A 268,839-nucleotide genomic window follows, 5' to 3' on the forward strand; every position below is an offset into this window, starting at 1 on the left:
TCTTGATGTGAATGACACTGTCACCACCAGCAGATGCCTGCAGCAGTATTCTATTGGTGAATGTCAAGTACATCCTCTATATCCCTATCTTACGTTACCCCTAGGGCTAGCTCTGGAGCAACGCTGGCCCTGCGGGTATAGAGGATGACAGATATTGAACCCTGGCATTTCTCTCAAAGTATGTTTTTTACCTCATCCAAATGACCTGTTGTCTCCATTCCATCTGTCCATTAACAGATGGAAATTTCTTTCATGCCTTAAATGAAAATGAAGAAGTTTGTATTAAAGACGATGTAGATGGGGTATAAGGCATCATCTAAAGAGAAATCTGATATTTTGACATACCAGCCACACCTCACGCCCGATCATCACATACCAGCCACACCTCACGCCCGATCATCACATACCAGCCACACCTCACGCCCGATCATCACATACCAGCCACACCTCACGCCCGATCATCACATACCAGCCACACCTCACGCCCGATCATCACATACCAGCCACACCTCACCCCGATCATCACATACCAGCCACACCTCACCATCATCACATACCAGCCACACCAGCCACTTCAATGCGCTCATCATCACTGTACCAGCCACACCTCACGCCCGTTCATCACATACCAGCCACACCTCCACGCCCAATCATCATCTCATACCAGCCACACTTTAGCCTGTACCATCACATACCAGGATACACCTCACTCCCCATCATCACAGACATCCCATCTAAAATTGTACCAACTAACCACACACATTCCCACGTAGAACTTAGTTGACATGTTAAACTGTAGCACCAACTAACCACATACAACCCATACAGAACGGACATGACATGTTAAACTGTAGTACCAACTAAACACACACAACCCCATACAGAACGGACATGACATGTTAAACTGTAGTACCAACTAACCACATAGAACCCCATACAGAACGGACATGACATGTTAAACTGTAGTACCAACTAACCACATACAACCCCATACAGAACGGACATGACATGTTAAACTGTGGTACCAACTAGCCACACACAACCCTATACAGAACGGACATGACATGTTAAACTGTAGTACCAACTAACCACACACAACCCCATACAGAACGGACATGACATGTTAAACTGTGGTACCATCTAGCCACACACAACCCTATACAGAACGGACATGACATGTTAAACTGTAGTACCAACTAACCACACACAACCCCATACAGAACGGACATGACATGTTAAACTGTAGTACCAACTAACCACACACAACCCCATACAGAACGGACATGACATGTTAAACTGTAGTACCAACTAACCACACACAACCCCATACAGAACGGACATGACATGTTAAACTGTAGTACCAACTATAGCCACACACAACCCCATACAGAACGGACATGACATGTTAAACTGTAGTACCAACTAACCACACACAACCCCATACAGAACGGACATGACATGTTAAACTGTAGTACCAACTATAGCCACACACAACCCCATACAGAACGGACATGACATGTTAAACTGTAGTACCAACTAACCACACACAACCCCATACAGAACGGACATGACATGTTAAACTGTAGTACCAACTATAGCCACACACAACCCCATACAGAACGGACATGACATGTTAAACTGTAGTACCAACTGTAGTAGCCACACACAACCCCCATACAGAACGGACATGACATGTTAAACTGTAGTACCAACTAACCACACACAACCCCATACAGAACGGACATGACATGTTAAACTGTAGTACCAACTAACCACACACAACCCCATACAGAACGGACATGACATGTTAAACTGTAGTACCAACTATAGCCACACACAACCCCATACAGAACGGACATGACATGTTAAACTGTAGTACCAACTAGCCACACACAACCCCATACAGAACGGACATGACATGTTAAACTGTAGTACCAACTATAGCCACACACAACCCCATACAGAACGGACATGACATGTTAAACTGTAGTACCAACTATAGCCACACACAACCCCATACAGAACGGACATGACATGTTAAACTGTAGTACCAACTAACCACACACAACCCCCATACAGAACGGACATGACATGTTAAACTGTAGTACCAACTATAGCCACACACACCCACCATACAGAACGGACATGACATGTTAAACTGTAGTACCAACTATAGCCACACACAACCCCATACAGAACGGACATGACATGTTAAACTGTAGTACCAACTATAGCCACACACAACCCCATACAGAACGGACATGACATGTTAAACTGTAGTACCAACTAGCCACACACAACCCCATACAGAACGGACATGACATGTTAAACTGTAGTACCAACTATAGCCACACACAACCCCATACAGAACGGACATGACATGTTAAACTGTAGTACCAACTATACAGAACGGACACACAACAACCCACATACAGAACGGACATGACATGTTAAACTGTAGTACCAACTATAGCCACACACAACCCCATACAGAACGGACATGACATGTTAAACTGTAGTACCAACTAGCCACACACAACCCCATACAGAACGGACATGACATGTTAAACTGTAGTACCAACTATAGCCACACACAACCCCATACAGAACGGACATGACATGTTAAACTGTAGTACCAACTATAGCCACACACAACCCCATACAGAACGGACATGACATGTTAAACTGTAGTACCAACTATAGCCACACACAACCCCATACAGAACGGACATGACATGTTAAACTGTAGTACCAACTAAAACTGCCACACACAACCCCATACAGAACGGACATGACATGTTAAACTGTAGTACCAACTATAGCCACACACAACCCCATACAGAACGGACGGATACTGACATGTTAAACTGTAGTACCAACTAACTATAGCCACACACAACCCCATACAGAACGGACATGACATGTTAAACTGTAGTACCAACTATAGCCACACACAACCCCATACAGAACGGACATGACATGTTAAACTGTAGTACCAACTAAGCCACACACAACCCCATACAGAACGGACATGACATGTTAAACTGTAGTACCAACTATAGCCACACACAACCCCATACAGAACGGACATGACATGTTAAACTGTAGTACCAACTATAGCCACACACAACCCCATACAGAACGGACATGACATGTTAAACTGTAGTACCAACTAGCCACACACAACCCCATACAGAACGGACATGACATGTTAAACTGTAGTACCAACTATAGCCACACACAACCCCATACAGAACGGACATGACATGTTAAACTGTAGTACCAACTATAGCCACACACACCCCATACCCCCATACAGAACGGACATGACATGTTAAACTGTAGTACCAACTAGCCACACACAACCCCATACAGAACGGACATGACATGTTAAACTGTAGTACCAACTATAGCCACACACAACCCCATACAGAACGGACATGACATGTTAAACTGTAGTACCAACTATAGCCACACACAACCCCATACAGAACGGACATGACATGTTAAACTGTAGTACCAACTATAGCCACACACAACCCCATACAGAACGGACATGACATGTTAAACTGTAGTACCATCCAGCCACACACAACCCCATACAGAACGGACATGACATGTTAAACTGTAGTACCAACTATAGCCACACACAACCCCATACAGAACGGACATGACATGTTAAACTGTAGTACCAACTCTAGCCACACACAACCCCATACAGAACGGACATGACATGTTAAACTGTAGTACCAACTATAGCCACACACAACCCCATACAGAACGGACATGACATGTTAAACTGTAGTACCAACTAGCCACACACAACCCCATACAGAACGGACATGACATGTTAAACTGTAGTACCAACTATAGCCACACACAACCCCATACAGAACGGACATGACATGTTAAACTGTAGTACCAACTGTAGCCACACACAACCCCATACAGAACGGACATGACATGTTAAACTGTAGTACCAACTATAGCCACACACAACCCCATACAGAACGGACATGACATGTTAAACTGTAGTACCAACTATAGCCACACACAACCCCATACAGAACGGACATGACATGTTAAACTGTAGTACCAACTATAGCCACACACAACCCCATACAGAACGGACATGACATGTTAAACTGTAGTACCAACTATAGCCACACACAACCCCATACAGAACGGACATGACATGTTAAACTGTAGTACCATCCAGCCACACACAACCCCATACAGAACGGACATGACATGTTAAACTGTAGTACCAACTATAGCCACACACAACCCCATACAGAACGGACATGAACGGACATGTTAAACTGTAGCCACACACAACCCCATACCAACTACATGACATGCCACACACAACAACCCCATACAGAACGGACATGACATGTTAAACTGTAGTACCATCTAGCCACACACAACCCCATACAGAACGGACATGACATGTTAAACTGTAGTACCAACTATAGCCACACACAACCCCATACAGAACGGACATGACATGTTAAACTGTAGTACCAACTATAGCCACACACAACCCCATACAGAACGGACATGACATGTTAAACTGTAGTACCAACTAGCCACACACAACCCCATACAGAACGGACATGACATGTTAAACTGTAGTACCAACTATAGCCACACACAACCCCATACAGAACGGACATGACATGTTAAACTGTAGTACCAACTATAGCCACACACAACCCCATACAGAACGGACATGACATGTTAAACTGTAGTACCAACTATAGCCACACACAACCCCATACAGACACGGACATGACATGTTAAACTGTAGTACCAACTATAGCCACACACAACCCCATACAGAACGGACTGTTAGTGTAGTACAACTAACCACATACACACAACCCCATACAGAACGGACAGAACGTTAAACTATACATGACCATGTTACAACTGTAGTACCAACTATAGCCACACACAACCCCATACAGAACGGACATGACATGTTAAACTGTAGTACCAACTATAGCCACACACAACCCCATACAGACGGACGGACATGACATGTTAAACTGTACAGTACCAACTATAGCCATACAACCCCATACAGAACGGACATGACATGTTAAACTGTAGTACCAACTATAGCCACACACAACCCCATACAGAACGGACATGACATGTTAAACTGTAGTACCAACTAGCCACACACAACCCCATACAGAACGGACATGACATGTTAAACTGTAGTACCAACTAGCCACACACAACCCCCATACAGAACGGACATGACATGTTACTGGACATGACATGTTAAACTGTAGTACCAACTATAGTACCAACCACACACACAACCCCATACAGAACGGTACATATAGCCACATGTTAACGGACACTGTTAAACTGTAGTACCAACTATAGCCACACACAACCCCATACAGAACGGACATGACATGTTAAACTGTAGTACCAACTATAGCCACACACAACCCCATACAGAACGGACATGACATGTTAAACTATAGTACCAACTAGCCACACACAACCCTATACAGAACGGACATGACATGTTCCTGGTAGCCACACAAAACCCATACAGGACGGAAATACGCGTCTTACTAGGGATGGTACGGAATATGGGAATTGCTGTATTGATTTGTTGAAGATGTCATGTATGATTCCATGTCTTTGCAAGGGGTTATCACCGCAGGGGCGGTCAAGATTCTAGCCAGGCGCGTAGCAAGCCATATTTTCGTGTAAGCCCAATAGGTTGCAAAGCTTTATATTTAGATAGTATTGAGTGTTTACCCAACTTTCATGCTGATCTTTAGCAAAAATCATGTGTAAGCCTGGGCTTTTTGTTATAATGGTAGGTACGACCCTGCTAGCATTCTTGCAACTCGTCATCGTTCATTTTCGCTACAAAAATATTTGTTAAGTTAACATGCAATCCTGACGATTGCTAAGAGTGCGATGACATAATGTTGGGTATCTGGTCTTTTCAAACAGTTAAAACAATTTCTGCGGAATATTTTATATTTCTTGCAAAACAAACGCAATACTGGCGACGTGTGCTTGATATTTCTTTTTTGCCAAAAACGTTTTACCTGATTCAAATAAAAAAAATATATATGAAGGTTTGTAGATTTTACATTTGAAAGTAATATATTTATATGACTTTTGCAAGTCAAATTTCACTTCTGAATAAGTTTCAACGTTTTTGCGATAATTCACAGTGTGTCATGTTCGCTGGGAAAACTATATAGCCTAGGTCACGAGTGTCTCGGGTTTCTTCATAATTTTAGGCACAGTGCGGCTTAAAATGTACCTCTACTAAATATAACACTGAGATCCAAATGGAGCAAAGAACAATGCTGTATACTGTCAGGTGTACAACTGTGAAGGAGTCTACACTTGCTGAATCATTCTAGATTGCCTGGTTCTTTAACGTCGCACTCAGCAATATTCCAGCTATATGGCGGCGGTCTGTAAATAATCCAGTCTGGACCAGAAAATCCAGTGACAAACAGCACGAACATCGGTCTACGCAATTAAGATACGATGACAAGTTAGCGAGTCTGACAATCCGATCCCGTTAGTCGCCTTTTATGACAAGCATGGGTTGCTGAAGACCAATTCTAACCCAGATCTTCGAATTATTCAGTGTTGTGACATTTTCAATGTATTCTCTGTAAGGTGTGGGACACAGGGGCGTGTCATGCTTAGAAACAGCGTTAGAAAGACATATAGGTATATAGACCCTACCCTAGTACTTTATATAGTACGCCCCTGTGGTCTGGGAGACAGACTCACCACGGCCAAAAGAAATCAGGTGTACGTGAGAATGAAGTTTACTAAAGTCTTATCATATTAGAAACCTACTAAAAATAGAAACAGCATGAAATAATATTTTCCCTCTCTATGTCAGTCAGTTCTGAATTGATGATTAAACTGGTTCATGTATCATGACGTCACCTTCTACCCCGACAAAACAGGCCATGGTGTTATCTCGTCTGACTAACCCACAGTCTCATGATATTCATATAACTGTCATATTATGTGGAAAGTTTTATTAATAAACCGATAATTTATTACGTTTTCAAGTGGTGACATCGGTTTCTGTTTTGAATTTCTAACACATAAAACAGAACGTGGCCTTTAATTGACCTTCCGATGTGAACACATATAAGCCTGCCATATCGTATTTTTTCTATATCCAGAAGTCAATCAAATAGACGACCTCCTATCGGATTCGCTGTCGCCAGAGACAGATTTCATGTTGAGAGCAAACAATCTAAGACCCCCCGCAATGTGTGCTTATCGGTGTCGTCTGTCCAAGTTTCGAGTGCTGCACGAGATTACATGACATTCGGTGCTCCCAAACGTGTACTCGTTGCAGTATAGATCAGAGAAAATGCAGCCATATCATTTCATGGTCAATACACAAGATGGCGTTTCCTTAACATGATTAAACTGTTGAATCTACTCATTGTATTAAATTACGCCCATTAAAAATTCGACCTTGTGTGTTAAACAAAATATTTGAATTTTTTCTCGCAAGTTAAACAGCGTCGGATATATGCTAAAAGCTGCGCTTATAACTGGCGATATCGCTAACCCTTCGATTGCTTACGGTTAGTTTCACAAACACGCACGTGTGGGTTTATTTTAAATGGAGTTGTGGAAAACTGGGATTGATTTTCCTACAGCTTTACCTAACATCACGGACCAGTCGCCCACATACTCACGGACCACTGGTGTAAAAGCACCTGGCACGAATATAAGTACTTGTTAGCTTGTTTTAGCCCCTCCTTCACTCCTACGCCGCAGACAGGGGCCAAGATATACCCCCAGTGTACACCAGTCCCTGGCAGGATAGGCGACAAAACTGTTGATTGGCTGGACATGATGGCTGCCAATTATGGGTGCAGAGGGTGACTGACCGTCTGGCCATACAGTAAGCCTTGCTCTTGTGTAATAATATATTTGCAGCATTATAGAAGTTGTGCACTTGAACTCTTGAGAGTTGACCCATGGATTTCAACTCCTTTTTCTCTTGAATACACAATGCCAGTTAGAGAGCGGTCAAATGTAACATATGTAATATATGGGATTACACTTTCTTTGTAAAATACAGATTCTAGTACTTTTGTTGGGTTGAGTCCCATCCGGGATTCGAACCCGCATGTTTGAAGCCGCGGTGGCTGAGCAGGTTAGGCGTCTCACTTTGTGTGCTGGCGATTAGGTGCCTGACACTGAGGGTGTGGGTTCGATCTGTACTTTACTAAGAAAGTGTAATCCCAACTATAACATATGATGCGTACCTTTATCTGACATTACAGCTTGGTGCAGGACTGGGCAATGATTCCTGGATGGGACTCAGTCCGCACAAAATACCCCAAAATACCCGAATTTGTACTGTACTAAGAATGTACAAACCAAACAGTGAGCGAAATACTTTCCAAATTTTGCTAACCAGTCGGGCTAGCTTTGCCTGAAAGTTACTGGTCCACGAAAAATTTCACTGGCCCGAAATTTGAATGTAGACACGGGTTTCATCATTAAGCTGCTAATATGATGAACATTTTTATCAGGTCATAATCCTGCATGATTTAAAAGTGTATTGTAACGTAACAAGTCGGAGAGACTGATATATTTACAAAATGACCCCATGAAAATGCAACATTTGTTACATCTCTTCACTTTCTATAATGCTTTTTTGTTTTCGCTTTGAGAATCCATGATTACGTAGAACCAGGACTGCATTTGCAGATGTTAACGCATGAGAGAGAGAGAGAGAGAGAGAGAGAGAGAGAGAGAGAGAGAGAGAGAGAGAGAGAGAGAGAGAGAGAGAGAGAGAGAGAGAGAGAGAGAGAGAGAGAGAGAGAGAGAGAGAGAGAGAGAGAGAGAGAGAGAGAGAGAGAGATTATCTTGAACATCGTCTTACTGAAAAAATCTTTTTTCAATAAGTGCTGAATTACTGATTTGATTACTATGTTTATATCAGTTGTATTTAGGTGATCATATCTTAAATTCCGTCGGATCTCAGCTAGTTGTGTAAATGTAACAGCATGATAAAATTAATCAACTTTAAAAATCGTTGAAATTTGATGAACCAAAATGTTGGTGTATTTGTAGTCGTGGATACTTTACACGCTAAAAGACCCGGGTTCGATTCCCCACGTGGGTACAATGTGTGAAGCCCATTTGTGGTGTGATCTTGATGGAGTATTGCTAAAAGGTGCTGTGAGTCTTCTCGGATGACATGGATCGACGCCATAACAGAATCCATTAACTGCTGTCTTCCTCATCCACGATTATTCTGTTCGAGTCATCGTGACATATGAAATGGAGATTTTATTGTTTAGAATGCGGCTGTGCGTGTAAACCCGTAGCTCCCTATAACCACGGGTTGCTGTGATATAGTGACGACTTGGAGTGCCAGCGCTTGTGTCTGTCGGTGTAGTCGCATTGGCCTTCACTGGATCAGTGTTAATGTATGCAGAAAGATTTCACCTGAACAATGACAGAAGGATTACAAGCGTACAGGAACTCTACCTTAACGCTAAGTCTCTGAAAATATATGATTTTAACAGAAACAGTGAGTGAGTATAGTTTTATGCCGCTTTTAGCGATATTCCACTAATATCACCGCGGGGGACACCAGAATCAATCGACGTGGGAATAGTATGTGCCGAATACGATTTACAAGCCCGCATGACAAAATCAGGATTAGTGTATGAGACGACTAGTCCGGTAGTCAGGCTCGCTGTTCTGGTTGACACATGTCATCGTATCCCAGTTGTTAAAATAGATGGCCACGTAGTCAATCACTGGATATGCCTGAATATGGATATAGCTTGAATATCACTGAGTGCAGTGTGGGACGGGAGGAGGGAGGAGAACAATTCACTTTGCTCCATCAATGTGCATCAAATTATCAGTACTGAACACCGTCAAAGAATCCATTCATTTTCACTACTAATAAACGCAACAATTTCGCGTTTTGGTTATTTATTCAAAAGAGACGATTCATTTTATTTCACCATTGCCAACGATCTCTCACATTTTGGGCATATTTCTGAACTAACAATGTGTGAAGCCCATTTATGCCCCCAATCCCCGATATTGTTGGAATATTGGTAAAAGCGGCGTAAAACTAAACTCACTCATTTACTGTACGGTTGGGTCAGTTGACTCAAACGCCGCAATTCGTTGAATGCAGAGTTGCGTCCCTTTGTGCACACCAGAAACCGTTGATTGTGTGTTCGAACCGAATACCTATTTTGTGTCTGGATTTGTCTGCACTATTCCCCTGCTCGTGGGGTTCACCAGAGTTGCAAACGTCTAAGATCTGCATCACTTCCCTCCCTAAGATGACACACCGTGATATGTTATACGGGGCGTCAAACATAACAGCCGTTGTGTCAGGGGTTTGCGTAATGCTGACAAAAAAAAGATAATATCAGGGAAAATTTGTGCGATGCAAGATATTTATAATCTAAAATCATCTTAAATATTCCAACAAACAAAAACTTGGCGTTACAGTTTCTCTTATGAAATACATGTACGTTTCAACAGAGACCATATCATACATTATTATCATTATTATATGGTCTCGGGTTTCAAGAGGTTTCTGGTGCATTCAGTACAATTCAACGACGGCGATGAGTGAGTATGGTTTTAAGACGCGTTAGGCAAATGTTCCGGTAATAGATGATGGCGGGAGACACCAGGGCTTCTCACATTGTACCCATATGAGGAATCGAACCCGGGCCTGATTTTTTCCAAAAGGAATTTCTCTCAGCGAATCGCTTATCTTGAACTACGTGGAATATGAAGATATATGCAAACACGAATATTTAAACGCATAAATATGTATTTCAAACAAACACATTGCTGACCAACCAAAACCTGTCTTCAACCATTGTCAATCTTATCTACTGGCTTGTTTGATAAAGCTCTCGAAAAGTAACCAAAAAATAAAAATAGCTTACTATGTAATTAAACCTATCTGGCCACTTGACCCTGATCACCATGGCGACAGGCTCGATGTCCCACGGGCCGGTGTGTGAGACGGAGAATGAGCCACCGTGATGTATCAAGAAAGGAATAGATCAATTAAGCTAGATTATTTATCGATATCACACCCAGACCGTCACGCGAGACCTCACGAGACTTCAGGCATTGACTATAGGGGCTGTACCATCAACCGTATGGTCAGTTCTGAAACTGTGTCACACAAATGTGGCCATTATCATTAATAACTTATAAGCGGATTATTTAGAATTTTAAATGTTCAGATGTGTGTTTACATGTTGTCACAACAAGCTGTTGGGTATGTTGAGGCGGTTGATGAAAGCAATGACTGGTAATGATTGAAAGTGCCTCCGAATCTTCTCCATGAGGATGCGTGGATTAATCACAAGCAGTGGAGTAATCCAGAACTGAGGTAAGAGTTATATCAGCTGAAAATAATATCATTCATTACACATTTCTTAAAGGATACACGCGTTTGCCATACATTCTTATTATATACACATTTCTATAAATCGAATTTAAATGAAACCCGTAATGTATACAAATTCGGGACTTATATTAACGAAGACCATTGATCACGTTCCACTAAATACACAGTGAGATAACCGCAGAACTAACAGCTTGTTTTCGTGATGAGCACCATCAACACATACAACGGTATTACATTAATTTGTCAGAAATGATGTTGTTAAATGCCACGTGCACGATAAAAAATGTGTTTTGATCACGAGAATATATTTAGGTTTGAAAAGCGGTTCTAGTTTTCAACGAGCTCGACTCCCTGGTTAAATGAACAAAACTAAAATGCAGTTTTTTCAGTGCAGCGTTAAATAATAAATATTTATTAAGTGGCATTACGACATTATACTGTCGTGAAATATACTGCATTCAATATATTTACTGATGATGAAAATTTAAATCAAAGTTATACATACAACAGGAGGGTACCCAGCAGTAAACCTATAGCTCTTCGATGAATTGGCGTTATTGGGTTCGAATCCAAGATTAAATCTTTCCAAGTTTATAGGGCACATCACCCAAGTTGTAAACTAGTAATACATGTTTCATAGCATAGTGGTTAAAATGTTCGATCGTCATAACGAAGACACGGGTTCAATTCCCCTCCTGGGTACAATGTGTGAAGCCCATTTGTAGTGTCCTCCGCCGTGATATCGCTGGAATATTTCTAAAAGCGGCGTAAAACCCAACTCACTCACTCACTCACACAAATAACTTGGTGAAAACAAGTCGACGACATACCACAGAGATATTCGATTGCAGATTTTGAGTAAAGTTTGCTTTTGTAGAGGGTATTCAGTATACACTGTGTAACGCAAGTAAAGCAGCCAGGTGACAAGTCTTCTTGAGCGCAAAACGTTTTCTCCTCCATTATCCAGTCAATTATGAGTTCATTTAATACTCCTGAATAGGCGATGCAAAGTTCTGAACCGTCATGGATGAAACATATACATACTTAGGGCTCAATTGTAGGTGATTCCTTAATTATCACAAGTAGCGTCAGCATTAGTCTGTCATACAGACCCTGAAACAAATAAACTGGACAAAAATAGTTAGGGATATATGTAAATTTTGAAATTATGAATAATGATCTATTTATTCATTGACACACTGATAAAATATCAATCATAAAAATACCAATATCCCTAACTTATTTTGTCCAGTATATATCCAAACAAGTCCATCAGAGACTATAGTGGTTAGGCTACAGCAGCATCTATCCCATCCCTCATGGTAGAATATTAGTGAACATATATAGTGTGTTGGTCCAAATTTACCGTTTCTTTTCAAGTCTTATTTCGTGTTAATTTCGCCGCCATATAGCTGGAATATTGCTGAGTGCGGCGTAAAACTAAACACATTCACTCGTGTTATTTTCAATGCGTTATCTCTAGATTTCAAAGCCACATTTACTATAAATAGAGGCAATTCAGACTGATTGGACTATAATAGGTGTGTCTCGTTGAGTATATGTGTAAAGTATCCACGACTACAAATACACCAACATTTTGGTTCATCAAATTTCAACGATTTTCAAAGTTCATTAATTCTATCATGCTGTTCCATTTACACAACTAGCTGAGATCCGAGGGAATTTAAGATATGATCACCTAAATATAACTGATATAAAAATAGTAATCATATCAGTAATTCAGCGCTTATTGAAAAAAGATTTTTTCAGTAAGACGATGTTCAAGATAATATCTCTCTCTCTCTCTCTCTCTCTCTCACACACACACACACACACACACACACACACACACACACACACACACTTAACATAACGGGGACACCCACCCACCAAAAAATAGTTAAAGTTAAATTTGATAAATAACTATTTAAATAAATAAAGAGATATTTAAATATATAGATAAATAAATGTACGGCTTATAAAACTAACTGCTTATCTGTATGGGCAAATTCTGTTACAGGACCCGGTTACAGAACTAGGTTGATGCATGTCAATGTATGTACCAATGCATAGAACGATGCTCAGGATGTCAGTCGTTACATTCCTCACTAGAATATTTACAAACCGCCGTCAGTCAGTTCGAACAGTGTTGAGCGCGGCGTTCAACAACCAACAAATATTATTTTGTGATAATCTTAGTGAGTGCTTGATTTGATTGTAACTGAACCTTTAAAATATCGGTTAGCGTTCGACCGTGTGTTCACTACAACACATTTTGGCTGTATTCATATATTTCAGTTGTTTATTGGATATAAACGGAAAAAACAATGAGAATATGCATGGAGGTGATTATGATAAAGACAACATCAACGACACGCTCAACGACTCGGAATGCTTCGAGTATCGTGTTGTGTCACACACGTTGGACTGACTGAGTGAGTTTGGTTTTACGCCGCTTTTAGCAATATTCCAGCAACATCACGGCGGGGGACACCAGAAATGGGCTTCACACATTGTGCCCATGTGGGGATTCGAACCCGGGTCTTTGTCGTGACGAGCCAACGCTTTAGACATTAGGCTACCCCACCGCCCCGACACACGTTGGAAACATTAACTTTACCTTCGAGGACATCTAGGTTTATCAAGAAACAAAGTCATCAACAGTGATGATGACGTCAGTGTGGCCCTTAGGTTTAGTTTTTAAGGTTAGATACTATTTTAAAATTAAATCTGTGACACTCTGGTTATTTTACTATCCTTTGGTGAAAGGTTTTAAAAATTAAGATTATGTATTCTTAATGAGCACTATTGTTTCAGTTACAATATGGCCGAAATATTGTCGACGTGAATATAAATTTTAACTCACTCACTGTGATATTAAAGATGCAAGGTTTAAATCTTATAATGACTCATGAAAATCAGGGTTAGAATGGATCTTTTATGGAACCCATGTTTGTCGTATAAGAGGCGACTATAACGGGATCGGGTGGTTAGGCTCGCTGACATTGTTCATGCATGCCATCGTATGTAGATCGGTGTTCATGCTGTCAATCACTGCATTTTTCTGGTCCACACTCGAACATTGCTGAGTATAGCGTTAAATAGCAAACAAACTTGTTAAATCAACCTTTCACTTGCTGGTACGATAAAGAACAAAGCTAAGCTTACCAACCTTTCACAACGTATCAACTGTGTGATTGTGAGTTCGTATCCCATCTGGCCTCTATGATTTCCTTGAAAATTGTCGAAACTTTCGATAGTAAGGTTATCTAGAACGGGGCGGCTCTCGTCGAGAGTACGTAGTTGTAGGGAGGAAGCTTGGGCATCGCATCTATCTTCAAATTCTTTCTTCCTTGTGGGATTGCGACCACATCAGACATTTTGCTGTTTATATCAATGATGATTATGCATATCAATGATCGTCTCAGTCGATCACGCTCATTTATTTCATCATTGATGGAGCCTTTATTAAACCTAATAAGGGCTTTGGGTGGAATTTGAGCTCGGACTATCATTCCCTATACTACTACAAACGTTGCATAGCAACGGCAAGAAACATCACCTCTCTAACTTCGAAAGTTCGAAAGTCATCCAGTGCAACAAAAAATAAACTGAATCGTCTGATCTCTATTTGCAATCTGTTATTGGATCTCATTTAAGTATATCCACTGTCTAGTGAGGTGTTGTCATTACCGTTTAACCTGACAGCGTTGCATGTGGAGGTATACTTTGCCTGCGTTTCCTTGTCTCGGGTAAACCAAATCAAGCCCACGGGTGTGTCCACCTATTCTGACTTAATTAAGTCATAAATTAACAATTAATTATTTACACCTGGTATCGGATTTTCCTCGCGCGTTCATTTTAGGTCATTCTTTACCTGACGCCTCTCACAACAAGATGGGTTGCAGCGTTGGATCCCGTGCATATGCACCGTTCCTTTCAATTTCATGTTATCAGCACTATCACCTGAAAGTAGATTTTCTCAGCTGTCATCACATCAATTTCATATGATTTCTGAAAGAATTTGTTTCTGGGCTATTGAGGCAACTAGATGCCTTGGTCTTGGCTATTTTTTTTTCTGTTTGATCTAATGTTTGAGAAGATATATATTAATTGATATCACGTTAAAATGAAAGGAAAGTACGTCCGTGTTATCCGGAAAAAAGAGTAGATGACAAATAGGCACCTTTATTCTTGCTGTAATGTATCCAGCAAATCCTTGATAATCACCTTCTGAAAAAATACAGGATTCTACCAGTTTCATGAATGAATGGGATGGGATGAACGAACAGTCTTAGTCAAACGAATTTCCATTGGATAAAGATAAGTCACATGACCGGATGATAATCACAACAATGGGACGCGTGCAGACGACAGTCCTGTGTGATTTGATGCAAGGGAACAGGTTGTCATTATCTAAGATCTGATAAATGACAGGAAGGTACTGTGGCCGGATACATCTCACTTTAATCTGTCGTATTACCTCATGTAGAACTTTCAAGTTTTGTTTCTATGTAATTAACGAAAAGACTATTAGAGTTCGTCGAGCCGATCAATAAGCTGCACCTGGAAGACCCTAAAGTGCAGTAGCTTCCGTATGAGATGTTTTCATGTAGTACTTAACTGTAGGCATCTACTTCAGTTGTTTTTATAATTGTTATTGTAGGCAGTTGTTATCCATGCGACTAGTACCCACTGGTGTAGATTGTGAACATGTTTCCAAGGTAGCAATTGACAAGATGAACGACCTCGGTATCAAGAGTTGATCTTGACGTCATTTAGGCTATAACGAACTGGAAGTAAGTAGAACGAAAACTAAATATGTACCCATTTTATGAAGTCTTTTAAATGAAGTTTATGCTGTATGTCAAACTTCGACATTCACGGCTATATAATCCCTGTATTTTACGTGTCATATGACACCGCGGCAGAAGCAAACGACCCCGCCCCAGTCATCGAGTAAGTAAAATTCAATAAATTATCAAGGCTACTGTACTGTGTGTAATCACTACACTAGTGAATGATAATATCAGTAACAATCAATGTCGGTTAAGAACTAAGTCTACAAATGTATGGAAACAAATCCAGTATGCTAAAAACAGATTATATAGTGACTACTTACATTAGTAACTCCATAATTGTCAAAGCGAAGCCTGTGCCACAAACATTTGTATCTACTTGCCTTAACATTTGTATCATAAATTATTTTATGCATCATATTTATTAGAAATTATCAGACTGAACAGACCTTTTACAAGATATGGGCATCAGATGGGTGGGTTATGTGAGGGTGTGGGTGGGGTGTAATTGATTTTGTACGTGACATGCAGAGGTGTGTGACTTTGTACATAAATTTAATTAGGGGTGGGGTGGGGTGGGGTGTCATTCATATTGTACATGCTTCTCCATAAAAATCATCATCACCCCCTACCCATAAATTATGAACGGTCCCTTAGTGCAGTTCACTTTTAAGTGATTTCATTGATCAAATTGCTTGTTCAGTTTTCAACTTAGGAATCAGTTCTGAAACTTGTGATCAGTTACTTTACCAATGGTGAATTTTATCAAAATTAATTTTTGATAGTTAATAAGCATGAGTATAAAACAGTTTTATCTTTTATTTAAAGGTCTGTTAGCATTTCAACTTCATGTAACAAGTTATTCACTGTTCATAGATAAACATAAATAGACATAGTACCCTGAACAAAATTAAGTGTAGAAATCAAGTGGCCGATAACCTACATGTTAAAAGTTAAAGACTTAAGGACTTAAGGGGTCCTTAGATTAAACATCGTAGTAGAAAATATTTAAGGGCCCCAAGAATCCCTTCATTTTGACCACTGTCCAGTTTTGTTTTTAAGATATATATGGTACCATTACAACTAGCATAGCTGTGACAATGTAGGTAAATCAAACATTTCCCATATAACCTTGAGTTGCCAAACAGGCTAAGGGTAAGTCACTAAGTAAATAAAGTAATAAGAAAATATGTCAGTTGTCATGTACAAGACATAATCCTTGCATTCAAATGGGGTTTGATTAAGTTATATTCTTATTCTTTTCAATAAGGGAATAATGTGTTCTGTTATTATCTGTTATGCACACAAATTTTGGCTGTGTTGTAAAATCCCCTGTGGCACGCTACTTTTAAGGTATAGCTTAGCCCCATTGAACTAACCTCTTTTAGCGGAGAGGGATCAAGTTTAGGTATGTGGACATTACTAGACAGTATCTTTTGTTGGTTGTGTAGATCAAACAGCATGCTTGGTCAGCTGCGGGTATGTAGTTTATCTAATGTTTCAAATCATAATTGCAGACCCAGATCAATCGTGCTGACTGAAAGAACCAGCTTCCATTCTGCAGCTGATTTGGTCACTTGTCAACAGAACTGGAGACAGCCATCTGTGCATGGTTACATAGTGTTGTGAATAAACTGCAGGACATCTCAGACGGCTGAATCATCGATCACTCCCTCATTGCCCCATCACTGTGGACTTTATGGACACTGGCATTTCACTGTGGCTAGCAGATACAGAGGAGTTGTTTGAAGGAATCCTTAAATATTTTAATGGTTAAGATTGCAACCAGTGATGCTGCACTACCCAATCAAGAATGTTATGGGTCAATTACCTTTGGAATGAATCCTAAAGGAACTAAACTTGTCCGAAAGAAAAGGTAGGCAGGTGTTGTTCAGTTTGTTCATTCATGTGTAACCTATGTCCTGCTTGACAATGGTTCTGTTACTATTCCTGTAAGGCTATATTTAGTTTTAGTAGTTGTATACTGCTAGAACTATATACAACTTTATACCATTGAATTGTTTCTGCAAATTATGTAGAATGTACAAGTTGTTTTTAACATTAACCTCATATACTCAGAATAGCTCATACTGAGAGTAATATTTTGGGAACAATGATGTTATGAACAGCTTTCCATATTCATGAAGATACTAAAACCTGTCTGAACCTTTCTACTTTTCTGTTGACTGATTATCGTCATGGTCAGTTACAAACATTGAGCATGTGCACTGATATGTGGTACAATTGCTTATGATTTCTCATCAGTTTAAAAACATTATTTTGAAAAGCGATTGTCGTCACTTCATCCTTTTCATATCTGGCTGTATTATATATCGTAATAATAATAATAAACATAACTTCATCTGTAAAAGCTTAATTTATAATAGGTACAAGTAACCTTTAACTTTTTTATGTAACAAAACTACTGCATTTTCTCAGAAAGCACAAGTCTTTACATATTAACATTAGTTTCAACTATTCCTGTTACGATTCACTTGCATAACTGGTGAGTCAAACTGCATCCCTTCATGAATTCAGTATATCATTCGTGGTCACTAGAATCGAATATTTAGTAATATTTTTAGGAGAGTGGGTTATTATTTAGGACCAGTTTGTTGTTATATACCATTTAGTGAGATACTAGTAAGCAAAATGGGATATATCCAAGCCATGCAGAGACGTAACTTGTGGTATTTTGCCAAGTTCCCTTATGGTACTGTCATTAGTGGGGCATTGTTCGCAATGTATTGCTTTCTTCTGCTTTACAGAAAATATCATTTAAATGTTCTACTTAAGCAATTACATGACATTTTTGTTATTTTAATTTCTTGATATCAACTATAAAATATTCATGACAAGATATTCATATTCGTGACTATATATTCGTAAAACATATCATATTGGCTTCATAGTGTATTCATTGCAGCCCTACTCTCAATCTACTGTAATTGAGGCCATGACCAAAACGTTTTTGTTGGTATTAACAAGGCGGAAATCAATGTACTGTACATAAACATATTAAAGGGGTCCTATACTATAAATACATGTATAGCATGTACACATGTATGAATATATTTGACTTACTTGGTTCATATTAATGTTCAGTAAATCTTATACAAGATGTGTTCAACTGACAGAGAAAAAAAGATGGAATTTGCTATAAATCTTAATGTTGAACACGTGAGTCAGAAGATTAAAGATTCTTTTGATAAGTAAGTTTCATTTGATATAACAAAACTTAAAATCATAACCAGTTTGCATCTTTAAGTACTGGAATAAGATAATGGGGAATGATATATTGAAAGCCTTTGAAGGACATTTCTCTTTACATATTGCTAAGAGTACAGTGACCTAGTCATTGAGAGCCATTGTAAAGGACTGGTCATTTATCATAGGAATGGGTAGAGGTGGCAAGTAAGGGTTATGAACAAATGTTATAATGAAAGAGAAGGGGCGCCAAAATTTATCACTATTAATGGATGGTGGCAATGAAAAATGATGCAGTTCTCTTTTCCAAATATGGAATAGAAATTTGACAATTATTTCTGCAACTCCATTATTTTGCAAAGTGTTAAATGCAATAAAGAGGTGGGTTTGTGGTGAACAAATATGACGTGATGACACCTCCCATAATAAATGATGGGATTGGGTTGTCAGACCTGGTTGACACATGTCACCATTTGTATATGTCAATGCTCATTTGTATGCTGTTGATCACTGAATTGTCTGGTCCAGACTTGATTAGTTACAGACCGTTGCCATGAAGCAAGAGTGAGTGAGTGAGTTGAGTTTTATGCCGCACTCAGCAATATTCCAGCTATGTGGCGGCAGTCTGTAAATAATCAAGTCTGGACCAGACAATCCAGTGATCAACAGCATGAGCATCGATCTGCGCAATTGGGAACCGATGACATGTGTCAACCAAGTCAGCGAGTCTGACAATCCGATCCCGTTAGTTGCCTCTTACGACAAGCATGGGTTACTGAAGATCAATATTCTAACCCGGACCTTCACGGGTATCCATGTAGCAGGAATATTGCTGAGTATGGCATTTAACAATAAACAAACAAAATTATAAAGTGTAATGCAGTTACTTGCTATATTTGTAGGGAAAGAGTCGTTATGGTAACCATGATGACATTATGATCAATGGTGCATTGACTGAGGGTTGGTATGATCAGCATTGAATTGTATATTCTCTGGGTTTAATTCAGCAATAAAAATAAAGAAACATATATATAAAGTCTAAGACTATTTGTTATTTAGGTAATACAAAACTGAAGAAATATTTCACAATTGCAAAAGAAATGTTGTGTTTATACAGTTATATTTTTGCATTGAAATACAACACTAAAGTCAAATCTATAACATGCATAAAGAAAACTGATTTTGTTTTGCCAAGATATTTAGGATTAGTCAGCTTAGCAACATAAAGTCATTCTTGATTAATAACATGCTATGAAGTAAATTGATTTTTCTTTGCCAACAGCTTCATTTGTTTATTTAAGCAGCCAATTGTATTTTTTTCAGCTCAGACTTTCGTCCAGGTTTAGGAATCAAATCTGGTTAGCGGACTGAGCTATTAATTTCATCTTTCTTCAGTTCTGTTGTAATTTACTATGATCACAATTAAAATATATATGAAAAGTTTTTGTAATCATGACTTTGCATACAGTTATATTTTTGCCAAATGAATTACTTGACCCAGAAATCATGTTTCCTGAATTTCAGCTATGCACAGACCCCAACACTATTTTGTAGTCATGTAACAAATCCTGGGAGCTTTGTGGCCATTTTTATTACCATAATATTGGTCTAGTAATACATTATAAGAAAATGACCTTTAACATGTTCAAGGCAGAAACCTTTTCAGCAGTATAATGATAACTAGTTATTGTAATGAAATATTGTATACATTATCAGGTCTATGAGCTAAGACACATGTTAGACCATGATGCAGTCATCATTAGGACTGGCTAAGAAGGTTGATAATCTGAAATATTGTTGAAGGGAAGAATTGTTAATGATGTGAAAATTGTGTCACCAATATTCTCTTTCTCACAAAAAAGGCATAAGTTGAAAAAATGGAAATATCTCACAGAGGTTTGCCAATATTCATCTAAGATGAATAGCAAATATGAATTTTTCATGTCTGCATGCATTGGGAGTGATTTGTTTTGATAGAATAAAGTAATTGTCACAAAAATGCAACCATGTGGGAGCACCGCAGCTAAATACTAAATACACCAACGTAAAATTAACGTGCAGCACGAATTGTTGGGCTATGAAAACAGTGGGTTTTCATTTGCCAGTCATTGCAATTGTAGAGCAAGTGAAAAGTGAAAACATGCCACAGTTAAGTTTTATTAACAGAAGCTCAAGACAACAACACCATCGGACAACAGCACACAGGCGACTCGGCTTTGGCCATAGCTAGGTCTCTCACCATTACAAGACTATATGGAACTATTATCAGATGCAGGGGTCAACATGTACACTACCTTGATCCCATCAACTACAGGTCACAACTACAGTGCAGTACAGGTTCATATGGATTTGTCAGTTACATAATAGACTCACCATGGCCATGTAAGATTTAAAGACAGACTGTGAGGAACCATCCATAAGCCCGAGACATCTAGTTAGAGGTGTCATTCTGACTGCCATCATCAACTGCGATGTCAGTGGTATCAAGGACATAGAGTTTGGCACATTAGTGATGAAGATGTGTTTGGTTTAATAAGGAGTCACGTTTTTTGCTTGGATATACAGACGGAAGACATGTTTACAGATGTCGTGTGGACTGTTATGCTCAAAATTTCATACTTGAAGTGCAGGTTTGGTGTCAGGAGTGTAATCATGTGGGCCACCATCTCCCATACCAGTAGAATAGACTTGCTTCACATCCAGGGCTATGTATTGGCACAATGTCACACAAATGAAATACTTATGCAATACAACCTTCCTATTTTGCACCAGCAAACCTTATTTTACAATGCCCAACCTCATATGGCAACAGCCTTCTTGAGGGAGCACAACATCCAAGTACTGCCATGGGCCTCAAGGTCTCCAGATCTAAACTCCATCAAACATTAATGGAATGCTCTTGATCAACGTCTGTGATCACATCAGCAACAGCCTCAAAACTTCCAACAGTTGTCACAAGCACTACAGGAAGAGCCACAATTTGTATCTGATTGGTTCCATGGAACGACGATGCCAGGCAGTTCTGGACTCTCATGGGAACCATAAAAGATAGTGAGAACATATGACCTTCACCTTGACATTCAATTGTTTCATGTTTGCCATGATGAACCTCAGTCACTGACAATGACTTTTGCGCAAAGTCACTTGTTGATGATCAACATATTGTTATGATTGTTGATCTCTGTGATCTATATAGAATGTAGCCTAAGTCATCATGGTCTGTCTGCAGAAAATAAGTAATTGAATATAGATAACACATTAAATAATTTTGCAAGTAGCAAAATTTTCAAAAAACATCTTCAGCATGTTTATGTCATTTTTGGAAGACAGTTAGTTTCCAAGGAAATGATTTAATCTGAATCTTAATGCTGAAACTGTAACTAAAATTCTCCTACATGCATGCCAACAAGAAGATTACTTTTCAGTGATAAAAGATTTTTGGAATTGTATTCATTAAATGTCTAAAAATGCTCATCGTTTTCAAAGGAGCTGTCCAGTCTAACATTGTAAAGTGCATGCATCACTGGCTACCTTAATAAAAGACATCACACAGTGTTTTGTTTGAACAGTTGTGTTTTTCAAGTGTGTCTATTATGAATTTGAATGGGACACTGGCATATTGATACAATTGTCATACAAGGATTTGTTACACAGCCAGGTCTGGTTTCAGTACCAGGTGATGAGTAGCCATGTTGTATGCTGAACATGAGTAAAGTTTATGAGTGAATGTCATTTAATGTCAGTTTTATCTTGCTATATCTAGATGACCTGTAAATAATTAAGTCTGGACTTAACAAATGACTGAAAGCTAGAGCAACAATCAGGGTATGATTACATGTCCACCAGTTATATGCCCATCTAAATTGGCTTTCTGTAAACAAGGCTAAATTAGTAGCACCTCTTCTGACTAAGAATCCCCACATCTGTTCAACGTAATAAATAAGTATTAGTAACTGTTTTAATGACAAGATTTCTTTGAAATTTTGAAACTTATACATTTTGTGGGAAAAGTTGCATAAAGACAGACTGAGTTATAATATACTGTGAATTTATGCATGATTCTTTTGCTATGATTGCAGTGTTTATAGAATACCTTACTCATAAACACAAATTAGGAGGAGTAAAGGCTCACCTGTTGAAAGACAAACACTCTTGAATAGAATTTACATAGCGTATGAAAGCCAAGTTTCTGTAGTCTTATAAAATATTTATCCTGCCTTCTGTTTATTCATAACATCCCAAATGCCTGAATAATGATAAGTGAATAAACATCCTCAAATAGAATTCATGATCACCGTTGTAATTTGATCATATTGAGATTTCTAAACAGATGTTCCAGGTTAGAAATATGACACCTGTTGTGTGCCTGGACCTACATATACCTCTATTTGTTTGTCAGCATATTTACATTCCTGTATTTATACATGCCCCTTCAACAAAGGCTATTGCTTGGACAATTTATTGAATGCATCAAATTCTTAAGGTGTAAACATCATGTCAGAAAAAAAGTATCAGTTACAGTACTATGGTCTTTAAAAGCAATGAAATGGATAAAACATGTATCAAGAAGATAAACTTTGTTCATTAGCTATATATATTATGATACTTATTTCAAGGGGAAACTATGTTGGTATTCAATTATTCCTAGTTTTGATTATATATATATATACGCACAAAATGTCCAAACTAGTACAGGTGTTCAGTCATAAATATTGCATAGATAAATAAAAACAGAATGCCTTTTTCTCCAACATGTTTCGTTCTTTACTCTTCAGGGAGATTGTAGCGGTTACAGTATGACGTCATTACATATATATTGTGACGTCATAATAGGGACAACATTCTAGAGCGACAAGGTCACAGCTTGCAATGGTTTAACATTGGTTTGTACTTGTCTATGAAGTAGTGTTCTTTTAAAATTCGTTTTACTTTGTCCGAATTTTGAACTTGATAAAAGGAAATATTGTAAATTTAACATCGTTTCCTTTCGCACAGACATCTAGATGTTCACTCAGTGGGATACATCGGGTTTCAGGACACTTTATTTGTTGTTTGTGGACACGAACCGGGCTCAAATAAATTTTCTGATTGACCAATATACTGTTCATTACAGCCTGTGCATGTTATGACATATATTATGTTTTTTGCAAGAGCAGTCAAAATTCTGTTTTACATAGAATTCTCCGTGTCTCATGAAAGTTACAGAGTGTCCTTCAACAATATGTCGACACGTTCCACAGTTACCTCTGTTGCATCTAGACACAGTAGGATTTGATAAATTCTGTTTCTTTAAAATAAATTTGGCTTTTGTTAGTATCTTTTTTAAGATTCTGATTTTTGACTTTTTGCTATTTATTATTTTTCTAGATTTCAGCATTGATTTCAGTTTTCATCTTGTTCTAAGATGCACATATTTGTTTTTATGTTCTGGAACACATTTTGGTTCAACGGATTATAAGTAGATACAAAAGCAATTACTTTTTCCTCATTGGTTTGTTTCATCGTTCCTGTCAAAAGATCTTCTCTATTAAGCTGTAAAGCTTTATATATTCCGTCTTCAACAAGAGATTTTGGATATTCCGTAATAGTAAAAGCGTCCTAAGTTCATTCAGTCTTTGATTAGGGTGTCTTGGTTTGAAACTATTGTACATATTCTTCATGCCAGGTTATATGGAAGACTTCTTTTGGTGTGGCTCGGATGACAAGATTTGAAGTTTAAATATTGTTTCGTATCTGTAGGTTTGTAGAAGATATCTGTGTCCAATTTCGGCCCCGATTTGATGACCATTGTGTCTAAGAAAGCTGTTTTAGTTTCATCTGCCTCCATAGTGAAAACAAGATTTTCGTCCATGCTATTTAATAGTTCGTAAAATGTATTTAGTTTCTCCTCAGAAAATGGCCAAATTATGAAGCAGTCGTCTAGAAATCTTTTCCAATTTTCCATGAAATAATGGGCAACATCCTCTCCAAGAATTTGACTGATTTTATGCTTGAACTTTTCCTCCAGATATCCTTAGACAATATTTCCTTTTTATCAAGTTCAAAATTCGGACAAAGTAAAACGAATTTTAAAAGAACACTACTTCATAGACAAGTACAAACCAATGTTAAACCATTGCAAACTGTGACCTTGTCGCTCTAGAATGTTGTCCCTATTATGACGTCACAATATTTATTACCCACGTGGTCAACGTATGGGTAGTTGCATACTCATCTCGTACATCACACGAGTGTCGTATCGCGTTGACCTGTGTCGTAACGACTTGACCTAAGATTCTAACGATTTGATTGGATAACCGATGACCACTCAGTTAGGTCACATTGTGACAGAACTACTTGTTCATTCATAACAAACACGTGAATTCATTCATTCGACAACTTATATGCATTGTGGGAATTTAAACATTGCGAACGTTGCCATATCGCTGTTTAATTGAGAGTCGAACTGAGACATTATATCCATCGAAAAACATAAATGTAATGTTTCCACTAGTGATGTTAGCCGAGTGAAGCAACTGCAAACCAAGAAATGGGGTGTTACGGAGTAGTTTAATGTAGGAGGCTGTATGAGGCGATGACAACTGGAGACGTCATGACGTCGGTTACCAAGGGAGCAGACGAGAATGGCGTAATGACGTCAATACAGTGTGAAGTCATGCAAGAGTGAACTACTGAACAATATTCTTCCACAACCTCTTTATGAAACCGGTTTCGGTATGAAACCATAACAATAACAAAAATATGCTGTTTTGTCATTTTAATGCATGTAAGACGGTAATAAATAAAATACCACACTCGATCTCATTACATATGAATTATTATAACGAAACTCGTGACCTTCCTATGGTTTCTGATACCATAGGAAGGACACTCGTTTCGTATAATTCGTATGTAATGAAACCTTGTGTAGTATTCTCTATATACTTTATACTGGAAGATGACTCAATGGCATTTTGGCTGTATTAATCCCTCTACGATACCTCAACGATATGAAGCTGATGAATGTATTGTTACTACTATTGTCAGGAATGTCTACATACATACAATGTACATTACTCAGTTACAGTAATGGTTAAATATAACATTTTAACTGTGAACAGTATAGTTTGTACTAACAGGGTGTAAGCCTATATTGACTGAAACCAACCTTCATAATGACATGCCAGACTTAAAAAAAGTTATTTGTGGTCAATGACTTTGGATTGCTCAAACCTTTTTGAACATGAAGGATTGATTATTGACAATACTATGCAGGTAACAAACTAGTTGTTTATTGTGTTTCAAGCTTTGAAAAAGTAAAATGGTTCATAAAGTAAAATATAGGCAGACATAAGTATCTAAGGTGTATGCACATTAAATATTGTCCTTTTACAAACTACATGTAATTGTCATTATTTGATTGACTTGGGTCATTATTTGAAAGTTAACATTCCTGTATTTTATGTACCAAACTGGGTTTAATCTTTGTTCTAATAATTAAGAAACTCTGTTAACGATTTGATTGGATAACCGATGACCTCTCAATTAGGTCACATTCTGACGTAACTATTTTTTCATTCATAACAAACACGTGAATTCATTCCTTCTACAACTTAAATGCATTGTGGGAATGTAAACATCGCGAACGTTGCCGTGTCGCTGTTTAATTGTGAGTCGAACTGAGACATTATATCCGTCGGAAAACGTAAACGCAAGGTTTCCACCAGTGATGTTAGCCGAAGGAAGCAGCTGGAAACCAAGAAACCAGGTGCTACGGAGTAGTTTACTGTAGGATGCTGTAATGCGGCGATGACAACTGACATGAATCGTGGCGTCGGTTGCCAAGGCAGTGGCGTCATTACAGTGTGGCGTCATGCAAATATTGTACTACAGTACAAAACTCTTCCAAACCTCTTTATGAAACCGGTTAGGGTTTAAAACCAAAATATTAACAAAAATATGCTGTTTTGTCAATTTAATGCATGTAAGGCGTGGGTAATAAATAAAATACCACACTTTCGGTCTCATTACATCACGAATTATCACGAGCTTCGTGACCTTCCTATATTATCTGACCCGGCGCTTCGATCAGAATACCATAGGAAGGACACTGGTCAGATACCATATGGAATGACACTCTCTATATATGTAATGGCGTCATGCTGTATAATCTCCCTGAAGAGTAAAGAATGAAACATGTTGGAGATTCATTCTATATTTATGTATCTATGTATATATATATTTATACATATATATATATATATATGATATATATATAATAACTATGTATAACGTCTTTTCAGTTTGCCATGTTTACAAATGAGTAACCTAAATTTGTGCAAGAGGTTCCAATCAATAAGTACAAAACAGTCATACATAGAAATACTATTTGTGTCTATTATTATTATTATTATTAATAAAGGATATTTATATAGCACACATATCCAGGCAACTAGTGCATGCTCAAGGCGCTGGGCTATTATTCAGCCATTTATACTATGATTTACAATGTGCTTTGATTCAGTATTCATTTTTGAAAGGTACTTTTCCCCTGGTTTGCTGTAAGCCAGGGTTGATAACTACTTGGACTAGCTTTACATTATCACCTACACCAAGGGACAAAATGAATTGCATGAAACTACTAAAGCAATTAGTCACACTACCTGGAACATGAAAAATTTCATATGAAAAAGATGCAAATTAAGTGTTGTGATATGTATCATTTCTGGACAATGTGCTGGTATGACATTTATAAACCTACCTCAACGTCAAGGGTATTGTTGGTATCTTGCAATGATATAGTAACCTTTTAAGAGGTAGAAATTAGGGTGAGACCTGCTGAGAGGTTTTACAACTGAATTGTATGACTGAGAACTAAGGTTTTACAGGTGAATTGTATCATATTAATGGCAGTTTTTGACAGTTGAAAGTCACAGTTGTTTTTACATGGAAATTCCATGGTATGAATAAATATTGTAACCACACATAGGAACCTTATTGTTACTTGAGTAGGTAATGTAAAGGTTTTCATTCTTACATGTCTTGACTTCAGTTGCCCGCATGCTGCTCTTGGTCTTTCTCCCACTGTTATGATGTAATTTGATTTATACCATGACTACTCTGTCATCATACTTTATCTATGATAGTTTAGGATAAAACTGTATTTTATTATAGTACATGTGAGGGTAGAGAAAACTTTATTTCTTAATTGTTCCACTAAGAAACAATTTAATAACTTTTTGTATGTATTATTATTCATTTGTATTTTTTTAGAAAAAGTTTGAATATTGATAAGGACAGTAATGTTTTTCTAAACTGTATGGCTGTTTATATTTAGCCTACAGCAGTATAACTTAATCAGCATTCAAACTCTGAAAATTAAAGTCTGAAATATCAGTGTACACCATACCCTTGAGGGTACATGACTGATGAAATCTGATAGCAACAAAGTATCATGGCCTGGCCAATTATTGTCAAAGCTCCAGGTACCTGCTTCATCAATATGTCTTGATGAGCATTCACTGCATGAATGGCAGTAATTATATTTATTCACAGTAAGACAACTCCCTGCTTTCTGGTGTTTGGTTTATTATTGATTTATGGAACTGAGTTCTATGACTTACTGAATGGAACTGATGATTAGTCCCTGGTGGAAGCCTCAAGTAACATTTGTCTGTGTATTTTGTCATCAGTTGTCGGGACAGAAATAGCTCATCTTGAAATACTATATCCATTTCAGGTAGATGGTAATATGTTTTAGTTTGTAATATATTCAAGGTGCATTGTTACAGCTTCATAATAATTTTGTGATTTTATATATCTATTGCCTAAATTAGGTATTATGAAGAAGGTGATATACAGAAGGATGATTAATTTCAAATGCTTTCATTCAGAATAGAGGATATTTTTAATACAGAAAGATCTCAGAATGTATTTGATAAATGATCTAAGAGATTAATGGGTAAAAGATATCAGATTTTAATCTGATATAAGATGACCTAGCCAACAAAAGGCTGGTCTACTTTGTTCAGTTCGTTATTGATTAATATTGTCTACTGTTTAAAAATAATCACTTGTACAACGTGATCACTATTTATAACAACAGGACTTTGACATAACCATGTGAATATGTGGGCTTTTATAGTTATGATATAAATATAATTTGAAAAACTATTTACTTCACGTCAGGTTTCAGCTACAAGCAGTGTCATGATTCTAGTCGTAAACAATACAATTTAGTTTCAGAATTGTTTTCAGGACAACAGCTTCATTACTAATTGCCATACTTTCATGTTACTGTTTTCCATATATAGTTTGTCTTAAATTGTATCTTTGTTAAGCAAAGTTGTGTAAAATATTTCTGTGTACCTAAAAGGCTCTCAGATAAAATATCTCCCTATTGCTTTGTAGCCATATGTCAGCCTAATCCGATCAATAAGATTTTATCTCTTGAGTGTCATCATGAGGATTTCCATACCTCAGATGTGAGGGTGCATACATGACTCTTATTGCTAACTCTCACTGGATTGAATATTAGTGATCAATGATCAGAACAAATTTAAAAATCATAGACACACTAATTGTCTTTTCTCAGCATGCAGTTGCATTTGGAACTTGATGGTGGTGTTTCGGTGTGTGGTCACTTCTTTTACCATATATATTATCTTACTGACATTAGTTTGCAATGTTTTGGTTACCCTCAACATAAATATTGATTGGGAAGAAAACGGAGGGCTTAGCAATGCTTAGTGTGATCTGTTAATATGAAAAGACTTGGTTGACTTAGAAGAATTAATTGACTCCTTAGACATCATAGAAGATAAAGAGGTGAAGACAGTTGAAGGTAAAATATGTTTGTGTGAACTATATGTCTGATATAGATTATACATGTTTTTTATTTTGTTATATTTTGATTACAACAATGTACAATTCATTTTTAGCCGTTTCAAAAGAATGAAAGGTGAAAGATCAAAAGTGGAACAGAGCCATGCAAGACCTCTTCAACTGCCTTACATTGTGCCAATGACGGTTTCTCACCCTTCTCAAGCTGTAAGTATGTTTGTTCAGATACGTTTCTATACAGTGTTATTATTTGGTATGCATTGTGATTATCACTGTAGATATCCTGCATGTACAGTTGACAAAATGTTATTATGCATTGGATATCTGATAGTCAGCTGGTGTTACAGCCCAAACCAAAATTATATGTTTCCATTAATCTGTAAATTATACCCTTTGATTGTTGTTTAGCCCTGCACTGAGCAATATCCCTGTTACACGATGGTGGCTTGTAAATAAACAAATCTGGAAGTTACCTCTTACGACCAGCATATATATATTATTTACTCTTCCATAGGAGAGCTAGATTTATAAATACATGTATTTCCATGTGTTTTTCATTCAGAACATACAATGTTCCATTACAAGATGTATTTATATATCTCATTTGGAAAATATGTTTTATGGCAAATTTAGTACAGTTCTCAACAGTAACTGAATTTGCTTGAACTTGGGGCATTCATCATAGCAGATAGCAAACTAAGTCTGTTTCCAGCTTATTATGGAAAGACACATTTCCAGGGACCAGTGTCCAATATTAAGGTGCTACACTACACATTGTCTGACTGTTGCTCTTTCTTTGAACATATACACACAACATGAACTTGCAGATCTTGGTGAATAAACTCACTTATGTGATAAACACTCTGCACTTTGCCAGACTTCTGAATGGTAAAGTTTTCAGCTTATTTCAGGTCTTGATCTCTTATGGGATGCTTTGTTAGGTAGAAAACTATTAACTGTACAAAACTATCCACAATGTGTAAAAACAACTTTTCAAAACATAATGTTGTACTTTAGTAATTGTACTCACTCAGGATATGAATGTCTGAATTTATGAATGTAGAAACAGTACATTCTATTTCGTTGAGCTTGTTTTTGTAAGGCTCTAATACATCTCTTGGAGCATGTTCAGCTTTACCACACTTGGTTCTTAGGACAAAAACACTCTTTATGAAGATAGAGCTCACCAGATGGTTTGGCCCTCTTCTCTGGAGCCATATTTGAAGTCAAGCAAATTTTCAACAGGTCTAATATCCGTAATAGTTACGATTGCTTGATCATACAGCCTTCACTTGATGGTAGCAGCTCTTGCTGTACCTAAAGTCAGTACCCCTTAGTTAGAGGTAGATAATACAAAACTCCATTCAACCTTGTATGTTTCACAAATGGAGACCATTGCTTGAAGGTGTGCTGAAATCCAAGAGATCAAAATAATGTCATCAGATGGGGGCTGTTTGGGGGCTGTAATACTGATGTCCAATACAAAAAGTCCAATCTTGCAGTTACCTAAGATGATCAAGCTCATCTGGACACAGTAGAGATAAGGGTTTTCACCTTGACCTACAAAACTAGGGGTCCAGAAGAACACCACTTACTTATTTCAAGGGTCCTTACAGGAAACATTTGATTGCTGAAAGTAATGAAATTTTGTAGTATACTGAACAGGAACTTCATATTTCTCATCAACAATATGATATAATTGATATTGATGTGCAACCCCCTTGATGCAATCTATATTTTTTGTCTGCGTCCACTGTGTACATATTTGCCTATTGGACACACTTTTCTGTGCCATGCAAAACCCTTGGATAGTTTATCCGATAAAATGTTCCCTTGTCTAACACATATGAAGCTGAGACCAGTATGATTCTAGTTATTTGCTTTGATGCAAGTTCTTATAATCATGTAAATATGGTCAAATATTGAGTTGCAAGTGAAGGCCAGGCTAGTACATGGTGTTAAAGCCTAAACAAAGAGTTCTTAAAGAAGGCTAGAAGAAGGGAATCTGAAAGCTCTGAGTAATGGTAAGATGTTTCTTGTACCAGAAATGATGAATGATATCTTTACTTTTTGGAAGAGTTATAAAATGACATTTCAGATATCATTTTAATCAAAATGTGTTTATTTCATTTTTGTGTGGTTCTGGTAATCTTCGATCAGTCAGTAAAAAGATCCCTGCTTGATGTGTTTGCTCAGTTCCAACTCCACTGATACAACAACTGATTACCATTTTTTGTCTCAACCACCAACTTATTGAGAGATATTTGAAACGCCTAACCTGATATACCTCAATCAGTATTGGAAAATATACCGTATATGACCGTCTATAAGATGACCCCATTGATAAGACAACCCCCAAACTTGTCCCTTAAAATCAGTGTCAAAATGGTATGTTTCGTGCATAAGTTGATCCCCCGCGATCCTAATCGCGGTAAACACAGACCACAGACAACTGTCAGTTACCAATAATTATAACTTTGGTCCACATTATTCAAAGAATTCACAATCATATATATTGTGTCAACTCACGGATCGAAACGAAGTGTAATTGACAGAAAATGCATAATATATTTTGCTTCTCTAAATATCATATTTATTGTAGCAACAAACTGGCTTGCTTATTTTACCCCATTCAACAATCACGAACTGATTACTGCCTCGTTTTCCATTGACTGCTAGTTTACAGTAACATCGGTAAAAATGTGTGAATTTAAATGGCTTCCGTATTTTACCCCATTCCATGTGCGTACAACTTCTGCTTACCACGTTCATGAGGGTCCGTATAACCTTAGTGTTGATTATATATATTTTACATGAAAACTGTAATGAAAAATTACACAATGTTATATTATTGTGCATGTTTGAACTTGATCGCCGGGAAACATGTGCACAGCTGATTGCTATTTCCGGCTCAGATACACACGGTAATCTTAATCCCTGCAAATAATACAATGCCCAGCAAAAACAACTTAGAACTTAAAAGATAAATAATCTTGTCTAGTGATGTTTAATTGCAAATTTGACGTCTCTACTGACAAAGTCGTCTTCTGTTGTTTGTTCACGCAAAGTGATACGATGTTGTTTTCTTACCCCTGGAAAAAAGTTTGACGAAAGCGTAACCCATGGATAAGACGACCCCCTTCTACAGACTGCTTTTTTTGGTCCTCAAAATTCGGCTTATAGACGGTCATATACGGTACATGAAAGTTAAGTGGTTCTAGTTATTCGAGGTTAATGGTTGAAAATTTAGGGATCCCCTGATTCAGATACTGTAGGTGCAAACCTCAAGAACCAAAGAACCCCTTTATTTTCAATATTTGTCTGATATGCCTCTGGGAATTTTTCTCACCAATGTGTGAATATATTGGTCACTCCATGTGCAGTTAAATGATTGTAAACACAAGACCTTGAGTATATATGATTGAATTTTGACAAGATTAAATATAGTGATCTCTTTGGTACGTCTTTTTCAAGAAGATTTTCAGTGACCTCTCATGATACTCAAGGTCATCTGAAGTAGACACAGAAAATTGAATGTCTTGCTGAATGTATTTAGAAAGCCCTGTTCTACAAAAAAGCAAACCTTCATGAATTGTAAGGGAGTGATCTATTTGAAAAGCATTCCAGTTATAACATGTCTTGTTATCTCAATGTGGGAGGTCTTGAAACTGTAAGTTACTCAGGTGTCAGACATTTAACACTTTGGTGCTGACATACCTAGAAACATAATTGGGGTGAACTGGGATTTGAACCAATAATAGGTTTCTATCAAGGGATGTAACACAACTCAGCAGACACTCTCCTACCCAGAGTTCCATGTGGCAAGCCAGCATAGTACCTCTGCCACAGGCCAGAAAAATGTGACGATTCATCACATCTTGCACCGTCCATTCAATATAATGTACATATTTCTTTTACTCTTATATTTTTGACGAGTCTACACATCTAACTAAACATCTTTAATAGAATGGTTTAGTTTCACTGAGAAAATATCCAAAAACATGTAACACTATTTCAATTTGCGTAGCGATCCTTTGTTTACATAGGTTGTACGGCTCCACGTGCTGTCATCGAAGCCGACGGAGAGCAAACGATGCAGCCAGTCTGATATCTAAATATGTACTATCATAGACCTAACTGTCGCAGTTGTGGAAGAATATATATGTAACAATGTAAAACATTGTGAAGAGAACGCCGAAAGCTTTCGTGAGTCCATTCTCTTCTTATTATGAATATGCGCGTTTGATTACAAACAAGAGAAAAGTCCGGTCACGTGATATGCAAATTAGCCTGTGGCAGTGATGTTATGTTAAGTCATCGCTGTGCCGGAGTGTGCTCAGCAGATTGTGGTGCTTTTGGTAACTTGGCTACCCATGACCCCATGGTGATAATATGTATTGTTATGGTAGTATTATGATACTTTTCATATCAGGTCCAAAGTGTCTATCATATCACTATCATTCACTTAGAGGAAAAGTACCAGTACGTATTTACATGTGAACTATGTCATGAGTGATTAAACCAGAAGCTATAGCAATAAATTGCTTTCAACTATCCGGCTGTACTACAATTATCTTACAAGTTCAGATTTAAAAAGATGTACTGATATTGATATATCAGTTATAATATTTTGACTAAATATTCTGTTCTTGTTAATGTCCTTGTGATCATATAACAGCACTGACAATTATCCATGTCCATGATCCTGTTTGAACTCATATGATCATCAGGTAAGTTACCGAGATTAATTATCCCAAGGCTTTTCTTGAAAAGGGTCTACCTATGTCTTGTTCATTCAGATAAAGTCTTGTATTAATGATTGGCATCATGTTGTTAAGAAGTTTTAAATAACAATGACATTCATCAAATGTATATTGTTTGCTAATTCTGGTTGATCAGAGATTTTTTTAAAAATTCAAAAGAATCATTTGAAAATGTAGAAACATTAATCATTGACAGTGTCCAAAGTATATATAAGAGCCTTGTCTATAGCCAATGGCTACAATATTTTCTATCTGACTAATGAAACTAAAATGGAGATAATCCTACTGGGTAACTTACTTTTCTTTATCTTGTTAGCTATAATAGTTTTTCTTCTACTGTCAAATGTGGAAGCAAGAAATTCCTGCTCAATCAGAAGCTATATTTTAAATGTCTGATTTCTGATTGAAGAATGCACCATTATTTTTGTTGTGCTTGTTCTGATTCCTTGCTACCATTATTGGTTCTGCAAGTGACAAAAACCTGTTTGACATTGATTCAAATTGAAGTTACAACCTTGTTGAGACTTGAAACATATTGTAACCCTTTTTGTCCCCTACAAAAGAAGGTCAGAAATATTTGTGGGGGACTGGTTCCTGTTGGCATTGGCATTGATAAAGGCAATGGCATTGGTGTTCCTTAAATGTTTCAAGCCATAACTATAAAACTATCAATTGTTTGTAAGGGAATCTTAGCATATGCATTGTTCACAACATAACTGGTACCCTTGGGACCATTTGTAAATTTTGTAAATCAGAGTTGGGTTTGTTTCATAACCATAAGGGGCGGTGGGGTAGCCTAGTGGTGAAAGCGTTCGCTCGTCACGCCGAAAACCCGGGTTCGATTCCCCACGTGGGTACAATGTGTTAAGCCCATTTCTGGTGTCCCCCGCCGTGATATTGCTGGAATATTGCTAAAAGCGGCGTAAAACTAAACTCACTCACTCACTCACTCATAACCATAATGTGAAAATGTGGGTACATCATCTTGCACAATTCAATTGATACTGGATACTGGACAGAAGTTTTCTTAATCATATTCTTCTAGCAGCTAAAAGATACATTTATATTACTAGTGTGAAAAAACAACAACAATATGTTGAACATTGAAGGTTTGAAGGAAATTCTCAATGACATTATATCTATTGAAGAATATATCTCCAAACATACCATTAGTGTTCAAAAATTTGAAAACTAATGGCCAAAACAATTGTTACAATAATCAATCATGGTTATTATGGAAAATGAATGTACCCTTATTGTCTCGAAATACTGTGGAATTTATGTAAACTGTTTAAATAGCTGAAGTTAATCAAATATGTTGAAAAAGAATTCACTATTCAATCGGTCATCCTAACTGCTGTTACACATTGAATAGTCTTAACGGCCATAAAGAGTCAACAATGCTAATAATGGTAGGTTTTTGCTAGTATTGTTACGGAACTTTGCAAACACATTTTTATCCTCTTACTGTGGGTTTTTGGATGCTTGTGCAGGCTAGTACTGTTGAAAACTTGTTGCACACACTGCAATAACTGCTCTTATAGCTGACAAGACTACTGCACCTTGGTAGGTGTTAACAACATGACAACTGTGTTGATACATATGTATCAGTTGCCATAGAAACATAAAGGTCACCTTGACTTGTGCCAGTTTTCACAATACATAGTTTAAATCTAAAATGACATGAACACTGGTGGTGACAGTCCATTTATGTTGATGAGATGATGATTCATCATATTCTTTTAGGATGCAGTATCTTGCTGGATTATGTATAAGTATTGAATTCATGTAATTCACCTCCATCAGATTGTCAGATGAGACAGCATAAGAGGGTAGGATCTGTGACAACATAAAGGGGTAGGAACACAGACATTTGTATGTATATCATATTCCTGCGCCTATTTTTTTCTTCTGTTGAAACGTTTTGCAGATATTTTTGTGTCATATATTGAATATCATTGAACTACCATGTAACAGACAGCATAGAGAGCAACCAGATGTTTAAAGATCTATCAATCTGTCAAGTCTGTCGTTGAAATGCACTGTTGAATGCATTGATTCATATTAGTTCTAGGTTCTATTGGAATGGTAAAAATCTTCACAAGAACAAACTCTCAAAATCATCTGTAAATTTTGTAAAGGCACTGTAAGCATGGTAAAAGAGTGTATGGTTGAATTCTTCTTCGGCTTGGAAAACTAAAAGCATGGTGAAGACTTCAGCAAGGACGTGGGTGAGGCGGGCCAGCACCTGCCTCATAAATGTAAGTATGTTGTTACCTAGATGAGCAGCAATAATTATGTTCCTGTACATGGTATTTTGGATATTAAGGAATGTGATACTGTGTCATGTTTGGTAACTGCAGGGACTTCCAAGTTCATGGAATATTACATGACTTGGGAAGATTTGAACATCATTTCAGTTGTCAAAACAATATATTGATGTTCAATTTCTTTGAACAAATGTTATTTCCATTTTTAGCCTACCAACAAGGAGATTATTATTTTTATTTTAATGGTGTTCCACATCATATTTACATTAACAGGATTTAGGTATGTGAATGGCTGGTTTTCATTGACAAATACAGACACAAAATTATCAATTATACAGCACGATAAGTGTATGACCTGCTAGTGTCTGTGGTGGAATAAATAGACTGATAAACAGGATAAATGATGCAATAATGATTACTGTTTTTTTTTACCTGAGAAATTATGGAGATTGTTATAGCTTATTGAAGTTGTTAGAATGTGTGTATCCCTAAAAACCGAAAATGTGTTATACTATGTATCTTATTAAATTTTCTATTGCAGATGGTACCTATATGACTTAGGTCAAAGATAATTAATATATATAATGTATCTATTAATAAATATGTGCTACTTACTCTTCATTATGTTACGATGTTTCCATGTTTTCCTGACAATGTTATGTTGTCAATGATTTAGAATGTCAGAAGTTCAGACCTAAGCAATGACTGGGTAAGGAATATAGGAGCACTTTGATCAATGTCTCTTCCTTCTGTAAGCTGCAATCAATGACAGTATGATAATCCAAAAGACTTTACAGGTAATGAACTATGATGTGCTTTTGATTCTACCTGTAAATAGACTCTTGGTAGTGATGTGTGTTAATGAGTTGTGGATACAAAATGACCTCCTAAATGTGCATATAACAGTTCTATATATAGTGTCTGTTGCTCTTGAATTAGGCCATAATGATCCCTTAATTCTTGATTAATCCCTTAGTTGTTGATACCCAGGTCCTTTGTTCTTCACTGACCATTCACTGTTTATAATGAAGCTATTGTACTTCCTATTACATTGAAGTAAGAGTGTTACATTCCTAAGCACAGAGGCAGTCAACCATCTCTAATACAGCATAAACCATATTTATTCAGTTAAGTGAGACACCTGGAAATATGTTGATATTCACTAAAAAGAAAATTATTCATATGTAAAAAATAAGGAAATATTTATATTAGAAAGACTTCTTCGTTGGATTACTTGGCTGATTTTATGGGGGGTTTTGACAGAGACATTTTTGAAATACTTGACATGCATCCAATAGAAAGGCTGTGGTAGATTTGCCAAGTTGTTAAGTAATGGATTAGAACATTTACGGTATTGTTATGGGTTCAAGGACCCAGTAAGAGCAATGCACATGTAATGACATGAATAATATTTTAACTTTCTGGCTTTGCCACCATTGTTGTGGGTAATTTCATCTGAGAAGTAGGGATTTGAGGTAGCCACCTGGCAATGCACTATACAGACACAGACATATGAAAATGGTCATGCAGGCCAACTCAAATGTAAGTCTGTTGAGGTGCACTTTCTCATAATGGTGACATGTATATTTGATGAAGCTCATATTGAATATGTATACATGTGAGACTGTGATGACTGAAATGATGAACCTAATCAATTTTGGACCATTCAAGTAGATGTGAATGATTGACAGATATTTCCAGGCCAGACATTTTTATATGATATGTTTATTTGCTGTTTAGAGACATTTTTTTAAACTTACTGTCTAGTCTTGTAGATGTAGTGTGTAACTGAAGGTTCTTTCTTCTTTTGATATGTTTGGATTATGGTAGTTTGTTTGATGATTGATCTTTGAAATGCATAAATGTGACCATGCCTTTGAAATGGAGTCATTAAAGATGAGAGATGAACATAATTGCTAATATGTAATCCTTTGGGTGAACAAATTGCCGGATGGATATGGATAGTATTTGTTAGTTTAGAACTAATATGTTAGTGGATCTTGCATTTATTTATGTGAAGGAAGGTAATTGATGGTGTTGGATAAAATTTAATTGATCTTGCTTATATTTACATGACAGAAGGTAATTGTTATTGTTGGGTACAAATTAATGGATCTTGCTAATATTTACAGGAAAGAAGGTAATTGTTATTGTTGGGTACAAATTAATGGATCTTGCTAATATTTACAGGAAAGAAGGTAATTGTTGTTGTTGGGTACAAATTAATGGATCTTGCTAATATTTACAGGAAAGAAGGTAATTGTTGTTGTTGGGTACAAATTAATGGATCTTGCTAATATTTACAAGAAAGAAGGTAATTGTTGTTGTTGGGTACAAATTAATGGATCTTGCTAATATTTACAGGAAAGAAGGTAACTGTTATTGTTGGCTACAAATTAATGGATCTTGCTAATATTTACAGGAGAGAAGGTAATTGTTGTTGTTGGGTACAAATTAATGGATCTTGCTAATATTTACAAGAAAGAAGGTAATTATTGTTGTTGGGTTAAATGTAATGGACCTTTCATTTATTTACATAAAATCTTGCACCAGTATTTAATTGTAAAGTGTTCTGCCCTAACTCCTTTGTTGCTCTCAATGGGTTGACTAAAAATACGCCAAAGTCATTTTGTGCAAAATACTTGGGAAGTTACTTGCACAAGCCATTTTTTGTATCCTTTTCAGTAGATTTCAGTATTAGTGTATCACCACGGAGACTTATTAGGTGATAGTACTCTCTTGCACAACTTTTGCTCAGGCTCATCAATGAAGTTACAGTCAGTATTATACAGGAAATTGAAGGATGCAGAATTAATATTTTCGTCCCTCATTAAAGTAGCATTGTCCTAGTTTATGTCTGTTATGGCAGAATCTATTGCTCCAAACAACTGCTAAATCCCTGCAAGTATATGAACCGTTATTATGTATTTCTCCATTTGATGATACATTAACCAGGTAATGCATGAGTTCTGAAACTTTTACAGTTAGAAATAAGAATCTGCATGACAGGTGACCTGCTGTTAGTATCATCACAGAAGGATATGGAGCAGTGATTTTGTTTGGTACCAATTCCAATAGGATATTTATTTGATGTTAATATATTTTTAAGACATTTATCCATATCTTTACATAATTGCAGAATATGTTTTACATGGATAGTAAAGAGCCTAAGAAAACAAAGAAACAGGAAAACACGTTGAAGAAATTGTTTTGATTTTGGAGTAAAAGGGAGATGTCACATCAAAGAGGACCATTTACTTACTTAGAATTTAAAATCAGTAAAACAGAATACATTAGTTTATTAAAAGTGAGAAATATGGCTGAAATATTTTGTGCACTTTTTTATGTAAACAATGGGTTTATGGAGAATAGTTTTACACAAGCGGAGTACTCATGCCAGAAATAGCTTTAAACATGTTGTCAGTTCCAAACAATCATCAAGTTTCAGCTACTTGGATTCTGTAATAAGCTTATCATTACAAGTACCCAGTGCTGGTAGGACCTCAGATTAATATATTTGATTCATTGCCACTAATCTTAATCTTGGATTAAGATCTTGGCTCTTGGTTCCTTTTATGGATTGGGACGAAAACGTTAAACATATTGCTGTTTCAAGTTATGGCTGAATATTACTGGATGTGGAAGTTCAATAGTCAGCTAACAGTTTAGTTGAATCAGATATGTACAATCCATATTATGTTCGAAAGGTGGGATATTTATCACTGGTGATGTGTCGAGTTTTCTAACAAACGACCATTAATCTCTCTAATATTTTATGAAAACAGAATTATGAAGGTATGTACTGAAGTTGTGCAGATTTTGTTTCAAATCTAAACAAATCCATATAAGCCATTAACAGTTCCATTTTCTATTTTCAAGGAGTCTAAAAGTCTCAGTCCAAAATTGTAAATACTGTTCTTTTTACTTACCGGTAAGTGAAATCTTACATTTGTGATTATAGATCTGGTAAAAACAAATTGTATAAGTCTTCTTGTAATATCTGCAGTATTAATACTGTATTCAGAATAGTTTCCGTTCCACATTATTCTTTAGATTGCAGATAAATGTATATGTGACCTAAATGTATGTTTTTTACTGTGTATTACATTCTCAGACTCTTCTCCCCAGTATTCTATGTATGTATGTACCTATGTATTCTACTATCAAACCACAAACTAAAGTCAATATTCAACTCATTGATACTTCAACAACACTTCAACATTAAGGGTTTTTCAGTTAATGTGTGGAAATAAATATTGTAGGAATAACTTCTCTTCCAGTCACTTATATACGTACTATATCAGTTTGAATGTGATATCTATTGTAAATTATGCACTGTCAAGTGTCAGTTATTGTAATGATCTTCTCATTTCGGCCTTAGTTACCTGACTAACAGTGAATCAATTGATCATGTAAATGATCGAACAGGGAGGTATGCTGTAACTTCATGCTGGAATGGGATCGCACTATAGTTGTGTAAAGTCAATAGACACCATACCACACGGATAGGAGACAAGCCATGACACACTCATACCTTATTTAAATGTGTTAAGTGTTGCAAATCTCAAGTATTGTGCCTGTCTTGTTTCATATCAGTTAAGAACCTGTCACATTGTAATTCATTTATATGAACTGAATATGTTGGGTTGAAGTCTATTATTTTACAATGTTTACTCCCTTGCCTGAGCAGATTTGCAAAGAGACAGCGGACAACGGGCTCATCAACCTGAACTCATAATTGCCTGTTCTTTGTAGCTACTTCTTAACAATAAGTGATCTCTTGTTCCACACCTGTGCCTTCTTGAGGCTTGTGAATTGCAATTCAAAGTTGGTGTCCCAGAACAAATGTTTCATATACCTGACACTCACATATCATATGTGCTGGAAGGAATCTTTCATTGGATGGTTATAGATGGATTACAGTATTATTATTTGATTGCTTACTGGCTCAGTCAGCCACCTTCAGTTTGGTATTGTTGTGGGAGATATATTCATTCAGTCTATAAGTGTGTTGTCTTGTTTGAACTGTATAATGAAGGTCTTTATTGCAACACAACAATTACTCACAGGTATTCTTTGTAGAAACTTTCATCTCACTGTTGATGTTCAGCAGGGATTTCGTGACAAGCTGTAATGACTGTCAGTAAGGACATGTTATATTTGCTGGATAATGATACACAGGATTGTTTTGTTGCAATTGGATCAAGCAAAAGTAGACACACCTGACGTAGATACAACATAGTCAGTATGAAGTTCAAGCTTCCTGTTGTTGTTGATTATCGAAGAAGGATAACTCATAAGGTAAGAAATAGATAAATCCAAGGACTTTTCATCACAGATTATACCCCAGTATTCCTGAACATATTGTCATGCATTGTGTCTGTTAGGAAAAAAAGACACTGATGACATATTACACTACCATGATTTGCCTTTGCTTCAGACATAGTAATACATGTCAAAGTGGTGTAGTACAGAATGCCAACTAGCACATAATATTGATATATTGGCTGATTCGGCTAGCATTTATTCAGGTTTGCTTGGATACTGTATAAGTAGTCCTCATTTAAAATACCTACTTTCTTGTTTTACCACTTTGAATACAAACTGTGAATATATATTAAGGTCACCAGTACAAATATAATTAATTGCACTGTCAAATATATAAGAATACAAACGGAATCTTCAGCACTATTTGGCATATCAGATTTGGAACTATGCAGACACTTCTCAATTGTTGCTGGGTCATGAAATATAAAGATGGTGGTAACACAATAGTGTGGCTGTATTCTAGTAGGTGCTGCTTTCTCTCAGTACAAATTGTATTTTCACAATACAATAAATCCTATTCTTTTAGGATATTATTGATGAATGTAAAATTATGTGCCTGCAATAAAGTTGAATGTGTATGCATATAGAACTAGTACTGGAGAGAGATGTATTCATGAAGCTTGTAAATAGAAATTAACTGGTATTCTATTAGCATGTGTCATACAGATTCTACAAAATTAGCATAGGAATTCTAGCATGTCTTGAGCAAGAATGAGGGCAATACACAAATTCTAATATGAGTTTCATAAAATCAGTATGACACACATGCTAGTATAGCAATTTTTCATGTATTGATTACTCGTAATTTCTCAATCCTTTAGCACTCCCATATAGAAAAATGCAATCTTCCATCTTCATCTGATGTTTCTTATAGAAGTTATTCTGACCTAGTGTCAGTCTGACTTGAATGACTTCAACAATGTTGTATAACTGAGATAATTATTACATTTGTGTGTTTGAAGTGCACAAGCATGACAAGTGCATATTTATTTTAATGGTTATCTCTAGCTCTGTTGGTAATAAAGGATGATAATAATTATTCTACCATGGATGAACATCTATGAATATTTATTATCTTGCACTCCCATAATGAGTTAAGTTCAAAGAAATGTTTTCTTAAGAATATATAGTATATTAACATGAATTCTCTATGTAAAAATCATGCCATTATGTTTATGGTATAATAGACTAATTAGTGACGACAACCTTACAAGGTAAGCATATTGTTCAGAATCAGACACTTGGGTTTTCAAGGTACTTTCTATTAGTTGCCAATGTCAGTCATCCATCACTTCACGGATCCTGCTTGTGCTGTCTTGATCAACAAAAGAATTTGCTGTTGATGTTTGAAAATGTTTAGTTTAATTCAGCACCAAAGCGTAATCTAATCCTTCATTGAATTTGTTCTTATGACTGTTTCCAAATAGAAAAAAAGATCAAGATGAACATGTTCATTTGCAATATGATTTAGTACCAGTATGTAAAATTGTAGACTTAATCACGACACCATGGAAACAGGATTCCATATTGTTGAATTTGGTAAATGTTGTAAATTTGAGGACAACCCTTGTATTCATCTTTATTACCCACGTGGTCAAGGTATGGGTAGTTGCATACTAATCTCGTATGTCACGAGTGTCGTATCGCGTTGACCTGTGCCGTAACGACTTGACCTGAGATTTTAAAGATTTGATTGGATAACCGATGACCCCTCAGTTAGGTCACATTGTGACAGAACTACTTGTTCATTCATAACAAACATGTGAATTCATTCATTCTACAACTTATATGCATTGTGGGAATTTAAACATTGTGAACGTTGCCATATCGCTGTTTAATTGAGAGTCGAACTGAGACATTATATCCATCGAAAAACATAAATGTAATGTTTCCACTAGTGATGTTAGCCGAGTGAAGCAACTGCAAACCAAGAAATGGGGTGCTACGGAGTAGTTTAATGTAGGAGGCTGTATGAGGCGATGACAACTGAAGGGCATCATGACGTCGGTTACCAAGGGAGCAGAGGAGAATGGCGTAATGATGTCAATACAGTGTGACGTTATGCAAGAGTGAACTACATTCTTCCACAACCTCTTTATGAAACCGGTTTCGGTATGAAACCATAACAATAACAAAAATATGCTGTTTTGTCAATTTAATGCATGTAAGACGGTAATAAATGAAATACCACACTCGATCTCATTACATATGAATTATTATATCGAAACTCGTGACCTTCCTATGGTTTCTGATACCATAGGAAGGACACTCGTTTCGTATAATTCATATGTAATGAAACCTTTAGACTAAGGCTTAGTCTCTGAATATATATAATTTGGATAGTAACAAACAAGCCCATTTATATTGAAAAGGAGCCCTAGGGAGACCAGAGATTCAGTCTGAGGAAATCTAGACTTGCTTTATTTAGGGCTTTAGCACTGCAGAGAGGGCTAGGCAGTAGGGAAAATAATGTTGTTCAGGGACTGAGACAGACTATGAAACCTTGTGTAGTATTCTCTATATACTCTATACTGGAAGATGGCTCAATGGCATTTTGGCTGTATTAATCCCTGTACGATACCTCAACGATATGAAGCTGATGAATGTATTGTTACTACTATTGTAAGGAATGTCTACATACATACAAAGTACATTACTCAGTTACAGTAATGGTTAAATATAACATTTTAACTGTGAACAGTATAGTTTGTACTAACAGGGTGTAAGCCTATATTGACTGAAACCAACCTTCATAATGACATGCCAGACTTAAAAAAGTTATTTGTGGTCAATGACTTTGGATTGCTCAAACCTTTTTGAACATGAAGGATTGATTATTGACAATACTATGCAGGTAACAAACTAGTTGTTTATTGTGTTTCAAGCTTTGAAAAAGTAAAATGGTTCATAAAGTAAAATATAGGCAGACATAAGTATCTAAGGTGTATGCACATTAAATATTGTCCTTTTACAAACTACATGTAATTGTCATTATTTGATTGACTTGGGTCATTATTTGAAAGTTAACATTCCTGTATTTTATGTACCAAACTGGGTTTAATCTTTGTTCTAATTATTAAGAAACTCTGTTAATGTATGAGTGTGTGTGTCACAAAAGGTATTGACTTGCATTTATCTTAATGTAAAACAAATGACAAACTGTTTGTAGTCACAGTAATCTATAAGGCTATTTCCTGAACGTATTGTGCTACCCAGTGAGGCAAACAGATCCAAATAACCGGCTATAGTTCTAACCTTGTTCTGTGTGCAATCCAGTAACGAATAATGCCTGGTGGAGTTCCCAAGCCACCACTGGTGGATTGTATTACATAATTGTATTAATTGATTTATTGGCACACCCTGGTTTATGAAAAAATATTGGCTATGCACACAATTCACCTGTTATTCGGTTAGGAATTTAAAGGATCATTGGCTATATTGAATACACTGGAAACAAGTCATGTATATGGTTCCTGACTGTAGCTGTGATGCTTGAGGTGTTTTAGATGTTAGTCAGTTGGAGGGAGGTGAATAAGTTCAAAGCATCACTATTATTACATGAGATAAACAACTGTGTTGGTATTATTAAGGTCTTGGGGGATTAGGATTTAATGACACGTAGCATGCCATTCAAACATTACACTTACTGTTATGGATACACTAGTCCAGGATGTAAAATAATACATTTTCAGATCCATAACTCCCAAGTGCGCAACAATTATTTTGATGTATGAAATGTATACTTGTAAATGTTGAAAGCATTTGGGTTGAGTGCTCCTTTATATATCTGGAAGTCTTGTTCTGAGGATCACCAAATAAGTAGGATCAATAAGTCACTTGTTTACATTTCCATAAGGAAACAAAATTACCCTTAACATGAACAGTAATTGTTTTAACTTAAGTAGGGTAAATATGAAACATTGGATATGTTGAAAAGGCAGTCAAATACTACTTGAGTTAAAATGAATCTTTGAACAAGAAATAACAAGCTTTTTGTTGTACCCATCTCAAGCGATATGCTATACACTGATCATTTTATGTATGTATCTTGTGCAACCTGAAGCATGTTCTCAATAGTGAACTCAATGTTGGACCACATGAACAAGGGTAAAAATTGATGTTAGGAGTTCTCTGTCTCCAGATTTGTTTATTTGGGTCAAACATTGATAGGCATAAGGTCACCAACTTACCAGGGGTGGGAGTACTTTATCATGAGACAGACACTAGCAATAGTGCAAGATCAATATTGGGGGGAGAATTATAAATATTTATATTGCTATGGGCAGCTCCCCTTTATCTATCAAGATTAAACTTGAGTGTTACCAGTCACTTGCCATTACAGCACGTACAGTGTATGGCTCATTACTGGTACTATAGACAGACTTCCCAATTTCATATTTTCTCTTTGTATCACTGGTATTGTCAAAAGATCTGTTCATAATCATATGGAATTGTGTCATTTCTATGGTATTATCATTTTTATAACAACATCTATTCATACTGATATGTTCAATTTACTGTAGTTTTATGCGTGCAAAATTTCATTTTCAAGTGTGTAAACATGAGGAACTGTGTATTAGTAATATTGCAGCTGTAATAAGGCCAGGGTAATTTCAAACAATGCTATTACTATGTTTGATGGTGAAAGAAATGAGAAGTAGTTATTCAACTGTGATGTATTTGATTTGGGTATCACACGTGTGTTTTAGATCTTACATTGTTTTGATCATGTTTGTCATTTTTGTAATTTTCAATTTTCCAGTGTATACATTCTTTTGCCTGGCAGTTTATAATCAGTGGGTCCTAAGCATAAGGAATGTTTTCCATGTTAATGCATTCATAAGGAAAGGAAACTTTCTTTAATTTTCAATATGTTATTATTCACTTAACTTGTCCTTGTAAGTTTTGCTATTTTGTATAGCTCCAGTGCATCATGTAATAGAAGCAACATACTCAATACAGATTAGTGTTATTATTCAATAAAGTGGACATCATATTGCTGTTGTGATTTCATCCCCACTGTTTGCTCAAAAAGACATGTAGAAGAGAAGATTTAATCACAAGCACTGTCCTTTCAGAGTTGAGTGAACAAGGAAGATTTAGACATGAACAAAAGTAAGAATATATTGCTGTAGCAACAATTTAGAAACTAAAAAGAAGGAAAGGTATTTATTACTTATTGTTAAGGGCAGTTCAAACAGTGCCTTAATATGGAATGTATTTATTGGTATGGTGATGCTATTTTTTAAATTGGGTTAATTGAAACAATATAAACATGGAAATATGGTAGTGGGTACAAGTGTACATATCCAATCTCACCATCAACATGCCTGTTTTAGCATATGAATAAGTTGGAGCTAAACTAGTTAAACAGTTTGACCTCTCAACCTAATAGTTAAAGGGCTCCACAAAGTTGATTGTTCTACCAGCCAAGAGGGTAAGGAGAGGTGATTTAGAGCAAAAGGATTTTCATCATGGGGTTTGATAGTGGTATTTTTTTTAAGTAGTGATGTTGGGTGTAATTGTTTGTGACTCTAAGAGATCAGTCTTAATTTCACGGACAGCTGTTAATGACAAAGTGTGATCTGAAGGGGAAGTTAATGTTTTTTCCAGACAGCAAGGAACCAGTTATATTGCTTGCAGGTGAATGAATACAGCATCTTTTTTACAGAAACTCTGCAATTTTCTAAAGTTAGTTAGATCATTTCTCAATGAAATGTCATATTCATTGAGGTTGGTTATACTTACGATTGTGTGCATCATCTGCCAAATGACCATTACAGCTTTTTTTGCTATTATATCCTATCTGTGAACAGAAAACCTTTCTGTGCTTGTATATTTATTTTATCAATGTGATAAGTTGTTATGATATTCAGCCATCCAAAGAAAACAAGAATATGAGCTTGTTTTAGAAATTCCAGTCTTAAAAGACCCAACATATTTGTTATCATTCAGGTAAACTATCTTACCTGTCTTTTTTGTTTTTTGAAAGGCATCAGTTTTGTTGTTTCATTGTGATGAGTATTTATTGCCTCTTTATAAACATAGATGTTGTTTGTGCAGGAAACTGTAAACATACAATATAAATAAACTATACAAATTATCACCAGTCAACTAACAACCCTTGTAGGCAATGTTTATATGGAGGCTAGTAAATCATCTGTATCTATTGCTCTATTTCTATAACCTGTCAAATCATAGCATAGATGTACTGAGGATCTTACACTAAGAACCCATGGCTGGTAAACTGGGAAACAGTTCTTGTTTGTTCAGTGTTGTAAGTTCCTTGTAACATACATGTATTCTTATGTTTACAGGTTTCTAGTACTGCAATCAATGAACTAATTTCAAAACATGTCACATATGCAAAGCTATAAAAAAGTAAACAGTTGGGTAACCTGAGTTGGGATATCTTAGACTGTATTTTGGGAATGTTTAACAGATCTACTGAGTTCATTTGGGTCAGATACTGACCTTTATGAATGCCTTCATCACATTGTAAATTGTAAAGATTAAGTCACATATATCCTATTAAATCTTTTCTAAGGTGTAAAGATAATTGACAAACAAAGATGAATAATAGAATGATATTTAAGGGAAGAGACCCTATCTGTTTCCTATTCCTTAAACTTCAGTAGGTATGTATGTTATTGTGAAATAATGTTTTTGCTATTTTGAGGATGAACACACATATTTCCATATTTGAGGACGTGAAACGTTTCTCTTAGTTTTCAATGAAATATAAATAAAACAAATTTCCAACTATTAACACCTTTGTCATTAGATATTATTTTATGATGAAATGATGTTTGTATATGTGTTTTACACATCTGTACAACATATAGCATATACAAACAGGAAAAAATAGTACTGACAGAAAAACATATCAGGAGTTGTGTAAGCAGGCAACATCAGTTTTGAATGGAGGCAGCCATATATTTGTGTAGAAATCTGTATGTGTGATCCAGAGACAGGTGGGTTTGTTGTGAAACGCATGAGAGATTCTTCTGGTGAGGTTGTAAATTGTGGAGGGTACAGCAGTTCAGAAAGCAGCACTAGAGTAGCCTGTTTTCTGTACTTGTATCAACTCATTATTGCAATTGGCTGCACATGAGTAGAAATGGCTTGATATGTTGCCCAAATTACCCAACTAATCTTTTCTCAACCCATCGTAAGCCGTGTGTTTTCTTGCGTAGATGTAAAACATCTTTTTTTCTCTTGTTTTTCTCCTCACTTCACATTTTATGATCATGTTCTCTCATACTTATGTATATGTATTTTTACTTTGGTGATAAACAACTTAAGGACACCAAAAATAAGACATGAAAATGATTTTAGGATGATTAAATTCAGGTGAAAGTATTTGTATGAATATGAAAAGTAGGATGTTTACTGCACGCGTAAGTTCGTATATAAGTTCCTCACCTTCTGACAAGGCCTCATTTCGTCAGGCTGAGGGTACGGGAAGTACTCCCAACACACTTATTACACTTTCGACTGCTGCACTGGACCTTTTTTCCTTGGGGTGGAACATTTGGGTGAAAGAAAACATCTACCTATGTGAAAGATCTGAGTGATGGAAACATTTGGATAACTACATTCTACAATAGGAAATTTAAATCGCTGGATTTGAAACTTTGTAGCATCAGGGATGAATGCATTTGAATATGTTTTTGCCTGATTCTGGGTGTTCATATGGAGTATACAAGCTGTCCAGCTGGATTGGAAAACTTCTGTTGCAACTGACAGGAATGGAATACCAAATTCAATAATGGATATTAATTTGTTTTCATTGGTTTTTCCATGGAGTTGCATCGTCATGAAATGAACTCATCTGGAGGGGAATGAACATGAATGTGTGGGGTTGAATTTCTTAATTTGATGAAACTTATCCAAAACAAAAAAAGAAGATCTTTATTGTTTAATGGATTGTATCTTAAAAAGTTATTTTCCATGATCTCCTACTTGAGGCTGGGGGCATGTACATGCAGCAACTTTGAAGCACTGGGAAGTATTATGGCTTACAGCAAGTGTCTATATATATGTGGTAGTGAGGATTCTTAAGGAGGAAGCAACTCCTTCTCAGAGAACTTAAGTTACTCAACAGCAAATAGATACGAGACCCTGGGAGTTGTTATTGTCACAAGATTTATGATTCAGTATCCTTTCAAATTAATTTAATGTCATTCATACTGGCATTTTGTTGACATTGAAATATGTTTAGCATCAGCAATTTCTGGAGAGATCTGTGGGCCTAGAAGAGAAACAATAATCACATTTCTTTGTCTGATATATATCATTAAAGAGTATAAATTCACTGCATGTATAAAACATTATACCAATAGCAGTCATAGTTGACATATGTCAAATTTTACTTCTGTGTCACTTAGTACATAGATATCTGTTATCATTTACAACGTCATCAGACATTTAATACTGACAGGCTTGCATGGTCTGACACATACCTACCAATCTTCATTATCAGGCCTAATCGCACGTGTTAGTGTGTCTGTTAATAAGATACTGCACACATGTGATACAACATGTAACACAAAGGATGACACCAGTCTTCACTGGCTTCACTGGAGGCAGTATTATCTTTTACCAACCTTGCCTCATTATTAAGCCTAATTAGGCTGACAGATCAAGTGGTGCACTCCTGTTCTGGTCCAGGACATCATGTTTACAGAGCTTGGGGCCTGATACCCAGTTTCATCAAGCTTCCTGACCTAATGAATTTGGTATTCTAAATTATCACGTTAGAGAATGCTTCTGGCAAGTAGCTTTTAGCTAACTAGCATTTCCAAGACAAAATCCTGTACCATGCCATGGGTAACCATCCCAACATATATAGATATATCACCAAAGGCTTCAGAATAGGTTTGAGGAAGAGATGTTTGGTATCTGACTAGACCGCTGTTTCATTTGTAGAAGGACTTGTGACTTATCATTTGTTCATATAGAACAGACATTCATGGATTTCATATGGACTTGAGAGGATTCAATCATTGTGTAGAAAGTGGATTCTTTGAAAATGTTAACTTTCAGCCATGATCCTAAAGAATTGTGAATTATCACATCTTGAAATTCTGTGTTGAAACACCAAAGTTCTTTTTCATGTGGCTGTTATGTGTTACCTCATACATGTGAACTGTTACATACTGAAACGGTTATGAAAGTGGATAACACTTTGGTTGATTTAACCAACAGTCATAATGTGGTTTGCTGTATCCTGTATTCCACCTGTTCCTCAAAGTACAGGACCATTCAATCCCCTCGTGGCCCTTTCAGACATGCCAATGACCATCAAACCTCAATATAAAGCACAATGTGGCCAGTGGTACAATGCAAGTCTTTGTAGACCACTGCAAATAGCTAATAGTCAACATGACATTGTGGCATACAAGAATGGTATGTTGTCATCAAGACAAAGCGAAAGAGCCACTGAAAGCTGTTTCCCACCAGTAGGAGCCCCATGGGCTTTGGATGGAGATATCTCTGAATCATATCGAAATGGCTTTCGGTATCCAAGAAACCTTGAACAAAAGTTGATACCCAGACCTCTGAAACATTCCGGTAATGGTTTGGTGCAAAGTGATTCTAGTCAATCTACTCTTAATAAGTTGGATTTTCAGTTTTCAAGAGCCAGTTTTATACACAGCCCACAGATCAAACAATCATTCATTTATGAAAACCATGGACTCTTTTCTACAGAGAGCAAGTCAAGACAAGTGTATCAATGCAAACAAACAAACACACCAATTAAGCAGCTTAATCGTAAGAATCCAACTCAAAACAGTGGAACTACTTTGTTTCCAAAAAGTCCACACTGTCAAATACAGTCTCAAATACCAAAGAAAGTGGCCAGTTTTAAGAGAAATGATACCCCTATGCAGTTTCTTCAAAGAAGTACATATTTTGGCGAGCACTGCTTGATGAGGAATGAAAGCAGCAGAGAATACTGTCAACAATTTTCAAATGTCTCCACCCCAAGGGAACAGTGCTCAGTTTGTGGCACTTCCAGGCAGGGCAGAGCTTGTTTCCATGGTAACTTTGAAATGGTAAATAGAATCTACAATAAGTAATTATTTCTTACAACTATGGGGTTATCAGTGCATGTCATCTTGTAATGGCAATGACACTTAGTGTCTGATATTCACCTATCAGTTGCTGTTAATTATCAAAAACTTTGCATACAAATAGTAGGAGAGTAATTATAAATCATTATTGATAGCCATTGTGTTTTTTACTGAAATCTAATGATAACTGATGTCTGATGTCTGATATTCTCCCGTGAACTGCTCGTAATTATTAAAACTTGGCATATAAACAGTAGTAGAGTACTTGCAAATTACTGATAATAGATGTTGTTTCTTTACACTTAAATATAATGGTGACTGACTGAGATGAAGGCTGACACTTTTCTGTTGAGTTTTAGTGTTAGTGAAGGAATGTGGAAACATTATACACTTATAATGAGTTGTAAATCCAACATGACAAGTCAAGTTTATTTTTACAACTATTCATGATTCTCCCTTTTGTGCTCTTTTAGCCTTGAATGAATACAATATAAACTCCAATCCTTGCCTCTCTGTATTCAGTAAGTGACAGTTCTGTCATGCCATGATGATGTTTAAGATTTTTTCATATGGTGGCCATTGCTTTCAGAGTCCCCAACAGGGCAGTCTCCACAGGTCCCACCGTGTGAGTGGAGAAAGCCGCTATGCCACCCAGATTTCTCTTGCCTCCACCCAAAAGCAAGGGACCAACTCTAGCAGGGTCAAGAATTCTCACTATAACTTGGAGGTTGGTACAAAATTGTTATGAACATTGGTTTTATCTCTGTTGGCAATAAGAGTTCATTAATGCCCCATATCTTGGTTACTTCACTGGTGAAGTACTCAAGGAGTAGAACACAAATGTCTACTGATTTTAAAATTCATGTATTGTGTAGGACAAATGGTGACTTCTCTTCCAGTTTCATAATTACAATGATCATTAAAACATTTTTTACATTGTAGGCAAAAGCTGGGTCATCAGTGGCTCCCACCACAACATTACCCCACCTGAACACTGATCGACATGGTCACAGCCACAAGCACCACCAAGAACATGTTACTGAACAAAACAACAATACCCTGCCCCAGCTCAAACAGACAGATGGGGTGTCAGGGGCATCTTCCTTCACAGGAGAGAGGACCAAGAGAGACCAATATGGCAACAAAATCCCCATGACTCCTGCTGGTAGGTTGTAGATTTTGTAGCATATAGCGTGAATGTGGTGACTAATTGGTCTATGTTTGACTACTTAATATTATTGCATCATTGTTCGGATGGCATATGAGGATGTCCGAGTAACGTCAGTTGTTGGCTTTAGGGGTAATGAAAAATATTTTGCCACATGTCCCTTGTTCAGTTTATGATGAATTTCACTTCCAGTGACCATGATTACAGACATGAGATACTTCTGAAGAATCAATGTCTCATATCATGTTATTTTAGAATAAGAACTGCAGGGTCTATAAGTTCCATATTTCAGGCAATACTACTAACATAAATGTAAGGTAATGCAAACATGCATTTAATGATAATTTGTAGCAAGTGCTTATGTTCTTTTTTATTCCAGAGGCACTCAAATTATACAGGAGTAAACTTTCACAATTTGAACAAACTGAAATTTTGGACTATCCTGAAGTTTGGTTCATGGGCCTAGAAGCCAAGAAGATTGAAGGAATTCCTGGTGGGGCTCAAAACAATGGTTATGATGATGACAATGGTTCATACATCAAGGTAGGCATTCAGTACATTTAGAGAATATTAATGGGATTGATGTATCTTTGCTGTTAAATTTTTAACAATTTAAATTTGTTCATAATATACTGTTTAGAAATTTTAGACAGATAGACTGTTAACATTTTTAAAACAATACAGGGGAAAAGTCATGGTTGTATTAATGGATCGGTTTTCTTGCAGCTATTTATCATGTTTTTTGAAAGTAATGACAAAACCCTGCAACAAATATTACGTTTAGGATTTAGGACAATAAAAAAAATATTTTAACTTTATGCTACAATAATAATAGTGGCTTCAGAGGTTAGGAGGACTGTCCTGGATTTTGTAATCTGAGTCAAATGTGTTAATGTATGTGTTTCTTGATATAAGAACCTGAGTGCCACATTGTCGTTGTGTGAAACAAGACACCATGCACAGAGCTGTTAATGCATACCTGCTGTAGCGTGATTTGGACCACCTTTGGGTTTCTGTGACTAACAACAATCTACGCTATCAGATGATCATTGGTGCAGAACAGACCTACCATTATTGTCAATGTTTGGGGGGCGTTACATTTGCTATTTTTGTTGCTTTGATGCAGCGTTCAATAACTATACAATTCTCCAATTCTCCATACAATGAGTAGTTATGAAAATCACTATCAAAACTCATATTATTGATAGATCATGACCATTTGAATTTGGCATGGTGTACATGAAGGTAATCAGTGAAGTGGAAGCATACATTTTAGAGAAAGATGGAATGATTGTTGTTAACTTGTTATCAAAATATTTATCTCATATTATCGTGATCTTCTATAATTATTACTCACAGATTAGTGATATTGATACTTTGTGTTGGTCTTTGGTTTTTCCATGACAAGGATTAAGCTCAAACCTGAAAATAACAATTTAAGTGTCATACTCTAATACCAGTATTAAAGAAGATGAACGTTGAATTAGTGCAGTTTATGAAATAAGGCCTGTCCGACCGACCGAGACAGTCTAGATTTCTGACGGACAGTCTAAATTTACAGCTAGCCAGCCCGATGGTCTGGTAAAAACTTTAGATGTTCCATACATCTGAGTAAATTCACCATATTTGGTCTGGTTAAATCCATTTTGGGCTGGTAACATTTTGAAGTTACTGGCCCTGATGTCTGGCTGTACTTTTGGCTTATTTCATACACTGATTAGTGTCAGAGTTCTTACTTGTGACTAGAAATTATCATATTTATGTTTGGGGAGCAGATCATGTATATGTTACAGTGAATATGTCAAATCAGTGATTTTGTAAAATCATTGAGAATTTCAGGGATTTTGTAAAATTCCTGATTCACTCGGTGGTTTCACAAAATCACTGGAATTCCTAGGATTTAACAAAATCCCAGAAAATCATGAATGTTTTTTTTACATATTCCCTGAAATGAATATATCACATTTTCAGTGTTTGTTTTGACAATACTGCTTGTAATAAGTAAAGACAAAAACGTATCAATAATAAAAAGAAAAATAACCTTTATAGATTAAAAATAGTTGCATAAATATGTTGTAAAAAATATCAAATAATTCAACATGTAAGTGACAAAAACAATATCTATCACTATCAGATGATGCATCAGTGTTCAATTGCCATAATCATGCAATGGATCAGAGTACCTTTGTGGTATCTTTTGAAACATAGTCACAACACTCATATGTATTAACATTTGTTTTTGCAAGAGAGGGAAGAGTGACACATAACCCGAGCCTTGTGTAACATTTGCACCTTTGTGTCTGACATCTTTTTGTGCCATTACAGTTACATTTCACAAAACCCTGTCCACCACATACAGACTCTGACCGAACTGCAGATCTCAGTGATACAAGTTTCTGTCGACATATCTGCAATTGTGTAGAGAGATGTGGCACACACATCAAACTGGTTGTGTGAATACTTTCCACACAAGACACCAGCTTTTACAGCAAGTGTGTACATGCCGTTGTCAGTAATGTCCATTACAACTCCTATGAAATTCCTTGGATCGACTCTCCTCTGCCAACACCAGGAATTGGTATTGTCACATTGTCACCCACTGCAACCTCAGAGGGAACAATCTTGCTCCTTTTCACCATTCTCTCTGCTTGAAGAATCTGCGACTAAGCTGCCCTCTTCCTGTGTTCACTGATGCCTTTATGTCTCTCAGCAACAAGGTCTGTTGATGGAGAGTGTTCTTGTTGCAGTTCTTGTTCTTGTTGCAGTTCTTGTTCTGGTTGCAGCTCTGGTTCTGGTTGCGGCTCTTGTGCTCTTGCGCCTCTTGATTGCACTTGCTCAAGATGATCAGATTCTCGTTGTTGATCTGCCAAAGGTACTGTATCCGACGACAGGGCGTTGAGTAGGTCATCCTCGCTTCGAAGTCTAGAAACAACCTCTGCTGTCAGACTGGACGAGTTGAGACCAACAGAGGCATCAGAGCCAGTGAAAGCAGCGAAGGGTGTCATCTTGATGCCACTATGATAACTGGAGTTCTTCTGGAACTGGACGAACTTCAAGCCCATGATCCAATCCGTTGTCTTGTGTTCAGCTAACCAGGCAGTAAGCATATCCTACACATCACAATTTACACGCTCAACACAACCTTGAGATTGAGGATGACGTGGGCTTACCATGGATAATGGATAATGGTTAGATCAGGTCAAAAATGGGAAAATTCATCAATGATCTTGGCTGTGAACTCAAATCCATTGTCACTTTGTAGAATAGCAGGTGCCCCAATGAACAGAAATATATCTAACAACTGGTAAGCCACTTCCGTTGCTCGCTTTGACGTTAAAGGTGTGAGTACACATTTGAATTGACCTTGAGACATGGATTGCATATCGATCAAGTCAACCTGTGCACGAGAAGCAAAGTTCTTGGACAAAATTGGCATTACAACAACCCCTTTCGTAGTGGTCCTCTTTCTCTCTTGCTGACACTGAACGACTTGAAGATGGTCAGCCCTTCGAGGGTGATGTTAGCGTACTTCTTGTTTACTTCCTTCTGCATCTTGTCTCTGCCTCCATGACCTGTTGCAAAATGGGCTCTCTGAATGATGTCAAAAGTATCTTCAATAGATGCGAATTAGATGGGATCTTCACCTGCTTCTCTTCTATGGATCAACTTCTTGACATCTCCACATTCCAGGATTTCATACTTTCTGAGCTGGTAGTATTGATCATTGTTCTTTGTAGTTGACAATGTAGCTTCCAAAAAGTCTCCTATGATCTTCGGGTACTTCTCTCTAGGAATCAAGACACGCTTGTTAGTGTTGTAAATCTCATAGAGTTGACGCCTAAATTGTACTTCTCTATCTGACTCCATTCTGCAAATGCAAATATCATCTTATATGATTTTCTTTACTGTATGAGTTAGTCTAACAATCAACTGAGACCTTTTGTTGATGTATTTTATTCGTCTATCTAACTGAAATCATATGGAGCCAAATTGCTTTATTTTCTAATAACATTTCCTCATTAGTTAAACAAACTTAATTCCATGAGTTAGTCAACACAACTTCCTTATATTGTTTATCTTTGGTTACTGTATACACATGCAATATTTTCAAGCAGTATTGTCAAAACAAACACTGAGAATGTGATATATTCATTTCAGGGAATATGTAAAAAAAATTGTCATGATTTTCAGGGATTTTGTTAAATGCCTAGGAACTCCAGGGATTTTGTGAAACCACCGAGTGAATCAGGAATTATATAAAATCCCTGAAATTTTCAATGATTTACAAAATCACTGATTTGACATATTCACTGTAACATATATACAGTCATTTATCATATCAATACAAAGTTTTAAACAGTTTCATTAACCTGTGAGTAGTTTAATTATACTGTACAGATATCCTGATTCATTTAAACTGACTTGGTTGTGTTTTGTGGTGCTTATATTTCAGGACGTCTTCTTTGTTTAACCAAAATGGACACAGATTTATTTTGATGGCCTGTTTTTATTGTATTAATGAGAACCAACAGAATGCCATTAGATCACATCAATATTAATATATTTTTCTTTTTCTGTGTAACAAAGGTTATAGGTGACCATCTTGCATTTCGCTATGAGATAATGGAAGTGATTGGGAAAGGATCTTTTGGTCAGGTAGTCCTGGTATTTGACCACAAGATTCGAAAAGAGTTTGCTGTTAAAATTATCAGAAACAAGAAGAGGTAATCAATGGTGTCTCAATCAAGCCTGATTTTGCCTGCCATGTAGACTGCAGCTTCTTGTAATAAATCTTACATGTGATACCTTTAAAACTAAATTAGCTATTTCCAGAAGAGAAATCTAAAAATGGTAAATATTTCAATGTGATTTTCTTTTTTCTCTCCTCAGTTTTCAGGATACTCTTATCCAGAGTTTTTATTTGATGAATATCACATGTATGATGATCTGATTTTCCTTTCATATGATGTGCTGTGTAAGACTTAAAGTGATTCCTTATCTGTCTTTATCATATTTTACAAATTGATGAGAATGATTGAAAACTTTAACGTAGAGTATTCCTTTGAAGTCTTTCATCTGTATAATCACTTGGATTAATTATACATCAATCATTGTCACTATTGCCAGTAAACAGCACATCATCACTTGCATGCACAGGTCTCTCTGTCTACGTATTGATCTCTACCTTTCCCTTCATTAAATAACCCCATATGTTGTTAATGTTCGGCTTATGACCTTTCTGCTTTTTTTCAGCTCTCTGTTTGTGCAGCTTTCCTATCATATTCTGTCTCTGACATATACATTCTGCAAAGATGATGTTTAAAAACTAGTTTGATGACATCCTTTTTGGAGGGAAAACATAAAAAATATGTTTGTCCAAACTCCCATAGGTGCATCCATGCAGATTGTATTAATTACACTATGCTCTATTGCCTGAGCTCATTTGGAAATGAGTGACTAACCCTTATCCCTGCATATATATCTCAACCTTCTCTTTGCTTATGCTTGGCCTGTCTATGTTTGCTTTGTCAGGTGCTGCATGATCATTTGGTATTTCGCTATGAAATGCTTGAAGTGTTGGGGAAAGGCTCCTTTGGTCAAGTCGTCAAATGCTATGACCACAAAACAGACCAAATGGTTGCTGTGAAAATAATTCGCAATAAGAAGAGGTAGAAATTGATTTACTCTGTTTTAAGCAAAGTGAAAGAGGGAATTTGCTTTGTGTGGAACCATAACAAAACATTTTCCTACAATATACCAGAGCTTCTGTACATTGGTTCCTTGCACTTTGTTTCTATTTAGTGTTAGTTTATTAATTTCTTTGTTTTACTACATTACTACATATCATATTTATTGTTCAACATATTTAACAAAAGTGTATCGAAAAAGGTTACCAAATACATAGTCAGTTAACATGCTTAAGTTGTTAAATCAATGTATTAAAAGAAAGAGACTGTTTTGCTTTTAAGAAAATATTGTAACATTTTATGTAATATCAATTTCACTGTAAATTGTAATGTGAAACTTGCACAGTGACTCATGAATAATATGTGATGGTACAGGTTCCATCACCAGGCATTGGTAGAGGTGAAGATTCTGGATGCTTTACGGTGCAAGGACAAGGACAACCAGTACAATATCATCCATATGTTAGAGTACTTTTACTTCAGAAACCATCTCTGTATCACATTCGAACTCATGGGGTAAGAATATTTCTGAATTAATGTTAAACTTTCCTCTCATTTTGTGTGCCTATGAGCTATATGCATCAACTTCAGCAGTAATCATCAATGTTTAATTTGCACACTAGGTACAAGAATATAAAATTTTGTAAGAATAATGGATCAGTGTTCATTTGTTTGGTGTAAATTAAGTAAACCTAAAAGTCTAATTTAAGGCATTACATGATCATGTAAAAAAATATGTTCAGAATTAAGTAAACATGAAAGTTTCATAATGGTAACCTCCTCGTGTTGTGGGCATGTTCATTCAATCTGTATTTTTTTTTCTTACTTATGTAGGTATAGATCACAAACATGTGTTCAGCTTTACCTATTAGCCTAGTGTACTGGTAATATTTGTGGCAAATTGGAAGAAAATGGTGGCTAAATTACTTATACTAAAATTTCTGGCAGTAGCTAGTGTACCTTCATTTCATTGGTAAAGATGCCATGTATATTTCGCTCTTTCATATGCATAAAAAAATGTATGTGTTTTATAATTTCAGAATGAATCTCTATGAGTTGATCAAGAAGAATAACTTCCAGGGATTCAGTATTGCACTTATCAGGAGGTTTGCCTTCTCGTTACTTCAGTGTCTCAAGGTTCTTCAAAGGGAACGGATAATCCACTGTGATTTAAAACCAGTAAGTAATTCTTATTTCTCAGAATATGGGAGCAAAACATGTTATAGTCTCTTAATGGTTATTCTCTTAGTGTTTATTCTATCATGTTAACAAGTGACATACAACAGGATCCACATCATTCTTAAGATGTTACTATAAGCCTTATTGCATCACAAAAAAAACAAAAACAATGCCTTTTGTCATTATCACATATAGTGTAGCCTCAGTATTATCACTCTCTATTTTTGTGAAGGCATATGTTGTTTTCATGATAGTCCATGTTTACTTGATAAAATGTCTCTTGCATATAAAGTAAAATAACCTGTTTATTTCTCTTATAGGAAAACATCTTGTTACGACAAAGGGGTCAAAGTTCTATAAAGGTCATAGATTTTGGTTCTAGCTGCTATGAGCATCAAAGAGGTGAGTGAGCATGACAAATTTCTGGCTGAAATTTAAAAACTGGGTTTTATATTCTTTCACCAAGTGTACAACTGAGCTATCATAATAGTTTGAACATATGTTTCTTTGTAGATTTATGTTTGCAAATTGAGAATCTAACATGGTCCCTCTGTTCCAGTGTACACATACATACAGAGCCGATTCTACAGGTCTCCAGAGGTGATACTAGGTTTGCCCTACTCCATGCCTATTGACATGTGGAGTTTTGGTTGTATCCTGGCTGAGTTGTACACAGGCTATCCTTTGTTCCCTGGGGAGAATGAGGTGGAGCAATTAGCCTGCATCATGGAGGTATTGGGACTCCCACCTCAGAATGTCTTAGACCAGGCAACTAGGAGAAGGCTGTTCTTTGGTAGGTATAGCAGGATATGTGGCAGGATAAGGTATAGCAGTCCATAAAATATAGCACGTCCTACCGTCCTTGATGGTCTATATTTGTGAAGGACAGTCTATTAAATAAGCAAGGCCAACCTTTGGTCGGGGGAAATATTTGAGAAAAATAAACTTTACCTGGTTTCAATGAAGAGTTTTACAGGGCTCCAGATAATTTTTCAACATCAGCAGTACGTACTCCTTATTTTTTCAATATAGGAGTACTGAAAAAACATTTTGAGTACTGAATGGAATTTAATGGCGTATCAGTAATCCTGTGTTTCGTTTCATATATGCACCACAACATTGCTACTCTTGTGTAAACAGGTCAGTAAACAATAAAACAACACTCTTTCAGATAAATACTTCTGTAAATGATTCCAAGACCATACAGCATTGCTGTGGTGCGTATGTGCTACGTTTTCTAAATTATTTCCTACCGTATCGTGCATTTTCTTTATCCGTACATACGCCGATACGGCCCTTATCTGGAGCCCTGGTTTTAGTTTTTGGGACTGGCTGTATTTAGTCAGGACTGGACACTTTTTTGGACAGCAGTCCTTGGAAAGGCCACATTTCAAAGCTATTTTATACACTGGGTATAGGATAGCAGTGTATGGATTCTGTATGGTTCAATAATAATGACTGAAATAATGTTATTGAGCAGGCTATCATCAGTCATATTAGTTATTATTACGATGAACTTCAGTGTAGTGTATGTTAGAATATACTGTTAATATACCGAAAATATGAATGGAGGAATATCCATGCACTATTTCCTGATTTGTTTCAGATTCTAAAGGTAATCCCCGATGTCTTACAAATAGTAAAGGCAAGAAGAGGAGAGTGGCATCCAAGGATCTACAGCAAGCAATCAAAACTAGTGATGCTAGCTTCCTGGACTTTATAAGAAGATGCATAGAGTTAGTTCAGCTTACATCTATCATTTATTGAAAATTTTGTTTTGTTGTAAAGATTCTATGTGTACAATCTTCTGATATTTATGAAGACTTGTGAATGTACAAACTGTACTCAAAAGTATGAGTTTTCTTTTAATATTTTTTTTGTAATGAATTAGACTGATTTAGTATTTCTTCAGTACTGTATATGAATTATTGAATTAGATTGTTTTCTGCCCCAAAACAATTTTCGAAATAATTTTCTGATATTAGATGGGATCCATCTGTGCGAATGACATCAGATGAAGCACTGCATCATGACTGGATCAAGGAAGGGCTAGTTCACCGCAAAGACAGAGTTCTGAAAGGGCAGCACAAACGACATACATCTCCAGGAAGTGAGGGACAGCAGCCTGATCCCTACAAGGTTCCTGCTCAACCACCTGTAAAAGGTATGACTATCCACAAAACAGTTATTTGTTGGGGTCCAGGTATTTTAATTCTGATAAATTCATGATAATATTTATGGTGAGGTGGTAGTCTCAAGTGAATATCTGGGTTTTTAAAAATATGTTTTGGTGCTAAAATGTATCTGACACAATGATATTATTTAAAGAAACCGAATAGAGCTCATTATATCAGCAACTGATTCATTCACACTGATTTTTCACAAAGGACAGGCGACAAAAATGTCTGTTTTGTTGGATATTGTTTTGTGTTTTAAGTACATATTACATATGTATTTGTTTTTTGAGTGTCTGTGAAATGAACCTTGAAGATATGATGGTGGGGTTTCTTTCAGATTTAACTTGCCTATCTTACCTTCTATTGGCACATCATGCCTTATGATTCAGAGTCACTTAGAGTAATATATGTCAACACTATGCATTTTGCAGAGAAGACAAAGGTGGATGAGTGGAAGATGTCGCTGAAGGAGAAGCGCAGTGCAAAAACACGGGAGAGAGTTCCACCAGTTGGGACGTCTGCAGAGCAAACACATGAAGAGACAGGCAGGGGTGGGTAGTAATTTATTTTGTATAACATAAGGTTAAGTATGGAATATACTTCAAGGAATACCCTTAATTGCCTCATGAATGATTTGGTAATACACTGTGAATAAGTGTGAAAATGAAGGGTTTTTTGCTAAATAAGGGGCTGAGTATTTATAAAAATATATTACCTGATAAGTGATTGACTAGAACTCACTCACAATACATGTATATTTAGATAGACCTGAAATCAAGCCATACCTGACACATAATTATTCAAAATAAACTGAAACTCTGAATCCATGGTTCCTCATTGATATGAATGATTTCTTGTATTTGTATGCTCCACTCTTTTTCCTTTCTTGTTTAGAGTCAGTGAGCGAATGAATTGAGACTGAATATGTATATATATATATGGTATTTCAGTTATTTTCCACCATGTCAGCAATGTTCATGTTACAACTCACAACTGTGCTGTTTCAATCAAATGAGTAATTTAGGTGAAATTTGGTGTTAATCAGATCCTGGTACAAAGAAGGAAGATCAAGAGTCTTCTGAAGACCCTTCTGAGAAAGCAAAAAAGGTCCAATCAAATGAGAAGCGGCCATCAGAGGATTCAGGTGTAGAGAAATTAACACAGTCAGAAAAGATTCACCATCAAGACAGCGGTGTGGAAGAAAGTAAAGACCACCCCCAGGATAATAATGTAGATGAAGCAGGGAAGTTTCTACCACCAATTGCAAAATGATTTCTCCACAAGTCAGTGCACATACCCGGTTACATGGAATTAATTCATACTTTGTGTGAATATATCAAGTCAGTATTATTACAATTGAAATCTTGTACTAAAACAAGATTTTTCATATCTACAACAACCACAAAACATTAGTCTGTGGTGCAAGTCTTCAATTAAATGGAATGCTATGATTATTACTGAACAGTTAACACATTGATGTTCATGAGAGAGAAATACTGGAATCTTTGAATTGCTGCAGTTCTTATGTTATCTGTTTAAGGAACCATGTAAAAAGAATAATTCTAAAATGGTAACAAATTCTTGTCATTCCAAGGTACCCTTTATGCACAGGTTGTTGTTCAGTAGTTACATGACAGCATTATCATCCATAACGATTTTGTCTCTAAATATTTTGTTAACCAAAGCACAGTGCCCACTGTCTGATATTGAACGTCATCATACGTATGCCAAACATATATCGTCTTTACAATGCATGTGTTTCACTACAGGTCATTCTCTTTCATGATGAACCAATTGATACAATCTATTGCAGTATTTCTTTCGATCTGCCTCAATATAAATACATGACCCATAACTGGATTTCTCTGTGTGAGTTTTTCATGATGGGATTTTGTACTTGTCTTACTCTTTCTGAACACTTCTACAATGTAGACAGAAATATGCAGATAAAAGGTTGGAGGTTGTAGGTTTGTATTATTTCCATGCCATTATTGAAGCAGACAAACTTCGAGAGGCATAAGTGTAATGTGCCTGATTATTTGCTCAAGAGGTATAATTACTGTAACAAAGAGTGATGTTCATATAGTACATTATACATTTCTGAAACATTTTTTAAGCAAATGCTGATCAGTATTGAGTGTATATTTATAATTGTCAAAATATTTATGAATACTATTAAAGGTGTTTGCAATGTATAGAGATTGATGATTTGCTGTTGGATTGCTCAAGTCATTGTTATCAATGTATATATCATTGACTCATTGTTTGTTGTTACTGTACATACTGCAACATATATATATGTTAATACATTGTTTCTTTACCATACCAGTATCAGGGTCAGCATGTTCTTTCTTTAAAATATTACAACTTTCGGTATGTAATTTTATGCTTTAACAGTATCAACTACGATTTATTTTGCTGGAAAATTGAACTCACACTTCTTTATCTAATGAAATTATTTTATAACTTTTATGATCTTTTTCTGTGATTGTTCTAGACTGTTATTGTGTTGAAATTTAAATTATTTTGTTATGCAGAGATTAAAATCCGTTTTCAACTATTCTCTTTTATTTCTACATGATATATGTGATGATACATTTCTGATCCTATTCACGAAATAGTGGTATATATTGTTTGAAGTTGTTTGAAGTCAGAATGTAATCAGATGTGAATAATATTATGGCCATTTTTTTTATGAAAGAAAAATCATCATATAATCTTTTATATGGAGATGTCTGACGTTTAGTGTTCTCCATATGCAAGTCCAGTCTTCTTGTGTTTATGACCCAAGATTTTAGCAAAGAGTCTCATACTTTCCAAAAGAAATGTTTTTGTATAAAAAATGAACATGTGACTTCACATGGGTATTATTGTGAACCTTGTCAAATAACTACCGTTAAGTATCATATGAAAATTTATTGTGAGGATTGAAGTCATTTGCATTGAATGTTTTGCATTTATAACCAAGCATGAAAATTTAATTGCTTTAAACTGGAAGTCATAAGGTTGCAATTTTCTGACATGTTCCCTTATAGGCAAAATCTTGTGTTTTGTGGTTTTATGCATTCTTGAAGTTAAGGTTAATTATTTTCAATCATGCTGGATGTGATTTATATTTTCACTTTGTTTGATAGAATTTTCAGTTTACTGACATTCAGCCAAGCGCAACACATTTGAAATTGCAATATAAGTAACATGTGATTTGCATGTAGTCTCCTTTTGACTGCAGCTTTCACTGTAATACATTTTAAAAAATAAGTAAGAAATTCAGTAGAGTGTATTTATTTTGTGTATGGTTGTGTGCAATAAATGCTGTGATTTAATGACGGTTAACATTATGCTCTGTTAAATTTGAGGGAAATTGAATTAGGGTTGTTATATGAAGTGTGTTTGTACATATGCAAATCCTAATATTTTGCATCCATGCTCCAGTGTTAAAATATGTTATAACCTGTTAACAAAGTTCATCTTAGTAAAAAGGAAATACAAAATTTCTTTAGATATCAGTATTACTCAGCGACTCCGTCCATGTATACAACAATACTGTGTGTATCTCTATTGAAGTATGTGTTTTATCACTGTTGTGACTTCTCTTCATATCTGGTTCATTGAGTACCAGTGTTTGTTGGCTCTTAAAATCTGGAATAAGTAACATTGCAGACAACAGAGAAGCAATGGTAATTTTGCTAGCAATGTTTCATCATATGGTTTTATAATGGAGGCTTGTGAAAGATGTGTTCTGATTATTCACATTCTCAGATTAGTGAGTTTTTATCACATTTATCAGAGTTTTATTTCTGGACAATATTCTTGATTGGAGACTTGAGGGACAAAGATGTCTGCATATACCATAACAGGAAGTTATAGGTGTCCAACTTTCATTCATGATCTGAAACTGATTAGATGATGTTTGGCACATATTACACCAGAGACCATATAATAATGATCTCTGGTTACACATACAATCCCATATGCATAACTATATAGTCTCCTGACCTCTCTGTCTGGCAGATTGGACCCAGTATCAAGATCTCAAATCATGGTATCCAAGCTTGTTACCATTGCACTAAAGTTTACTTCTTTGGGCTCCATGCACTCAACTTGGTGACCATGTTGCTGAATCTGTGGTAATTCCTGTTGACAATCCCCATGAATGTGTATGAAATGGCTCCTAACCCAGCTCTCCAAAATCAGTCTTACAGATTGTATGTATAAAGATTGTGTATCATGACTACTCCCAATGGTGTGTAAACTCTTCTTCGTGGGACTGTCAGACACTGGCCGTCCTTATTCCAAAACCTCAGGGACGTTATCATCGGTGTTGATCTGGTCCAAGTCATCAAGCATGATACTTGTTCCCCCCTCATGGCCTCTTGGCTTGGGTAGTTTTCTGAGCCTGCTTGGGTGCTTTAGTGCATGTTGCTCTGTCCTGATGAAAGAAATTTTTGTGGAAACATGCTCTCAAACAGAAGAGGCAACATGACTGACTAAGTGGAGAATCAGATGGTGGGGCAGGCCAGGGTCTGTCTTCCTGTGGCCAAGAACAAGAAGTCTCCTTGACTGAAGCATGCAAAGTTAACACTGACATAGTCTTCTTGATCCCTTCCCTGCTTCTGTCATTGTTTATCACAAGCAACTTCATATTTAAAGTAAATATAGTCCTCTCTAGCTGTTACTCAGTAAATATTTACAAAGAAAATACCATGTGAAAATAAATTATGGAATGTTGAGGACTTCTGAAGAAAATATTAAAAGTTTTAAAGTGATGACAGGTTGCAGGCTATGATGTGTTACCTAGGAATTGTTTGCATATATCATAACAGAAATATATCCTTTGTCTTTTAACAGTTCAGCATTATTTACGTTATTGAAATTAATTATTACATCCTATGGTCTTACTTGATGTTAAAAACAACTCTGATGGTATGTACAGATGTGTAGTATAATTAAGTGCTAATAGTATTAGAAATGCCCGAACTGAACATTACATCAGTTCTTTAGCCATGAAATATAGACACCTACTTACTAAGAGAGAAGACCACTCTTAAATGCCCCTTGGAAAAAATCAAAATGAGCTTGGTCAAACACACTTCATCTAAGTCATGTCACCTTTGTGCTCTGCGTTACTCATGATAGTTGCAATATGTATTACTGTTGCAATGATGTTTTGGTATACATCAGTTTTATTTGCACTTCAAGAAAATGCAAGTATTGTGCACATGTAATGCACAGTCTTCAGGTGGAAAATAAATAAAAATTTGACATTTGCACATATTTATTTGTATTTTTTATCCATCCTTGTGAGTAAGTGAACGGAGTGGATGAGAGGTATGTTTGATGAAAGAGTCAGAAATATTCCAGTACAGTTTCATGGCAAATCAATGCTTAACAGTGTAAGCAATAATCCACATCATCTTGGTACCATGACATGCAATCAATTTGGTCACCACCCTGTTTGTCCAAGCAGTCCTTCCATGATGAAAATGGGCTACATCATCTTGAAAGATCACAGTTTCAAATGGTTAAGAGCCGGGTAGTCTAGAGGTTAAAGCATTCACTCATCGTGTCAAAGATCTGGGTTCAAGTCCCTACATGGAGAAGCCCATTTCTGGTGTCCCTGCAAAAACATATGCAAGCCTTTCTTTGTGAAGGTTACTTCTTAAGAAACAAAACCTACCAAATCTAAAGGAAATAGTAATTATAGTGCAATGATGGCTGGCAATGAATGATGAAACTACTTTTCACAAAAATCTTCAGACATTTGACTGATGTGGCTGGATTTGTAAACTTCAAACTTCATCCCAGATTTCAAACTTGATTTTACCTGTATGTTTCTGGCATATTTTCATCTAAGATGGTTAATCAGTGATAATCATTATCTCCATAATTGTCTCTTGCCCCTTGTAGGTAACTTACACAATAATTCATCAGTGACTTTCAGCATAATGAGTTATGTTGTGAAGAGAATAGTTTACATTCACTGGTCTCTAATACAGTACAACCAGAAATTATTGAGAATTTAAAGATTGTAATTTTTTTTATTCACGTATTAAATGTGAATATTAGCAGAACATAACTCCAGATTCAAAGACAGGTGAACAGTTATAGTCCGTTTGGCTCAAAAGCGGACCGATGAATTGCAATCTAACTCGAAAACTAATAAACATAACATACTCAATGAAACGCTGATCATAATCAAAACATCATACCAACTCTGTGAGGTATTTGCAGAATTTTTGTCCTTAAAATAATAATGTTGTTTAACAAACTATCATTAAAATATTGACACAGTTCACTGTTTGTTACGAGGGAGGAGTGCAGAGAAAGGGACAGCCAGGTGTTCGAGAAGCACGTTCACAGACAAAGTTATTTATTCATTAACCTGTGCTGTGCCGTCTTCATCCGTTCTCGAACACCTGGCTGTCCCTTTCTCTGCACTCCTCCCTCGTAACAAATAGTGAACTGTGTCAATATTTTAATGATAGATTGTTAACAAATTTTTATTTTTAGGACAAAAATTCTGCAAAAACCTCACAGAGTTGGTATGATGTTTTGATTATGATCAGCGTTTCATTGAGTATTTTATGTTTATTAGTTTTCGAGTTAGATTGCAATTCATCGGTCCGCTTTTGAGCTAAACGGACTATAGTATTTTGTCAAGTCACCATGGGCAGCAATGCAGGCTTCAATGTGGCAGGGCATACTACTGATCAAAGAAGTTAGAAAGTCGTGGTCCATGCTGTCCCAATATCGGACCACCTCTTCTTTCATTTCAGCAATATTTGTCAGATTTTTCTTATTGACACTTTCCTTCATAAGTCCCCAAACATTTTCTATTGGATTTAGGTCAGGGCTATAATTGGCCAATCTAATAATGTCATATTTTGGGTCCGAAACCAGGCCTGTGAATGCTTTGAACGATGTTTTGGGTTGTTGTCCTGCTGGAAAATCAAAAAAAATTCCATAGAACACATGAGCAGATGGAAGTAAATGTCCCTCGAGAATATCTGTGTACCGCTCACTGTTCATATTCCCTTCAAATACACAGAGGGGTGTTGCCCCAAACACAGATATGCCACCCCACACGTTAAATTGGACTGTACTTTGGGCACTGATACAAAGGTTTTTCAGTTTGTTAGGTCCACAATTTCAGTGTATTAGGAAACGGCCACACAGAACTTTCATCTGAGAAAATCGCATTGTCCCAGTTAAAATTTCTATGCTGTAAGCACCAGTTCAACCTTTGCTCCTTTTGTTCAGGTTTCATGATCGGTAATTGCTCGACTTTTCTGCCACCCCTTTGCATGCAGCTCAGTTCTAATTGTCTCCTTACAGACAGCCACAGTTCCTCTATCAATCATATCCAGCCTTAAGTTCTCTAAACTCCTTCGTTTGTTTTTAGAAACAAGAATACCAAACCGCCTCCTGTCACAGACAGTCAATTTTCTGGGCCTACCTGCACCTCCTTGGTGCTCAATGCCATATCCATTTGCAATATCTTTCAAAACACGATAAACAGTGGACAAAGGGATGCCTGTTCTACTTGAAATCACTTTAGCTGATCTGATGTCCCTGTTATAATACTCTAAAATCAACTTCCTCTTCTCTAAATCATCCATACTGAGGATCACTGAAAATGTCGTCTGCTAGCAAGAAAACAAAGGGGGATAACTCTTCACAAACTAATGAAAAAGGATTAACGGAGTTGTCTCTCTTGAATGAAACCAAGCACTTGATAGCTGGTCAAGGTTGTTTATACTAGAAATCCAATTAAACATATTCCTAAAATTCTCAATAATTTCTGGTCATACTATACTTGTCAATGCTATTTGTCAACGGTGTCCTTGTCAAAGCTGATTGTATCCTGCAGTAATCATGCTAACAGTTGCCTTGGAATTACAGTGTTCAGCTTCTTGTCCTTGTTTCAGATATGCTGAAAATGGGCCAAACACAAGTTTAGACATTATGTGGGATGTGTGTTTGTTATCGAAGTACCTAACACATTCTAATGAAAACAAAACGATCATTATACAAGTATCAATTTATTCCACATAGTGGCAAGAGAAATCTGCAATATGGCCATGAATATCAACTACATCGTGACTGTAGCAGACAATATATTCTTTGTGCATGTACATAAAACATACTAGAAAAACAATACTGGCTAAAAACAACTAACAATAACCAAAATAACCTGACATACTGTGTATTCTCAAAATGTGTCAAATGCTACATTAAATAAAGAAGAAAGATATAAAAAACAGACATAGCAAACTATATTTAGTCAGTCTGACAAATGAATAGGGACTTCATGTGATGAAACAATCTATATTTAATTTGTATTCATATGCTCCTCTCAAAAATACTTTGTATGTATAATGTGATATGAAAATGGAACACGATTCCTGGCATGATATAACAAAAACACTGCTGGTGTTTGCAAAAGCTAGGAAAAACATACAGGGTACTGACAGCACTAATGAGGTAACTTCAGCATACCTCCATATATTATGATGCTTTTCAGGAAGTGTAAAGATATATATACCATATTCGCCACAATAATACCGAGGTTCCTCAGGATACATAGACCTGTTTGGATTCACAAAACTTAGGAATCTGACAAAGGAAATTTCTTATTCATTTTTTTTAGAATTTTTGTCTGAGACTGAGCTCAGTTGATGAAACTTGTTGATAATAGTTTATCAGGCAGATCTACAATGCAAATATAATCTGTTATATAAACAAGAGAAGAAGGAATGTTGCCTAAATTCCAGGCATTATAAAGATTAAAAAAATAAACTAGAAGTTAATCAAGGAACGATCCTTGGAACAAGATGCTTACAACAGTGAATACAGTATTTGACTGGGTCAGGAGTACATTAGAATACTTTGCTCATGATACATTTGGTATTTACCCACAATACAACTCATATCATGATTCTTACCACAAATACTACTGTTAAGTCAAAACAGATACTTTTGATACCTGATATCAATGCACATCACAAGAGGAAAAGTTGATTATGTTTTAATAATGGACAGTTAAGAAATTGGTTTGAGACACAATGTTTTCAAAAATATATATCATGCAAGTTTCAAAATGTTTCAAAAGAGTTTTCACTCTGCAATGAAATCACTGCAGAAAACAAATCATGATTAATATTATGCACACATTCCTGTCAGTCTGTCACCATAGGCATCATCTTAAATCTGACAACTTTTATGAACTGTTCATGTTCTTGTTATATATTACAAGAGCAAAAGTTTTCAGATTCAATGAATTGTTATCAAAAACTAAAGTTCATATCTAACAGTTACCATGGTTCATATTGATGATAAAAAATATCTTAAATCAGTGTTCACTAACAGTGGTTATCAAGAGCATTTGCACACAAATCAAGTGTTTAGAACACCATACGTTTTCTACTGGTACATTACAACCCTGTCCGCATGTGATCACAGGTAAAGGACATATATATACACATACAGGTTTCTGCCACAAAATTCTGCAAATCTCATATTGTCCAGCTTTTTTCATCTACAGTGGGACCTTGTTTATCCAGACTGTTCATTTTCATTTCTTGTATATATGCGTATACAGACACACAATGACAGAATTCCCGACAAGATAATCTAAAGGCAGGTTTTCTGGACTAGCACGGTTTCATTGTATTATAAGTGAACAAGATAACATACCAAATTCTCAGGGATCATAATCTACAACTGTTTTCATGAATATGAAGGTTTGAAGTTTTTCCAGTCAGTTAATGCATGATGACAAGTTGTTCTACAGCTGCAAGTCTAACAGATCAAGGTGTATCTATTCATGTCAGTGATAGTGTTGAGAATATGCTCAGTGTTTGGAGGAATGAAAGAGTATGGTGTTACACTGCTGAACACCACCTGAAACACCAAGATCTGCACATTGTATCCATGTGGGAAGCAGGACCTGAGAACTCTGCATGGTGCGTGAACACAGGGAAGGATGCATTGATTCAGGACAATTAACATCATAAAGAAAGAATAATTATTATTTACACTTGTGTTCAAAGGGCACATAACCAAAGCACCTAAAATCCAATTTGGATTTGTGTTCAGACACTGTTGTACAAACATTAATAAAACGATGGATTGCATCGTTCAAATTTCATTGCCAAGATTTGTATTTGTGTTCCAGGTAACATGGACACAGCGAATATTGACTTTCACTTACAAATCTTTCATAAAAGATAATGTTTAACACAGATGTCTTCTTTTGAACAGATATTAATCATTATAGCTACAGCTCAGTAACTATGTGAAGAGATGAGGCATTCTCTGAATGGTATCTTGTGGGATGTTTCCAGCTGTTGATCAGTCAGTAAGTAATATTGCTTTTTGCCTTAAAAACATGCTAACATCTGATATCATGTCTGTTTCTAAAAATAAATCAGTTTTTTTTTACTTTTCATGACCCATAGTGTACAGTCAAAATAATTCAGTCACATAAAGTACAGAGTTATTAATAAATGCTCTTATATACATGTGAAAATTGTCAGTGAGGATGTCATAGGATTCTGATTGGACCATGAGCATCATCGCTTCCATGTTAATTTTTGTAATTCCACATATAATAAGTATGTAGTATGCAAACATGTGTTACATGAGTGAGTGGGTTTCTACACTTCATTAAGTTCAAATAACTTCAGCTTTAGTATAGTGTTGCAAAAACTCAACAATCTAAACTAATTGTATATTGAAATATTTCGTTCTCCACACAAATTATCTCTTATTTAGTAATATCATTACAGTATGCTTCATAATGTTTCAACATTATTAACTTATTACAAAGGATTTCATTTTATATTCGCACTTCAACCAATTTTAACTACAAAATGTAATACTCAAGAAGCATAATGTACATAATCCTGTATGATTAAGCATCACATGATATGTGTCATAATAATATTGTGTTTCTGAACACCTGCTTGAGACGAGAATCCTGGGTTCATTACTCTAAGGGAGGTAACTCCCCCATGTTATCACGTATCTTGTTAAACTGTGTCTGTAAACAAAAAAGAGGGATCATGATTGACAAGTTCTCTAAGATATCATGTCAGGTGTATACTGCCATAAACATGCCAAGGGAGTCTTTTTCTTGATGCTTTTGATCTGTATATTTCACAAATGTCAGACAGTGAATACCTTGGTATAACAGCTAGGGAAGAAAGCCTTTGGTGCCAGCTTAGTTCTCACAGACTTGTTCTCACCTCTTATCCAGGTGATTACCAGCACTGTACAACACTGCATGTTATAAGACACTTCAACAAATAGGCCATGGAGTTCAAATTTTAAGTCAGGGTGATTGCAATACCTGGGAATTATCTTGGATTTCAAACTAAGTGCTTTCAGCAGGCAAATTGGAAAAAAAAATCATTGTCTTGTTCCAAATTGGGATTGTGTGTAAAATTCTCATTTTCAGAAACTGGTATTGCAATTCAAGTAATTATGTAAACTATTCTAAAATTACTATTACTAGCATTAGAAAAACACAAGTCACCTGATCTGGTTTAAATAGATCCCTGAATACGTACTGTCTACACATTTCATATTACATTTCTTCAAATGGGTTTATCAGAACTTCCATAGAATGCCAGGAACGTTTCTATACATAAACAGCATTACAAAGATGTCATAAACATAGTAGCATCCTCTTAAGACTACTGTTTAACCCATCCAACAGTGTTATTGTGAGCACGGCATCTGAATTCAAATACATTCAACAGGGACACGTTCAGCTATGGTGTAAGTGGCAATAAGTGTCTACCAAGAATTATCTACCACTGCTTATGCTGAAATTGATCCAGAAAGATGGCTATTTATGCCTGCTGGTATTTTAGCAGGCTAAAGGTTAATGCACACAAAAAGAATGTAGACAAACTCTACTACAAGGTCATCAGCGGATGGCCAAGTGTAAGATATTATGTGTGCATGGTTAATGCAGATTAATGCATATCATAAAGCATACAAATTTCACATAATGTTACAATCCCTGAATCAATCATTTCCATTGGTTCACCTCTACCCTAGTGCTTTAATGTGTAATTGTACAATCTAAGCTTTTCTTTGTATCAACTAGGTTTGAGTCCATGAAACATTGAAATTTTCTTTTGTGCAGGTCGTTTACATATAGTTCAAATTTGTTCTGTAATTTTGTTAATTTGATAAATAATTGTGGATTTTGTGAGGAAACATTCAGAATTTGACATCATTTTTATTGTCAAGGCTGTCCAAATTATGACAGAGTATACAGAAGAGTTATCTTTCCTTGCCTGAACATCGCTGCTACAGATGCTGTTAAGTTTCAATAAGACTTCTACAAAAGACAAAGAATGAAAAGGGAAAAATCGCGTAACTGTGTATGTAAGTAGTTTTTAATATAACCTGATGAGAAAGAATATTATTTTTTTCATGTTTTTTTCTTATTTGTCTGATACAAAAGTTAATTTATCTCTCAGATTTGACACTTCAGTTGCAATGATTGGAATGAAGACCTTGACAGTGACATGCAGCATATTACAACTTATATGGGCATACATGCACATAATGTTATGCTGATATGGTGACTACAATTACAATTCTGGCTTACAATATATCATAGAAATGAAGCAGATTTGCTGAATCTGGAAGTGAGAAGGGACTGTCGCAGCTAGCTGGTCGTGAATGTGACATGTATGATGCACTGATAAAGCTGGTACCTTTATCGGTAAAGCTACCTTTGATGGCCATTACATCACTTCCTGCCAACATCCTCACCTGATGATCAGTGTACGGTATACAGAATGCAGTAATGTGCAAGTCTCATGAAGATATGTGAACTAATAGATGTAACTATGTAACAAATTGTAAGTACATAATAAAAATGTAATTTTTAGAGTAAAATTGATATTTTATACTTATCCTGACTCATGCTCTTTTGCTTGTCTTCTTCTTCTTGCGAACATAGTGGAACACTTGTATCTCCTTATTTGAAGCTCCCTTCAAAATAAAATCACTAATTGGTACTCACCACGAGTTGCTCCCCTTTGTCTCCCCTGGCGGGAAAAGGTGTCGCCACCCTCTGGCCATGTGCTCCACTCTCTCCTGATTTAGCATGAGCCCAACACTTGAATTTACAGGAAATCCAAAGTGTTATGTGGGGAGGATGGGAGAGCTAACCTCATGAGTCAGGATAAGTATAAAATATCAATTTTACTCTCTAAAATTACATATTTTTCCTTATCCTGACTCATGCTCTTTTGCTGTAGCATCACTGGAGCAGGAGGTGGGTAACAGAATACTTTGGTTTATAATTAGTGATTTTGTATAGATATACTGTAATATCCCCTCTGGAACTTCATGAAGTCTTAGATTTAGGATGTTTCCTGTATAAAGAAAACCATAGGTTATATAAAAGCCATTAAGGGGAATTACATTATGAATATATTGAACAATACATATAAATTATATATATATATATATAGGTGACTCTGATAGAGGCACTGAAATTGACTATATCCAAGTATATGCTTAAGGTAGAATACTTAAGCTGAACATATATACATAGCCCTAAAACTCCTTAGAGTTATAAGCTAGATGAGTATGTATAAAATACATATTAATCTTGTGAGGCCTAATATTTTAGCAGCCTACGAGGGACTGTCAGTTGCTGGCGAGGACCAGTGGTCCGAAATGGTGAATGCCAGAGACATCTTCTGTAGTGATGTCTCTTAGGTAGTGATTAGCAAATACCATGTTAGATTTCCAATAGCATCCTTCCATAATCGTGTTCAAGGAACAGTTACCGTGTAGGGCGAGGGTAGAGGCCAGTGCCCTGATCTCATGTGGATTAGATGCTGTTGGTGGGTCCAAGCCTGCTGCCTTGTAGGCACGGAGAATGACAGTCCTTATCCAAATAGATATTGTGGTCCGTGACACTTCTGTTTGATTCGTAGGCGATAATGGGATGAATAAACGTTTGAGAAATCTTCTCCTTGTTTTGGATCGTCGTAAATAAACTTTGAGCGCTCTTACCGGACACAGTGATAGGTCTTGTGTATCTTGTGATCCGAGAATAGAGGATAGCGCCGGGATGTGGAATAATCTGTCTGGTTGACCTGGCAGTTGATTCTTTGCAATGAAATCCCATCTTAATCCGAGGTGCGCTGTGTTATGATTGTCATCAAACTGTATCCTCTCGTAATCCAGAGCGTGAATTTCAGACATTCTTGCTGCTGTGGCTAGCGATAGCAGAAACAATGTTTTCTGTGAGAGAAATTCAAAGTTTGTCGATTCCAAGGGTTCATAGACCTCACTCGTGAGGTGTTGTAACACTACATTCAGATCCCAAGCTGGGGCGTGGAACTTCCGCTTTTGGTCCTCCAATCGGAAAGCTCGTAGTAAGGCCAGTAACTCTGGAGATCTTGTCAATTTGACACCCGTTCTCATGGTGATTACAGAGCTAAGCGCGGCAAGATATGTTGATATCGTTGAACCTTTTAAATGTTTGTTTTGCGTAGGTAACACAAATAGTCTGCCACTTGAGGTTGTGAAGCCTCTCTTGCTGTAAACCCTTTCTTTGTTGCATAATTTTCGAAACTGTGCCACTTGTCGTCGTACAAGTTACGAGTTGAGTAACGTAAGGCAAGCGTGACTGCTTTTGCCGCCCTGGCAGAATATCCTCTCTTGTTTAAACACATTTGTATACAGTCCATACGTGTAGTTGGAACATTGCTGGGTTTCCGTGCACTTGTTTGGTGTGAGGATGAATTAACAGGTTTGCGCGCTTGGGTAGCTCCAGTGTTGGTTGACCGATTTCTTGAATTAGTATGGAAACCACGTTCTGGCAAACCAGTAGGGCGCGACCAAAGTGAGTTGTAGGCTCTGTGTTTGTCTGATTTTCTGTAATACTTGAGGTATTATTGCTGGCGGCTGAAACGCGTACGCATTGAGGCCTTCCATGATAGACTTAGAGCGTCCGTTGCCCAAGCTTGGGGTCTGGAACTGGTGACACGAATGTCGGTAGCTGATTGTTGAATCGCGTGGCGAATAGGTCTATTAGCGGCGCTCCTAATTGCTTGATTATCTGTGCAAAAATTTCCCGGTTGATCATCCACTCTGGCTGGGTGATGGTAGATGAGGCGAGAGAAGCGTCTGCTAGTATATTTCTGGCTCGGGAATGTGCACTGCTTTGACATGTAGATTTAGATCTTGTATTAAATCGAACAGTTGAAAACTTAGGTTCAAAAGGTTCATCGATCTGGTTGAGCCTTGCTTGTTTATGTAAACGCCACTGTCGAATTGTCTGTATGGATCATTAGGCTAGCATTTTGTAGAAATATGTGCTCCAATGTAGAAATGGCGTTGATTACAGCTTTCATTTCTAGACTGTTTATATAGGTTTGCATTCTTGCTGATTCCATAACCTGATATCGTGTGGTTGGTGAGATGAGCTCCCCAACCTTGGGTAGACAGCTGTCTACATACAGATGGGTTTGTATTCCTGCTCTGCTAAACAAATCCCTTCGAACATTCGATTTCTTGGTCCACCATAGTAGATGTGGTCTGAGATGTTTCCGGTTAGACTGAATGGTTGTACATCGTTGAGATGTCGTTGATGAGGACCTGTAGGGGACGTAACTGTAATCTGCCTGTGACAGTCATGTCTTGGGCTGATGTGAAGACCTAGTAAGGCTCTGCCATTGTCGCAGTGGAGTAGCGGAGAGTAGAGCTGGTGGAATGGTCTGTTGTATCTTGAATAGCAACGGTCTTCTGGTACCATATCTGGTTGCGTTTGTGATGAATCGAATACCTAGGAACTGTAGGTCTTGCGATGGTACTAGGTCCGACTTGCGTAAGTTTACTAACCCAACCTAGTTGTGTTAGTAGCTTTATGATGTAGTTTAACTGTAGTTTGAGGCGCGCGTGGATCTTGATCTACTTGTATCCCGTCGTCGAGGTAAAGCGCGCTGCGTAGCCCTTGACGATGTAGAAATTTGATAATCGGTTTCGTTATCCTCGTGAATAGCCAGGGGCTGATGATATTCGAATGGAATACTTTCCACTGGTAATGTAGCCCTTCTAGAGTAAATCGTAGGTATTTCCTGGAATCGGGGATGAATGGGGATGTGCAAGTAGGCATCCTGTAGATCTATAGCTGCCCATGTAGTCCATAGGGCCAGAATCATCTGGCGTAACTGAGGTAAATGTATCATCTTGAAACCGGATTGGTTTCGTGTAGATAGTTCTTGTTGAAAAAGCTCATGTTGTAGATGAGTCTGTATTTCTCCGTGGAGTTTTCTTGGGAACTAGGAAAACTGGGGAGTAGAAACCTGGTTCGACGTTTGCTTGATCTATTACTTCTATGGCCTGTTTGGATAGGGTGATGAGACAGCCTCTTTTATCTTTGGTAGTTGTTGGCTTATGTCGAACTTGGGGGTTTGATTGTCAGGGGAAGCTTGTCCTGTGAGGATCACGAAATCCGTGTTGAATAATGTTGGAGGCGTAAGGATCTTGCAGTATTCCCAGTTTTCCCAGTGTAGTTGGAGCGTCCACCCACTTGAGCTGGTTGTACTGGAGCGGCTGGGGTGGAAGACTCCAGTCGTTCGAACCTGTGTTTCAGCGTCTATAATTGCGGGAACCTCTGGGTGTCCTGCCTCTTCCTGATCCTCCTCTATAGTTGCCATATGGGCTGACGAAGAATCTTTACCTCTAGAGCTGGCTATCTTCCTGTCTCTTGCTCTTTGTAGACCCGTGAACTTAGATCTGCCTGAGTATCTTTGTGAAGTCTGACGAATGGCGCTGGCTAGTGTGTCCATCGATCTAATCATAAGGACTTCCCTGGAATCCTTAGAGACTTCCTTGGCGACCTTGTCGATTTCTCCGTCAAAGATGGATGTTGTATACCAGGGGCTGTATAAAGTGGGGCTGTAAAGTTCTCCCCAATTACAGGAAGGAGGAGGCCTTGACGGCGAGCTAAGGTCAGTGCTGCTGAAACAGATGTAAGATGATCCGTTAAAACTGCTGATCTTTCTTTTGCATAAGTAAGGCAGAATAAATCATTCTATCATCTTCCGTCGTGGAATCCGGAATCTAGTAATCAGAGTCTCATTGATGGAGTCCTAGATCTATTTAACCCAAAGAACATCGTCTAAGTCATGGTTTCTATATGAGCCAACTTGCGATCATCCATCTTGTAAATCTTGTTCTTTACATAAGCTGATGATCTTATAGTTCTCATCGATGTCCTGGGCCTAATGTAAAGGAGTCCATGTTATCGTGGAGAACTTCTTGGCGAAAGTTGGGTAGATGTGGTATCTGAACTTTCGTGGCTTTCTGGAAAGCTGCATCTAGATTCTGTGGCACTGTCGCATGTCGGATTCGATCGAGGGGTAGAGTGATTGCATCTGGATCATCTTCCTTCATCAAATCGTCTGAGCTGTATTGCCACTTTTAGATGGTGATGTGAGATCTAGGTTATTGACCATCCAATACCGTATCTCTGCATCAGAAAATATGATTCCTCCATCATCCTCAAAACCATCATCATTAATAAATTGTAGATGCTCTTCGGGACTGCGTGTAGCTGTCTGAATATCTGATGAGGTTTGTGGCGATCTAGTTGACTTGTGCGCCGCTCTATGTGGAGATCTGATGGGTGATCGACCTGGTGATGAGCGGGTGGAGATCGTCTATGGGATGATCTTCGGGAGACTTGTGAGGTGAATGTTGATAGCTTCGCGAAGCTCTTCGGCAGTCCCTCGATGTTCTTCTAGACGATGAAGATCTGGAATCATATGTCTTTCGCGAATGCCTTCGCGAAGCTTCATTTGCGTCGGTCCGGGGGATGCGATGATATGACCTTGAAGGCTTCCGTGATGTCTGATGGTCTGAGTCCATATCTAGAGATGAAATCGAAGATGGTGATGATCTCTCCGCCTTCGCGAGGCCTTGAAGGCTGTACATCTAGGTCCTTCGTCAAAGGTGGTGCGGGACTTCCTTAGCGAAGGTGACATCGTCTTGGCTGCTTCGTTGGCGGGGGTGCCTCTGGGGTGCTGTCTACGTTGGAGCCTTCGCGGCTTCGGACCCTGCTTGCGCGGTTTGTAGTGGTCCTCCATGATGTTCATAATCTGCGCATCATGTCTTCTGGGATGATCTGTGGCGAAAGTCGTCGGCGTCTTTTCTGCGATGGGGTTCACATCAATGGCGTCTGGCGATGCGGTGTAGAGGCATCAGGCTGCATGGAGATCTCTGCAGAAGTCACAGTCGCTGACACGGTCGCTTCTTCTGCGTAAGTTAGGGGATGATTATCGGCTGATCATCGTAGAGGCCCAACTCTGCTGCTGGAGCGATCTCGGCTGAAAAGTTCTTGCTGTCTTAAATGAATTTCCCTTTGGAAGTCTGCGCTGCCCTGGGTGTCCTCAATCTGCGTTGAGGCGGCGATGAGGCCCTCTTAGATCTAGTCTGCAATGGCGGGATGTCTGGGGAGGCGGTCGTTTCTTGAGGTAACGGACTGCGTCCCGTTCCTCTGCGCGGGGTCTCTAGCAGAACACCAGGCGGGAGAGGTCGATCGCTAGCAGCTGACTGGAAGGAATATCTGGACTCTCTGCCATGTTTTGCCCTTGTTTGCGTGATCTATCTGCATGCGTCTTAAGAGCATAAAAGATGATATTTATTAAATGCAGAATGAGATAAATTAATGCAGTAACTGCAAGCGTGAATTAAGCGCGCAGCATAGAACAACTAGGGCATATTACATGTGGATCGGGAGGCAGAAAAATTAATCTACAAATCGTACAGATTTTCATGAGCGTAAAAGCTAGCTGAACAATCACGAATACGTGAATAAACAGTAGAAATCACGATAATTAATCAATACAAATAGTAAAGGATACTAGCTATACCTCTATAGTAACCTATGAGAGGTAAAACTAAGAGATTATCAAAGGATATGTGTGTAAGGAGACACAAAGCGCTCTCACATCCTGCTCACTGGGCGAAAAGAAGGAGAGTGAAGCACATGGCCAGAGGGTGGCGACACCTTTTCCCGCCAGGGGACAAAGGGGAGCAACTCGTGGTGAGTACCAATTAGTGATTTTATTTTGAAGGGAGCTTCAAATAAGGAGATACAAGTGTTCCACTATGTTCGCAAGAAGAAGAAGACAAGCAAAAGAGCATGAGTCAGGATAAGGAAAAATCTGAGCATTTCAACATATATATATAAGGGACATGTCAATAGATATTTCAATATTCGATTTCATTTGGGGGTGGGGGGATTAGTTTTGGATGGGGGGTTGGGAAAGAGATTTTATTGTAAGAAATAACTTGTTTTCTGTGTTGATGGTAAAAGGTACCTGCTACACTCTTCCTTTCATTACAAAAAATGTCTTGGTGTAATGATCTGCAAAATATTGCAAGAGGACTAAATGGTTGGTCCCTACAATTTGGGATTGAGTGATGGGACTGACTGGTGTCTGATTTACAAGTCTTGGCCCTTGTCAAGGTCAAGTTTAACAAGTTATATAGCTGTAATACTGGCAACGTGCATCAATCTCAAGAACAATAGTTCTTTGTTTGTTGTCATGTGGTAATCTCACTGATTAAGTTAGGAAGTTTTAAAGTCATTAGGATCATTGAAGAATTGACTGAAAAGCTGACAGAGAAGGTGTATACATTTTCGTTGGTATGAAAAATGGAATGTTCCAAAAACAATTCAATCACTGTGGTATAACTTGATGGGAGGGCATGAGCAGACACAGGCCACTGTGAAGCAGACGATAGACAAAGTCTTCAAGTATGTCAGGACAGACACTATTTGGTACAGTACTTGGAATAGTTCCACTTGGTCATACACAAGCCACAGTTTCATGCCACGCATGACGACCCTTGAATATCAGAGGAGCTGAGATGTTATTGAGAACAAAATATATTCACATCAGTCTTGTTCATGTACAAACCTTGAGAGCACACCAGTGTGAGAAGACAGTTGTCTCCATCATGTTCATAACATGTCCAATGCTCAGTCAGGTTACTCTCCTTTTTATCTCCGGCAACAGGACACTGAAAACCTTACACAGTGGTCCTTGAAAACCTTATGTTTGATCATAAAGGTTGTGAAAATTCTTACCAAAATCTGGCACAAAAACCTAAACAAATGAACATGTGAACCAGTTAGGGTCCAAAGTCTTCAAATCTTGATCTTGATAACACACAAGTCATTTATCAGAAGTTGGCAAAGCAAATCCCAGTTCTTTTGACCATAGACATACAGAAAACATGGTCTTAATTCATTCTGTACAATCCAGTGTAATTCCGGATTCTGGCTGTGGAGACTGTGTGAAGTCTGGAGCTACCTCAACCAGTTGTCAAGGGTATCATCATCAAGGAACAGTTCAAAATTCAGCAGTGTTAGAACATTGTGTACAATATCATAATGTAGAGGTAAACATCTCTTTCATACACATATCTTTCCACATGCTCTGTATGGAGTCCACGAGAATGTGAGCGTCTTCTATTCTGGTGTCTGTGACTTAACTAGCTGGTGGACAGGTCCTGTAAGCCCTCAGTCAGAGTTGTGGTGTCTTCTGTGGAGTCACTCAGAGATGGAATGCTGAATGCTGAAGCTGATGCCTCAAACTGGGTGCCACAGTCCCCTTTCCAGTAATCCTTGTGGTACGCATGTGACTGTACAAGATAGGAACAAACATTACACAGAGAATGAACAAGGGTATATACAACAGTAAATAGAGGATATTATACGAGTGCCCATGTCATACTATGTTTACAAGTGTCGTAAACATAGTATGATATTGGCACGAATATAATATTTTGTTTATTACCGAAGTCGTCAAATTGAGGAAAATAAACCCACATCCACTTTCAAACATAGGCTGGCTTCCCACCATAGAACTAAGGCTGCAACGAATACACTATGTGGCGAGTATGATACGTATCATGAATATTGGGTAACAAATACGAATAATTATTCACAAATACAATATTGCAGTTAAGTGATTGATGTACAATATGGGACGCCCATTTTGATTTGTCACAGCAACAACCAGTGATCTCATGGCACTCAAATTTGGTATGTAATAGTTATAATCGACAGTACCACGTGCAGTTTTGGCAGACTTGGCGAGTGAATCGTTACAGCCTTATATAGAATGCAACGTCACAGAAGAAACGTGACATCAAAGTATTGTTCATGACGTCATGTCACCATGACAAAGTGATATTTTGCCCTAGGGCATCGTATGAAAAATATGAACCCCGATATTTTCGCCCTCGTAGGTAATAAATATGGATACGGTAACATTCAGGGCATCATCTTATCCACTCAGTCACATATAGGATTAATCAACTGATATATAGTTAACGATTATTGATACCTATAATATAGCCAGACCTAATGACACAATTGTGTTTAATGCATGAAGTAAGACTGAAATACAATATCCCTGACGTGTCTAAAGTACACCCCATGTCCTCAGAGACGCTAAGTATCAAACACTGCAAACCATGGTATTCACACTGTCATAAAATCTCACCATTTTAAGGTTCCTGTTCCACACTCTCCCACATTGACCTTTGCACATAGGGCAAGGTCGGGTCATGGCAAAGTTCCCACACTCTTTACAGTTCGCTGTGAACACATTGTCAAACCAGACTTTGCCACACCTGAAAACATAGTGACTTTTAATGAATATATCCTACAAATATACTACATGTATGTATAAAGTTCAGGATCACAAGATGGGACACAAAAATAAAAATTTAGAGGACAAACTCAAATTGCTGGTGTCAGATAATGATGTTGGAGTATGAAGTGTCAGAAATAAATTGTAAAATGACCCAAAGGAATATATCAAACACCTGGCCCTCACCTAATGCAACAGTGTTTCGGTTAGCAATGATATATAGCTGTAAAACATGGCTTGTAGTGACAATGAAGTGCTGTTGGTTCCTGGGTCTAGAAATATGTCTTCTGACTTCTAAGCATTAACAGTGTACAATCTCAATTTTTGTAATGGACCACAAAATTAACCACAGCTGCAAATGGAAAATGAAATAAGACTAGAGATAGAGATTTCTGCTCTAAAATAAATATCAGTAGAGACAGATAATTTATCGTCTTTGCTCTCTTTTCATTTAATGCAGTGCTCTTACTGATTTTTGTGAGAACTTATCACAAGCCTAATGCACAGTCATAAACTCTCGGAATTTTCAAACTTGGATAGGCATGATGAAACATGAGAACAAGTACTCTGATCTTCATTTGACAATTATGTGAACAATCGGAACCTGACAGTTTGTGATGAATATGATGATGATCATAGTTACAGCTGCTTCACGAGTACTATGTCAAGTTAACCTTGTTCTCCAAAACATTTCTCAGTTAGACAAAGTCAGTGGTCTAAAATATATAGCGGCTGTGTGTAATTTTAAGGAAAAGAAACTGGCAAACTTGTATTGTATTAACTATCTTCTTGCTGGGCTCATTGGTGTTACTGTAACATCCAGCAGATCTAAAACCGACCAAGAATCTGACCCATCTGACCCCCAACACAATCAGTGAAGAAGAAATTGATTTTCAACACCATCCTTTTTGTTTTCAGTATTAAGGCCAAACCAAATATGGAATTACTTTTTATTTACCATTGCAAGCACCTTTTTTGGTGATATGGCTATAAAATGTACAAATAATTTGACGATATACACAGGTAGAGAGTCACACTCACAGGTGGCAGGTTGAGATCTTCCTCTGGTAGGCCTCTGACTGCATGAGTTCCTCGACCTCGTCACGGGTGTAGTCTTTACCCTGCTGGGAAGCCAAGTCGGTGTTGGGAGGAACTTGTACAGCATAATAGACTGTGGCCTTCGGACCATTCAAAACCTCATCAACTGTCAACATGGTATCACTTCAGCAATCAGGTACACGATCTTACCAACACAGCAAGTATATACAGTCAAGCACTGCAGCATCAAAGTTGATGGGACCTACATGGAAATACTACTTACAGCTAGCCAAGGTTGGACACATACACAATATGATGACTAAAAAGGAATATGAAGGAACCAAGCTTTTACTTTGAGTGAGTATTGTCTTGTGTATTAGCAAAATCATGGCACAGGACACCATAAATGGGCTTTACACTTTGTACCCAGTATTGAGTCAACTGTAAGTTTGACACATCAAAGATCTACACAACGGTGTCTGACTATATATGACAAACTTATGCCCTTGTTATCCGTTAAGCTATTTACTTAATTAGTAGTACTGAGAAGTTCTTTCATACTATGAATATATCTGATAATAACGTCAAACCATGTACATTACGGAACTCACATGGTTTCTAGAATAAGCAAAAACAAAACTAAACTCAAAATTCATCAAACTTATATATTTATTTAATAAACATGGTAACCATTTCAAGATGTCATTTCTATTTTGGGATTAAGTACAAAAGATCCTAGTAAGAAAAGAGAAGGGATTAGTTCAGGGAATTATGAGCTTTATACATTCAACTAATCAGAATGCAGCAAAGACTCTCATTCATCTTACAAAAATACATAACAGCAGAATTGAGAACAACAAACATGACAAATTGCACAAGTCTTAATACATATGGACGTCCATTGTCTTAACAAATATTTTATAAGATGTAAGGTATCGAAAGGTTTTCCTAACAGTTGGCCAGGTTATTTCTACATTTGAAATGATAACTGCAGAAACACATTCTCGTCTTTTTCACTTTTCAACAATGATAACACAAATCATACCTTCATTGTCAGCAACAGAAGGTACCACCTCCATGGCTTCTTCTTCCACACTTTCATCATCAGCAAACCCCTCATCATCACCGGTCTGACGTCCACCCTCACCACCATGATTTGCACTCATTTTGGGGTAAATGCTGAAACAGATATGACTGCATATAGGCTAAGAACACAATAATTACAGGGTTTATGATACACGCAAATGTGCGTCCAGTATACAGAAATGTATACAATGGACGCAGAAAAAAACCTCTCTGCATCCAAAGGGACGCACAATATTATTTACTGTACCCGCAACACATCTATGACTTAGGTAAGTGTTTGGATGTTTCTTTCAGAGCAGTTACGTGCATAATTTCACCCATCAGTCCAGATTATCAATGACTCATTTCAGACTCTAAAGAAATTATCACAACACACAGTTCTCCACACCATTACTTCACAGGACCCTTGTATTGCCTGCATTGACCCTCAAAAATGTAATTTTCTGACTAAAATTGATATTTTATACTTATCCTGATTCATGCTTATTGCTTGTCTCCCTTTCCTTCCGAATGCTAGTGGAACACTTGAATCCCCTTTTGAAGCTCCCTTCAAAAAAGCGGACGTAAAATCACTTACCAGGAGTCACCTCCCTTGCCAGGTTTTGGCGGGAACGGCGCCACCCGTCTGCCATGCTCTTCACTCTCTCCGTATTATAACCCGACACACTGGTTTACTGGGAAATCCAGAGTGCCTTGAGGGGAGGTTGGGAGGGCTTACCTCATGAGTCAGGATAAGTATAAAATATCAATTTTAGTCAGAAAATTACATATTTTTCCTTATCCTGACTCATGCTTATTGCTTGTAGAATCCGACGGTATAGGTGGTGGGTCAAGCTACCTCTGGATTCCTTAGTGATGAATTTACGTCCTATATACCCCCATGGGAACTTAAAATGGCACTGCTGCTGTTGATCCATATGTCGAAATAATTTGGTAATTTGGGGGACCACAATATATCAAACTCTTCTGTAACCGTACATGTGGATTTAAATAACTCCAACTCTTGATGGTCATTATCAAGTGGGTAGAGACCCTATCCATGTACAAGTAATTCCTTACTAGTACAGGGTCTAATATTCATGCTAGTCTGTTCTAGACGTGTACATGGACTATAAGCTCTATTCCTTGGAGTACGAGCTTTGCATGACATGCGGTAAAAGGGCGAGATACATCTCAGCGCCTTTGAGGGACCGTCAGCTGTTGAGCTACAACCAGAGGTCCAAACTGGTGGATACCGGAGACGTCCTCGGTAGCAAAGTCTCTGAGGTAGTGGTTGGCAAATACTGTCTCCGATTTCCAAAAACACCCTTCCATGATCGTGGATATTGAGCAGTTTCCATGTAGAGCGAGTGCAGATGCCAGTGCTCTAGCTTTGTGCGGATTGCTGCCTTGTAGGCTCATAGTATGATTGCTCTCATCCAAACTGATATCGTAGTACGTGAGATCTCTGTGGGTGTCTCCGACGATATGGGGATGAAAAGGCGTTTGAATTTTCGTCTCCTGGTTTTACACTTCTGTAGATATATTTTCAGCGCTCTGACTGGACATAGGGATAAATCTTGTATATCCTGTGGACCAAGGATTGTAGATAATGCTGGGATGTGGAATTGTCTGTCCGGTTGACCTGGCAGTTGATTCTTAGCTATGAAATCCCACCTCAATCCTAGATGAACCGTGTTGTGACGTGTGTCAAAACGTATCCGTTCAAAGTCCAGCGCATGTATTTCTGACATACGTGCCGCTGTAGCCAAGGCGATCAGAAATAGCGTTTTCTGTGTAAGAAATTCGTAAGAAGTTCTTTCTAGTGGTTCGTACACATCACTGGTGAGATGTCGTAACACCACGTTGAGATCCCAAGCCGGCGCTTTAAATTTCATTTGTTGGTCTTCCAGTTTAAAAGAGCGTAGCAAGGCCAGTAACTCTGGCACCTTGGTCAGTTTCACGCCTGTCTTCATAGTGATATCTGAGCTGAGAGCCGCTAGGTATGTAGATAATGTCGAACCTTTTAATTTCCTCATTTGTCTGAGATGACAAAGTTATTCCGCCACTTGAGGATGTGTTGCTTTCACTGCAGTGAAACCTTTCCTCGATGCATATTTCTCAAAGCTTTGCCACTTGTCGTCATACAAGTTACGAGTAGATCTGTGTAAAGCTAGTGTAACTGCTTTCGCTGCTCTGGCAGAGTATCCTCTTTTCGACAAGCAATTCGTGATACGTTCCATACGTGTAGGTGGAACAATCTGGGATACTTGTGAACTTGCTTGGTGTGAGGATGAATTAGTAGGTTCGGCCAAACTGGAAGTTGTATTGTTGGTTTTCCGATTTCTTGTAAAAGAACTGGAAGCCACGTTCTTGCTGGCCAGTAAGGCACGACCAAAATCAGTTGTAGATTGTTTGTCTGCCTGATTTTCTGTAATACCTGTGGTATTAACGCTGGTGGAGGGAACGCGTATGCGTTTAGCCCTTCCCATGGGATGCTTAGAGCGTCTGTCGCCCATGCTTGCGGATCGGGAATTGGAGAGATGAATGTTGCCAGTTGATTGTTGACTCTCGTGGCGAATAGGTCTACGAGTGGAGATCCTATCGTCTGTATGATGCATCTGAACGCTTGTGGATGTAACATCCATTCTGTTGGGGATGGTTGATGTGGTCGAGATAGCGCATCTGCTATTACATTCCTGGCTCCCGGAATGTGACATGCTTTCACATAAATGTTGAGATTGTCTATTATGTTGAAAATTTGAAAGCTCAGGTCTAGAAGATTGCAAGATCTTGTTGATCCTTGTTTGTTTATGTAGAACGCCACTGTTGAGTTGTCCGTATGGATCATCAATTTTGCGTTCCTTAGTACTTTGGACCAATGTAGTAGGGCATTTACTGCTGCTTTCATCTCGAGCATGTTGATATGCAGATTCATTTCTTGTTTCGACCATTTCCCGGCAACCACTTTGTTGTCGAGGTGTGCTCCCCAACCGTGCAGTGATGCGTCTGTGTAGAGGTGGACGTTGCACTCCCGGCTCTATTAAGTAGTTTCCGTCGCAAACATTCGACTTCTGAGTCCACCATAGTAGATATGGTTTTAGCCTGTCTGGTATTTCGAAGGGATCCAGACTGTGTAAGTGGGCGTTCACAAATCTCTGTAGTGGATGCAGTTGTAGTCTCCCTCTGCGTGTCATGTCTTGAGCTGACGTGAGGAGACCTAATAGGCTCTGCCATTCTCGTAGTGGTAACGGAGAGAGTAGAACTTGAGAGATCATTTGTTGAATCTTGATCCAACGATCCTCTGGAACGAGAATGCGATTCTTCGTTGTTATAAGCCGTATTCCTAGGAATTGCAAGTCCTGAGTAGGCTGTAGTTCCGACTTGAGGAGATTTACTAGCCATCCTAGTTGAGTGAGAAGTCTGATGGTGAAGTTCAGTTGCAGTCTGAGTTGACTGGGATCTTGCTGAGCTTGAATCCCGTCGTCTAGGTAGAACGCACTGCGTAGGCCTCGACGATGTAGATATATATTGATGGGCTTTGTCACTCGAGTAAACAACCAGGGGGGCCGACGATATTCCAAATGGCAGGACCTTCCATTGGAAATGACGTCCGTTGAACAGGAATCGTAGATATTTCCTTGATTCCGGATGGATTGGGATGTGTAAGTATGCATCCTGTAAATCTATGCTGGCGAGATAGTCTAGCCGGACGTATGAGCTGTCGTAGCTGTGGAAGATGTATCATCTTGAACTTTATTGGGTGGTAGGAGGTAATCTTTGTTGAATTTCCTCATGTTGTAAATGAGTCGAACTTTTCTTTTGAATTTTTCTTTGGTACCAGAAAAATTGGGGAGTAGAAACCTGGGGTGACGCGGTGTTTTATCTCTTCTATTGCCTCTTTCTCTAGTAGAGATGTGATGGCTTCTAGTAGATTTCCTTCTGGTCTGCAGCGTGGTTGTGAACCATAGGGTTGATTGTTACTGGTGGTACTGCTTGTAGCTGTATCCTGTAACCTGTCGTAGAATCTGAGATACGAAGTCGTCTTGAAGAATTCCCCAATTCTTCCAGTAGAGTTGCAGACGCCCACCCACTTGTGAGGGTTGTACTGGAACGGCTGGGGTGGAAGACTCCAGTCGTTCCGAACTTGTATTTCATCGTCTGGAACTTCTGGCCCGAAAAGGCCGACCTCTTCCGTAGTTACCTCTTGGAGCTGCGGATGGGCGAATTTAAAAGAATCCTTATTTCCTTTAGCGTTGCCTGATTTCTTATCCCTTGCTCTCTGGATGCCTGCAAACTTGATTTGCCGAATAACGTTGGGAGGTCTGACGTATTACACTGGCCAGTGTATCGATAGACTTGATCATCATTACTTCGAATCTTTAGCGACTTCCTTGGCTTACTTCATCATCAATTTCTCCTGCAAAAATGGATGGTGCTGACCAAGGGGCTCTGTAGAGTGTCTTGGTAAACTTCTCGCTCCAAGTACATGAAGATAACAGTCCTTGCCTTCTTGATAATGTTAAGCCTGCAGAAATGGATGATAGATGTTCAGACATGAACTGATGATCCTTTTTCTGTGTAAGTAGAGCTGAATAAATCATTCTATCTTCCTCTGAAGTTGAATTCTTAAACTTCGAGATGAGAGTCTCGTTGACAGCTCTTGACCTGGCTAGGCCGAAGAAGGTTCGTCTGGTTACTGTGTCTAACTGTGCCAGCTTTTTATCTTCTATCTTGTAAGCTTTAGTCTGAGTGTAGTTGATGATCTTATAATTCTCATCTATCTCTTGGGCCTTCATGTGGTGTAGAGAGAACTTCTTAGCGTTGAACAATGGAATACTCTGAGTCTGGTATTTAGTTGCCTTCTTGAAGGCTGTGCTGAGGTTGTCTGGAACGTCTAAGACTGGGTCGATAGGTGGCATCGTGAGTGAGTCTATATCATCATTCACCATCAAGTATGATAGTGCTTCGTTGGTCTCCTTAGAGGGTGATGCGAGTTCCAAACCGTTGGCCATCCATGACTTGATTTCCGCCGTCATCTTCCTGCTCTGAGGATGGATGTCTTCTATTGTCGTCTGAACGAGGCGATCTGTAAGGTGATCTGTAAGACGATCTGTGTGGTGACCTGCGTGGCGATCTGTTAGGCGACCTGCATGGTGACCTTCGTGGCGAACCATACGTTCGTGAATGTGTTCGTGACATCCTACATGGGGACCTGCGTGGAGATAGAGACGACCGTGCGTGCCTTCGCGCGAACCTGCGTGTTGGTGAACGGCTTTGTCGAGGGTTGGAGTCTTGTGACAATTCTCTATGCCTTCATACGGATGTTGATTCTTTTCTCCTTGGTAACGAACCGTTGCGTGCAGGTTCTGACGTCGATTAAGATCTGCGTGGGTTCGGCGAACGTCTGGTCCTTCAGTCGAACGTAGTTGGTGCGGAGTCCTAGTTGGTATGGCTGCCGGGTATTCGTGCGAACGCTGTAGTCGAGCTGGAATCTTCCTGTATGCTCTGCAGGACGTTGGTTCCCAACGGACGTGGTGTGCTGCTCAGATGACCTTCACTCGGGTTCGTCGCAGACGTCGGGTTCGTCGCAGCTCTCTCGCGTGCAAACCGTTGATCCATCAGATCCAACATCTGTTGGGTAAATTCCTGCTTAAAGGCGCCCGGGTTGAAGGTCTGCGTTGTCTGTTGTACTGACGACGCATCTGAGATGGATGAGGCTTCTTCCGAAGGGCGTAGAACCTTCATGCCGAACGTCTGCGTTGATAGGGTGTCCTATGTGGTCACTGTAGAAGACGTCTTCGTCTTCTTCTTAGATGTGATCTCAGGGATGAGGATGGGCGGCTCATCATAGACATCTATTTCTTCCAGAGGGACGATCTCAGCTGAAAAAGATCTCGTCTTCTGCGTTGTCCCGTGTGGAGACTTCGCCGAAGTCTTAGCTGTAGCTGCCTTCTTCCTCTGGGAAGACGATGCCCTAGTCTTCTTAGACTGCGAAGAGGGTGTCTCAGATGTAAATGACCTCTTCCTCGAGCCAGCGTTGTCTAAGGCGGCAACATCCTCTGTAGACGACCCCGGTAGACCACTGGAATGGTGTTTCTGCGCAGACACCAACTGCCGGTCCTCTGCAAGCTTAGCCGGTTTAGACATGTCGTATAAATCTCGTCTGGACCTGTCCTTTGCACGTCTAGACAGATAATATGAATATTTGTAAAATGCAATATCAGACAGGTGAAAACACAACTGACAACGAGTGTCAGATAAACATATAGGCTTGCAATTAGGACATAGGTTATGCGGATCAACAGCAGACAAACGATACATACAATCAGAACAAGATTTCATCAATTGTAAACAATGTGAATAATCACGTAAAAACGTGACAAAAACGGAGAAATTTGAGAATTAATTCCGTACAATATTGTAGGTAAATGTTAGCCAAAGCCGTATAGGGGACCAGGTGCTCTCACAACCGCCCACTCGGGCCAATCAGGAGAGAGTGAAGAGCATGGCAGACGGGTGGCGCCGTTCCCGCCAAAACCTGGCAAGGGAGGTGACTCCTGGTAAGTGATTTTACGTCCGCTTTTTTTAAGGGATCTTCAAAAGGGGATTCAAGTGTTCCACTAGCATTCGGAAGGAAAGGGAGACAAGCAATAAGCATGAGTCAGGATAAGGAAAAATCTAACAATTAGTGGTCCCCAGGACCCCATTTTGTGAGTCACAAAAAGAGAGTCACTGCTTGCTTTCATCATATTCATACCACTTTCTTAAAATAGAAACCAATTTTGGCTCGACTTGTGCTTTCTAGCTTGGGCTCTGTGAACAGATTAAAATCAAAATCCTCTGGCAATGCTGGCATAAATTATAAGAAATATTGGCAAAGTGCTCAAGCAAAATTCACAAAGAAAAGAATTAACTTTGGAATTAAGTATGAAATGTTTTGATGACGGAATTGCTTGGCAGTCTACAATTTTGTTCAAACATTGTGAATTGTGACGATCATTTTACCTTTGCATTACTATATAACGTCTTTACATGTCCATAACTGAAAATATTTGGATAAACAGTAAATACAGGTTCAATATGAATAAAGTCAACAAGATTTCCTAAAAGAATTAAGAATAATTTATTTTAAACAATAGATAATGTAATTTTCTGAATAAAATTGATATTTTATACTTATCCTGACTCATGCTTATTTGCTTGTCTTCTTCCTCTTGCGAACATAGTGGAACACTTGTATCTCCTTATTGAAGCTCCCTTCAATAAAACGTACGTAAAATCACTACTCACCAGAGTTATCTCTGTTTCCGGTTTTGGCGGGAAAAGTGGCGCCACTGTTTTCCCACGCTTCACTCTCTCCTGATAATGAGCCCGACACTTGAATTTGCAGGGAAATCCAAAGTGTCTAGTGGGGAGGTTGGGAGGGCTTACCTCATGAGTCAGGATAAGTATAAAATATCAATTTTATTCAGAAAATTACATATTTTTCCTTATCCTGACTCATGCTTATTTGCTTGTAGAATCCGACGGATTTGGAGGCGGGAAAAATACTTTAGGATTTCGTGTAGTGATTTACGTCAATATATACCCCCCTATGGGAACTTCATATTGGCACTGTGCTAATCTCTGCTGCTGTTTGTGACCCTGTCCTTTCAGCTGCCTTTTGATGGGGGGACCACAATTGTTAACTTTTGGTCCTTTCTTCTGTTAACATTTATATGTGGATTTTGCGACTCCATTTCTTGATGCAAGCATCAAGTGGAGAAGCGACCCTTTCCTGTACGAGTATTCTTACAAGTACTGGGTCATATCACTTATGCTAGTCGTTAGACGTGCATTTAGACTTAAGCAGAACTCTGCTGAGTGTAGGCTTGGTAAGTCATGTGATAAAAGAGCGAGACTTCGTCTCAGCGTCTTTGAGGAACTGTCAACTGTTGTGCGACAACCAGTGGGCCGAAATGGTGAATGCCTGAGACGTCCTCGGTGGCGATATCTCTCAAGTAGTGGTTTGCAAACACCATGTCTGATTTCCAGAAGCAGCCCTCCATTATCGTCTGTAACGAGCAATTCCCATGTAGAGCGAGTGTTGACGCCAGAGCTCTAACTTCGTGTGGGTTGGAGGCTCTTGGAGGATCAAGTCCTGCTGCCTTGTAGGCCCGTAGTATGACAGTTCTGATCCAGATTGATATCGTAGTGCGGGAGACCTCCGTCTGTGTCGCTGTCAATATCGGGACGAAAAGTCTCTTGAACTTGCGTCTCCTAGTTCTGGATCGTTGTAAATATAGTTTCAATGCTCTCACTGGGCACAAAGATAAGTCATGCGTATCTTGTGGTCCGAGGACGGAGGATAATGCTGGGACGTCTGTCCGGTTGACCTGGCAGTTGATTCTTTGCGATGAAATCCCATCGTAGTCCCATATGCACTGTGTTTTGATTTTCATCAAACCGTGTTCTCTCGTAGTCTAGAGCATGTATTTCCGACATCCTGGCTGCTGTTGCTAGGGATAGCAGGAACAGCGTCTTTTGTGTCAAGAATTCAAAGGATGTCGTCTCTAATGGTTCGTAGACGTCACTGGTGAGATGTCGTAGAACAACGTTGAGGTCCCACGCCGGAGCTTTGAATCTCTGTTGTTGGTCCTCCAATTTATAAGAGCGTAACAAGGCCAGTAACTCTGGTACTTTCGTTAGCTTGCCACCTGTCCTCATAGTGATGACTGAGCTCAATGCCGCTAGGTATGTTGAAAGCGTAGACCCTTTTAGCCGCTTTGTTTGCCGTAGGTGACAAAGGTAGTCCGCCACTTGAGGGTGTGATGCTTTTCTAGCTGAAAAACCGTTTCTGGCAGCATATGTCTCGAAGCTTCGCCACTTGTCGTCGTACAAGTTGCGTGTAGACTTGCGTAAAGCTAGTGTCACTGCTTTCGCTGCTCTGGCGGAGTACCCTCTCTTGTTCAAGCACGCCTTGATACAGTCCACACGTGTAGTTGGAATGTCCCTGGGTTGCCGTGCGCCTGCTTTGTGTGAGGATGTACGAGTAGATTCGACCACTCTGGTAGTTGCAGCTGTGGTGGTCCTAGTTCTTGTATGAGAATGGGGAACCACATTCTCGCTGGCCAGTAGGGCGCGACCAAAATCAGTTGGAGGTTCCTGGTCTGGCTGATTTTCTGCAACACCCTCGGTAGTAGCGCTGGCGGTGGAAACGCGAACGCGTTTAGTCCTTCCCAGGATATGCTGAGAGCGTCCGTTGCCCACGCTCGTGGATCTGGTACTGGAGAGACGAATGTTGTCAGCTGATTGTTGAAACGTGTGGCGAAGAGGTCTATCAGCGGGGCTCCTATCTCCTTGATGATCTGTTTGAAGATCTCGGGATGTAGCATCCATTCCGTCGGAGATGGTTGAGTTGGACGGGAGAGTGCGTCTGCTATGACATTCCTGGCTCCTGGAATGTGGCATGCTCTTATGTGGATGTTCAGATCGTCGATTAGGTTGAACAGTTGAAAGCAGAGGTCCAGCAGGTTCAATGATCATGTTGATCCTTGCTTGTTTATGTAGAACGCCACTGTGGAGTTGTCCGTGTGTACCATGAGATGCGCATTCTGTAGAATGTTGCTCCAATGGAGTATGGCGTTGATGACTGCTTTCATTTCCAGCATGTTGATGTGCAGACTTTCCTCTTCCTTGGTCCATTTCCCGGCTGCCACATCGTTGTCGAGATGTGCTCCCCAACCTTGGAGTGACGCGTCCACATACAGATGAGTCTTGCACTCCGGCTCTGCTAGATAGATGCCTTCGCAGACATTCGCTCTCTGGGTCCACCATAGTAGATGAGGTCTGAGGTAGTCCGGGAGACCGAAGGGGTCTGGGTCGTCGAGATGAGCATTGATGAGGACCTGTAACGGGCGTAGCTGTAATCTCCCTCTGGCTGTCATGTCTTGTGCAGACGTGAGGAGACCCAACAGACTCTGCCACTGTCGTAGTGGCCACGGAGAGAGTAGGGCTTGTGGGATTGTCTGTTGAATCTTGAGCCATCGGTCCTCTGGTACGACGATGCGGTTCTGCGTCGTGAGAAATCTGATGCCTAGGAACTGCAGGTCCTGCGTAGGTTCTAGGTCCGACTTGAGTAGATTCACTAACCACCCCAGCTGTGTAAGCAGTTTGATGGTAAAGTTCAACTGTAGTCTGAGATGCTTGGGATCTTGATGTACTTGAATCCCGTCGTCGAGGTAAAAGGCACTGCGTAGACCTCGATGATGTAGATATATGACTATGGGTTTCATCACCCTTGTAAACAACCAAGGGGCCGATGATATTCCAAATGGCAGGACCTTCCATTGGTAATGTAGCCCGTCCAGTGTAAACCTGAGGTACTTCCTCGAGTCTGGATGTACAGGAATATGCAGGTAGGCGTCCTGTAGATCTATGCTGGCCATGTAGTCCATCGGACGGACGAGGTGGATTAGTTGAGGTAGATGTATCATGCGGAACTTGGGAGGTCTGCTCAGATAGTCTCTGTTGAACGTGCTCATATTGTAGATGAGTCGGAACTTTTCTTTGGAGTTTTTCTTGGGCACTAGGAAAACTGGGGAGTAGAAACCTGGCGTGATGTTGGTTTGATCTACGACCTCTATGGCTCGCTTTACTAGTAGAGATGAGACCGCCTCTCGTAACTTCTCTATCTGATGAGTCTTGAAGTCGAACTTGTGAGGGTCGACTGTAAGCGGTGGAGCGGCCTGTAGTTGTATGCGATATCCGTTTCTTAGGATGTTGGATACAAACGGATCTTGAAGTATTCCCCAGTTTTCCCAGTGTAGCTGAAGGCGTCCACCCACTTGTGAAGGTTGTACAGGAACGGCTGGGGGTGGAAGACTCCAGTCGTTCCGAACCCTTCTTTCATCGTCGATAACTCTTGGCGCCTCTGGGTGCCCTGCCTCATCCGGACCTTGCTCTGTAGTTGCCGGCTGGGCGACGAAAGGAACTTTTTCCGCCTCTGGAGCTACCCACTACCCTGTCTACCCTGTCTTGTCCCGTGCTCTCTGTATCCCAGGAAACTTGGACTTGCCCGAGTAGCGCTGGGATGTTTGCCTGATGACGCTGGCCAGAGTATCTATGGACTTGATCATAAGGACCTCCCTTGAGTCTTTGGTAACTTCCTTGGCAACCTCGTCGATTCCTCCAGCGAAGATGGAAGGAGTTGACCACGGGGCTGTGTAGAGTGACTTGGTAAAGTGGTCACTCCAACTGCAGGAGGCGAGGAGACCTTGTCGACGTGCCAGTGTCAGCGCTGCGGAGATGGATGAGAGATGGTCTGTCATAAACTGTTGGTCCTTCTTCTGCATAAGGAGGGCCGAATATATCATCCTATCTTCTTCCGCAGTAGAGTCTCGGGAATTTAGCGATGAGCGTTTCGTTGACTGCCCTTGATCTGTTGAGGCCGAAGAACATGCGCCTGGTCATAGTTTCAACTTGTGCCAACTTTTTGTCTTCAATGTTGTAAGACTTGGCCTTGGCATCACTGATGACTTTGAAGTTCTCATCGATGTCCTGTGCCTTCAGGAATGGATCCATGTTGTGGAAGGAGAACTTTTTGGCGTTGAACTGTGGTAGATGCGGCGCCTGGGCTTTTGTGGCTGACTTGAAGGCTGCGTCCAGGTTCTCGGGGACCGCTGCGATGGGATCAATCGGAGGGAGAGTGATCGTGTCGACATCATCATCCTGCATGAGATAGGTATGAGCCGGATTATCATCCTTAGATGGTGATGCCAAGTCTAGACCGTTGGCCATCCAGTAGCGTATTTCAGCGTCCGAAAAGATGATCCCGCCGTCATCCTCAATGACATGAGTGTTGAGTAAGGGACGTTGATCCTCCTCCGATGGTGATCGAGGTGGAGTCCTTCGCGACTGCGGTGACCTGTGTGGAGACCTGCGCGGAGACCTGCGCGGAGACTTGTGTGGCGACGTTCGTGGAGACCTGCGCGGAGACCTGCATGGAGATCTGCGTGGAGATCGGCGTGGCGAGTGGCCCGGCGAACTGCGTCTGTAGGGTGACCTGCGCGGAGATGAGCGACTGTGGGTTCGCGAATGTCTCGGCGAATCCCTCGACGATCTGCGTGATGCGGAAGATGTCTTGGATACTGTATCTGAAGTCCTTCGCGAATGCCTTCACGAACGCTGATCATCTGATTTCGCATCTGGGGAATGGCGACTGGTCCTCGCGAACGCCTTCGCGAACGCTGGTCGTCCGATTCTGTATCCGGGGATGGGCGATTCCTCCTTCGCGAATGCTGATCGTCCGAATCCGTAGCAGGTGATGACCGAGTCGTCCTTCGCGAATGCCTTCGCGGATGCTGATCGTCCGAGTCCGTCGCAGGGGATGGTTGAGTCGACCTTCGCGCAGGCTGGTCCTGCAGTGTAGATCTGCTGCCAGATGTCACGTTGATGGAGGGCCCCTCAGAGACGACGTCTGCGTTGGAGCCTTCGCGAAGGCTCGGGACCTCTTTGTGGGCTGGCTGTGACTTCTTCTCCAGGCCGTAACGCTGCTCCATCATCTCCATGATTTGTTGGGAGAACTGCTGCATAAAATCCCCCGGGTTGAAGGTCTGCGGTGGTAGTAGCGCTGCCCTTTCTGCGGTGATAGCGACGTGGCCCACAGGACGCTCATCTGTTGTCAGCGTAGATACCTCGGGTTGCGTGGAGATCTGCGCTGAAGTCACCGTAGCTGAGACTGGTCTTTTCTTGGGATGAACCTCTGGGATGATGATCGGTTGATCATCGTAGAGTCCCTGTTCCGTCAACGGGACAATCTCGGCTGAGAAAGTCCGTGTTGTCTGCGCTGACTTCCCCGTGGTGGTGGATGACGCCCTGGGGGTGCGGAGTCTGCGCTGGGTGGTTGACGATTTCCGAGTCTTAGGCTGAGACGACGGGATGTCCGGAGTAGCAGGTCTCTTCTTGGAGGTGGCGGACTTCGTCCCACGCCTCTCCTCCGAGGGAAACTCCAGCGGAACACCAGACGGAAGGGGGTCGTCAGACAGCAGTTGACTGGTGAGGGACTCCGCTGATTTATCCATGACTGGACCAACCCGTCTAGACCTATCTGCAGCACGTCTAAGGACGCAAAGAAGGTATTTATTAAATGCACAAGTAGTTAAATGCTTGCAATTAATGCAGCGGGAGCTGAAAGAACATGGTACCGTGCAGCTAGGGCACAATTGATGAGGGTCAGCAGCAGAGAAACGTAATCTACAATTGGAACAGTTTTTCATGAACGTAAACAACTGAACAAACACGGACTAACCCGTGAATAAACAGTGCTAAATACGATTAAATATGAAACCATATTGTTGAAAGATACTAGCTAAACCTCTATAAAGTATAATAGAGGTGACTAACTAAGTAATAAAAGGATATAGTGCCTATATAGGAGACACAGGCGCTCTCACAACCTGCTCACAGGGCGAAGAAGGAGAGAGTGAAGCGTGGGAAAACAGTGGCGCCACTTTTCCCGCCAAAACCGGAAACAGAGATAACTCTGGTGAGTAGTGATTTTACGTATGTTTTATTGAAGGGAGCTTCAATAAGGAGATACAAGTGTTCCACTATGTTCGCAAGAGGAAGAAGACAAGCAAATAAGCATGAGTCAGGATAAGGAAAAATAATTATTTGTTTGTTGTTTAACACTGCACTTAGCAATATTCCAGCTATATGGTGTCAGTCTGTAAATAATCGAGTCTGGAGCAGACGATCCAGTGATCAACATCATGAGCATCTATCTACGCAATTGGGATACGACATGTGTCAACAAAGTCAGCGGGCCTGACCACCCAATCCAGTTAGTCACCTATTACGACATATGTGGGTTGACAGATTCTAATCCGGATCTTCTCGAGTTCTGTGGGTGTTGCTATACACACATTTATCATAACATAGTAAACAGCACTCCCAGTTTTTTTCATGTTAGTTTAAGTCACTGAAAGAGGATAGCATTTGGTATCGTCAAGTCACTCAAGTTCGATCGACATGTAACTTCGATCGCCCATTTTGAATGGTAATTGTCGCGATACGTAGCAATAACTTACGATATCTACAGCTTTGATCTTCTGGTGACACCGCTTTCAATCGTTTGGACCGGAAAGTGTTTGGTGTCAAGTTACCAAACATAAGTAATAGCTCATATTCAGCAAACAACTACTTTTTAACCCTAGATCAATAATGTAACTTTATCAGCTCAAATAAAATGTAAACAGTATTTATAATTTTTATTTCACATGTTGTAAATTGACAGCACACCTGTCTTCTGCTTGTTTACATTGCTGGCCTGCTATATGTCACATGACCAGACACGTGATATCCTTGTCAAAATTTAAAACTTTGGAAACAAGTAAGGGTCATTTCTTATAGAAAACGTAATGCTTTTTGAGAATTTTCCGTCAATTTGTACCTGATGAGGTTCGAGCTAGTGCCTCAATGATAAATACAACCTGGGCTCAATGTACCCAACCTACATGTCAGCACAGAACAAATTTACGTTTCTGAAAGCCAGTTCGTGGTGTTTGTCGACATTCTGAGGTTTGGTGCCCCTGTCACCATGGTCAAGATGAGCCTGAAGAATAACTCCCTGCATAATACTTGTATATAAGCTGTGTGACTTTTCATCGTTTTCAGAAGTATAAAAACATAAAATGAACGTTTCATGGACATAAATACCATAAAATTACTTGGGACTGCTCTAACTATGAATTTGACACAAGAGATCGTCCTTACAAGTCATCCTGTTTATGCGACAAGCCAGCCAATCATAATCATATGATCGAACTTGTGTGACGTAGCTTTCTGGGTCACTTGTGTTGACAGTGAGAGGGTGGCAATGGCGCGATTGTGAAAAGCAGTAAAAATACCTGGATTTCGGAAATGTTTGACATAAATAAACAAGTTTAGAGGTAAGAGATTTGAAAATAAGATTATATGAATATTACTTTGAAAATTCAGCGACAGTTCTTAAGTGATCGAACTTCCATGACATGAGGATATACAGAGGCATTACATTTTAATGTGGCATACTTAGCTGAAGAGATAAGAATGACATAAAGATTTTTATCTCACCAATATATTTAAGCTGGATTTGCTCCCTAAGAAAGCAATGAATGACCATCATGAATGTGTCAAAAATCGAAAACGTAAAAATTAGACCAAAATCACTTCTCTCGTTTCTTTTATCAGCTTTTAGCATAATATAGGTTACTAGTATCTTACAACGCGTACACTCTGTGAATGGGTATCACAGTAATAATGTCATAATGTATCAATGCACAGAATTGCCAGTTCGGAAAATAATGTCAGTGAATCATATGCATGAGAGTGAAGATGTATCAGTTAGTGCACGTTTGGTGAACGATGCCTTAAGACTAATGTGCAAAGAAATGAAAGACCTGCAGCGCATTATCGATGATAAGCTTAAATCATTGTCATGGGGATTTGAAACGAGGGAATACTGAAGCGTTCACTGTTCACATTGCGCGCGTCTGTCATATGATGAAATTCTTAAATGAACGAATCTAATGTAAAGAGGAGGCACTTACCTCTGTTTACGGTTCCTACAAAATCAAAATGCAATTACAAACTTTGCGTTCGACAGCACTTGTGTGGTGCTAACACAAACACGTTAGGTTTCATAAAAGCTCCTCCAAGCTGAAATTTGTTTACTTCCTGCAGTCTGATTGTTGATAAGTCGTTAACAAGCACCATAGTTTATTTAATAATAGTGACGTTTCTATATTATATAGCATACACAAATTTGACTCCACAAATCCCTTCAATGTCAGGATAGGAATTATTTTAACATTTATAAAGAGCAAAAACTGCAATGAGTAATAGCGACAATCGTGCGTGTTCGATTAGACGAGCAGGAGGGGATGAGCCGGCTGGGGTTTTATCGAAAAGCTTCGTTATCCCTGAAAGTGTGGGTTCGAATCCCGGATGGGACTCACCCTAACAAAATGCTAGAATCGGTACTTTACTGAGAAATAGTCTGTCTCACAGTCGCTGAACCACATTATTTTATCTTCGGTCCAGCCCTATCTGAAATCCTAAAACCTTAGGCAAGTCTAGATCTCCTAAGTTTCCTATCTCATTGGGGCTCCTTTTCAATTTAAAAGTAAATGTTTCTTTCACAGTTATATACATATATTCAGAGACTAAGCTTTAGTCTACCTGAGAAAGTGTAATCTCAAATGTAACATATATGCTATACATCTGACCACTTGTGTATTCATAACTTTCCGACCCTTGGCATAGAAAACGAGATGAATATAACACAGAGTCACTGTCTTGGAAATACAGCGTATATAGTATTGTATTTTGTATTTCATAATTTTTGTATTGTCGTACCACTTAGAACAGGTGCAGGTGAAAACGGTCTCGACCGGGGCTCGGCCCGTTGAGTGCGAAACAAGATATTTTACTGCCGCTTTAAAAATGACGTCAACACATCCTGTACCAGTTTATCTAACCGAACTGACTGAAACGGGAATATGGCGCGAGTTACAACATGGAAGAATGATTGTGATTCACGTCCTCATCCCATTTACCCAAAGCAAGACTCGTTTTGATTAATGTTGTTGGCACCAGGGGTTGAAGTGACTTCAATGTAGGCAAGTGCCTTCATACTGATAGAAAATAATACTCAGACTTCGTTACGTCTGACCAGTAGTGAGTACGATTTTCGTACACTGGTTGTGGGATACGTGTTGATATGTTGACAGGCTGGGAGAATGAACTTGCATGTTCAGTGTGAAGGCTGTGCCTCAAATATGAATGTCCTGAGAATACATTCAACACAACCTTTAAACAGGATCTAGATACAGATTCCTTTGTTGTGAAAGGTTTGTATTTGTGTATATTTGTAATATTTTCCCCTAATTAGTTTGTATAAGCATATGTATCATAACTCAGGTTCTATACCAAGAAACTGGCAAAGGTCTTACCTGCAAGTTTATTGATATAGGATATTAACTACATGGTCCTGTAGGTATTACCTAGACTGACATTTAGTCAAAGAAGTAAATGTCTTGTAAAAAATTATAAATGTGGTTCCCCCAACAAATACTAGTAAATAGTAAAGAAAATGAATTGTAAGCAAATAAACCACACAAAAAAATAAACAGTTTAATATTTGTGCTTGTGCTGTAACAGTCTATACATGTCCTATCAGTGCGCGATTTTTTATCTAAAATCTGCACCGGTGCATGTAAAATTGGCTGGTGCAGGTTATCTTTAGTAACACTATCAGGTTGCACCCGGTGCAAGTAACAATAAATCGTCTAACATCTTGTGTTTTAATTGAGAAACAAGTGACTGGAAGTAATACCTTCTCTCTCTGTGTGACTTGTTACAAGCAGAAACATTTGTGTATTCATAAAGTGACAAATGAAATCAAACAGACTATAAGTCTTCATGAACTAATGAATGAAGTCTGTTGACAGAAACAGGATGAGTGAGAAGTCCACAGGGGCAGAACTTCCATCTCAGTTGGATCCCCTGCAACTTGCCCTCAAGAAGGTCTACTCAATACACAAGGAGAAGATCAGAGGTAGGTTTCCAGCTCCTAAATAGTATCCATTCAGAGGCTATTTGGTGTGAGGGCCTTTCACTGACTTAATTACATTGAAGTCAATGGCATTGAGAAAACTATTTTTTTATGATGATACAAATAAAGTGAGTTGTATTTTATCAGTGATGCAAAACTATCCCACTACAAGTCTTTCATCTTTGTCAGTCAGTGTGATGATATGCCTTTATGCTATCAATTCCGCTTTACGGGTGATGCAGGGGTGGTCACGAAGTAAAACATCAGCAGTACAGAAGTACAAGTCTGCAACTAACCATAACCATGTTTACGCCAAGGTTTATTTCTTTGGTAATTCAAATATATTGACTTAAGACCTTTCTTGTTTCTTTTAGAACTAGCAGATGAAAGAGAGGAATATAAGAAAGGCTATGATCACCTTGGCCAACACAAAACCAGGTAATGTGGCCAGAATAGCATGAATAGCAGATGTTGAACTCTGTGTAGAAGTACAGCTCTGTGTAGAAGTACAGCTCTGTGTAAGGGGTCAGCTACAGTTCCACATGTACTGATGTCGTTAAAGCTAGATGATCATGATGATGAGAATCATTTATCATTCTGTCAGACACTGGTTTGACAGGTCTACTTTTAAATATGGACACAAATAAGTTGGTTTGAGATATTTTCAAAACAGTCAAACATTGATGGATTTCAAGTTTTCAACCAAACAAAATTTAAGCCATCAAGCGCTCCAGTCATCATGTTCATTAATAGATTAGATATAGGCTTTGTGTAGCAAAAACACAGAGCACTACAAACATGACTGTTTACATGATAGAATGTTAAAAGTGGATCTTGTTGTTTTATTGATAGTTTATGATTTTTTATGCCTTATTAGGTTATATGCCTTCTTATGTTATAGGTCCTCTTATGTCACGTTTATTTTACACTTACATTCATTGTTGTCACGTTTTGTTAAGTGGCATGTGTTATGTCATACACCACATGTTGCACCACATGCCATGTCATGTAATATGTGTTGTAATGTTACATGCCTTGTTATGTAATGTGTGTTGCCATGTAATGTGTCATGTTGCATGCCTTGTGTAATATGTGTTGTCATGTTACATGCCTTGTTATGTAATATGTGTTGTCATGTTACATGCCTTGTTATGTGATATGTGTTGTCATGTTATGTGTCATGTTACATACCGTGTTATGTAATGTGTCATGTTACATGCCTTGTTATGTAATGTGTGCTGTCATGTAATGTGTCATGTTACATGCCTTGTCATGTAATGTGTCTTGTCATGTAATGCAGGGATAGAAATACTTTTTTTCTAAGTGTGCCTTTGGGCACCAGGAAAATATTATAAATGTGCCTTTCAGAAATCAAGTGTGCCCACATGTTTTTAGAATAAATAACTGTAGCAATGATGATGATCTCTTGAAATTTATTGTTAGTACACAACAAATGTAACCTGTTTTCTGTTATCACTGATATGTCTTCTGTTTCAGAAGAACATACACAATTTCCTCTTCAGTAACCGAACTATCAGTACTCCCATCACTCTACATGGAAAAAAAGACCCGTGAAGATCCGGGGTAGAATAGGTCTTCAGCAACCCATGTGCTTGCCATAACAAGGCGACTATCTTGTCGTAAGAGGCGACTAACGGGATCGGGTGGTCAGTTTCGCTGACTTGATTGACAAATGTCATCGGTTCCCAATTGCGCAGATCGATGCTCATGCTGTTGATCACTTGATTGTCTGGTCCAGACTCGATTATTTACAGACCGCCGCCATATAGCTGGAATATTGCTGAGTGCGGCGTAAAACTAAACTCACTCACTCACTCACTACATGGAAAAACAACCAGATTTCTTTATATCATCCATCATAATTCCAGTGATTTCCTGGGCGATAAAGTCAATCAATGTTTTTGCTTGTTTGTCATTTCCCTAAGTGTTTTGTTTTGGGGATTAAATGACTAAAGGTGAGTTATGTCTATAAAAAATTAGGCGTGCCATAAGGGCACCGGGAACATTTTTATCCGTGCCATGTCACGCTAATATATGGGGTATTTCGAACACTGTAATGGGTCATGTTACATACCTTGTTATGTAAAGTGTGTTGTCATGTTACATGCCTTGTTATGTAATGTGTCTTGTCTTGTAATGTGTCCTATTACATGCCTTGTTATGTAATATGTGTTGTCATGTAATGTGTTGTGTTACATGCTTTGTGTAATGTGTTGTCATGTAACATGTTGTGTTACATGCCTTGTGTAATATTCGGCCCTCGGGATTTTGCCTCCACGGATTTACCATTCTCTTCCCACAGAGGTTACTTGTCATTTCTTCCTATGAACCTCTGTTCTAATACGGCCATATTTCCCGGTTCTCGTAAAATCCCCTAGCGGCAAAATATCGCAAAACGAATTATCTCCCTTCTTTCTATCCAATCAGAACACGTGTCACATCAACTTAGATTCAACTTGACTAACACAAGCAAATGTGGGGCCACAAATATCCCCCATCTGCCGGGGACTTGTGTTGATGTTACACACAAGACGTTTAATGGCTAGCTTGTCCGTTGTCAACGAGGGCGATGGAGACGCCACTGATCCGCCATAACATGACTGAGTTCTGTCTAGATGAAACGTTTGCGCATCACGCAGGGGAAGAGGTTTAGTTTTCTCGAAGCATACGGAAATTACCGAGGCCTTGCGAATGATCATTTTTGAAACAACGTCGCTGATTGCACAACTAAATCTGATTGCCTCCAATCACCAGTCTTGAACGCTCACACCATGAAAGGGCCGTATTAGAACAGAGGTTACGTAGGAAGATATGACAGGAGTAACCTCTGTGGGAAGAGAATGCGGATTTACATTTGCTACCAAAACCTCGGAGTCGTGTTTTATCCTTTACATCATATCCCACATCAATTGACGTAACTCTAAACTAAGCTAGGCTTTGTCTATTGAAGTGTTGTTATGTGATGTGTGTTGTCATGTTAAATGGGTTGTCATATAAGGTGTGGTGTTACGTTACATGACTTTTTATGCCAAATGCTTTGGTTATGATTTGATATGCTACAGACTGTTGGAGAAAGTGAGGAATCTGCAGAACCAGAATGAGATCCTCTACCGTGAAAACACTCGTCTCCGGAATGTTCTGGATGACCTCCGAGCTCGGTAAGATTGACGGATGTAGCTGGAACAAACTTGATCTGTCACTTATTTGAATTCTCCAGTTCACTGGTATATTAATTGTAGAATAAAACTGAAATGTTGATAATAACCAAAACAACCATGGTTGTTAAAAATAGAGCATTTTTTCTTATCCTGACTCATGATCTTTTGCTTATCTCCCTTCCCCTTGCGAATGGTAGTGGAACACTTGAATCCCTTGAAGTTCCTGAAGCAGACGTAAAAATACACTCACCCACAAGTTACCTCCCTTTTCCCGCATAAACAGTCATGTGACCAGCCTCACTTGTCACTCTCTCCCTTTTCGCCCAAGTGGATGGTTGGGCGAGCACTGGAGTCCCGTATACAGCATTATATCCTTTTTATTTAGGTCCTATTCAAAATTACGCTGTGTATGGATTTGGCAATAACTACTATGTATTATATGTAAAAAATTGTAATTTTTTTTTGTATTTGTGTCATAATTTCATCGTTATGTAAATTTGTTTACATTTCATGAAATCTTGCAGTGTTTGCAGGCACAGGTTATCCGTGGCTGATCCTCGCCCCCAATGCCCTTCGCGCATAAAACCATGTTCTTCCAGCTTGCGCTGTACTTATTGTGTTTATTATCAAATCTACATTCTTTTTCAGAAGAAGTCCTCCTTGGGGTACATATAAGCATTAAAATGTCCATTTTAAAATACCTACGACAGTTGTAACAATATTTCAATAAAATATTTTACCAAACAAAAACTCGTTTTATTTAGTGAGACCACCCCTATAGGGCCCCTCACAGGGCCCCCTACAACCAAGAGCAGGTAACTCTGGCTGCTTACCTTGTACCTCACTTTTCATGCTGTCGTTGACTAGAACGGTCGTGCATGGTCCAGAGAAGACATGTCTTCGCCTGATACTACGATAGAGAAAATGAGTGAGAAAGAGTCAAATCCTGTATGTCTGGTTCCTTCTTTTTCGCACGGGCTCTAGCTGGAATCTTCGTATGACTTTTTTCATTCATGATTTGTTGTAACTTTGCTGGCGTGTTCGCTGTCTCCAGCCATGTGGCAGGCATTATGGCAGACCGAGGTGTCCTTTTGTTATCCCTTCTGCTGGCTTTGAAAGCTTTGTAGTCGGGTTGTAAGGGTTTGATATTTCATTATGTAGATTATGCTTCCCTAAATTCCTCTTTTTTTTTTGTTAGTTATGTACACAATTAGGCTTCGCTATTGTGGCTTTATGCTAGTATTTAATAGCTATGCTGTAGCAGTTAAATATCGCCCGTGCGTTGTATTTTTTCCGTATTATTGTGTGCATATTACATTATGTCAAACAGTCCTTGCTATTAGTCATAGCGCGGTTCTGTTTTTTGCAGTCCAAGGGGTGTGTTACCTGTAGCGCTACCTTATCATCTCAGGATCGCCACCTTGTATGTTTACGTTGCTTGGCGGAGGAAGCCCATGATGAGCAGGGTTGTGCCATGTGTTAGGCATTTTCCCCTCGTTCCATCAAGTCCGTCTTTGCTTCAGGCTGGGGGGGACATTTGGGCGCAGGATCCTCCCTCAAAGGATAAGGATAAAAAGGCTAAGAAAAAGAAGGGTTCTTCCTCGTCTGCATCAGGGGATACAGCGCCTAAACGGCGAAGGGTGCGGGATTTCGGTCCCTTCACCAGCCATTCCTTCCACATCACAGGCACCTTCACCTCATGTCCCTGTTTCAAATCCATTAACATTTGAACTAATCTCCAATCTTTTACAGCAGCAAATGGCATCAGTTCACTCGCTCATATCTGACGCGATGTCCGGTCTCCGTCAGGAGATTGGCGTCCGGCCAGGTATTGTCCCCAACCTTAGCTCAGGCTCTGGTGTGGGGATTTCTGTCGGGAGGGCGTCTGCACCGAGCCTCGTCTCGGCTGCCGGCCACCCCTCCGCTACGGTGGCTACCAACACTCTGAGCCTCGGCTCTGGGCCTGGGTCAGTAGTTGGTGCCGGTGTTACAGGTTCTGTCCCTGTAGTTTCCGCTGTGTTGGAACAGCCTCACATGTCTCGTGCGCGCCCCCCGGTACTTACCTCCGCCTATCCTTCTGCTTCGGCAAAGGAACCTGTTAAATGGGCTCAGCCATTACAGTCGCGGAAGGGTAAGGGCAGAGGCAGGGGCAAGGGCAAGGCTACGGCGCCTCACCAGCCTTTACAGAGGAAGGGGAAGTCAGCCCCGGCTTTCCAGCAATAATTCCTCCGGAGCCCTTGTCGGTACCAGATCAAGCAGTCGGAGTACTGCTCACATCTGGTGTCCATTGCCTCATGCCACATATCCCTGTGGGTGGTCGACTTTAACCAAAAAGGACAGAGGGTTCAGACCTATTTTAAACCTCAAAGGTCTGAACGACATGATAAAGGTACCATCCTGCAAGATGGACACACTGCGTTCAGTGATCTCATCTGTGGAGAAGGGAGACTGGCTCACGTCAATCGACCTCAAAGACGCGTACCTCCATGCCCCAATGCACCCCCGAGTTCAGGAAGTACCTAAGCTTTTCCTTCGACGGGAGGTGCTATCAGTTTCGTATGCTCCCCTTCGGCATCTCCACGGCGCCAAGGGTGTTCACCAAACTCATGCTACTTCCAGTGCAGGTAGCCAGGTCACAGGGCAGGTGCTGTCACCCGTACATAGACGATTGGCTCCTCCGTGCGCTTGCCTCTCACTTGAGTCGAGTTGCGACACTTTCTGTGATGACTATACTCACCAAGTTGGGCTGGATTATCAATCTAAGAAATCAGAGCTGGTTCCCACCCAGGATCTGGTTTTCTTGGGAGTGAGGTTCGAGACAGCACAAGGTGTAGTCTCCCTGTCTCCGGACAGCGTCACCAAAGTCCAGAGAGTTGTATTACAATTTCTCGAGTCCCCAGGGCCTCAGCTCGGACTTGGCTCCAGTCGCTAGGCAACATGGCGGCAATATCGTTCGGGATGAGAGCCGTGATATTGAGAGCCTATAAAGCAGCAGGACTAGAACCTCCTAGAGCTTCCAACCCACACGAAGTCAGAGCACTGGCGTCAATATTGGCTCTGCACGGAAATTGCTGTATATCAGCAATTATGGAGGGCTGCTTTTGGAAGTCGGATACAGTGTTTGCCAACCACTTCCTCCGAGACATAGCCACTGAAGACGTCTCAGGCATTCACCAATTTGGGCCTCTCGTCGTAGCACAGCAACTAACGGTTCCTCAAAGGCGCTGAGTTGAAAATTCTCACCCTTTATCACGTTGATTTGTTAACTTTTACTAAGGAAAAGTATTAGTTTGAAAGTCCATGCGCACAGACTAGGACAGACTAGCACGAGTGATTAAAGATCCTGTAAGAGTAAAGATCTTACCTGTACGTGAAGGGGTCGCAACTCATTTATGATAAAGATCTTATCATAATCTATGGGTTGTTATAGATATCTAGTAAAGAGAAGATACTAGTATATTTTAAGCCACATGAATCAAGATGATTAAACTTGTCTGAGATGGAAGTAAGACAAGAAAGTGGTCCCCCAGAGTTATAACGGAAGTTGGAAGAATAGGATCACGGAAATGCCGTTTTGCAGTTCCCATGGGGGGGGAAACAGGACGTATCTAAGGACAGCTGATGAATCCATGAAGTGGCTTGACCCACCACCAATCCGTCGGATTCTATAAGCAAAAGATCATGAGTCAGGATAAGAAAAAAATATGTATTTTTTCAAGTAAAATTGATATTTTTATACTTATCCTGACTCATGACGAGAAGCCCTCCCAGCCTCTCCGCTGGAAACACTTCGGATTGCACAGCAGATCCAAGTGCATGGGCAGAAAAATCAGGAGAGAGTGACAAGTAAGGCTGGTCACTTGACTGTTTACGCGGGAAAAGGGAGGTAACTCGTGGGTGAGTGTATTTTTACGTCCGCTTCAGGAACTTCAAGGGATTGAAGTGTTCCACTACCATTCACAAGGGAAAGGGAGATAAGCAAAAGATCATGAGTCAGGATAAGTATAAAAATATCAATTTTGCTTGAAAAATTACATATTTAGAGGTTCCCCACGTTCCTCTATATACTACATCAGCAAACCTCAGGAATCCACTATAGTTATGTTTGAAGTCCTGTTTTACCTGAACCAAGTTCTTAACTACAGGGATGGGCGTGGCAGTGGGAAGTGTCAGATGTGTGAGCACCTGCAGGGTTCCATGTCGGCCATACAGGAGGCGTACAAGCACAGCCTGGAGGAGAAGGAGAAGATGATCCACTATTTGGGTAATCAGCAGCAGGGGAAATGAAGACGTGTAACTGAAACTGTGAAACAGAAGTTGGATCCAACTGGGAAACTTAAGCAGGGGAAACTAGATGGGAAACTGAAAATTGAGAAATGAAACATGGGAACTGTAGCAGGAGAAACTGAAACTGCAAAAAAATGGGTACCTATGCTAAGAGAAACTGAAATGGAATGGGGAAAGTTGGTGCTGGGACACTGGAATGGGAGACTGAAGCAATAGGGGTCTGGAATGTGTAAACACAAATAGGGGAAACTAGAACGGGAAACTGAAGTATGGTATACTGACATAGGAATTAGCAGGGGAAACAAAATGGGAAACTGAAGCAGGGGAAACTGACGTGGGAATTAGCAGAGGAACCAAGAATGGGAAACTGAAGTATGGTTAACTGACATGAGAATTAGCAGGGGAAACAAAATGGGAAACTGAAGCAGGGGAAACTGACGTGGGAATTAGCAGGGGAACCAAGAATGGGAAACTGAAGTATGGTTAACTGACATGAGAATTAGCAGGGGAAACAAAATGGGAAACTGAAGCAGGGGAAACTGACGTGGGAATTAGCAGGGGAACCAAGAATGGGAAACTGAAGTATGGTTAACTGACATGAGAATTAGCAGGGGAAACAAAATGGGAAACTGAAGCAGGGGAAACTGACATGGGAATTAGCAGGGGAACCAAGAATGGGAAACTGAAGTATGGTTAACTGACATGAGAATTAGCAGGGGAAACAAAATGGGAAACAGTGGGAGTGGATCAGGGTGGCTGAAGAAAAGGTAACTGTAACTGGGAAACTGAAGCAAGTGGAACAATAACGGAATTAAAAAAATAGTAATTATTCTGAAAACTTTCATTATGGTTAATGATGATCATTATGGGCAGAAAACGACCATAATAGGAAAGAAATAATGTCCTCCAAAAGTTTATCCAGTAAAGTTACATCGCAGTAACATGTGGCCTTGTATTTTTGCAGAGGAGCGATTATCTGAGAGCAACAAGCAAGTGTCACTGTCAAATCTGAAGTGAGTAGGTTTGTCATGACTTGTCTTACACACATACACATCATTCACTGAACATTTTTCTGTAAGACCAAAGGCGAGCTTTTAAAAAATAACACAAAGTGTGAAGCCCAGTTCTGGTGTTGCCTGCCATGATATTTCTGGAACATTGCTAAAAGCCTCATAAAATCACACTCACTGACTCACACAGTTTACAATTTAACTATCAAATGGAAGAAATGCATTGACCAGTCTTGGACACCAAAACAAACCAACTGGTACTATAGTAGGCCCATCATTCCAGCAGATAGTAAATTTTTAAACTTATCCTATCTCACTGTATGCACCTCTCTCTTCTTCTACGACCATGTGTGGAAACGTGCTGTAGGCTAAGTTGAATCAAATCTTGCTGGCCTCTGAACCCCCTGACCTCTGCCCCCACTCCGATATCAGCACCTGTCAATCATCTCTGTAAGCGTGCCGCTCGCTGAGATGATCATGTGACCACCTGTGCCTGTCATTCTCTTTCTTGTCGCGGCGACAGGTGGACGTGTGCTTGGCTATAGAAAGTTTGTTTGCGATTCTCTACAACTATGGGAAAGTCTAATCGCAGTAGTTCTAAGAAACGAAACCATTGTGACCAATGCAACAGTAATTTTTCAGCGGCAGACTGTTTAGGCAAATGTGAATGGTCCCGTCGCTGTACGTTCTGTAAGGATCTTAATGATGATGATTTCTTGGCATATCGCCGGGTGGCTGGTAGACGTTTATCCGATCGAGATCGCCGTCAACTATCTGAGGGTCCGTCGGCATCGAAGTGTACCAAGGCGGAGCGTCGTAAATCTACGGTAGTCTGTCGTTCGAGGTCCCCGTCTCCTATTGAGGATTTCCTAGAAGAGGCGTCTGATTCCTACCTTAGTGAGAACTTAAGACAACTGTTCCGACCGCGTGGCCGTAACCCCATCACGTTGGAAGACTCGTCTCCACCTAGGGTTGTGGTGTTAACTACGCCCCTTCCACAACCTCATCTGTCTACGGTGGTTGTTCCTTCGCCTGGTTCTCATTCGGTGGTTCAGTCAAATGTGTCACTTGATTCTGACCACCACATTTTTCGAAAGCCTCTTGCCTCACTGATCGTCGCTTTCCTTTTGGCCAGATATCAGTTAGAGCGCCGCTTGTTGTGTCACCCGCTTTACTTACCGGTGTTCCCGATCGGCGCTTTCGGTGTTCCCCGGATTGGCGCTCTCCTTCCTACTAGTACTCCCGGATCGGCGCTTACTACCGGTGTGTACCTGGTTCGGCGCTTACCTACCGGTGTTCCCAGATCGGATCGGTGCTTACAACTGGTGGTTCGGTTCGGTGCTTACTGGTGTGCTCACTTAGATCGGCGCTTTTACTACTGGTGATGCTCGGTTCGGTGTTCCTAGTTCGGTGATCTATCGCTCCCGATCGGCGCTTCTCCCGGTATTCACGGATCGGCGCTTACTACTGGTGGTCCTGGTTCGGCGCTTACTACCGGTGCTCCCGGATTGGCGCTTCCTCCTTCCTTACTGATGGTCCCGGATCGGCGCTTACTACTGGTATTCCCAGTTCGGCGCTTATTACCGGTGCTCCCGGATCGGCGCTTCCTCCCGGTGTTCCCAGATCGGTGCTTACTACTGGTGTTCCCTGTTTGGCGCTTACCTACAGTATTACCGGTTCAACGCTTACTCATGGGGTTCCTGGTTCGACGCTCACTTATGGTGCTCCCGGTTCAGCGCTTACTCATGGTGTTCCCGGTTCAGTGCTTCCTCATAGTTCACTGGCTTCAGTATTGAGCTAGGCCAGTGATAACTGTCAAGCTGTCCCCTTCCTCACAAGAGTCAAGCACGTTGATGTATAAGTTCTGCAATGGGAGGCGTAGAAGAACTTGTAGCTCTACAAGAACCTTTATGTATTCAACACAATTGGTTATTTACGGCGCTTCATTGAGACCGATGACTATAGTCTACAAGTAGCAGCGCTAAGCAAGTATGAACTTCAGCTGATCATCTGTTAAGATGATGATTACATTATCTTCAGTGAAGAAGGAAACAATCACAACAGTCAGGGAAGACAGTCTACTTACATCGGTATTACGCGGCGAAATCTTTCGCGCGTTTTCCACTCAGTCTGCTGTACACGTGTTCACTCGTGTAACTCCGGGAGATTACGGACAAGGCCGAGTGTTGATGAAGAAATCAACGACTGCACAAGCTTTTACAAGGATCTTTTTCCTGCAACACTGGTGACTTCACATCGCGGGAATCTGAGCTGAATCAAATGCTGCAATTTGATTGGTCAATGAGAGACATCGCCCTGCGCTGAAGTCGGGCATAGCTCACATAACAGGAAGTGGTGTATAGTTGTAAACAGCTTTTCAACGGGGGAGACTTTTGATGATACGTCGATTAGGAAGTACCTGACAGACTTGTCTTGGTCCCACGAAGCGGATACCTATCCCAGACTTTAATTGCCAGTGATGATGAACGGTGCCATTCCCGGTAGGAGTGATTATGTTGAGTTTGTCAGTCAGCCGGGAGGTGCAGTTTACCGAGGGTGCCAGACGGAATCGCCAAGGCGCTTTCACTTTGGCTGGGTTTACTCGCTTTTTTAGCTGAAGGCCTCAGTTCAGAGGTCACTGCAGCTATGTCCGGACTGTCCGTAGGCATCGATGTTACTACCTTCGCCTCTTTATCAAACGTGTCTGGAGTCATTGGTCTTTTTTACCTATGCCATTCCATCAACTTTACCAATGTTCTGGTAGACTGACGATCCCATGCATCGTATCTACTAACTTTCTCACTCCATCTGGTGGACCAACACTTCATTTGGCGAACTATACGTTCCTACAATCACTGTTTATATGGCCTTCATCACTCTGTGTACAATGTGTACGTTCCTGACATCTCCATGCAACGAACCTCCTACTTTCAGCACTTCTTCAGTGCTGTTATGGTAGCTTGGCTACTCAAACGTATCGTATCTCAGACGGCTGTTCTACGCTCCACAATCGACACTCTCCTTCAGAAACTTGCGATCCAGCCCTGGGCCTGGCTCCGACCGACCCGGGGTTCTATTTGCCAATCTTTCTGGTGCCAAAGCAAGATTCGGACAAGTTGAGACTATTTTTCAATATGAAGGTTTTCCATAAAATGGTTCTACAACCCCCGCCTCACTTTCGTTTGGTGTCGGTGGCTCTTCTCAACAATCATCAAGCCGGGAGACTACATGGTCAGTCTCGATCTCCTGGATGAGTACCTTCACATCCCGATTTTTCCGGCTCTTCGCAAGTTCCTTCGGTTTGTCTTCGAGGGCACCCACTATCAGTGGCGTGTCCTCCGGTTTGGAATTTCTTCGGCCCCATGGCTGTTCACACGGGTATCGAAGCCTATTACCTGTTTCCTTCACCGCAAGGGGATAGTGTTCGAAGCTTACATCGACGACTGCATTCAGGCGCAGACCGATCATGCCCTTCTGCTTCGTCACATGCAGTTTGCTATACAGCTTCTTCGCCAATTAGGCTAGTTAATCAATCTGCAGAAATCGGAACTAGCCCCTACGCGCTGTCTTCAATTCTTTGGAGCAGTGTTCGACACAGAGGCCAACAAACTCTTTGTCCCGAGAGATTGTTTCTGCAAGATTCAGCGATTGGTTTCTCTAGGCACTGGCGCAACCCAGGACGCTTCGTCAGTGGCAGGAGCTCCTGGGCCTCTTGACGTCGGCTCAGGCGTTCACCTTCAGGGGTCAACTACAACTTCGTCCCTTGCAGTTCTTTCTAGCGCCTTCCATCAGAGTGGGAGATCCCGGTGGTGGATGGCAGAATTGAATGTTTGCGAAGGAGTTAGGGCCGTTTGTTCCGTCTCACCACCTGTATGTGGACGTGTCTCTACACGGGTGGGGAGCTCATCTTCTCAATCAACAAGTGGCAGGGCAGTGGTCTCCCGGCGATCGCACCTGTCACATCAACGTTCTGGAGTTCAGGGCAGTGATGCTTGCAATCAGTCACTGGCAGGATGTCCTCAGAGCAACGTCCCTCATGATCTGATTGGACAACACAGCGGTGGTTTGGCATCTCAACAGGATGGGGTCAACGGGGTCTACTCAACTGCTACGGTGGACCCAACGGTTCTTCGATCTGGTGGACAGTCTCCACATCATGGTACGAGCCAATGGGGGGTGAAGAATGTCATCGCCGATTCTCTGTTTCGACCGAGTCGTCCCTCTCCAACGGAATGGAAATTGCATCCTCAGGTGTTCCAGACGTTTTGCCTTCCGCTGACGACGCCGACAGTAGATCTCTTCGCCACCTGCTTCAACCATCAGCTGCCTCGGTTTGTGTCACTGATTCTGGATCTTCTGGCTTGGGACCTCGATGCTCTAGCCATTCCATGAGACAACCTGAACGCTTAAGCGTTCCCACCAGTGGCCCTTCTTCCTTGCGTATTAGTGAAGCTACGCGCAACTCAGAGGATAACTCTGCTTTTGGTCGCGCCCTATTGACCGGCCAGAAGTTGGTTCGTAAACCTCCAAGACCTAGCCGAACCAGATCCCGTGCCACTTCCCGTTCGACCCGATCTACTGGTTCATCCGCACTCCGACCAGCTCCATTGTTCTCTGTTGACGCTCCATCTTCATCGGTCATTAACAGCTAAGGGCTATTCTAAGCGTGTAACTACTGCCATTACCACAGCGCATCGTACTTCTACGAGGTCACTCTACGATGACAAATGGAAGAATTTCGAAGCGTATTGCAGGAAGAAGGGAATCTTATCCCCCACTACGGCGTCCCCGCAGATGGTGGCAGAGTACATTCAGCATCTCCGAACCTCCAGAAAACTCAAAGGTTCTACGCTATCTACCTATTTGGCGGCTCTTAGCACAGTTATTGCAGCGGCCTCGGGTGTGAAGGTGTCCACTGGCCCTGAACTCCAGTCTCTCCTCCGGTCTTACAAACTGGCTGACCAATCTCGGAAGTTCTTGCCTCCAGCTTGGGATCTTTCCGTTGTCCTTGCTCATCTCACGTCAGCTGATAATAAACCTTTGGAGGAGAAAGATTTCGAACATGTCTCCTTTAAGACCTTCTTTTTATTGGCCTTGGCTACGGCGGCTCGTATTTCTGAGTTGCATGCTCTGGATGTCTCTCGGGTACGGTTTAAAAGGTCTAGACAAGGTCATGCGAAAGTTTTCCTTGGTTTGCGGTGGGATTTCCTTGCCAAGAATCAGTTACCAGGTCAGCTGGATCGCACATTCACGATTCCGCCGTTGTCCACTATTTTGGGCCCAGACGACACTGAGGATCTGTCCTTATGCCCGGTGCGTGCATTAAGGATTTACCTAGCTGCCTCACAGGATCGCCGCAGATTGCGTAAGAGATTGTTCATTCCATTGTCTACTGCCTCCACCTCGGAAGTCTCCCGTACTACCTTGGCGTTTTGGATGAGAACTAGGATCCTGCGTGCCTATGCCTTTGCTGAACTGCCTCCACCGTCAACGGTGAAGCCCCATGAGACGCGTGCTCTTTCCTCCACCATGGCTCTTCACAGAAATTGTTCCCTGCAGTCCATCATGGAGGGCTGTTTTTGACGATCAGATACGGTTTTGCTTCACACTACCTGAGGGACCTCTCAGTTACAGACGTGGAAGGTCTACATCAATTCGGCCCCCTGGTCCTGGCGCAGCAATTGTCATCAGCCCGCGTTCGCAGATAAAGCAACCCTTCCTTGGTGGGGTTTGCTTTGTACCTAATATAAGATATCGATGTCATCCGTGTCTTGGTACTTTTTTCTCTTGGGCTTAGATCATTCTCACCTATGGGAATAGGGCGTGTCTGCACTGTCATAAGTTATGACTTCATAGACTGTGAGGCCAGTCTTGTGCTACATGCAGAGATGATCGACACTCCGCTTACTGACCTCTACTCTCTGAGCAATTACGTCAGTGAAGTGTTGATTTCCGATTACCTACATGGTTTTCGAAGCGTTCTGCTCCTGAGTCCTTTCTCACCTTTGGTACGTTAGGGAGATTGGTACTGAACGTTAAACTAGTTGAGCATCCGAACTATTCCCTCTTTCACTGCCTTCCAGCGTGTGTCTGTGGGGGGTAGTTTCGAAGCAGGGACTGGCCAGATTAAGGTCCTCGACTTTAATTCACTGGGGTCACCTGATAAATCGTGGGGCAGCGGGGCCTACTTGCCAAACTGCGTCCTTTTGCTTGTCAAAAGTTGCGGCCGAAAACCACATTAATTCGGGAGCACCCACTCCCTACATGAAGAAACCCATCTCAAGTTGGAGTTTGCATATCGGGAGTTGGTGCTTTCTCCTGGCCTCCTTGGGTTATGCGTTTTTCCTGGTGGTAGTAACGGGGTAATCTGCGACCAGCCTACCAACCATGGGATTGTGCATACAGTGAGATAGGATAAGTTTAAAAATTTGTAAATTTTATTATAAATTGTATATTTATATACTTATCCTATCTCATGCGATAGGACCCACCCGACCTGCCCCACATCACAGATTACTGGAAGCTCCAAGGCGAGAATGACAGGCACAGGTGGTCACATGATCATCTGAGCGAGCGGCACGCTTACGGAGATTGACAGGTGCTGATATCGGAGTGGGGGCAGAGGTCAGGGCGGGTCAGAGGCCAGTAAGATTTGATTCAACTTAGCCTACAGCACGTTTCCACACATGGTCGTAGAAGAAGAGAGAGGTGCATACAGTGAAATAGGATAAGTATATAAATATACAATTTATAATAAAATTTACAATTATGTTGAGATATTTTACTGTTTTGTAATACCAGACCTGGAAAGCTGTTGAAACATCTTGAAACTAAATCAAGTGCAGTAATATTGTTTACTTCTTCAATCTGGACAGTGAACACAATTGACATCAAGAATGATGACTTGAGAGAAGCTTACTGTTGATTATTTTAATCATGTGTGTACTGATATTGTGTAGTCCTCCATGCAATTGACTCAGAACACTTAATTACTGGTAAAACCCTGGTCAGTGGTTCAGTCTGTGTTTGATTTGTGTTCTCAGCTCCTTGGGAAGTATACAACCCAAGCTGTCCTGTTGTACTTGATGACCTTGCTACTTCACAGTTCACTGACTGACAGTGGCGTTGGAGCATTAGATTTTTCCTATCAAATAACATTGATCTGTTATGATCAAGGCCTTATTTCTTTAATTACATGCAATTTTGTCATCGTGAGTCACAGAATGATGGTTTAGCTGAATCTTTATTGCCAATGTGGTTGTGGTTAAAGCATCCGGCATAACATGGCTTGATAGCTGTAGACGCTGTCCAGCGAAGATCAGGGTCCTCAGCAACCCATGCTTGTGTAAGAGCGACTAACAGGATTGGTTGGTCAGGCTTGTACGTTTCACTGATGCATGTCATCATATCCCATTGGCATCGATCTATGCTCATGATGTCAATCACTGGATTGTCTCAGTTATTTACAGACTGCCCTCATTTTGTGGCTTTAGACAACAAACAAAACAAAACAGATCAATGGTTCAATTACTGGTCTCATGATACCAAGAGATATTAAAAGATGTACTCAGTATAAAGGGGTGTTGCATGTACAGGTCTCCTTGGACAAGATAAGGCCAGAGTTTGTACAAGCAGACTCACACATCAAGTGCAGTTATCTTGAATGTGACATAAAACGTTGTTTCACCTTTTCTCATTTGTATTTTGTTTCAAACCATAATGGATTGCTGAGTAAGATGCACATGTTTTGTTTTCCAGCTTGTCAAATCTTCTGACCCCAAACACATCCTTTGATGGAGCAGATAGTGTACTGGGAAAGAGTCCAGCTTCTACAGCTAAAGACAAAAATGGAAACACCTCCACAACTGCTGGTTCCAGAACAATGAAGACTGTCACACAAACACACTGTACAGAAAATAGGGTTGATGAATCGGCAGAGAAGGTCAGTCGGAGATCATCTGGTAGAAGGGGAGCTAATCTCAAGAGGAATGAATGCTTAGATGAAGCTGATTCAGCTGGAAGAGAATATAGCCAGAAAACATCTGATAAGAGACATTTAGAAGCCGGTGATACAAAAACACCACATGTTATACACTGTGCAAGGAGTGATGCTACCTCCAGTACTCTACACAGCCGCACTGGGAGGGAGGGCAGTGGCCAGACTATGTCCGTGGATGAGGAGGGATGTCGGTCTGATGGGTCCAGTGACAAGGAAAGTCCGGAGTCGGCCCGACTGAGGAGGCTGCATCTGGGCAGGAAGCCGGGGAAGAGAAGCCGATACACTGAGGTACTGTGTCCATGTGAAGACTAGAAACTGTTAGGGATCACTTCTGAAGTTAGAAGTTCAATGTACGATGGAAAACTTAATTCCTTAGGTTTTGTGGTATACCCTCCCCTCCCTCAAACTATACTCTGAAAATATTCAATTCCTCGGTTTATGTTACAAAAAATACTGTCATAAAGAATGAGAGATATTCTAGTGCTATTTCATACATTACAGTATACAATGAACAGTATTGTTTAATCAAGGAATGAGTATTGAAAACACAACCTTGTGCAAAAACAGATGTATTTGATTACCACTCCAGCAGCATATGCCTGGCAAATTTGTTGTCAGTTTACATTACCAGCACTGCTACAAACTTGCAGCCAAGTTAACTGTTGCTCTCAATCCCCACTGGCACAAATAACATTCTTGTGGTAAAAATAGGATCGAGGGGAGTTTCTGCATGTTTTAGTTAGTGCAGAAACATATATACTCATGAAAAAAAATAAGGGAACACGTGAAAGTACAAGTGTTCCTTTATTCTTTCCTAGAATTTCACCCACAGTGCAATACAAAGCTTATGAAGAAACCTGGAAGAGAATAAAGGAAATCTTGTACTTTCAGGTGTTCCCTTATTCATCTCCATGAGTATATTTTGGCGCAAGGTCCATCTTGTATTAATTGTGAATTTCTTTGTTTCAGGATACAGTACAGGAGAACAAGAAACACAAATTTGACACTTCCCATGTTCTTAACACATCTGATGAATCACATGGACCTCCTGCCTGGCCACCCAAACAAGCACAGCGCTCCTACCACGCACATCAGTCTCGTGTACTGGTTCAGGAGACATGTGACCCAGACACGGACAGGACAGCCTCCATGAGTTCAGATGGCTCACCAGAGAAGCCATCAAGGACATCTTTAGCAGAAAAGTGCAACAATGCCGATTTTGGTGTTGTCCCAGAGACACTGGGTATGGGGCTTACCAGCAGTGAGAGTGAGTCCGATTCGGACATGGACACGCAGGACACCATCAGGGCCAAGTCTGTGGATGGAAGTCCAGATAATGTACTTGTTAGTCCTCCATCAGATGTGGATGACAAGATGGAGAAGGTTAAACAGATTCTGGACAGGAGAAGTAGGACAGTCAGTGATAAAAAACAGCAGGAAGAGAAAGCAGCATCAAGAAAAGATGAAAGCAGATGTGATGAAAGTATCTTGGATCATCATAAAAAGGGGACAAGATCAAGTGCTAGTGTGGTAGTGACAAAATTAGCATTAGATGATACGAATGGGAAGGATATGTCCCCAAGACCATCATCTCCAGTATTTTCTGGTGTGAAGGGATCTCGGCAGAGTATTGAGTCTCCCTTCTTGTTTGAGGAGGATAGGCCAGACAGCAGCAGGTCTTCCAGTAGGAGGAGTGCCAACATGAGTGGGATGATGTCTGACCAGGAGTCACCTCTCTTGCTGAAACCAGTGGAGGCAGTTGCAGCCTACAGCAATGAATGTGGACAGAGTCCCTCTCTCAAGGAAGCACCAAGAACTTCAGATGTCTCTGGAAGAAGAACACAGGAACGAAATCACACAGACTCCGAGTGCTTGCAAGCTGGGAGGACCTCTCAGGAAAGGCTGCAGAGGACTGTTCATGCTAGAAACTTGAGAAAAGCTGAGAAGCTGAAGCAGACGACACTGAGCCAGGCTTTCACCCCGAGTCCACCTGGCCTGCCTCTGAATGTATCTCCCACTAAACCCGAGGAAAGGGCTGCTATTGACAAGGCTATCAGACTTTCACTACAGGAGATACATGGCAACACAGAGGATGTCAGAACAAAGAAGTCTGTGTTTGTGAGAAGTGATGATAAACCTTGTGATGCTGAGAATGTCCCCCCTATTTTTAAGAGGCCACCTTCACCAAGGTCACTGAGATCTCCAGTCAAGAAGACATCACCACACAAGAAGTCACCACACAAACAGAAATCAGACCGACCTTCCAGAACACAACATGACCATGAGGATGTGATAGACTTAGATGAAACTGTAGCTCCAGATTCAGCATCCTTTGACACATTTTCTAATAAAGGAGGCAGTATGGATCAGACGAGGAAGTTTCCAGTTCATGTTCTGAATGAAAGCCTAGACCCTGATGTAAGCCTGACTCAGTACTGCTCCGATACAGAACTGCTGTCACAGAGGCCAGGCCTGAGAAGAAGCTTGAAGAGAGTCTCGAGGAAAGACCTGAGGTCAGACCAAGGACCCAGGTTGGGATCTCACAGTCAGGGGTCACAGGCAGCCTCTTTGGATGTAGGGGAGGAGACTTGTTATAGAACAAAGGCTGGGAATCATAACTTACATAGCAATAGAACTCATACGGACCCTGCTTCCAGAGATGCTAAATCTACATTTAGCAAGAAGAAAAAAGATGGAAGAGGTTCGACTCCTGAGTCTGGTAATGAATACGTGAAAGACAAGTTAAGAACAACAAAGTCTAGTGTCCCGAGTTTTGATTCCTTCAATGAAGGAGTGTCGCTGGACCATGATGACTACCTTGCTGACAGTGGGGTCAATAAATCAAGTGCTATTGTAGTGAGTGGATCCAGCAAGCCCAGTGCTAGTGTAGAGAGTGAAGGACCATCTCTACACACAGTGGACCACGAGGAAAATGAAGCAGATGTCACCCTCGACCCCAAGTTCATGAAAGCTCACATGTTCCAGGCACAGATTGATATTGATAGTGTGCAAACAGATTCTGACAGTATTCCACTCAGCTCACGCAGTTTCAAATTTGGCTCTTCCAAATCATCCAAATCTGGAGATTCTCAAGGAAAGGAAGCAAGGATCGGTAGGTCTGACTTAATGTAATTTCACATTGAGCTTGAAAATCTTTAAAAACATTTTGCTAATCGACCTAAACATGCAATAAGCATGTAGGCATGCAACTTCTGTTGTAAGCAACTTCTACATAGTCATAATGAGTGAGTTAGGTGAACACTCAGTATGGGTATTGATTTATCACACACATGCTGTATTGTGCAGTGAAAGTTGTGTGATGCAGCTGCATGCCATAACAAAGATCTGATGAGGTTGACTGTATGACTAAACAATCAAGATGCAAATCATGGTTTGAGTCTGAACAGTAGAGTACACACTGGGTTGGTAGATACCTTGGTCTCTGTTAACAGTTGGCTGGTTTCATTGAATATCTACAGTTTCTAGAAGTTTCCTTTGTTCCAGGGATTTATGTTGGTACATGTATTGGGAATTTTGGTTTTAGACTGGAAGTATTGTGGTTGTTAGTACTTGTCATCCCCCGCAACGCATTTTGCGGGGGGTATTAAAATAGACTCCATCCGTCCGTCCGTCCGTCCGTCCGTGTGTGCATCAGTGCACATTTGTCTTTTCCTGAACATTACTCTAAAACCGTTCAATATTTCTTCACCAAACATGGCACATCTGGTGGTGTACTGGTGCCTTTTGGTAGTTTGGGATTTCTGAATAAAATATTTTTGGCATTTCCATGGCAACAAGTTTGACTTTGACTGAAATTGGTGGAAGTGCTCTTTTCCGGAGCAGAACTTAAAAACTGTTAACTGTTTCATCACGAAATTTCATACATAGGTAGGTCTAGTGGTGAACTGGTGCCATTTGCTAGCTTTGGATTTCTGAATAAAATATGTTTTGCATCTCCATGGCAACAACTTTGACTTAGACTGAAATTGTGGCCAAATCCCTTGATGTTGAGATTGTTCCCAACAAAATGAAGGGCAGATTGAAAGTGCAAAAATGTATTGCAATATGCATCATAATAGAGTCGTTATGTCAATAGTTCTTTCTAAGGGTGAAACGGATAGCTCTTACCATGGTACAGTACATATTGCGGTACAAGGCCTTTCTCTTCGGTATATGAGATATGATCATGAAGCAGAAATTTGACAAGAGCCAAACCTTACATTGTTTAATAACATGAAAAAATAACCATAATCTTTGTTATTTTGAATGAACAAAACTCATTTTATGACTAGATAGAAGAACGTTACGAAAACCGAAAATACCAAATTTATTTATTGCATTACGCTATACCAAACTGAAGGCAAAATATCGCTGTTCTACTAATACCTCGGTATACCGTTTCATGCCTAGTTGTTTGTTAGATCACAGGCATATGTAGCTGTACATTATCCGTTTTCTAAAAATTCACCCATTGTATTATAATATATATTTCGCCCCGGCTGTGTTATACCAAAAGACATTACGATATGGTACTTGTTGTTCCCTGCCAGGTGTTCAGCATTAATGGGTAAAACAAGGACTGGTCGGCTCGGAGTCAGTATGTGTCCGAGTGGGGTATTCATGCTTAACTGCAGCATGGTATCTCAGTGAGCTAGCACTATAAAACCAGCTTACATCTGGGCCACTACAAGCAGCCACACATACACATGCACGTCATCATATTCATCACTTTCATCATGTTCATATGGAATTTGGAATGTAACATTTTACTGTCTTTGTCGTATCCTTGCAGGGGATGATGAAGATGAGCTGGAGGAGGAGGAACACACAATTACTCCTGATGGGTGGGGTCACAGGAGGGAGCCCTTGAATGACAGCTTCGACAGGTCAGAAACATTTATATATGCGATGTAATGAATCGCAGTTGTTGTAAACACTTGTTGGGTCAGTGGGGTTGCCTATTAGTTGAAGCGTTTGCTCGTCACGCTGAAGACCTGGGTTTTGATTCCTCACATGGGTACAATGTTTGAAGCCCATTCCTGGTGTCTCGTACCATATTGCTGGAAAATTGCGGCATAAAATGTGCAGAGTTTTTAAATGAATGGATGTCTGTGGGGTCCGAGGTGGTCGTCAGCTGACTTCGCTTAGCTGCTGTCCGAGTGTCAATTCCCCTCTCATAACAAGAATGCTATGTATATATTCACTGTCAGACAGCCCAGTTTTGCATTACAGTACATGTAGAGATTTAGATATATTATTTTAACTTAACTCAGGGAATATACAAACATATAAACTAACTACAAAAACCCACATCCCACCAAGGTGCCAACAATACTTGGCCTGTGTGTAACAGCTTCTACTTATGTCGTATCAATTTTCAGGTTTAGCATTTAAAACATTGTCTCTGTTTTGGGACAGAGATTGTTACATTTTTCAAAATTTGAATTTCTAAAAATTCTTATTTTTCATTTTGAGAGATTTTGCAACATTGTTTTATCATAATTTTAAAATAGCGTTCTGTGCAATAATAAAAAACTAAAATGAAACCTCCAGTCTTATTCCTTTTTGGCCCTGTCACGAGTGAAATACAGTTCCCCTGAGAAGCCATACCAGCAAATTATTGCCCTAGTGACAAGGAAAATAGATTTCAATTTTGGAATTTTTACTGATATTGCTGCAGACTTTGAAATCTACAAGGGCTCAGAGCAGGCCTAGAAGGCATGGCTCAAGTGGTTATTTATCCTATCTCCTTCCAGAGTGCCCAGGAAGCAGCAGGCTGATTATGCCTATGTGGACGTTGTGAGAAAGAAGGCGGAGAGACAACAGCTCAAGGCCTCCAGCTGTCAGGAGTGTTATGAGGTGGGCACAAGGGCTTTTCAAAGCGAAACAAATGTGTTGCTGATACACTTCAATTCAAGCCTATTCTCCCCTGGTCATAGGCTGTTTTTATCTTCAATGTTGAAGCCCATTTCTGGTGTTCCCTGCTGTATATTGCTATGATATTCCAAAAAGCAGCGTAAAAACATACTTACTCACTCATCTTGAATGTGAAACATGGTTGTCTCAATTATTCAATTTGCATCGAGAGTTGCTTCCCTTAGGTATACAATGATCCACTGTTAGTAGTTTTGAATGTTAATAATGTTTTTTATTTAAAAAAGCAACAAGAAAATGGCCGGTATAGTGGAAAAATGATCAGGGCAAGTGATTTTACATGTGCCACTGTACCGGAGTACACTAGCAATTTTAAAGTTATTTCCACCCCTGGACTGCACCCTGAAGTAACCTTCACTCGCGGTATTAGTAATAACCTTCACTCGCGTACTTTCTCTTCTCTGAGCTGATGTGTTAAGCCATGGAAAGGAACACAACAGACTGTACATGTATATTGATGATGAAGCAAACAAGTGTATACTGGTGTCAATGGATAAGTGGTCCGGATCCATGATTTCACTCTTTTTCTGCTCAACTTGTTTGTTCCAGGCTCATTATTTTATCACTATGATATCAATCACTTGTTGATCATGTAGAGACTGCTATCATATAACTCTTATACATACCAAATTGGGCATTCAACTCCAAAAGTTATTTTCAGGCCACCATATTGCTGCTGGAATATTCCAGATTGTGACATTAACAAACAGTGTGAGTACACTCAGTCCCTGTTTCCTCTTCAGTATTACAAGAGCAAAGGCTGCTCGGAGGAGGAAATCCAGCAACAGATCCAGGATTGTTCCCGACACCGAGCCCGCTACCTGCCACCTTCCACACCCGAACACTTCTGGTCCATCGGATTCCCTGACACGCAGGAGTGTGAGGAGAGAGGTGAGAAACTGACTTGCTCTTCCATCAGGGGTTGATATACACACAAGCTCGCTATCTTGGAGCCGTTTTGTTAAAAGCATATAAGCATTCTTAGTGCCAGTAAAATTTCAAACACCTTTGGGAATGGGTAATCCTATATGTTATCACTATTCAGGCTGGTAGAGGTTCTGGGTTTTTATCCCTATTTCTCTATTCTATTGAGCACTCACTTCTGCAGTTTCTCCATATCAGAAATTTGAGAGTCAGTTTTATCCAGAGTTAACTCCCTTTTGCCAGTGAGCTGTAATAGCTGTCTGTTTGCAAAGATGAATGGCTGACCGAAATCTTTTTACCCCCTTGGCACAACTTGATCTTAGCAATTTGTTTGATCTGCTTTCTAGAAGTTGGTGAGTCAGCAATGGAGCATACAACTTCTTGTTTATTGTATCACAATACTATGTATATATGTTAACGTTAATCTAATGTTTGTCACAACATGCTATATGCATATACTTGTCATCACTTGTTGTAGGGTGGTGGGGTAGCCTAATGGTTAAAGCGTTGGCTCGTCACGCCGAAGACCCGGGTTCAATGTGTGAAGCCCATTTCTGGTGTCCCCCGCCATGATGTTGCTGGAATATTGCTAAAAGCAGCGTAAAACCAAACTCAGTCAGTCACTTTGTTGTAGTCACTTTTAGCTTGATAACAGTGTAATAATCTACACCAAAACATCGCTCTATGCAGTAAACAAGAAATTGTTATCCATAAACTTGTATGCTTCATTATTGATCTTAGCACTGACTAGTCTGTGTTAAGGTGTTGTAGTGTTGATGGTAGTTGTACTGAGATTGCTTTCTTCAAGTGGACCCTGGGGCTGAATAGGTGAAACAGCTGTTTGAGAAATGACGGAAATACTGATACGATGGCCATGATAATTGTTTATGAAGAGATATGTATAATTATGAATAGGAAACTTCCTAAAATCTGTGAAGAACAACTGTAATTTGATTGTGTCATATTAATACTCACACTTAATACTAAAGGGGCGTCGGGGTAGCATAGTGGTTAACGCTTTGCTCGTCACGCCAAAGACCCAGGTTCAATTCCCCACATGGGTACAATGTGTGAGGCCCATTTCTGGTGTCCCCCGCCGTGATATTGTTGGAATATTGCTAAAAAAGCAGCGTAAAACTAAATTCACTCACTCACTCACTTAATACTAAAAGTTCTCTTCTTGATATTACATTTCATAGGCTTCTGTGGTGGGCATGACAGAAATAGGCTACTGCATTATAGCTCTTGGATGAGTGTGGAAAGTTGGGCCCATCATCACAAATTGTCTCATATCTGAGCAAAACGTCAAGTCATTGTCTACTGGGATAAAGGGTTGAATTATGTTGAAGAAGTTACCAATACAAACCTCTACTGAAGACATAAGAATCGCAATTGGGAGATGAAAGTTGCTTGTATCCTCAGTGAGGTCACACAAACAAATTCAACTAGCCGGTATCCCCTTTCAATGTTGCTGAAAAACAAAGAAAGTACCGATATGCATGGGGAAATTATTTAAAAGTTATGATTTTGTGTTGTTTGTAGGCTATATCCGGGTAGAGTCACCTTCAAAACAGAAACCTGGGTATCGACGCCGGCGGAAGCTGACCAAACGGTTCAAGTCTCGAGGGGAAGAGGAGAATGACTCCCAGACAGATACACAGAAGTGACAAGGTTGATCAGCACCTTCAGATCACTGTAGACATCTAATGTATATGTGGAGAGGGAAACTGTTTAGTAATAGTTGGTATTATTTTGTTATATGTGTTCCCTTTTGATTTGTTATATGTATTCCCTTTTGATAAGCCATTTATAATGAAGTATTTATATATGAAATACTGAAAATTGCAATACAGTATAATTTATTATTTAAATGTGTTAATGAATTGTGAGTTGACTTGGATACACTAACCATGTCAACATAGGCCAAAAATAGTACATGTATATAACTGGCTGCATTAATATCACTACAACACAATAGTTAATTTTTTCTGATTACTATTTTATCAGAAGTAATTTGCAGGGTGTCCCCACAAGTGATCAAGTTCACCTCACTATCGAGTTGAACTAATCCTGTGGTGGTGGTGAGCTTTGTTTTTGAGTGTGAATGTGTAATCTTATTTGTCTGGAATGAAATGCACCTGTTCTGTTATCTATGATTGAGATGTTCTACACTGTTATGAGCTCAAATGGTAATAAAAAATATTGACATTGAGTGCTGTTGACATGGCCATATTTAACTGAGCTGCAGAACTGATGAGACAAGCTCATCCTACTAACACTGCTCACAATACAACATCTGCAGGAGCTCCAAAAATATATGAAAATCAAGAACTGGAAAAACATTGATCATTCAAGCCAATGTGATATTATTGTGATATTATTGTGATATCACATCCTGGAGTAAACCAACCTTCACTCGCTCAGGGAGATTTGCTTACAACCCACTGATCCTCAACATTACAATAAGCTTTAGTTGGATAGCTTTAGTGATGCTTCATACACAAGCATATTAGACTAGTTAAAGTTGAACTACCTATTACCAAGAAACATTATGGAAATTACAACACCAAGGCTGGACCAGAAGTCCAAGGTCCATGACAATACATATATACAACAATCACATTGCAAGATGATTGATATACTGACACTGGAAGTGCCTTCCGTACAAGATCAACATCCTCTGACAAATGTGTTCTTAGTCACCATTGATACAAGAATATGACAGTATTGGAGCTTTTATTCCGTTTGAAGGCAAATACAAGGAAACAAAATAAGGAAAAAGAGAAGAGGTCCCTAAACACTACCTGAGCACTGGTTCTTTTTCAGCCTATTTGGGACTAAAAGATCATAACTGTGATCAATGGTGCAAAGCTTGTTTAAATAAACAGTTAATAATATAAAGCATGTCATATCATTTGAACCTGAATAACTAAAGATACTTGAGTGGACCCATCAATGAGGACATGTTTTTTGTACACTGAGGGGCACAGAAGTAAATGTAAATACTGGGTCCAACCGGAAGTTTGTGTTTCAGCCTAAATGTCATGGGCAGTACTGACCACATGCTGGAGACCGGCAACCAGTTCTCCATCCCACATTGTGGGCAGTGCACACTGACTAATATATATGAGCATTAAGTACTGCCTGATTCAAAATCCAGTTCTGAGAAATTATTACAAGCCATGGAATCCTTTTTGTCAGCATGTTGTATAGATGTTCTGATGCCAGGTAGGACCAAGAGACTAGTTCAAATCCTGAATGAACTGACCCAGGCACTGCACCATGAATAGCAGAGGATCCCAATGTTGATATTCCAATGTCCGATCAGCAGCATGAGAAGACGCCAAGCAAATGTAATCAGTGAGCGATTGATTCATAGGTTTACAATAACTGTTCACATGAATCAAGGAGTGGGTTGGGTGCTGATACCTCATAGACTTCTTCATATAATGTCAATAAATCAGTGAGTATTGCTTACATCAACTTTTCTATTTGTGTAATGTTCGTGCCAAGGGCCCTGTTTCTCAGTTCACTACTTCTTTCAATCAATGAATCAAACCAGTCATTTTGAAATACACGTCCAAAAATCTCTAACAGTGTGTTGTGCTTCATTAATATCCAATCAATATGTACATATGCAGCAGTACAGATTCACAGATTTGATGACTTCAGTAAGGGACATCCAGCTTCAGGAATGTATCCACAAATTTGTTGTCTTCAGCATACTTTTCTAAAGGACGCCTGTTTTCATGAGTTTCTTGATGGTAGCCACCAGTTTGAGATACCCTGCAGCACACCCATCCGACTCCGCTCCACACTGGTAGATCTGCCATTTCCCTGCTTCATCTTTCACCACATAGCACATGATGATAGCTCGGCTGTGGATAGGCTTGTCAAATGATGTAGAGCAAAGATCAGCATTAGTATTAGAGGCTTCATAGAACTGAAGTGTTGGATTGGGAAACTTGGAGACAGAAGGGGCTTTGAAGGCGCTCAGGGTGAAGATAAGATGTGACACAGATGCTGGGATCTTCTTCATGTGAACTTCAATTTTATGGTGCCCACGTTTTTTAGTATCATCCATATGGTCACCAGAGTGCTTGATGGCAGCCTTGCAACCGTCTTCTGTTCTCACATGGCGCATGAGATTGAAACGAGTTTTTTTAGCAGATGACCGCTCTGATTCATTCATGAAGTCGCAAACAGAGACATAGATGTTGTTTTTGAAGGCAAAGCATGAGGCATCAAGATAGTCCCTGTTGTCTTCCCCATCGCTGGCGGGATAGCCCCAGTGGAGGTCAAAGATGACATGGTCCAGGTCATCTGGGATTGCAAACAGAAGGACAAGCAAGTGGATTGTGGCATTTGCTCCTATGCCATAGTCGCCAAGTGTCATCTCTTTATGCGACCTGCCATAAACCTGTTGTACAACACAGAGAAATATACACATCTTAAACTTGCAGATAGATATGATCATATAGCTGGTAAATGGTGATAAAACAAAATAATTTTTATTAACACCCATAGGTTTATAGTTCCATCATCATCCAAAAGCAAAAGTATGTAATGAAATTAGGAGGAACAGAAGAGGACATGTCTAGTGCTGACAAACCAAAATATCTCATTAATTTTTCAGATTCTAACTCAAGATCATCTGGCTCTTGCATGCATGAGTTTAATACATGCACATGACAATTTTCCAAAAGACGGCAACTCAAATACCTCTAGTACTTTTTCGTTGTACACAAGCTTTTGCTTGCTGTGATCGTGTTTGAACCTCTCTTTGACTGCGTCTTTCAGTTGAAGGATTGTGAGATTTTCACTGTAAGGCAGGACCACTGCATCACCAGTTAAGATGGAGACTTTGACCACATCTCCACTCAATGACATAGGTGGTGTGTATTCACAGGTGTACTCCCGGAACATCTCCTTCAGTGTAGCTTCAAGAATCCTCATCACCTGGCTGTCGGGGTTTACTTCAACACCACACTCCTTATAAGGGCATTGCTTGTTGTCCGCCACATGCTTGATTACACACTGCAAGCAATAATATGATACCTCATAGACTTCTTCATATAATGTCAATAAATCAGTGAGTATTGCTTACATCAACTTTTCTATTTGTGTAATGTTCGTGCCAAGGGCCCTGTTTCTCAGTTCACTACTTCTTTCAATCAATGAATCAAACCAGTCATTTTGAAATACACGTCCAAAAATCTCTAACAGTGTGTTGTGCTTCATTAATATCCAATCAATATGTACATATGCAGCAGTACAGATTCACAGATTTGATGACTTCAGTAAGGGACATCCAGCTTCAGGAATGTATCCACAAATTTGTTGTCTTCAGCATCCTTTTCTAAAGGACGCCTGTTTTCATGAGTTTCTTGATGGTAGCCACCAGTTTGAGATACCCTGCAGCACACCCATCCGACTCCGCTCCACACTCGTAGATCTGCCATTTCCCTGCTTCATCTTTCACCACATAGCACATGATGATAGCTCGGCTGTGGATTGGCCTGTCAAATGATGTAGAGCAAAGATCAGCATTAGTATTAGAGGCTTCATAGAACTGAAGTGTTGGATTGGGAAACTTGGAGACAGAAGGGGCTTTGAAGGCGCTCAGGGTGAAGATAAGATGTGACACAGATGCTGGGATCTTCTTCATGTGAACTTCAATTTTATGGTGCCCACGTTTTTTAGTATCATCCATATGGTCACCAGAGTGTTTGATGGCAGCCTTGCAACCGTCTTCTGTTCTCACATGGCGCATGAGATTGAAACGAGTTTTTTTAGCAGATGACGTCTCTTCATTCATGAAGTCGCAAACAGAGACATAGATGTTGTTTTTGAAGGCAAAGCATGAGGCATCAAGATAGTCCCTGTTGTCTTCCCCATCGCTGGCGGGATAGCCCCAGTGGAGGTCAAAGATGACATGGTCCAGGTCATCTGGGATTGCAAACAGAAGGACAAGCAAGTGGATTGTGGCATTTGCTCCTATGCCATAGTCGCCAAGTGTCATCTCTTTATGCGACCTGCCAAAAACCTGTTATACAACACAGAGAATTATATATACACATCTTAAACTTGCAGATAGATATGATCATATAGCTGGAAAATGGTGATACTACAACATAATTGTTATTAACACCCATAGATTTATAATTCCATCATCGTCCAAAAGCAAAAGTATGTAATGAAATTAGGAGGAACAGAAGAGGACATGTCTAGTGTTGACAAACCCAAATATCTAATTAAGTTTTCAGATTCTAACTCAAGATCATCTGGTTCTTTAATACATATACATGACAATTTTCCAAAAGACGGCAACTCAAATACCTCTAGTACTTTTTCGTTGTACACAAGCTTTTGCTTGCTGTGATCGTGTTTGAACCTCTGTTTGACTGCGTCTTTCAGTTGAAGGATTGTGAGGTCTTCGCTGTAGGCAGGACCACTGCATCGCCAGTTAAGATGGAGACTTTGACCACATCTCCACTCAATGACATAGGTGGTGTGTATTCACAGGTGTACTCCCGGAACATCTCCTTCAGTGTAGCTTCAAGAATCCTCATCACCTGGCTGTCGGGGTTTACTTCAACACCACACTCCTTATAAGGGCATTGCTTGTTGTCCGCCACATGCTTGATTACACACTGCAAGCAATAATATAAGCGTATGAAACACTGCTGAAACTGAATACTGTTGCATTAAAGAAGATATATCTACAAGATCACAGCAAATGATGTACGTTTTGGCTTGAACAGAATCAAGTTTTAGGTTGCCCAGGTTACAAATACTCAGAAGGATAACAGCATATACCATAGCAATACGTTCGAGGAAGAACGTACCAAAACACATAAAAGGAATTGACAGCCATAGGAGACACGAAAAGTTACAATTGGTCTTAAGCAGCTCATGCTTGTTTGAGGCGACTAACGGTGTGGGGTTGCCATGCTTTCTGACTTTGTTGACGCGTCATCGTATCCCAGTCGCGTAGATGGTCATGGTACCAGTCATTGATCTGTCTGGTCGGGGTTCGTTTATTTACAGGCCACCATATTATAGCTGGAATGTTTGTTTGTGGGGCGTCAATGGAGCAGACAGTGACAGGACAAAGACTAATGCAGATGTCAACTGCAGACGCCCCCAAATAAAAAACAAAACAAAAAACCACACCAAACAAACAACCAAACAAAACCGACCAAACAAAAAAAACAACAACAATAAAAAAACAAACAAAACACACACAAAACAAGCAACCCACTCCCCACCCCCAAAAAATACAAACAAAACACCTCGTGGAAATTGCTGTCTCTTGACTTGACCTCGATGTCATCCCTCCGATTTGATGATTGTCAACGCTTTGACACACATATATACGTGTCTAAGTGACATTCCTCCCTCCCTCATGCCTACAACTTGCAATCTACTGCATGGCTTCAGATGTGATTTCTGGCTTTTGGAAATTTCATAATGCTCATGATGTGGGCCTATCGGCATCATCCACGCTGTACTCATTTAATCCAAACATATCTTCAATCATTTTACATTTATTAGCTTCATCTACATGATCTAATCAATCCTTGTTTTTTATTGTTATTCACTTATCAGTAATGGTCGGCGCATAAACGTTTAGTTCTGAGAAGGGTGTAACTATGACCCCAAGGTTTTGAGGATACATTCCACTTGAATTATATGTTCTGTTTATTCGTTCGTTTGCTGTTAATAATGCACTCGCCAATATGAAGAGGGTCTGTAAATACTCTGAACCAGAAATTCAAGCCACCCAGCCTGCCCACCCGATCACCTCTAATGATCAGCATAGATTGCCGGAGTGAATATGATTGAAGTCGTGCACTTTATGAAATACATTGTCTTGCATTTCTAGTCGTAACCAGGGATATATCTCATACGCCTCCACATGCTCTTGTTTGCTCAGATGCTGTCATTATGTTGAATACGGTAAGCCTAAAACGAAACTGCGTTTCCAAGAACCAGCGAATATTGGAGAAGGTAGAGAGAATTTCACGCTCTGGTAAAACGAAACTACGTTGTATCGCTCTTCCGAGAATCAGCGAGTATTGGAGAATGTAGAGATAATTATGCGCCCTGCTAAAACGAAGCAACTTTGTATCGCGAGAATCAACGAATATTGGAGAACAGGGGCGGATACAACTTATTGAGAAGGGGGGAGTAGGCTGTACACTTTGGGGGATATCAAATACTGCCCTGATTAGACTGTTGTTACGATCACAGGTCGTATAGTATCTAATATATGACTCACTGTCGCATTAACAACTTCCATTCACTGTCTCAACAACATCTTACCCGCATGCAGAAAAATCGTGGATGTTTGCACTCTGTCGTGAGCTTCATGGAAGGATACTCATTGGAGAGTTTGTCAATGCCACACCCATGACACTCCATGTTAGCCACCTGTAAAGCATAAATAAGTATGTGGTGCTCAAATATCACTGATTAATACCTATTGTCACAGTTTACGCTTCATCACAGATCTATGATGATGCTGTATGGCTGAAGCAATGCCGATGCGAGGTTAAATTAGATCACATTTTAGAAACTAAGTGAGAATGGCAAAAAACAGCAGGTCCACATTTAGATCAGATTCACACCATTCCACCCGGATTCACAACATTCCACAAAATCTCCAACAGGCTTACACGATTCCACCTGAATTCACTTCATTCCACATAATCTCCAACAGGCTGACACCATTCCACCCGGATTCTCACCATACCACACAATCTCCAACAGACTGACACCATTCCACATAATTTCTAACAGACTGACACCATTCCCCACAATACCACGCGGATTTAAAACATACCACACAATACCAAACGGATTCATACCATTCTACATAATATCACACAGATTCATACCATTCTACATATCACACATATACATACCATTCTACATATTATCACAGATACATGCCATTCTACATAATATCACACGGATTCATACCGTTCTACATATCTCACAGATTCATACCATTCTACATATCACACAGATACATACCATTCTACATATTATCACAGATACATGCCATTCTACATAATATCACACGGATTCATACCGTTCTACATATCACACGGATTCATACCATTCTACATAATACAACACAGATACATACCATTCTACATTTTATCACACAGATTCATACCATTCTACATATCACACAGATACATACCATTCTACATATTATCACACAGATTCATACCATTCTACATATTATCACACGGATTCATACCATTCTACATAATATCACACATATACATATCATTCTACATATTATCACACGGATTCGTGCCATTCTACATGATATCACACAGACTCGTACCATTCTATATATTATCACACATATTCATACAATTCTACATGAGATCACACAGATTCATACCATTCTACATATTATCACACAGATTCATATCATTCTACATAATATCACACGGATTCATACCATTCTAAATATTATCACGCAGATTCATACCATTCTACATATCACACGGACCCGTGCCATTCTACGTGACATCACACAGATTCATACCATTCTACATATTATCACACGGATTCATACCATTCTACATAATACCACACAGATACATACCATTCTACATATTATCACAGATACATGCCATTCTACATAATATCACACGGATTCATACCGTTCTACATATCACACAGATTCATACCATTCTACATATATTCACACGGATTCATACCATTCTACATAATACAACACAGATACATACCATTCTACATGTTATCACATAGATTCATACCATTCTACATATTACACAGATACATACCATTCTACATATTATCACACAGATTCATACCATTCTACGTAACATCATACAGATTCATACCATTCTATATATTATCACACAGATTCATACCATTCTCCATAATATCACACATATACATACCATTCTACATATTATCACAGATACATGCCATTCTACATAATATCACACGGATTCATACCATTCTACATAATATCACACATATACATACCATTCTACATAATATCACACATATACATACCAATCTTGATATTATCACACTATCTGTATTATCCATGATGTCACGGACCATTCTACACATTATCACATATTCATACCATTCTACATAATATCACACGGACACATATACATACACATTCTACATATTATCACACATATACATACCATTCTTCTACATATTGTCACACGGATTCATACCCATTCTACATGATATCACACAGACTCGTACCATTCTATATATTATCACACATATTCATACCATTCTACATATGAGATCATACATTCTACATATTCATACCATTCATACCATTCTAAATATTATCACGCAGATTCATACCATTCTACATATCACACAGATTCATACCATTCTACATAATATCACACGGATTCATACCATTCTAAATATTATCACGCAGATTCATACCATTTACATATCACACGGAAACGTGCCATTCTACATTATATCACACGGACTCGTACCATTCTACGTGACATCACACAGATTCATACCATTCTACATATTATCACACAGATTCATACCATTCTACATAATACCACACAGATACATACCATTCTACATGTTATCACACAGATTCATACCATTCTACATATCACAGATACATACCATTCTACATATTATCACACAGATTCATACCATTCTACATCTTATCACACAGATTCATACCATTCTACATATCACACAGATACATACCATTCTACATGTTATCACACAGATTCATACCATGCTACATGTTATCACACAGATTCATACCATTCTACATATTATAACACAGATTCATACCATTCTACATAATATCACACGGATTCATACCATTCCATATATTATCACGCAGATTCATACCATTCTACATATCACACGGAAACGTGCCATTTTACATGATATCACACGGACTCGTACCATTCTACGTGATATCACACATATTCATACCATTCTACATGAGATCACACGAATTCATATTCTACATAATATCACAGGGATTCATACCATTCTACAGTTTAATATGTGTCTCGGTTATGTATCAAAACGTTGAACATAAGCCTATAACCTATAGCCTTTACATCGACTGAATAAACGTTTATCTGATATTTGAAAAGACGTTCATTTCATGACATTAGTTAACTTTGTAATCCTTTTTCGTATAGTACGGTAATCTGAATTAGTTATGCAGTCAGGTGAATTTAACCTTCTATCGCGTTTTGACAGCTACATCGTGGTATGTGGACTGGATTGTACATACCAATCTATAAACAATCTTACCTTAAAATTATAGTTCAGTATCCGGACACGGATTTTATGCGTACCTCCTTTCAGCTCCACAACATCCTGGAACCTGTTACCTTTTGTAGGTGGACTCGTCCGTATATTTGCTGAGCGAAGTGGGCGTCATTGCACCAGTGTGGGGACGATACCTCCAGAGCGCGGCGGTCAAGTGTTATAGTGCACCATTCGCAACTAGAAGGTAGGTTTCTCACGCCATCGAATATGACTGTCAGACGCTTAACCTGCTCCTTTCCTGAGTATCGTTGGATCTCGTCATACAATGATAAAATATGTTATTAAATTAATTTCCTTTTCGATGTTAATGCTATTCTTGGAGTAGGAACTTGTTTTGCAAAAAAATAACCAGGATACCTAATGTCAGTTACACTTTAACTGCTTCAAAATCAGGGCATACTCAGGTTTTCAGATACGTCCTTTGTGCCCTTAAAGCTACAATGGTCTTAAGTGCACACATGATCCTGTATGTTCTTGCTATTCTTACTGCTTGTTTCATTGCACTTTTTCACCGGTCTGTCTTATACACATAAAGCGTGTATGCTCATCAAGGGGCGGTGGGGTAGTCTAGTGGTTAAAGCGTTGGCTCGTCACGCCGAAGACCCGGGTTCGAATCCCCACATGGGTACAATGAGTGAAGCCCATTTCTGGTGTCCCCCGCCGAGATATTGCTGGAATATTGCTAAAAGCGGCGTAAAACCAAACTCAGCCAGTCAGTCAGTCAGTATGCTCATCAAGAGTTTATGCACAAAATGACACGCTACACGAGAAAAATATATTTCACCACGCAACAGATTCCAATGGGCGTAAAAACCAAAGAGCTGCGAAAATTATATGACTGGATCGCTGAATACCAGTGATAACACCAGATTAAAAAGGGTATACGCACAAAGTTTGCATTTAAGAGAAAAGTAGGTTTTGTGTGGCCTACATCACACTGCAGTGCTATTGCCATGCGACGGTAGAGTTCAGACAAACCAGACAATCATGTGACGGACCAGACATAGTCATACGGTGGCACATTTGCTCAATTTGTCGAAATTACGAGAGGTTTGTACATTTTGAAATGTGAAAGCTGTCTACCAATGCAGATATTCTGCAGTTAGGAAAAGTGCTTGATTAATGTCTCGACATAAACAAAACTACATCTATATCATGTTCAAAACCTTTGAATGTTTTATAATGTTTTATACATATACTTTATAAATATAGACTCTTTTCGACCCATCGTTTGTGGCTCACCTAGGAAAATCTGCAATTTCGTATTCGTATCCAAGGTCTTGGTTCACATGTGCGTTCGAGCTGCTGATATGGGCCAGTCTAAGAAAGAGACATCGTCGGCTCCGCTGTTAAAATAGTGAAGCTACGTGTGTTTCATATGCCCTTATTAGGCAGAAATTGCAGTTGTGTGTGCGTGCCGCCTCCTGTATAAGACAAGGCTACTACCCTGCCCAAGCACTCGTGTTGTGTGTTTTGTTTCCCATTAAAACAGTATCATATTTTACATACGCCTGTCGCATATATGTGCACTTGGCAATAAGGTAGTTACTATGTAATGACATTACGGATGGCTTGCATGTAAACAAACCCGATTACCCTTTGGGAAATTAATGGTATATTCCTGAGGTCGCCATTTTGGATTTCATGAAAATAAGGAGACACTCGTCACTTTGCTATCAGGATTCATCTCTGTACAGCACAGGACGTAGACCTTGAATTCATGTTGGATTGTATTTTGATCGTGGCAAGTTATACATAAATGTAGCAAAACCTACCATAAAGTGCATTGTTGTCGAGTGAAATTATGTTCATTACGGTAAGGCTAAAACGAAACTAGCTTTACGTTGCGTTTCCAAGAACCAGGAAATATTGGAGAAGATACCCCGTATAAGAACTTTACACCCACCCACTTTTACACACTGATTTTCTGGGACGTTTCGTGAGACGTCGCTGATAAAGAAAGTATAACCAACACTGAGTTGTTTCTGGAAAGGATATTCATAATTATGTCTTTGTTGGACCTTGCTTTTGTGATGGACTGCACGGGCAGTATGGATTCGTATATTGATTCTGCAAGAGAGAACATCAGGCATATAATTGATCAAATATCCTCTGCGGGTGGGAGAAGTGTCCACTTTGCTTTAGTTGAGTACAGAGACCATCCACCACAAGACAAATCCTTCATCACTAAGCCGCATAACTTCACCTCCCAGATCGCAAATATGAAATCGTGGTTACGTGACTGCTCAGCCGACGGTGGTGGTGATGAACCAGAGGCCGTGGCTGACGGACTACAAGCGCTGTTGACTTTCTCCTGGAGAAGTAGTGCGACTAAAATAGCCGTGCTGATTGCTGATGCACCACCACATGGACTTGGAACTGATGAGGACGGATTCCCATTGGGCTGTCCTCTCGGGCACGACCCCTTTAAAGTCACAAATAAACTCGCATCTCAAGAAATCACTCTTTATGTCGCTGGCTGCGAACCAAGCATATCACCCTACAAGGATTTTTTCACTGGATTGGCTTACATTACTGGGGGTCAGTATGTTCCTCTTGCGTCTGCTAACAACCTCGCCAAGATCATTGTTTGTGGTGCTGAAGAGGAGATGTCACTGGAACATCTGATGAAGACAGAGGTTGGTGCAGCCATGAAACAGTTACAGGACGCAGGTGTTGAATTCGACGAAGACCTAATGGAGTTACACCTCTCTGCAGAAATGGCCAGGAAAGGTATTACAACAAAGAAGTTGAGACGAAACAATGCCAGTATGGGAGATGTGAGTGATAAGGCAAAGGTCATTTCCCAGATGGCCGACTTGGCAGAGTACAGGAGAACGGATCTCACATATGCTCGCCCTGCTTCCGTGGCCAGTGCTGCTGTAGGTGACGTGTTTGACGTGGAGGAGAGTGAGGTAGATTACGCCCAAGTCCAGAGAATGGTACAGAAGTCCAAGATGAGGAACAAAGCACTGTTTGAGGATTGACATGTAACTGGGAATTGAATCGGACATGATTTTGGTTACAAAAGCTTCAAATTTCCTCCACTGGTCTACCAAAAAAGTGTTCAAAGCTACACCAAGGTCTTGAATATTGTAACATCGATGAAACAACTTTGTCAACACTTCTATTTGAAATATCAACAACAAATGCATTGAGTATATATATGCGTGCAAGTAAGTCAGTACTTGCATTATACACTTTTCAAACCAATTCACCTACGTGTTAAAAACGGAAGGCCAGGCTCATTGAAACTATTTTGGATAATGAGCTCTGATACATCAGGGGTCATCTGTCTTCAGGTATGACGCCAATAAGTGTGACTAATTGCTTATTATGATGTCAAAGTGTAAAATACATGTCTGAGTGGTCAATGTTTGTGTTAGCTTGAAGATGCGCTGCTAATTTTCATAAAAGCATAAAATGTTATAACTTGGTAGTTCTAGATAAATTTAATTGCTGCAATAGTTTATGTATAAGTGATTATGGTGATCGACAGATCTATTAAACATTGTAAAGTTATTTTTCTCTGTTGTTGTTTATGATGTTCACGGGGAGCATATACACGTCTCCCGATCACTGAGAGGAGTTTAAGCTCACTAGATGACCCCAGTAACAGGCTGAGGTCATTGTTGTTTTGTAAGCATGTTTTGCAAAGAAGATTCTCAAATATTTTGGTTTATAAAGTCTGTGATGATTGATGATATACATCTTGCGAGGTCTGGCATCGGTATCGTGCACACATTATAATGGAATAGTGCAACTAAAAACACTGAAGCCATATTATTTACTATGAAAGATGGCCGAAAAAACATTAATTCGAATTTTGATTGCTGCAATATAATTTGATTGTGATAAACGTTTGGGTTTGACCGCTTCTTCTAACGGGAGTTGGCATCATCATATTCAAAACATCGTAAAATACAGTAGACATCTTTAGAAAATGATTGGAGGATTTCGGAAATTAAAGTTCCTACTAAAAGAACAACACCAGTTGTTCTTCAGGATTTACTCCCACCTGTAGCAGGCAACCGGGCAATGTTTGGCACACAAGAATAAGATATATGACGAGTACACCTAATTATGATTTATTTAGAATTAATATAAACATTGATGCATCATGTGAATGTGGCCATGGATATGAGAATGCTTTTAATTACTTCCTTGAATGTCTTTTGTATACTATCCAAAGACATGAACTGTTAAAATCTTTAGGAAATATTGTTAAAGGTCACATGCAACGTAAAACACAACTTAATGTGTTGTTGATATTTCGCAGCGCAAGCTTTAAATGTGTTATGACAGTAGAATATACCGAACAAACTTTATGGATAACAACTTCTTTTTCACCACACGTTCTCGTTACCGAGTCACTTTCGTTTCGATACAGATTCTTGTACCGTTGTCAAGCATAATGGAACATGAAGAACGTTTCGATACAGATTCTTGTACCGTTGGCATAATGTATATATATACTGGATGTAACAATGTAACAAAGAAAACAACATAACAAAGAAAACAACATAATTAACATAATTGGCTAGGCAGAAAGCTGATGAAGCCAGAGAGTAGACAAAGGACAGGCGTGGAAGCCAATGATGTACAAATAATAATGAGATGTTTATACAGCAGAGTTTATACAGTAGATTGGGCTTGGTGGATGAGTGCATCATAAGCGGATGGAATGAAGTATCCTTGGTCTCGGTTGATGGTGGGCTTTTGGCGTTTGATGTGGATGGCTTCGGTGAGCTTGCGTTTAGTGAAGTCTGTTTGTTTGTTAGAGAAAATGGTGATGTCAGACCCCTCTATTTGATGATTGGGACTTGCTTTGATGTGGTCGGAAATGGCTGATTTGCTGTCGGAATTGGTAACAGAGGTCTGATGTTCTTTCACTCGGGTGTTGATGGGTCGGGACGTTTCGCCTATGTAGCTCTGCCCACAATCACAGTTTATTTTGTAGATGACACAGTTTGGGTTGATCTTTACGGTGGCGGGATTTCTTCCATTGGCATTGAGAATGTTGTTAAGGTTGGAGGACGCGGAGAAGGTGGTATCTATGCCAGCTTGTTGTTTTAGGAGACGGCTGATTTGATGTGACGGTTTGCCAATGTAGGGGATGGATATCTTGATGGGGACTGAATCTGGTTTGGGTCTTTTGGTAGGAGGTGACAGGGTTGCAGCAATGGTTCTGTTGACTATTTGGGATGGAAAGTGCTTAAGTTCTGCGAAGACTTTCTTGAGGTGTTCGATTTCATCTTGTAGTTTAGTTGAGCAGATGTTCTTGGCCCTTCTGGTTAATGTGGAGATGATGCCGGTCTTAACTTTAGGTGGATGATTGGCGTTGTAGTGGATGTACTGATCCGCATGGGTAGGTTTTCTATATACAGTGGTCTGGAGTTGGTTGCAGGAGGTGCGGGACACAAGGACGTCAAGGAAAGGTAGTTGCTGGTTCTGTTCGGTTTCCATGGTAAACTTGACGCGGGGATGTTGGTTGTTGAGATGGGTCCGAAGCTGAGTGGGATCTTGCTGAGGTTGGAGAATGACGAAGGTATCATCCACTTTGCGATACCAACATGTAGGTTTGAAGGGTGCAGTATCTAGTACTTTATCTTCCAGGACCGTCATGTAAATTTCGGTTAGGATGGGGGATAAGGGGGAGCCCATGGGAAGTCCATGAATTTGTTCATAGATCTCGTCCCCCCAGGTGAAGTAAGTGGAGTTGATGCAGGTTGAGGTGAGACTGATGATGGAGTCAGTTGAGAGGCTGGTGTTGAGGGGTTGTTGAAGTTTATCAATTCTGTGGCGTAAGGCTTGGAGCGCTTCTTCTCTAGGTACATTAGTAAATAGGTCCACAACATCGTAGCTGATGATGGGACCTGGATTGGAGATGTCACGGATCTTGCTGCAGAAGTCTGTTGAGTCGTTGATGAAGGAGTTGGCAGATTTACCTAAAGGAGAGAGTACTTGGGTAAGGTGCTGGGCAGTATTGTAAAACACCGTATCACGGGAGCAGACTAGTAGACGGGTTTTCACAGGATTCTTATGGATCTTGACAGTTGCTCGGGCATAGGGTGGCTGAGGATGGGATACTGATTGTTTGCGATACAGATCTGTACAGAGTTCAAATTTATTGTGCAGGATTTTTAGGGTGGACTTGTGCTGACGATTCAGCTTAGTAGTAGGATCCGTATTGATCTTCTTGTACGTGGCGGTGTCATCTAGCAGGTTGTCTACCATGGTGTGGAAATGGTCTTTGTCTAGAACAACGGTGGCCTTACCTATGTCAGCTGGGGCGATGACGATGTCCGGGTCTTGTCTCAATTGTTTGATGGCTTGTTTCTCTGATGGAGTGATATTGGGCTTCTGTGGTTGGGCCTTGTAAAGAATATTGCAGATCTGGTGCCGGAGGTAGTCAACCTTCCCACCGGGTGCTAGTTGTTGGAGGCCTTTCTCAATGTTGGTGATGAACATGTCCGAGGTTGTTCGTCGTGGTGTGAGGGCGAATTTCAGGCCTTTGGCAAGGGCGTTGACTTGTTGGTTGGAGAGCTGCTTGTTGCTGAGGTTGACGACTGTGTTGTTGGTAGCAGGGCTGGTGATCTTCTTGAGTTTGGTTGGTGAGGCAGTGAGAAAATGTAACTTCTTGACGTGCCCGGTCTTAGTTGAGAGATCTAGTTTGTTGTTGGCGGTTGTCTTCGTAGAACTTAACCACTTTCCATCTTTCAATCCCAAATAGTCAACAGAACCATTGCTGCAACCCTGCCACCTCCTACCAAAAGACCCAAACCAGATTCAGTTCCCCATCAAGATATCCATCCCCTACATTGGCAAACCGTCACATCAAATCAGCCATCTCCTAAAACAACAAGCTGGCATAGATACCACCTTCTCCGCGTCCTCCAACCTTAACAACATTCTCCATGCCAATGGAAGAAATCCCGCCACCGTAAAGATCAACAACCCAAACTGTGTCATCTACAAAATAAACTGTGATTGTGGGCAGAGCTACATAGGCGAAACGTCCCGACCCATCAACACCCGAGTGAAAGAACATCAGACCTCTTTCAAATTCCGCCAGCAAATCAGCCATTTCCGACCACATCAAAGCAAGTCCCAATCATCAAATAGAGGGGTCTGACATCACCATTTTCTCTAACAAACAAACAGACTTCACTAAACGCAAGCTCACCGAAGCCATCCACATCAAACGCCAAAAGCCCACCATCAACCGAGACCAAGGATACTTCATTCCATCCGCTTATGATGCACTCATCCACCAAGCCCAATCTACTGTATAAACTCTGCTGTATAAACATCTCATTATTATTTGTACATCATTGGCTTCCACGCCTGTCCTTTGTCTACTCTCTGGCTTCATCAGCTTTCTGCCTAGCCAATTATGTTAATTATGTTGTTTTCTTTGTTACATTGTTACATCCAGTATATATATACTTCCCCCTTCTTCATGTTCCATTATGCTTGTCAACGGTACAAGAATCTGTATCGAAACGTCGGACTCACGAATAAAAGAAGATGTTATCCATAAAGTTTGTTCTATATTATTAGCGTTGACAGAATTTCTAACTGTGATATAGATATGTCGTTGTCACAGACAAAGCTCAATGTCTGTTTTATTGACACATATGTGTTTGCCTGCCTGTCTGCTAATGACAATATTCAATACACAACTTCGATCACTGACCACATGCAATTTGAACTTAACACCAATCAGGCTATACACCATAAACAAAACGCATTGATTTATGGCCCGAGTTCGGTCTCTGTCACATTATGTAATTATACTGACATGCAGGTGTGATACTTGTACACATGACATGTTATGATGTTTGTTGATTGCAAAATGTTATACACAAAAAATGAGCATGTATTTACAAAACCAAACATCTCTATATATACACACACAAAGAGCCGTGAAGGCGGCATCTGCTAATGAACCAGCCGTTACACTTGAGTGCACACCCACCCGCTCTGACTGGGTTCGGTATCCCGGCTGCTTCGTTTCTAGGGAAGTAAACCCAAGTACAAAATATTGCACTTTTGATTTGCGATTGTACGCTTATAATTTTGTTTATATGTTTTTTCATAATCAGCAATGTATATTATATGCCATGAATTAGTGATAATTGTGTTTTAATTATGTATGATTTTTTGGTTGCATGTGACCTTTAAAAATAGAACACTGATTGGTATTTTTCTTATCCTACATGACAAAACACTTTTGCGAAGAGAAGACAGATTATCATTTAATCACATTTTAGGTCAATCCATTCGGAAATGTCTTTCACAAATCACGACGTAGAAGAACTTGATACGAGAACTGACGAATGCCAGTATGAAGTATTAAATAGAGATTATTATACGAGCAAGTGTGTCATATGACTTATACGAAACGAGTGTGAAATTTTGTATTGCCCGAGCGAGAGGGGGGCAATACACAATTTTGCACGAGTTTCGTATAAGTCGTGTGACACACTTGCGAATGTAATAATTTCTTTATTATCAAATTTATTCATGAACATTTGTGCAGTAAAAAACGGTAAGCAAGTGTGACTGCCCTGTGCATTGACGTCACGTTCAATTGTTTGTGACGTCAAAGTGACGCCACAGACGACGAAATAGAGAAACAATGGTTGCAAGGCAAAAGTGATATGTGCACATGTGCACATATGATATATATGACACAGGTTATGTTTCACCATATAGGTAATAAATAGAGAATACTACACGATGTCAGATAACATAGGAATTATCACGAGTTTCGCATAATCTGACCGATGTAAAGCGAGATCGAGTGTCGTATAATTCGTATGTATTTATCGAGTGTGGTATTTTATTTATTACCACGTCTTACATGCATTTAAATTGACAAAATAGCGTATTTTTGTTATGTTTTGGTTTCAAACCGAAACCGGTTTCATAAAGAGGTTTCGGAAGAGTTTTGTACTGTAGTACAATATTTGCATGACGTCACACTAATGACGTCACTGCCATGGTAACCGACGTCACGATGCATGTCAATTGTCATCGCCTCGTACAGCCTCCTACAGTAAACTACTCCGTTGCACCTCGTTTCTTGGTTTCCAGTTGCTTCATTCGGCTAACATCACTGGTGGAAACATTGCGTTTATGTTTTTCGACAGATATAATGTCTCAGTTCGACTCACAATTAAACAGCGACACGGCAACGTTCGCAATGTTTACATTCCCACAATGCATTTAAGTTGTAGAATGAATGAATTCACGTGTTCGTTATGAATGAAAAAATAGTTACGTCAGAATGTGACCTAATTGAGAGGTCATCGGTTATCCAATCAAATCGTTAGAATTTCAGGTCAAGTCGTTACGACACAGGTCAACGCGATACGACACTCGTGTGACGTACGAGATTAATATGCAACTACCCATACGTTGACCACGTGGGTAATAATAAATAGAGAATCTCACCCGAGTGTCTTCTGATATCAAATATGTCACCACGATTTGATAAAGTTACAAGTATCCGAGGCTTGCCGAGAATATTTTTACTTTTATCAACGAGTGTTGATATATTTGATATCAGAAGACACGAGGGTGAGATTCTATTTATCATAAAAAATCATTCTTCATTAGTTTTCAATGAAAAATGGACATCTCTGACGACTGTACTACGATTAGACTTGCAGTGCAGCGATGTCATAGCATTGTGACGTCATCAAGCTCATGACGTCATAGCATTGTCAGGGCATTGTACAAAATCTACTGTCAAAATGATATCTTCTAGGAGATATCGTATGATCTCACACAAGCAATATCTCCTGTGGAACACAGTTTTGGATGATAGGGATCAAGAGAAGACGTACGTAAACGATGCAACTATAGAGGCGTGACTCTATTAAGTTCCTTAAGTTCACGAAGGTTTAAAATAATAAATTAACAAGTGTAACAGAGGAAAACAACATTATATCAGATGCTCAGTTTGGCTTTAAACAGGGATATAGCACAATACACGCAATTTTTGCATTGCACAGTCTTATCGAGAGGACGTTGATTGAAAGTAAGAAATTATACTGCGCGTTTGTAGACTACCAAAAAGCTTTCGACGGTGTGTATAGAAATGGACTGTGGCTGAAATCATTGAAGCAAGGTATTGGAGGAAAATTTCTGAAAATATGCAAGAGTATGTACAAAGAAGTAAAATCGAAAGTGAAGCTAATAAATAAAATAAGTCCAGTGTTATTCAACAGAACTGAGACAAGGCGAAATATTATCACCAATACTATTTTCATTGTTTATCGAAGATTTAGAACGTAGACTACAAGAAGATATGAGCTCGGGGCTGTGTATAGAAGATATAATGTTGTATGTGTTACTATTTGCTGACGATGTGGTAATGTTGAGTGAAACAGCTACTGGATTACAAACAAGTATTGACAGACTCAGTTTGTATTGTGAAACGTGGGGATTAAACCTTAACACCGACAAGACGAAGATCATGATATTCCGTAAGTCGCCTGCTATGAAAATGGAAACCTGTATCTACAGGGATGTGCAAATAGAGATTGTGAACGAATTCAACTACTTGGGACTACTGTTATCTTTTAACGGAAAATTTCATAAAACAACGAAAGCTCTAGCAGGAAAAGGATTAAAAACTGCAAACGCCCCCATTTCGGATATAAGGAAACACCAGCTTGATATTAAATCATCTGTTGAACTTTTTGATACATGTGTAAAACCTGGGCCTAGATTTTCGAAGCTCCCTTAGCTCTATGATAGTCGTAAGTGCCGTACATTAACGCTAACTTACGACTATCTTAGCACTAAGAGAGCTTCGAAAATCTAGGCCCTGTACTACATTATCGGAGCGAAATATGGGGGTGGATGACAGCAGAATGTATAGAGAAGGTACATAGGAAATTTCTCAAAATGCTACTCAGTGTGAAGGAAAGTACCGGCAATATTCAACCGTAGTGGGAATTAAGGATTCCCACCAATAACAGCAATCAAGAGGAGGATGTCGCATACAGAGAGCTATTGGGCAGAAACCTTCCAGTCAGTATATGTTGCAATATATCGCAGCATGAGAATCAGGACAATATCCAGCCCTCGTATATGTAGTGGTGATAATCACTGGAAGCGATAATCTTTTAGAAGCATTTTGTTGGCTCATCTGAACTAAGTGTTATCTAAGACTAATCCCAGTCAGCCAAATCCCACTCTGGGGTTATATCCCTAAACTTCCACATCCTAAAACTTCCACATCCCAATACTACTGCACATTGTTGAAACAACAACTCCTCATCACCCCTTTTTAGGTAATAGGATAGCCCAGGAAGTGCGCTGAACTGAAACAACAGATAATGATACATCACCTGACTTAGCAGAGTAGAGATTTTAGTAGAGAAGAGAGCAGGTAGATAATAATCCGAAATATATGTAATATATATTCGTGTATATTTCATGTAGTCAAACTTTGCAAATTTTGTTTTCTTGTATTACCTTGAAATGTTGTTGATTACCTTCATAGTATTCTGAATATACAAAACAAAAATTATGCAAGCTTCACGTACATTCAATGTACATATTAAAATATGTAGTTTTACAATATAACATAGCTAAAATATGTTCATTTCAGAGACCAGTTGTTCGTCTAGTAGGGACGGGTAGAAGACAAAAGACAAAATGGACACTCGTGCTGTCATACTTTTGAATTATATGTAAACATTCGTTCTTGTCTCGGGATAAATGTATATTTTCCAGTTTCAACCAAATGTACATTCGAAGGATATCTAAATCTAGGTTAAGCTATTTGAATCATATTTACAATTGAAAGACCCAAACAATGGTCTGTTGTCCAAATTGTTGTTTTTCCATACCATGTCCCAGTCTGTATCACAGTCACAGACCGATATTATTTCCCCTTCTGTCCAGCCCTTACTGTAATATGTATACTGCAATACTGTATATGTTGCACATATACTACACACTGTTAGATGCATGTAGTCAATGCTATGCAAAGCAACGTCCACTTGTATTCAAGATTACACCTGGTTAGAGATGCAAACAAATGTGTATTCGTATGTGCATTTTAATGAAATGAGGAACCAAGCAAGCAAAATCATAGTATGCATACAAATCAAGTTGGTACACTGGGACTCGTTATCATCGGAGGAAGCTCACAGTTTACCTGTATGGACGATCTATTGTAAGTACGTGTTGTCTGTCTGTAGCAGACAGACCCGTTACATAGCATGTAGAGCACGGACACACTGCTCGTGCATCCCACACACTCACGTGCACGTGCCTCACAACATTCGCAGCGCGTTCACCGTCAACATCTGGCGGTGCGTGTCACTGACTGAAGACGTGAAGGGAGGCACTGACAACTTCATGAGCGCATATTATCATATTTATCTAAATCATATAAATTGTTCATTTACATCACATGTGAATCTCTGCAAAAGCGCAATGTTACTGTAAACAACACAGTTTTATGCACAGTTATACTGATGTTAACATATGTAAAGCATGGAGTCATGATGACTATCGACAGTAACTTTTCATGAGATCGTGCAAGGGCATTGTGGGTATTTCAAACAAGTTATCTCATGACTGTAATAGTATTCATTTGTCTTGACTCAGATTAATCACCACCTTGAGTTTAGTAGACTTGCACACTTCATCGAAGTGCTGTTGGCCACCTTTCTCGCCGGCCCGTCCCCCATCTTAATGAGGATGCATGACCCCGCTGGTCACCCATGACGCCTCAACTTTCTTATACAAGACCAGATGGCGGGCCCTTCGACCTTGCGCTGCTCGGGTCCGGTAAGATCTTCATTGATGATAAATCGTGTCAACTGACAAGTTATGTGTTCTCCTATGGTCCTCATATAGCTTCCCGTCTCGATTACGATTTGTGAATCTTAAATCTGAATCTTATATGTGTTATTCAGAATGGTTGCATTGTATTCTCTCTTCAGAAACAGTTTTAAAAAGGAAGTAATAAAACTATGTTTTTTCAATTGAAATGCTAGAAAATAAAATTTTATATATACACATACTTCACTTTCCGAATGAAAGCATATATGAAATTATCTGCTGTGTCCATATATGAAAACAACCATAGGAATGTGCTTGATGTTTAACAAGTTATGTTCTGGTCACGTGTCCTCGTTGATCATGGAGGGTCGGTTTGCTTGGCTAGTGGTTAAAGCGTTCGCTCGTGGATCCGGGTTCAATTTCCCATATTTGCATAATGTGTGAGGCCACCCCCGAGATATTGCTGGAATATGACAAAAAAGTGGCGCAAACCACACTCACTCACTCACTCGTTGATTACAGAGTAACAGCATGCTACGAGATTCCTTCTTATCGTTTATTTGCATATCTCCTTAAAGGCATTGTAACTCTTTAATCTTGCATGAAAACGCATTTAGATGATATCAGCTTTTACTGACATTATTGTAACATGCAATTTGTATGTGTCTCTGTATGGTTCATACACGGACATGGGCGACGGCAAAATAGTCGGGGCTGCATGAAATACATTAGTCTGTCTCACAGTCCCTGAACCACATTATTTTCCCTACTGCCAAGCTCTCTCTGCAGTGCTAAAGCCCTAAATAAAGCAAGTCTAGATTTCCTCAGGTAATCTCTGGTCTCCCTGGGGCTCCTTTTCAATTTAAATGGGCTTGTTTGTTACTATCACAATTATATGTATTGAGGCACTAAGCATTAGTCTAGAAATACATGGACAGTGTCGGTTATAATGAAGTGAGTGGGTGAGTTTAGTTTTACCCGCTTTTAGCAATATTCCGGCAATATCACGGCGGGGGACACCTAAAATGGGCTTCACACATAGTAACCATTTGGGGAATCGAACCCGGGTCTTCGGCGTGACGAGTGAACGCTTTAACCACTTGGCTACCCCACAGCCCAAATAATGGCTGAACGTTTGTCAAGTTATATTTATCAATAATACCATTTGCAAGGCATTACATGTACTTGACTTCATACTCATAGGCATATATGGAGAGATTATTCATATTGGTCAACCCATTTCGATCGTTATTAAAAAGTCATTACTGCAAAATTTACACTAGTCTTTCATGTTAGTACCTGTCTTTGAAACACAGCTTCTATTCCGAGCTGATTTGCTTTTCAGTCACTTCACGTCCCACGCCCAGCTATGACATTGGCATTATGTGATTTACACCAGCCATTAATGTTAAATAGCTGTCTTTGAAACACAGAAAGTATTCCGAGCTGATTTGCTTTTCAGTCACTTCACGTCCCACGCCCAGCGATGACACTGGCATTATGTGATTTACACCAGCCATTAATGATAAATAGCTGTCTTTGAAACACAGAAAGTATTCCGAGCTGATTTGCTTTTCAGTCACTTCCCGTCCCACGCCCAGCGATGACATTGGCATTATGTGATCTGACAACGGAAAACAAATGGAAGTTCTTGTGCTTATTTACTCTTTGAAGTGTAGCGTTTCTACAGCTTAACACATGCTAAATGATACATAATAGTGGATAAAAAAACCCTTGCTTTTTTAATTTAGTTTGTAAACTACTGACTGTTTTTTGTTTTTGCTATTGAACACTCACCGAGTACATGTTGTGACAACCATCGTATATCTCATAAAGCGAGAGCGTGTAGTGAACGCCTGTGTTTGTTCGTGCTGGTCTCTCCTTTGGGAACATGAATCTAATCAATGCCCTGTATGGTGTTTATGCATAAATCCATGTTGAGTCACTCACTCAACAACGCTGGGAGTTTTAAAAACTCTTTGTTACCTTTGATCGCGCAGTGAATATCGAAGATATTCAGTCGCAGATGATATTGTGAAGCTAATTCATAACGCCATTCGTGTTGAACATGTAACGGATATTACTTCATACGTTTACACGCGCACCACCTCCTGTACAAACTTGACAGAGAACGGTTCTCTATGAACGGTTCTATGTTCATGATAACTGTCTCTTACAGTAATATGTAGAGATTCAAGTTAGGGTTTAGTACTACGGAAGCGTAGTAGGGCCACGGTGAAAAAAATGTTTGGTCTCACTATCTCCTACGTAGGACTTAATATCTCCTACGTAAGGCATATTTTCCCCTACGTAGGACAAATTATCCCCTACGTAGTACTTAATATCTCGTATATACGTAGGAGATGAGCGATATATTAATAGACATTAATCTGATATGGTCGACTTAGATCCGCAGACATATATATATATAGTTATATAACCGCTACACTCTCCCTGAAGAGTAAAGAACGAAACATGTTGGAGAAAAAGGCATTCTGTTTTTATTTATCTATGTAATATATATATATATATAGTTATAGTTATATAGTTATATATATAGTTATATAGTTATATGATTTTCTACTTGAGTATGTCATCCGAGTATTCAATGTGCTGCACGTCCACGTGAACTCATTATTCTTATCACCAAAAGAGCCTCACAAAGAAAGCAGTATTACGCAAGCTAACACGCCTTATTAAGCTGCACTCGCTCTTGCTACCAGTATCAGTTACGTCTTGTCTGCGGTGTTGGCAGATCTTGTGAGGTGCTTGTTTCGAGGGATTAAAAGGTTCAGTGGTGAACAAAGGGCGATGAGGTGCCTCTTTGTCCTCTCAAGTGTCCCTAGCTGTCCCAATAGAATAGCACTTTATCTCTCTTACATCCTCGATAATCTCCAGGGTATACGCTACGATCACTCTCCGCTATACCCTGGATGCATCCACGGCTTAGGGCGATGATTTTATTACCTCAATTGGCTGGCTTTTTATCCAATCAGGTGCCTACGCTGGGAAGTTGAGCGTATCAATCACAACTCACTTTCACTTCTTAAATTATCTAACCGTTAAAACTTGGCAACACAATTGATGCAGAGGTACTCTGAAAGAAGTAGAAGGAGTTCTTTCATATATTTTTTAAAGTTTCAGATCTGTCAATTTGTCTTGATTATTTTCCCAAAAATCTGAGTGGCACTGCGAACAAAACTTCGCCACTGCGACCGCAATCTTTGTTGACACTGGCAAGCTCGGTTGTAACGGCGGCTTAGCTGATTGGCTACTGTGAGAATGCGGAGCCAGCCAAGGCAGGTAATAAAATCATCGCCCTAAGCCGTGGATGCATCCAGGGTATAGTGGAGAGTTATCGTAACGTATACCCTGGAGATTATCGAGGATGTCTCTCTTAGAGCACAGCCAAATATGCCACACGTACCAACTCGTAATTCTTAAGTCTATTCAGCTCACTACTGTAAAATATTTTTTGGCAGTACATAATTGGAATATTATTGCGCTGCATGTTACCTTTCTTAATAGTCTCACAGTGCCGGAACCATGTTATTTCTCCTTCCGCTCAGCCTTTGCTGTAATAACGCCATACATCAGCTTTAAGTTGTCCACATTTGTTTCACTAACGCAAAAGTATGCGACAACAAACAATGCCATATCAAATAAATAGGGGCGGTGGGGTAGCCTAGTGGTTAAAGCGTTGGCTCGTCACGCCGAAGACCCGGGTTCGATTCCCCACATGGGCACAATGTGTTAAGCCCATTTCTGGTGTCCTCCGCCGTGATATTGCTGGAATATTGCTAAAACTAGACTCAGTCAGTCAGTCAGTCAAATTAATAAAAAAAAATTATTACCATTAAGACAGCTCTTGCTTTGTGTCCGTTAGGACGACCTTTAGCGCTAGGTGTGCTAAAGGTGCTGTCAGGCCTCGATTTGGGGAATTAGCTATAGGGAGCGAGCCTTGAAACAAGAAAGGAGGCAGAGCAGTGAGTTCCTGGGTTTATTAAGCAAGTGTCTTGCATGACATTCAAAGTACATCAATTCATACATAATAATGACATACAATAATAGAAATAATAATCAATGATATCCTAATACAGTTTATATCTAAGTCAGGTAATTGAAGCAATGTGTGGTACAACAGGGTATGTACGGTAACTGCTTACAGAAACATAATACAAATAATACAACATTTGCTTGAGTAACTACGGTACTGATAAATAACATAACCTGACGGATAAATTAATCATCAACAACAATTGCAAAGAACAAGTACTGAGTGGAGCGCCCAACAGTTTAATTACAGCATGTAGTGCCTAGTTCATTAACTGTTGTGCGGATTTATGACTATTACGTTATGTCGCGCCTAATGCGTTAACTACGGTACCGATTTATGACAATTACGCTATGTAGTGCCTATTGCGTTAACTACGGTAGGAATTATGACTATTACGGTATGTCGCGCTAAGTGTATTGACTACGGTAACGATTTATGACTTGTGTAAGTAATTTCAGTTATCAACATACATGCCTTGAGCACGCTACATACGGTAAACGGCGCGAAGGGCTCAGATTTGACATATACGATTTAACTCCGGTATTGACTGTTCGCGTTCTATTTTCTCAATACAATAATTTCAGTAGATACGGTAAGTGATATTAGAGAGATATACAAGTGTTGTAAATACGGGGTCAGAAGGTCTAGTTTTAGTTAGAGTACTACTACTTAAGCTTGTTTTATCATGAATTATTTGGGTGACTACGGTAAGTGTATTTCGACGGTGGTGTTGCTATTGGCAAAGTGCAATTTCGCCATATACGGAGTTAAGCCATGACCTAGAATATATATAATGCTGTAGTGCTACATTTTTGTGCTTAAATGTTTCTTACCTTGAAACAAGAAAGGAGGCAGAGCTATGAGTTCCTGGGTTTATTCAAGCAAGTGTGCCTGAGATGGAAGAACCCAGGATTTTATACCCCACAGCTCTGCTCGTTTGTCATTATCAAGTTTCTATAAAGTTGAAGTTTCCATATGCGTTATCTACCCTATGCTGACAAATTATACTACACGAGGTAGGTGGTAAGAAGATGATTACCTAACAAGGTTTGATTTTCTTTATGGTGTAGCCACAGTCAGTTTGCGCCAGCTGCTTAACAAAATATCTGTCAGCGCTTGACCATGGCATTTACGACAGGACAAAGAGGATGGCATGATGGTTATCTCGATCTTGTTCAACAAAAGTTGATTTTCGATTACGACTTAGTTGGTGGTAGACATGCTCCTGCTGGGATGGGACTACTTATCTGCACTTGACCAAGGGGTGTACCCGAGAAGAAAGGCCGGGGCCGACACAGCTCGCTAGCTTCATCTTTGATTAATTAGTTTAAGGTTGGTGTGGATGCGTTTGCTAATTGCCTACTACTGCGCTTGACATGCGGGGCTATAAACAAGATACACTATGCACTGCGACTTGCAAGTATACGGATTTTCTTTGTTATGAATAATTTGTGAAAAATATAAAAATGTATGAAGAAATATATGCACTGTAATAATACCCCTGTGCGTTGTGGAGCACAAAAACAGGAAAGGGTTACAAATACCGAGGGTGTACAATGAGAATCAAAGAGGTGCACCTGATAGCGCTTGACAAACGTATACACAATGATTAAAACAAAAAATGGGATGGACATAGGGTTGGTACGTTTAAAAAAATTATGGTACAAGGATTGAAATACAATTATTTGACCTGAAATACAAATACACACTGCACGAGAAGAAATCAGGGACAATTTAAAAAGATGGACAAGTCAAAAGGAACCTGAACAAGGTAAAAAAGATACATAGTAGATAATTGAGACAGGTTGAATGATGAGGGAGTTTTTAGCGTTCCCTAACAATTTGCCCTTTAAAAGACCTTTAAAACATGCCAGTTGGTTCCAAAACTTGAAAATACCCATGGTCGACTAGTAAAATATATGTGGTAAACGGTTGCTGGAAGAGTTTGCGTAATTTGCGGGAAGTGAGATAGGAGACTGAGATTGATCTGGGGATGTTGAGTGAACGGTCGGTCAGTTTATTGGTGACATGGAAATCAGGCCACTGGAGTGTGAGAGTGGGAAAGAAATATCCTGAGAGTTGAAGATTTCCTTTGACATAAGGCGGTTTGGTGTGCAAGTAGGAAAGACACGGTGTGAGCGAAAAGAAATAGGCAATAGTGACATACTCAGGACCAGAAGTGAGTTCTAGGAGTAGACAATTGTTATGTCGAGAATGTTGCGTGTAAAAGACAAAGATGAGAATTGCTGGCAGAAGGACAGGAAGCACAGATATCAGCAGTTACGAAAGGATGGTGACTCCCCATGATGGACCTAAGACAAAACAAGAAACCAAGGGGCAAGTCAGATGGGATGACCGTAATGCAAGAAAGTTGTGGCCACTTATAAAACACAAGGCAAATTGATTACCTGTAAGGGTTGGTCAGAGCTCATCTACCTTGACGAAAGATGACATGTCGTCAGGAGGAATACCATGGAAGGTCATGACCTATGATTTTGCAAAATATCTGGGTTTCCGTTTTCGTCTGTCACCTGTTCGGGTTCTGTAAGTGTGGTAATCACTTATCATTTCAGGACTAAGGTTAGAGGCAGGTTCCCAGGTACGCTGTGGGTAACCTTCCCATTCAATTGAGTAATGGGTTTCTCCTGATCACTTTTTGGCTTTGTGAATGCGTTTTACCGCATACAGTTGATCATCTTGTTGGGAAGATGATGTGTGGGTGTTGTCTGGTTCATTATCTGGTTCTTGGCTTGACATGTGCCGTGTTGTGATAGGATTTTCTAGCTGTGAGGAAGTTGACAGAGTTGGAGTATCTGTTTGTGAGCCTTGTCTATGTGCATTGTCAGGCTGTGAGGATGTTGACTGAGTAGGTGTTGCCAGATGCTGGGAGGGTTGTGACGCTTGCATACGAGGGGTGGGAGGTGTATAAGGCTTGAGTCTGTTGGCATGTATGAAGGATTTATGTTCCTTGTTTGTGTTTGCATTCAGTAGTTTGTATGTGTGGTTGAGACCAATGCGAATGATTCTGAAAGGCCCTGTCCATTTCTTTGATAGTTTGGGTGAAAGGCCAGTTTTGACTGTGGGATCAGTCATTAGAACCTGATCACCAACAGAGTAGGAAGGTTCCTTGACTCTGATATCCTGAAGACCCTTGCTTTTGTCCTGTGCAGTAGACATGTTGTCCTTTGCAAGTGATTTAGCCACACTGAGGTTTGTTAAGAGATCTTGCAGATGACCCTGTGCATCCTTGCCAAGAGTAGATTTGGGCAGCAAGGTAGTGTCAAAAGGGAGATTCATTTCCTTCCCAAACAGAAGGTAGTGTGGGGAATACCCAGTAGATTGACAAGGTACATTGCGCATGGCCATCATTACACATGGAATGAGTTTTGCCCAGTTGGTTTGATCAGGGTTAGCATATGTTCGGAGAGCCTGTTCTATTACACTATTCCTCCGTTCACACATGCCATTGGTTTGGGGGTGATAGGACGAAGTAGCTGCATATTGTGTTTCTATGAGGGCAATTGTGAGGGAACCGAAAAAACTCACCACATCTGCGACATCTGCCTTGAAGGTGCTGTGGAGTCGATAGTCGGCTGCTGGGGCTGGGTGGTGGGTGTTGGGTGTTGCTGCACTGAGCTGTATGGTTGATGAAGTGAGGCTTGATACTGGTTTGGTGCTGGGTGGTACTTCTGTGGAGATGGCTGGTGTTGTTGTTGCTGTGGTGGTGGTGGTTGGTACGGCTGCTGTTGCTGTGGTGGTAGTGATGGTGGTGGTTGGTATTGCTGCTGCTGTGGTGATGGTGATGGGTGGTACTGCTGCTGCTGTGGTGATGGTGATGGGTGGTACTGCTGCTGCTGTGGTGCTGGTTGTGGTGGTTGGTACTGTTGCTGTGTTGCTGGGGAAGGTGTCTGTTGTCTGTGGTGGTCTTCCCAGGGCTCTTGCTGCTGTAGACCAGTTGAAAGAGTTGCTGACTGTACAGCACAGGCCCTGTTTGTTGTGATCAGCATGGCCACGAAGTTTGTCAATTGTTCAACTTGTTGGACCAAGCCGACCTCTGCTGTGCTGGGAGCCTGCGACTGTGCAGCCAGCTGTGCCTGGTGGCGAACCTCGTCCAGGGTTGCTGGCTCCTTCGTGTACACCCACTGCTTAATCTGTGGGAGTAGCCCATTGATTGCAATAGCTACTATCACAGATTGTGGCAATGTGGAGTGCAACATGGATGATTGCACCCTGGTGATGTAGTCTTCTATCGTTTCCTGCTCCTTCTGTGGCATGTGTAGAAGAACCACGTCAAAGGAGCGCCGAAAACGTTGTTTGAAGGCTGCCTTCAGTGACTGCATGTCGCGTTGTGTGGTTTCAGGCAGGCAGAGAAACCATACCTTTGCAGCGTCGTCCAAGTAGAATGGCAGAATTCTACAGGAAACACTCGACCTTATATAGGCCCATATCTACAACTAGCTGTGGTATACAGCGGCAAGTAACATGTCTATCAGCACGTTTATGTTCGTCACTTTGCTAAAGGATTCATCTCTGTACAGCACAGGAAGTAGACCTTGAATTCATGTTGGATTGCATTTTGATCGTGGCAAGTTATACATAAATGTAGCAAAACCTACCATAAAGTGCATTGTTGTCGAGTGAAATTATGTTCATTACGGTAAGGCTAAAACGAAACTAGCTTTACGTTTCCAAGAACCAGGAAATATTGGAGAAGATATCCCGTATAAGAACTTTACACCCACCCACTTTTACACACTGATTTTCTGGGACGTTTTGTGAGACGTCGCTGATAAAGAAAGTATAACCAACACTGAGCTGTTTCTGGAAAGGATATTTATAATTATGTCTTTGTTGGACCTTGCTTTGGTAATGGACTGCACGGGCAGTATGGGTTCGTATATTGATTCTGCAAGAGAGAACATCAGGCATATAATTGATCAAATATCCTCTGCGGGTGGGAGAAGTGTCCACTTTGCTTTAGTTGAGTACAGAGACCATCCACCACAAGACAAATCCTTCATCACCAAGCCGCATAACTTCACCTCCCAGATCGCAAATATGAAATCGTGGTTACGTGACTGCTCAGCCGACGGTGGTGGTGGTGATGAACCAGAGGCCGTGGCTGACGGACTGCAAGCGCTGTTGACTTTCTCCTGGAGAAGTAGTGCGACTAAAATAGCCGTGCTGATTGCTGATGCACCACCACATGGACTTGGAACTGATGGGGACGGATTCCCATTGGGCTGTCCTCTCGGGCACAACCCCTTTAAAGTCACAAATAAACTCGCATCTCAAGAAATCACTCTTTATGTCGCTGGCTGCGAACCAAGCATATCACCCTACAAGGATTTTTTCACTGGATTGGCTTACATTACTGGGGGTCAGTATGTTCCTCTTGCGTCTGCTAACAACCTCGCCAAGATCATTGTTTGTGGTGCTGAAGAGGAGATGTCACTGGAACATCTGATGAAGACAGAGGTTGGTGCAGCCATGAAACAGTTACAGGATGCAGGTGTTGAAATCGACGAAGACCTAATGGAGTTACACCTCTCTGCAGAAATGGCCAGGAAAGGTATTACAACAAAGAAGTTGAGAGAAACGATGCCAGTATGGGAGATGTGAGTGATAAGGCAAAGGTCATTTCCCAGATGGCCGAGTACAGGAGAACGGATCTCACATATGCTCGCCCTGCTTCCGTGGCCAGTGCTGCTGTAGGTGACGTGTTTGACGTGGAGGAGAGTGAGGTAGATTACGCCCAAGTCCAGAGAATGGTACAGAAGTCCAAGATGAGGAACAAAGCACTGTTTGAAGATTGACATGTAACTGGGGATTGAATCGGACATGATTTTGGTTACAAAAGCTTCAAATTTCCTCCACTGGTCTACCACAAAAGTGTTCAAAGCTACACCAAGGTCTTGAATATTGTAACCTTGATGAAACAACTTTGTCAACACTTCTATTTGAAATATCAACAACAAATGCATTGAGTATATATCAGTGTGCAAGTAAATCAGTACTTGCATTATACACTTTTCAAACCAATTCACCTACGTGTTAAAAACGGAAGCCCAGGCTCATTGAAACTATTTTGGATAATGAGCTCTGATACATCAGGGGTCATCTGTCTTCAGATATGACGCCAATAAGTGTGACTAATTACTTATTATGATGTCAAAGTGTAAAATACATGTCTGAGTGGTCAATGTTTGTGTTAGCTTGAAGATGCGCTGCTAATTTTCATAAAAGCATAAAATGTTATAACTTGGTAGTTCTAGATAAATTTAATTGCTGCAATAGTTTATGTATAAGTGATTATGGTGATCGACAGATCTATTAAACATTGTAAAGTTATTTTTCTCTGTTGTTGTTTATGATGTTCACGGGGAGCATATACACGTCTCCCGATCACTGAGAGGAGTTTAAGCTCACTAGTTGACCCCAGTAACAGGCTGAGGTCATTGTTTTGTAAGCATGTTTTGCGAAGAAGATTCTCAAATATTTTGGTTTATAAAGTCTGTGATGATTGATGATATACATCTTGCGAGGTCTGGCATTGGTATCGTGCCATTACGTAGATAGGCAGTTCGCAGACGCCTTAAAACAGCAACATTTACGGTTCAACGAACAGATTAACTACTACTTGTTACCCACATATTATGATGGAATAGTGCAACTAAAAACACTGAAGCCATATTATTTACTATGAAAGATGGCCGAAAAGACATTAATTCGAATTTTGATTGCTGCAATCAGGGATACTCTACAACATATAGTCTCCCTGCTGCAATATAATTTGATTGTGATAAACATTTGGGTTTGACCTTTTCTTCTAACGGGAGTTGGCATCATCATATTCAAAACATCGTAAAATACAGTAGACATCTTTAGAAAATGATTGGAGGATTTCGGAAATTAAAGTTCCTACTAAAAAGAACAACACCAGTTGTTCTTCAGGATTTACTCCCACCTGTAGCAGGCAACCGGGCAATGTTTGGCACACAAGAATAAGATATATGACGAGTACACCTAATTATGATTTATTTAGAATTAATGTAAACATTGATGCATCATGTGAATGTGGCCATGGATATGAGAATGCTTTTAATTACTTCCTTGAATGTCTTTTGTATACTATTCAAAGACATGAACTGTTAAAATCTTTAGAAAATATTGTTAAAGGTCACATGCAACGTAAAACACAACTTTGCAGATTCTGATACCTTTCGGTATGGACTTACCAAAACAAATCATCAAACAATGCAAATTCAACTTATAAAGTTGAAAAATAACGTGAAATCGGAGTTCAAATGATTCACTAATTTTCCCCCAGCGCTTCGGGGAAAAGTGGCTTCAATAGCTGGGCTGCGCTCATTGCACATGCACAGTGAAATAGGTTCACGCAGCTTGGAAGCGGGTTGTCCGGTGAATACTCGGTGAAGGCTTTGGTGTGAGCTATTTTTCTAACGTTCTGTTGATATTTCACAGGCGCGAGCTTTTTATGTTATGACAGTAGATTACCGATTTAACTGTTTATATAATTTCATTTGTCTATTTCACCACACGTTCTTCTTACCGAGTCACTTTCTCAGTTCGATACTTAAAAGCAATGTCATTATTTAGCGTTGACAGAATTTCTAACTGTGATATAGCTATGTTGCTGTCACAGACAAAACCCAATGTCTGTTTTATTGACACCTATGTGTCTGCCTGCCTGTCTGCTAATGACAATATGCAATACACAACTTCGATCACTGACCACATGCCATTTGAGTTCGGTCTCTGTCACATTATGTAATTACACACACAGGCAGGTGTACTTGTACACATGACATGTTATGATGCCTGTTGATTGCAAAATGCTATACACAAAAAATGAGCATGTATTTACAAAACCAAACATCTCTATGTACACACACAAAGAGCCGCGAGGGCATCTGCAAATGAACCAGCAGTTACACTTGAGTGCACACCCACCCGCTCTGACTGGGTTCGGTATTCCGGCTGCTTCGTTTCTTAGGAAACAAACCCAAGTACAAAATATTGCACTTTTGATTTGCGATTGTACGCTTATAATTTTGTTTATATGTTTTTTTCATAATCAGCAGTGTATATTATATGCCATGAATAAGTGATAATTGTGTTTTAGTAGTATATACAATAGCAGTACGAGATCAGTTCAAACAACAGATTCTGTAAAGCTTCATTTATGAAATAAAGCTTTTGTCAGGCCCTTATCTCTCTCCGCTAGTGTGTGTACCACTGTTTGAACCCCCAGTTAACTTCCTGGTCACTATGACCGCGAACCAACACTTTCCTGATCACGTGATTCTATTGTCGCCCTATGTCCTGTTGACCTTGACGAAACAGTTTAATGTGAATCGCCTATGAGCTGGTTACAGGATACAATTGGGATTACTCGACAAGGTAAGTGTTAAATATTTTGCTTGGGGGGTAACATTGTGCTGTCTGGTATGATCAATAATTCCTCTCTGACGAAACCTCTTTTTGGCCCATCTTTCAAGTAGTACAAGTTCGGCTCATCGGCTTGATGTCCACTTTATCTATGTTGTAAGATTTGACTGACCATGTCGGGTCGGTGGCTCGTTTCCGAGTGTCCCCTTCATGTTCTTCCGGCTGGTAGAGGTACCTCACGGGGTCGAGTATCTGTTTCTCCTTCCCACGCGATGGTGCACCTGGTTCGGCCGTCCCTGATTTCAGTTTGATAGCGTCGGCCGGTTTCTTGCCGGTGAGCCGAGTGATTTCGTTATTGATAGCCGACACCACTTGAGGTAGCCGGGCTACCCATTCCGTTGATCATCTCCCCGGATTGGCCATCTCTCTCGCATACTGATGCCCGAATAAGCGCTCGGCCAAAGTCCTATTGAATCTCTCGACTATGGCTTGACTGCGATGAGCCCCGGCCGCACCACGCCTGGCCTGGATGCCGTGCTTAGTTAGCAGTTGTGACACGGCACCCATGAACTCCCTTCCGGGATCGACTTGCAGTTCCATGGGCCATGTCAGCGGGCTGCGCTTGTATATGCGTTCTAATCCGCGGGCTACCTGGGCCGAGTCTTTCGCGGTTAAGGTTTCGGATTCTTTGTAGCGTCTGGCCATGTCCACGACAGTTAGGGCATACTTGTACCTCTTGTCGTGGGGTAGGTACTGGAGGTCGGCCTGGTGGACGCTATTGGATACGGCAATGCCGAACTTTCTTCTAGGCACGTAGCATGGTGCCGGTAAATAGATCTGCCACAGGGCTTGTTTTTCCAGCCACGCTTTGGCCACGTCCGGGGGTACTCTCGCCATTTTGGCAAGCTTATGTATGGCGCTCGCTCCTTTCCAGTACTCACGCGGGCTGCAGTAAATAGCCTCCAAATTTCTCTCTTTCCGTGACATCGTATACATACGGCTATGTCTTTGGTTCAATTTTCTCATGCCCGCACGCATACGTGTTGATTCCATCAGCGGCTATCCAACGCTTCGTGTCCATCGTGACAGGGACGTCTTGTTTATCGTCAGTCCGTATATCCTGTGTCCTTCGCTTCTCAGCGTGTTCATCTGATGCCTGAAGGTGCGGGCCCTGAACAGGGCCTCCTTGAACCTGGCGTGTTTGATGTGTTGTTTCACCACGTACTTCTTGACACCCTTCCCCTTCCGGATCTCGCTATTGTCGGCTTTCAGGATGGAGTACATCTTGGGCCTCAAGCCTATGTACTATGTGCTGTGCATGGCATGGTCCTTGGGGTAGTCACTGGTGTCGTATAAATGGATGTGTTTTGCCATGTCCTCGTACACGTCTTCGGTTCGAATCTCCATCAGCAGGGAGTCCGTGTCCACGTACAGCACTTCGCACCTGTCGCCGTACTGCTTCTTGAGCTCTTGGAGTAGAAGTTGTACATCAGGTGCTTGGAGAGGTCGAGGATGCTCATCCCAACGTAGACGGGCCGGTTGAACTTGATGTGGCTCTTCCTCATATGTAGGGCCAGCAGATCGTCGGTGAACATCTTGCTCTGGTTGAATGCCGGGCTGGCTATCAGTCTCCTGAGCTTGTCTTCCTCTTTCGCTCGGACCAGCTTCGCAGTCACGCGTTTTCGCAAATTCTCCATCGTCTTACTGAACACCGAGTTGTTCATGAGCTTGTAGAGGTTCTTCTCGAAGTCACTGGTGGCCAGCTTTCGCAGGTCCGTGTTCATTCTGATGTAGGGCTCCATCCAGGGGCTTTAGGCGAATTTGAGCACCCTATTCATTTTTGTCAGCCTCATACCCAGCGACAGGTACAGCTGCAGGTTGCGATAGTGAACGATGTACTTGGTCTTATTCATCAAGTTAGGTACGAGTTTTTCGACGTTGGCTAGCTTATTACCCCCCACCCTCTGTTGGTAATCGGACATCCAGTCCGGGTTCACCATCAAACGTTCTGGGGCCAGGGGGTAGCCGTTGTGTGACTTATGTAATGCTGCTGGGTACTCCAAGTCAACTTCGAGGATGTAACCTACCCCCGAATCCGGCGGTATGCTCATGACGTCTATCTCAGGCACCCACTCAAACCCCCAGGTGGGTAGATACTGACTCATAGCCCAACCGTACAGGTTGTTGGCGTCGAGATAGAGGAGATGATTAATTGGTTTGCTAGCATCGTAGCCCTTCACGTACTTATTGTTGGCTCTTCCGTACCGTTTGGCAGCCATGGAAATCCCACCTCGCAATCCTTTCTCGATGAACAGGTGCATGTTGTAATCGGTGAGGAGTTCCAGCTTAACTCCGGTTTTCTTCAGCAAGGCATCCCAAGAAAGACCGGGGCTGGTGTAGTACCACGCAGGGTCGAGTTGATACTGCTTGAAACACGTCTTTCGAACGTCTCGAACACGTCAGCCAGCAGGAGTACGTCCGTTCTCAAGTACAGGTCGTGGTAATCACCCAGGTTCCTGCAACCCAGTTTCTCCCACACATTCTGGGCGTGGTCGTAATCGCCCTCCGTGATGGCCGAGTCGGTCAAGTTGCAGTAAAATTCACTCATGGGGGGTAGTCGGGTCTCGGCGAACCTGGCCCAGCTGTCCATGTACTGGTAGGAGTAAACACCCCTCCTCATCAGCAGGGGCCGAGTCTCGGTGTTGGTGTATCGATCAGTGATGGGGAAGGTATCGTTGGCCTTGACCAAACTGTCGAGAGACGACAGCAGGAACTGAACTGAGTCTATGAACCTCAGGCCGTTCAGGGAGAAGGAGATGTATCTCTCAATGTTGTTGGGGATGCACGTCAGGTTGCCGTCAACTCTCGCGATGGCCTGCATGAGAGTCGTACCCTCTCAAGTTGTGAAAGACCACGGGGATGTTGATTGTCTTGGGGTTGATTCTGAGCTTGGTATTGCACGCGCTGTGAGCGGTGCCTCTGTTGTAATCGGTGAGGAGTTCCCGATATCGTCGCACACGTGGCAGTGAGTGCTGCAGCAGTGAGCTCGCCGGTCGGCTTGGGTCATACGCATGGGAACGATATTGTACAATTTCTTCCTGATGCTTTTCTCTTCCCATTGCAAGCACTTTAGAAACTTTTCAGCCGCGTCGGGACCCCTGTACACTACGGGAGTTTTCGTTTCCCCATCACATCGGACGACCACATATCCGAACCCACAGGCCTCGTGCTCCTGCGTTTTGTGCGTGTTGGGGGTCGGACTGATATCAACGCTTTTGATCAAGGCTTCGAAGTCGGCGTAGATGACATAAGGCACTGGCATCTGGTCCTTATGGTTGGTGAATTTTAAGACATTGTCGCCTTCGTTGGGCATGTCGATTTGTATGGCCGTCTGCCCCACGCCTAGGCAATCCTCCCAGTGGGATTCTAATAAATGCCGTGAAGGCATCGTTCACAAAAGTGTTTTTTTCCGTCGTATTTCGATTGGTCGTGCAACAGCCTGCTGAAGTGTTTTATCCACGCGTAGTGGTACTTACCACCTCGCCGAATCATGAATATATTGATCACGCGGCGACCCTTTATTGGGCTGATCCTGTGCACGATCGTTTTGTTGCCTTCGTGCCCAAAGACGTTGATGGCTATGGCATTCTGCTTCTCGATTTTAGTGATCTGAGATATGAGGGTGGGTTCGTCTATACCGTCCCAGTTGAGCCCGTCGTCTTGGGGATAGCTCGTAGGTCTCTTTGAATTAACGTCGGTCGGAAACAAGGCTGACCTGATCGCTAACCTCATGCAATCATCCCCTCTGTTTTTGATGTTGACCATGGCTTGTTTTACCTTGTAGTAGGCTGGCAAGTCTAGGTACGATCCGCCTCTGAACGGTACATAGTAAGCTATGTCTAGATAAAGTTTATCGATTTTACCCATGGCCTACTCGGAACCCCTGTGCGTGAAGCGCTCCAAATATTCCCGTATTTGCTGAAGACTGGTATCGATGGACTCGTCTATAGTCTCAGCATGAGTCACGACTTCTTGTTTACCCCGGAAGTAAGGCTGAACGTTTTCAACGGCACCGTCCGTCTGCTGTTTATCGAGCAACATCTTTACCATTTTAGAAAATTTAGACTTCCCAAATCGTTCAGTTCCTCATTAACTTTGTCAGCGATCACCGGCTTGCCGTCGCCGATGTCTATATTCTTATCTACATGCATGCGCCAGCATCTCAGGTAATTACCTACAGCGCGTTCAGTGCGCACGAACTGTAGATCGACGACTCTGTGCTGATGCAACAGTTCGACGAGCTCGGGCTTCCTCATACGGGAATAACCCGCCAGCCCCAGCTCTCGGGCTTCTTGTTTGAGTTGTTTTACCATGGGTCGTTGTACGGGGGCGTGCAACAGTGCGACTAACCCGGCTTTCCTCATATGGGAATAACCAGCCAACCCCAGCTCTATGTTCTCTGGCTTGGAGTTTGAGTTGTTTCACCGTTGGAGGGGGTTGTATGTCTAGTAAGCTAAACAGCTGGGGTTTCCTCAATCGAGAGTACCCCACTACGCCTCGTTCTCTCGCAATATGCTTGAGCTCTCGGACAGTAGGCATTGTTATCACCGGCAAGGGAGGTAACTCCTCCAACCATCAGGCGCCATAAAATCCTTAGTAAATATCTAGATAGACCTCATCGATTATACCCTCGACCCACCCGGAACATGCGCAGAGTAGTAGGGTGTTTTGTATTATTTGCAAAGAGTTGTCGACAAGCATATCTATCTCCCCGTGATGATATACATCTGCTCGTCCACCATCAAAGTAATTCCAAGTGTGCCCATCCCACGGTACATCAAACCCTATTTTCACCATGATTGCAAATGAGAGGCACCCCAGCTTATGGAGTTCGCCAACAATTAGAGGTTTGAGGGCACCGACCTCTATACTTCTGCCTACATCCATCTGCCAGCTTCTCAGGCATTCCTTGGGTTCAACTTCCACGAACTGTAGACCATTCATCATTATACCTAGGTGTACACAGTCTCTAATTAGGTCACTGGTTAGGGTTATGTAGTCCTTTTTCCTCTCGTAGATAAGCTGATGTCGGATGATGTCAGTATGAAGTATTAAATAGAGATTATTATATGACTTATACGAAACGAGTGTGAAATTTTGTATTGGAGGAAAATTTCAGAAAATATGCAAGAGTATGTACGAAGAAGTAAAATCGAAAGTGAAGCTACAAAATAAACTGAGTCCAGTGTTTAGTTATTCAACAGGGCTGAGACAAGGCAAAATATTATCACCAATACTATTTTCATTGTTTATCGAAGATTTAGAACGTAGACTACAAGAAGATATGAGCTCGGGGCTGTGTATAGAAGATATAATGTTGTATGTGTTACTATTTGCTGACGATGTGGTAATGTTGAGTGAAACAGCTACTGGATTACAAACAAGTATTGACAGACTCAGTTTGTATTGTGAAACGTGGGGATTAAACCTTAACACCGACAAGACGAAGATCATGATATTCCGTAAGTCGCCTGCTATGAAAATGGAAACCTGTATCTACAGGGATGTGCAAATAGAGATTGTGAACGAATTCAACTACTTGGGACTACTGTTATCTTTTAACGGAAAATTTCATAAAACAACGAAAGCTCTAGCAGGAAAAGGATTAAAAACTGCAAACGCCCTCATTTCGGATATAAGGAAACACCAGCTTGATATTAAATCATCTGTTGAACATTTTGATACATGTGTAAAACCTGGGCCTAGATTTTCGAAGCTCCCTTAGCTCTATGATAGTCGTAAGTGTCATACATTAACGCTAACTTACGACTATCTTAGCACTAAGAGAGCTTCGAAAATCTAGGCCCTGTACTACATTATCGGAGCGAAATATGGGGGTGGATGACAGCAGAATGTATAGAGAAGGTACATAGGAAATTTCTCAAAATGCTACTCAGTGTGAAGGAAAGTACCGGCAATATTCAACCGTAGTGGGAATTAAGGATTCCCACCAATAACAGCAATCAAGAGGAGGATGTCGCACACAGAGAGCTATTGGGCAGAAACCTTCCAGTCAGTATACCACAATATGTATTGCAATATCTCTTAAATTGTTGCAATATATCGCAGCATGAGAATCAGGACAATATCCAGCCCTAGTATATGTAGTGGTGATAATCACTGGAAGCGATAATCTTTTAGAAGCATTTTGTTGGCTCATCTGAACTAAGTGTTATCTAAGACTAATCCCAGTCAGCCAAATCCCACTCTGGGGTTATATCCCTAAACTTCCACATCCTAAAACTTCCACATCCCAATACTACTACACATTGTTGAAACAACAACTCCTCATCACCCCTTTTTAGGTAATAGGATAGCCCAGGAAGTGCGCTGAACTGAAACAACAGATAATGATACATCACCTGACTTAGCAGAGTAGAAATTGTAGTAGAGAAGAGAGCAGGTAGATAATAAATCTGAAATATAGGTAATATAAATTCGTGCATATTTCATGTAGTCAAACATTGCAAATTTTGTTTTCTTGTATTACCTTGAAATGTTGTTGATTACCTTCATAGTATTCTGAATATACAAAACAAAAATTATGCAAGCTTCACGTACATTCAATGTACATATTAAAATATGTAGTTTTACAATATAACATAGCTAATGAGTTTTGAAATTTTATATTTATTGCTTAAAAGGGGCCAACAAGGCAAACAATTCCTTTCAATTCTGATTTGCAAATATAAAGTAATATGTAGTATAAACATCTGTGGAAGTTTTGGGAGGATACCCCACTCTCGCTATGTGAGAGACCTGTTTTGACAGACAGACAGGGTTTTTTTCATTCTGGCTAAGTGGGTGTACCTCCACTGTGCCCACTTTTCTTTAAACAACCAAATGCAGTCACCCGTAGAACAACAGGGGGATTAGTTATAGTCTGTTTCAAGGTAAGTATGGTGACACCTTGACCACAAGTCTGAATAAATTGGTGAGCACAATTTCAAAACAAATTGGTGAACACTAATAAATGTCCCAGTCATGGCTAATGCTCACGTTGACGTGACAACTCCCTCCTGCATTCAGCACCTGACAAGAACTTTATGATATTTTCCACACCAGACAGCCTCCGCCATCAAGCTGCTGCAAACACCCTGTATTGTGAAATACGCAATGCCATTTTAGAAAGTGTTCAAATGTAACATGTTATATTTGGGATTAAACTTTCTTAGTAAAGAAATTATGAATACATTTGACCACTTTCTAAAATGGCAGTGTGTATTTCATAGCTTTCGGCCGTGGGAGCCGTGCCAATTAACACTTATCACAGAGGGGTACACAATTAAAGTTCGCAGTCTAGACTACCAGTTGTCCGACTTCCATTTTTGTGGAAAATATCGGTCACTCACTCACTCACTGAGCGGTCTAGGCGTCTGACTTTGTGTGCTGGCGGTTAGGTGCCTGACTCTGAGGGTGCGGGTTCGAATCCCGGATGGGACTCAACCCAAAAAATACTAGAATCTGTACTTTGCTTTGAAAGTGTAATCCCCAAAATAACATATGTTACCCTGTATTGTGAAGGGACATATATCTTATTGATGTTACTCATGCTGATGTTTCTTAAGTTCTTCTTATGTTAATACATTATTATTTCAAACTCATTACACTTATGTCTTGCTGTGTTAATGCCAGTTACATACCACTTTATTAATTAAGTAAAAAAATTTAGCATGTAGTTTATGACTTAAGAGTTTAGTAGACTATACCCTGTATCAGTGCCGTCTAGCACGATACAGACTATACCCTAATCCCTCTGTTGTTTTAACACTGCCCATTTCCAAAAGTGGGCACAGTGGGAGTAAACCACTGAGAGGACCGTGTTTTTGCCTCATCATCCATTCGTGCTATTCCGGTACAAGCCGTCTTCTTGCCATTCACAAATATCGAGGTCATGGAGGTGACGGAAAGGGGCGAATGGTCTTCATGCATTCGTAACTACTCGTGTCATTCCGGACAGCCTTCTCGCGGAAAGAGGCGAGTAGTTACGAATGCATGCAGATTACGGAAAGGGGCGAATGACGACGATTCAAATTTTACCGATTATCCCCCTTTGTTTAATTTTTTCGTCTGCTTACACTTACGAACTTACACTACTAGCCGACCAACAGAAAATAGTTATAAATCTGTGAAATGACAGTTATTCAGGATTAATTACAAAAAATCGTAAAAGAATAGCGTTATTCATGATCAATTAAGCCACAAAGACTTTAGTCTTTGACTTAATCTACATGAAATTATTTATGCTACTCTGAAATAACAGGTAAGTCTATAGAATATAGCTCAACTGTATCAGTTCCGAGAGCAAATGCTCAAGGTGCTTTTTCTTAAAGTGAACAGAAGACCGACACTAGGAAATTTGACAACACATTTACACAATATAACCAGTCAAATCAGTTAGATTTGTCATCTAGAACTGTTAGTAAGGAGACTGTTGTTGTTTTTTTCATATAAAAAGGGTTTACGTTGTGTGTTGTGTTCGAGAAATTATGTATCGAGGGTTTCCGTGTCGTAAGTGAAAGGGTGGTTGTCGGCACGGGTAGACGCCTACAGTGCAGAATACCGGATACATACCAGCCATATTGTTTAGTGTCATGTCACCCTAACCCTAACCCCAAACGTAAACCCTAGATGTGTACCAAAGGTCAGTGTTCACGAATAGTGTTGCATGTTTGTAGTACCTGTGCCGACAACGACCCCTTCAGCTACACTGAACCCTGTCAAAAGAATGTAGTTTAGTAGCACAAAACTTCTCAGGATAGTTCACAATAATTGGCCAAACATTGTATTTAGTGATGGAAATTTGATGAGCCTTTGTAATTGAGTGCGTTCTAACACAATATGCCCTATACTTGAAGTATCAGTCAATGTTTTTGGACTGTGTAGCCAATATGGCCATGATAGACATGTAATGATGTATAGATCTACATACTCCTGTGTATGGCAGTTTAAAAACTGACATGTATTTATCACTCCAAGCTGCAGGTCTATAGCCAATACTTCCAGACATTTTCATAATGACAACTTGATCTTCCAAGAAGGTAACACCCTCACCGCAATGTTTGGAGAGATAAAAGATCAGATATGGGAAGTGACTGAGTGATTAGTGGTCTCCAGATGAATCCGATATGTGTTGCACATGACTTGTGAGCATGAAGACATATCACTGAATATTTAAAATGTCCAGCAATTCCATTCAATTCCTTTTGATATTTTGTTAATCAAAGATGAATGAGCATATTCTGTCATATCCTGGGAACTTACCATACTTATCTCCACTGGCTGTACATGTAGTGATTATATTTTATATGATAATCAGATTTCAGGACATACATGCCAGTGTTCACGAATAGCATCTGACCCTCTGACAAATCTGGTAGATTCCCCAAGTCCGATAGAAGTCTACAACCCACCGGCCCCAGTGTCCCAACTGTATATTTCACAATGACTTTGACTGAAGTTGTTTAATGTGACATGTGACTGTTGACTGCTGTTTATAAATCTTATGTTTGTTAACAATTTCAATGCCAATTATAAGACATGCTAAATCTGAAATGTGAGTTTAATTTTATTCTATGGGTCCTGTGAATTTTCAATGGGTCAAACAGACATCTGAAACTTAGAGGACCCAATGTCCTGTTACTTTGAAACACCATTTGTGAACACTGACATGCTTCTGCAGTTATCTGATCTACTCAGTCTGTGTGACTGCATTTATAATGTTATGTAACTAATGTTGTTGCATCTGGAATTATAAACCATCTGGTCTAAAACTGACCCATTTACTCACTTGCAATATACCAAGAGCCAAAACTTATGCCCAAGGCTAGTGATACAGCGAGCTTGAGTTGCCGGGATCGAGCCTACCTGTTACTGGGTGTAAAAACCTTGAAGTTAACTCTGTGTGCAGACTCCTCCAGTGTTGTCACAACCCCTAGTAGGCTATAGTGTAAAGAACCCACAAATCTGTTGGTAAATGACCAGATGGTGGCCACATGAACACTTTGTGGATAAGCTTCAACTATTATACCTGTGATGTACTAGATAAGGGCTAGATCTATAATATGTATTATGTAATATTGTCATAGTTATTCATTCTCTGTTATGTATACTTTATGTATGTTTGCAACACATATTATAAATGGCTAGCTTAGATGGTTACAGGCCAGGAGAGCCACATTTCCGAAACAGATAGCCTACATTGATGTGGCTCTCCCGGCAATAGTTACGGTTGCGTGAACATGGAATGTGGCTCTCCCGGCTATGCTGTCAAAACATCCTTACGCGTTACCGTATTTAAAAAAACAAGACATGTTTCCTCATAATTCTATTATGAGCGTCAATGGTTCTGTATTTCTTTCTTCGTGAAGGTGCTGTCCACTGGTCAGAAAGTCTCAGGACAGCAACCTCTGTCAGAGACTGCTCACGCTGAAATAGCTTTACTATCTCGTAAATGTTAGGGTGGCATTTCTGGACAAGTCTCTTTACCTTATTGTGCCATCCTTTTAGGTTATTGTTAGATTAATCGATTAGATTAATCTTAATTTAGGGACAGTCTTTTCCCGGTATTGCGATGTCATTGAACGTGTTCATTTTAAATTCCTTATATTAGCTACTGGTCTTAGATATAACAAAATAGCAGCTTTCATTCTAGATTATATTATGGATGATGCTCCCTGGCTAAATCATGTGAAACAGATATTTTGTAAATGCGTCTGTATTTGTAAACCCCTTTCATTATATTCAATCCTGGATCATATCAAAATCTGAATCAATCCTGAAAGACCAGTTTTTACAATCGTGGACCATTGAAATGAATAATTCATCTAAAGGACAATATTATAAGATTTTTAAAAACTCACCGTCAATCGACAAATACTTACTGCTATCTGAAATATTTGGAAACCTATTCTATATTTTAAAACATCTAACCATGAATTGCCAATAGAAAGTGGAAGATGGACGAATCTCGCATGAAAAGAAAGAGTATGTAACCTTTGTAACTCGCAGGTAACTGGGGATGAATTCCATTATATCTTTAGATGTTCATATTTTAGCCAACAACGCATCTCTCACCTAGAAGATAGCTCTTGTTCCTTCCCTAATCTCTCTACATATAGAAAAAAATGATGTCAGGTACTAAAATTTCAACAATCAAACACCTATCTAAATTTATCGAATGTATATGTTCTAGTTTTCATTGCGTACATTCCCTGTCACCTTCTTGCATACTTTGTATATTCTGCATTCCATTTTATGTACTCATGTACCACCGGAGGTGGTTCCATTTTGAGTAATAAACTCTGAGTGAAGAAGCTAAACACCGCGCTTGTGAGTAGGAAAGATTATTAGTTTCTTGTGAAAACAATATTATACAATGTGGTTTAGAATCATAAATAATAAATAGGGATAGTCTTTTACTGGTATTGCTAAACACCACGCTTGTGAGTAAGAAAGATTATTCGTTTCTTGTGTAAACAATAATATACATGGGGACACTCGTTTACCGGTTACGGTAATCCATTGATTAATTAATCTATTGGAAATGTGGCCCTAATTGAAATGTGGCCTCCCCGGCAATAGTCATTTTTGAAATGTGGCTTTCCCGGCCTGTCACCGCTTAGATAGCTGAAACCTGTTTTGGGTTTTCAGATACTTCCACTTAACAAGCTATATTTTCTGACCATACACATAAATAGTCCAAACAATGCTACCCAAGTAGTTTACAAACAGAATTTTATTTTTGTCTCTAAATCAGTGGCTTATCAGTTTAGTCAGTTAAATTCATCTAAGCCTAATATCTCAAGCAGGTACATAATTATCCAACACCATGGGCAATGACATTTTTTCATTTTTTGTTCATGTGTTTTTTAAGTTCATTATTTTTTTAGCTTTATCACAGCTTCCTGTTAACAATTTAGTCTCAATTAGGTAAACCAGTTAATGAGTATACCACCAACAATTTCATATGAAAGGTAGAACGTTATGACAGTGATAGAAACTGTGATTCAGTTAGTGTTAAATACGGTGCTGGTATCTGTATTCAGTGTAGTTCTTGGAAAGTAGCTGTGCACCTTTTCCCGGTAAGGATATGTGTCTGGAACAGTTTGACCTAACAGTGTAGTTTTTGTGGTAATGTGTATGTGACCAGTATCTTCCCATAAGACAGACCTCCCAAAAGATAGACCGCTTAAAACAACACATGGTTGGTTGCATAAGGCTTAATGAAGCTGTACCCTTGATAATAATGGTATGTGCCCAGATAAAAAAGACAACATTAGGTATTAACTATAGTTTTATCAATTCATGTAATGAATTATGATGTTTAAATTACGACATATTTCATCAACACATATGTACATCAACACCTATTTGCCAGATCACATTTACTTGTGAATATAATCAAAAACAATAATTAATATACATGTACCTATCAAACATATGAGACCAAGCACCATATTATTTTACATCACATGTCAGATAAGAGCACAGATAACACTTATTAGAAAGTCACTTGAACATCATCATTTTCTCCTTTCTCCTTGCTCTTGGCATACAGGTAGCCATCTAGAAGGTTGATCGGAAAAAGGTCACGTAAAAAAAGTCATGGGAAAATTAACTATTATGAAACATGCATATACTGAATATTATAAATACTATTTCACTTTCATCTTCAGTAATAAAAACATCCTGTTCTCCAGTTAAAAGCAAAAGCTAATTCAACAACATGTAAATAAGCTTATTGAGGACCAGCTTGGTATCTTTATGAAATTGTTGATATTACTTTACGCTGACAATACTGTCATATTAGTTGAAACAAGTGATGGATTGCAAAAAACTTGGAATGTGTTTGACCAGTATTGTAAAGAATGGAAACATAGTGTGAATTTAGATGTCTGTGATGAACTTCACTTTTTATTATACTGTCCAGCACTAAATGCCCTCAGAAATCAATTTCTTCCCCAATATTTCTGTAAACATTGTACTATTGAAACTTTTCCTTATCTAATGAAATGTGATTATTCACCACTTAACTCTAAAGTTGCCAAATTTATCAAAACTGGACTTTGCTCAATGTTTCAATGTGTGTCCATATGCTGTATGTTCTCTGTGTCACTATATGTGATTTTTTAGAATAAAATTTTGGTTCTATTCAGTAAAAGGATTAGTAATATGTTTTGAGAAGGGCACAGGAGATAGGAGTGTGCTGTTACTATACTCTGTAGTGACTCTGGGTCAGCTCATTAATTAAATAGGGGTGAACAGCATGGCTCAGCTAATTAGTGTACTCATTGAGTCTGTCTTATGGGAGGTCTGTCTTTTGGGAGTGAGTCCTTTCCTGTAAGCCTTCTCAAGTGGGTCAGATAGAACTTTAGTCACAAGTGACTGCTTGATATGCTCCATCTTGTGTGAGCACTGTTTCAACCAGGTATTAAGAGCACATAAAGTTCCTTTAAAATGTTCATGTTCTATTTGGTAAACAGCAGTACTGCAACGAATCTACCAGAAGGTGAATATGATGCATATGACAAATACTGGGAAACGAAGACAAATATTGGATAGCGAATACAATAGCAAGTCCCAGTTGATGTGTTATTCCATAAAAATTACTTGACATTATTTGACCATGTTGACAGTTGACCAGTGACCATGCTCATGATCTCAATCACAAGATTGTCTGGTCCAGACTTGATTACAGACCGTAACTTGATTATAGACAGCCGCCATATAGCTGTTTAATGCCATAGAGTGCGGCATTAAACAATAAACAAACAAACAATGTAAACAAACAAAACCAGGGATGAGCTTTAAAATATAAGAGTGTTGGCTATTATCCTGTCCGGCTAGGACAAATTCCCTTTTTGCATATCTCATTTTGTTAAAGGTCACATGCAACGTAAAACACAACTTTGCAGATCCTGATACCTTTCGGTATGGACTTACCGAGACAAAGCGTCAAAAATGCAAATTCAACTTATAAAGTTGAAAAATAACGCGATGAAAAAAAACGTGCGAAATCGGAGTTCAAACGTTTCACTAATTTTCCCCAGACTTTTCTGGGGAATACGGGTTTCAACAGCTGGGCTGCGCTCATAGCACGTGCGCAGTGCAATAGGTTCGCGCAACTTGGAAGCGGGCTGTCTGGTGAATACTCGGTGAAGGCTTTGGTGTGAGCTATTTTCATAATGTTTTGTTGATATCTCACAGGCGCGAGCTTTTTGTATGTTATGACAGTAAATAAACTGTTTATATAATTTCATTTGTCTATTTCACCACACGTTCTTCTACCGAGTCACTTTCTCAGTTCGATACTTAAAAGTAATGTCATTATTTAGCGTTGACACAATTTCTAACTGTGATATAGATATGTCGCTGTCACAGACAAAACTCAATGTCTTGTTTTATTGACACCTGTGTGTCTGCCTGCCTGTCTGCTAATGACAATATTCAATGCACAACTTCGATCACTGACCACATGCAATTTGAACTTGACACCAATCAGGCTATACACCATAAACAAAACGCATTGATTTATGGCCCGAGTTCGGTCTCTGTCACATTATGTAATTACACAGACAGGCATGTGTGATACTTGAACACATGACATGTTATGATGTCTGTTGATTGCAAAATGTTATACACAAAAAATGAGTATGTATTTACAAAACCCAACATCTCTATATATACACACACAATGAGCCGTGAAGGCGGCATCTGCTAATGAACCAGCCGTTACACCCACCCGCTCTGACTGGGTTCGGTATCCCGGCTGCTTCGTTTCGAGGGAGGTAAACCCAAGTACAAAATATTGCACTTTTGATTTGCGATTATACGCTTATAATTTTGTTTATTTGTTTTTTCATAATCAGCGATGCATATTATATGTCATGAAGAAGTGATAATTGTGTTTTAATTATGTTTGATTTTTTGGTTGCATGTGACCTTTAAAGAACACCTGAATTCAAGTAAAAACACACCTTTTAATAAAATCATCAATATTCAATTCTAGTGATCGACGAATTGAATTCATTAATGAATACAATTAAATTCACAGTATTTGTGAGTGAATAGTAACAGCCCTAGTAAACAGCTATTATTTCTTTCAATCCTGTTTGGAGCAAATTATTCAAGTGCTTGTTTGAATTACAATTTAATGCATTTCTAAACTGTGTTCTTTTTTATTGATAAGATTTGATTTTGTTCATATGCAAACCCTTGTGCCATGATAACCTTTTGTGCTATATTCACCTTTAGAGGTTTATATTTGCTTTAGAGGGAATTTGTTGTGAGGGAATAAGCTTGCAAACCAAAGAAACCCCCAAGTTAAGTATCTGTTTGTGTCCAGTATTTATTTGATGAATATCATCAGTCAGTTTATGCATCATAATAAAGTATAAACACAATTACCTGGTACAGCCTATGACAATGATTGTAATCAGAGAATTATGAATGGACAGTAACCAACATAAATCTTTCTGACAATGTGTCATACAATTTTAAGCAATGAAGTGAAGATATACTTGCATTTGGTAGAAAATAGTGCTGTTACGATGTTATTAAGCGAGATATACAAAAATTGAATATATCCAAGCCAAGCAGGATAACATTCTTATATTTTTTTTGACAGCAGTGTGGTCACTGGTCATAAACACTTTCAATATTGCCAAAAGAATAATACATCAACCGCTGACCTCTTATTGTATTTATCCCCCACAATGCATTTTGTAGGGGTTTAAAATGGACTCCACCGGTGCGTCCATCCGTGCACATTTGTCTTTTCTGAGCAGAACATAAAAACCGTTCAATATTATTTACCAAACTTGGCACATAGATAGATATCTGGTGGTGAACTTGTGCCTTTTTGTAGTTTTGGACTTCTGAATAAGATATTTTTGGTTTTTCCATGGCAACAAGTTTGACTTCGACTGAAATTGGTGTTGGTGTTCTTTTCCAGAGCAGAACTTTAAAACTGTTCAATATGTCTTCACCAAACTTGGCACATAAATAGGTCTGGTAGTGAACTGGTGCCTTTTGGTAATTTTTATATAGTCAACGCCTCACCGTCTGTTTGTGCGCCATCAGTCTGTAATCATTTTGTTTCTGGAGCATAACTCAAAAACTGTTCAATATTTTTCAACAATAATTGGTATATATATCAAACAAAACCATAAGTGGTGCCTTTTGCTATTTACAGAGTTTTGTCATTTATATTTTTCTTGATTTCCATAGAAACGATTTGGACTTAGTCTTGAAGGGAGGGGTAGGCTTCGTTTCCGGAGCATAACTCAAAAAATCGTTAAAACAAATTCTGCAAAGATTGGTAGATATCTCAAACAGAACCTAAAGTGGTGCCTTTTTCTATTTACAGATTTTTGTCATTTATTATTTTCTCAGTTTCCATGGAAACGATTCGGATTTAGTCTCAAAAGGGGTGGGCTTCGTTTCCGGAGCACAACTCGAAAACAGTTCAATATCTTTCAATAGAACTTGGCAGATAAATGAGGCAGATCTTGAAGTGGTGCCTTTAGCTATTTACAGATATTTGGCATTTATATTTTTCATGATTTCCATAGAAATGATTTTATACTAACTGTCAGATGATTTGTTCTTTCAAATATGTTGGGGCCAGGGGGATATGTCATATGATGACTCTTATTGTCATTGATATTTTTCCCGGTTTCTATGGAAACGATTCGGACTTAGTCTCAAAAGGGAGAGATGAGTTTCGTTTCTGGAGCACAACTCGAAAACTATTCAATATCTTTCAACAAAACTTGGCAGATATATCAAACTGAACTTAAAGTGGTGCCTTTTGCTATTTGCAGATTTTTGGTGTGTATTTTTTCATTTTTCTTGGTTTCCATGGAAACGTTTTGGCTTTGAAAAAAACAAGTTGGACTTTAAGTAACTGTCAGATGATTTGTTCTTTCCAATTTGTGGGAGCCGGGGGGATTTGTCATCTTCTGATGACTCTTGTTTATTTCTGAATAGGATATCATTTCCATGGCTTTGACTGAATTTGGTGTTGGTGCTTATTTACGGAGCAGCCCGTGAAGGTGCGGGTTAGAATATTGGCCTTCAGTAACCCATGCTTGTCGTAAAAGGCGACTAACGGGATCGGCTGGCCAGACTCGCTGACTTGGTTGACACATGTCATCGGTTCCCAATTGTGCAGATTGATGCCCATGTTGTTGATCACCGGATTGTCTGGTCCAGACTTATTTACAGACCGCCACCATATAGCTGGAATATTGCTGAATGCGTCGTAAAAATAAACTCACTCACTCACTCACTCACTCACTTTTACGGAGCAGAACTTTAAAAGCATTCACTATTTCTTCACCAAACTTGGCACATAAATAGATCTGGTGTCTGGTGGTGAACTGGTGCCTTTTGGTAGTTTTGGATTTCTGAATAAAATATTTTTTGTGTTTCCATGGCAACAAGTTTGACTTCAACTGAATTTGGTGGTAGTGCTCCTTTCTGGAACAGAACTTAAAAACCTTTCTATGCTCTCCTTCCACTTTGCTATATACACGCCAAAACATTTGACATAGTCATAACTAGTTGACATATTCATGAAGAGTGTTTTGCCATTGCAGGGGATATTGATGACTTTGTCTGCTTGTGATATGTATCAGTTCACCTTGCTGCCACAATATATGAGTGATATTATATAGCATAACTGTGAACAATGCATTGTAAATAAGTATGATAAACACATAAGTAAGATACATACTAGGTGCAAACAATACACATTACTTACATGATCTTGGATATTTAAGTAAAACATACAGATAGTCTACTTTTAATACAACTTAACAGAATAACAATAAACCAAATAATACACAAATATTATCTCTTATGACCATATCTTTTATATATAAACTATTGTTGATAATCAACAATCATATGCATGCATACTGCGCGCAAAAGTGTTATGTGCACTCACACAGTGCAGTGTTACCTTGCTTAAAAAATACCTGTGAAAGATCCAGGTTAGAATTGGTCTTCAGTAACCCATGCTTGTCGTAAGAGAACACATAGAGTAATTATTCAGAGAAATATTCATTTTTGCACACTTTTGTTGTGAATGTACAATAAAGTATAAAAATGATAACACATAAAACAATAATGACTTTGTTTCCATGAGACTGAATTTTTGTAATTTTAATTTCTGAACTGACATAAATGTCATGAGTCATTGACATTATTATTCCCTTGACCTAAGAGTATATAGTACAAATGTATATAGTTTGAGGTCATGAAATGGTTCCATGTTTAATTAATCCTTATTTCAGTGATATGATTAAGACCGATTCACAGGGTGAAGTCATGTGCGAGTTAAACAGAAAGTTAGAGGGAGAAGGACTATCAGCTTGATGAGTTATGCCAGTATATGAGATGTAACAATATCTGTCATCACAGAAAAGTCAGATGAAAGTACAAACAGTATCATTCTAGCATTGGCTAAAGATATCAGACTTGATTTACTACTTTGTGAAATACAAAAAAACACCACAGGATTGGGTAAAGGAGACAGCTTTATCAAGAGATTGCTTACTTGTGAGAAGCCTTGATACCAAAGCGTTCTAGATTTTATTCTAGTATGTGTTAGGGACCGTTCATAATTTATGGCTAGGGGGGGTGATGATGATTTTTATGGAGAAGCATGTACAATGTGAATGAGCCCCCTAAAATTTATGTACCAAATAAGTGACCCCCCTGCATGTCATGTACAAAATCAATGACCCCCCTCCCCTTCCCATAATTTCTAAGCATAATTTGAAACATATTTTTATATACAAAATTGCTTTTTTTCTTTTCCCTCCCCTTAGGTGAACCCCCGAGCTCCCCAGAACAAAATGGGTGACCCCACTTAAAAATCATCATAACCCCCTAGCCATAAATTATGAACGGCCCCTTAACAACAAAGCTAAAAAAACATTCATAATCTGCAGAGAAGTAGAGTAAACATGATGAATGTGAAATATTTGCTTTAGTAATTTGTTATGTTGTTTTTGTTTAGGTCGTCTTCAGTTTACTGCAGTATGTCTTGCCAAAGTGATGGAATGGATGTGAACCAGCAGAATCAAGTTGAACAATTTGGTATGTGCTAATATTTTCTTATTAGACTTTAATCAGAATCGTGTTTTTTACAGCATTATAGTTATAGGACATGTAACAGGACTTGAACAAGAAATGCAAAATAAATCACAGTCTTTAAGTGTTCTCATGAATTCTTCCAGGTTTTAGTTCAAAGCTGAAAGTTTACATTGTGAGTGAAGATGAGGAAGAAGATGAGACTGAAGTAGAGGACTATGGGTCTATCTTGGAATGCTTCAGAGATGTAAAGGAGCTGAATAAGTTGTTGCCACAAAACATCAAAGTGGTGTCCTTGCAGCAAGAGCGGATGACATGGAAGGTGTCTTCACAAGAAGTCTTAACACAATGGCTTGAGGCTGTAACAAACAGGAAACTATCAAACTTACTCACTGAATTTGCAGTGGACAGGGGACTTGGGAAAAGGCTCAGTCTTCAAACTGGATATCGTCTTGACTTTGAGATATTCTTTGAAGCAAGGGACTTAAAATACAAGGCGAAGAAACATTTTCAAGAACTTAGGTATGCTGATAACCATGTATTTTTCAGTTCCTGTCTTTCTAGTTTAGACTTTGTGATAAATGATGTAATTAGCAACTGTATCCAATCTGCAGGATGTATTTACACATTTGAAAAGAATGGAAATACAATTCAAAACGTTTAATATATTCATTATTCATTTCCATTTCCATACTATAATTTTGTGTGTTTCCATGGCAACACTTTTGGCTTTGATTGAATTTGGTGGTAGTGCTCCTTCCTCGAGCATAACTTTAAAACCTTTCAATACTCTCCATCCACTTTGCCATATACACACCAAAACATTTGACATAATCATAACTAGTAGACATATAGAGTATTTTTCTATTGAGGGGGATATTGATGACTTTGTCTTCTTGTATAGATAAACATTATGTAATGAATTCACAAGACAAATGGATCTGGAACATGACATGCCTGTGTTCCATAAAATGATGGTATTTCATTCAGTTTTTCAGTGAAGTTTTTATCTCAACTGAACAGAGAGTTCAAATGAGATTCTGTCATCTGTTTTCCATCCATCCAACCCGTCCCTCCATTAGTAATAAGCCCCTATTAAGCCCTTATTGCATGTTTATCTGGCACACTTTAAAACTGATGTGCCAATAGATGGTGCAGTGCCCCATGCCTCAAACGAAAACAGTAATATCATCATATTCCTGATTTTATACTGCAATGGCCTTTATAAAAAAAAAAAAAAGAAAACAAAGGGTGGAAAATGTAAAGTTTTACTCTCAAACAACATGTTTCCGCTGTCACCCATAAATCAGGTCACATCTTGGATTTGGTTCTCACCAAAGAAGACTGTGGATTAGTGAAGAGTGTGACAGTTGCTGATGAGAATATTTCTGATCACTTTGTTGATCATATCGATAGACTAGAGGCATTAACATCGATGATTTTGCATTTGATATTGAAACCTCCGAAGTGTTTGACCGAGTTTCTGATGCAACAGATGTGAATGGCAAATTCCTCGAGTTTGATGAAACACTTGAGCAGATTCTTGACAGTCATGCACCTCTGAAATCCACAGTAGTTGTCATACGCCCCAATACAGGATGGTATCATGACAATATCCGTGACTTGAAAAAGAAGCGCCGTGCCGCTGAAAAGATTTGGTGAAAACACACCTAGAAATTCATTGTCAAATGTATTGCAATGCTCGCAATATGGTGAACAGTGAATTACGTTCGGCAAAGCAGGCATTCATCTAGAAAAACATTAAGGAGAGTAAAAACAATCCGCGGCAACTACACCTTCTCCTCAGTAACCTGCTCAAGCGAAATTCTAACTGTTGTCTTCCTGAACACAGTGATCTGAAGAACTTAGCAGAGGAGTTTGTGAAGTTCTTCCCCAGTAAATTTGAAGATATTCGAAGTGATTTGCAAAGTAGACAGGAACTGTGCACCATGGTCTTTGTTGAAGTTCCTGATTTGAAATTGGTCGTTTCTGCAGCAAAAGTGAAAACATGATCTCTTGATGTTCTGCCCACCTGGCTCACAAAATCCACATTTTCTCATCTACTACCAGCTGTGTTGGACATTTTCAACTCTTTTCTTAGTTGTGGTGATCGAAGTACCAAGTGTCTATAAACAGGCTATAATCACACCACTGTTGAAGAAACCAACACTTGATGCAGACAATTTCAGAAACTACAGCCCAGTGTCTAATTTGTCCTTTCTGTTAAATGTCTCAAGAAGATAGTCTCAAGATATGACTTGATGGAGCCCTACCATGACTTGATGGAGCCCTTTTTTGATCTTTCCAGTGCTTTTGATACTGTTGATCACCAAATTCTTGTGCAGCGTCTGAAGGTCAGAGTCGATATTGATGGAATTGTCCTTGACTGGATACGTCCTTACCTATGCAGGAAAATGGATGAAAAGACACTTTCCCCACGAAGGCAACGACTTCGGCAGGAGGAAGCCTCGAGGCGTCATCGCCTCCCTTCCCGAAGAAGGTCCAGGGAAGAAAGAGAGGAAGAAGAACTGGAGGCCATGTCTGCACTGAACAGTGATTGAATTTATATTGTAAACGTCGCATTATTTCTATTGTATTTGTCGCATTTTTGTTGCAACTTATTGTAAGTGTGAATGTGTGTGTGAAAAGAAATATGGGAATAAAATTGGGAATTTTACTCTTAAGGGGGGAGGAATGTAGGAAAGTGGGTTTTTTGTTGGGAATAAAAGTTATTTTCTTTTCACATTATTGGGGTTGTAATATATATATTTAGTGGGAAGTTTTACGTAGCAGTTTTCGGGAGTAAGTGATTTCTTCAGAGGTTGCTTGTAGTGTATAAAATTCCGCTTTTTACCATCGTTGGGCTGTAAAATTCCGTTGGGCTGTAAAATTCCGGACAGTTTACAGTCACGGCATGCGCTGTCATGCTGTTCGGATTGCCGTGGCCCGGTGTGTTTTCTGTTTGCATTCCGAGTGCGGTATGGTAGAGCTGTCATGATTGGTCGGCTGACTCCATTGCGGGCCAATGGGAGTTAGGCTACTTCTCCCGGATCAAAGGTTAGCGCGCGGGGTATTTAAGGGCCTGTAACGCTCAGAGAAGTCGCTTGCTTTTGCATGTAGAGTAGGAGAATATTTAGTGGGTTGGGGGAAACGATAGGATTAGAGTAGGCTTTGTATGTAAGAATTAAATAGTTAGGACTTTCTTCTTTTTCTTTGGGTTTCATAGACTGATAGTTGTGAGTATGTGTGATGCTGGCTTCTGTTTATTTTGTTGAGTTTGGCTTAGTTTGTTTTTATTAATTAATAAACTGTATTTATTTGGAAAATCTGAACTTTGTTCTTATTTTGTGAAGAATCTTTAACAATGACTTGAACAACCATAGAACCTGAAATAAGGTCCATGAAAGGTTCCGTTCTCCAGGTACAAGATTAACATCTAATTAAAAATACACAACGCAAAGTCCACAACGGAGAGCGTTAAATAACAACATCGAACCTTGATATATGAACCTTACTGTCACTGGGTGACCTCCCTCAGCGGAGGTGCCTTTTACAGATTTGGTGCCGTGACCCGGATTGTTTTGTCATTTTCTTAGTGAAAACTGATTGATTCTTGTCAGAATAAGTAACATTGTTTCCGTAAGAAAAAAAAAAGGAAAAATCCCCAAAACAAGTAAAGTATTACATTTTGTAGTTTTATTATGTGAATCAAGGTCTGTTTCATCATACAGGTATATCCTGTTGAAACTGATTAGAGGTCATAAAGTACATTCATAGAGTACGTTTAGAAGCAGAATTGTAAAGTTCTTGGTTTTGCAGCATCTATAGTCAAACAAAATGGCATCAGGGGAGACACGTGATTTATATTCCATGGCACATGATCGGGTTGAGTCCCCTCCAGATAATCTGGACCATGCTCTTATTGACTTGTCAGATTTAGGTCAAGTGGGATTTGCAACCTCTACACCTAATGTTTGTCGTTCAGTTGAAAACATTGGTTCCTCTCATCCACTCCCAAGTGTTAGTACACAAGCCGGTAATAGTGAGATAATGGGTATTTCACCATCTATGAATGAAGCAATGCTGAATTTTCAGAAAGGGTCTGCTTATGGTTGAAGTGATAGACAGGATAGACGTTCTGTACATTTTGGTGTTCCATTTGTAGATAGACACTTTGACAGGCAGAATGAATTCTGTAGATACAATCAGAGGGCACCTTCAGCAGCAGGGTTGGGTCCTGGTCCGATGTCGAATACTTCTTTGATAGATTCTAACTGGACAGGTGATAGGGTTTATCATAGTGATTGTGATAGCTCATTTGTGCAACCATTCGTGACGAAACCTACCCATCGTGAAGTTAGACCGGATACTTTTGATGGTAAAAGTTGTGAATGGCCGGATTTTCTTGTTCATTTTGAACAAGTTGCTGCATGGAATGGGTGGTCTAGTGGAGAAAAAGCACAACAGTTAACTATGTGTTTACGAGGTACAGCTCAAAAACTTCTCAGTAGCCTTACGCTATTACAGTTGAGTGATTACAGTGCAATTAAAGGTGTACTAACTCAGAGGTTCAATCCTAGAGAAAGAGGTGTAGCTTTTCGGACTGAGTTTAGGAACCGTAGACAGGGCAAGGATGAGTCGGTGGCTGACTATGGTTACCAGTTGCGGAGATTGGCACTTTTGGCGTATCCAGATGCCACCTTTGTTTCGCTTGAGCCACATGTCATAGACCAGTTTTTGACAGGGTTGTTGAATTTCAATATGAAGAAACACATTGCGTTTGCACATCCCCAAACATTAGAGGAAGCAATTGCTCATGGTGTAGAGTTTGAGGCAGTTGAGGGACAAAAAAGCAGGAAACCTGAAACGTGTGAGCGGATTGCCAGGGTTTCCGAACCAGTGTCAAATGAGGGTTTGACTGTGGATGCTGTTGTCAAGTTGATAGATCAGCGTTTAGAAATATTTGCGAAATCATTCCAGAGGCCAAGGAAATTTGCATGTTATGTTTGTCAGGATCCTGGACATATGAGAGATAAATGTCCACATCTAGCTAAGTTAGACTTACCTGGACCTGCTGCAGCAAAACCAAATGGGGAAACTAAGTCAGGCTGGGATCGAGGCCGAGATTCCAGCCAATGTCAAGCAGAATGTTAGGCCGACTGAAAGTTGCACTGCAGGGAAGAGGTCATCACATGTGGGAGAAATGCGTTCAAGTATGCGAGAGCCAGTAGTATTGCGTGCTAGTACTAGTGGTAAATCATGTCTTTTTCTGGATATTGAGCTTGGGTCAGACATATGTACAGTACTTGTGGATACAGGTTCTCCTGTTTCAATACTGTCATATCAGGATTTCCAGAAGTTGGGTCTCAGTGATTCCACTTTGAGTGTCGTTGGTAGGGACATTTTCACAGCAAATGGTACTCTGGTTCATGTGTATGGTTGTGCAACATTTGAGTTTACTGTTGGTAGAGCACAGTTTGTGCAAGAGTTTGTGGTTGCAGACCTAGGACATTTGAGTAGTATCATTGGTATGGATTTCTTTGAGACGTATGATTGTGAAATCAAGATCAGAAAGAAGGTGCTTAGTACTTCACAGGGTAAGCTCAAGCTTTACAGTCAGAAAACATACAGCTGTTCTCGTATTCTTGTACAGAACAAAGTTGTTGTTCCTGAAGGTGCAGAAAGATTTATTGAGTGTAAAATGGTAGGTCCCTTTTCATATGAACATGGTTTGATTGAACCAAATAACCAGTTGCGTAGTAGAGGTCTTTTTGTGGCTAGGAGTTTAGTTAGACCTAAGGATGATAAGGTTGTGGTTTCAGTTTTAAACCTCAGTAACAAGGGAGTATCATTGAACAGCTCGTCATTAGTTGGTAACATCAGTGCTATTAGACAGGTGGTTGAGTGTCAAAATCAAGAAGTTGAAACAGTCAAACAGGAACTTCCTTCTCACTTGCAGCCTTTGATTGATAAAAGTTCAGAAACCCTTTCGGTTGAACAGAGACAGGCTTTGACTCACTTAGTTTCTGAGTTTGAGGATATTTTTGTTGGTGAGGACGGGAGATTAGGACAAACCAGTGTGGAAACTCATAGGATAGACACTCCTGGAGCGGTTCCCATTAAGCTTCCTGCTAGAAGAGTGCCTTTGAGTAGGAAACAGGTGATAGAGGATGAAGTAGACAAAATGTTGGAACATGGTGTCATAGAGCCTAGTGATAGTCCGTGGTCAGCTCCAGTTTGCTTAGTGACTAAGAAGGACGGCAGTTGTAGGTTTTGTGTGGACTTTAGAAAGTTGAACTCTGTCAGTACAAAGGACGCATATCCTTTACCTCGTATTGATGAGACTCTTGAGACTCTGGGAGGTTCCAAGTGGTTCAGCACGCTGGACTTGGCTAGTGGATATTGGCAAGTAAAGATGGATCCAAGGGATAAGCACAAAACTGCGTTTGCCACGCATATGGGGTTGTACCATTTCAATGTCATGCCGTTTGGTTTAACTAATGCACCAGCTACATTTGAGAGGTTGATGGACAAAGTTCTTGGAAAACTTAGGTGGAAGAAATGCCTGTGTTACCTTGATGACGTTATTGTTTTTGGGTCAGATTTCAGTGATGCTTTACTAAATCTGAGGTTGGTTTTCACACAGTTACGTCATGCAAACCTTAAGTTGAAGCCTAAGAAGTGTACACTCTTTCAAACAGAAGTTGCTTTTCTAGGTCATATTGTGTCAGAAGAAGGGATCAGATGTAATCCTGATAAGATCAGTTCTATCGAAACCTGGCCAATTCCTGGAAGTCGTACTGAAGTTCGAAGTTTTTTAGGTCTGGTGGGATATTACAGGCATTTTGTGTCAGAGTTCTCTCACATTGCATTTCCCTTGGTTAGACTAACACGAAAAGGTGTTCCTTTTGTATGGACAGAGCAATGCGATGAAGCATTCAACCAGTTGAAAAAGTGTCTTGTGACTTCTCCAGTATTAGCATTTCCAAAAGATGAGGATATGTTTATTTTGGATACTGATGCTAGTGCTTTTGGTATGGGAGCTGTTCTTTCACAGATTCAGGATGGTGAAGAAAAAGTACTTGCTTATGCCAGTAAAACTCTAGGTCCAGCACAGAGAAATTATTGTACCACAAAAAGGGAGTTGTTGGCAGTTGTCACATTTTTTAAATCTTTTCGACACTACTTGTTTGGTAGAAAGTTTTTGCTAAGGACTGATCATGCTCCGTTGTTCTGGTTGAAAAATTTCAAAGATCCAGAAGGAATTCTAGCTCGATGGTTAAGCATCATTGAGACTTATAACTTCCAGATTCAGTATCGTCCTGGCACAAAACATCTTAATGCTGATGGTTTATCTAGGAAGCCGTTACGGAAGTGTAGTTTTGAAGAGTGTCCAGACTGCAATGGTGACAGGAGAGATAGTGTCAAGCCAGTTTGTTCAGGGTGTTTGGCCATGAATACAGAATTAGTTAGAGTATCACCTCTTACACATGACAGTGCAGCAGGTTTAGATGTGTCAACTGATGGGAACATCCTGTCTGATTCTGGAGTTGGTTCTACTAGTACGCCTAACTGGATACCGGTTTGGACTAGGGACGAGCTGTTAGAAGGTCAATTAGCAGATCCAGGTATTGCCCCTGTCTTGAAACTGATGAGGGAAGGATTGCAGTGTCCAGTTAGGGAGGATATTACTGAGTGGTCAACAGAGGCAAAGACTCTGTGGGGTCAGTGGGATAGTTTGGTTGTGGAGAATGGACTGTTGTATCGAATATCAGAGTCTGATATTTTTGATAAACAGTTGACACTGATTGCTCCATCACTTGTTCGAAATAGCATTTTTGAACAGTTACACGTGAAACGTTGTGCTGGTCATTTTGGTCGAGACAAAACATTATCTGCTATCAAGTCAAGATTTTATTGGCCAAATATGTCAAAAGACATTGTGTTGTGGTGTAAGTCATGTTTGTTCTGTGCTCGCTGCAAACCTGGCCCAGGTAAAGGCAAGTCCAAGTTGAGGCAGTCTCAGGTCCGACATCCATGGCAATGTTTGGCAATTGATATTGTGGGTCCTTTACCGGTTACCCGGAATGGTAATGAATACATCATGGTTGTAGGGGACTATTTCACTAAATGGAAAGAGGCATTTGCTATTAGAGATCATACAGCCCTTACTGTTGCTGATAAGCTAGTCACCGAGGTATTGTGTAGATTTGGTTGTCCAGAACAGATTCATACCGATCAAGGTAGGGAATTTGAGTCACACTTGTTCACAGGTATCTGTGATTTGTTAGGTGTGGAGAAAACCCGTACGACTCCTTACCGACCACAGTCTGATGGATTGGTAGAACGTTTCAACCGTACTTTGAAGCAGATGCTTTCAATTTATGTCCATCAGGAACCATTAGACTGGGACGACCACTTACCATATCTCCTTATGGCTTATAGGGCTAGTGAACACAAGAGCACCAATTGTACTCCTAACTTGATGATGTTAGGTAGGGAAATTCAGTTGCCTATTGACGTGATGGTGGGTCATCCTCCAGGTGTTCAGTATCCACTGTGTCCTGTTGCATATGTTCAATGGTTACAAGATGTTTTTCAGAAGATTTTTCAATTTGCTTCTGACAAGTTGGGTGTTGCTGCTGCAACACAGAAGCGAAATTATGACCATGGATTGAAAGTTCGATCATTTCAGATTGGAGATTTTGTTTGGAGATGGTATCCACCCAAGGCCAATCGAAAGCTAGGTCTTGGTTGGGATGGTCCATACCTGGTTATCAGGAAAATCTCTGAAATAACGTATGGAATACAGAAGAGACAAAATTCACCTGTATCAAATGTCCACGTGGATCATTTGAAGCCTTTTGATTGTCAACCTGTTACTTGGAACTGGCTAAGGGATACAGAGTTATCTCTGTCTAAGACACTGGACGACACAAATCCAGTTGTGTCATTTTCCAGGGATGAGGAGGATGAGTCTGATGAGGGTGCAATCACCAAGTTATGGGACAAGGCATCTGAAATGAAATCACCAGTACACTACCTCAGTATAGTAGGCATCGAAGGCAGTTCTCCACCAACTTGGGGAACCTGAAAACCTTATGGTTGTGTATTCACCAAGTTAGGTCGTGCATGTGAACAGATGCGTTTTGGTGTAAAGGAGGAGAACCTCGGGGTATTTACAACTCATGTATATGCAAGACATATATATAAACAGTACCTTTAAACAGTATGGAATATTTTGCAAAAAGCTAGTTTAGAACAGTACAAGTATTTACACTAGTGAGTCTAAACTTTTGATGGGTAGTATATATATATGCTACAGTATGGTTTTTTTTTTTTTTTTACCAAATAAATTCTTAAACGTGTTTGAGTTGTTTTAGTTGTTGATGCTTGTTTTCTTTGCTTTGCTTCGTTTTTGTTTGTTGTTAATATGCTTATTGGGAAGTTTCCTTCCTTTTCTCGCTTTCAGCGATGGAAACGCTCGAGATTATGGTTTCAGAGGAAGAATCGAAGGCATTCTTTGATGGAGAAAGACCCCTTTGGACGGATGCAGGGATGCCATGCCCGGTCTCCGGGTGTGGAGAACATGTTTTCCATAAATATGGAAAACTCTTGGATCATCGGCTGAGCAAACACAAGCCTCATGTGACACGTTTTTGTTGTTCCCTATGTGGGAAGGATTTCGCCAAGTTATCATCTGGGAGGTGGCATACAAGGTCACACGATGGACACGTGACTGTTTCCAGGGTTCAAGCTCCCAATCGGCAATTCATGGATCCTGGAGCAACGTGACTCCCAAGGTTGGCGAAGCCAGAAGAAAAGACACTTTCCCCACGAAGGCAACGACTTCGGCAGGAGGAAGCCTCGAGGCGTCATCGCCTCCCTTCCCGAAGAAGGTCCAGGGAAGAAAGAGAGGAAGAAGAACTGGAGGCCATGTCTGCACTGAACAGTGATTGAATTTATATTGTAAACGTCGCATTATTTCTATTGTATTTGTCGCATTTTTGTTGCAACTTATTGTAAGTGTGAATGTGTGTGTGAAAAGAAATATGGGAATAAAATTGGGAATTTTACTCTTAAGGGGGGAGGAATGTAGGAAAGTGGGTTTTTTGTTGGGAATAAAAGTTATTTTCTTTTCACATTATTAGGGTTGTAATATATATATTTAGTGGGAAGTTTTACGTAGCAGTTTTCGGGAGTAAGTGATTTCTTCAGAGGTTGCTTGTAGTGTATAAAATTCCGCTCTTTACCTTCGTTTGGCTGTAAAATTCCGTTGGAATTGTTCCTTTCCCGGACAGTTCACAGTAACGGCATGCGCTGCTATGCCGTGCTCGGATTGCCGTGGCCCGGTGTGTTTTCTGTTTGCATTCCGAGTGCGGTATGGTAGAGCTGTCGTGATTGGTCGGCTGACTCCATTGCGGGCCAATGGGAGTTAGGCTACTTCTCCCGGGTCAAAGGTTAGCACGCGGGGTATTTAAGGGCCTGTACCGCTCAGAGAAGTCGCTTGCTTCAGGACATCCTGACCGAACAGTAAGTCAGGAGGTCTTCCTCCTTTCCTTAGGTTTTGTGTAGGATTATTTTGCATGTAGAGTAGGAGAATATTTAGTGGGTTGGGTGAAACGATAGGATTAGAGTAGGCTTTGTATGTAGGAATTAAATAGTTAGGACTTTCTTCTTTTTCTTTGGGTTTCATAGACTGATAGTTGTGAGTATGTGTGATGCTGGCTTCTGTTTATTTTGTTGAGTTTGGCTTAGTTTGTTTTTATTAATTAATAAACTGTATTTATTTGGAAAAATCGGAACTTTGTTCTTATTTTGTGAAGAATCTTTAACAATGACTTGAACAACCATAGAACCTGAAATAAGGTCCATGAAAGGTTCCGTTCTCCAGGTACAAGATTAACATTAAAATACACAACGCAAAGTCCACAACAACATCGAACCTTGATATATGAACCTTACTGTCACTGGGTGACCTCCCTCAGCGGAGGCACCTATTGCACCTACATGATGGGTCTCAGTCCGTCAAAGTGGAATCTGTACTCTCCGCTGCATCACCACTCCACTATGGCGTTCCCCAAGGATCTGTCTTCAGACCATTACTATTTAGTCTGTACATTCTCCTCATTGGTGACAATGTCCGAAAACACTCACTGAAATTTCATCTCTGTGCTGATGACAATCAGTTATATCTGTCAGCGGAGCCTAACCTTGCTGAAGATTGTGCACTGAAGATACAACAATGTATTGCTGAAATAAGAGCTTGGATGATGTTATCACGCAGTCCGACTCTGCAAAAAATCTTGGTGTCATCAACAATGTCATTAGAAAATCAAATCAAATCACTCAGCAAAGGATGCTTCTACCACATCTTCAATATTAGCAAGATCCGAAACCCCTTAGGTTTCAACACGGCCCAGCTTCTAACGACCAGCCTTGTTCTCTCTAAACTTGATTACTGCAACTCCCTCTATTACAACATTCCTCAACAGCTCCTTTCACAACTCCAATGGATTCAGAATTCAGCTGCCCGTGTTGTTGCCCATGCACCACACTACCAAACTGGACACCTATCCTCCAAACTCTTAACTGGCTTCCTGTATCAAGCAGAATTCAATACAAACTTCTTCTTCTTACACACAGCTGCATCTATGAAAACATTTTTTCTCAATATCTTAAAAGCCTCGTTCATCTCCATGTTCCAAGCCGACTGCTCCCCTTGTCAACCTCCCTACTGCTTACACAGCCTCATGTCAAAACAGTCATGGGATCAAGAGCGTTTTCTGCTGCAGACCCCTATCTCTGGAACATTCTACCACTTGCTCTAAAAGAAATAGAATCTGCTGACGCTTTCAAAACTGCCCTCAAAACTCTCTTTTCCGTAGACATTGTCTACAATCTTTTCTCTTTATAGCGCCATTGAGCAATATCTTTTGGAAATAGGAGCTCTATAAATCAATTATTATTATTATTATGTACAGAGCCTCATGATTCTATTGTCTACATAGCATTACACATTTTCTGTTGCCTGGGAGTTCACAAACATTTTACTTCTTTCCTCCAGCCAACATGGTGAACCTTAAAGTTTGAGATGATGTTGAGAACTTTTGATTTGTTCATTGTGAAAAATCTTTAAGGATCTCTATCTAAGTAACAACAAGGCAAATGAATGGCCAGTAACCTGTTTAACTCTCCCTGCAGCTTCACTTTCCTTTCTTGGTGGTTGAATTCTCATCCTATTTAGAATGTGCCTGGTGAGCAACCGAGCCTTGATGCTTCTTCCTATTAACAAGTTTCACTTTCCAATCATTACATGCCGTGGTGATATAGTCGTCGCCTCATCCGTCCGTCCGTAATCATTTTGTTTCCAGAGCATAACTCCAAAACCTTTCAATATTTTTCAACAAAAATTGTTAGAAATATCAAACAGAACCTAAGGTGGTGCCTTTTGCTATTTACAGTTTTTTGTCATTTTCTCGGTTTCCATGGAAAAGTTTTGGACTTAGTCTTAAAGTGGGCTGGGCTTCGTTCCCGGAGCATAACTAAAAAACCGTTCAATATTTTTCAACAAAACTTGGTAGATATATCAAACAGATCCCTAAGTGATACCTTTTGCTATTTGCAGATTTTTGGCATATTTATTTTTCCTGGTTTCCATGGAAACGATTCGGACTTAGTCTCAAAAGGGAAGGGCGGGTTTCGTTTCCGGAGCATAACTGGAAAACTTCTTCATATCTTTCAGCAAAACTTGGCAGATATGTGAGGCAGATCCCAAAGTGGTGCCTTTTGCTATTTGCAGGTTTTTGTGATTTATTATTTTCTCGGTTTCCATGGACACGATTCGGACTTAGTCCCGAAAGGGAGGGGTGGGCTTAATTTCCGGTGCACAACTCGAGAAGCGTTCAGTATCTTTCAACAGAACTTGGCAGATATATTAGGCAAATGTTGAAATGGTGCCTTTTGCTATTTACAGATTTTTGGCATTTATATTTCTCATGATTTCCATTGAAATGATTTGGACTTAGTTTAAAAAAAAGTCAAGCTGGACTTTAAGTAACTGTCAGATGATTTGTTCTTTCAAATATGTGGGGGCCGGGGGGATATGTCATCTTCTGATGACTCTTGTATTTCATTTTTACAACACAGATCACCTCCAGGACAAGAATCCAAAGGGGAGCCACCTTCAAGCCCTGCACTGTTGAAGCCGTTTACAACTCCGACAACAGGAACTCTTACACATAATGAGGTACTAGCATACTGCCATATTATTATTCTATCCTGCTCAATAGGTTGCTGAGTGGGTAAAGAAGACGGTTAGCCTCTTCACTGGCCAGATAAGTTAAACTGGGCCAAGGTAGCCTAAACATGTGGCTCAAGATCAAATTATCATACTGCGAACAAAATAGTCAAATTGTATTTTGGACCTTTATTCATATTATGACTTATAGAAGTATTGTATTATCTATGGTTTGTGTATCTTTTACAAGGATAGGTCTAAATGCTATAAGTAGCTTATGTCAAACAAGACATTGTGTTTATGACTTGGCTACCCCACCGCCCCCTGTGTTTATGTAATGAGGAAATAAAATCGAGGTAGCTGACAAGTAGTGCAGTCTGGGCAGTGGGGTAGCCTTGTGGTTAAAGCGTTGGCTCGTCACGCCGAAGACCCGGGTTCGAATCCCCACATGGGTACACTGTGTGAAGCCCATTTTCTGGTGTCCCCCGCCGTGATGTTGCTGGAATATTGTCGTAAAACCAAACTCAGTAGTCAGTCAGTCAGTAGTGCAGTCTAAGTAAACTTAGGCTCAGTATTATTCGTTACACTGCTATACTGAGTCTAACAAAACCTAGTTGAAGGTCGCGTCAGCTAACCTTTTGGATGACCAATCAGAACACAGCTTACCAAATAGCAAAAGTTAACATTTGCACATACCATTTGAACCTTTACTTCAAAAACTCAAATAATTACGAATGCTATTTCCGCTTGATCGCTTCCGAGTGATACACGCAAAGAGTAAACAGTCACTGAGTATAGCGTTTTTGTCAATATTCAAGGATGTCATCTTGCGAAAATATAAGCAAATAGTAACCATGTCATTAGAAACCCATAAGCGTATATACTGCAGGTCAAATATCTGTGTTTTATGTGGCTGGATTTTCGTTTGTTGATGGATCAGTGTCAGCGACCAGGGAAGAGAAAATCCAAAAACTGTTTTGTAAGTCCTGCCGAACCCTAACAAGTAGTTGTTGTCTGATTGGTTAAACCATTCGTCCGTGTCGGGTTTGATTGGACGGTCATAGGTCGCTCAAAGGTTAGCTGACGCGACAATCTACTAGGTTTTGTTAGACTCAATATAGCAGTGTAACGAATAATACTGAGCCTAAGTTTACTTAGACTGACAAGTAGTGATAGAGGAGCCTAAATCAAATCAAATCACTACGCCATAGTGCCATTAAATAACAATCAAATAATACAATTTCAGATCCAGAAAAATTCTCAAAGCTGTTTTTTTCCCACCTTTATACAATAATCCTTCATCATAGATTGAAACATTAATAGCACTGACTGAGCAGTATTTAAGCAGTTTAAGCCTTACACTTCATGGCATTGAAGTACTATTGAGCATGCTCCTTCCATATGATTTCCTGTCAGCTTTCCGACTTGATTAGTGATATAAATGATATAACTTGTATACTGTGAGAAGCAATGTTAACTCAACTCATTCACTCACATATGTAAATACAGTTAATAAAACAGTGTCAGAGGCAGTTAAAGAAGTCAGTGGCAAATCCACAGCCAACTAGTGTTTTGGGTGAGACATCAGATTCCTTTTTAACATAAGATTGGTCCCATTAAACCTTCAGCTAGACCATGTTCTTCAGCCACCAAGTTGTCTACCATCACTTCCAGAGACAAGAAGAATGTTTTGCCCACCAAATCTAACAAGCCTCCTACTATCAAGAATTGGGATGATCTGATAAAGATTGTCAGGCTGAAGCACAGATAGCACTCCTAATATGAACAGTTTAGGGTATTTCAATGTCAAATTTGAGAGAGATGATCATGAGGAACATCAACATATGCATAAGGAATGATCATAAGATTTGGCTAGTGAAGACTATCGTCTCTCCCAAGATCATCACCTGGACATTCAGATAATGCTGGGCAAGACAGAGATAAGGCATGTTGAACGCCTACACAATCCCCTGTTGATCATAATCCAGACAGCCAGGATCTCCTTGAGCATCGGCTTTCCCCCTATCGATAATCATACACAAAAGATCAGAAGAATTACTCTTCACCACATCATTCATTCTGTCCAGGGGATTGGAGCAGTCTGATTTCATTCGAACAATTGTTATACAGTGGATCGAGAGGATCGGACACTTGTCAATCATTCTACAAGGAGCCGTGATGCTGATACAGTAGACATGAGGATTGTCATTCACCCAAAGATCTTACAACAGGTCTAACACTCATCTCAGTATATCCTATATATACTGCCATCAATCAAGGGATCACTACAGAAGAGATTATAACCAGGAGCCAGGTTGGGAACGTTTGACCTTCTAGGTCTACCTCATGCAGTCGGCAGGATAGTATTATACTGGAACAGGATGGCCAGTATCCATGAGAACTTCCAAGCTGTATTGGATTTTTCACTTCCTTGATTCCATCACAGCGTTACAAAGATAGGATTTCATTTGTCTACTTTGGAGGATCAGTTCAAAGAACAACTCTATCAGCAACCTTGGTTGCCTCAGTTGCTATTTGCCACCCATCGCCAATCTATTGCTAAAGATGTAGTTCAGGTTATATAGCAGGAGATGTCCTCAAGTTACACCAGCAAACATTAGAGGGCAACCAGAGTGTCAGGAGAAAGTCAGCTTATGCTCCAGTTCATTCTGACATGTACCGGGGCGGTGGGGTAGCCTAGTGGGTAAAGCGTTCTCTCGTCACGCCGAAGGCCCGTGTTCGATTCCCCACATGGGTAAAATGTGTGAAGCCCATTTCGGTGTCCCCCGCCGTGATATTGCTGGAATATTGCTAAAGCGGCGTAAAACCAAACTCAGTTAGTCAGTCAGTCAGTCCATGTTAAATTTGGACTTTGTCCGAAGCACTCACTCACTCTGACATGTACCTTACAAGAGAAGCAAGCTGTACACCACAGTCCTTCAAACCCAGATTTTATTCACCAGTCCTTCCAGTTCTGGAGAAAGACAAAGTGCGCATGATTTTCAGCATGAAAATCTTCAGTGTGCAGTACCTTCTTCCTGTGCCTGGCACCCTTGAAGAGCAACCTCCTCGTGGTGGGTGCTGGGTAACGCCAATGGCTCTTCGCCCTCGTGTGGACCCGGGGTCGAATAGGTCCACAGCACCCCATTGCTGGTTGTAAGAGGCGACCAAATTGGGCAGCCCGTTTGCCGTGGGTTGCATCCCTGTGTCGGCAGAGGAAGGGAGTCTGGTGGTTGAGGATGACGGAACCGGCAATAGTGTTCAATCATCCAACACACCACTTCCACCCTAACTTTGCCTAGACGGGTGGTAGAATAAGCCCGATTCTACAAATCGGCTGGTCACGCCTTGCCCTGTGCATGGAATGTCTATACAAAATTTGGTATTACATAACACTTTTGACCATGTTCAAAATGTTAACTAATATTTTACCAAAACAAATTAGCCTCGCAGACCCATGCACAGAAGGCGGTGGCTCATGGGCCAATCTGGTGATGCTGACCTCCGATTTCTGTACGTCTCCAATTGATTGTCATGGACAGAACCATCCTGACCTTTAATCTGGTAGGCAGCTACAGCATTTCATGTCAAATTCGCTGGAGTATAACACCCCTTATCCTAGTCTTTGCAGCTTGAGACCCGCTGCAGTATAAGATCGTCCTTGTTGACACTCCACGGTGGGTGGGGAGAGGGATGCCGAACCACATTACTAACGACATGGCTTCCAAATGCCCCCGGTTCAAAACGAAGACACATGGATACTTCGACAACTCCTCGTCTGACGAGAGCACGCCCCTCCGACCTGACTACTGGCCACGTTTCCTGATCATTGGGGCTTTGTGACAAGCAACCTTTGCAATTGAACCCTTTTGCAATCTCCAAAGGTATGGCTGGTATCTGCTGAGAGGTTGCCAATGTTACAAAGCTTAGATCTGGCTCTCTCTGATAGAATGTACCCGGAAACACCAATCACTAAATCTCCTCAAAATACAAGAATTTGTCAATATCAAGGTCGCTGTCTCAGCACACAAAACACTTAGCTCGTGTAGAGGCATTGTACGGGACAGAGCTCGATGCCTGTCTGACATGACTGAAGAACAAATTGTCAAGGAACTCTCTCAGCAATCAGTCACAGCCGTAAAACGATTCACCTTCAAAAGGACGGTGTTGTTCAACCAACGAACACCTATCTCTTCACGTTCGCGCGAGCAAACATTTCCTGACTCGATTAGAGGCTGGTTATTGTAGCATTGGTGTGGAGGTGTATGTCCCCAATCCACTCCGGTGCTACAACTGCCAAAAAGTTTGGACATGGATCCAAGTCCTGTCGTTCCTCTGCTGTTTGTTACCGCTGTGGTGACAAGCATGAGGGCAACGACAGTACTAAGGGAAGTGAAGTGCACAAACTGCGGTGGTAACCATATGGCCTCTTCCAAGTTCTGTCCAGTGTGGAAACGCGAATCCGAGATCCTCAAGATCAAGCACAAAGAAAATATCTCCTTTCACGAAGCAAAGAAGAGGGTTGCAAGTTTAACTGCAGCCCCTTCAACCATCACCTACTCTTCTGCTGTCTCCCGTCCTACTATCACTACTGCAACCATCTCATGTCAGACCGACCTGACATGGATCGTGTCTTCTCAGCCAACTGAACTCAACACAACTCAGCCTATCTCAGCAACTCCATCTCCAACGCCAAAGTCAAAACCTCTTGAATCACAAACACCAGAACAAATGCCAAAACCAGAAACAGAAACTGCGCGCAGAAAAGAAAAAAAGTGGCTAGAGAGACTAAAACAACTTGAACAACTGCCAAACACAAAACCAAAGGCCACCTCTCCTTCAGAGGTCCCTATCGAGGTCCATAACTCCTTTGGCCCCTCTGGATATGGAGGTAACTCCAACTCCACCTCACACCAATAGGAGTTCATCAAACGCTTTCTCACGTTCACGTGACATGTCACCAGTGGAAGCACCATGAATCCACAAAACATGATCCAATGGAATTGCAGAGGACTTAAGAATAATTATAATGAATTACAGCTATTGATTCAAGACTTCAAACCATCCGCGTTTGTCTCCAAAGAAACCTACCTAAAAAAGGACCGATAAATTCGACATCCGTCGGTACAGTTCCTACCACTCCTTTTCTCCTCCCGGTGTAAAAGCTACAGGAGGCACTTCTATCCTGGTGAGGCAGGGCGTCCTTCATAGCCCCGTTCCACTTAAAACCAACCTACAAACTGTTGCTGTCCGCATGACTCTGAACATAGGGTTTACACTATGTTCCCTCTATCTCCCTCCCACCTCAACTGTTCGCCTATCAGATCTTCAGAACTTATATGATCAACTCCCGAAGCCCTGCATAATCATGGGCGACTTCAACGGCCATAACCCCCTATGGGGGAGTACTGATACAAATAGTAAGGGAAAGGTCCTTGAAGAGTTTCTCTCAAATAATGATGTATGCATCTTCAACGATGGATCAAACACCTACCTCCATCCTGCCACTGGATCATACTCTGCTCCTCGATCTATCACTTACAGATTCTAATCTTTTAAATGAGTTTGAATGGTCGGTCCATGACGACCTTTGTGGAAGCCACGACCACTTCCCAACAATTCTTACTCCTATCAACCCCACGGATGAACCACCATCAACAAGATGGAATCTTACTAAGGCCAATTGGCCTTTATTCCAAACCCTATGTTCAGAAAAACTTAAGCCGGACAACTTCAGGAATGTTCCTGACCCCATGGAACTATTTTCAGACGTCCTAAATGCCATCGGAGACAAAACTATTCCAAAGTCCTCTGCAAACCCGCACATACGCAAACCACGGTTTGATACAAACTGCAAACAAGCTAGGAAAAATAGGAAGAAGGCGGAAAAATATTTCCGAAAACATCCTACAGTGCATAACCTGAATGCTGTTAAAATGACAAATGCCAGGGCAAAACGTACCTTCAAACAAACTAAACGCCGGTCATGGAGGAAATATGTGTCAAATCAACTCCCCGCACACCCATGTCCAAGGTGTCGAACATGATTCAAAAGATTAAGGGCAAGGGGTCAAAATCAGGAGTTCACCACCTGAAAGATGGTGACTCCTCTCTAACAAACTTGGCGAAACTTTGGCAAACCACTCCTCCTCATCAAATTATAACCCTCAGTTCCAGAAATACCACACCCAACAAGAAAAGAAACCAGTCAATTTTAACTCTGATAATGGGGAGGATTACAACAAAACGTTTTCCCTCCATGAATTACGTACTGACCTAGGACAGGCTCACGACACTGCGGCAGGAGCTGATGAAATCCATTATCAGCTTCTGAAACACCTCCCTGACACAGGCTTGGAAACACTCCCAAATATATTTGATGACATCTGGACATCCGGACACTTCCCCTTTGTGGCACAATGCCATTATCATCCCTATACAAAACCCGGCCGCGATCATACTGATCCCTCAAACTACCGTCCTATATCCCTAACTAGCTGCGTTTGCAAAACCATGGAGCGCATGGTCAAAAATCGATTAATCTGGTACTTGGAGACCAATAACCTCCTCAGTGACCTCCAATGTGGTTTCGAAAAACCGAAGTACCATTGACCATCTGGTGCGTCTCGAATCATTCATCAAAACTCCATTGTCAACAAAACAACATACCGTATCTATCTTTTTTCGACTTAGAAAAGGCATATGATACAACGTGGAAACATGGTATCCTAAAAAGATTTACACGAGTTTGGATTGAGGGGTAGACTACCTCAATTCATATCTCAGTTTTTAAATAACAGACAATTTCAAGTTCGGGTGGGTTCCACACTGTCTGACTATTTCAACCAAGATCAGGGCGTCCCCAAGGCAGCATCCTGTCTGTCACACTTTTAGCATCAAAAGTAACAGCCTCACTAACGTTCTGAACAGTTGCGTTGATGGGTCCCTTTTCGTGGATGACTTCAATATTTCATGTCGTGGTAAGAACATGCACGCAATAGAAAGGCAGCTACAACTCTGCCTTTAACAAAATCCAAAATGGGCCAATGAAAATGGTTTTAAGTTTTCAAAATCCAAAACAAATTATATTCACTTTTGTCGTAAATACAAACCACACAAGGATCCAGACCTAACTTTAGATGGTACTCCCCATCAAGGTAGTAGAAGAGGCCAAATTCCTTGGACTCATATTCGACCACCACCTGACATTCTTACCACATAAAATATTTGAAAACCAAGTGCCTGAAGGCTCTAGACTTGCTAAAAGTAGTCTCAAATATACAGAGGGAGGGATCAGACCACCCTCCTTCACTTGTACAGATCATTAGTTCGCAGTAAACTAGATTATGGCTCCATTGTCTACGGTGGAGCCTGCAAAAGCAATTTAGAAAAAAATTAGACTCTATCCACCACCAAGGGCTGAGGCTCTGCCTAGGAGCTTTTAGGACCTCTCCGGTAGACAGTCTATATGCGGAGGCCAACAGACCTTCCCTTGAACAACGCCGCATTAAACTCTCACTGCAGTATATCACTAAATTACGTTCAAATGGGTCCAATCCAGCATACAATTGTGTTTTCAACCCGCTCTATGAAAACTTATTTCCTAAACTGCCAAGCCTGGTTCCACCACTTGGAATCAGGATCAAACCACACATATCTGCAGCTAAAATTGATCTCAACATCATTTGCACCATACCGACTTCTGTCCTCACCACCCTGGCAAATGGTGAAACCACAGGTCGATCTTACCCTCACCAAACTCAAAAAGTCTGAAACAAATCCCTTTGGTGTTCCAACAGGAATACAGGAACCAGTTACGTTCGAGTATAACACTCCACAGATCCATTTTCACAGACGGATCCAAGGACGATGGCCAGTTGCCAGCGCTACAGTCATTGGGGCCAAGACTGTCTCCTCTAGGATCCCCGACAACAGTTCCATTTTCACCGCTGAAGCCAAAGCTATCTTCTCAGCTCTGACCCTTACATTCAAACAGCAAAATCAGTCCAAAACTTCATCGTTTTTACAGATTCATTATCCTGCCTTCAAGCACTTCTAAACGTGACTTCAAGTCACCCAATCATCCTGGACATACTAGAACTGTACAACAACCTTTCTACTGGCCAATATGACATCGTCCTCTGCTGGTTGCCGGGTCACGTCGGCATAGCAGGTAACACTAAGGCCGATGCTGCAGCAAAGCAGCTCTTGAAAAGCCCCTATCTCCACTGCTAATCCCGTACAGTGATTTCAAACTCACTTATCAAAAGCTATACTCTCGGGGCCTGATGCAAAAATTGGGACACTCAAGTTTTCAGTTTAGTGCTATGACATTCTCTGTTCCAAAATGACAATGTAATGAATGTGTGTCTTTGAAACGAAACCACTTTGTACTTACAATGTATATCAATGCAGACTTGTTCTTGTCACTATATGGCTTGGATAATGCCGATGTGACGTAAAGCCAAACTCAACTCAACTCTTCCTGTGCCACACTCTCTCTGCATGCTGTCAGCCGCCCTCCTCTGTGCGATCATCCATCAAAGTAGATCATAGGGGCAGCCTTGATCTAAAAGATGTGTACCTTCACATACCGGTTTATCCAGATTACTGCATATACCCTGGGTTTATTTTCAAGGGCTATTTACCAATGGAAAGTTATCCCGTTTGGTATTTCCAATGCCGCGTGGTTATTCACCCATATCACTAAACCGACAATCACCTTACTCACTTGAAGTTATCATCATCTAAGCACCGTGCCAAAAGTGTTGCAAGAAAAATGGCCGAGAAAGTAGAGGTTCTCACCTGAAATTTTCAAGCAATGAAAACGACTTTAAAATAATGTTTTTCTTACCTTGTTTTGACTAGTATTTGGTGATATAACCTCTATGAATCTCTACACTCCTCAATCTCTGTGGAATTGACTGGTATAAACTAGATATATACACTGGGGTCAGGCTTTGCCAGATCCTAGTTACACAGTCTATGAGGTTCTGGCATGTTTTAAGGCTGGCGGTTTCTATATTTAGTCTAAGTTTGACACATTTCCACACATTTTCTATAATGTTGAGGTCTGGAGATTGTGCAGGCCAGACAAAAGTAGGGAGATTGTTTGCTGTTTTCCACACAGTGGTCAGTCTTGATCTATGGGGTGTAGCATTGTAATTTTGGAAAATAAATTCATTATTTCCAAACACTTTGGTAACAACAGGCCATAAATATTCATCAATGAGTTCCATATACTTCTGTGAGTTCCGGGTACCCTCAACTGGCACAAGTGTTCCAACGCCATCATTCGTTATGCACCCCCAAAACATACAGCTAATCCGAGCCGGTACCTTTAGTGCGTTCAAACACTCGGATCTCCACTTCTCATCCGATTTTCTCCAAACATAAACAGACTTGTTCTTTCCAATCACCACCTGAGTTTCATCAGAGAAATAATTTTCTTCCAATGGTCAAGTAGTAAATGTCTCTTATTCCTACACCAAGCAATCCTCTTTCTTCTGTTCACCTTAGAAATTGTGATAGTTTTCCGAATAGCACATTTTCGAAAACCATAGAAATGGAGTCTTCTTTGAACAGTTCTTTTAGATAATACAGTACAACCAGAAATTATTGAGAATTTAAAGATTGTAATTTTTTATATTTTTTTCACTCATTACTCACGTATTAAATGTGAATATCAGCAGAACATAACTCCAGATTCAAAGACAGGTGAACAGTTAGTATTTTGTCAAGTCACCATAGGCAGCAATGCAGGCTTCAATGCGGTGGGGCATACTACTGATCAAAGAAGTTAGAAAGTCGTGGTCCATGCTGTCCCAATATCGGACCACCTCTTCTTTCATTTCAGCAATATTTGTCCGATTTTTCTTATTGACACTTTCCTTCATAAGTCCCCAAACATTTTCTATTGGATTTAGGTCAGGGCTATAGCTTGGCCAATCTAATAATGTCATATTTTGGGTCCGAAACCTGGCCTGTGAATGCTTTGAACGATGTTTTGGGTCGTTGTCCTGCTGGAAAATCCAAAATTTCCATAGAAACGAGCAGATGGAAGTAAATGTTCCTCGAGAATATCTGTGAACCGCTCACTGTTCATAATCCCTTCAAATACACAGAGGGCATTGCCCCTAACACAGATATGCCACCCACATGTTAAATTTCAGACTGTACTTTTGGCGCTGATACAAAGGTTTTCAGTGTTGCCGCTGGGTATTTTTTTTACCGGCCACAGTGTCCGGCGATCATTTCATTTTCCGGTCCTGTACGCAATCTGGCGGTCACAATTTATATAAGAGTTATGCAATGATACTTTAATTCAATGAAGATTATAAAACCATACCTTTTACAGTTTTCTGTTTTATTTCGGAAAAATGACTTTTGCTTTTCGATGTTCTTTTCTCCTGCGTGCATATTTAATGTCATGAGAGTATTCAACCGATCCTGTGATAGTCGATTTCGTTGGGGATTGTGAACCAGATTTTGGAGGCTGAACCCCCTCTCTGTACGAATATTCAGCAACTCGGTATAACCGATTACGCGAATTATCGCAAGTTTTGGAGGATTCAGACTTTTCAAGTTTAAAACAACCATGCAGTGTCAGATGGTTGTCTGTGGGAAACGCCGTCAAGAGTGCAAAAACAATTGGCCAGCCCTTGTTATGGAAATTGAAGAGGAGGCCGCCAACAGAAATAACAGTTTGCAGCTGTTAATATTCAGAAGAAGATCCAAACGTATTCGTTCATTGGCACCACTTACATGCTCTCGCATGTCTTGTACTACATGGACAAGTTGATAAAGATATTTCAGAAAGAAATCTCAACATTGGCATGGTTATGCCAATAGTAAATTCGCATCATAGCTGTTAACTTTGCATCAGATTTCTCAGTTGCAGCGTTCAGATGCGTAGTCATTGCATTTGATGAAAACTTGTTGTTACAGCATGATGATGGGAAGCACTGTCACGATGTTCTCTTAATGCAGACTTTTCAAATTTATACATCCTTTGGTGAATCCATCTTCACTTTGCTGCATGTTCGCATATTTTACAGAACATTAAAACACTTCCACTGTCATTCTCGTAACGAAGCCATTTGAACATATTTTATTAGTATTGCAAGTTTTAGCTTTAGAGTTCCCCACTTGAACAGAGGCTTTCCCCTTTATTGAGTCGCTTACTGGTTTCTACATCTGTTATCAGTTCATTTTGATCGTCCTCCAATTCACAAACCTTTCTTTTACCACCGACGAAAGTGGAAGGCATCGTCTGCTTTTTACTGGCCATTTTCACGTTTGACAGTCACCATGTGCTTTTAACAATCTGATACGGTCGTACATTTCCGCGCAATTCGTAAGCCTACATATTATTATAAGGGGACGAGATACAAAGAACAACAAATTATTCAGAATGACTGTCAAAACATTGACCAATCACATTTCGTACATTACGTCACGTGATTTGGTTTGTTTACGAGACGAAATCGTAAGTTCTCGAAACTATATTTAGAAGTTATTCTTGGACGACTTCTCGTTGACATTGATATACATGGCATGACTTGTATTATGCATTTTATGATTTTTATGTTTACCGGACACGAGGACCGGCAATATGCCGGAGAACGGAAACACTTTTCAGTTTGTTTGGTCCAGAATTTCAGTGTATTAGGAAACAGCCACACAGAACTTTCATCTGAGAAAATCACATTGTCCCGGTTAAAATTTCTAAGCTGTAACCACCAGTTCAACCTTCGCTCCTTTTGTTCAGGTTTCATGATCGGTGATGGAATTCCTCGACTTTTCTGCCAACCCATTGCATGCAGCTCAGTTCTAATTGACTCCTTACAGACAGCCACAGTTCCTCTATCAATCATATCCAGCCTTAAGTTTTCTGAACTCCTTTTCGTTTGATATTAGAAACGAGAATACCAAGCCGCCTCCTGTCACCGACAACAACTTTCTGGGCCTACCTGCGCCTCCCTGGTGCTCAATGCCATATCCATTTGCAATATTTTTCAAAACACGATAAACAGTGGACAAAGGGATGCCTGTTCTACTTGAAATCACTTTAGCTGATATGATGTCCTTGTTATAATACTCTAAAATCAACTTCCTCTTCTCTAAATCATCCATACTGAGGATCACTGAAAATGTCGTCTGCTAGCAAGTAAACAAAGGGGGGATAACTCTTCACAAACTAATGAAAAAGGATTAACGGAGTTGTCTCTCTTGAATGAAACCAAGCACTTGATAGCTGGTCAAGGTTGTTTATACTAGAAATCCAATTAAACATATTCCTAAAATTCTCAATAATTTCTGGTCATACTATGCTTGTTTGTGTACCTTATTGAATTCATGAGTCAAATCTCACAAAGACTGCCTACGATTACCTTGCACCATACGACAAAGTCAGCGATCACTTCTCTGGTCAGACAATTTGGGCCTCCCACTTCTAGCCTTGTTTTCTACTGAACTGCAGGCAGAAAATTTCTTCGAGACTGTAGAGACAGTAGATTCATGTATCCCCAAAATCTTAGCAATGTTCAGGGGGTGACTTTAAGAAAGTAACTTGTCATGACTAATTTTCCACTTTCCCTGATTTTATGAAATAATTATCATGATGTAATTATGAAAGAATAAATCAACATGATATTTTATGTTAATGTTTACTGGACTATTTATTGAAAAGTGATAAATAGCAAAGAAAGATAAGTCTACTTATTATCATTGCGAAATTTAATAGCTACATTGTGAGCAGATATGAAATTAAATCCAAGTTTATTTGCAGTTTGAAACCATAAGTGGAAATTATCTAGTAGCCCACGGACAAGAAAGATACCATTACTTGATTGCCCGAAATAAAAACTGACTTGTCCCTTGTGTCGGGCGATGGGAATTTTGAACAGCTGAATGTTGCAATTTTTTTCTCCACTCATTTTAAAAAATATTAACCTTTCTTTCAACCTGGGAGTCAATTCTCTTCTGACATCAGCCGTTATTTCATCTCCAGTGTAAACAGGATGTCATCTGCTCCACCTACTTCCTGTAGGTGCTAGGTGAAAAAGCAACCCCTAAAATATGTTCCTATACCAAAATTTTTTGGGGGATGTAAACAGTGAAACAGTGTAAAAAAAATTTATCCAAATACCTAACGGCCATTTCGGCTCAATACAGTGACAGCCATTTTTCTTGCAACACTTTTGGCATGGTGCTGTACCATTAAAGGGAGAACTTTTTCAACCACATACAAATCATCTACATCTGGTGCCAGAGCACCTGCATCTCTGCATTTGGTGCATATCTCCAGAACACTTAACTGGTAAGGTATAATCTAGAAGAGCGGCTCATACCATCAGTCAAGCTCATCATACCTCCATGAAGACCACCCATATGTGAAAGATGTTCAATGCATCTGGAAATTTGCACCTGATAGATTCAGCAACTACAGCTTCATCTCAGTAGATAGCAGAATACGACATCATCTTTGTACTGTCAAGAAGTTGAAAGGTTCCATGCAGCCACTTGGACTAAACTTGCCACGATCAAGGCAATTCAGGTTCTGATCAAGTCCTGTAATTTGGCAGATCAATCATCCCATATCATATCCCCTGGATGGAACCTGAATTCATTTTGAATCATTCATAGTCTGTAGACCACGAACCCTTAACAGAAATACTTAGAGCACATCACACTCAAGACATTCTTCTTGTTGGTTGTTGCTACAGCAACTCATATTAGCAAGATCCATGACATAGATATTCATACGGTTTTTTTTGAGAGGCAGCTTCAAGGCAAAGTCTTCTTTGGTGTTGGACTTAATTGCTAGGAACCAGCTCCCAGGTCAGCTTCACTTTTCCTCCACTGTCTTCAATTTTGGAAGAAGATTCGTCCTTGAGTCGAGTAGGAGCGTTTGATTTACTTTCAAGTTTCTTAGGAGTATAAAAGATCTCATAAAAGACTCTTCAATTTCTGCTCTAGAACGTCAATTACAGAAGTATCCAGGATGACCATCTCATTCTGGTTTAGATCTACTATCTTACAGAAACCAAAGGACTGTTTCCAACCTGGTTACAATTTGAAATAGAATGATTGACAGAGGCAGCCCAGGGAGGCAAAAAGCACAGGTTATTTGGGAGCTGGAACCAGTACAACAATGGTCTTCATGGCGACAACTTTGATGTGTTTGAGTTTTCAATCAGGGATCGAAAAATGAACCAGAAATGTTTGAGATGGGATAATCATTCACAAATATATAATGTATTGTAGAATATCAATGTGATAGAGATACAAAGCCTGTAGGGTGAGTAGGAACTATTGTAGTTGTGTAGTATCTGTACATCTAAAGGTATCAATTCCAAAACTGTATCAGTGATTTCATGGGTCAAACCATCAGCATCAGTATGCCAGTAATCTTGCATTGCGTTGCTCAGCATCTGTTCTTGATATTACACATTTATACCAAACCATTAAGGGTGAAACATCAACCTGATTGTTATGTGTGTAGTAAACCCTTTAGCTTAACAGGAAATTAAAGAAAATAGTTTTGTATCAATATGTATCTATGTGACATGGGTACTAAAATATAAACAACCACCGGTAAAAATAACCATATTTGACCCAACACAAGTCCTTAATTCCAAATTATTAAAAATATTATAATATTACAAAATGTATCTTTACTTTATTATATACTAGGCACATAAAGAACTGTGCATACAAAAATTTAAAATCTAAATTTATCAAACCTGTGTAGACACATAAGGATTTAAACTCAGAGATTAGTGACATGTATCCAACATGTATGCATGCACGTGCCACGTTCCGTGACGTCAGTGGGTTCGTCCTTGAGACGTGCAATACATTGTTGCACGTGCATTCCGGGAAAGAGAAACAGAGCAAATGAATGCCACACAATACTGTCACTTTGGAAAGCTCAACCCCTGCCCTTGCGATCGTTCAAAAAATTAAACGGCTATTGAAACGCATAGCATGCCAAGGCTCACGTCTGCACAACGTCATGAGGCCATTGGGATGGTCCGTGGGGGAATGTCTAAACGACAAGTGGCTGCACATTTCCACTGCCACCGGAACACCATTTCTGCACTGGTGAGACGCTACCAGAACACAAATGACGTCATCGATCGGCCACGTTCTGGACATCCACGTGTAACAACGCCAAGACAGGACAGATGGATAAGGGTGACCCATCTTCGCCACAGGTTTCAGACTGCAGTGATGACTTCCCGAACCATCCCAGGACTTCGCCGTATCCACCCCAACACACTTCGACAACGTTTACGTCATCACGGGATCAGACCACGACATCCCACCATACGGCCTATCCTGACACAAGGTCATCGACAAGCTCGCCGAATGTGGTGCCGAAATCATGTCCGCAGACCCTTGTTTTGGTGGAGAAATGTTGTTTTTACAGATGAGTCCATGTTTAACATTTCCCATAGTGATGGACGTCAATGTGCCTATAGACGTGTGGGAGTACGTTATGCACAGGCCTGTGGTGGTGGTTCCGTGATGATTTGGGGTGGAATAACAGCACGCCAAAGAATTCCTTTGGTGACTGTTCAGGGCAACTTAACTGGTGTGGGCTACAGGGATCAGATTCTTCGACCTGTGGCAATTCCTTTTCTGCAACGTCATGGCCCTGGGTTAACATTCCAACAGGACAATGCCCGCCCTCATACGGCAAGGGTTTCTATGGATTACTCGCAACACCACGATGCTGACTTACTGCCTTGGCCTGCAAATTCACCGGATCTCTCCCAAATAGAGCATGTTTGGGACGATATTGATCGACGTCTACGCTGTCTTCCTCATCCGCCAGATACTGTCCTTGACATTGCAACAGAACTTGAGAGAATCTGGCGTGACATCCCACAAGCCTTCCGTGCACGTTTGATAGGCTCTATGCGTCGTCGATGCACTGCTGTTCTCAATACCGATGGTGGACATACCCATTATTGAGCTTGTGACATGGTCGTGTGACCCCTGTCCCGCTTAAGCCTTACACTTCATGCCTTTGCAGTACAATTGAGCATGCTCTTTCCATATGATTTCCTGTCAGCTTTCCTCCTCCATTAGTCATTGTGATTGACTTTTCAATTGAAATTCTCCCGTTATGGTCTCATGATCCCTCCATTAAAGTTTATATGTACCTTTGACATTGTTATCGTACCTATCAACTGGGATAATATTTTGACAATGCACAGTTTCTTTATGTGGCTGGTATATATTACTGTATATCATTACTATTGTTTCATAGTATCATTTACTTATTTTTATATTTCAATAATTTACTGATCCCCATTTATTCCAAATTGGCTTATCTCAAAATCATTACTATATTCGAAACTTTAACTAAATACACAGTTTTTACTTGGATGTCCATATCCATTCCAAATATTATTCCCTCACTCATGGCTTTAAATTTTAAATATGGCATCCACGTCGGTGACATCAACTTAACAGTAGGAAGCATACGTAAACATCAACACAACAACAACAACCCAAAACAATATCTATATCAAATGCTGTATCATCTATCATTCCACTATAGTGCCTTATTCTAAATTCAAAAGACAAGGTTTGATAAGAGGTATACTTGGCCCATGGATATCTGAAACACATTTCATTCACCAAACGTGTTTATTGATTAGTAAACAAGCTCATGTGAATAATGTTCCATTACATTTATACATAAATATAACAAATATTAGATAATAAACAGCATGATAAGAGAGCAAGCAACCTGTGTATATTACCGGTACATCTTATTTACCCATCAAATGTGTGATTGAATGTTTACATCTTATAGTGACAAAATTTGGACAGATGAAGAACTATAGTACTGTCGGAAATAGAAAAAAAACTGTATTTTCTCATTTATCTCTAAAATCTATGTAGTTGATATGTGAAAGTGTGAAATATCTGTTAAAGTAAGTTCGGCCTAACTACAGTCTCGGCGGTAGAGAGATAGGAAACGGAGAAAAGGGACTTTACTGAGGGGAAATTAGTGCAGAAATGAGCAATGCGGTTTTTTTCTAAGTCCAAAAAGACTTATTTGGAACAGACCGTGGCTTTATGCAAATTACCGTAGTGTGCGACGATATTGTATTACAAAGGGCACTTTTTAAATGCCCAATCTGAAATTAGACGTAGATTCATTATAAACGATAGCTGACATAAAAATTAATAACTTTTATGCCGAAATTATTAAGGATGTAGCTACCATGCAGTCTCACTGTCACTATAAAAAGAAACAGATAGGAGGGGCCGTCTCAAAAGCAAAACCTGGGGTCGGGCTTGGGGATAGAGATATCAGCTAAGATAAGATAATCCTTTAGGGCAATTATACTGGGGAAGTACACGGCACGTCATAACAATTTACAAATAATATCCAGTCCTGTCGATCTTCGGATGATCATGCCACCTATATACTACGATGCGTTTCTATGGTTTTCGGGTATCATACTCTTTTACATATCTCAATATAAACTATATGAAACTATATGAAAGAAAGACACGTAAGATGTTAATCAATAGATGAGACATACATGAAAAAGCACAAAATATCTTTGAGATGACCCCTTGTGCCTGTAGGCAGCATGTGCATTTCATGCCAGGTGAGTCGACGGTCCGTCATCATACCTGGCTGAGCGACCTAATTGCCACCTATAGTCTTATCTATTGTTTTCAGCAGCTATTCATATTTTTTCTAAGTTTTGTCCAATTTTACGAGTAAACATGCTTTTCTGGATATCTTATTACGCATCCCACTGAACGCCCAGTTAGCCCGAAGTAGGTTATTTCGACATATGCTACTTGCAATTGTGTAAATTTTAGGGATACAGAGTAACAGCCTAAACACAGTTTTTTTCTATTTCCGACAGTACTTTAATTAAATGTGTCTTCATAGGAATGGCGGCAGGAGCAGGATGGATTTAGAGATATATTCCATTCAAACATGTATGCATTCAAATCACTACACCCAAGTCAGAGGCAAGAATGGACTATCTGGCAAAAATGTGTACCAAAATTTAAGTCAAAACTACTGTCGGTTTGATGTTTGTAATAACTTGTTCTCCCCCTTTTGGTATAATAGCAATGGTGGGGAAGAAGTAGCCTAGCTAGGCCAGAATCTCCCCTTTTGATATAAGAGCAAGGGTGGGGAAGAAGTGGCCTAGCTAGGCCAGAATCTCTCTTCCCCCGTTTTCATAGATAACAGAACAAAATATCCTAGTTTAAACAGGGGGGAAGCTTTGGCCTAGGGGAACTTTAGCCTAGCCCAAACTTTCCCCGGGGTAAGAATATCCTAGGACAAAACTTCCCCAGGGATAGTTTGGCCTAGGCCAGATTCTCCCCAGGGAAGGTTTAGACCGGGGAAGAAATGGCCTGCTACACCGCCATATTTGCCATTTGTATACTGTACAAAATATTTAATCGAGGGTGCTGATGTTACCGTCACGTTTGTGCATGTTTGTGCATGTTTGTAATTAGTTTTGATATATAAATAATCACTTAAACATATAAATAAAGTAAAACTTAAAGTTTGTCTTTGATTTATTACAAAATTAGGAAAGTCATTGAAAGTCATCCATTAATTTTTTTTCCTTATCCTGACTCATGCTATTTGCTTGTCTTCTTCTTCTTGCGAACACAGTGGAACACTTGTATCTCCCAATTGAAGTTCCCTTCAATGTAAAATCACTAATTAGTACTCACCACGAGTTATCTTTCCCCTCGTAAGCGCGGGAACGAGGGCGCCACCTCTCACCATGTGCCTCACTCTCTCCTTCTTCGCCCAGTGAGCAGGACGTGAGAGCGCCTGTGTCTCCCTACACACTATATCCTTTATTTATATTTAGTTTGTTACCTCTTATATTCATCTATAGAGGTGTAACTAGTATCCTTATTCAACATGCATTGATATTTATTCGTGTTTCTGCTGCTTTATTCACGGTCCGCCGTGTTTGCTCAGCAGATTGCGTTAATGAAAATCTGCACTGTTTGTAAATTACGTTTCTCTGCTGCCGATCCGCATTTAATATGTCCCTAGTTGTACAACGCCATGCTCTATTGTTTCACGCTGCAATTTATGTATTAAATTGTCTAATTCTGCCTTTGATAAATATTTATATTGCGTCTTGAGACGTGCAGCAGATAGATCTCGGAAACAGTCTTCAGTCATGGCTGATAGATCAGAGTCAGATATACCCTGTCAACTGTTGGCGGACGACCCTCTACCGTCTGGTGTTCCGCCTGAGTTACCTTCGGGGAGAAGCGTGGGACGCAGTCCGCTATATCCAAGAAGCGACCTGCATCCCAGGACATTCCATCATCACAGTCTAAGACTAGGAGAGCTTCCACGTCGTCACAACGTACGCTCCGCACCCCCAGGGCTACAGCTTCGTCGAAAGGGAAACCCACGAAGGCTACTAAAAACTTTTCATCTGACATTCTTCCTGTTTCAGAATTGTGTTTATATGATGATGACATTCCGATTATCATTCCAGATGTACGGCATAAGAAGCGACCAGTATCGGCTACCGTCACTTCAGCGCAGATCAACACGCAACCAGAGATGCCTACGCTGACGGCTGAGATTCTAACTGAGGGTCCCCGTCACTACCATAGAGAGGGCAGCCTCAACGCCAGTGCAGACCGTCCCAGGCGACCTGGTCAACCAAATTATGATGTTGATGGAAGACCGATACGGTTTACAGAGGCCTCAGAGCCGCGGGCCCCAGAGCCCAACCCATAATAAGTCATGTAGGGCCCCAGAGCCCGCTATGACTTCGCGTAGGGCCCCAGAGCCCACAAACGCGCCTCCACGAAGGGCAACCCAGCCCGTATCGAAGCCTTCGCGAAGAACGTCCCAGGCCGCCTCCACGAAGGATCCAGATCCTCACCATTCGCGAAGGGCTTCAGAGGAGGAGTGCTTCACCGAGCTCAGACCCTGAAGAACACAGAGGTCGTTCGCGAAGCAAGCTCCTATATAATGATTCGGACTCTGACTCGATACCTTCACGAAGGCCTTCACGAAGGTTAAGTGGCTCCAAGTCATCTTCATCCAGAAGATCTAGAAGGGATTCATCGAGAGCTTCACGAAGCCACCAGCGTTCGCCGAGGAAGTCTCCTCCAAGGTCTCCCTATACTAGCCACTCGTCAGTCCGTTCACCACAATCTTCTCGTCGATCTTCTTACAGATCTAGGACTCCACCTCACTCTATTATATGTGATCCTACGTCAGAAGAGGAAGAAGGTATCGTATTCTCGGATGCAGAAATTAGATACTGGATGGTGAATGGATTGGAACTTGCTTCCCCGTCTAAGAACGAGAACTCAGCTCATACTTATTTGATGAAGGAAGATGATGCGGACACTATCTCCTTACCTCCTATTGACCCGATAGCAGCGGTTCCAGCTAATCTGGATACAGCCTTTACCAAATCTACGAAGTTTCAGTCAACACATTTCCCGGTTTTCAACGTCAAGAAGTTTGCAGGCCACAATATGGACTCCTTTTTCAAGGCTCAAGATATTGATGAGAACTTTAAGTTAATCAGCGATGCCAAGTCCAGGAATTACAGAATAGACGATCGCAAACTAGCCCAGTTGGATACCATTTCTAGGAGAATGTTTTTTTTGGATTGAATAGATCTAGAACTGTCAATGAAACCCTCATCACCAAGTTCAAAGATTCTACAGAGGAAGAAGATAGGATGATCTACTCGGCTCTACTCATGCAGAAAAGAGACCAACAGTTCCTTACAGATCACTTGTCAGCGCTTACTGCAGCTACTACCATGGCTCGTCGTCAGGGTCTACTAGCCTCCTGCAATTGGGGTAATCAATTTACGGAATCCCTCTACGCTGCCCCGTGGTCATCGCCTTTGCTCTTTGGTGGTAACATAGACAAGGTCTCCAAAGAGGTGTCTAAGGACTCTAGAGAGGTGCTTATGATCAAGTCCATGGATACGTTAGCTAATGTCATTAAGCAAACATCCTTGAGATACTCTGGCAAGTCTAAATTCTCTGGACTACAGAAAGCACGGGACAAGAAATTGGCTACAGCAAAAGGTCCCAAGGAATCTTTTCGTCGCCCATACAGCAATTTCAGAGGAGGATCAGCAAGAGGCAGGTCATCCAGAGGTTTCCGCGCTTTTAAACGATGAAATACAGGTTCGGAACGACTGGAGTCTTCCACCCCCCAGCCGTTCCAGTACAACCTTCTCAAGTGGGTGGACGCCTTCAGCTGCACTGGGAAAACTGGGGATTCCTACAAGATCCTTATGTATCCAACATCCTACAGCACGGATATCAAATACAACTCAAGGCCATACCTCCGTTGACAGTCATCCCTCCAAGGTTCGACTTCCAACCGGCACAACTACCAATGTTAAGAGAAACAGTAGCTACTCTTCTAAACAAACAGGCCTTAGAAGTTCTGGATCAGCGAAACATCGTACCAGGTTTCTACTCCCCAGTTTTCCTAGTGCCCAAGAAAAATTCCAAGGAAAAGTTTCGTCTCATATACAACATGAGCATCTTCAACAGAGACTATCTAAGCAAACCCGCCAGCGTTTAGCATGATACACTTACATAACTTCGCACTTAATTTGTCCCAGAGATTACATGGCCAGCATAGATTTGCAAGACGCATATCTACACATTCCGATTCATCCAAATTCAAGGAAATATCTAAGATTTATCCTAGACGGAATACATTACCAATGGAAAGTACTTCCCTTTGGAATCTCATCGGCCCCTTGGGTATTCACAAGAGTGACGAAACCTATTGTCTCATACCTACATCGTCAAGGTCTTCGCAGCGCGTTTTACCTAGACGACGGGATACAAGTGGATCCAGATCCACAGCGTCTCAGACTACAGCTGAACTTTATAATCAAGTTACTAACTCAACTAGGATGGTTAGTAAATCTACTCAAGTCAGACCTAGAACCAACACAAGATCTGCAATTTCTAGGTATACGATTTCTAACAGCCCAGAATCGTATAGTAGTCCCGGAGGACAGATGGATCAAGATCCAACAGTTAATCCCACAAGCCTTACTCTCTCCGCTACCACTACGACAGTGGCAGAGCCTATTGGGACTACTCACATCAGCTCAAGACTTGACAGTCAGAGGCAGACTTCAATTACGTCCGTTACAAGTCTTCATCAATGCGCATCTCGAAGACCCTCTACCGTTCAGTCTACCAGATCACGTCAAACCTCATCTACTTTGGTGGACCAAGAGATTGAATGTTTGCGTGAAGCGTCTCCTTAATAGAGCGAGGAATCGGAAACACATCTCGTAGGCCAGCGTCACTACAAGGTTGGGGAGCCCACCTTGCCAACAGGACAGCGTCAGGCCTATGGAGCAATCAAGAGAGCAAGTTACACATAAATCTGCTAGAGATGCAAGCAGTCATAAATGACGCCATAAGTCACTGGAGCAACCTACTACAGAGCGCTCAGTTGATGATTCACACAGACAATTCGACAGTGGCGTTTTATGTGAACAAACAAGGCTCAACAAGGTCACCGAACCTACTGTCTCTATGTTTCCGATTATTGATTTAATCGACAATCTAAACATACATGTCAGAGCTTGCCACATTCCAGGAGCAAAGAATGTATTAGCAGATGCTCTCTCTCGGCCACACCTACCTTCACCGACAGAATGGATGCTCCACACAGAGATATTCACTCAAATAATCAAAGGAAATAGGATCTCCACTAGTAGACCTATTAAGCCACTCGATTCAACAAACAACTGACAACATTAAGTATCGCCAGTTCCAGACCCACTAGCATGGGCAGCGGGCGCACTAAGCATATCGTGGGAGGGACTCAGCGTGTGCGCTTTCCTGCCACCAGCGTTAATCCCACAAGTCTTACGGAAAATCAGTCAAGCGCCAGAGCCTCCATCTGATTTTGGTCGCCCTACTGGCCAGCGAGCGTGGTTTCAACTCTTATTCAAGAAATCGGACAACCAATTCTACAACTTCCAGAGTGCTCGAATCTGTTGATACATCCGCACACCAAACAAGCGCACGGAAAACCAGAAGTATTCCAACTTCACGTATGGATTGTATCAAGGCATGTCTGAATAAGAGAGGTTATTCAGCCAGAGCGGCAAAAGCAGTCACGCTTGCCCTGCGTAACTCAACTCGCAACTTATACGATGACAAATGGCACAGTTTTGTCAATTATGCTGCAAAGAAAGGATTTACAGCCAGATATGCTACTCATCCTCAAGTGGCGGACTACTTATGTTATCTACGTCAGACTAAGAATCTAAAAGGCTCAACTTTGTCCACTTATCTTGCAGCAATAAGCTCTGTCATAACTATGAGAACGGGCGTCAAGCTAACCAAAACCCCAGAGTTACTCGCTTTGCTACGAGCATTCCGATTGGAGGATCAAAAGCGGAAGTTTCAGCTCCAGCTTGGGATCTAAATATAGTGCTCCAACACCTCACAAGTGAGGCTTATGAACCGTTAGAATCTACATCGTTTGAATCACTGACTCAGAAAACATTGTTCCTGTTATCTCTCTAGCTACGGCTGCCAGGATGTCAGAGATTCACGCATTGGATTCTGAGAGAACAGCTTTGATGATATTCATAACATCGTTCATCTGGGACTACGCTGCTGGGATTTTATAGCTAAGAACCAATTGCCAGGTCAACCAGACAGATTATTCCACGTCCCAGCTCTCTCATCTATACTTGGACCTCATGATACGATGGATCTATCACTATGCCCAGTAAGAGCACTGAAAATATATCTCCACCGATCCAAACAGAGGAGAGCAAAATTCAAGAGATTATTTATCCCTCTATCTACAGCTACGCAGACGGAAGTCTCACATACTACTATCTCCATTTGGATCAGAACTGTCATACTACGTGCCTACAAGGCTGCAGGACTCGACCCTCCAAGAGCATCTAATCCTCATGAAATTAGAGCGCTAGCATCTACACTTGCTCTACACGGCAACTGCTCTTTGAATACCATAATGGAGGGTTGTTTCTGGAGATCTGATATGGTGTTTGCCAACCACTATCTGAGAGATATCACCACCGAGGACATCTCAGGTATCCACCATTTCGGTCCCATGGTCCTCGCTCAACAGTTGACAGTTCCTCGGAGAAGATAAGTCAATCTTACAGATTTTATACTTATCTTATAACAGTACTAAATAGCTACATGCTATATATATTTTGCTTAAGTTCATTTTATTATCTTAAGCTCAGTACTATGGTTGTTATATCATACAATATATTAGCTAACAACTCTAAGGAGTTTTGCTATTATATATATTTAGCTTAAGTTTCATCATATCTTAAGCTCAGTATTATGGTCACATTTTAAAATGTATTAGCTAACAAACTCTACGGAGTTTTTGCTATTATATAGCTTAAGTTAAATTATATCTTAAGCACAGTACTATACTCATATAGCTTAAGTTTATTCATATCTTAAGCTTAGTACTTTGGTTACTTCATAAAAGTATATTAGCTAATAAACTCTCTAAGGAGTTTATGCTATCATATTAACAACTTAAGTCTATTAGTCTTAAGCTTTGTATTAATGTTGTATATACTTTTATCATAATAATTATATTGTAATAACCCATGTATGGCAGCTGATAAGTTAGCAGCAGGAATTCATCAATTCAGTGCCTTTATGAAGTTCCCATAAGGGGTTATTACAGTCATTACAGTTCAAAATCACTAATTATCCAAATCCAAAGTATTATATATTCCCACCTCCATTATTCGTCAGTTCTACAAGCAAATAGCATGAGTCAGGATAAGGAAAAATATGTAATTTTCTGAATAAAATTGATATTTTATACTTATCCTGACTCATGAGTAAACTTCCGTCCTCCCCACATAACACTTTGGATTTCCCTGTAAATTCAAGTGTTGGGCTCATATAAAAGGAGAGAGTGAGGCACATGGTGGGAGGTGGCCCTCGTTCCCGCTTTTACGAGGGGAAAGATAACTCGTGGTGAGTACTAATTAGTGATTTTACATTGAAGGGAACTTCAATTGGGAGATACAAGTGTTCCACTATGTTAGCAAGAAGAAGAAGAAGACAAGCAAATAGCATGAGTCAGGATAAGTATAAAATATCAATTTTATTCAGAAAATTACATTTTGTAAATAATGACTCTGAGCTATGAACCAATGTAATTGGTCTTATTTGTGCTGACATACCAACAATGTATGACGAAATATTCAATTTTAGTCCACATTTGCTACAAATTTGATAAATGAGACCTTGACCTTTGACCTTGAAGGTGTTTTATGCACACATATTTAGCACCCATGAAGCAGGATGTCATGAACACTAGTAAACATTCTTGAAAAGCAATATTTAGTCACATAAAGGCATGATATTATGTATTCTATGATACAATTAAAAATGCATGGTAACCATTGAAATGCCATGAATCTCATGTGTCCTAACAATTACTGGTCTGAAATGTATTTTGTCAGAAAGCTGAGTCTTTGAGGTGTCTTATGATATCAAATACATGGTGCTCTATGTATTCCATACTCAGCCACTAAGAAAGATGCAAGGTTAAACATAAATTTTCAAGCAAGAATAGCAACAATTAGGATTACTGTGACCTTGACCTTTGATCTTGACGTTATTGCTTTACATGGTTCGAAGGAGCAGTGCTTGGATCAGCACATGCATTCTCAAAAATGATAAAATCACTATTCACAGTGAATATATAATATTTTATATATAGCTGTCATGTTCTCTGAAAAATAGCATGGTTACCATGGAAATGCACCAAAATGACATATTGCCTGACAGTTTCAAGTCTGGCAACATTGGTTTTGGAAAACTTGAGATTCCAAGCTTTCCAACGGTACCAAATACATCTTGCTACCTCCAGTAGACATGTTTCAATTTTTTACACCAAAAGCCACTGCTCTATTAGCACAAGTATCTGGTGGCAAGTTTCTTTGAGGTTTGCGTGTTATAAGGAAGTTTGCGTGTTTATCTAAATGATACTTGTATGAACTGAGAATGAAAATTGATGCTGTGAACCAGTGAAGGTGAACCTTCACATGACTGAAGTGATGACACCCCATTTTGCAAAAACAGTCTCATTGAAACTTATACTTATTGAATTCATACTTCCAGTTTCAGCTTTATCAGTTTCATATTTTGGGGAGGAGATAATTACAAACAATGTACAACAAATTATGCATGGGACATCCACTGCAGGATGAAGTTTATGTTGTACAGATAAGCAATTAATTTGAACCATCAGGGTGTACTCTTGAAGGTTGAACTGATGTAAGTAGATGAGATAGTAACTATAGTTTGGCATGAAATGCATGTTAAAGTCAATCATTCAAGTTGAATGATGTCAAGCACATTGTCAACACTGCTACCTGTGACATTGACATTGCACGCTGGCATGCATGTGTTGAACATGTCAAGAAGGTGGAGAAAGAGTACTGGCTCAAAGATGGCTTGAAGGAGCAAACAGTCAATCCAGTTGTCATTCGTCTGGACACTGATGACTCCTCTGTGGAAGAATGGAGTGAACTTGATGAAGTTTAATTCTGTTATTATATTTACAGATAATAATAGTATCCAGCCAGATATGCTCAAAGAAATATAACTTCTTTTAACAATGACAGCACTGACTAATTCCAACGACTTATAGTGTAACGTGAAACACTCATTTCACATAAAATTATCATGAAAATATAAATATTAACTATCTATATGCTTAAAGCTATTAGAAATGCATTGCTTAATTTGGAATGTGAACGACATCAAAACATGACACTTTTGTCGTCATTCTATCTTTTCTTCAATGAGTGTGCATGATTGTGTATGCTTGTGTCCGAGGGAACGGGGCTTTAACAGTTGTTGAGTTCTAACCATAGGTGGTCCGATTAATGATTTAGTGTAAATATACTTTCTGTGTGCTTTAAATGCATTTCCACTTAGGTACTGCATAAACAAAATATGACATTAACATTACAAATTTAAAGATTTTAACCTACAGAATAATTCTCACTAATGGGTTTTGTGGTTAATGTTGAACAAGTCAGAGAAACAAACTCCGTATGATGGTTAACAGTTGGCACCCACCTTACCCTATTCACGACCTGTGACACCTCTTCATACCTGTCTCTCTTCATACGTACATAGCTGACCTACATTGACAAACGTTGACCTTTATGACTCAACACTGCCGCTGTTACAGGTCATTGGCTCCCTCCCTCTGCAAGCCGTCTGCGTTTTGCTGTTTATTTTGTTGACAGTTACATCGACAGATTCTTTAATACAAATGCAAAAAATCGGTGATTTACAATGTGATTAGGTTGTCTGACAAAACATCCACTTGCACAGTTTGAGATTGATTGGGTCATTGGATGAAGAGATATTTATAAAAAAACGGGTCCACATGCATTTCATGCCAAACTATACATGGAATAGCCTAGTCAAGTCTTTAGACATGGCTGAAAAATCTTCTTTACCTTCTATTTTCTTGCAATTTCAGCCTAAAACCACCAAAACAGAGAGTTTTAAGATGACAAACTCACCTGTGTGTAATGATGCTGGCGGTTCTTCGGTGGATTTGAATGTTCATGGAGAACAAGCAGCTATTTCTGAAGAAAAGCAATCAAAGGTATATTGAATATAATTTATTGTATAAAATAATGAGTAAGTAGCATAAAGTAAATGTGTAAATCCATTGTAATTCTTTGAAACTGGCTCTATGAACAATGAAATTGTTATTTTCAATTCAAGAAATATTTTGATGCTTCAGTGTAACAGAAAAAAATAGTAAAAATCTTCTATTGGTGTCAATGATGATATTCTCTTTGGTGTAAAACTTTCACCATCTGGTAAGATATAAAACATTTCAGTGGTCTCAGAGTAACTCAGGTGCCAGTTGAAACAACATGCATCATTCTCTGGTTAAAACTGACCTCTGTTAGTCGCAATGGATAGAGCATACATACAATGAAGACAGTGATAACAGAACACATATAATATATCAGAATGTATTTCATACATGGACATAAGTATGGGATATACTATGTACACAATAAGTAAATTATTATGAACGTAAAATGACAAGTATAATTTGTATAAAAACATCTACCTCAATTACATAATTGCTTAATATCCTGCATTTGTGGCCACAGCCATGCAAAAACCAAACAAAAGAAGTCCTCTTTGCTTTCAACTTTACATAAATAGTTGTTCCTGCAATAGCACCTTCAGACTGTAGCTATCTCAGTGTGCAAAGGGCGAGAAAACCTTCTTTGGTGGGTGGTAAGGCTGTGAGGCAATTACAATTTCTTTTATGAAGATAGTGTAACAAATACAAATATTTATTCATGAATACTTTACGGTTAATATCATGAATTAGAATAACAAACATGTCATGTAATTGCTAAAGTTGAAACATTTGATATTTGAAACAATTATATTTTTGATAAAATAGAAAATGGAATACATTATGAACAATATCGCTTATAGCTGTGTCAGTGTCGCAAGGGGCCCACCTCAAATTAGCATATGTTAAACCACTAGGGAAAGTTATGTCCATTGTTCTTGGAAGTGTTTTATTAGCATAACTGATTAACTGACCTAGGACACTAATTAACTCACCTTGGGCAATTATTTCTATTTAAAAAAACATAAAATTGTACTTATTTTGATAATCTTCATCATGCCTAATGCATTACAGGTATATTATGCATTTAGATTATTTACGCATGGCAAAAAAAGTACTGTCGGAAATGCTAGAAAAATGCTTTTTTGCCCATATATCTTTATAAAGGTGATAAATGAACTATGTTGTCTATATATCAACTCGCCTATAGTGTACCTAATTTTTATTTCAATCGATTTAATATTCCCATGCATTTAAAGGGCAGTTTACAGGAGAGAATTTGATACCAAAACAACAACTTAAGATTTTTTCAGAGTTCAACAACAGAAATCTGAAATAGTCTTTAAATTTATGCTAATAATACAGGTGGTGTAAAAATATGAATCAACGTTTTTCTTAAACAAATAAATGTTGAATGTTTGTGTTACTTTACTTAATTATCGTTTCTTTATTGGAGAAATATTAATATAAATGTTAACTCTTGATAAATAAGTTTCCCGTCATGCGTGCACATCTTTATCACAGCGTGTACTATAGCCAACTATTTGAACTCGATTGTTGCAAAGGTTTATAAGTTTTTTTGTGCTTGAAAAAGACAGAGGTAAACCTTTCATTAGTTTAGAAAGGGTTTATTACAGAACTTGTAGAGCTGTTGGTATGTCTTACCAACAAGTTTACAATATTGTAAACAAATCAGACAAGACAGGGACCGTCTCAAAAGCAAAACCGGGACGTACAACCATCCTTGACAACTTTGACAAGGGAGTACTTAGACGGGCTGTCTACAAACTTTAGGAGAATAATAATATATATATTCAAAAGAAGCTACACCAGTGACTTCGTTAAATCTTTGGCCAATGTTCACAACTAGATTAAACAGACCGAATAACATCCATATTTTTGCAATGAAATATACTGTTGACATGCAAAACATTTATTAAAACGTTGCACATTTCTACGATCAATCAATAAGATAACACAAGTGATAGGATTCTTTCCAATGTACAGTAATTCGTATGTTTATTTCAAAACAAACACACATACTCAAATGATCCCTTACATAACCAATACGCATACTATACATACACATATTCAACATTTTGAAGAAAACATCTATTGAGATGACCCCTCCCCGGAGCGTGTGCTCAGGTGTCAATTTCACCTGTCGATACCGTGCATGCTGATGACGTAACACGGGCAGTTAATGTTTGTATCAAATAACGTCCTACTACCCCTCATTTTTCTTAGTTTTTCGTATTTCCACAGTAAAAACACATTTTAGGGCATGTCTCAAAATTTATTCCCTCGGTCTACATTAGGTAGATGTTTCTTAAAGTGATATTTGTTATTTAAGTAACTGTAATACCTCTGAATTTTAAATATAAGTCAAAAAGCATTTTTCTAGCATTTCCGACAGTACTTTAATTCCGCTAGTCGGGCACTTGGCTTATTAATTACTAAGTATAAAGTGTTAGGCGGTATGCCATATCAAACATATTCCAAGTTGTTTTATTCTATGGTTTGGTCCACCATCAATTACGGCGTATCCATATGGGGCACCTATAAATTTTCATGTATAGATGCTGTACAAAACCGTGCAATGAGGTTTTTTATGGGTTTACGTAAATATGCCCCAAACAATGCTGTTAGTGGTGACATGGGTTGGTGCCCACCCTTTGTTTATCAGTGGCGAGGTATGTCTAGATTATTAAGACGATTATGTAATTTAGATCCATTCCGTATAACAAGTAAAGTTTTTGTTTGGAGTAATGTTTCTGCTGTTTTAAGGAAAGGGAATTGGAATTTTAGAGTGCACGTTAAATTTTCTGATCTTGGTCTCCAACATTTTAATAACATACATGTTAACTATCATATTCCCTTTGTCGTTTCGGAAGTGACACATAAATTATTTGATCGTTTTAACTCTTCTTGGAAAAATGATTTTATTGAAGATGAATGTCATGTTTTACTGCACTGTCCACTTTATTCTTTTGAAAGAGGTGTCCTTTTTAGTAAATGTGAGCAGCTTATTGTGAGCTTTTTGTCTTTTAGTGACTTTGATAAGATCCGATTTTTACTGTCCAATCCACAGGTGTCTTTTAATACAGCCAAAACCTGCTTTCTTATCATTTGTCGTGGACATGCCCTTTTATACCCTTAACTTCATACTGTAAATATATATTATATATCCTATATTCTTTTAGTTTTGTATTTTATATGATATAGTCTCTCATAAGTCTGTAAAGATTGGCTCAACGTTTTATTATTCCCTTCTATGTACATATGTACGATGTTGAGGTGAGACTCAAATAAATTATCTGTCTGTCTATTAAATAAGTATGCCCTCGTGGTGTAAGCCGTTTAATGACCCTCACTACGGTAGTTATTGAAATAAACTCTTCTCGGCCCTTGCAGAGTTTATTTCAATAACTACCTTGTAAGGATGAACATAGAGATTTTTTCTGGGTTACATCTTCTTTTTATTCTCGAGTACAACGTTTCAGGGCTTGTTCTGGCCCCATCATCAGGTAAAACTGAACAGTAACTGTTAACTCTGGCCGTGACGTCACAATGCTTATGACGTCACCATGCTATGACGACGCAATACATGTGGTGGTCAATAGATACAGATGACATGGCTAACAGAATACGTGTTATTATGAATATATAAGATGCCGTTTACTGCAAAATTAATGGATCAATTTAGAACTGTGCAGATACTTATACAAAATTGTTGATTGATTTAGAAATGTACAGAGACATATTTATAAATGTATAGAATGTAAAGTAATAGCAGTGTATACATAGACATTATGCTTTATACATGGGAACAGTGACGAGGGTAGGGTATTGTCTTATTGTTTTATGTACCACGCATTAGGGAGGTAGACACCCTGATCCCTGTTTATTGCTGGTTTTGTGCGTTTGATGAAGATAGCTTCAATCAACTTGCGTTTTCGCCAGTCACTGATGTTTTTTGCGAGGACTTCAGTTTCCCAGTCAATTTCATGATCGGGATTATTTATAATGTGTTCGGAAACTGCAGATTTCAGATCTGATTTGTCCACTGAAGTTTTGTGTTCTTTCACACGTGTAGCTACTTGTCTGCCTGTTTCACCAATGTAGATGTCACCACAGTCACATTTCAGTTTATACACACAGCCTTTAGGGTTGGATATAGCGGGATTGCACCCCTTACCATTTGCACGTAGCAAATACTTATACGTACCCTTAAAACTTTGCTACGTGCAAATGGTAAGGGTGCAATCCCTGCTATATCCAACCCTAAAGGCTGTGTGTATAAACTGAAATGTGACTGTGGTGACATCTACATTGGTGAAACAGGCAGACAAGTAGCTACACGTGTGAAAGAACACAAAACTTCAATGGACAAATCAGATCTGAAATCTGCAGTTTCCGAACACATTATGAATAATCCCGATCATGAAATTGACTGGGAAACTGAAGTCCTCGCAAAAAACATCAGTGACTGGCGAAAACGCAAGTTGATTGAAGCTATCTTCATCAAACGCACAAAACCAGCAATAAACAGGGATCAGGGTGTCTACCTCCCTAATGCGTGGTACATAAAACAATAAGACAATACCCTACCCTCGTCACTGTTCCCATGTATAAAGCATAATGTCTATGTATACACTGCTATTACTTTACATTCTATACATTTATAAATACGTCTCTGTACATTTCTAAATCAATCAACAATTTTGTATAATTATCTGCACAGTTCTAAATTGATCCATTAATTTTGCAGTAAACGGCATCTTATATATTCATAATAACATGTATTCTATTAGCCATGTCATCTGTATCTATTGACCACCACATGTATTGCGTCGTCATAGCATGGTGACGTCATAAGCATTGTGACGTCACGGCCAGAGTTAACAGTTACTGTTCAGTTTTACCTGATGATGGGGCCAGAACAAGCCCTGAAACGTTGTACTCGAGAATAAAAAGATGTAACCCAGAAAAAATCTCTAAGTTCATCAAATATCATCTTCTAAAATGCCAATCAAGCATCTACCTTGTAAGGGTGATTAACCTATACTGAAAACCTTAACCTACTGCTAGGTTACTGGCTTGGGTATGTTCCATTCAGTATTGCATTCTCTAGATAAACAACAAGCTAGTTTGTAAAGTACAAACAGTAAAAGCTAGTTAGTAAAAACTCGTAAATATTTTTATGAATCAAAGGCTTTGGTTTTCTAGTTAATATCCAATGATTTGTTACATACCAATATTAGGCCATTAGGACCAAATTGGTTGGTATTTTTTGGCACTGGTCCATTTTTACAGGGTGCTTACTCATTTTCTTTTGCAATGTCAATAAAGTCAAGTGGTCAAAAATACACTAACGACATTGGGCATATATATCAACAGTGCAGAATATATTCATGTATATTGAAATAAACAGGACAGGGTTTTGACTGATAATTGATGGTCGATGACAGGGCTAATAATGTAACTACATGTATGTACAAATCCTATATTGTCTTATAATGTAAATATGTATCCACCCTATTCCACTGAATTGCAGCAATAGAATTTCATAGATGTCGATCATGATCAAAGGCCTTTTGCCCAATTTGTGTATGGCTAAAGGGCCACTGATCCAGAGCAATTTCCGTGGACTGGTTGTTGCTTTTGTTATTGTTTTTGGATACCCAGATATGATATCCCAGAATTCATGACTGGTTCGTTACCTCTGCTGCGCCACCCGCATGCGCAATTGATAGTATAAGTATAGACTGATCAACAAAGATGAAATCTTTTTTACTCGATAATCTTATGTTGATTTTGTTGTAAAATTATGTAGACTTTGATGAATAATTTGGTTTCTTATACAAAAATATTCACTTTGATAAAAATGCTGATTTTGATGTAAAATTTTGATTTCATAGTAATGTTAACTTTATAAAAATTTGGCCTACCTTTAGAATACAGCACCACAAACTTCAAAAATACGTCATAATACCCTTTTACGTAATGTAATGTGATTTGTTCGAAAGCACGTTCTCGAAATGTTAGCGTAAATGGATGTAGAATCAGGCACCTAATCGCCTGGTAGACAACTGGTAGTCTAGGGAGCCGTGCCAATTAACACTTATCAGAGGGGTTACAAAGTCCGCAGTCTAGACTACCAGTTGTCCGACTTCCATTTTTGTGGAAGACGTGGTGGCTGAGCGGTCTAGGCGTCTGACTATGTGTGCTGTCGATTAAGTGCCTGCCTCTGAGGGTGCGGGTTAGAATCCTAGATGGGACTCAACCCAAAAAGTACTAGAATCTGTACTTTACTAAGAAAGTGTAATCTCAATTATAACACATGTTACATATGACCACTTTCTAAAATGGCATTGTGTATTTCATAACTAATTGCATGATGTCCTCCATTCTTTAAAAAAGTAATTTAGTTAGCCAATAATGAGCAATCAATCAATGTATTGGCGGTTAATCCTTTTAAGGAAGGACGTTGCTTTTACAAAGAGACTTTACTACAGGGTGTATTCAGTATAGATAAGTAAATCTACATACATAAACACTACCTTTTGACAAATCCGCTGTGCAGGATAAAAGTAATTAATCAATCAGCGTGTTATAGGTCAATCCTTTGATCGATGTGTGTTTTGTAACTCAGCTGATAATTCCTCTTACTGCGCTTCCATGCGCATATTACATAAGATGTAATACATTTGCCACATCAGAGCTCAGTTTAGTATGATGAGTATTTACTCCAGACACTAGAAATGCCAAATGGGAACCTTTGTCAGGTAATCTGAGTGGTGTTATCACTAATTATACCTGTTATAAATTCATTAACTGACGATCAAGTGAATGATGACAAATAACATGTGTAGGTTTACCACCAAACAAGGGTTACAGCAAGAGAGTAGTAATCGCTGTATTGCATGCAAGTTTGATTGCCTGAAAAAAAAAAACTTATGGGCAGACACTGTTTTGGGATACGAACGGAACTTCATTGTTACATAAGAAATATATGTAAGTATTTGCTGTGCACTTAGTTAAAAACTGTATATACCTATGTACCTAAGTAAAATTTCAGATTTATTTTGCAATGGCAAAGTGAACATGTTTAGTTTATGGATTCAAATATATCAAATGTGTGTTTTTGATATCATAGCATACGTAATAGACATCATATTTTTCCACAATTAATTATTGAGGTAAAAAACACAGAAATAGGATCAAATTGGATCAGTCACTATACCATCCAAACATTTGAAAATCTGAAAAAGCCTACACTGCTGGGATACTTTATTACAATCAGACAAGAACTACCGGGGATATTTTCAAATAACGGCACCTGATGGGCATCCACCCTTCCTAATGTCCCACTGATTAGGTTGAAGAAATTCTGCCAGGGTGGACAGTAGCCCAGTCCCTGTGTCCGTCACGGTTGAGGGAGCAGAGGCTGACCAGTTGGCAGCTAGGTTTCGTAATTAGACTGTTGGCTGGATCAGTGAAATCGCTCTGGATCAGTTACCCTTTAAAGAACAAATAAACTTTTCTTTTTTTGTACTCTTTTAACTATTACATATGAAAGATTTGTGGTTAGTCTTATGCGGCACACCAAAGTCATTCTTAAAAAACCTGTGGTTAATTAATACGGAGCCATTAAAAGATGCCAAAAAGTCGCCTGCTTCACTCTCGCCCGCCAACGAAATCACAGACAGGTTACGTAACTCTGTCGCCAGAGCACTGCAGTGACATCATATGAGGAAGGATTTTCAGTTAGTTGTATATAAAGTGTGTAGCAAGCTCATCATTTTGACAACAAATACTGTCTCTCTCATCTCCCTAAGTGATCAAAACTACCCCTGCTCTAGGTTTACCTATACATCGCTTAACGTACATTTACGTTCATTTACATTTCTCATTTTAAAGGGTGACATTTTCTTTCATAATATCATTGATATAATAGAGTTAAAATTCAAAATGCAAATCCTTTTTTTCAAATTCATTTTGCCAGAAGGACAGGTTAAACACAACATGATGATGATGATTTATGTCATTCACCAGATGGAATCAATTGAAAATAAATTGGAACACAGTGTCTGCTCATAAAGTAATTGTCTTATCATTTTTATGGGTATCTCTTCTAAATGCCTAATTGACAGGTGTAAATATAATCATCATTTTAAGCCTTCTATTGACTGTAAGGGCTTATCAGTTGTGCATACCTCTGTTGACATTTTAATAGGAAACAATAATGAGGACAAATCGATAGCAAATTGATGTCATGCTATTAAAAGTTTGTTTAACCAAGACCGCCTCCGTGGCGTAGTGGTTAGAGCGTCCGCCCGGAGAGCGGAAGCTTGCGGGTTTGATCCCCGACCGCGTCATACCAAAAGACGTTAAAATATGGTACTTGTTGGTCCCTGCCTTGCGCTCGGCATTAATGGGTACAACAAGGACTGGTCGGCTCGGAGTCAGTATAATGTGTCTGAGTGGGGTATTCATGCTTCACTGCGGCATGGTATCTCAGTGGGCTAGCACTATAAAACCAGCTTAAGTCTGGGCTAGTACAAGCAGCCGCACACGCATGCACGTCGTCATATGAGCGAAATATTCTCAAGCACGACGTAAAACCCAATTTCACCTCACCTCACCTTGTTTAACCAAGCTGATTATAGGTCACATTTCTTTACATATTATGAACTGTCAACATTACACATACATTAGGGAATAAATCTTTATAACCATGTGCTTGTTCTATTTCTAAATATCTACAGAACTGTCATGACCACAAATGCAGAAAGATTTTATTTTCCTTTCTTAGTTTACCAGCTTGAAAGTCAAGTTAGCACACCGTGTTTCATAGCCTGTTTGTACTTTTATGTTTGTAAACACCCCCCAGAAACCACTGGACCAAAGAAGCTGATTATTCACATTCTTCCTCCCAGCAATTAGAGCACCTCATTTTGTTCAAGAGGTTTTTGTACACCCCATATCATTAATTTGTTTGATATTCACATGTAGTTTATTCTCTTAGAACGTGATTTTGTAAGTTACAAATGAAAACAATGTGAATATGTAAGAATAAATCTGAGAGCAGACTTCTTTTAAAAGTATTTTTTTGATGTCTGGTAAAGGTTAAAGGGAAAATTAAGTTCCCTTATATCAACATTTAGAGGATTTGTTAAACTTAGAAATGAAATTTAAAAGATGTGAATGAACATATTATAATTTATGTAGATAAACCATTTAACTATTAGCATAAATTGATAGACATGGATGTCATTTGTTTCAAATACTGCACTTGAAACAAAGTAACACATTTCCTTTGTTTGATGTTCGAAATTCAATCAACTATTCTATGAAATGTAATTGTGAATGTATGATATTTTGAAACACAAGAAGATCACAAAAACATTCTACTAATTCATTTACAAACTTTGTCTTTATAATACTGTTGTATATCATCACACATATTACACATGTATCAGACAGATCAAATGAAACATACAGATTGGATACCAAATTATGTTATAAGGGATTTTACAGACCAATACCTATTGTTTGCCACAATGACCCATTATTGAAAAACTCTACTATTTGTTTTGCCAATAATGCACGTATTTATTTATCTCTTAGGTATCATCAACAGAAGTCATACTCTATGTGCCTGAAGAGTATGCTGCACATGCAGTAAAAATGAGATATACATTTAGTGGAGAGAGAGAGGGAAACAGTACGAGGATGAAATATGACAAGGAGCTAAAGTTTTGGTTTTCTAAGCAAATTCAGTGTCCACCGGATGCAACATTTTATTATGCTTTTGATATCTTCAAATTATTTGATTTGATAAACCCATCATACTCTGAAAGAACCTTTAAACCTTGTCCACATGTGACTTCACGTATAAGAACCTCAATAGGATCTTCAAATGTGACAGAATGTTTCAAATTACACTTACATCACATTGCCTCAGAAAGATTCAGGGAGTCAATTGGAGGAATGATGACTGAAGTTGACAACATATGTAAAGTTGCAACCATAGATATGCACACAAACGTTGGCCTATTCACAAGATTTGCATCTCTGTTGGAAAAACATGTGGAACAGCCAAAGGTACTGGCTATACTTGTTTACTTGATAGGTAAGTGGGACATAGATCACCAGACACTTGTGACATGTTTGGGGTCACCGTTATGTGTACTTACAAGCTTTGAGATGTTCAAACCAGATGAATTGTCGAGATCACAGCTTTCGGTTTTGCAGTGTTCTGCACAGAAAGTTTGTTTGGCTGCCTTTCCAGAAACAGCCTGTGTCCTTCTGATGATGAAGTACTGTTTCCATTTGTTCCCTTGTTCATATTTTGTATCCTTACAGAGGGACAACAAATTCACATTTGCTTCACGGGCCACTGATTCAGATTTTGACTTACATGAGGATCTATTTCAGAAAATGGCAAGTGTTGTTTCAAAGGAAAATGCTGATTCTGGGTCTGCTTTTCATCTATTTGATTTGTTCATGGAACATATCAATGTGTTTCATGTTCTTAAATTTAATTTTGAGAAATACCCAAATCTGATTGACAGGATTCAGAAGTTGATATCAAATTCAGTTATGATTGAGATCAACAGAATCAAATCCAGCCAAAACTGGAATAGGCTGAGAGATGTGTGCGAGATGTTATCCAGACATCCATGTCTTGTGGACAAATATTCAACAGATGTCACAAACGTTACACTTAGTATGATGAAGTCTTTGGGTGGCCACACAACACCAGCTGATGACACAATGAAGAAAATTTTGATGTCCAAAGCACTCTTTGTACAGACAGATGAAAAAGAGACATTGATAAAAACAATCAGCAGATCACCTTGTGAACAACTGCATGGCTATTTTCTGAAAATAATGGACAAGTGGACTCTTAAACCATCAGTGATATCTGAAAGCGCTTGTTTGTGGATGGAAAATTTAACCAACCGTTTGAAAAGAAAAGACTCTCCAGCAGATTTTTTGACAGAGATGTATGTGAGACTGTGTGAACTTTTAAGGGCGAAGGAAATACGTCAAGATCAGAGTCTAGCCGGCAAACTGGAAGAAATGGTCTTCCAAACACTGTCTGCCATGGATGTAGAACTTGTTTTAAAAAAGTGTCTTGAAAAGGGGTTCATGGTAGATGACCTCTTTTTCACTCATCTAGAACAAACAACAGTTGACAAGAGCAGAGGATGCTATTTTGTGGAGATACTTCAGAAGCTACTGACTGCATCAGATTACTCTTATTCGAGGTAAGTATTATAACTTACACAATCTTTACACCGATTTTTTGTTTCAATGTGGAAAAACAGGTCCGATGCATACATAATGTAATGTAAAACCTGTACTGTTGTATGTATGATACTGCCTGCAAGTCCAATTCTCCTTCTATATGTAAACAACTTGTGACAAAACCTATGTGCACCATGTTGGACCCCACCTCCGTCCGTTTGATACCTATGTGAGACTGAGTTATCAAAATCCTGCCTGATGACATAACACAATATCGAATGATCAAATGTAATTATGTGTTTACATAAAATGGCTTGTCATAAATTATGAAAACTGATTTTCCTCTGAGACTTCAAACAGAGAGGTAACGAGCATAATGATACAGGGGGCATGACTCTGCTATGAGTAACTTCTTTGAGTTGCATTTTAGAAGTTGGGAAGTACAATACTGACAAATTTTATGGATAACAAGTTCTTATATGTCATGGGTGTGATGTTTCGACACAGATTTTTGACAACAGTACAATAATCTGTATGGAAACATTGCACTCACAAAAAAAAGGTGTTGCTATTCCTAAAGTTTGTCAATATTCTGCTATGAGTGAGAGAATTTTTTTTACGGCACTTTATGTGAGTGAGTGAGTGAGTTTACGCCGCACTCCGCAATATTCCAGCTATATGGCGACTGTCTGTAAATAATTGAGTCTGGACCAGACAATCCAGTGATCAACAGCATGAGCATGGATTTTTGGCATTTTTATTTTTCTCGGTTCCATGGAAACAATTCAGACTTACTCTCAAAAGGGGGGGTTGGGTTTTGTTTCTGGAGCACAACTCGAAAACTGTTCAAGATTTTTCTTCAAGATTTGGCAGGTATATCGAACAGATCTTGAAGTGGTGCCTTTGCAGTTTGCAGACTTTTGGCGTAGATATTTTTCATGATTACCATGGAAATGATTGGACTTCAAGTACCGGTAACTGTCAGATAATTTGTTCTTTAAAATTTGTCGGGGCTGGGTGATTTGTCATCTTCCGATGACTCTTGTTTAAATCTTTATAGAAACAAAAAAAATAATTTCATCTTCACATGTTGAGACCAAAAGCTTCACCTGTTGGAATATTGCTTGACATAAAGAGAAAGTTGATTATTTTTCCTTATCCTGACTCATGCTTAATTGCTTGTCTCTTTCTTCTTGCGAATGATAGTGGAACACTTGAATCCCCTTTTGAAGCTCCCTTAAAAGAAGTTGACGTAAAATCACTCACCCTGTATTATCTCCCCTTAGACTCTTTTGGCGGGAAAATGTGTCACATGATCCAACATGCCCCTCACTCTCTCCTTCTTCGCCCTTGAGGACGGTTGTGAGAGCGCCTGGGTCCCCTATGCAGCGTTATATCCTTTAATTTTTAGGCCTCTGCTACTAAATTAGCTGTATACGGCTTTAGGATTGATATACCAACAACATGGTTTGAATTTTTTCCAAATTTTCTGTATTTATTTACGTTGTTGACATGTTTTTTCATCGTGTTTACATTTGATGAAAACTTGCAGTCATTGCAGATACCGGTTGTCGATTGCTGATCCGTATTTAATATGTCCTAATTTTACTTCTCCATGTTTTTCCAGCTTTCGCTGTCAACTTTGTCAGCATTTATCTGAATTTGAATTTAATAATTATTTATATTCCATTATTAGGCATGCCAAGGACAGGTCTAGACAACTTTCACAAGTCATGTCTAAACCAAATGATTGCGTTGATAACCGTTTGTTGTTGTCTGCTGACATTCACCATTCCAGTGGTTTACCGGCTGCGTCTGCGGAGCAGGTGGCTGTGATTGATGGCAGTTACGGCTCCAAGAAGAGGTCGTCTACATCAACTATAACCTCATCGCAGTCGAAGAAGACTAGGGCATCGACTTCTCAGAAAAAGAAGTCGTCTACTAACAAGACTCCGGCGAAGTCTTCACATGGGCAGCGCTTAAGACGAGGTCTTTTGCTACAGAGATCATCCCGGCAGATGAAGTAGACGTATATGATGAGCCACCCATCCTCATCCCTGAAGTGCCAGTGAGGAAGAAGACGAGGTCTTCATCTACAGTAACATCAGCAGTCATCTCAATGCAGTCAGACGTTTTATCAATGCAGACATCAGATAGAGATGGCAGATCGTCACAAGTGCAGCCGTCCTTGGGAGAAGAGTCCTTGGTACTCTTAGATGCGTCATCCGCAGTGCAGCAGCAGCAGTCGTCTTCGCAGAACTTCAACCCCGGGTCTTCATGCAGCAGTTTACACGGCAGATGTTGGACCTGATGGAACGGAGGTTCGCGCAGGAGAAAGCAGCAACGGAGGCCCCATCTACATCAAGCCTGCGCGAAGGACAAGCAGCATGCAGATCATATCCCACTGAAAATAGCAGCCTGCGCGAAGGATCACACACTCTACGATGTACCACGACACCTTCACTGGAGGAGCCTTCACAAAGGAGCAGAACCAGAGCATCGCAGATCATCCCCCTCCGATATGGACAGCCATCAGAAGAGAATCTACACCTTCACGAAGGCATAGAGATACATCTCAAGACTCCAGGGAGGATCCTTTTCCGAATTTATCGCCTTCGTGAAGGTCTCCACGCAGGTCCCCACGAAGGTCTCCAGGGAGGATCCTTTTCCGAAATAATCGCCTTCGGGAAGGTCTCCACGCAGGCGCAGGTCTCCATGAAGGTCTCCACACAAGTCTCCACGCAGATCTCCATGCAGATATCCACGCAGATCTCCTAGAACCTTCGCTCAGGAACAGGACTAAACGTTCTTCAGAGTATCGCAGAAGTCAGTCACATGGATCATCTTCACCCTCAGACGCAGATCTTCGTCATGAGCCTGCGTGCAGGCACTCTTCATCACGGAGAAGAGAATCCACACCTTCACGAAAGCAGAGGGATACGTCTCAAGATTCAAGGGAAGATTCATATTCCAACCATTCACCTGCAAGCAGGTCTTCAGGCAGGTCTTCAGAAAGGCAGGGACTCACGTCGTCATGGATCAGAAGCACTCAAATACAAGTTATCTAACTTCAGGAAGGCTCCAGAGATTGATGAGAACTACAAGATCATCTACGACTCCCATTGCAGAACTTACACATCAGCGAGCTTGACTCTTGTGAGGAAGGGGACAGTTTGACAGTTTTCACTGGCCTAGAATTGGCATTGTCGCAGTTCTCAGCGTGACACCGTTTTTCACGGTCATCGTAGCGAAAAATCTCTACAAGAACCTTTATGTATTCAACACAATTGGTTATTTTACGGCGCTTCATTGAGACCGATGACTACAGTCTACAAGTAACAGCGTTAAGCAAGTATGAACTTCAGCTGATCATCTGTATAAGATGACTGCATTATCTTCAGTGAAGAAGGAAACAATCACAACAACCAGGGAAGACAGTCTACTTACATCGGTATTACGCGGCGAAATCCTTTGTGCGTTTTCCACTCAGCCTGCTATACATGTGTTCAATCATGTAACTCCGGGAGATTACGGACAAGGCCGAGTGTTGATGAAGAAATCAACGACTGCACAAGATTTTACAAGGATCTTTTTCCTGCAACACCGGTGACATCACATCGCGGGAATCTGAGATGAATCAAATGCTGCAATTTGATTGGTCCATGAGACACAACGCCCTGCGCAGAAGTCGGGCATAGCTCACACACCAGTAAGTCGTCTACAGGTGTGAACAACTTTTCAACGTGGGAGAAAGGCTCCATTTACAGTCAAGTTAGCAGGGTACAGTGTGTTTCGACTGTCTTCACGGGTCATAAGGTCATCCGTTATCACTACGAAGTTGGCAGAGCCTGCTTGGTCTTCTCACGTCAGCACAAGACATGACACACAGAGGAAGACTACAACTGCGCCCACTACAAGTGGTCGTGAACGCTCATATAGACAGCAGGGGTGGAAATAACTTTAAAATTGCTAGTGTCCTCCGGTAGAGTGGCACATGTAAAATCACTTGCCCTGATAATTTTTCCACTATACTGGCCGTTTTCTTGTTGATTTTTTTAAATAAACAACATAATAAATATTGGAAAGTCAACTGGACAGCCGGAGTCCAACACTCATCTCTACGTAGATGCATCACTTCAAGTTTGGAAGCCCACCTCGACAACGAAGTGGCAGCAGGGGAAATTATCGAGTCAGGAGCAGAGTCTGCACATCACCATACTCGAGATGAAAGCAGTAATAAACACCTTACAACACCGGTCCAGCATACTAAGGAACGCACAACTGATGATCCATACGGACAACTCCACACTGGCGTTCTAAATCAACAAACAAGGATCAACAAGGTCAAGGAATCTGCTAGATCTCAGCTTTCATCTATTCAGCATAATAGACAATTTGAACATCGACGTGAAAGCATGTCACATGCACGGAGCCATGAATGTGATAGCAGACGCCCTATCTCGTACAACACAACCATCCCCGACTGAATGGATGTTACATCCAGAAGCATTCAGATGCATCATAAAAAGGATATGATCTCCAATGATAGACCTGTTTGCTACAAGGTTCAACAAACAAATACAAACATTCGTCTCTTCAGTTCCGGATCCACAAGCATGGGCAACAGATGCTCTAAGCATCCTCTGGGAAGGACTAAACGCATATGCGTTTCCACCTCCAGCTCTAATACCGCAGGTATTGCAGAAAATCAAGCAGACAAAGAACCTGCAACTGATTTTGGTCACGCCCTACTGGCCAGTGAGGGTGGGGTTTCCCATCAACCGCAGCTTGTATGACGACAAGTGGCAGAGTTTTGAGAAATACGCTTTAAGGAAGGGCTTCAACGGCAATGGAAGCAACACATCCTCAAGTGGTGGAATACCTTTGTCATCTCAGACAAAAAAGGCGGTAAAAAAGTTCAACACTCTACATACCTAGCGGCCCTCAGTACAGTTATCACCATGAAGACGGGTGTGAAACTGACTAAAGTACCAGAGAAAAGAAATTCAAAGCGCCTGCTTGGGATCTCAACGTAGTCTTACAGCATCTCACCAGTGATGCTTACGAACCACTAGGAAGGACATCCTATGAGTTTCTAACACATAAAACTCTGTTCCTGGTCGCTTGGCAACAGCAGCTCGGATGTCAGAAATAAATGCTCTGGACTTTGAACGAATACAATTTGATGCACATCGCAATATCATACATCTGGGATTGAGATGAGATTTCATAGCAAAGAACCAATTGCCCGGTCAGCCAGACAGCACTTTCGTCAGTCCTTAGACCACAGGATACCCAGGATCTATCCTTATGTCCAGTCAGAGCATTACAAATTTACCTACAAAGGTCTAAGAGGAGGAGACGAAAATTCAAGCACCTTTTCATCCCTTTATCTACGGAGACACCTACAGAAATCTCACGTACAACAATATCAATATGGATGAGAGCCATCATATTGAGAGCCTATAAAGCAGCAGGACTTGAGCCACCACGAGCCTCCAATCCTCATGAAGTCAGAGCACCGGGTCGACACTTGCTCTACATGGAAACTGCTCTATCTCGACAATAATGGAGGGCTGCTATTCGAAGTCGGAGACGGTGTTTGCCAACCACTACCTCAGAGACATTGCTACCGAGGATGTCTCCGGTATCCACCAGTTTGGGCCTCTTGTTGTAGCACAACAATTGCCGGTTCCTCAAAGACGCTGAGGTAAATCTCACCCTTTATCACATGACTTGTTAAAGCCGACACTCAGAAGAGTGGGAGCTTAGAGTCCGTGCTCACGTCTAAAGATAGGCTAGCATGAATGACAGACCCTGTACTTGTAAGGACTTACTCGTATATGATGAAGGGTCACTTCTCCATTTGATGCGGAAATCAAGACATGGAGTCGTATAAATCCACTTTTACTGTCAGGAGAAGCGGCTCCGGAAAATCTGACAAGTTGTGGTCCCCCCAACTCATCAGAGGAAGCTGGAAGAAGTTACCTCAGGGGGGTATGCAGGACGTAAATCAGCATGGAATCCAGAGTGGCTTGACCCACCACCGTTTCCGTTGGATTCTACAAGCAATTAGCATGAGTCAGGATAAGGAAAAATATGTAATTTTTTTATTAAAATTGATATTTTATACTTATCCTGACTCATGAGGTAAGCCCTCCCAACCTCCCCTCATGGCACTCTGGATTCCCTGTAATCCAGGTGTCGGGCGCATATTCAGGAGAGAGTGAGGGGCATGTTGGATCATGTGACATATTTTCCCGCCAAAAGAGTCTAAAGAGAGATAACACTGGGTGAGTGATTTTACGTCCGCTTTTTTTAAGGGAGCTTCAAAAGGGGATTCAAGTGTTCCACTATCATTCGCAAGAAGAAAGAGACAAGCAATTAAGCATGAGTCAGGATAAGTATAAAATATCAATTTTCATAAAAAAATTACATTATGGAATGTTGAAGTCATAACTTTTGTCAGACAGAGTTGTGGAGAGACTTTCGTCACTCAATCTATATGCCCAGATCTAAATATAAATAGAGATGAGACAGCCTCGCTGATCTTGTTTCGAGTTCAGGTAGAAAAGTTAGTGGATGGGAATTCGCTGCTTGTATCCAAGGTATTTTAAAGTCTCTTTATGACGTCACCTGTCAGTAATTAAAGGTTGTTTGGGTATCAGTATAGTCCTAGCTGACACCTGGAATGATGTACCTTTACCTGAACTTGCATACCCTCGTACTTCAGTTCTGATGATTTTGGATGTGCAAGACGTACTGTTTCAGCACTCGAGGGCCTTTGGATCTTACCATAGTTCCTCAGTAAACACAAGACAATGATCTAACTTCAACAGCTTTTATTCACTCTTGTATTTCTGTTGTCAGCTTATATTCAAGAATGATTATTCTCTTGCATTGACAATAGTGCATTGGAAGATGTGAGACAGAATGAATTATCTGAGAACCCACAGTAATGTCTACCACTCACCATTTCATGGCATTCATGTGTATAAATTTCTATATACTGGAAAAAAGTGAATCACTTTCTTTTTCTTTAAATATGTTTCTTGGGTCATTATATCTTAATCTGTAATGAATGGTAATTCAGAATTCTCAAAATGACACACTTTTTCTCTAACCCTGGTTCTTGTCATACCACTTGACAGAAAAAAACAGTAACTATAGTCCGTTTGGCTCAAAATCGGACTGATGAATTGCAATCTAACTCGAAAACTATGAAACATATAGTACTCAATGAAGCAATGATCATAATCAAAACATCAACTCTGTGATTTTTTCTTCAGAATTTATGTCCTAAAAATAAAAAAGTTGTTTAACAAACTATCATTAAAATCTTGACACAGTTCACTATTTGTTACAAGGGAGGGGTGCAAAGAGAGGAACAGCCAGGTGTGCAGAAAAGGATGGAGACGGCTAATGAATCAATGACTTTGTCGGCACTTGTGCACGTGCTCTCCGCGTACACCTGGCTGTTCCTCCCTTTGCAGTCCTCCCTCGTAACAAATAGTGAACTGTGTCAAAATTTTAATGATAGTTTGTTAAACAACTTTTATATTTTTAGGTCATAAATTCTGCAAAAAAATCACAGAGTTTGTCTGATGTTATGATTATGATTAGTGTTTCATTGAGTATTCTATGTTTAGTTATTTTCGAGTAAGATTGCAATTCATCGGTCCGATGTTGAGCCAAACGGACTATAGTAAGTGCTTCTTTGCTAGTAAAGAATTATTGGTAAATTTACAGTAACTAAAGGATGAATACTTAGTTGGTGATAGTTAATTTATTGTCTGCTAATAAATATAAACAATTTTTTTATGGACAGATTTTTATTGTATGGAAGTGATATTTATTTAACGTCACATCGGTAGTCATAAGTGAGAATTTGATACAACTCTATCCAGATATATAAAACACGAAACATGTATTTCAGTATAAAGCAGAAGCTATGTCATGCATAGCCTGCATGCTTCTGTCACACAATGCAGCAATCAATATGTAACCCTAAAGAAATAATTTTCTGTTAGCTCCTGTATGTGGAACAAGATATTATTGTAAATATTTTGTCATATTTGCAGAATGAAGATAATTCAAATTGGAATCAATACACTTGGACGGATAATACATGAGAACTCTGATGATATGTTATATATCATCTTGCAGCATTGGAGACTGTGTCATTGTGCTTGCATGCACTCTGAATACCAGCCGTTCAGAAACAACAAATCCTTAAGAAACATTTTGACATGTAGAGACAAATACTTCAAGCAGTTTAGAGATGGACAGATACAACTTCATGTTATCAGAAAGCTCAATGATTTGTGCAAAAAAGATCATTTCATTGCACTATCATTTCTTGATCCACTGGAGAAGCATGACAGAATAGTCAAAAGCATGAAGCAGTATCTAGGTGAAGTAGAAGAAACTGATATTGAAGTGAAATGTGTCTTAGAAGTGCTCATTATAATGACTGAGAATGCAGCCATGGAGATACCTTCTCTTCAACAATTGATGTACAGAATGCAAGGGAAGGCAAAGGACTTTGAGATAGGACTGAATATTGCCATGAAAAGCATTGTGGACAGGTCTTTCTTTGAGGATTTCAAAAGCATGTTAAACATATGCAAAATGGACAGATATCTTTGGGAATCAAAAGTCTTCTTGAAAATGTATAGAAACTCGCTCAGTGCTGACTCAGTTTTACAGGGTGGTGGTTCATTGTTAGTAACAACTGTATGTGATCTGATGGAATTGACAAAAAGAAAATTTGAGACATACTGGAAAAGATTAAGCAGTGACAGAAACACTCCTATCGCAGATATTCACATTATATCTATTAAAGATCTTGAATGTGAAATACAAACAGCTGAGAAAGTAATGAACAGCTTTGTTCCTCAGCCGGTGAAGGATGCGCTACAGTTGGAATGTGACTACAAAATGTACATTGACAAGACAGACATATTGAAACGTTCTCTGAAGGTACTTAACCTTGATGCTACAAAGGATAACAAGTTTACCACAGCAGTATCAGCATTTAGTGCAATTGAAACACACAAGGACACCTTGGAATCACTAATTACTGCAAGTGAAACCTTTCAAGAAATAGACAAACTGATGGACCGGCACATTGTTGATGTTCTCAAAGAGTTTTCTGAATCAACACACCTTCTTGATTTCATTGAAGAAATAAAACATGAAGATCTTCGGAATCTAATTGATGCAGTTGAAGAACACTCTGAACAGTCAGTGCAGGAAGTAACGGTTTCATCTCTCATTGATGTACGGAGGTTCCTGAGACCATTAATTGAATGTTCCTTGCAGCATTCAGTACTATTATTTCTACAGACTGTGCAGAAGTCAGTTGAAGCAAATGAACTTACAAAGTTAGACAACAAACTGAGGGAGTGTAATACTAATCTGCATGGCTTGCGTTCTCTCTACCACAATTTAGCCAACAGAGGTGAAGTGACCAAGGATATTGTAAAAGCATTGACTCGTGATCATAAGGCAAGCTTTTCATTCACAATACTGAGCAGGAGTAAGGTTCGTATTGTGTTAAAGTACAGAGCAGACAAAGGAGAGAAACTATTGAATTCAAATGAATTGAATGATTACAGAAGCAGAGCTTTACTGTTAGTTAACACAGAATCTACCGAACAAGACACAAGTCTTAAATCTGCACTGAGTAAATTTACTGAGTTGGTTGATTGTGCTGTAGCAATAGCAGGACTGTATGAACAGTTGGTTTCTACTGGGCATCCCAGTTATCATGTTGGACATGTCATCTCTCAGGAGAAAAAGCACCTTGCAGGTGAGGAGGAAGGACTGAAATTATTTTTATCTGAATGGAATGAAGCTCTGGACAAAGCAAGGGAGAAATGGTATTGGTTAAATCATTTCTATCCAGAGCAAGTTACCCAAGTCAAAGATTTCCTTGAGGGTGGGTTGAACAGGGAAGCACTGTTTTCATTATTTCAAAGTGCTGGATGCACACCTGGCAGTTTAGACACAGCACAAGAGTTGTATTCACAACATAAACTAAGGATGTCAGAATGTGATGAATTCAACTTAAATGCCATTGGTGCTACATTAGATGACATTTTTGGAAATAGCATTGTTAATGGTCAAGAGTTTCCTGAAGATGAAGACTTTGACCCAACACAGGTACGTCCTCTGGAGAGGGTGCAAGAGGGTCAACTGTATGTCCTCAACTGGAGTGAAAGTAATGCATATATCATTCCTACTCTGATGACTTTGTATAGGAACACCACAGGATGCATACCATGTCATCATCAAGTACTTTTCTGTACTGAAAATACAACATGGGAAAGTATACAGCTGTTGCTCAACAGATCAGTTGGAGGCAAATACAAAGGATTTAAGAAACAACTTTACTGTGTTGTTAATGCAGAGAAATTGAGAAATGAAGTGCAGTTTCAACTTGTATACAAACTAAAAGAACTTGGAGAAAGGATACAATATCTGGCAGTCATTTGTAGAGGAAACATCAATCATCCTCTTGTGAACCACTTTTCCAAAAATATCCATAAACTAAGACCTATGTTAAACAATGCACTCTCAAAAGGCATTCAGCAATTGTGGCCTGATGTAATTGTTGTTACATCTGATCTTCCAGGTCAAGGAAAAACTGAACAGGTTCAATGTGATGCTTTTAATAAGGGGCTCAGTGTTGTGACCCTAGATGTTAGTGGTAATGTTACTGACATGACACTGATGTCAGAGTTAAAAGAGATTTCACTGGAACGGGACAACCTTTTTCATATCAACATAGGAAATGTATCTAATTCTGAGGAAATTGACATTTTCATCTTCAAACTCTGCATTCTGAGGTTTATGTCTTGTGGTGCTAACATATTTCCCTGTACAACTAGGCACTTACGTATTGAGATAGCCAACACAATCAACCACACTCTGGAAAATGATTTGCAAACCAGTTGCTATTTTGAAAAGAAAAGACTTCCTTGGCTAAATTTTACAAATTTAAGAGTTAGTCAGGAAGTTGGCAGTGCAGTTCAAGTTGTTTGTCACTATCTGCAGAAGCTGAAAGATGGTACAGTTGATTCAACAGATATGTATTTTGCTGGTGAGAATATTGAAGCACCACTTCGTGAAGATCAGTGCAGAATCCTTCTTAGAGAATGTTTTTCTACAATTGGAGATTTGTCATTTTCAGTAGTAAACATTTTGTTGAATGTACTTGCCGATCAGTTGAAGAAAATGTCCTGCAGTTTGTTTTTGAGGACATCAAGTTTGTATTCCATGGTTGGTGACAACACAGTGAAGAGTTCACTTGTAGAGACTTTGGTATCTTCATCAACTGAATTTGCAACAAGATCAGTTGGGCCATGTCGGCAGGAACAAAAACAGACTGTTGTATGGACGAAAAGTGAGAAGTGTGTCCCCAGAGGCAATAGTGATATGACAACTGCAGCAACAATGGCTGATAGAGTGCAGGGCATGATCCAGTGGGAGGATAGCAATCACTTAATTGTAGCTTTCCACTCTCAAGATATCCAAACATTTTCAATCCTGTATAGAGACTTGAAAAAAATTCCAGACCATGTCAAAACTCTCTTTGAGACACAGATGAAGAAGGAACTACCTGATTTCTCAGCGCTGCCTAATTCAGAGTTGAAGAACATATTGAAACATATTGCAGGATCACTTGATGAAACCAAAATACCTGAGTCTTATGAAATGACACCAGACAACCTGCTAAAAATGATCCTAATTGTTATGAGGATAAAAGCACATATCCCAGTGATAATAATGGGAGAAACTGGATGTGGAAAGACCAGCTTACTAAGGTGCCTTGCAAGTGTATGTGGTATTCATTTCATTGCCAAGAACATGCATGCAGGCATTGAGGAAGAAGATGTGACCAGTTGTGTGTTAGATGCAATGAAGATGTGCAAAGATAATTTAGAAAGCAAGTGTGGCTCTTTTTTGATGAAATAAACACATGTGATCATTTAGGAATTTTGAATGAGCTTCTTTGTCACCACAGATTCAAGGGTCAGATTCTTCCACCAAACCTTGCTATAATGGCAGCTTGCAACCCTTACAAGACACGAAAAGAATGTAACATTTTAACAGCAGGACTTGTTACTAAAGTGAAAAGTGATGAACAGTCAAAACTTGTCTACCGTGTTCACCCTTTGCCAGAGAGAATGGTAGACTATGTGTGGGATTATGGCAGCTTGACAGAATCAGATGAAAAGGCATACATAGGCAGTATGGTCGCAAAAACTTTGGAATCTCTGCCCTGTGAGTTACTTGTAGATCTATTGGTAATGTCACAGAAATTCATAAGGCATGTTGAAAATCATCCCTATTGTGTTAGTTTGAGAGATGTGAATAGGTGTAGACTCTTGGTGTCCTGGTTTAGAGATAATATGCTTGCACAAATCTCTGATAACAGCAACAGCACAGATGAGAGGGAAACAGAAGCTGTCATAATGGCTTTGGCACACTCGTATCATTCAAGACTAAATGAAAGCAAACATAGGGAAGAATATCGACAATATGTACAAGGCCTTTTACAAAAGCATGGTTTAAATGTTGGTGATGAATTTGTTCTGGAAACAATAACGAAAAATCAGAAGGCAATCCTTGACAAGATGGAACTTCCTGATGGCATAGCCAGAAACACCGCACTTCAGGAGAATGTGTTTGTCATACTGGTTTGTGTCCTGAAGCACATACCAATATTTGTTGTTGGTAAGCCTGGGTGCAGTAAATCATTGTCACTACAGCTTCTCAAAAGCAATCTTCGAGGGAAAGATTCCAAAAATGGCTACTTCAAAAAGTTACCTCAGTTGTATTATGTGTCGTATCAAGGTTCAGAATCGTCTACATCTGATGGAATCATAAAGGTTTTGAAAAGGCACAGAAATACAGAGAGCATAACAAAGAGGAAGATGTGTTACCTGTTGTAATACTTGATGAGATAGGTCTTGCAGAAGTATCTGCATATAACCCACTAAAGGTCCTGCACAGCCTATTAGAGCCAGAGAGGAAAGAGTTCCCAGATGTTGCTGTTGTTGGAATATCAAACTGGGCTTTAGATGCAGCCAAAATGAACCGTGCAGTACATCTTTCAAGACCAGATATGGTTGTTAAGGAGTTGTACACTACAGCAGTGTCTATTGCTGAATTCAGCAGTGAAGCAAACAAATCCAAATCGATAGACAGTACCACATACTCAGATTTGTCAACAGAAGTTGACTGTGTTTTGGAAGCTTTGGCATATGCGTATTTTGAATATGTTCAAAACCAAAACATCAGGAATTTTCATGGTCTCAGAGACTTCTACTCTTTGGTTAAATTTATTTCTCGGGAATCAGAATCTCAGTCATCTGGCCTGAAGAATAGGTTTCAAGTTGTTTTGAAAGGACTTTTGCGTAACTTTGGAGGTTTGGAATCGGAAATCAAATTTGTGATTCAAACATTCAACAAACACTTAAAACGGATGACAAAACAAGGACAACCTGTGGATCTGACAGATGAATGTTTTCCATCATTATTACAACTTATTGAGGACAACATCAAGGACACTTCTGCTAGACATTTGATGCTTATAACAAGAGGAGATTCATCTCTAGGCATTGTTGAAGATCTTCTGCGAATGAACAGGCGTCCATATATCACTATCTTGGGCAGTTGTTTTGATGAAGATCAGACAGACCACTACAGCTACAGAATCCTCAGTAAGATTATCTTTTGCATGGAACAAGGAATCACGCTTATTTTGAAAGATCTGGGAAGCATCTATGGAAGTCTGTATGATATGCTTAACCAGAATTACACAACAGTTGGGAGCAAAAAGAACTGCAGAATAGCACTTGGTGCATACAGCAACCCATTGTGTCAAGTGGCTGATAGCTTTAGGTGCATTGTTCTGGTGGAAGAACAGAAAGTTGACTTGTCAGATCCTCCATTCCTAAATCGCTTTGAAAAACAAAGACTAGTTATGAATGATGTGCTTGCTCCTGAAGCAAAGGTGATTGCTGCACAACTGCAGTCATGGATTGAAGACATTTCCAAAGTATCAGGTTTTGAATCCATGAGTCCAACAGAGCTCCTTCCAATATTCAGTTCAGATCTGATCCCATCATTGGTACACAGTGAATACAAGAGTACACTTGATGACAGGGATGATTTTCGAAACATGTGTTTGCAGAAGATTATCAAACTCTGTACTCCTGAAGGAATAATTCGGGCTGAAAATTCAGCTTTGATGACAAAAGAAAAGAGTCTTGTAAAATCAATAAGAGAACAATACTTTTCTCTGCCAATACATGATGGTTTGCAGACATTTTTGCAACACATGTTGGAGTGTTGTAGCACTGGAATATATGCAATCATATTTACTCACAGTAACATATATGTTGACCTTCCAGCAGTTACCCAAATCAGTACCTTGCATGCCCAGTATGAAAAGCTGGGGTCATTCAAATCTGAAAAGCAGCTGTCAAGTAGCATACAACAGTTTTGGTCTGATACACATCATAACTGGCTGTTCATACAAGTGTCACATGTTGATCAACAACATTTCTTTCTGTTAAAATCCATCCTTGAATTGGAACAGAACAGATATTTATCAACAGAAACTTCTGCAGGGATCATTAAACATGTAGTTGTCATCATACATGTGGACAGGACTACACAAGGCAGCCAAATAGGCCTTGTGAACTTTTTAAGTGGATGTGATATGGCGATAGTCGATTGTCTAGAGCCTCACATTATTCCACTGAAAGACTTGCTTCGTGGAACACTGGCAGATATGGCTCAAAGACATCTGAGAAAGAGTGGGATCACTTTACAAACTCTATTTGAAGCTTTTGTGTGCATACGATACACAGAAAAGTCTCGGTCCATAGACAGTATTAAATCAATGACCAATTTTGATACAGTTGTGGATGTCTTTTTTGAAAGAATTGAGGAATGGATCAAAGAGACAGAGTCTATCAGAGAAGATAGGAACTGGCAACTTAAAACTGCATGCAATATTGTGAAATTGAAAAACTACATGACATTGCAAAATGCACTTTTGGAAGAAATAAAATCAACACTATTGCATCCAGTAGCTGCTTTAGTGTTTACCATTGAAAGACTAAATGGGTGGGATTGTGTATGTACAGAAGCTGATAATGCAATGAAGCAGGACAAACTGGGGCTATGGAAATGCCTTGTCTTGAATAAAAATGTTGTTGACATATCAGGAGTTGCAGAACCGAAGGGACCGGAATGTCTCCCATGCAAAATGTCAACCTTTGGCACAAAATTCCCTTTTAGTATGTACTTTATTCATGCTATTGAAAGTCTTGAAAGTATATTCTTGGATCTATGGAGGGGCAAACAAACTGAGGAAAGTGACTGTATTGACAAGGGAGTTACACAGTTACTAATTGAATCATTCAGAAAACATGTAAATACTGTTGCCACAGATATGTTTGAATACAGCTATGGAGAAGAACAGTTTGGTGACTACTTTCATGATTTCTGTCAATGGTTCACAGCAAAACTGCCTTTGAGTATGTCAGAAGATCAAATGATTGACGTTACTGGTCATGCAGTAAGAAGTCGTACCTATCTTGACAGAGATGCATTTGACATGTTTGTGACTAAACTTCATGTAACAGCATGGATTTTTAAGTATCAGTTGCAATCAGAACTAATACTTGTTGATACCTGTCTCACACAGCTGAATGTATCACTTGATGATATACTGAAACATACTTATCAACTGACAGAAAAGGTTAAGAAAATTGAGCAAATCAAAACAAGTGTGTACCATGAAGAACAAGATGACAATGGAATGGAAGTTACAGATCATGATCAGCCAAGAATTGAAAGGACAGTGCTGTATGAGGAAGACATTATTTTGGATTTAAAAGGAGACCATCATGACAGAACAGAAGAAAGATGTGTAGACCAAATCAGTTTGCCCATAGATGATAATGGAGAGGATGAGAAACAGAATATGGTGCAATCTGCTACTGCAAGTTGCCAGCAAGTTACATGTGTCCATGAAACAATGGAAAATATGGACACATGTGTAGAGAAATCTATTGGTGAGGATCTAAAGGTCCTGCACACAGATCCAGAAGTAATTCAACCTGGTGCTGAACAGTCAGATATGTCTAGTGGTGGGAACAATATGAGACCTGAAGCTGTTGAAATTAGTGGAAGTGATGAACAAGATGATAGGTCATTAAGAAACTCAGTTGAAAGCTTAGAACACAGCACTGATTCAGATGCAGCAGCACACCTTGTGGATCTAGCATGCCGATATCTCATACCATCACAGGAACTGAGCAAGGTACAAACTGTAAAAACATGGCAGAGGTTGGTCAATTTAGTTCTGTCACTCACTTCAGATGTCAGTGTCGAGCCTATGGTATTACAAACACTTCGAGTATGCAGTGATATGGCCTCTCTCATCATTCTGCCTCATGGAGTAAGTGAAACAGATTTCTGGGATATAGGCAGTAAGCTTTCAACTGACACCTTAGATTCTGAACATTCTGTGCTTGTACTCCAAGACTTTGTGAGAAAGGTCAGTTGCGATATACCTTCCAAAGATTTGAAGCATTTTCTTGCATCATATGCAAGTTGTTGTCTTATGGCTAATGCAGAAACAGATTTTGCTGAAACATTGTCTGGCATTTATTATGATTGTGGGGAGGATGGAAGTGATATTGCCTTCCTGGGTTCAGTACTACATCACTTAATCTACTTGCAATTTGAACATGATCCAGAAGAACTGATGACAGATAGCTTACTGGAGAATGAGTTTTTCAAAATACTCGACCAGTGGTTGAGAAGAAGCCAAGCACAAGTTGAAGATTCCCCACTAGCCTGTATTATTGTCGACCTCTTGCAAAACCACATATTTGCAAATGTAAGTGAAAAACTTCAAAAGGAACCATCCGAGTTTCTTGACAAACTTCTTGAGCTCAAGAGACAATACATGTGTTCACAGAAAGTGACTTTTAAATCTCTGGTTTTTGTAGCATATCTCAAATCAGCACTGCAATGCCTGGTTACTTCAGTTGAAGAAAACAGCCTAAAAGATAACTCTTGGCAAAAAGTAAATCAACTTTTTGAAGGAGAAACCCTTTCTACAACAAGCAGAATCCAAGGAATGCAAACATATTTCCTCAAATGTCTGACAAAGGGAGGAGGCATAACAGCATGCATTAATATGAAAATACATTTTTCCAGTTCCTTGGCATATCTGACTTCTATTAAGCCAGCTTCAGATAACTCAGAGAAGTTTCTAGAGCAAAATCCAATGGTACTGTCTCACACAAGTTTGTTCTCTGATATAGAAAAGGCAGCAAACTGCCTCCTTGAGGGTGATATGAAGCCATTTCAAACTCTGCTACAGGAGAAATGTGGTGATGTAATTTACAGCCTCTTTGCATATGCGTTGAACCAATTCTGTCTTGCTTCCAATGCAAGAACTCTAAACAGATCAGAAGAAGATATATCACAAAAACTTGTACAAGAGGCTAAAGATCAACATATGCCTGATCATCAGATGAGACTGTTCTCAAAGCTTTGTCAGCAAGAGGAATTTAGAGTTTTCTTTCTCCAAGTTCCGTCTACTGTTACTGAGTACCATATGGTATCTGTGATCATAGACACATTATCAACAATAATTTCTGCTGCACCAAGTTTGGATTCTGAAGTCGGTCTGCATGTTCTCCTGGAGTGCATATGCAACCCATGTGTGGGTCTCAAGAGGTCTATCCCTGGATGTTCAGATGAAACTGATGCAGTCACTAAATCATCTGTTTACTTCTTAGATTGTGAATGTGGCTACAGAAACGCATTCAAGGTGGAAAGCAATTGTCCAAACTGCTCAAGGAAACTATCACAAGATCAAGTTATGACTGACCTAGATGTTTCAAAAGTATCATATGATTATTATGCTTGCAAGACACTGATCTGCTGGCAAACAGTGCGTGGCATGCCACAGGTAGTGTTCAGGGTACTTCAGTTCATATACTTCAGTTGCTTAACTGGTGCACTAGCCTTGCGATATACAAATGATGAAGAATTACAAACACTTCTATGCCTTGACAAAGATATGGATGTGACAAATCACTTTAAAAGCAGATTGTTATGCCAGTGGGAATGCCTGAAAACGCTTTTAAGTATGGGAGATGAACAGCTCAATCGTTTCATGCATATTGTTCTGAGGCAAACTTGTGTGTTCTTGACAGATGTAAAGTGGCATGTTGGCACAAAAGTTGAAAGAGACGAGTTTGAATTGCACATATCTGAAACTATTTCTGCCCTTGTGCAAAGACGATATGATGTTATCAAGGAAGATGTTGAAAAGTTCAAAGTTATCTATGGAATGGATGACTGGTCTCTGCAAGATTCTGTTTGTGAGGTTTTTGAGGAAGGAAAAAGCTATGAATCATTACCCCGCTTGTGGAGAGAAATCACTCAACCAAATCCTGAAAATTTGAAAATGCAATTTCTTTTGACAAGTTCCAGAAAGATGTTTCCTTTGCTCTCACTAATGCTGTATCATGAGCAAGAATTAAACCTTACAAAGCATATTTGGAATGTAATACAATGGCATATTTGTACAGTGAAACACATCAGTTACAGATACAAGAAAAGAGAATGTAGCAAGAAAACACTTGCAGATTTCAGACATTCTCTTAGTAGGGGGAGTGAACTCACTGGCGAGGAAGTAAAACAAACCTTAGATGACTTTTTGCAGTCTTGGATGGAGATCATAAAGATGAAGTCTCTCCTAGACATGTATGCTGATGATTTGGGGCCTTTAGAAAATATCCATCCAAATACTGAACTGCAAAAGTGTATTGTTGTGAATGAAGAATCCCAAGTATACAAAGTTTTAGAAGTTCTTATAAGAATGCAAAATCGCATCTTAGATGAAGCAATGACTGTAACACTTCTGCAAGATGTGTTGTCAAGTAGTTTTCTTTTGCGATCAAATACATGTGCTACAGTCCCAATAGTGAAAGTAGAAGATATTAAAGTGCAGCACATCATGAAAGGCCCTGACTTTGATGAGCTGTTGAAATTCTCCCAATGCAACACTAATTGTGGACATGGAAGAGAAGTGACATATGATTTTTTTCAGATAGAGAAAGACATAGCAATTCAGTGTCTTTTGAACAAAGCATACATTGACATTGGACAGAGTTTCCCAAGTATTTCTTTCTCTGGTGAAATCCAGCATACAACATCATTCCTTCTTCAGGAGATTGAACAACTCTTAGAACAAGAACCCTTGAGTCCTGAAATGGAACACTTAGTGGACAAAATGGATCCAGCTGACCGTAAAGTGCTTATGAACTACTTAGAGATGACTTTTTGTCTGGTAAAAAGAACACCAGTATCTCCCAAAGACAGGAAACGTTTCCTGACTGATTTCCTAGATTCGTGGCAGTATCTCTTTCCTTACAGGGTCCAAACTATTCATGGCTTTTGTTCAAATATATATCTCTACAATATTGTTGCACTGTATGAAGCTGTAGAAAAACACATGGCCTCCGATGTTGTGGACTCCCTGGAAGACAAATTCAGGAAAGAGATTCCAAGAGAAGCAATAGCAGCAGTCAGTCAAGTTGTGATCTTCGGTGATCTTGATTTCCTTCAATCTTTGGTGACAGCACTTTCAAAATATGCATACAGATATTTGCAGTCAACAGATGCAGATCCGGAGCAACAGCTTTCCGATCAGCTTAAAAACTCTTCTTTGTGGCCTAAAGGTATAATCGAGAGAGTATATGCAGATGACACTGACGAGGAGAAGGAAGTTGGCCTATTACCACCAAGCATATGCGCTGAACATATTTTCCATGTCATTATGTACTACAGAAAGGAAATAAAGGTAAGTTCTGTTACTGAGCTTTTATTCAATTGCACATGTTGCATATAATGTTCTATATGATTTATGTAAATTTGGGACATATTCTTTGTAATTTCGTACTCAGCTCCACCTCTATTATACTGTTGCCATAAATCCTGTGTTTGTAACTGCTATCACTAAACTTAAACTAATACTAGTCTAGTCTTCTTATAAGTTGTAATAGTTATTATGTTCTTGGGGCATGTTCATGTGACTGTAGTGATCAATTGGTGTTTTTAAGAATAGTGTCATCATTTTTGGATAGCTTTGGGTCCACATATGTTGTTCTGGAAGGGCAGAGAGGTTTCTTTTAGGTAAATGAGAGTCACTGTGAATTATCTGCCCTATGACAAAGAAAGCTTTACAACTTAACTTTTCTAGGCCTTTACCAAAGATTGAAGAAAGGAAGCAGTTTGGAAGTAAATAGACAATTACAGCACTTCATGAGTCATCACCAGTCACACCACAGCTTAAGTCGTTCTTATCTATTCCCACATCTCAGTATCAATCACTAGAATTACTCATGGCATTATTGGAGAGATTAATTTACATGGAATCATCAAGTACCAGTATTGTTCATGCAGATTGAGAAGTTGAGACAGGGAGGGGCTATCAATGCAAATTTGGACATACTCCAAGTTCAAATGGTTACAATGCTAGCAACTGCAATCTGTCACAGGTACTGTGAGTTGAGTTTGGACAAAAGACTTGTTCAGCAGCTTGTGAGTGCACCGTTCTTTATTAACTTGAGAGACTGCTCAACTATAACTGGTGTCACAATCAGAAGAGAAAAGAGACCAGAAGTGACATCATAGATATGATGTAATAAATTAGACTAGTGATGTGCATATACAATGTAGATATGTGACATATACACTAGTGACACAAAAGATCTAAATGTGATGTATACTAGGTAGTCATAGAGGAATTAACGTTAAATGTAGGACATATGTCAATTAAATGGCATATCGCAGTAGTGTATCAACGAACTCACCAGAGTCCAAAAATGCAGCAGCAAGACTCATCACTGGTGCAGGCAAACATTATGTACACTGCATTGGCTGCCAATAAGACAAAGAATTGTTGTCAAGGTGCAGTTCCTCTGTTATGGAACCAACCACCTGAAAAGTTATTTGAAAACCAAACACCTGAAAATTTGAAAAACTTGTCAGACATCATTCCATTCAAAAAGAACGAAAAACAGTTCTCTTCAACAGAGCATTTGACCAAGCACCTCAGAGCAAACCTTGGATTCAGGTGCTATACAAATTTTAACATTATTATTATTATTATTATTTAAATGATGGCCTTTGAGAATAGAAGACATATAATTTTGAATATCAAAATATGACACAGGGTGTGCACTAGAGAGGTAGAGAACTAGATGTGATAGAGGATCAGTTTTGAAGTTAGAAATATCAAACAATAATTATTGTTGTGTATAATTGTAAGAATTACATCACAAGTACTCACTCTCACCTCCCAATCATCTGTCCCTAGAAACGAGATGTTAGAAAGAAGTGGGGTATCCTCACTTTGGGCACAAAAAGAGCAGGAAAACTATTTTTGTATAGCTGACAGTAAAGACTTCTGTTGAAAGTCTTTCATGCTTTTCGGATGACAGCAACCACAAATACAGGATTTATGACAATGATGTAATAGATGTAGCATTCACAGGATTATTAAAAACTGATAAGTATTGTTTGATACATGTGCCTAATAAATACAGTAAATTTTAATTAATATGATTCTAATCAAAAGCCAAGTCCTTATGTCATATTTCAGAAACAGGAACAAAAGGCAAAATATGGTGATGTTCAGCACAAGCAGAAGCAGACAAAGGTTCTCAAACCAAAGAAATGGAAACGCTAAGGCTTTTTGGTTCTAATCATTGTGCTACACTGCAGCAGCAGCTGGCACAATTGTTTTTGTGGCACTTATGACAGAGACCTCTTATAAACCACTTGAAGAATATTTATGAATATTATCTAATATAATGTTCAAAACCAAATCTTTATAGACCAGTGTGTTCAGAACCCAACTCTTGTTATGATTAAATCATTTCTTAACCATTGAAGCCAATTTGTAAATAATTTTAGTTTATGAAGTATGTGATAAATAGAGTACCAAAACGATGAAGATATTATTTCTTTCATTTGTGTAAATGAAGATGCAAGAAAAATTTGAATCATGGATAGTATATTGATTTTGTATCTACTGTATGTTATGTTGTAAATAATTATGACCTGTATCTACAATATGTTGTAAATAATTATGAACTGGATATATGATAAAATCTTTCTTGTTATGTGACATGTAAGAAAACCTGTTTCATGGATAGTATATTGATTTTGTATCTACTGTATGTTATGTTGTAAATAATTATGACCTGGAGATATGATGAAATAGATGTAGGGAGAGTTTGTAAATGTTTTCAAATATAATGTTCAAAACAAAACCTTTTATGGACCACTAAGTGTGTTAAGAATGCATCTCTTGTTATGAATAAATCATTTCATAACAGTGATTGGGATAGAGAACTTTGACAATGGGTCATTTCAGGTTTATTAGCTATTTTCTGAATTTAGAATGGCCCACTGCCCTTCTATCAATAGTAAATTTCAAAATTTTAATAGGCCATTTTTATTCTAATGTGCAAAATGGCCAATGGCCCTTGCCTTTCCCAATCCCTGTCATAACCATGGACTGTTGAATACATTTTGTGTTAAATGTAGTGACTAAACAGTGTTTAAAACAAAGATCAGATGTATTTTTGTGATGTGTTTAGTTAATATGTGTAGGACATGAACAATCCATTACAAGAATAGAACAAAATATTTGCAGACATTTTGTATTTGTTCTTGTTGTGTCAACATGTAAGAAAATCTGACTCATGGATAGTGTATTGATGTTGTATCTACAATATGTTGTAAATAATTATGAACAGGATATATGATGAAAACTTTCTTGTTATGTCACATGTAAGAAAATCTGACTCATGGATAGTATATTGATATTGTATCTATGATATGTTGTAAATAATTATGAACAGGATATATGATGAAAACTTTCTTGTTATGCCACATGTACGAAAATCTGACTAATGGATAGCATATTGATATTGTATCTACTGTATGTTATGTTGTAAATAATAATGACCTGGAGATATGATGAAATAGATGTTGGGAGATTTTGTTAATATTTTCAAATAGAATGTTGAAAGCCAAATCTTATATGGATTCATTATTATTTACAGGCCGCAGTTCTTGTTATGAATAAATCACTTTATAACCATGGACTGTTGAAACTGTTTTGTGCTAAATATAGTAACAAAACAGTGAATATTTTGTTTACATATTTTGTGCAAAGAAAGATTGAAGACAATAAGGATGTTAGTAGGTTGAAAGTAACTAAATAAAACTCTTTAATATTTGAATACTAAACATTTTGTGCTAAATATAGTAACAAAACTGAATATTTTGTTTACTTATTTTGTGCAAAGAAAGATGGAAGATAATATGGATCATAGTAGGTTGTAAAAAAGACACTTTTATATCTGAATGCTAAACAGCATCTTATTAGGTCATGTTGGAAACTAACTGTAAATCATTATGTTGAATAAGCAGGTGGACATACCTTTGTTTTAACCTTTGTGTTTTATTCTAGACTGTGTTAAAACAAAGATCAGATGTATTTTGTGATGTGTTGTTAATATGTGTAGGACATGAACAATCATACAAAAATAGAACAAAATATTTGCAGACATTTTGTATTTGTTCTTGTTATGTAACGTAAGAAAATCTGACTCATGGATAGTATATTGATGTTGTATCTACAATATGTTGTAAATAATTATGAACAGGTTATCTGATGAAAACTTTCTTGTTATGTCACATGTAAGAAAAAATTGTGACTCATGGATAGTATATTGATATTGTAACTATGATATGTTGTAAATAATTATGAACAGTCTATATGATGAAAACTTTCTTGTTATGTGACATGTAAGAAAAAAGCTGACTCATGGATAGTATATTGATATTGTACCTACTGTATGTTGTATGTTGTAAATAATAATGACCTGGAGATATGATGAAATAGATGTTGGGAGTTTGTTTGTAGTCTTATATCGACTTGTGTGTTATAAGGCCGCAGGGTCCTGTTAAGGATGAATCACTTCATAACCATGGAATGTTGAATACATTTTGTACTAAATATAGTAACAAAACAGTGAATATTTTATTTTGTTTACTTATTTTGTGCAAAAAAAGATGGAAGACAATATGGATCATAGTTGGTTGTGAAAATGACACTTTTAAATCTGAATGCTAAACAGCATCTTATTATGTCATGTTCAAAAATAACTGTAAATCATTATGTTGAATAAGCAGGTGGACATACCTTTGTTTCAACCTTTGTGTTTTATTCTAGACTGTTAAAACAAAGACCAGATGTATTTTGTGATGTGTTGTTAATATGTGTAGGACTAGAACAGAAATATTTGCAGACATTTTGTATTTGTTCTTGTCATGTAACATGTAAGAAAATCCTGACTCATGGAAAGTAAATTGATATTGTATCTATGATAAGTTGTAAATAATTATGAACAGGCGATATGTTGAAAACTTTCTTGTTATGTCACGTGTAAGAAAATCTGACTCATGGATAGTATATTGATATTGTATCTACTGTATGTTATGTTGTAAAAATAATAATGACCTGGAGATATGATGAAATAGATGTTAGGAGAGTTTTTTCAAATATTTTCAAATAGAATGTTCAAAGCCAAATCTTATATGGACTCGTGTGTTAAGGCCGCAGTTCTTGTTATGAATAAATCACTTCATAACCATGGACTGTTGAATACATTTTGTGCTAAATATAGTAACAAAACAGTGAATATTTTGTTTACATATTTTGTGCAAAGAAAGATGGAAGACAATGGATGTTAGTAGGTTGTAAAAAGACACTTTTAAATCTGAATGCTAAACAGCATCTTATTACGTCATGTTGGAAAATAACTGTAAATCATTATGTTGAATAAGCAGGTGGACATACCTTTGTTTCAACCTTTGTGTTTTATTCTAGACTGTTAAAACAAAGATCAGATGTATTTTGTGATGTGTTGTTAATATGTGTAGGACTAGAACCAAAATAGAAATATTTGCAGACATTTTGTATTTGTTCTTGTCATGTAACATGTAAGAAAATCTGACTCATAGATAGTATATTGATATTGTATCTATGATAAGTTGTAAATAATTATGAACACGCTATATGTTGAAAACTTTCTTGTTGTGTCACGTGTAAGAAAATCTGACTCATGGATAGTATATTGATGTTGTATCTACAATATGTTGTAAATAATTATGAACAGGATATATGATGAAAAATTTCTTGTTATGTCACATGTAAGAAAAATCTGTCTCATGGATAGTATATTGATATTGTATCTACTGTATGTTATGTTGTAAATAATAATGACCTGGAGATATGATGAAATAGATGTTGGGAAAGTTTGTAAATATTTTCAAATAGAATGTTGAAAGCCAAATCTTATATGGACTCGTGTGTTAAGGCCAGCAGTTCTTGTTATGAATAAATCACTTCATAACCATGGACTGTTGAATACATTTTGTGCTAAATATAGTAACAAAACAGTGAATATTTTGTTTACTTATTTTGTGCAAAGAAAAAGATGGAAGACAATATGGATGTTAGTAGGTTGAAGGTAACTGTAAATAGAACTCTTTAATATTTGAATACTAAACATTTTGTGTTGAATATAGTAACAAAACAGTGAATATTTTGTTTACATATTTTGTGCAAAGAAAGATGGAAGATAATATGGATGTTAGCAGGTTGTAGAAAGACACTTTTTAAATCTGAATGCTAAACAGCATCTTGTTACGTCATGTTGGAAACTAACTGTAAATCATTATGTTGAATAAGCAGGTGGACATACCTTTGTTTTAACCTTTGTATTTATTTTAGATTGTGTTAAAACAAAGAGATCAGATGTATTTTTGTGATGTGTTGTTAATATGTGTAGGACATGAACAATCATACAAAAATAGAACAAAATATTTTGCAGACATTTTGTATTTGTTCTTGTAATGTAACATGTAAGAAAATCTGACTCATGGATAGTATATTGATGTTGTATCTACAATATGTTGTAAATAATTATGAACAGGCTATATGATGAAAACTTTCTTGTTATGTCACATGTAAGAAAATCTGACTCATGGATAGTATATTGATATTGTATCTACTGTATGTTATGTTGTAAATAATAATGACCTGGAGATATGATGAAATAGATGTTGGGAGAGTTTTTTCAAATATTTTCAAATAGAATGTTCAAAGCCAAATCTCATATGGACTCGTGTGTTAAGGCCGCAGTTCTTGTTATGAATAAATCACTTTATAACCATGGACTGTTGAAACCAGTTTTTGTGCAAAATGTAGTAACAAAACAGTGAATATTTTGTTTACTTATTTTGTGTAAAGAACGATTGAAGACATGTCATATGGATGTTAGTAGGTTGAAGGTAACTAAAATACAACTCTTTAATATTTGAATACTAAACACATTTTGCGCTAAATATAGTAACAAAACAGTGAATATTTTGTTTACTTATTTAGTGCAAAGAAAAAGATGGAAGGCAATATGGATCATAGTAGGTTGTGAAAAAGACCCTTTTAAATCTGAATGCTAAACAGCATCTTATTACGTCATGTTGGAATATAACTGTAAATCATTATGTTGAATAAGCAGGTGGACATACCTTTGTTTCAACCTTTTTGTGTTTTTATTCTAGACTGTGTTAAAACAAAGATCAGATGTATTTTGTGATGTGTTGTTAATATGTGTAGGACATGAACAATCATACAAAAATAGAACAAAATATTTGCAGACATTCTGTATTTGTTCCTGTTATGTAACGTAAGAAAATCTGACTCATGGATAGTATATTGATGTTGTATCTACAATATGTTGTAAATAATTATGAACAGGCTATATGATGAAAACTTTCTTGTTATGTCACATGTAAGAAAAATTTGACTCATGGATAGTATATTGATATTGTAACTATGATATGTTGTAAATAATTATGCACAGGATATATGATGAAAACTTTCTTGTTATGTCACATGTAAGGAAATCTGACTCATGGATAGTATATTGATATTGTATCTACTATATGTAATGTTGCAAATAATTAAGACCTAAATATATGATAAAATAGATGTTGGGACAGTTTGCAAATATTTTTTAAGTACGATGTTCAAAGCCAAATCTTATATTGACTAGTGTGTGAAGAATGCAAGTCTTGTTATGAATAAATATTTCATAACCATGTGCTATTGAAGCTATGTTGTAAATAATTATGAACAGGCTATATGATGAAAACTTTCTTGTTATGTCACGTGTAAGAAAATCTGACTCATGGATAGTATATTGATGTTGTATCTACAATATGTTGTAAATAATTATGAACAGGATATATGATGAAAACTTTCTTGTTATGTGACATGTAAGAAAAGCTGACTCATGGATAGTATATTGATATTGTATCAACTATATGTAATGTTGCAAATAATTAAGACCTAAATATATGTTCTAAGATGCCTAGCGGTTAGAACAATCGAAAAAAAAAGATACATTATCAGACAATAAAGGTATAGTTTTTGATGACGTAACAATTGAATGAATTTATCCCATCACTGCGCCATTCTAGTGTGCCCCTCGTAATCGAACCATTTTACATTACGTCACAATGTAAGCGACGTCACGATGCATGTCAGTTGTCATCGCCTCGTACGGCCTCCTACATTAAACTACCCCGTTCCATTCCGTTTCTTGGTTTGCAGTTGCTTCACGCAGCTAACATCACTGGTGGAAACATTACGTTTATGTTTTACGACGGTTAAAATGTGTCAATTCGACTCACAAGTTTTCAGCAACACGGTAGTGTTCGCAATGTTTACATTCCCACAATGCAATCATGGAATGTCGCTTGACTACTCGGCTTCATTTGATGTACTGATCTAAGCTTACGTTGGTAGTAGAAATGCGACGTTCATATTGCCCCATATGGTTTACGTTAATGACAGATATGATTAAAATAATTCAGAGAAGATATTTAATCAGGAGCGTAAACTGTCATCAAACTGTTATCATTTCTTTTTTTCTGGTAACGTTCGTCTTAACGTAGGGGGGCAGACACATCAATAGAACAGCGCGCCAGTTAGCCCTGTGCGAGGATTCTTAATTTAGGTCACCGACACCGTCGTTTGTTTTCTGCCTTAAATTAATCGTAATTATCCTTAGAAAGTATTAAATTTGGCATCTTAGAAAAGAAATACAGTTCGCTCTACCACCATGTATAGTGTAATAAAGCACACTTTCGCCCTGAACTATTATAACGTTAAAGCACTCGGATGCAAGCGTCCTCGTACTTTAACTATAATAGTTCAGGGCGAAATGCTGTTTTATTACACAATACATGGTGGTAAAGCGAACTGTATTTTAAATAAAATAGATGTTGGGACAGTTTGCAAATATTTTTAAGTACGATGTTCAAAAGCCAAATCTTATATTGACTAGTGTGTGAAGAATGCAAGTCTTGTTATGAATAAATATTTCATAACCATGGGCTATTGAAGCTATATTGTAAAAATTATGAACAGGCTATATGATGAAAACTTTCTTGTTACGTCACGTGTAAGAAAAGAATCTGACTCAAGGATAGTATATTGATGTTGTATCTACAATATGTTGTAAATAATTATGAACAGGCTATATGATGAAAACTTTCTTGTTATGTCACGTGTAAGAAAATCTGACTCAAGGATAGTATATTGATGTTGTATCTACAATATGTTGTAAATAATTATGCACAGGATATATGATGAAAACTTTCTTGTTATGTCACGTGTAAGCAAAGCTGACTCATGGATAGTATATTGATATTGTAACTATGATATGTTGTAAATAATTATGAACAAGATATATGATGAAAACTTTCTTGTTATGTGACATGTAAGAAAAGCTGACTCATGGATAGTATATTGACATTGTATCTACTGTATGTTATGTTGTAAATAATAATGACCTGGAGATATGATGAAATAGATGTTAAGGAGAGTTTGTAGTCTTATATCGACTCGTGTGTTAAGGCCACAGGTCCTGTTATGGATGAATCACTTCATAACCATGGACTGTTGAATACATTTTGTGCTAAATATAGTAACAAAACAGTGAATATTTTGTTTACATATTTTGTGCAAAAGAAAGATGGAGAGACAATATGGATCATAGTAGGTTTGAAAAAAGACACTTTTAAATCTGAATGCTAAACAGCATCTTATTACGTCATGTTGGAAACTAACTGTAAATCATTATGTTGAATAAGCAGGTGGACATACCTTTGTTTCAACCTTTGTGTTTTATTCTAGACTGTGTTAAAACAAAGATCAGATGTATTTTGTGATGTGTTGTTAATATGTGTAGGACATGAACAATCATACAAAAATAGAACAAAATATTTGCAGACATTTAGTATTTGTTCTTGTTATGTAACATGGAAGGAAATCTGACTCATGGATAGTATATTGATGTTGTATCTATGATATGTTGTAAATAATTATGCACAGGACATATGATGAAAACTTTCTTGTTATGTTACGTGTAAGCAAAGCTGACTCATGGATAGTATATTGATATTGTAACTATGATATGTTGTAAATAATTATGCACAGGATATATGATGAAAACTTTCTTGTTATGTGACATGTAAGAAAATCTGACTCATGGATAGTATATTGATATTGTATCTACTATATGTAATGTTGCAAATAATTAAGACCTAAATATATGATAAAATAGATGTTGGGACAGTTTGCAAATATTTTTTAAGTACGATGTTCAAAGCCAAATCTTATATTGACTAGTGTGTGAAGAATGCAAGTCTTGTTATGAATAAATATTTCATAACCATGTGCTATTGAAGCTATGTTGTAAATAATTATGAACAGGCTATATGATGAAAACTTTCTTGTTATGTCACGTGTAAGAAAATCTGACTCATGGATAGTATATTGATGTTGTATCTACAATATGTTGTAAATAATTATGAACAGGATATATGATGAAAACTTTCTTGTTATGTGACATGTAAGAAAAGCTGACTCATGGATAGTATATTGATATTGTATCAACTATATGTAATGTTGCAAATAATTAAGACCCTAAATATATGTTCTAAGATGCCTAGCGGTTAGAACAATCGAAAAAAAAGATACATTATCAGACAATAAAGGTATAGTTTTTGATGACGTAACAATTGAATGAATTTATCCCATCACTGCGCCATTCTAGTGTGCCCCTCGTAATCGAACCATTTTACATTACGTCACAATGTAAGCGACGTCACGATGCATGTCAGTTGTCATCGCCTCGTTGCGGCCTCCTACATTAAACTACCCCGTTCCATTCCGTTTCTTGGTTTGCAGTTGCTTCACGCAGCTAACATCACTGGTGGAAACATTACGTTTATATGTTTTACGACGGTTAAAATGTGTCAATTCGACTCACAAGTTTTCAGCAACACGGTAGTGTTCGCAATGTTTACATTCCCACAATGCAATCATGGAATGTCGCTTGACTACTCGGCTTCATTTGGATGTACTGATCTAAGCTTACGTTGGTAGTAGAAATGCGACGTTCATATTGCCCCATATGGTTTTACGTTAATGACAGATATGATTAAAATAATTCAGAGAAGATATTTAATCAGAGCGTAAACTGTCATCAAACTGTTATCATTTCTTTTTATCTGGTAACGTTCGTCTTAACGTAGGGGACAGACACATCAATAGAACAGCGCGCCAGTTAGCCCTGTGCGAGGATTCTTAATTTAGGTCACCGACACCGTCGTTTGTTTTCTGCCTTAAATTAATCGTAATTATCCTTAGAAAGTATTAAATTTGGCATCTTAGAAAAATACAGTTCGCTCTACCACCATGTATAGTGTAATAAAGCACACTTTCGCCCTGAACTATTATAACGTTAAAAGCACTCGGATGCAAGCGTCCTCGTACTTTAACTATAATAGTTCAGGGCGAAAGTGTGTTTTATTACACAATACATGGTGGTAGAGCTGAACTATTTCTTAAATAAAATAGATGTTGGGACAGTTTGCAAATATTTTTAAGTACGATGTTCAAAGCCAAATCTTATATTGACTAGTGTGTGAAGAATGCAAGTCTTGTTATGAATAAATATTTCATAACCATGGGCTATTGAAGCTATATTGTAAAAATTATGAACAGGCTATATGATGAAAACTTTCTTGTTACGTCACGTGTAAGAAAATCTGACTCAAGGATAGTATATTGATGTTGTATCTACAATATGTTGTAAATAATTATGAACAGGCTATATGATGAAAACTTTCTTGTTATGTCACGTGTAAGAAAATCTGACTCAAAGGATAGTATATTGATGTTGTATCTACAATATGTTGTAAATAATTATGCACAGGATATATGATGAGAAACTTTCTTGTTATGTCACGTGTAAGCAAAGTGCTGACTCATGGATAGTATATTGATATTGTAACTATGATATGTTGTAAATAATTATGAACAAGATATATGATGAAAACTTTCTTGTTATGTGACATGTAAGAAAAGCTGACTCATGGATAGTATATTGATATTGTATCTACTGTATGTTATGTTGTAAATAATAATGACCTGGAGATATGATGAAATAGATGTTGGGAGAGTTTGTAGTCTTATATCGACTCGTGTGTTAAGGCCGCAGGTCCTGTGTAAGGATGAATCACTTCATAACCATGGAATGTTGAATACATTTTTGTACTAAATATAGTAACAAAACAGTGAATATTTTGTTTACTTATTTTGTGCAAAAGAAAGATGGAAGACAATATGGATCTTAGTAGGTTGTAAAAAGACACTTTTAAATCTGAATGCTAAACAGCATCTTATTACGTCATGTTGGAAACTAACTGTAAATCATTATGTTGAATAAGCAGGTGGACATACCTTTGTTTCAACCTTTGTGTTTTATTCTAGACTGTGTTAAAACAAAAGATCAGATGTATTTTGTGATGTGTTGTTAATATGTGTCGGACATGAACAATCATACAAAAATAGAACAAAATATTTGCAGACATTTTGTATTTGTTCTTGGTTTGTAACATGTAAGGAAATCTGACTCATGGATAGTATATTGATATTGTAACTATGATATGTTGTAAATAATTATACACAGGATATATGATGAAAACTTTCTTGTTATGTCACGTGTAAGCAAAGCTGACTCATGGATAGTATATTGATATTGCAAGTCTTGTTATGAATAAATATTTATGACCATGGATATTGATTTTGTAAATAATCTTAGTTTATGAAGTATGTGACAAATGTAAGAAAAGCTGACTCATGGATAGTATATTGATATTGTATCTACTGTATGTTGATGTTGTAAAAAATTGGCTGACCTGGAGATATGATGTAATAGATGTTGGGAGAGTTTGTAGTCTTATATCGATTGTGTGTTAAGGCCGCAGGTCCTGTTATGTGAATCATATTTTCATAATATGATGTTCAAAACTGAATCTTTTATTGAAGGTGTGTTAAGAATCCAACTCTTTTATGATTAAATCAGTTCATAACCATGAACTGTTGAAACCGTATTTTGTGCAAAATGTAGTAACAAAACAGTGAATATTTTGTTTAATATTTACAATTTTGGAAGACAATATGATGCATGTTATTAGGTTGAACCCTTATGTAAATAAAAAACAAGTTTCTGTTTGCAAGTATGTGATAATGTAGAGTAAAAATTAATGAATTTGATGATCATGATTTTGTGCAAAGTATGTCAGAGTAAATCTGGGTCATAAATGAACTCCTTACAAAAAAATTAAGTGTCATGAGTGACTTTATTGCTGTGCAACATGGGCATTCAATATTGTATCAATCATAACTCAATATTGTATTCATGAATTTATTCGCTGACACCTAATATACTGAAAGGTCATATTCGCAACATAGTTCAATGTTACTGAAAGGTAAATATAACGAATACATAACCTTTAGTGACTGTCAGATTGATTTATCTGATAACATCACCCAAACACAAGCACCCTCAGAAACAACATGCAAAATGTGTGGCATGAATATGCTCCACACTTCACACATGCAACCTGTAATAATT

At 39.4% G+C, this 268,839-nt stretch overlaps 10 protein-coding genes across 14 annotated transcripts; 6 read left to right on the top strand and 4 right to left on the bottom strand.

Annotated features, from left to right (window-relative positions):
• Positions 1 to 11,310: 11,310 nt before the first annotated feature.
• Positions 11,311 to 68,200, top strand: LOC124258763 (dual specificity tyrosine-phosphorylation-regulated kinase 4-like). 5 transcript variants are annotated; one of them, XM_046692847.1, is made up of 15 exons: positions 11,311 to 11,434; positions 17,769 to 18,127; positions 30,378 to 30,486; positions 53,309 to 53,446; positions 53,662 to 53,884; positions 54,267 to 54,430; positions 58,475 to 58,611; positions 59,950 to 60,090; positions 60,615 to 60,753; positions 61,074 to 61,155; positions 61,313 to 61,546; positions 62,360 to 62,489; positions 62,739 to 62,917; positions 63,362 to 63,481; positions 63,976 to 68,200. In XM_046692847.1, the coding sequence occupies exons 2-15, from the start codon at positions 18,021 to 18,023 to the stop codon at positions 64,200 to 64,202; spliced, it is 2,130 nt and encodes a 709-aa protein (XP_046548803.1). In that variant the 5' UTR covers positions 11,311 to 11,434; positions 17,769 to 18,020; the 3' UTR covers positions 64,203 to 68,200. The 5 variants fall into 5 exon arrangements, with proteins under 5 accessions (XP_046548803.1, XP_046548804.1, XP_046548805.1 ...); XM_046692848.1 differs by lacking the exon at positions 11,311 to 11,434 and adding an exon at positions 15,814 to 15,893; XM_046692849.1 differs by lacking the exons at positions 11,311 to 11,434; positions 17,769 to 18,127; positions 30,378 to 30,486 and adding an exon at positions 42,349 to 42,613.
• Positions 68,201 to 82,186: 13,986 nt separating this feature from the next.
• Positions 82,187 to 102,466, bottom strand: LOC124258767 (protein pinocchio-like). Its single transcript, XM_046692858.1, has 5 exons — positions 102,322 to 102,466; positions 86,730 to 86,863; positions 85,688 to 85,850; positions 84,497 to 84,626; positions 82,187 to 83,630 (listed from the first exon to the last, which is right to left on the bottom strand). The coding sequence occupies exons 2-5, from the start codon at positions 86,848 to 86,850 to the stop codon at positions 83,481 to 83,483; spliced, it is 564 nt and encodes a 187-aa protein (XP_046548814.1). The 5' UTR covers positions 86,851 to 86,863; positions 102,322 to 102,466; the 3' UTR covers positions 82,187 to 83,480.
• Positions 102,467 to 103,280: 814 nt separating this feature from the next.
• LOC124258729 lies at positions 103,281 to 129,872 on the top strand. The gene is made up of 12 exons (XM_046692812.1): positions 103,281 to 103,623; positions 104,224 to 104,330; positions 104,702 to 104,765; positions 107,411 to 107,506; positions 111,652 to 111,770; positions 112,758 to 112,806; positions 120,562 to 121,090; positions 121,772 to 123,914; positions 125,595 to 125,688; positions 126,559 to 126,661; positions 127,480 to 127,627; positions 129,203 to 129,872. Exons 2-12 carry the CDS (start codon positions 104,231 to 104,233, stop codon positions 129,325 to 129,327), a joined length of 3,570 nt encoding a protein of 1,189 aa, XP_046548768.1. The 5' UTR covers positions 103,281 to 103,623; positions 104,224 to 104,230; the 3' UTR covers positions 129,328 to 129,872.
• A 507-nt stretch (positions 129,873 to 130,379) lies between these two features.
• On the bottom strand, positions 130,380 to 132,707 carry LOC124258731. Its single transcript, XM_046692814.1, has 2 exons — positions 132,383 to 132,707; positions 130,380 to 132,080 (listed from the first exon to the last, which is right to left on the bottom strand). Exons 1-2 carry the CDS (start codon positions 132,614 to 132,616, stop codon positions 131,391 to 131,393), a joined length of 924 nt encoding a protein of 307 aa, XP_046548770.1. The 5' UTR covers positions 132,617 to 132,707; the 3' UTR covers positions 130,380 to 131,390.
• On the bottom strand, positions 130,380 to 135,964 carry LOC124258732. Its single transcript, XM_046692815.1, has 4 exons — positions 134,956 to 135,964; positions 134,000 to 134,313; positions 132,719 to 133,706; positions 130,380 to 131,089 (listed from the first exon to the last, which is right to left on the bottom strand). The coding sequence occupies exon 3, from the start codon at positions 133,680 to 133,682 to the stop codon at positions 133,020 to 133,022; it is 663 nt and encodes a 220-aa protein (XP_046548771.1). The 5' UTR covers positions 133,683 to 133,706; positions 134,000 to 134,313; positions 134,956 to 135,964; the 3' UTR covers positions 130,380 to 131,089; positions 132,719 to 133,019.
• A 2,903-nt stretch (positions 135,965 to 138,867) lies between these two features.
• LOC124258748 lies at positions 138,868 to 196,755 on the top strand. Its single transcript, XM_046692830.1, has 5 exons — positions 138,868 to 139,190; positions 166,786 to 166,788; positions 183,382 to 183,461; positions 183,602 to 183,977; positions 196,605 to 196,755. Exons 3-5 carry the CDS (start codon positions 183,404 to 183,406, stop codon positions 196,753 to 196,755), a joined length of 585 nt encoding a protein of 194 aa, XP_046548786.1. The 5' UTR covers positions 138,868 to 139,190; positions 166,786 to 166,788; positions 183,382 to 183,403.
• Positions 140,651 to 142,528, top strand: LOC124258730. Its single transcript, XM_046692813.1, has one exon. It carries the CDS (start codon positions 141,013 to 141,015, stop codon positions 141,991 to 141,993), a length of 981 nt encoding a protein of 326 aa, XP_046548769.1. The 5' UTR covers positions 140,651 to 141,012; the 3' UTR covers positions 141,994 to 142,528.
• Positions 143,008 to 146,093, bottom strand: LOC124258746. The gene is made up of 3 exons (XM_046692827.1): positions 146,063 to 146,093; positions 144,580 to 145,722; positions 143,008 to 143,024 (listed from the first exon to the last, which is right to left on the bottom strand). The coding sequence occupies exons 1-3, from the start codon at positions 146,091 to 146,093 to the stop codon at positions 143,008 to 143,010; spliced, it is 1,191 nt and encodes a 396-aa protein (XP_046548783.1).
• Positions 160,567 to 161,695, top strand: LOC124258747. The gene is made up of 2 exons (XM_046692828.1): positions 160,567 to 161,486; positions 161,528 to 161,695. Exons 1-2 carry the CDS (start codon positions 160,722 to 160,724, stop codon positions 161,693 to 161,695), a joined length of 933 nt encoding a protein of 310 aa, XP_046548784.1. The 5' UTR covers positions 160,567 to 160,721.
• A 27,519-nt stretch (positions 196,756 to 224,274) lies between the features above and the next one.
• On the top strand, positions 224,275 to 257,830 carry LOC124258825. The gene is made up of 4 exons (XM_046692918.1): positions 224,275 to 224,398; positions 234,029 to 235,674; positions 243,736 to 255,566; positions 257,370 to 257,830. The coding sequence occupies exons 3-4, from the start codon at positions 248,757 to 248,759 to the stop codon at positions 257,454 to 257,456; spliced, it is 6,897 nt and encodes a 2,298-aa protein (XP_046548874.1). The 5' UTR covers positions 224,275 to 224,398; positions 234,029 to 235,674; positions 243,736 to 248,756; the 3' UTR covers positions 257,457 to 257,830.
• The last annotated feature ends 11,009 nt before the right edge of the window (positions 257,831 to 268,839 follow it).

This window comes from Haliotis rubra, unplaced genomic scaffold, assembly GCF_003918875.1.
Source record: "Haliotis rubra isolate DU_JTF1 unplaced genomic scaffold, ASM391887v1 Scf70, whole genome shotgun sequence".
NCBI lineage: Eukaryota > Metazoa > Mollusca > Gastropoda > Lepetellida > Haliotidae > Haliotis > Haliotis rubra.

Coding starts and splice junctions, on each gene's coding strand:
- LOC124258746 (XM_046692827.1), bottom strand. CDS start 146,093: ATGGCTGATTTGCTGGCGGAATTTGAAAGAG. Junction 145,723..146,062: donor GCTGGCGGAATTTGAAAGAG/GTCTGATGTTCT, acceptor TGGGATTGAAAG/ATGGAAAGTGGTTAAGTTCT.
- LOC124258729 (XM_046692812.1), top strand. CDS start 104,231: ATGAGTGAGAAGTCCACAGGGGCAGAACTTCCATCTCAGTTGGATCCC. Junction 104,766..107,410: donor CTTGGCCAACACAAAACCAG/GTAATGTGGCCA, acceptor GATATGCTACAG/ACTGTTGGAGAAAGTGAGGA. Junction 125,689..126,558: donor TTGAATGACAGCTTCGACAG/GTCAGAAACATT, acceptor ATCTCCTTCCAG/AGTGCCCAGGAAGCAGCAGG.
- LOC124258732 (XM_046692815.1), bottom strand. CDS start 133,682: ATGACACTTGGCGACTATGGCATAGGAGCAAATGCCACAATCCACTTG.
- LOC124258748 (XM_046692830.1), top strand. CDS start 183,404: ATGTCTTGCCAAAGTGATGGAATGGATGTGAACCAGCAGAATCAAGTT. Junction 183,462..183,601: donor GAATCAAGTTGAACAATTTG/GTATGTGCTAAT, acceptor GAATTCTTCCAG/GTTTTAGTTCAAAGCTGAAA. Junction 183,978..196,604: donor AAACATTTTCAAGAACTTAG/GTATGCTGATAA, acceptor TTTACAACACAG/ATCACCTCCAGGACAAGAAT.
- LOC124258767 (XM_046692858.1), bottom strand. CDS start 86,850: ATGAGTGCAAATCATGGTGGTGAGGGTGGACGTCAGACCGGTGATGAT. Junction 84,627..85,687: donor AAGATCTCAACCTGCCACCT/GTGAGTGTGACT, acceptor CTATGTTTTCAG/GTGTGGCAAAGTCTGGTTTG. Junction 83,631..84,496: donor GGAACAGGAACCTTAAAATG/GTGAGATTTTAT, acceptor TATCTTGTACAG/TCACATGCGTACCACAAGGA.
- LOC124258747 (XM_046692828.1), top strand. CDS start 160,722: ATGTCTTTGTTGGACCTTGCTTTGGTAATGGACTGCACGGGCAGTATG. Junction 161,487..161,527: donor AGTTGAGAGAAACGATGCCA/GTATGGGAGATG, acceptor GTCATTTCCCAG/ATGGCCGAGTACAGGAGAAC.
- LOC124258730 (XM_046692813.1), top strand. CDS start 141,013: ATGTCTTTGTTGGACCTTGCTTTTGTGATGGACTGCACGGGCAGTATG.
- LOC124258825 (XM_046692918.1), top strand. CDS start 248,757: ATGAACCGTGCAGTACATCTTTCAAGACCAGATATGGTTGTTAAGGAG. Junction 255,567..257,369: donor ACTACAGAAAGGAAATAAAG/GTAAGTTCTGTT, acceptor GTCATATTTCAG/AAACAGGAACAAAAGGCAAA.
- LOC124258763 (XM_046692846.1), top strand. CDS start 51,856: ATGTGGTTTGCTGTATCCTGTATTCCACCTGTTCCTCAAAGTACAGGA. Junction 52,702..53,308: donor TCCATGGTAACTTTGAAATG/GTAAATAGAATC, acceptor CATTGCTTTCAG/AGTCCCCAACAGGGCAGTCT. Junction 58,612..59,949: donor ATTATCAGAAACAAGAAGAG/GTAATCAATGGT, acceptor GTGATGGTACAG/GTTCCATCACCAGGCATTGG.
- LOC124258731 (XM_046692814.1), bottom strand. CDS start 132,616: ATGAGGATTCTTGAAGCTACACTGAAGGAGATGTTCCGGGAGTACACC. Junction 132,081..132,382: donor ACAACGAAAAAGTACTAGAG/GTATTTGAGTTG, acceptor GTTGTACAACAG/GTTTATGGCAGGTCGCATAA.